The 252,296-nt window shown below is 44.3% G+C and overlaps 7 protein-coding genes across 13 annotated transcripts; 3 read left to right on the top strand and 4 right to left on the bottom strand.

The window, feature by feature from the left end:
* Positions 1-20,151: 20,151 nt before the first annotated feature.
* LOC121567477 (ARF GTPase-activating protein GIT1) lies at positions 20,152-46,551 on the bottom strand. Of its 4 annotated transcripts, XM_041877544.2 has the most exons (22): positions 46,172-46,551; positions 43,304-43,437; positions 42,213-42,325; positions 41,709-41,814; positions 40,167-40,253; positions 39,844-39,974; positions 39,425-39,519; positions 38,680-38,722; positions 37,878-37,904; positions 36,582-36,630; positions 35,802-35,874; positions 34,849-34,946; positions 33,786-33,897; positions 33,402-33,407; positions 33,154-33,281; positions 29,453-29,605; positions 26,612-26,920; positions 24,371-24,451; positions 23,982-24,058; positions 23,555-23,725; positions 23,255-23,318; positions 20,152-22,956 (listed from the first exon to the last, which is right to left on the bottom strand). In XM_041877544.2, the coding sequence occupies exons 1-22, from the start codon at positions 46,221-46,223 to the stop codon at positions 22,741-22,743; spliced, it is 2,325 nt and encodes a 774-aa protein (XP_041733478.2). In that variant the 5' UTR covers positions 46,224-46,551; the 3' UTR covers positions 20,152-22,740. The 4 variants fall into 4 exon arrangements, with proteins under 4 accessions (XP_041733478.2, XP_041733479.2, XP_041733480.2 ...); XM_041877545.2 differs by lacking the exon at positions 33,402-33,407; XM_041877546.2 differs by lacking the exon at positions 37,878-37,904.
* A 693-nt stretch (positions 46,552-47,244) lies between these two features.
* Positions 47,245-85,715, top strand: LOC121567476 (ankyrin repeat domain-containing protein 13B-like). Of its 2 annotated transcripts, none has more exons than XM_041877542.2 (15): positions 47,245-47,733; positions 66,264-66,399; positions 67,294-67,418; positions 72,702-72,747; positions 73,046-73,189; positions 74,905-75,121; positions 75,845-75,911; positions 77,667-77,748; positions 78,506-78,570; positions 78,955-79,091; positions 79,938-80,095; positions 81,015-81,197; positions 82,891-83,060; positions 83,597-83,673; positions 84,453-85,715. In XM_041877542.2, the coding sequence occupies exons 1-15, from the start codon at positions 47,626-47,628 to the stop codon at positions 84,652-84,654; spliced, it is 1,917 nt and encodes a 638-aa protein (XP_041733476.1). In that variant the 5' UTR covers positions 47,245-47,625; the 3' UTR covers positions 84,655-85,715. The 2 variants fall into 2 exon arrangements, with proteins under 2 accessions (XP_041733476.1, XP_041733477.1); XM_041877543.2 differs by having other exon boundaries at positions 47,655-47,733; positions 67,272-67,418.
* A 7,134-nt stretch (positions 85,716-92,849) lies between these two features.
* On the bottom strand, positions 92,850-134,427 carry LOC121567475 (protein phosphatase Slingshot homolog 2-like). Of its 2 annotated transcripts, XM_041877541.2 has the most exons (15): positions 134,191-134,427; positions 128,700-128,743; positions 104,724-104,836; positions 103,334-103,398; positions 103,010-103,137; positions 102,856-102,921; positions 102,690-102,755; positions 102,357-102,551; positions 99,040-99,133; positions 98,767-98,895; positions 98,557-98,603; positions 98,285-98,431; positions 96,681-96,881; positions 95,507-96,551; positions 92,850-94,929 (listed from the first exon to the last, which is right to left on the bottom strand). In XM_041877541.2, exons 1-15 carry the CDS (start codon positions 134,251-134,253, stop codon positions 93,400-93,402), a joined length of 3,933 nt encoding a protein of 1,310 aa, XP_041733475.2. In that variant the 5' UTR covers positions 134,254-134,427; the 3' UTR covers positions 92,850-93,399. The 2 variants fall into 2 exon arrangements, with proteins under 2 accessions (XP_041733475.2, XP_045076791.1); XM_045220856.1 differs by lacking the exons at positions 128,700-128,743; positions 134,191-134,427 and adding an exon at positions 114,299-114,772.
* Positions 134,428-170,993: 36,566 nt separating this feature from the next.
* LOC121567474 (sodium-dependent serotonin transporter) lies at positions 170,994-184,992 on the bottom strand. The gene is made up of 13 exons (XM_041877539.2): positions 184,467-184,992; positions 182,145-182,279; positions 180,934-181,156; positions 177,301-177,439; positions 176,635-176,769; positions 176,347-176,450; positions 175,964-176,091; positions 174,839-174,951; positions 174,257-174,388; positions 173,707-173,806; positions 173,357-173,457; positions 173,097-173,264; positions 170,994-172,112 (listed from the first exon to the last, which is right to left on the bottom strand). Exons 1-13 carry the CDS (start codon positions 184,849-184,851, stop codon positions 172,041-172,043), a joined length of 1,935 nt encoding a protein of 644 aa, XP_041733473.1. The 5' UTR covers positions 184,852-184,992; the 3' UTR covers positions 170,994-172,040.
* A 14,034-nt stretch (positions 184,993-199,026) lies between these two features.
* Positions 199,027-223,742, bottom strand: LOC121567473 (bleomycin hydrolase-like). Of its 2 annotated transcripts, none has more exons than XM_041877537.1 (12): positions 223,635-223,742; positions 218,241-218,438; positions 216,977-217,086; positions 216,388-216,529; positions 215,632-215,720; positions 215,244-215,336; positions 204,394-204,549; positions 203,886-204,044; positions 203,680-203,747; positions 203,433-203,550; positions 203,014-203,086; positions 199,027-199,338 (listed from the first exon to the last, which is right to left on the bottom strand). In XM_041877537.1, exons 1-12 carry the CDS (start codon positions 223,642-223,644, stop codon positions 199,187-199,189), a joined length of 1,368 nt encoding a protein of 455 aa, XP_041733471.1. In that variant the 5' UTR covers positions 223,645-223,742; the 3' UTR covers positions 199,027-199,186. The 2 variants fall into 2 exon arrangements, with proteins under 2 accessions (XP_041733471.1, XP_041733472.1); XM_041877538.1 differs by having other exon boundaries at positions 203,014-203,083.
* Positions 223,743-224,377: 635 nt separating this feature from the next.
* On the top strand, positions 224,378-227,146 carry LOC121568266. The gene is made up of 5 exons (XM_041878824.2): positions 224,378-224,704; positions 225,053-225,391; positions 225,602-225,793; positions 226,014-226,042; positions 226,139-227,146. The coding sequence occupies exons 1-5, from the start codon at positions 224,641-224,643 to the stop codon at positions 226,244-226,246; spliced, it is 732 nt and encodes a 243-aa protein (XP_041734758.1). The 5' UTR covers positions 224,378-224,640; the 3' UTR covers positions 226,247-227,146.
* A 6,332-nt stretch (positions 227,147-233,478) lies between these two features.
* LOC121567471 lies at positions 233,479-235,326 on the top strand. Its single transcript, XM_041877535.2, has 5 exons — positions 233,479-233,781; positions 234,130-234,468; positions 234,658-234,849; positions 235,065-235,093; positions 235,190-235,326. Exons 1-5 carry the CDS (start codon positions 233,718-233,720, stop codon positions 235,295-235,297), a joined length of 732 nt encoding a protein of 243 aa, XP_041733469.2. The 5' UTR covers positions 233,479-233,717; the 3' UTR covers positions 235,298-235,326.
* Positions 235,327-252,296: the final 16,970 nt, after the last annotated feature.

Raw genomic sequence — 252,296 nt, 5'->3', positions numbered from 1 at the left:
GTCTAAACCACGCTCAGTCTCTACTCTGATAGGCCTGCTTGGAGCAGGAACTATCTCTGTCATAGTATTTAAAGAAGAACTTATAACAATGGACCAGTTCCCTGTCTGCCCTGCGTGGTATTTCAGTGGACCCGTATATACGAACATCATATTTACCATTGAAGTGTTTTGCATTAATTAAAATACTAGTCTATTTTAGAAGACGTGTATTGACCTCTTTTGTTCCCAATACCAGATTTGAATTGACGCAACTTATCACTAGCTAGTTAGCTAATGAGCTTTTGATAGATAGATAGATAGATAGATAGATAGATAGATAGATAGATAGATAGATAGATAGATAGATAGATAGATAGATAGATAGATAGATAGATAGATAGATAGATAGATAGATAGATAGATAGATAGATAGATAGATAGATAGATAGATAGATAGATAGATAGATAACCAGAGTCTGGCTGCTCTATCCTCCGGCTCCAGTCCTAGAAATGATTCCTTTCTGCCCCTGACAATTAAACAATCATAAACACATCAAGGCGTTTGCCTGATGCCATGTTTTACTGGACAATCAAATCATGACGGCACTATAGCAAGCAAATTTAGCTCCGGGTGGAGAAAGTTGCGTTCTGTGCCTGCTTCTCTGCATGGTTATGCTCTGTATAAATCAGCAGTATGGTAAGGAGCAGGCAAAATAGACTTTCCAATAACCTGAACCATTGTCAGCAGATGGTGCTGTTCATGTTGTCCATGTGGCATGAATCCGAGTTTGCGCATAGTGTCTTTAGTTTGCATCGTAAACATGCATAATTCAGTTATGACAGCTAGCGAGGGTCCTGACTTTTCAGGTTATAGAAATGACTAAGCCTAAAAGTCTACTTAAGGAGAACGCCGTTCTTAGAGCTACACAAATCCACAGTCTGGAGTGGGCTCATGTTAACTATAAAGTCAGCCATGGTTCTGAAAAGGGAGTAAAAAGGCAGTAAATGAGTTTGTCTCAATAATATATTACAATACTATACAAGCAACGAATTCATAGGCTATTATAATTGCCAAAAGTTATAATGAAATGATAGCCCATCAACAAACGAAATGACTAATAAATGCAGTTCAAAGCATCAAAGAAAAGTGTCTCGTCAAAACAACATTCTAGCCAGATAAATCCAGTGCATCAGAGGAATAATGTTCATAAATCTAACCATAAACAGCTAAAGAGCTTCACGAAAGAAAATGGATATTAAAGCCACTAAAGGCTGTCATGTTACCGCAAGGTTGCCTATCGGTGCATGTAACAGCTGCCCTGTAAATACAAACAATGACAGATAAATCAACAAATAAATCTAGACTGATGATGCTTGGAAATAAAAGATAGTAAGCCTACTTATAAGGACGTTAAAGACGCATGCATGACAAACAAAGCAAACTCAAACAAACAAAGCCGAAATGATGAAAGGACCAAGTTTGGGAAACCCTGGATCAACTATGTGTTGCTGAAAGGACAGTGCTGCTGCTAGCCATATACACTGCTCAAAAAAATAAAGGGAACACTTAAACAACACATCCTAGATCTGAATGAATGAAATAATCTTATTAAATACTTTTTTCTTTACATAGTTGAATGTGCTGACAACAAAATCACACAAAAATTATCAATGGAAATCAAATTTATCAACCCATGGAGGTCTGGATTTGGAGTCACCCTCAAAATTAAAGTGGAAAACCACACTACAGGCTGATCCAACTTTGATGTAATGTCCTTAAAACAAGTCAAAATGAGGCTCAGTAGTGTGTGTGGCCTTCACGTGCCTGTATGACTTCCCTACAACGCCTGGGCATGCTCCTGATGAGGTGGCGGATGGTCTCCTGAGGGATCTCCTCCCACACCTGGACTAAAGCATCCACCAACTCCTGGACAGTCTGTGGTGCAACGTGGCATTGGTGGATGGAGCGAGACATGATGTCCCAGATGTGCTCAATTGGATTCAGGTCTGGGGAACGGGCAGGCCAGTCCATAGCATCAATGCCTTCCTCTTGCAGGAACTGCTGACACACTCCAGCCACATGAGGTCTAGCATTGTCTTGCATTAGGAGGAACCCAGGGCCAACCGCACCAGCATATGGTCTCACAAGGGGTCTGAGGATCTCATCTCGGTACCTAATGGCAGTCAGGCTACCTCTGGCGAGCACATGGAGGGCTGTGCGGCCCCCCAAAGAAATGCCACCCCACACCATGACTGACCCACCGCCAAACCGGTCATGCTGGAGGATGTTGCAGGCAGCAGAACGTTCTCCACGGCGTCTCCAGACTCTGTCACGTCTGTCACATGTGCTCAGTGTGAACCTGCTTTCATCTGTGAAGAGCACAGGGCGCCAGTGGCGAATTTGCCAATCTTGGTGTTCTCTGGCAAATGCCAAACGTCCTGCACGGTGTTGGGCTGTAAGCACAACCCCCACCTGTAGACGTCGGGCCCTCATACCACCCTCATGGAGTCTGTTTCTGACCGTTTGAGCAGACACATGCACATTTGTGGCCTGCTGGAGGTCATTTTGCAGGGCTCTGGCAGTGCTCCTCCTGCTCCTCCTTGCACAAAGGCGGAGGTAGCGGTCCTGCTGCTGGGTTGTTGCCCTCCTACGGCCTCCTCCACGTCTCCTGATGTACTGGCCTGTCTCCTGGTAGCGCCTCCATGCTCTGGACACTACGCTGACAGACACAGCAAACCTTCTTGCCACAGCTCGCATTGATGTGCCATCCTGGATGAGCTGCACTACCTGAGCCACTTGTGTGGGTTGTAGACTCCGTCTCATGCTACCACTAGAGTGAAAGCACCGCCAGCATTCAAAAGTGACCAAAACATCAGCCAGGAAGCAGAGGAACTGAGAAGTGGTCTGTGGTCACCACCTGCAGAACCACTTCTTTATTGGGGGTGTCTTGCTAATTGCCTATAATTTCCACCTGTTGTCTATTCCATTTGCACAACAGCATGTGACATTTATTGTCAATCAGTGTTGCTTCCTAAGTGGACAGTTTGATTTCACAGAAGTGTGATTGACTTGGAGTTACATTGTGTTGTTTAAGTGTTCCCTTTATTTTTTTGAGCAGTGTATATATATATATATATATATATATATATATATATATATATATATATATATATATATATATATATATATATATATATATATATCAATTTTTGGACTTATAAATTAATGCTATATATACCCTTTGATGCTTGAAGAATATAACTTATAAATGCCTCATGAGCTTAGTTCAACTGTCACACCCCATCAGAACCCAAAATATAATCTTATTTTAAATGTTGATATCATAGATGGTCAGTCCTTGCACCCATAGCGCTGTGAATGAATTTGAGAGTTGTTATATTTCTCCAGGCCCATTCCTCAGCTTTTTACCAAAACGACGGGCGGGGCTGGCCGCTTTGTTATTGTTTAAATTAAGGATTCTTGCTTTAATTGAGCCATCAATGTATTCAATCAAGTTACTTGCTCAAAGTTGTAACTATTTTCCTCCTTTGTTTTTAGATTGACTGCAGTGCCGTCCAGGTCATGACGGATGCCGAACTCGCAAAATACGTGCCCAGATTTGGTGATCATATTGCTGTAAGGCGGTACTGCAAAAGAGAAGTGGTCGTTCTCCAGGGATCCAGTGTGTCCAAAGCTGCAGAAAGGCTTATGGAAATGTTTTAACACAGTAAGAAAAGTCATGAGAAGTCAGCAAAACTTTGTAGAAACTCCAATGCTAAGAAAACAGAATGTACTTTCCAAATTGGATGGCTGGAACAAGTTGGAGTCGACTCATTCTGCCAAGTCAGAGAGAAAAAAGGTGGTGGGACAAGACAATTAAAGGCACCAAAGACGGTTACTATGGCAGAACTGTTGGAGTTCAGTAAGGCACTTTTCTTTCCAAATGGAAAAAGCAAACTAGGGCTTGTCAATGATTTTGAATTTCTGAGGAATAGCTAGACCCATCTACTTAATTCGTCGAACAATACGAACTCAGAAAAGTACAAATGTTAAGACTATCTTTCCAGCAAAAAATAACAATGCGGAAGATGAAACTCTCAAGCCAGCTGCCTCTATCTCCACAGAGAAGAATAACAGAACCAAGTACAGCAGAATCGTCAATGTTTCCTCATCTGACGACGAAAGCCTGGAATTGGAGGAAATCAGCACAGGGGACATTACCATCCACCGCAAAGAAAGCCTGGAATCAGAGGAAATTGACACTGAGGACAATCCCATCAGCCTTCAAGCTTACACCTCCCTCCACTCACCTGGCCAGGAAGATGACAGAACAAACACATTAGTATCTGCCTACAACAGACAGGAGCCTCTTGAAACCCCCTCACAAGGAATGGATGAAATATCAGGTTTGAGTGACGAAATACCGGGTGCATCGATATCAATGGATGAAGAAATTCAAGTGGGATATACTTTTCTAGATGATGATGATAGTGCTTTGCTTGATGACACGCTTCCAATTGACATTGAGATGTTATTTTCAACTCCAAGAGGTCCATCCCCACCCCCACCAAGAATACCCAGAATCAGAATTTGTAGAGGAAATGTGTTCCAAGACCTGAATGCTGCTTTTCAAGATGGCTGTGTTTCTGTAGAAGACTCCATTTTAGAGATATAAATGGTTCTACCCAACGGGACAACAGAGAAAGTTGAGGACCATGGTGGAATGCTGAGGGACGCCTTAAGTGAATACTGGGAAACATTCATGAGGAAGTGCACAAGTGGGACCACAATAAAAAAAATCCCACGATCAGGCATGACATGAAGGACTCATGGGAAATTGTTGCAAAAGTGATGGTCCTTGGATATAAGCTACTTCACCATAGCATTGGCCAAACCATTTCTGCAACACTGTCTTGGAGAACAGATCAAATCTGAAGACCCCTTGGCAACATTTTTGCAGTCCATACCAAGTGAGAAAAAGGTCATCGTCGAACAGTCAATCCAAGATTACTCATCAGTTGCTGGAAGTGAAGATTTGTTGGATTTTCTTGAAGCGCATGAAGTCAAGATTCTGATCAATGACATGAACTGGCAGAAGACGCTGTACATACGCAACTGCTCAACCGACCGCCTAAAGCAGTTTCTCAGATTTTGCACAGGTAACATAAATGTTGAACAATGATAATTAAGTAGCCCACCTCCTAGCGTGTTTGTTTGATATTGCTTCTATGGAGGTTAAATGCAAATGTAATTTAGTGTTTTTGTTCTGTTCTGTCTTACTTTCTTATACAGGTGCAGACGTCCTTGTGTCTTCAGCCATTCACGTCTGCTTTGTTGAGCTCAAGAGTGACTTCGTGAGAAGCCCCCAATCACTCACCCGCGGATGTGTTTTGGAGATCCCCAACACCTACACATCATACCATGAAATGTCAGAGGAATTCACCCAGGTCCTGGATTCCAAAGTGTGGGTGAGACATTTTCTCTAACACACACACAATGAACTTGCTCAAACCAATCATGTCGCATTAGGGGTCGAATTGTCAAAAGTTACCAGGAAGGATGGTAGTTCCGTTATTGGGGAGCGGTATCCATGTATCTGTCTTGTTCCACCAGGCTACCTCACCCAACCCCCCACCACAAATTATGTTGACAACACATTCAACAACTACATTCACAATGTTATGTTTTAGCCTTACTTTCTTAAACAGGTGCAAATGTCCTTGTGTTGAGGCCAAGAGTGACTTTGGAAGAAGCCCCTAAGACTGCTGAAGAACACACCCATGCTGTACACAGTGTCTTCCTTGTTGTCCTCATCCTGGACTTTTCTTTAAAACACACTGACATTGTTACAATTTCGATATCACAAAACACAAGCAGAATTGATGTTATAAGCAGTTTTTGGGAGTATATGGTTTTTTTCCTTCCTGCCCCTTCACCCAACATGTCCATCAAAACTACACCTACACAATATCAAAACTATTTTCACATATATAATAATATATTAAATTGAGAATACTCTGATGGGTGACAATATTGTCAATTGTTAAATTGTGACTGAAAAGGCTGATGAACAGCGTGTAATTTCGGTCTACATGGAGCCAGGAAACAGAGCACATGTTCTGTTTTAGTTTTCTTAACAAAAATTCAACTTTTTTCAAATCATAATTTCAAATCGCATACAGCCCAGAGGTTTTGATTTTTATAGACCATCTGAAATAAGTGACTGAGGTTTCTAATGCACCTACATTTGCCAAACAACTATCAATAATTAGGCTCTGTTTTCACTTTTTTTAAAGCCGCAGTTCCACAGTGCACACTCGCCACACTCAGGAGCAGCCTAGTTTGTAAAAACTCCATGTGTTTTAGTCCAAAGTTTGTATTCATGTGTTTACATGTTCATGAAATAAAAGGGTCATTGACAACAAAAGTCAACATTGCTTATATTCTGTCTGAAAATGTAAAAATATACTGTTACTTAAAGGCACAATTTATATCCATTGACTCTCAAATAATATGACTCGTAAATACAGTGGGGAGAACAAGTATTTGATACACTGCCGATTTTGCAGGTTTTCCTATTTACAAAGCATGTAGAGGTCTGTAACTTTTATCATAGGTACACTTCAACTGTGAGAGACGGAATCTAAAAAAATCCAGAAAATCACATTCTATGATTTTTAAGTAATTAATTTGCATTTTATTGCATGACATAAGTATTTGATACGTCACAAAAGCAGAACTTAATATTTGGTACAGAAACCTTTGTTTGCAATTACAGAGATCATACGTTTCCTGTAGGTCTTGACCAGGTTTGCACACACTGCAGCAGGGATTTTGGCCCACTCCTCCATACAGACCTTCTCCAGATCCTTCAGATTTCGGGGCTGTCGCTGGGCAATACGGACTTTCAGCTCCCTCCAAAGATTTTCTATTGGGTTCAGGTCTGGAGACTGGCTAGGCCACTCCAGGACCTTGAGATGCTTCTTACGGAGCCACTCCTTAGTTGCCCTGGCTGTGTGTTTCGGGTCGTTGTCATGCTGGAAGACCCAGCCACGACCCATCTTCAATGCTCTTACTGAGGGAAGGAGGTTGTTGGCCAAGATCTCACGATACATGGCCCCATCCATCCTCCCCTCAATACGGTGCAGTCATCCTGTCCCCTTTGCAGAAAAGCACCCCCAAAGAATGATGTTTCCACCTCCATGCTTCACGGTTGGGATGGTGTTCTTGGGGTTGTACTCGTCCTTCTTCTTCCTCCAAACACGGCGAGTGGAGTTTAGACCAAAAAGCTCTATTTTTGTCTCATCAGACCACATGACCTTCTCCCATTCCTCCTCTGGATCATCCAGATGGTCATTGGCAAACTTCAGATGGGCCTGGACATGCGCTGGCTTGAGCAGGGGGACCTTGCGTGCGCTGCAGGATTTTAATCCATGACGGCGTAGTGTGTTACTAATGGTTTTCTTTGAGACTGTGGTTCCAGCTCTCTTCAGGTCATTGACCAGGTCCTGCCGTGTAGTTCTGGGCTGATCCCTCACCTTCCTCATGATCATTGATGCCCCACAAGGTGAGATCTTGCATGGAGCCCCAGACCGAGGGTGATTGACCGTCATCTTGAACTTCTTCCATTTTCTAATAATTAATTCAATCCATTATTTAAAAATGGAAAGAAAATGGCACCACAAGAAACCTGCCAAGAGTGGGCCGCCCACCAAAACTCACGGACCAGGCAAGGAGCGTATTAATCAGAGAGGCAACAAAGAGACCAAAGATAACCCTGAAGGAGCTGCAAAGCTCCACAGTGGAGATTGGAGTATCTGTCCATAGGACCACTTTAAGCCGTACACTCCACAGAACTGTGCTTTTCAGAAGTGTGGCCAGAAAAAAGCCATTGCTTAAAGACAAAAATAAGCAAACACATTTGGTGTTCGCCAAAAGACATGTGGGAGACTCCCCAAACATATGGAAGAAGGTATTCTGGTCAGATGAGACTAAAATGTAGCTTTTTGGCCATCAAGGAAAACGCTATGTCTGGCGCAAACCCAACACCTCTCATCACCCCGAGAACACCATCCCCACAGTGAAGCATTGTGGTGGCAGCATCATGCTGTGGGGGTGTTTTTCATCGGCAGGGACTGGGAAACTGGTCAGAATTGAAGGAATGATGGATGCCGCTAAATACAGGGAAATTCTTGATGGAAACCTGTTTCAGTCTTCCAGAGATTTGAGACTGGGAAGGAGGTTCACCTTCCAGCAGGACAATGACCCTAAGCATACTGCTAAAGCAACACTTGAGTGGTTTAAGGGGAAACATTTAAATGTCTTGGAATGGCCTTGTCAAAGCCCAGAATGGGCAAAAATCCCAGTGGCTAGCCATGTGGCAAGCTTATAGAGACATACCTCAAGAGACTTGCAGCTGTAATTGATGCAAAAGGTGTCTCTACAAAGTATTGACTTTGGGGGGGGGGTGAAAAGTTTTCTGTTTTTCTGTCTTATTTCTTGTTTGTTTCACAATAAATAAATATTTTGCATCTTCAAAGTGGTAGGCATGTTGTGTAAATCAAATGATACAAATCCCCCAAAAATCCATTTTAATTCCAGGTTGTAAGGCAACAAAATAGGAAAAATGCCAAGGGGGGTGAATACATTCGCAAGCCACTGTATACCCCAATCAAAACTCAAATACCAATATTTGTATGTATTACTTTAAAGAGCAAAAACTAAAGGCAAAAATCAACTTCTCTGGTTGAAAACGGACTATGTGACATTGATATTAGTCTGAAACATTTATTCCATTGCCTAAATTGCCTAAAATGTGTAAGTAGGATAATTTTAGTACGTTTTATGAGATTTGTGTAACTGAGGTCGTCACGATTTACATGAGGGTTGAGTTTGGATTACAATCATGCCCACATGAGACCACTGACTGGCGCAGTCTAATCACCGCTGGCAGTAATCAAATTATCAGAAGCAGAGCTGCCCAGTGTGCTGCAGTGCATGCTATCCAATCGCTCACCAGAATCAACCTAAAACCCGCCCATTTATTTACAGACAGCCGAACTAACCAGCACCTCAGACTTCTTAAGACAACGATATACAGTGCATTCGGAAAGTATTCAGGCCCCTTCCCCTTTTCCACATTTTGTTACGTTACAGCCTTATTCTAAAATTGATTAAATTGTTTTTTCCCCTCATCAATCTACACACAATACCCCATAATGACAAAGCAAAAACAGGTTTTTAGACATTTTTGTTAATTTATTAAAAATAAAAACTTGAAATATCACATTTATATAAGTATTCAGACCCTTTACTCAGTACTTTCTTGAAGCACCTTTGGCAGCGATTACAGCATCGAGTCTTTTTGGGTACACCTGTGTTTGGGGAGTTTCTCCCATTCTTCTCTGCAGATCCTCTCAAGGTATGTCAGGTTGGATGGAGTGTGTTGCTGCACAGCTATTTTCAGATCTCTCCAGAGATGTTCGATCGGGTTCAAGTCCGGGTTCCTGCTGGGCCACTCATGGACATTCAGAGACTTGTCCCGAAGCCACTCCTGCGTTGTTTTGGCTGTGTGCTTAGGGTCGTTGTCCTGTTGGAAGGTGAACCTTTGCCCCAGTCTGAGGTCCTGAGTGCTCTGGAGAAGGTTTTCATCAAGGATCTCTCTGTACTTTGCTCCGTTCATCTTTGCCTCAATCCTGACTAGTCTCCCAGTCCCTGCCACTGACAAACATCCCCACAGCATGATGCTGCCCCCACCATGCCCACCAGAGAATCTTGTTTCTCATGATCTGAGAGACTTTAGGTGCGTCTTTTGCAAACTCCAAGCGGGCTGTCATGTGCCTTTTACTGAGGAGTGGCTTTCCTCTGGCCACTCTACCTTAAAGGCCTGATTGGTGGAGTGCGGCAGAGATGGTTGTCCTTCTGGAAGGTTCTCCTATCTCCACAGAGGAACTCTGGAGCTCTGTCAGAGTGACCATTGGGTTCACCACCGGGCGGCCAGCTCTAGGAAGAGTCTTGGTGGTTCCAAACTTCTTCCATTTAAGAATGATGGAGGCCACTGTGTTCTTGGGGACCTTCAATGCTGCAGACATTTTTTTGGTTCCCTTCCCCAGATCTGTGCCTCAACGCAATCCTGTCTCGGATGTCTACGTCGAGGCACAGATCTATGAGAAATAAAATGTTCCCCTCTAGAAATGAGCCCAATATCATATTGGTCCATATTATCAGGCAGGTGTGCTATTTAATAATAATCATTATCACCTGTAGCCCAACTGATGCAGCATTGTGGCTATAAATAAATAGGCTGAAGCATGAGCATAAATATGCAATGATAAGATTTAACAATGAAATGCGCGAGGACACCCTGACCAAATTATTGCATTGAATAAAGTTATGAATGACCATGGATGACCATGGTACACCAAGTATGTGGACATCCTTTCAAATTAGTGGATTTGGCTATTTCAGCCATGCAATCTCCATAGACAAACATGGGCAGTAGAATGGCCCTTACCGAAGAGCTCAGTGACTTTCAACGTGGCACCGTCATAGGATGCCACCTTTCCAACAAGTCAGTTCGTCAAAGTTCTGCCCTGCTAGAGCCTCCCAGTCAACTGTAAGTGCTGTTATTGTGAAGTGGAAACATCTAGGAGCAACAACTGCTCAGCTGCGAAGTGGTAGGTCACACAAGTTCACAGAACGGGACCGCCGAGTGTTGAAGCCGTCTGTCCTCGGTTGCAACACTCACTACTGAGTTCCAAACTGCCTCTGGAAGCAACGTCAGCACAATAACTGTTTGTCGGGAGCTTCATGAAATGGGTTTCCTTGGCCGAGCAGCTGCACACAAGCATAAGATCACCATGCGCAATTCCAAGCATTGGCTGGAGTGGTGTTAAGCTTGCCACCATTGGACTCTGGAGCAGTGGAAATGCGTTCTCTGGAGTGATGAATCATGCTTCACCATCTGGCAGTCCGATGGACGAATCTGGGTTTGGCGGATGCCAGGAGAACGCTACCTGCCCGAATGCATAGTGCCAACTGTAAAATTTGGTGGAGGAGTAATAATGGTCTGGGGCTGTTTTTCATGGTTCGGGCTAGGCCCCTTAGTTCCAGTGAAGGGAAATCTTAACGCTACAGTATACAATGACATTGTAGACGATTGTGTGCTTCCAACTTTGTGGCAACAGTTTGGGGAAGGCCCTTTTCTGTTTCAGCATGACAATGCCCCCATGCACAAAGCGAGTTCCATACAGAAATTGTTTGTCGAGATCGGTGTGGAAGAACTTGACTGGCCTGCACAGAGCCCTGACAACCCCATCAAACACCTTTGGGATGAATTGGAACGCAGACTGCGAGCCAGGCCTAATCACCCAATATCAGTGCCTGACCTCACTAATGCGCTTGTGGTCGAATGGAAGCAAGTCCCCGCAGCAATGTTCCAACATCTAGTGGAAAGCCTTCCCAGAAGAGTGGAGGCTGTTCCAGCAGCAAAGGGGGAACCAACTCCATATTAATGCCCATGATTTTGGAAAGAGATGTTCGACAAGCAGGTGTCCACATACTTTTGGTCATGTAGTGTAGCTTTGATTCTTGTCTGTGTTCTATGGGTGTGAGAAAAGTGCTTTACAAATTAAATGAATTATTATTATTATTATTATTATTATTATTATTTTTATTATTATTATAACATATTTCGTTGTGGTTATGATCACACAAAATTGAATGAGTGAGAGGACATATTGCGTGTTTCTCAGTTCACCTTTCAACCCTTGCTCAACTTTTTTTCCCAAACTGCTGCCTCAGGACCAGGCCCAACCAAAATTGTAAATGTCGGATGGGTGCCAAATAAAATAATAAAATAAAATGCGGAATTGAGTTGGACTGTGTGGTGTAAAAGCACATAATACCAGTAGCTGCCTGGCGCTTTAAGGTCGGTAAATAATTTCTAATCAATCAAATTCATAATGGAATAGTATTGAAGGGGTCAAATTTAGACACTTTTAATATTACACTGGGGTGTACTCACTAGGAACAAAACAGAACCAAATGGAAGCAAACGAAACGGGAGGAACCTACCTGAATTTGTCCAATAGAAACTCTCGTTTTCGTTGCAAGGCTGCCTACATTTAGGCATAACCTTTTTGGTCAAACATTTGGAGAATGGTGAGGAGACACCTCATTATATACGCCTACTCACTACACTTAAACCGAAATGAAAACTTTAGCTATGTAGTTCAAAGTATTTGTTTATCCTATCAATCGCATTTTCAAGATGAATTCTGAGGTGTGGATTTCCCATAGGGATTTCCAAATTTGTACAGTGGGGGAAAAAAGTATTTAGTCAGCCACCAATTGTGCAAGTTCTCCCACTTAAAAAGATGAGAGAGGCCTGTAATTTTCATCATCAGTACACGTCAACTATGACAGACAAAATGAGAAAAAAATTTCCAGAAAATCACATTGTAGGATTTTTAATGAATTTATTTGCAAATTATGGTGGAAAATAAGTATTTGGTCAATAACAAAAGTTTCTCAATACTTTGTTATATACCCTTTGTTGGCAATGACACAGGTCAAATGTTTTCTGTAAGTCTTCACAAGGTTTTCACACACTGTTGCTGGTATTTTGGCCCATTCCTCCATGCAGATCTCCTCTAGAGCAGTGATGTTTTGGGGCTGTCGCTGGGCAACACGGACTTTCAACTCCCTCCAAAGATTTTCTATGGGGTTGAGATCTGGAGACTGGCTTGGCCACTCCAGGACCTTGAAATGCTTCTTACGAAGCCACTCCTTCGTTGCCCGGGCGGTGTGTTTGGGATCATTGTCATGCTGAAAGACCCAGCCATGTTTCATCTTCAATGCCCTTGCTGATGGAAGGAGGTTTTCACTCAAAATCTCACGATACATGGCTCCATTCATTCTTTCCTTTAAACGGATCAGTCGTCCTGGTCCCTTTGCAGAAAAACAGCCCCAAAGCATGATGTTTCCACCCCCATGCTTCATAGTAGGTATGGTGTTCTTTGGATGCAACTCAGCATTCTATGTCCTCCAAACACGACGAGTTGAGTTTTTACCAAAAAGTTATATTTTGGTTTCATCTGACCATATGACATTCTCCCAATCCTCTGCTGGATCATCCAAATGCACTCTAGGAAACTTCAGACGGGCCTGGACATGTGCTGGCTTAAGCAGGGGGACATGTCTGGCACTGCAGGATTTGAGTCCCTGGCGGCGTAGTGTGTTACTGATGGTAGGCTTTGTTACTTTGGTCCCAGCTCTCTGCAGGTCATTCACTACATTTACATTTTACATTTTAGTCATTTAGCAGACACTCTTATCCAGAGCGACTTACAGGAGCAATTAGGGTTAAGTGCCTTGCTCAAGGGCACATCGACAGATTTTTCACCTAGTCGGCTCGGGGATTAAAACCAGCAACCTTTCGGTTACTGGCACAATGCTCTTAACTACTAAGCTACCTGTCCCCCCGTGTGGTTCTGGGATTTTTGCTCACCGTTCTTGTGATCATTTTGACCCCACGGGGTGAGATCTTGCGTGGAGCCCCAGATCGAGGGAGATTATCAGTGGTCTTGTATGTCTTCCATTTCCTAATAATTGCTCCCACAGTTGATTTCTTCAAACCAAGCTGCTTACCTATTGCAGATTCAGTCTTCCCAGCCTGGTGCAGGTCTACAATTTTGTTTCTGGTGTCCTTTGACAGCTCTTTGGTCTTGGCCATAGTGGAGTTTGGAGTGTGACTGTTTGAGGTTGTGGACAGGTGTCTTTTATACTGATAACAAGTTCAAACAGGTGCCATTAATACAGGTAACGAGTGGAGGACAGAGGAGCCTCTTAAAGAAGAAGTTACAGGTCTGTGAGAGCCAGAAATCTTGCTTGTTTGTAGGTGACCAAATACATATTTTCCACCATAATTTGCAAATAAATTCATAAAAAATCCTACAATGTGATTTTCTGGGGAAAAAATTCTCAATTTATCTGTCATAGTTGACGTGTACCTATGATGAAAATTACAGTCCTCTCTCATCTTTTTAAGTGGGAGAACTTGCACAATTGGTGGCTGACTAAATACTTGTTTTCCCCAATGTATATGAGACCAGTGCCGGGCTGCCCGCAAGTGTACATCGTTCAGACGGTTACGTGATAATTTGGCGCCACCATGTGGAAAAATTAGTAGAAACTATGGACAAAGAACCTAAATTTTCTGTCCCCTTTGCGTTGCCGTAGCCAGTGCTAATGGCAAGATGGTAATGTGAACCGTATGGTAAAGAAAAAAGAGAGCTTGGAATACTGTATTTTGGCGGATACCTCTCTGCTGTAATAGCATCAATGCCTCGCTTTGCACTGGATGTTTGCGCTCAGTGCCTGCAGAGAGGGCTTTTGCTGTAGCTCGCGCTGATGGTTCTAGCCGTGGGAGGTACAGGGATAGGATGATCCACATGTTGACTAATGGTTGTTAAAAAAAAAATGTATCTAGTTTAAGAGATTACCTCAAATGATACATCCCTAAAGGTCATCACAGCGCGGTGACTCGCGCACTCTCCATTGTGTGGAGCAGAATATCTACGCCGGTTGCGACTCTGCTGTCAGGACTGTGGCTGTTCTTGGTTCTGTCTCGTGCTGCCAGGTCGATGTGGCAAGCCTGTGACAATGGCAAGGTACACTATGAATCATTATGGACTATTTTATACAGCCATAAAGTCTCTTCACTTGACTTTGTATTGCCTGCTTCAAGGAATAGCTAGACAATCTGCATAGCGATAATGAAGAAAAACCATAGCTATCACATCAATGCAATGACATGGTTAATATATGTGCCATCGATTGTATGTTACCACTCTAGACAGCGAGCAAACTGACAGTTTTGTATCAGTATGATGTGTTTTCTGTGACTGACAGCTCTTCCTGGGGAGAGACCTGCCCCCCTCAGTTGTGTGGAGCTGTCCTGTGATTTCCTGGACACTACCTAGGTAACCATGGAGCTAGCCACTTGAACTATTGAACCACTGTTCCACATAACAAACATACATACTGGTAGTAAACTACTGCAAGCGTGAATTACATGTTCACTTAACACAAACTTGAGCATTGATGATTATGTAGCCTATTTATCTTGTTCACTTGGCTTAATACTGCATTTGTTGTGTGCATTTTCCCATGCAAATCCATTGCTGAAACACAGTGTAAACCAGGTCTCTCTCCTCTGTTTGCAGAAGATTCCTAGCATTGACACAAAGTATCCCCCACAGGTAAATCAATCAACTTGGCAAACAGAAAACACAATGAGCTAGCATGATCTTTCGTTATGAACGCATTCTTTCCAAACCCTTAGATCCCAGTGTAGCTATTACTGATAAGTCTTTGAAGCGACTGATTCTTTACACAAATACACTATAAAGAGCCACCAGCTCATTTACTGCTAGAGAGGGCGCATAACCTGATTGTTTAATTAAATTTAATTCAATAATAAAAAATAAAAAGATTTATCCCTGAGAGGCATTTACTTAGGGCACGTCTGCACCAACAACAACAAGACAAAATACCACAGTGTTTTTGTCTGGAAGGATAGGATGCTGACGTAGTCCTGGGCGCCATTCAGCAGGGCACAACGTTGCAGAACGTTCACATAGAACTGTATTAAACATACCTCTCTGACATGTAGAATGAGAAATCACGCCAGGTCTCTTCATTACATTTGGATCTGCTCATGGCGCTGGTACATAAGTCTGTCCTCTTTTCCTGTCTGACCTCAGCCGATTGAACACGTCTGCATGGACACCCATCACCTACAATCACACTATCCCCAAGAGGTAAGATGCTGTGGACACACACACACACACACACACACACACACACACACAGGAAGTGTTACATCACCAAGTACACACAATACACACTCACCTGGGAACGTGTCAAATCCCATTTTGCCAGTTAAATATGACAGGCTGTTAAATGTGCGCTCCATTTCTCATGAAAATATTTTCATGTATATGACTTTGTAATAACTCTTTAATGTGACAATGTAATAAATCTGTATGTAAACAGCCAAATACATTTTCTGGGCAAGTGACCATAACCATAAATAAAAACTGCTCCTGACCTGCCTGATGGGCAAGTGCCTCTGAGAGCTTAATGTCAATTCCTGTGTTGCATGCCATTTACTGTACTGCCATTATGTGTGTGGTTTGTATAGTGGCGCTCACCGGACTGTAGGGGCAGAGAGTGGAGAGTACCTGTACTGCCCCCCTCAACGCTGGCTCAACAACCTGCAGGTAACCACTAAAACCATGACACCACACACACACAGTCTTGTACAACTAACCTTGTGGGGACACACAATTCAGTCCCATTCAAAATCCGATTTTCCCTAACCCCTAAACCTAACCCGTACGCTTACCCTAACCTTAACCTTATCCCTAACCCAAAAACCTAAACTTAACCCTAACCCTAAACCCAACCCTAGCTCCTAACCCTAACCCTTACGGTAATTTTAACCCTAATTCTAACCTTAATCCTAAACCCCCTAGAAATAGCATTTGACCTTGTGGGGACCAACAAAATGTCCCCAGTTGGTCAACTTTTTGTTCGTTTATGTCAGATCCCCACAAGAATAGTTAAACACATCCACACACACGCACACACACACACACACACACACACACACACACAGATAGCTAATATGTTTCATTAGTCCAGTATTGCCATAACAGATTGTCCAACTCTAATCAGTCTCTACTTATGATGTGTGTGTGTTTGCAGCATGGAGCAACAGTGTTGTTGTACCGTCCGTGTGCTCCTGTTCGTCAGCGCAACCTGCTGCTGTCTGTCTGACTACATCATAACGAAACACCCTGACCTCAGCACACACCGGGTGACTCAATCTCAAAGGAAACATTACCTTTACCTACACTAAGATATCAGTAGAAGTAATTTACCATCTACTCTGTACTAGCTTGTGAACTGGCTGATATCCCAATAGATGTGCTGAAATCCCAAGGGAACCATCTCCTTACCAATAGGATTCTAGAAAACCCACAATGGCACTCCGTAGTGGCTTAGTTGACCCTGATTATAGATTACACTGAAAACAGACACCTCCTCACAAACCATGTCTACTATGACAGCAGGGCATTCAATTGACACCCCAACAGATGCATAGACAAAGTTCATTAGGGCACACAGTTACAAAACAAGGGGGAAAACAAGCATTTCTTATTGGATAAATACAGATAGCACTTATCAGTTTTCTTCCGTCTGGTGCCTACTGAACATGACCCTGTGGTGACTGAATCTCTCTCCTGTTGAAGCCGTTAGCGCTGGTGTCCTGGGGTCGCACGCTGGAGCTGTCCCAGGTGACTATGCCGGAGGTCTGTGATTGGCTGCAGTTGACAGCGGCACGCGGTAACCGTGGCGATGTGGGTCAAAGCAGGAAGTATAACTTGCTGTTGACCAATCCTGCAGATCACAAACACACATAACCAAAGCAAAAGGTGAGCCAGAAGACAGAGAGAGGAGAGGGCACTGCATGTTTGAAAGTTTGAAAGTATTCAAATCTAATGAAACAACCTTCAAATCTGTACATTTAGATTTTCACATCAACAAATAACCTTCAATTCATTACATTTTCATCTCTTATCCAGATTAAAATAACCAATATACATAAAATAATCTGTAGTCTGAAAATATATACATTTTAGGTGTTTGGCGAACCCACTACAATTACCCCGCAACCAGGGTCGCGACCCCGACTTTGAATACTTTGGTGTAAAGTAACATGATGTCCTGAAGCTGTCGTAGAATGATTTGACTGTTTGTATGATTTACTGAGTGTGCCTTTTTGTTGGTCATCACCAGTCTCTGAGGCAGTGCTGTGAGGAGTCCCTCTCTCTGCTCCTGGATGGACGGTTGGGGTCATCACCAGTCTCTGAGGCAGTGCTGTGAGGAGTCCCTCTCTCTGCTCCTGGATGGACGGTTGGGGTCATCACCAGTCTCTGAGGCAGTGCTGTGAGGAGTCCCTCTCTCTGCTCCTGGATGGACGGTTGGGGTCATCACCAGTCTCTGAGGCAGTGCTGTGAGGAGTCCCTCTCTCTGCTCCTGGATGGACGGTTGGGGTCATCACCAGTCTCTGAGGCAGTGCTGTGAGGAGACCCTCTCTCTGCTCCTGGATGGACGGTTGGAGGTGACAGACTGGGGCAGAGGGAGGGTCCACAAGAGCCGAGCTGCACTCAGGAATGAGGAGAAGCAGTCACCAAGATCAACAGGACTACCCTGGACAGAACCGAGCAGAACAGAGTCCAGAAACATGGAACCACACTCAAGCCTGAAGCACAGGGCCCAGCTACAGTGAGGGCTACACAGAGAGGCACGGACCGAAGACTCAAAGTGACTCAACCTCACCGCAGAGAAAATTACACGAATGAAAAAGAGCCCAGAGGCAAAGTGAGAGAAAGAGACTGGGTGAACCAGAACGAAGCAGAGGACAAGAGGCAGAGCGGTTAAACTGGAGACATCCAGGAGAGAGGGGTGAAGAGCTGGGGACACGAGGGACAGACACAGCACCGTAAGTCTCCAACCAAGAGGAAAAAGCCTCTGTCTCAGACTCAGCTCAAGCGGCTGGCTGTCACTCAGGCTAACAGCCAAGACAGGAGAGCAGACTGTGATGGTAGGGTGGGCCACTGCGAGTGCGCTGAGACTGTAGCTCTGCTAGAGGGCGCTGCAGCTGGACCCAGTGACAGGATGCCGCCCACTCCGCGGACAGACGAGGCGGTATGGGCGGCGGCAGCGTTGGGCTTCCTCCTGGTGCTGCTGGTACTGTCCGTGTTGCACACGCGCCTCTACCGCCAGTGGCGCACAACGCCCAGCATGTACTGGCATGACCCCAAGCAGGACTACGACAGGGTGGCAGGTGGGTTCGGGTGGCCCATGTTGACTCCAACGCTTCCCACAGTTGTGTCAAGTTGTCTGGATGTCCTTTGGGTGGTGGACCATTTTTGATACACACAGGAAACTGTTGAGTGTGAAAAACCCAGCAGCGTTGCAGTTCTTGACACAAACCGGTGCGCCTGGGACTTACTACCATACCCCGTTCAAATGCACTTAAATCTTTTGTCTTGCCCGTTCACCCTCTGAATGGCACACATACACAATCCATGTCTCAATTGTCTCAAGCCTAAAAAATCCTTCTTTAACCTGTCTCCTCCCCTTCATCTACACTGATTGAAGTGGGGATTTAACAAGTGACATCAATAAGGGATCATAGCTTTCACCTGGTCAGTCTGTCATGGAAAGAGCAGGTGTTCTTAATGTTTTGTACACTCAGTGTATCTCTCAATGATTGGCTGTCAATATAAACTTTAGGGCTCCCTTGGGCCCTGGTCAAAAGTAGTGCAGTACATAGGGAATAGTGTGCCATTTGGGATGCTTGCATTGAAATGGTAAATGTCTGTCCCTAACAGGCTTCAGCGTGTCCAACATCACGTCCTCGGACCATTAGTGTGTTTGCATACCAAGTAGTGCGCTACTTTTTAATATATAATCTCTCGTGGAAAATGATGCGTGTAAACGGAGAGAATCTGTCGGGACTGAATGGGATGTGTAGGACAACGAGCAGCAGTAGTTCTGGTGTTTGGTTTCTCATCACTGGTTATTTGTACAAATCCCGATTTCGCAGGTGTTCGCATCTTTCATACTTTGGAATGAGGGAACATTCGGCCCGTAACATGAGAAAAGAGAGGGATCCGCTCTTTCTAGCATCTCTTCTCTTAACACGTATGGACCCAGAATTTAATCGAGCGTCTGACTAATTACGTGACACTTTAGTTCTGGGTTAACCGAGATTATGGCCCATAGGGCTCTGGTCAAAGTAGTGCACTATAAAATGAATAGGGTACCATTTGGGACACACAGTATGCCATTACTATGTAATGAGCTGTGATTAAATGTTAAAGACTTCAGACATAAAACTAACAACCTGTGAAATCATTCACACCAAGAGGACAGTTACATGTGTGACTACATGAACCAGAGAGAGAAAGTGAGAGACTGTAGTTTGTACAGCTTACCCAGAACGGTGCTTTGATACAGCCTTTGGCTTACCTCCTGATGGAGGTTTCAAGCATCTCGAACTAAACAAAAAATACAAATTTAAGACAATTCACTCGTTTTTTAGTTTTTTATTAGAAATGTACAGCTTATGAGTTTCTATTACGATTGACCTTTTTCAATGTTCTACTTTTTACAGTTTTTACTTCTGTTAAAAGATATTCTCCCATCACTGATCTCCCAGGTGAAGAAAACGGGGCACAGTGCAGTGCCACTGTCTGAACAACATGATGACCAGTGTGTGTGTGTGTGTGTGTGTGTGTGTGTGTGTGTGTTCGGGATGCATGTGTGAACATGTGCACAACATGGAGTCAGACTGACGTGTCTAACATTCCCAACATTCCCACTAAAAAGGGACCCTATTCTAAGTGTCCACTAAGAAGAAAGGGGAAAGGCGTAGCATTGTGCAATAGCCCTTTCCCCTCAGACTTGAGATGAGTTTAGTGCTAACCAGCGGCAGACTTCAGACCCTATTCACTTCCCCCCCTCAGGCCTGGAACCCACCACAGCAAGCATAAATAGATCCGATCTCCCAAACACAATACGAACATATAGCTTAATAAAAAAATAGCATGAAAATATGTTTACATATAGGCCTGTATTCTATAAAACAGGTTGTCTGAGAGGTAAAAGAGGACATTGTAATGGGGAAGAAAGTATTTTATACTGGCCCAGTGTGTCTGTGTGTGTGTGAGATGGCAATAGATAATGAACTGCAGGAACCCAAAATGCTACAACATCACTGAGTATTAAGCCAGTCTAGCGTGAGATGTGCAAAGGCAATCATGATCGGAACGTTACATTTGACATTTTTTTGGACATGATTTGACGGGGAACAGATAAAAGATCTCACCCCCTACAGGTTCATTAAATGTCGTGAACACATGAGAGCACAGTCAGGCGGATAGTGACACGGCGGGACCCCGTTGCTAAGTGAACATGAGTCAAGCTAACATGGAAGCGCTTTCAGTTGTCCAGGATCACACAAGCCGTGCGTGTGTATGTAATTTGTGTGTGTGTGTGGGGGGTGGGTCCAAGTAGTCTCTCCCTGTTTCAGTCCGTTTTCAACCGTTTAGTTCCTAATTAACATGACCCAGATCCATCTGACACACAATCACTAAAGTCCTTGAAGCTAAGAGATAAAACTAAATACGTGGAGTGCGTGTCACTTAGCTTAGTGTGACCGTTAATTTGTTTAGCAGAGTATAGCGCAGCTTCCCCAGTGCCCCCACAACAAGTGCTGTTTGTCGTTTTGACAAAACATTTGTTCCCAATCTAGCTAGTCTGCCTCAAGTTGGCATATGTTTAAGAGCGAGCTTTGTATGGATCCCACTGTAGTGCCAGTCTAGCGACTGAAGCAGCCAATGGTTGTATAATATACCCACTTCCTTGTAATGCCGCTTCCAGGGATTATTCTACTGATAGCATATTATACCCCTTCCCTACCCCTTTGGCATTTGTTCAACCCCTTGGCTACTGACATATTAGAACATGATAGGTAGAAACCCAAAAAATCTATAGGAAATAAGAACTGAAATGTCACCCGGGAGGAATTGGACTGCTCCAGGAGTGTTTGAGGACCATTTCACAAGTTAGTGTGTGTGCGCATATGTCAAGACCCAGTCAGACAGAAGGCGAGCGAGTATTCTCACAGCTCTCCCTGGTCCTCTAAACAGGAACCATCATACATAAGACGACGTCAAAATAAACATTCATGATAAGTGTAATTCATGACCGTAAAAATAATACAAAACAATTAGTATAATAATAATCACAATAATTCCAGTGTAAGTGTTTTTTTCTTCAGTCAGTAATTATTGTCCCCAGAGGTACAGGCCAACGGATTGGCATAAAAAAGAAAAATACATGAAAAAAATAAACATCACCTAGTAGTTTGTCCATGATGCCTAGACATGCTGTAGTGTACCAGGGGGTCTGAGGGGGTAGCAAGGGCCCTCCTCTCCTTAGCAGAGCCTGGGACTATAGTGGAGGTGGTGTCTGAGAGAGAGAGGGGTAGAGCAGGGTGGATCATTTCCAAGGCCTGGCCCCCTTGTAGGCCACACCGACTGGCCCCGGCCCCAGCCCCAGCCCCAGCCTGCCTCGGTCACATGAGGGTTTGAGGCGCTGCACAGAGAGGGGTGTTGTAGTAAAGGGATCTCCCCTCCAAAGGAATGATGGACTGAGATCATAGTGAGATGATGAGAGCTGAGCTGCTATGGTGCTGTGCTGTGTCCATCCCCCGCATGCAATTACTGTCTCAATGGTCCACACTCCTCCTCCTTAAGAGTCCCCTCCCCCGCAGAACTGCACTCTCAGTCCACACGGGTATAGTAGCGAGAGCCGCAGCCATTTCTCAGCTTCGCTCTATTGTTATATAATATTACCACCCGCTCTTCATTCCCTACCTTCAATTCCTCTCATTTCATCTTTATTCATCCTCAGAGATCTTCTTTTCGGTCTGCAGCCAATATAGCTTCTCCCCTTGGCTGGCATTTCGCTCTCCCTTGAGATGCCAACCTTCCAAGTCTCGTTCATCACTTGACTAGGAAGCTTGGAAATTGAGGCTACCTCCATCCCTCTCCTGCTCCCTCTGTCAGTCTTGCAGCTCCACTCCGCCCTCCCCCGTCCGTCCCCTTTCTACTCCGTCACTGTTTCTTCTCGCGGGTGGTGATAGTGACCAGTTGCTTGGCGGCCTTGGCGATGTCATAGGCGCACTGGATGACCTGCTGGGTGAGCAGCTGGTAGTCGACGGCGGGCGCTGACGGGTCCGAGGGTGCCGCCTTGCGACACTCCACCTGGAGGCGGGAGGCGCTGGACGCCAGGAGGCGCAGGGAGCAGTGCACGGCATCTAGAGCAGGCCGCTGAGGGGAGACGGAGAGAGAGGGGTGGGGGGAGAGAGAGAGAAAGTTAGACACAGAGGACACAACACTTACTGCTTAAAGCTAGAATCTGTATTTGGTCCCCAAAAATTGTGCAGTACATATTCTGCTGTTCTATCACGCATGCAAAAAAACAAAAATAAACAGTGTTCTTTGTTTGAAGCAACTTCTTTGTTGTTGTAATAATAATAACAATAATAACTGGTGGTGGCAGTTTCACACAATACGGAATCTTTATGGAAATTCTAGAAAGAGGGAGAGATAGAGAGCAAAACCTTACCTTGGGAAAGAGGGAGGCCATTTCAGTGACAGCAGAGTGGATCTTCTCAGAGCATGGAACGAAACTGGGGAACATAAGACAACCTCTTGTTACCACCATAGATACAACGTAAGCCAAACTCTTTTTACCACCATAGATACAACGTAAGCCAAACTCTTGTTACCCCCATAGATACAACGTAAGCCAAACTCTTGTTACCCCCATAGACACAACGTAAGCCAAACTCTTGTTACCCCCATAGATACAACGTAAGCCTCAGTCTGACTGTGTCATAGAGTGAGTCTCGTAGTCAGGGGCTACCTGTTGTGTTTGAACTCCTGTGCGGCCCTCAGAAGCTCCTGGATGTTTTTGGTCACCTGCTCCGTCTTGAGGATGACGTCTTCGGTGCAGGGCAGGGTAGGGTCCGGCTCACCCCCGTCACCCCACTCCTCCGACTCCCCCCGGCCCTCCTCTTCACTGCTGCGCCCCCTACTGTAGGACACACAATCAGTACAATCTCTACATTAGCCTGCAATTCCCACATTGAGCAGAGAGGTAAGCATCTCTGAAGTAATCACCACAGTAAATATGTCCTTGACAAAGACTAAGTCAGCCAGTCTGCTAGATGTCTAGGTAGACCCTAGAGCCCGGCCTGTCTGCCCCTGCTACACGTCGGTGGAGACTCCAGAATAACCCGGTCACTGGCCAGCCATCTGCTCTAGATATCCCCCCACCACCCCAGCCTTACCTTAGTGACAGCTCATACGTCTGAGTGTTGTCATAGTCACTATCTGTACCACTGCCGTACTTCTCTCCTTTAGGGCCCTGTGGACAAACAGAACACCTTATCATCATCAAAGGTAGCAGTAGAGAGGGAGAGTACGGCAAGGCCATTATTAACCAACCAGAAGCAAGCCATTCACACAAACATTTACACTAAGCCACAAAATACAACCCTCAGCAATGTATCAGCTCATATTGGTCTATAAAACAGTGTCAGTCAGTATCAGCGTTCATAAGACGCCACTGAATGTTTGAGCCGTCACGGTCTGGGGTTGGTCGTGAAGTAGCCTAATAACACAAAGTCACAGATGAGTTGACCAACTGTAAAGGAGGGCGACAGCCAGCCAGTCTTACCATGTACCTCCCCATCTCCATGGAGCCAGAGAGGTGCTGTCCTCCATAGGTTGTCGGACCGCCAGGACCCCCCTTCCTCACCTGGAGGATAGACAGAACGGGACAGGAACTCAGTGGAGGACGAGAAGCAACAGAGGAACCACAGAAGGTACACGTTTTAGTAGGAAGATTCCAATCAGACACTGGGATGCGCTATCCATGCTTGAGCAGAGTCAGCTCAGCTTTCTGTGGGGAGATAGTAGCCTATATGTCGAGGTGAAATTACATTTTATTGTCAAATAACTTTGACTGAAACTCAACAGCCAAACTGCCCAGCAACTTTCCCCAGGACAGATTTATACTGAAAATGTAGTCAGTGAGAGTACAGCCCAAGTTGACTGGAATTCAAAAGGAAATGTGTGAGTCTTGAGCTAGGTCCTGCCAAGTAGTTAGTGAGCCACTATCCCAGAACAACTCCCACACAGGAGTACATCATTAACATTACCAGACACACAAACATACTGTCTGACATACACAGGAGAAGACAGAGGAGCCGGTTAACTTTCATTAGCTTGTCTCACATCACGTCTTCTCTCTAGCCACATTCACGATAGATGACCTTACCAGTCACCGGGGCCCGTATTGATAAAGCGTCTCAGAGTAGAAGTGCTGATCTAGGATCAGTTTTTAGAATTATAATAAATAGGAGGGGGGGTCCCTGGTCTTATATCAGCACTCCTACTCTGAGACACTCTATGCAGGCCCAGACAGTCAGCACGATTATAGACACTTCTTTAGATGCAGCTCACTGACATAAGGGGCTATGCTGTGAGTTATCCCAGACACTATGGCCAGTAGGACACTCTTGGACTCACTGTTCCCTAGCGGAGAGCTAACTAGATGAAGACTGAACATCTGTGAATATTTGTATGCTGGCATATGCTTTATGATACACAAATAATGTACTTACAATGAAGTCATTGTCATCTGTGCTTTTCAACAGAGCACTGGGTTTTACCACCGTGTGGCCCAATATCTATGAAGGGGTTAAAACTGTACAACTTTAAAAGGGGCAATCTGGGATTGGTTCATCTATTTTTTTACTTTTAAATTAATAATATACAGTATAGCCATATCATCTTAAAAAATAACTTAGAAATTCCTTATTAGCAACAATGCAAGACATACACAGAAAAACACATTGTAAACAACCTAATCTACATATATCCTGGCATATTGAAATCTCTAACTCTCTCTTTTTTTTTTACAAACTACACAATAAGAAATTGTGCATTTGCTAATTGCTACGCTGTAATGCCCTACAGAATACAAACTAAAAGAAACATGGAAAAATGCAAGGATAAACCAAACTGATATATGCACTGGGATTTTGCATCACCCACATGGATAATGAAATGTAAAGGTTGAATGCAACAATGAGCACAATTAAAGACAGACAGGATAGATAGATGGATGTACACAGAATGCGACAAACTGGCCGTATGTACACAAACTGGCCGTATGTACACAAACTGGCCCTGTGCAGCTGGTGGCCGTCCTATCGCCTCTGACCACAGAACATCGGCCGTCATTTTCTGTTCATTTCCACATGTTGAATTGCCACTGTTTGTCAACACACCCAACAGGTGATCCTAGCACGGCTGACATTCGTGTAAGTCAGCCTGCGCTCTTAGTTCCACTGTGACCGAGTGGGTCAGTGACTGACACAGTGCCTTGAAGGATCCATTGAGAAGTGTGTATGGCTATTGGCTAACAGTGCAGGACAAACTACTAACACGCCTCATGCTTGTGCTGCACACACTAGAGGTAGGGAATGGGAAAGCTATGATAGGGGAGTGTCTAAGGTTAGTACATCTTCACTCATCAATGGTGGGAAAGATACCTGCCATCTTAGCTTAAAAACACGACATTCTACACTCAAAGAAGCCTCAATCTAAGGGATAAACTCATGTAAAGTGAGTGGAGGCGAAGAGTGATTTGCTACAGTGTCGAAGGCTCTGTATTTGTATGTATTTGGGACAGGTGCGTGCGTGCAGCATCTGGCCCAGAAAGCTTTGTGCCAGCGGTAGAGGCTGGGGATCAAAGGTTAGGGGTTAAAGTAGAGGTGCGCTCCACTGGTGAGCGGTGTGTGCATGCCAGACAGCAGTAGAGGAGGTAGGCAGCAGTAGAGACAGAGAGGGCGGGTGGTGTACATCACCATCACCATGGCCATCTGGGGGCCGTAGCGTTGCTCACACTTACACTGGGGTGCAGAGGCTGCAGGCGGTCCGTCAGGGAGTCCAGGCCCGGGGAGTGGGAGTGGGGCTTAGGGGTGGCGGCCCCTGGCTCGTACATAGAGAAAGCCTGTCTGTCCCTCCGGTGGGCGGGCGTCGCTGAGGACATGGCTAGGCTGGAGTGGTCCCCTCCCCTACCTCCCCCTCCTCTGCCTCTCACCCCCCCTGGCCAATGTGCCGGGCTGCCGCCTCCCCCTCCTCCCAAACCGCCAGCTCCCCCTCCTCCTCCGACCTGGCCCCCCCGCAACGCACTGTTCTCCGTCTGCATCCGCGAGATCTACGGGGAGAGGTGGGGACGGGGGAGGGGAGGAGGGTCACCTGAATGTGTCAAAGGTCACACGGACAAGCATCCACATACACAAGTACTGTACAGGGCACTTCATTTAGCTAGCCACATACTAGGTATGGATGGAGGTAAGACTATAATGGGGTTATAGGGAGTCTATAGGCTATCTATAGTCTATAGATATAAGGGGTTAAACTGGCTAGTCTGTGGATCTAGTGGGTGTAACAACATACTGGGTTACAGTGCATTCGGAATGTATTCAGACCCCTTCTCTTTTTCCACACTTTGTTACGTTATAGCCTTATTCTAAAATTGATTAAATTATTTTTTCCATCAATCTACACACAATACCCAATAATAACTAAACGAAAACAGGTTTTTCGAATTTTTGCAAATGTATTACAAATACAAAACAGAAATACCTCATTTACATAAGTATTCACAACTTTACTATGAGACTTGAAATTGAGCTCTGGTGCATCCTGTTTCCATTGATCATCCTTGAGATGTTTCTACAACTTGATTGGAGTCCACCTGTGGTAAATTCAATTGATTGGACATGACTTGGAAAGGCACACACCTGTCTATATAAGGTCTCACTGTTGACAGTGCATGTCAGAGCAAAAATCAAGCCATGAGGTTGAAGGAATTGTCCGTAGAGCTCAGAGACAGGATTATGTCGAGGCACAGATCTGGGGAAGGTTACCAAAACATTTCTGCAGCATTGAAGGCCCTCAAGAACACAGTGGCCTCCATCATTCTTAAATGGAAGACGTTTGGAACCACCAAGACTCTTCCTAGAGCTGGCCACCCGGCCAAACTGAGCAATCGGGGGAGAGGGCCTTGGTCAGGGAGGTGACCAAGAACCTGATGGTCACTGACAGAGCTCCAGAGTTCCTCTGTGGAGATGGGAGAACGTTCCAGAAGGATAACCATCTCTGCAGCACTCCACCAATCAGGCCTTTATGGTAGAGTGGACAGACGGAAGCCACTCCTCAGTAAAAGGCACAAGACAGCCCGCTTGGAGTTTGCCAAAAGGCACCTAAAGGACTCTCAGACCATGAGAAACAAGATTATCTGGTCTGATGAAACCAAGATTAAACTCTTTGGCCTGAATGCCAAGTGTCAAGTCTGGTGGAAACCTGGCACCACCCCTACGGTGAAGCATGGTGGTGGCAGCATCATACTGTGGGGATGTTTTTCAGCGGCAGGGACTGGGAGATTAGTCAGGCTCTAGGGAAAGATGAACGGAGCAAAGTACAGAGATGATCCTTGCTGAAAACTTGCTCCAGAGCGCTCAGGACCTCAGACTGGGGCGAACGTTCACCTTCCAACAGGACAACGACCCTAAGCACACAGCCAAGACAACGCTGGCGTGGCTTCAGGACAAGTCTCTGAATGTCCTTGAGTGGCCCAGCCGGACTTGAACCCGATAAAATATATCTGGAGAGACCTGAAAATAGCTGTGCAGCCTGACAGAGATTGAGAGGATCTGCAGAGAAGAATGGGAGAAACTCTCCAAATACAGGTGTGCCAAGCTTGTAGCGTCATACCCAAGAAGAATCGAGGCTGTAATCGCTGCCAAAGGTGCTTCAACAAAGTACTGAGTAAAGGGTCTGAATACTTATGTAAATGTTATATTTCTTTTTTTTTTGTTTTTTTTTTGCTTTATTATGGGGTATTGTGTATAGATTGATGAGGGGAAAAAACTATTTAATCAATTTTAGAATAAGCCTGTAACATAAAATGTGAAAAAAGTCAAGGGTCTGAATACTTTCCGAATGCACTGTATCTTAACCAAATAAACATACATATTGGCAGTACTGGGGGTTGATCTTTAGTATCTTGGAAAAGAAGGGAACTACACATGGCTGCTCTCACCGACACTGTGTTGTTTTACCTGTATGTACCTGTCAAACTATCAACACTGGAAGAGAACTGTTGTGCATTTTCCAAGTGTGTGTGCAGGGGCTGACGTGTGTGTGTCTAGGGGTTGGTATTTCTCCTGGTGTTAGACATGAGTGATGGGATAGACATGGGACAATAGCTCAGGCATTCATGAGAACAAAACAACAATACCGCCATGGAGACGGAACCGAAACAAAGTGACAAAATATGGCATAACAACAGATGGGAACGAAACCTGATATTTGACACACTGAAGAACAGTGCTGCAGTGCTTACACCAAAACTAACAGATACTGTTCTGAGCTGCACAATTGGCTTACTACAGTATAAGGACAGCTCTGGGCAGACTAGACCAACACTGATAGTGAAAACACACTAATATACTGAGGCAGAAAGGATACATCTTCTACTAACTTGTGTAAAAATAGAATTTAAAAAACACATCTTGGTGCATAATAACACATCAACTTGTAGACATATTGAAATTCCTCCTGTCTTTCTATCATGCATGCTTCCCTCCATCCTGCCCTCCCTACTACTTGACCTAACTCTCTCCCTCCATCACCCTATCCATTCCTCCCGTCCATACCTCCCTCTATCTCCTCCTCTCCCTACCTCTTTCTGCAGCCGGTGCAGCTCTTCACTCAGGTTGTTGTTGACCTTCATCAGCTGCTGAACTTTAGCCTCGGAGGAAGCCAGGGCCTTCTTAACCTCCAGGTACTCCTGCAGCGTGATGGGCCCGTCCGACAGGTCAGATGAGTCCATGCTCTGAGGGGACACACACACACACACACACAACATAGAAATATAATTAAAATAATCTAAAATACACACACATACAGTGGGGAAAAAAAGTATTTAGTCAGCCACCAATTGTGCAAGTTCTCCCACTTAAAAAGATGAGAGAGGCCTGTAATTTTCATCATAGGTACACGTCAACTATGACAGACAAAATGAGGGAAAAAATCCAGAAAATCACATTGTAGGATTTTTAATGAATATTATTTGCAAATTTATGGTGGAAAATAAGTATTTGGTCAATAACAAAAGTTTCTCAATACTTTGTTATATACCCTTTGTTGGCAATGACACAGGTCAAACGTTTTCTGTAAGTCTTCACAAGGTGTTTCACACACTGTTGCTGGTATTTTGGCCCATTCCTCCATGCAGATCTCCTCTAGAGCAGTGATGTTTTGGGGGCTGTCGCTGGGCAACACGGACTTTCAACTCCTCCCAAAGATTTTCTATGGGGTTGAGATCTGGAGACTCCAGGACCTTGAAATGCTTCTTACGAAGCCACTCCTTCGTTGCCGGCTGTGTGTTTGGGATCATTGTCATGCTGAAAGACCCAGCCACGTTTCATCTTCAATGCCCTTGCTGATGGAAGGAGGTTTTCACTCAAAATCTCACGACACATGGCCCCATTCATTCTTTCCTTTACCGGATCAGTCGTCCTGGTCCCTTTGCAGAAAAAACAGCCCCAAGGAATGATGTTTCTACTCCACTGCTTCACAGTAGGTATGGTGTTCTTTGGATGCAACTCAGCATTCTTTGTCCTCCAAACACAACGAGTTGAGTTTTTACCAAAAAGTTATATTTTGGTTTCATCTGACCATATGACATTCTCCCAAACCCTCTTCTGGATGCATGCACTAGCAAACTTCAGACGGGCCTAGGACATGTACTGGCTTAAGCAGGGGGACACGTCTAGCACTGCAGGATTTGAGTCCCTGGCGTAGTGTGTTACTGATGGTAGGCTTTGTACTTTGGTCCCAGCTCTCTGCAGGTCATTCACTAGGTCCCCCCGCGTGGTTCTGGGATTTTTGCCTCACCGTTCTTGTGATCATTTTGACCCCACGGGGTGAGATCTTGCGTGGAGCCCCTCGACGGGAGATTATCAGTGGTCTTGTATGTCTTCCATTTCCCTAATAATTGCTCCCACAGTTGATTTCTTCAAACCAAGCTGCTTACCTATTGCAGATTCAGTCTTCCCAGCCTGGTGCAGGTCTACACTTTTGTTTCTGGTGTCCTTTGACAGCTCTTTGGTGTTAGCCATAGTGGAGTTTGGAGTGTGACTGTTTGAGGTTGTGGACAGGTGTCTTTTATACTGATAACAAGTTCAAATAGGTGCCATTAATACAGGTAACGAGTGGAGGACAGAGGAGCTTCTTAAAGAAGAAGTTACAGGTCTGTGAGAGCCAGAAATCTTGCTTGTTTGTAGGTGACCAAATACTTATTTTCCACCATAATTTGCAAATAAATTCATTAAAAATCCTACAATGTGATTTTCTGGATTTTCTTTTCTCAATTTGTCTGTCATAGTTGACGTGTACCTATGATGAAAATTACAGGCCTCTCTCATCTTTTTAAGTGGGAGAACTTGCACAATTGGTGGCTGACTAAATACTTTTTTGCCCCACTGTACAAATGCGCACACACACATGAATTCGGGAGTCGTTTACATGTGGGCTATTGTCTGAGCAATAAGCTGCACTCGATTTCACTCTTAGCAGTAAATGGAGAAGTCTGAGCACAGCTTAAAATAACAATCTTTTCACATTCAACACTGAAACCATATTTGAGAAATCTCTTCTCAACTGGAAATGACTATGAACAGCATCCACGTCCATTCACAGCTCAGCCATATCTGAGAAGCACAGAGCTCCTGTCTGTATCACACCAGAACCGAGCTTCTTCACACAGTGGACCTTACATTCTCATTTTACAGCAGCTTTTCCACCACGTCCTGTGGCTGTGGGAGCCTGCTTTAACAGGGTTTCCACCACGTCCTGTGGCTGTGGGAGCCTGCTTTAACAGGGTTTCCACCACATCCTGTGGCTGTGGGAGCCTGCTTTAACAGGGTTTCCACCACATCCTGTGGCTGTGGGAGCCTGCTTTAACAGGGTTTCCACCACGTCCTGTGGCTGTGGGAGCCTGCTTTAACAGGGTTTCCACCACGTCCTGTGGCTGTGGGAGCCTGCTTTAACAGGGTTTCCACCACCCCCTCTCCCTCCTCTCCCTCCCCTGCTCGTAGAACAATGCTCCTCTGATTGAAGACCCAGAATAGCTGTGATGTCACTGTGGAAGTATGTGGCAGCAGCAGCAGCACTGCCACTCCCGCAAGGCATGCTGGGACAGGCGGGGAGGAAGATACTGCTGGGGATAATACTGCAATCACTAGAAGAAGCTAAGAAGAACAATGTGCTGATTTAGGATCAGTTTTGCCTTTTAAATCACACTGAATATGATTATATGGACAGGGTGACCTGATCCTAGATCAGCAATCCTATTTTGAGACGCTTGATACGTATGGACCCTGTGTCATGAACCCTGCGTCCTGAGTCTGTTCCTGCCTGTGTTGCCGTTTTTCTGCTCTGAATCTCCTGTTTCCCGAAGGTGCCTGAACGCACCCTGTCCGGTTGCCGGGCGACGTTGCTAGGCGGGTGATCTCTCGATTACCCGCACCTGCTTCTCATCAGCTTCGGCACACCTGATCCTGATCATCACCCCTTCATAAGCTCTGACCTGACATCCATTCCCTGCCGGATCGTTAGCCATAAACAGTATGTTTTGCCAGCGTATCAGCCTCTGAGTACTAGCGTTATTTTTGTTGTTTTTTGCACCTTGTTGACCTGCCTTGTACTTACCTCCGTTTGTTCTGTCTACAATCATTCTCCCGGAACCTTCACCCAACCCCTGCCGTGCCATCAGTTCATCTGCCACTTCACCACCACCTACTCATCTCCACCACCCGCTCCGTCTCCTGGACTATTCTGCATCTTTTATCTGTAAATAAACACTCTCATTCGTTCAACTCACCTTGTCCTGGTCTGCTTCTGGGTTCGGTCTTAGAGAACCGTAACACCCTGATCTGAAGGGTCTCTAATAACTCAAAGCAGGGCTGGGAGCACAGGACCACTTCCTGGTCACTTTGCTCAACCCCTTCTCTCCTCCATTTCTCTCAGTACACATTTTATCCATCTATTTACTGGGTTTAAGGGGAATACTTTGGCTGTTCTCTGGTACTCTAATGTTGGCCTGTAAAGAAAAACATTGCACAATGGTTTGCAATGGGAAAAGAAAACAAGCACTTCTTATTAGGCCAGTTTGAATAGTACCTCCCCTTTTCACTATGTTTCAGGCTGCTTGGTGCCTAGTGAACACAACCCTGGGGGTATATTCATTAGTGCAAACCGGTGCAAAATGCTTCCCATTGGACAAATTCAGGTAGGTCCCTCCTCGTTTGGGCCCGTTTGCTTCCGTTTGATGTCTAATGAACACAACCCTGCCGTCCTTCTGTGCCCTTCTGTCCTCACCTTGGCCCGGTTGTTGCGCTGCGTGTTGTTGTTGTTCTGAGTGGTCAGCTCGCTGTCCGTGTCCTCATCTGACGCTACGCTGTCGTAGTCATGCTGGTCGTCATCGGCCCCCAGGTCCAGACTAGAGTCTACAGGGATGGATCAGAGCAGAGCAACAACATAGGCCTTGGCTCAATCTCAATTCATCTTTCCTCGATTCCTTCTCAAAATGCATTGGAGAACAAAGTCCAAGTGGAGGGAACTTGTACCTTTTCCTTGTATGCAGTTGAGAAGAAGGCGAGGAGACAGGATGTGAGGAATTGCAGAAAGACGTATTGAGATTAAGCCACAGAAAAATCAAGAAAACTAGTAATAAGTAACTCAACTAGTAATGACTTAACCATGACACAACCAGGCAACCCCAACCCCGCCATTTAAAATACATCTCAGTAACTTCCCCTTTTCACTCATACATTGAAATGGATGGATTGACTGAAGTGCATGCTAAAACAGATTAATGTCCAGAGCATATGTAATTCATAAAGACCGCGTTTGAACTGGCTCAGTCCCTCTCCCCTCTGCACCCCTCCCCTTCACTCCTCCTCTCTTCTCCCTTCCTCGGTCCTCTCCTCCACACCTCTCCCCTCTCTCACCAGTAGGGCTGCTCAGGCCTTTCCCCTGTTGCCTCCTCTTGGCGTCACTCAGGATGTCGATGATTAGCGTTGCGAACTCACGAGCGTTGAAACGGGCCAACTTCTGTCTACCCTGAAAGAGAAAAAGAGACAGGGGACACGCATTAATTCTTGAGTGCTGAAAAACCCTCCGACGCATAGACGTAGGTTTACAGGGGCAAAATGAGTTCAGACATTTGTTGGTTTATTATTGAAGCAAACACAGATTGGAGCCACAGTCTCTGGTATTGCAGTCCTGTGGTCACTGGTCATGTGGTGTGGAAAAGCAGAGTCATAGGCGCTACAGTTGATCATAGTAACAGAGGCACACACACACTAAACATTGCACCTAGCAATTCGCATGTTTGCGTTTGCATAAGGGGACAAAAATGCAGGCTTTGTATCCATGTGGTTTCAATTCTAAACACGGTCCAACCGTGAGCACACTGTCGTGTGTGTGTTTTCTCCCTCAGTCTCTCTTGCATGAAACATAAACACTACTACTGACCAGTCAGCTGGCTCCAACACTATTCAATCCAATCCTAGCTGGGGATCTCACTGTGGTGATGTGTTAAGGCCCATGTTTACACTAATGAGCTAGCCAACTGAGGGAGGACACACACACACCCTTTCGTTTCCCCTCTCCTCCACAGCTGGAAAATCTCTCTCCATCTCCCACTGGCCAGGGCAGAAGCTCAGACATCCCGGTGCAGCCACAAAACGATTAATAGAACGTGATCTTTCATCTCTCGCTCTCTCTCTCTCTCCATTTCAGCCCAGACTTTCCTCGTCTGCCCTTCTGTTCTCCTCTTTTGTTCCTGTTTTAAAATCTGTTGTGCTCTAGGAGGATTTCTCCATAGTCCCTTCTAATGCCTGCCTGTGTCTCTGTGACTAGCATCACCTTCAGCCTGCTGTCATCACTAAGCCTACGCAGCAGTTGGAGAAGGATACATACGCTTAGAAACTAAGATATTTTAGCATTTGCTGGCAGTCATCAAACTTTGTTTTGTGTGTGTGTGTGTGTGTGAGTGATAGTAGTAGTTACCTGGTTGCGTGTGGCTGAGTATTCGGGGTTGACAGGCAGGAAGGGCACCGCGCTGCGCTCCGTCACCAGAGTACTGTGGTTCTGAGTCGTCAGCCACACTGGGAAAGGGGGAGGAAGGAGAGAAAGAAAGCGAGAAAGCGGTATTATACATTGATGTGTGAGTGAGAGAGAAACAAGGTCAGCAACACACCCTGCCTGCCTGCCTCATATTCACACGGTGCACAGCTCCACTGGAACAGACCAGTTACAGACTTACCCATTTTCTCTCCTCCTAGAATGTCCTGCTATACCTAGATATGTGTGTGCATGTGTGTATGCATGTATGTGTGTGTAATATAATAATGTGTGTGTGTGTCCAGCTCTCTGCCTCTACCCCATCCTGCTTACCTGCGGAGTCTCTGTCAGACAACGCAGTCTGCGACTGCTCCTGCTTCTGAGAGAGAGCGAGGGAGGGAGGAGAGTGAAAGAGAGAGACTCCAGAATTCCTGAGGCACTTCCTCACCAACTCGCTCTCTCCTTCCAACTCGCTCCTTCCCTCTAAATTGCCTTCCTTTTTCTCTCTCTCTCTCTCTCCCTCTCCCTCTCTAGTTTTAGACCTCACCCAGTGCCCTTTTACAGACTTTGTATATGCGTTTTTCTATGTTTCCTTTCTAAACAGTGACTCCTTCTCCCGGGGAACAGCCTACACTGGGGCTACGTCCCAAATGGCACCCTATTCCTTTTATAGTGCACTACTTTTGACCAGGGCTTGGTGGAAAGGTGTGCACTTTATAGGGAATAGGATGCTATTTGGGACACGCCCCCAGAGTGGCCCAAACCGATTCCATGACTCAAAAAGGCAAAGACAGAAAGAGGTGCGGGATAGAGAGATCTAGAGAGAGGTGGAGGAGAGGGAGAAGCAGGGGATGGGTTCCACAGGAGAGGAGAAGAAGAGGAGGAGGGGGGTTTCTCACCTGCATCGTTCTCCCTGCGGTCCACTTCATCATACACGTCCATGGCCAGCTCTTCAAACAATCGATTGTTCAGCTGTCACACACACACACACACACACACACACACACACACACACACACAGGACATTTATGGGACGCAGACAGACCAAGACAAACACATCAAAAGAGCAAATACCAGAGAGGGAAAAAAATATATACAACACACACGGTTAGAATAATAGTGCAACCTGCAGGACAATCATGTACAGCAATACTGTCAACACAAACAGCAGCACTACACTAAAAGGCTCAGTCCTTTTGCTGCCTGGGCCAAAGGAGAATTGATTTACCATACACAGGAAATGGAGAAAGTCATAGACAATTAGAGTCACTGATACAGACATGGCCCACTGCTTCAGGTTATTATCTGGGCCGTGTGCATTAGGCACCAAATGGAAGAAAACAGACAAAAAGAGAGGGATACCTGGACTTGTCCAATATGAAATCCTCATTTTTGTTTTACATTTTAGTCATTTAGCAGACGCTCTTATCCAGAGCGACTTACAGTTAGTGAGTGCATACATTTTTCATACTGCCCCCCCGTGGGAAACGAACCCACAACCCTGGTGTTGCAAGCGCCATGCTCTACCAACTGAGCTCCAGGGGACTTTTCAATTGAAAACGTTTCAAAATGTTTTCCTTTGTGTGTTCTAATGAACACAACCCAGGAAGTCTACCAGACGGATAGAGCCTTAACTCTAACCCATGACCCCTACCCTTTGACCACCCAGCACTACTCACCGCTTGGAGCTTCTTCTTAGCTGCCTTGGCCAGTTCTGAGAGGTCCAGGCTACGCAGAGACACAGACAGACAAAATGCCACAATAAAACAACCACAGACACGAACAGAGAGAGAGAGGGGTGAGGAGAGAACGGTGAGGAGGTGGAGGAGATGGAACGGGGGTTTTCTCAGGGTGGTGGGTGGGAGGGGTGAGACAGGAGGGGTGTTAGGTCATGGAACGAGGGCCATGGTAGATAATCAGGTGAAATATATAGGTAACTGCCAAAATAATAGAAACACTTGTGTAAATTAGGGATACAAAGTATATTGAAAGCAGGTGCTTCCACACAGGTGTGATTCCTGAGTTAATGAAACAATTAACAACCCATCATGCTTAGGGTCATGTATAAAAATACTGGGCAGCTATTATATTGGCAACCATGGCTATGCCCCCATAGGATGACAATGCCCCCATCCACAGGGCACTAGTGGTCACTGAATGGTTTGATGAGCATGAAAACGATGTAAACCATATGCCATGGCCGTCTCAGTCACCAGATCTCAACCCAATTTGAACACTTATGGGAGATTCTGGAGTGGGGCATGAGACAGCGTTTTCCACCTCCCTCAACAAAACACCAATATTTGGGGAATTTCTTGGGGCAGAATGGTGTCGCATTCCTCCAATAGAGTTCCAGACACTTGTAGAATCTATGCCAGGGGTAGGCAACCCTGTTCCTGGAGTGCCGCAGGTACTGCTGGAGTTTGTTCCAACTACGCACCACACCTAACCAATTAAGCTAATTGATCAGTTCAGTGATTGCCTAAATTCAACACACCTGGTCTTCCAGGTCAGTTAAATGAAAAACAGAACCAGGGTTGCCTACTCCTGATCTATGCCAAGGTGCATTGAAGCGGTTCTGGCTCGTGGTGGCCCAACGCCCTATTAAGACACTTTATGTTGGTGTTTCCTTTATTTTGGCAGTTACCTGTAGCTCCTTCCATTTCAGTTTGACAACATTCAAAACGATAGGCCTAAGTACTTGTATTATCTAAAATGAGTCCTGGTGGTCTAGATACAGTAGCCAACCTGATAATGGGATAAAATACCAGCCTCCTATTTAAAAGCAAAGGGCTCTCATCACTGTCTACTGAATCAAGATATCATAAAGGTAATACTACTATATAAAAAGGTAGACAGAATATTACAGGAATCCCTCCCTCCTTTCCTAACACCAGAGAGAAGATGATGAGCGCATGGGATAAAAGTGGAAGAAGGGGGGATGTGGAGGGAGTGAGAGAGAAAGAGAGAGATACCTCTGTGTCGGGCACTTAGGGCGAGCTCTGCCTCCACAAGCGCAGCAAAGATGGAGAGAACAGAAAACGAGTGAGCGAGACAAGAAAGAGACAGGTAGAAAGCAAAAGAGAGAGAGAGAGGGAGGGGGATAAACCCCATATCAACACCAGGGCCCATATTCACAAAGCGTCTCAGAGTAGGAGTGCTGATCTAGGATCAGGTCCCCCTCTGTCTATATAATCATATTCATTATTATCTAAGGTCAAACTGATCCTAGATCAGCTACTCAGACGCTTTGTGAATACCGCCCACTAGTTCTCCACAGCTCACAAGAGTAGACTCCCAGAGTATGGTACAGTATAGTACAGAGTATAGTACAGTACAGTAATAACAGTGTTGTAGAAGTCTGTTGTAGCTGAGCAGGCAGACATGTAGTCAACATCTAATGTAACAGGGGCTTTCCTCTCCTCTCTAGCAGTACAGACTGACTAACGGCAGGGCACAACCTACTGGTCAAAACACTGCAATACACCTAGCTACTTCACTTGTGCCAGAATATTACATGGTGTTCATAACATTTCATTGGAGATTCCAGAAAATCAAAGGCATTGCCAGAATATCATGTCACGTCAAAGACAATAATGCTCAATAGAGAATCTAATTTGAAAACACTTTTTAGTCCAGGATTAGCCTTAATCTGTGTCTGAAAAACTGCCCCTATGTATACTAAATATCAACCACCACGCAGATGTATAAATATATTCCCCACATTCTCCCACCCATCCTATGTTGACCCTGAACACATGACCCTTTGACCCTTACCTGTCAGCCATCTGAGGAATGATATAATGCCCATTCTTGTGATCTGCAGGACAGAGTACAATGGAGTGAAATCATTGTATTGTGTAAAACATTAAATGAGTGAAAGACGCCTTATTAGTTAGGCCTAACAGTGGGTCCATTCTTGGAGCGATAATCAGCGACCTAGCAACCACCAATCAGTCATGAGCTCCTGAGTGGCGCAGTGGTCTAAGGCACTGCATCGCAGTGCTAACTGTGCCACTAGAGATCCTGGTTCGAATCCAGGCTCTGTCGCAGCCGGCCGTGACCGGGAGACTCATGGGCGGCGCACAATTGGCCCAGCGTCGTCCAGGGTAGGGGAGGGAATGGCCGGCAGGGATGTAGCTCAGTTGATAGAGCATGGCGTTTGCAATGCCAGGGTTGTGGGTTCGATTCCCACGGGGGGCCAGTATAAAAAAATATGTATTCACTAACTGTAAGTCGCTCTGGATAAGAGCGTCTGCTAAATGACTAAAATTTATTTATAAATTCACACAGCGACGAGAGAACTAGTGACCAGAATTGAAAATGTCCCAATATTATGCAGATTTAGGGAGAGGGCAGCTCTTGTTAGCAAGCTCTGACATTGGCTAACAACAAAACTGCCGTCATGCTAGCTGTTTGAAGGATACACCCACCAAGCGAGATCTCAACGACTTGATTGCTGATTATCGCTTAAACTCTGAGCCCTCTGTAAGGTCCTTGGCAGGGGTAAAAGGTCACCTACCAGGGCGTCGGCCACACAGGTAGAAGGCCAGCCTGTCTGTGAGCTCGTACTGACACTCCACCAGACGCTCTGCCAGCTCCACCTGGCCCGCTTGCCTGCCACACACACACACACACACACAGTACAACGATCAGATCCTATAACTGTATATGACATAGCTTACTGACACAATACAGCAACAACAAAAAACACACTGACTACCTTATGAAAGAGTCACACACAAAACTGTGTGTTTATGTATACTCAAAAAGAATGAGCCAGGGGTATATTCACAAGTAACTAAAGCAAACAGGCAAAAACAGGAAGGGACTACCTGAAATTGTCCAATAAGAAACCCTTGTTTTCTTTGCAAAACATTTTCCATTGCAAAATGTTTTGCAACAGTGTACACTAATGAATAGACCCCTGGTGTAGCCTACCTTGCGTAGTCCATGGGTGTGCGTCCATTGATGTCAGGGGCTCCGGGGTCAGCTCCGTACACGACCAGCAGCTCTGCCTGCAGAACCTGGCCTGCCTTGGCTGCCACGTGGAGTGGAGTGGTGCCCTTCTCCTGAGAGGACAACCAAACATATACACACACACAGACACACACATCATTACTTGAAATAGGGAATTAGGGAGCATGGACACAGCATAGACCGAATGGGCCGATGCTCTATAGGGGGTTGGGAGTGTGAGTGGTGAGAAAGTGGGTAATTTGCAGTAACAGGGGGTGGGAGGGTAGGGGTGGTATGGGTCTCACCGGGTGGAAGAAGTTGGGCTGTGCTCCCAGGGACAGCAGCCGTAGACATGTCTCCAGACTCCCCGTCCTCACACTGGAGTGCAGTTGCTGAGAGAGAGAGAGAGAGAGAGAGAGAGAGAGAGAGAGAGAGAGAGAGAGAGAGAGAGAGAGAGAGAGAGAGAGAGAGAGAGAGAGAGAGAGAGAGAGAGAGAGAGAGAGAGAGAGAGAGAGAGAGAGAGAGAGAGAGAGAGAGAGAGAGAGAGAGAGAGAGAGAGAGAGAGAGAGAGAGAGAGAGAGAGAGAGAGAGAGAGAGAGAGAGAGAGAGAGAGAGAGAGAGAGAGAGAGAGAGAGAGAGAGAGAGAGAGAGAGAGAGAGAGAGAGAGAGAGAGAGAGAGAGAGAGAGAGAGAGAGAGAGAGAGAGAGAGAGAGAGAGAGAGAGAGAGAGAGAGAGAGAGAGAGAGAGAGAGAGAGAGAGAGAGAGAGAGAGAGAGAGAGAGAGAGAGAGAGAGAGAGAGAGAGAGAGAGAGAGAGAGAGAGAGAGAGAGAGAGAGAGAGAGAGAGAGAGAGAGAGAGAGAGAGAGAGAGAGAGAGAGAGAGAGAGAGAGAGAGAGAGAGAGAGAGAGAGAGAGAGAGAGAGAGAGAGAGAGAGAGAGAGAGAGAGAGAGAGAGAGAGAGAGAGAGAGAGAGAGAGAGAGAGAGAGAGAGAGAGAGAGAGAGAGAGAGAGAGAGAGAGAGAGAGAGAGAGAGAGAGAGAGAGAGAGAGAGAGAGAGAGAGAGAGAGAGAGAGAGAGAGAGAGAGAGAGAGAGAGAGAGAGAGAGAGAGAGAGAGAGAGAGAGAGAGAGAGAGAGAGAGAGAGAGAGAGAGAGAGAGAGAGAGAGAGAGAGAGAGAGAGAGAGAGAGAGAGAGAGAGAGAGAGAGAGAGAGAGAGAGAGAGAGAGAGAGAGAGAGAGAGAGAGAGAGAGAGAGAGAGAGAGAGAGAGAGAGAGAGAGAGAGAGAGAGAGAGAGAGAGAGAGAGAGAGAGAGAGAGAGAGAGAGAGAGAGAGAGAGAGAGAGAGAGAGAGAGAGAGAGAGAGAGAGAGAGAGAGAGAGGGAGAGAGAGAGAGAGAGAGAGAGAGAGAGAGAGAGAGAGAGAGAGAGAGAGAGAGAGAGAGAGAGAGAGAGAGAGAGAGAGAGAGAGAGAGAGAGAGAGAGAGAGAGAGAGAGAGAGAGAGAGAGAGAGAGAGAGAGAGAGAGAGAGAGAGAGAGAGAGAGAGAGAGAGAGAGAGAGACCCTGTGAATCCCCTCATTAGTGGTGTTTAATAGGTCCACACAGCGGCTTCCATTAGTTATTCCTGTGGTGTCATTAAGGTGCTTCCTTCCTGTCTACAGGGGAGAGAAGAAGAAAGGCAGGCTCTGTGTGTGTGTGTGTGTGTGTGTGTGTGTGTGTGTGTGTGTGTGTGTGTGTGTGCGTAGAGCCTCAGAGGGAGGCAGCCCGGCCCACCAGCCATGGCCCAGAGTGGACGAGCACAGCCTGTGAAGGACGTCACCCTCTGACCCCTGACCTGAAGGGGCGAGGCCTCACCTTACTGAGGTCCTTGGTGGTAACACCGTCGTCATCTCGGCACGGCAGCTTGTGGACGAAGGATAGCATCTGGTACTTGGCACGGATGAACTCGGACTTGGTGGGGCTGGGCACACACGTACACACACACACACACACACACACAAACAGAGAGAGGCGAGGGTAGGGACAAACTGGGTAAGACATCAGCTGTATGTATGAATCATTGCAGCAGGAGACGCCAAGGGACAAATCCTCTCTGATCCCATAACAGTCTGATACTAGCTAATGACCCAAGGCTGAGCTGCATCTAACACATAAGCTTATTAGCCTGATCGGACTATAACAGTTGACCGAGTGAAAAGGAATCTCTTGAGATCTTAGTGGGGGAGAGTGAGTTACACAAACAGAGACTATAGGTAAGCAGGGAATGTTCCTACCCAGGTCATCATTGTAAATGAGAATTGGATCTCATCTGAAGTATTGTGAAATATGTTGTGAAACGTGAAATAAAAATAAACTTACTGGACTTTGTCCTGTGGGTTGGGTTTCCTGCGGCCACTCTGCACCTGCGCTGGGTCAAGCAGGGAGTGCTCCCAAATCGAGTTAGCCCCATTACTGGCCAGGGTCTGCACCATCTAAAACACACACACACACTGGTGAGACACACGACAACACAGCCCCAACATGAAAGTATCTAATGTTTGCTTGGAACGTCCTCTTAGAGCAAATCAAAGCCTCCTCCTGTGCCTGAGGCTGGTGTAGTGGGTAACGGCACCGCCTGCAGCACTTATACACCACCAAGTGTGGGTGTGAATCCCGACCCCAGCGCCACTCTCTGCATCTCCCTCCCCACTCATTTCCTTCCTGTCTGAATAAAGTGAAAATACTAAAAAATAAAATTATAAAAAAACAGTTCCTAACAAAAGTATTCTCAAATCTTATCTGTCCAGCAGTAAGGTAACACTTACTTTATATTAGTGATGGGGGGAATTGATAGTTACATAATGCAATATTATTTTGGACAATAAATGTATTTAATTGTTTTTCTAGGTAGCGTTAGCTAACGCAAGTTGGCTGTGCATGCGCTAAAACGCCGGTATTTTTCATCCTATAGCTTGATCGCCATCTTCTTTTTAAATAGTGAGCCAACATGTTTTCAGCACTTTTATTTCCATGCTCGCTCGTCTCTCTGCAGTAGACATATAGTGAGCAATATGTTTGGAACATCAATTCGCAATAAAATCGTATTATCGAATCGCAATACATATAGAATCGTGAGAATCGCAATACACACATATATACATATATAAATTAGGGCTGGGAATTGCCATTGACCTCATGATACAATATTTAGGCGCCAATATGATTCTATATGTATTGCGATTCGATAATATAAACTGTTAATTATTAGTTTATGGATTTACATGTTATAAATCTGTAATAAACAGGTATAGGCCTAATACATTGGTTGAATTTGGTTACTTCTTAATTTAGCCACTTGCCAAATACTGGGCTACTAGGCTACTTGTACACCCATCAGTAATGATCCCCAGTGCTCACTCCCCCTCCAGACCAGCCCCCATATCTCGTCCCTCCCCAGCCCCCCCAGGTACCTGCAGCAGTGCAGGGGGCCAGCCGCTGTGACGCAGGTGCTTGACGATGGAGATGTGGCGTCCCAGGCTGCGGTGCACCGAGCAGCACTCGTCACAGATCAAAACGCCCCTGTTGATGCTGGTCCAGCCCGGATCTGAAAACACAGAGAAAGAGATCAACTGAGAAAGAGGAGGAGGAGGCGGGGGGTCAGGTGTGTACAACTTAGGCTATTTAGCAAAGTCCCACCTCTGAAAACTGGCTACTAGGTAGGTCTAGGTTATCTCAGGTTCATCATTAGGCCTATAGCTTTGTTTCACTGGTAATAAAGTTAGGCCTAATATTTGACATTATTGTTTACTGCACACATTTAAAATAATCAAATAGCTGTGAGAGTGATAAACAGGCTGACAGTTTGCCTGACATGTGGAGTTTACAATGACACTCTAAAAAGGAGTTCTCGGGACCATAAAAAGCAACAAAACGCAACAAAACGCCATTATTATTAGCGTCATACTGTATAGCCTAAATACAAGTCTGACCTTTAAAAGTCCAGTACCACCCAATTGTGCCTTTAGGTGGTAATGAGATCATCATACTATACAAGTCCAGAGTTCAGTCGGCACAGAGAGAACCATGCGCCACAGAGTCTAGTAATTAAGTCTGGCTGGGGCAAGGTTAGCCTACACCCTCAGGATCCTGCTACAATTAGGCTAAGCTAACTGTGTAAGACGTGCAAACGGCCTATTCTATCCGAGGAACTAAATGGAGCATTCGTTTTTTTCTCAAATGGTAGGCCTAAGAGCCAAGCCTAAGAGATTGGGCTGGGGCAGAGCAAATACATGCAGAGAGAGAGATCTGTTCTTGAGGGACAATTCTGAAACAATTAGCTATTGGCAATACTCAACAAAGCACGCCTACTGTTTTCAAATATTATGATCTATGAAAAGCAGCAATTCATTGTTGGGATTGTACCCATGGCTGAGCAGGACAAAGCAGAGCGCTAAACCAAATGTTAAGAGCGGGGAGCAGGACTCTTCATTGGTATAGATTCCATTCATTGACACTAAAAGTTAAATCTCGTCATAATTCATGCTTCACAGAACAGCCCCATCGCTCTTCCTCTCCATTTCCACACTTACTTCCACTTAGTGTGTGCAGCGCTTAATGCGATTTCATATGCATGCACTCACACAGACACTGACCTAGGCTACACACACACAGGCAGACACAGCGCATATGGGGCAACTCTAGTCTCTTTTACCACTATATCTACAGTCAACACTACTTAAGGCTATAGCCCTCTCTTCAGTCTAGCGTTCTACCACATGCTGTGCTGCCCATGACAACCCCATAAAACTCTAACCATATTATGACAGAAAAACAAATATGCCTTACGAGCATACTGGCAGTAACAATATTTAATAGCCTATTGTGGCTATTTGATTCTTCCAAAATATGGAGGTTGTTTATGAGTCCAGTAGCTATTCCAGTGTGGAGGGTTGCAAGGAGTCACACACTGCCCAGAAGGGGAGGGGCAGCCGAGGCTGCAGAAAGCTGATGGTAGACTGTAAGTAAGAAACAGCACAGTACACACACAGAGTAGGTATACAAGCAGGCCAGGCTAACGCAGGTAACTGCAGATGAGTGATGGTCAGGAGTGTCATAAATCAGCTGGGATAGTGCAGAAGAGGCTCACAGAGCAGAAACACATTCCTGAAGGAAGAGCAGCTGTGAGGGAGAGAGCAGCTGCCATGCACCCCACCCAACCCCCATTCCAAACTCTCCTCTTCCCCAAAACATTGGGGCAGGTGGGGCTACATGTGCAAGGCCAAGGCTATGCCTGCAGGGAGGGCCAGGATGCCAAGGTTGGCATCACATCAGAGTTGTGGGGGCACAATAATGTTGTAGAAAAACACTGAGTTGGAGAATGTAGTCTTCATGATTTGCAATTTGCAAGTCAATTTAGGATTTTATGAGCAACTCATACTAAAAAAATGCCATGAAGAATTAAGCTAAAAGTGTTTGTTTTTTTGCCTACAGATGGAGCAGTCTAGACAGGTCAGGGGTCCAGATTACAGGCACTCACTCAATCACTATTCTCAATTTCTACTATCAACGCCCCTACTCTGCGCCGCACTGCTTGCTAACCCATTGGCATTGGCTAGTTGCAGGCAGCTAGCTAGTTAGCTAACCAACTAGCTTCAACTACTATTTTATGATAATTTAGCTAGCTAGCTAACTCAGTAACAACGTTCAGCTAATGTTATTGTCTCTGAACGTTAGCACACTAGCTAGCTATCTACACATACTACACCGCTAGTTAGCCTAGCGTCTTCAAATGCAACTAGCTACCTACCTACATAGCCAGCTAGCTAGTTAGCCCGTGTGGCCAGCTCAGTTCTAGCTACAGAGCGAACTTTACAGACAAACAGCTGTGATAGCAAGTTATTCAAGCTAGACAAGACAGACACTTTCTCATTTGTTAGCAAGCTAGGTAGTTAGCTACCAGCTAGATGTGGCGGTTAACCCAACTAACGTTAGCTAGCTAACGTTAGCTATCAAGAGAAATAAAAACAAACGTCTAACGTTACTTGGCTGGCTAGCGAGCTAGTCAAGCAGGCGAAACAAATCTGCCACACTCATCCACAGAATATGATTCTTATCAAATAAACCAAAATAACTTTATAGTCACTTCATTTATCCACATGCACTGAAAATTCAAATTTCACTCCGTTTAAAGGCCTGACTAACTAACTGCCAGGGAACCTGCGCCGTTTTCTTGTACAACTGTCTGACAGCGGGCACAGGCCTCCGCCGTCCCACCTAAATGTCGCCAGCTAGCACATCTCAAAGACTAAAACAACGCATTGTTTCAGTTTTCATCGCACCTGGTGCACTGCAGTCGGCGCATACTTCGGTTCTGTGGACCTTTCTTGACATGTTTCGGGTTCCACTACAGCAGTGGTTGTCTATCCAAATGATATCTAATGGATGCTCGCCCTTCCGAAGACCGCCGTCTGCTGTTTCTCGAAGCTGCCCTGAATCCCCGGAAGCCGGCGATGTTGTCTTCGGCACTCCCGGACCGAAGCTACCCCTTTCCCTTTTCTTCCTAACCGGTTTCAGTCCTAAACTCCGGATGCAGTGGGATGATTATCACTGGCTAGCTCATATCTAGAGGGATATAAAACACTAGCACACAGTGCATTGCCAATATCAAGACCTAAGTAGGCTAACTGCGCTCCTTCCTACCTGTCACTCGACTCGCACTCTACCCCTACTTGCTCTGATCGCCACTCTCTCTCACCAATACCCATGGGAATAGAGGTAGCTCTAAAATCATATCGTATTCGTCAAAGCGTGAAATCTAATCAATACCCTTGCATGTAGGCCTACACCTCTCTTATTCTAAATGTTCATATTTAGCTAGGTCTCTGGATATTATTTATTTGATTATGTTGTGTAAAGCTTTATAGTGGCTTAGGCTAGCATATATCACAGGAGAGGCTGTCGAAGGAAAATAGTGGTGGCTGGCAATGCTATTCTGATGTTTTAGACATTGACTAATCTGTAATAATATGGGGATAAAAGCAGGATTACAAATCCTAAATAAATGTTGAGAGTTTCATGTTGCAAAAACATAGCCGTGTTATAGCCTAGCCAATGAGCCAATAGACATCATCAAATGTGTAGGCCTTAGGCTATTTGGATGTGATTTTGGTATAGGCTAAGCTATATAGGCTGATTCTTTAGTTTATTTAATTCATATGAAGTGAAAAGTTAATTACTAACTCATTATGACTGGTTGGTGGCGTATGTAGCCACACAAGCCACTCAACACGCGTGCATTTATACATCACTCTCATCAGCATCCCTTCTATTTGATTGGCTGCTTACATTTTATTGCGGGCTGTCATCACTGTCTCGCAACAGTGCAGAGTACATTTCTCAGTCACCATTCGCTGTGATGGGAGGGAACGGAGAATAGATGGGCGTCTGCCTCGCTAGTTTATTCAAGGAGGAAGAGAAAGGTATGAGAGGGGCAGGGCATGGAGAACAGAGGTAGGCTAGATTAAATACAAGTAAGGGGTCTCTTGCAGATTCTTCTTAGATCGAGGGCTGTTTATTGTCTAGTCTTTATCATAACCAACGGACTGCAAGGGAAATCGTTGTAATTTTTTATTCATACTTTCATATTATAATGCGGAAGGCATGTCTTGTAAAGTGACATGTCACGACAGAGCGAGAATATGAGCAAATAGTCAGTCAAAAGCGAAGTATTAAGCGATAGGCTTATACGGAACAAAAAAAAAACAGAGGAGAGAAGGCGAACTATGAACCGAAGATGATTTCTGCTAAGAAAACTCCGGAAAAGAGTCGTTATCCTATTCACTATATGGTGTGGCACAACAAACATCGGCAACTGGAGAAAGCGCTATCCGCGAACGAGCAGGTGAGGAGTCTTCGGAAGACACGTTCTCGTCTATCTGATAAAAAAGCGTGGGCCGTGCCAATACCATTTGAATAGGTTTAGGTTAGGTGTTTCATCTAGTGTGACCACAGTTCACGAACCGTGGGCTCGTTGAATGAATTGAACGGTAGGAGGTGGTGGAAGTTACATGTGTTTCAATAGGTGGCTACCTGCCATGAGTTTACCTCGATATTGCAAATTAGCCCATGCCATGAAATACCGTCACGTTAAACCTCGTTTGAAATGTGTTTCCAACGTTGTCGTTCAGTGGGAATCAGAAAATGTGTCTAGGCTTTGCTACAATTTCATACAATGATGTCATTGCATTTGGCGAGCACATCATGAACTTGCAACATTGTATCATTCTTGAAATCATCTCTAGCCTACTCAATTCCATTACCATTCCTTGCTATTTTTTACTATAGAGCAAGCTGTGGCTGTGCGTGTGTAAAGCTGCTAGTAATACTATTTCGTGTTGTGTCCAATACTGTACCTCCCCACCACCTAAATGAAGAGGAGGAAACCGTGGGAGACAATGCAGATATAATGTGGGCGAATTGATGCACAAGCATAGTGATGGAAATAATACCAGTCTTGCCTCGGCTGTCAGAAGAGGATGTGTGGCTATGCCATGTTTACTATTTCTATGATATGTCCATTCCTACAGAATAAAATTGCATGATGCATGCATACAATGGAAATAGGTACTACAGGACAGACTGATGGACATAAGGCATGACAGACAGACACCTGAAAAATACTGTCTTAAATTAACAGTCAGTGCACCTCTGCAAGAATATGGAATATCTAACACGTTACATAAGAGGTTTCCTGCAGTTTCCCAGCCACACAGACAATTCAGTGGGATGAATAAGACAGAACTAAAAACCTGCACACTATGCACAGATTGAATTCCAATTTCTCATGAGGATCTGCATTATTTCAGTGCCTTATTATTTCCAGCAGGACTAGTCACATGTGTTTATAATACAAAGCATATAATGCTATGAATTTAATATTGACAAGAAATGGTAAGCAATGGTGAGAGTGCAGGTTTTAAATGACAGTAGACTAAAAGGCCAGTTCCCTGTTCTGGTGCGTATAATGCACCAGGTTGATGTGCAGTACAGGCTTCCCTGCTGTAACACTGTCACGTCAACAGAAGGGCTTTGGTTGTTTTTCACTCTGAATGTGAGCTAAATAAACTGTTTAAAGGGGAATATTTGCATGCCCTTCATATGTCCGGTCACTGTGATTGACGCCTTATTTAAATTTAGAAACATTTATAGGACATTTATAAGACTAGTTTACTCTCACACATCTCCGTACCTGACTGCTAAATGACTAAAATGTAAATGTAAATGAATGCCTTACACTCTCAGTCATATTTATATACAAATCCTATTCAATTCCATTCAACTAACTTTATTTGACGGTACACACCGTTAAAACGTATGGTAAACGCTCAGGCCTAGCATCTCTTGGCTCGGATGCAATGCTGTGCAGAGCACTGTGATGCTGGTGATGATTCAAGCCTGAGCCCCATTGATTATGACTATATAACGCACCCCCAGTTTATGTAATTTACAGGGCACTTACAGATAAATCCTGGTCTCTCTTGGCAAAGAATGCAGGCTTATAGAGGTGTGTTTATGGCTCCATCAGGGGAAGAGTTACACTGGCTGGCCAACTGTCTGTCAGGAACTCACTGACTGACTGGCTGGATGTATGGACGGTCAAGTGTGCACATGAGTGGATTGGATATGGCTGACTGTGGTTGCATATACACTACCAGTCCAAAGTTTGGACACACCTACTCATTCAAGGGTTTTTCTTTATTTTTACAATTTTTTACATTGTAGAATAATAGTGAAGACATCAGAACTATGAAATAACACAAAGGGAATCATGTAGTAACCAAAAAAGTGTTAAACAAATCAAAATATATTTTATATTTGAGATTCTTCAAGTAGCCACCCTTTGCCTTGATGACAGCTTTGCACACTCTTGGCATTCTCTCAACCAGATTCATGAGGTAGTCACCTGGAATGCATTTCAATTAACAGGTGTGCCTTGTTAAAAGTTAATTTGTGGAGTTTCTTTCCTTCTTTTAATGCGTTTGAGCCAATCAGTTGTGTTGTGACAAGGTCAGGGGGGTATACAGAAGATAGCCCTATTTGGTAAAAGACCAAGTCCATATTATGGCAAGAACAGCTCAAATAAGCAAAGAGAAACGACAGTCCATCATTACTTTAAGATATGAAGTTCAGTCAATACAGACAATTTCAAGAACTTTGAACGTTTCTTCAAGTGCAGTCGTAAAACCATCAAGCGCTATGATGAAACTGGCTCTCGTGAGGACCCCCACAGGAATGGAAGACCCAGAGTTACCTTTGCTGCAGAGGATAAGTTCATTAGAGTTACCAGCCTCAGAAATTGCAGCCCAAATAAATGCTTCACAGAGTTCAAGTCACAGACACTTCTCAATGTCAACTGTTCAGAGGGGACTGTGTGAATCAGGCCTTCATGGTCAAATTGCTGCAAAGAGAACCACTACTAAAGGACACCAGTAAGAAGAAGATACCTGCTTGGGCCAACAAACACAAGCAATGGACATTAGACCGGTGGAAATTTGTCCTTTGGTCTGGAGTCCAAATTAGAGATTTTTGGTTCCAACCACCGTGTCTTTGTGAGACGCGGTGTGGGTGAACGGATAATCTCTGCATGTGTAGTTCCCACCGTAAAGCATGAAGGAGGACGTGTTATGGTGTGGGGGTGCTTTGCTTGTGACACTGTCTGTGATTTATTTAGAATTCAAGGCACACTTAACCAGCATGAGAATGCCAAGAGTGTGCAAAGCTGTCATCAAGGCAAAGGGTGGCTATTTGAAGAATCTCACATTTAATATATATCTAGATTTGTTTAACACTTTTTTGGTTAATACATGATTCTATTTGTGTTTTTTCATAGTTTTGATGTCTTCACTATTATTCTACAATGTAGAAAATAGTTAAAATAAAGAAAAACCCTTGAATGAGTAGGTGTGTCCAAACTTTTGACTGGTAGTGTATGTCAAGGATCAATGGTCTCTAAAGGAGTGCAGGACACAAAAAGTGCACAGGGTAAGCAAGGCTGGCGCCTCACTGATGAAAGAACAGAGAAGTGCTGCACCAGCAGAGAGAGAAAATGTTATTGGTATTGGGTATCAATGTAACGACAGTGCGGCGACAAAGGAAGCCGGGAAGGAGAAGAAGAAGCACATAAAAGAGCAAAAGTAAAAAAGATACATTGAGAAGGGAGGAGAGGGAAGAGGGGAAGGTCAAATTGCAGCTTCTTTAAGCAGTGTCATAAAACAAAGCAGAGGGAGTCTGTGAATAGAGAGAGAGAGAGAGAGGGAGAGAGAGAGAGAGAGAGCTGTCAACAAGGTAGAGACAAAGAGAGATAGCCAGAGGTTGTAAAGTAACATGAGGATGCAAGTGGGATAGTGAAGAGAAGAAAGGATGGAGGGAGGGATGAATAACAGCAGTGTGCAGCAGCATATCACTATATCCTGATCCATCCACTAAAAATGCATCCCAGATATGATTGAAATGGAACAGGGTCCTTTTCTAAAAATAACTGCCCCATCCTTCCTCCAAAGAGAGGCGAGGAGGAGCCACCCCCACCGCCAGCCGCCCCCCTCCCCTCCCCTCACTCTAATGTGTACGACGCTCACAGGCTCAGCTGGGCGCTCATGTTAACTCAGCAGTCTTAAAGTCTGATGATATCATACTGGGTGGAGACAGGCCTCACAAATTACATTGTCTTCCTTCCTCGTTTGTCTCTGCTATACCATCTGTCTATCCCTGCCTGCAATCTACAGTAAATTCCCCTGACACGGTATACTGCCCATCCATCCTGTCTGTTTCTCACTCCCGCACCCAATGTACCTTAGTTTTCCCCTAACTCCCCTCTATGGTGCTCCATCCCTCCATCTCATCTCCCCTCTTCTTACCTCTACAGTGCAGTGGAACTCTACACTAATTGCAGCAGTGCAGTGTCACTAGGGATAGGGATGTGATTGGTCTAGATTTAGTTAAATTGTGGAAAGCTTTTAACTGAGAGAGAGGACAGAAACAGACAGCAGTACTCCATAAAGATTGAAAAGATGTCCCTGCTAATATTGTGTTGCATTGTGTGCCTGAAATGGAAAGGAGGAAATGAATGATACTTCAAGGATCATATCTGATTTCATTACTGCCATTGCAAACCATAATGTAGGGACACGGTTACTGTATATTTGCATGCGCATGCACACACTACGCATGCACACGCGCACACCTGTTGTAAATAGCCTTGCATAAAACTCTCTGAGGTCAGTACTGAATTCAACCTCCAATTCTCCAATATCCTAATCTATATCAACCATCAGACATGGGAAGAGATGTTCCACAATAGTCATGTTATTATTTCCTGAAACACACCGCCCATAAGCATTTCAAGTTTTCATTCCAACATTATGTATTGATATTTACTTAACCACGTTACCTTGTTGTCATTTGATTATGCAAATCCAAGGTATTTTCATATTCTATTACATGCATGAGAGCAAATGTCAAGTTCCTACCTTAGAGATAGGAGTAGGTTCCTACTCTCTTTGCATTGTGGTGGACTTCCCTCTATCCACTATTTCTCTATTCACAACTTCCTCCTCCCTTCACAAAGAATATAATCTGTTGTCTCCTATCATTGAGCAAAGTAATACATGTTATTACATTCGTCTTATGGTGGTTGACAAGTGACAACAATGGTTACAAGACATGTTGCCAATATAATGCATCTTAAAAGTTTTAGTGATTTAACAGTAAAACTTGTAGCAGAATGAAGGTTTGACATTGGTTTAAAACGCTAACACAAGTGTGAAAACATCTATAGATGATTGTGAGGTTTAATGTGATTCAGGTTAAACACTAAAGGCTGTAGCCTAATGGTTTGCCATTGGTTTGAATGTTATCCCAAGTATAAATGTATAGGTGATCATTTTCACCCCCATCCGTTAGTATGAGAGAGCTTAGCGTCTCTTCAGTTGGACATGTATCAGAGACTAGTGCTGTCACATCTGTTATCGAGGAGGAGGGAGAGACCCACATATCTCTCCCCACCCTGCCTGTGACAGGTTCACAGACCATGGCAGAGTTATTTCACCCAGCTCCATCCTCCTCCATCCTCCTCCAGTCCCTCTGCTGCTCTCACCTTGTCTCCGCCCAGCCGTCCCTCTCGCTCAAATTCACTGGGCTCAGACTCTCAGGCACAAACGACTCACTCCTTCTCTGGCCTCCTTTTCTCTCTCTGCCCTGCATTTGGTGATAGAGGGATGGTAATAATATTAGTTATTTTGAGATTTCTATAGGTCGATCACACACATGCATCTGATGGTGTGGTCTCATTTGTTTACGCCCCACTTGCACCATAGACTCGCATAGAGAATGACTGCATAAAGATACATTATCCCAAGTGCTGTCATGTAGTCATATACAACATTTGGCTATAACTAGGCTATAACTTTCCAACACAAATTGAAAATGGATCAATCACAGTTGTACATAGTAACCTCCGAAATGAAAAAGGGTAACACTGAAAATAAGGGGGAGAAGTTTATTTTCTTACCCCCTCCCAATGTGCACACATATGATTCCCATGCATGCACCCTCCACCCACTACAAACATATTTTGGTCTCGCAATGAAAGATTGATGTTGGTTTAAGTAGCTGCCAGAGAACATTATGGCAAGCAGAGAGAGTGCAGGAGTAGACAGAGATGTCTATCAATTATGCAGTTTCCACTGAGAGGGAGAGAGGGGAGAACCAAGGGAGGGACACAATAATTATGGATGGATGGAGCCAAGGATGGACCCAAGGAGGAAGAGAAAGAGAGAGAGCAGGGACTACGAGGCAGTCAGTGGGTGATGAGGATGAGCAGAGAGAATGGGGAGACCCATTCTGACATAATATCCTTACTGTAACCACCTGAGCCAGTTGATTCTGTAAGTGCCTCAGAGTAGGAGTGCTGATTACATTTACATTTACGTCATTTAGCAGACGCTCTTATCCAGAGCAGCTTACATAATTTTTTATACTGGCCCCCCATGGGAATCGAACCCACAACCCTGGCGTTGCAAACACCATGCTCCACAAACTGAGCTACATCCCTGCCGGCCATTCCCTCCCCTACCCTGGACGACTTGTGCGCCGCCCCATGGGTCTCCCGGTCGCAGCCGGCTACGACAGAGCCTGGATTTGAACCAGGATCTCTAGTGGCACAGCTAGCACTGCGATGCAGTGCCTTAGACCACTGCGCCACTCGGGAGACTGATCTGGGATAAGGTCCCCCTAGGTGTATTTCATCTTATTCATTATGAGCTAAAAGGCAAAACTGATCTTACATTAAATCAGCATCTATACTGACACTGTGAGTGTGGGTATGTGGGTCTGTATGTGTTTGTGTGCTAGATAGTGGGGCTCTATTTGTGAGCTGCTTGTTGGTCAGAAACTCATTGTTCACATGTGGATGAGTAAGGGTGCCACTGTGTTTCAGGGTTAATGTGTGCACTAGTGTAAAGACGTAAGGATGAGGAGGTGTGGACTAGGAGGTGACGTGTGTCTGTGTACCACAGCAGAAAAGTGTTACATTTGAGTGTATCGGTTTAGCGTGTCAGTTCTATACTGTAACTGACCAATAATGTTATAAGAGTGTTATTGTCAAGAGTGGTTTCCTTTTTTAATATATATATATTTTTAATTCTAATTTTACTGAACAGATAGAGAGAGAGGACTTGTGTCTGTGCGTGATTGCATGTTTGTTTGTGTGAGAAAGTGGCTGCTGTCGTGTTTCTATTTGAGTGTCTCAATGGTGTAAAAATAACATCAGACTGGGTCAATGGGGGCCAGTTGTCTTAAACAATATTGACTATGAGGCCTCTCCACCTCAGTCAAGCCTTCTTAGAAGGCTCTATGCTCTCATACTTAATTAGCTTTATACAACAGGTGGGTCTAATCCTGAATGCTGATTGGTTAAAACCGCATTCCAGTCAGTGTCTATTCCACAGGTTACCACCGACTAAATCTATGACAGTATGAAAATGTATGCACTCACTAACTGTAAGTCGCTCTGGATAAGAGCGTCTGCTAAATGACTAAAATGTAAAATGTGACTGCGCAATCCACTGTCTCATCAGCCCAGCCTGGCAATTTATCAACTTGATCTCCACTATAAAAAGCATCTAGACATTATCTCACATTTCTTTTAGACTAACATTTAGTTTTCAACAGCGGAGACTTGTATAAACCTTGCTGTCTGTCTGTCTCAGACATTTAGTCAATACTACAGTAGGAATATATTGTTCATATGTGTAAAGAGAAATAGGCAAAATAAGATTTAGATTCAGAGTAATAAAGAAATTGAATAATTTATCTGAGCAAACCGAAAACCTTTCAGTTTTTTCAGTGCATTCAGACACCTTGACCTTTTCCACATTTTGTTACTTTAGAGCCTTATTCTAAAATGGATTAAATCGTTTTCCCCCTCATCAATCTACACACAACACCCCATAAGGATTCAGACCCTTTACTCAGTACTTTGTTGAAGCACTTTTGGCAGTGATTACAGCCTTGAGTTTTCTTGGGTATGACGCTACAAGCTTGACACACCTGTATTTGGGGAGTTTCTCCCATTCTTCTCTGCAGGTCCTCTCAAGCTCTGTGTTACGGATACAGGTATCCTGTGTTTTTGTGTGTTTCTACTCTTTCTGCCCTAATCACAGGTGTCCTGTATGTTCCTGATTGGTGGTCGTTGAGGTGTCTGCTGATTGGACCAATCAGTGAACATTCCTGTGAATAGCACCACCTGTTACTCGTTTGTTGAATCACACAGCCCATTGTATAAAACCAGACTTGTGTTTGTTGCAAGAGAGAGAGACTTTTTGCCATATGTGAGTATGGACACGGTGGTGTCCTGTGTGTTGTGTACGCACTAAATTGCTGATTACCCTGTTTAGTAGCTTTGTGTGTTTTTGGGAAAAGGGGAGTTTAAGCTAGTTGCCCTTGGGCATACATTACCCGTAGGAAGAAATCTGTCTATAAACACCAGTTAGACCTGAGCGGACCACCCACTGTATTTTTGTATGGTAGCAGTAGCCTAGCGGTTCTTTAGGCAGGCTAGATCAGTTTAGGGGTTTTACACTATTGTTTCATTTCTTGGGTCCTGCTCAGCCCTTTTCCCAAACCTTTACCGTGTGTTTAGTAATAAACACTTTGTGTTTGACGGTAGTTCATGGTAGTTGTGTCTTATTTGTTCTCACTATTCCATGCCACACTTATAATTTACATGAATTTATGTTACGGGTCTCATGTCCATCCACCCTAGATGTTTAGAGCCACGGGGTTCGTAACATAAAGTGGGGGTTCGTCCGGGATATATCCCATGCTACTCGTGCAAATTAGTAAGTGTCTGGTTCAGTGTTGAGCTTAGCAGCTGTAACTACCTGTTTTTTGTGTGTGTTCAGTAGTCGACGGCTCGTGTAGTTAGTAGGATGGCTACTTTTGATTTGGAAGCATTTTTGGAAAACCCTACGTGGGAGATTTTTGAGAATTGTCGTAGAGTGGATCTACAGGCTTTGGCTGACCACTTTTCTGTACCCATACCGAGGGGTATAGTGAAAGCAGAAGTTAGGGAAGTAGTGCTAGCGATATTGTTAAACGAGCGAGTGCTTGAGTTACCGCCGCCTGAGTCTGCTGCTCCTGTAGGGGATGTGGTTGATGTTTCTGTAAGCCCATCAGTGTCTGAGGACGAGGCTAAGGCTCCAGCCACATTGCCCCGTTATGATCCACTCTCCCCACTGACTGACAGTGATGCCAGGATCGATGTCCGCTCGAAGCGGCTCCAAATGGAGGCGGAAGAGCGGGCACAAATCAGGCAAGACAAGCTGGAGATGCGTAAAATGGAGCTAGAGGCAGAACAGGAGACGCGTAAGGCAGAACAGGAGACGCGTAAGATAGAACAGGAGACGCGTAAGATAGAACAGGAGACGCGTAAGATGGAACTGGAGACGCGTAGGCTTGATCAAGAACTGGAGACACGTAGGCTTGATCAAGAACTGGAGACGCGTAGGCTTGATCAAGAACTGGCGATGCGTAAAATGGAACTAGAGGCAGAAACAGCGAGGTTAGTCTCTGCTAATACTATGCCTGCTAGTGAGCCATCCTCACCAGCTGTGTCATCTGCTACGTTTGATATTAGTAGGCAGATCACCTTGGTACCTGTGTTCAGGGAGTCAGAGGTTGATTCCTATTTCAGTGTTTTTGAACGTATAGCGGTAGCATTGAAATGGCCCGACGAGGTATGGTGCCTATTACTTCAGTGTAAGCTAACAGGTAAAGCCCAAGAGGTTCTGGCAGCGCTACCTCTTGAAGACAGTTTGAATTATGAGGTGGTCAAAGCTACTGTTCTTCGTGCCTATGAGCTTGTTCCTGAGGCATATCGACAGAGATTTAGGTCTCATAAAAAGTCTCCTACTCAGACTTATGTGGAGTTTGCTAGAGACAAAGGAAATCTGTTTGACAAATGGCACAGTGCTAGTAAGGTAACTGATTTTAACTCTCTACGGGAGTTAATCTTGTTAGAAGAGTTTAAAAATTGTTTACCGGAACGCATTGTAGTTTATCTGAACGAACAGAAAGTATCCTCACTGTCGGAAGCGTCTGTATTGGCAGACGAGTTTGTGTTGACGCATAAGAGCGTGTTTTTCGGCTCGTACGGAGAGCAGGGCTGCGGAGTTGCTAACTTCTAGTCCTAGTCGACCAGCAGTACATCCAGCACGCCCAAAAGATGTGCGTCACTGTTTCTATTGTCATAAGGTGGGACATATAGTTAATGATTGCTTTCTGCTAAAACGCAAACCGGGGATGCCTCAGCACGCCAGGCCGCCAACGGGTGTTGGGCTGATTAAATCGGTTGTAAGGCCGGAATCAAGACAGAAGCCTCATAGTGAATGTGGTTTGAAAGTCCCTGTCCCAGATCACAGTTATGAACCGTTCATTTTTGAGGGGTTTGTTTCTATATCAGATGATGAAGCGTCTCAGCGTCCAGTTAGAATCCTCAGAGATACTGGTGCGGCGCAGTCGTTCATACTAGCTGATGTGTTACCCTTGTCTAATAATACATATTGTGGTTCCAGTGTGTTAGTACAAGGAATTGAAATGGGTTTCGTCCCAGTGCCATTGCACTTTGTGAACGTACACTCTGAGTTAGTCAGTGGATTGTTCAGAGTTGGCGTACGTCCGATGTTGCCAGTAAAAGGGGTGACCTTTATAATGGGCAACGATATTGCCGGAGGAAAGGTAATACCCATATTGGAGGTATTGGATAAAAGTGACCAGTCTCTCTCCGAGGAGCTGGCACAGGGTTATCCAGATGTGTTCCCCGCTTGTGCTGTCACACGTGCTCAAGCACGACAAGTGGGTGAAGTGGTAGATTTGTCAGACACGATTCTATTCAGAGAGTGTGACCCAGAGGATAGTTCGGGTGCTACCTCTGGTAAGCTGGTGCAGTCTGACCAACAGCCCAGAGAAAGGAAGAAGGATGTGGAACTTGTTGCTGAAGCAATACAGTTACCAGTTACTCGTGAGCAGCTGATCGCTAACCAACAGGTTGACATTAGCCTGGCTAAATGTTTTTCTAGTGTTGTCTCAGAGGAGGAGCTAAAGAAGAAAAACATGGCATACTTCATTGATGGTAATCTCCTCATGCGTAAATGGACATCCCATGTTGACGCTGGCGGAGATTGGAATGCTGTTTACCAAATAGTGATTCCTACAGCCTTTCGACAAAATGTTTTATCCCTCGCTCATGATCACCAGTGGTCCGGACATCTGGGAGTCACCAAGACTTATGATCGAGTTTTGCGACATTTCTTTTGGCCTGGCTTAAAACAAGATGTGGCTCAGTTCTGTCGGACTTGCCACACCTGTCAAGTAGTTGGGAAACCGAACCAGGTTATTTCCCCGCGCCTCTTTGTCCCATACCGGCCATAGGTGAACCATTCGAACATGTGATGGTTGATTGTGTTGGACCATTACCGAAAACAAAATCTGGTAACCAGTTTATGTTGACAATTATGTGTGTGGCCACCAGGTACCCAGAGGCCATTCCTCTGCGAAGGATTACTGCTCCGGTGGTGAGTAAAGCGTTGATCAAATTCTTCTCAACTTTTGGATTACCTAAGGTGATACAAACTGATCAGGTACGAATTTCCTTTCTAAACTTTTCAAACAAGTGTTAAAATCCTTGTCAGTTACACACCGTGTGTCAAGCGCATATCACCCAGAGTCTCAGGGTGCGCTTGAACGTTGGCATCAGACCCTGAAGTCTATGCTCCGTAAATATTGCCTTGGAATCTGAGAAAGATTGGGATGAGGGAGTTCCTCTAGTATTGTTTGCTGTCCGTGAGACAGTACAGGAATCCCTAGGGTTCAGCCCAGCTGAACTGGTGTTTGGACACACCATGAGAGGACCTATGAAAGTCCTTAAGGATCAGTTTTTGTCACAAGAGTTGTGTGTGAAAGAAAATGTGTTGGACTACGTTAGTCGCTTTCGTGAGCGCCTACATGCTGCCTGTGCTCTAGCAAAGGAAGCGCTGTCTTCCTCACAGAAACGGATGAAACGACACTATGACACACAGGCTGTTTCTCGTTCACTGCAGCCAGGTGACCGAGTTCTTGTGTTGTTGCCTGTGCCAGGAGCGTCATTGTCAGCACGTTTCTCTGGGCCTTATGTCATTGAAAAGAAACTAACTGAAACTGACTATGTGATACAGACTCCTGATAGAAAACGCCAATCTCGTGTGTGCCACGTTAACATGTTGAAGACATACCACAACAGACCCATCACTCAGGTAGACAGTCCAGAGAAACTGGCCGAGTCGGCTGTCTCTGTTGCTGCTACGGCTGTAGTGGGAGGTCATGTTAATGATGTGGACGGAGATGGTTTGGAGTTGCGCAATACTCAGCAGCAGTGTGCTAGATTGCCCAATTCAGAGATGCTGCTGTCTCTCCCGTCAAGCCTGATTCATTTAACGGACAGACAGTCAGATGATATTGTGAGACTGTTACACAGCTTTCCATGTCTTTTTAATGATGTTCCTACATGTACAAATGTGTTAGAACATGACATTAATGTTGGAAACGCTGCACCTATCAAGCAACATCCTTATCGTGTCAACGTCGCTAAGAGAAAGATAATGAGGGGGTGAGGTCGGTTATTTGCTGGAGAATAACCTGGCTATGCCAAGTTCAAGTCCTTGGAGTTCTCCGTGCATTCTGGTTCCTAAACCTGATGGGACATCCAGATTATGTACGGACTATCGGAAAGTCAATGCTGTCACAGTGCCCGACTCGTTCCCGTTACCCAGACTGGATGACTGTATTGATACTGTTGGTGCTGCTACTTATGTAACCAAATTAGATCTTCTAAAGGTTACTGGCAGGTGCCGTTAACCCCACGTGCCTCCGACATCTCTGCCTTTGTGACCCCAGATCACTTCCTACAATATGCTGTCATGGCATTTGGGATGCGAACGCACCAGCCACTTTCCAACGCCTGGTTAACACAGTATTGGCTGGAGTTCCTAATTGTAGTGCTTACCTTGATGATCTGGTCATTTATTCAACTGAGTGGTCTGATCATGTTAACACTCTAAGGGTAGTGTGTGAACGTCTAGCAACCGCTTCTCTAACCCTGAACTTAGCAAAGTGCGAGTTTGGGAAGGCCACTGTTACTTATCTGGGTAAACAGGTCGGCCATGGTCAGGTGCGCCCTGTAGATGCCAAGGTCTCAGCTATAAACGTATTTCCCGCACCTACCACCAGAAGAGAGCTACGCCGTTTTTTAGGGATGGTTGGCTACTACCGTAGTTTCTGTAAAAATTTCTCTGCGGTAGTTGCTCCATTAACGGATTTGCTCAGTCCGGCGAGAAAATTTGTATGGTCTGAAGATTGTTGTACTGCTTTCAACACTGCTAAAGCACTCTTGTGTAGTACTCCTGTTCTTGCTGCGCCCAGATTTTGAGCGGCCGTTTAAACTGGAGGTAGATGCAAGTGCCAGAGGTGCTGGTGCTGTTCTACTGCAGCAAGACCAGAGTGGAGTGGACCATCCTGTCTGTTATTTTTCACGGAAATTTAACAAATGTCAGACAAACTATTCCACCATTGAACAAGAAGCTCTAGCTTTGTTGTTAGCTCTGCAGTACTTTGAAGTTTATGTTGGTTCCAGTGCATTACCAGTGGTAGTGTATACTGACCATAACCCCTTAGTTTTTTCTCCACCGGATGTACAACCAGAACCAACGCCTTATGCGTTGGGCACTTGTCGTGCAAAATTATAATTTGGAGATCCGCCACAAAAAGGGGGTTAGATAATGTGTTGGCAGATGCTTTGTCTCGTGTGTAATGATCTAGGTTTTTTTTTTTGTTATCCCGGCAGGATGATTATTGAATTTTGGGTGTTGTGATAGATCAGTGTGTCGCAAACCATTTTGGTTTGCTCTTTTAAGGGTGGGAGTGTTACGGATACAGGTATCCTGTGTTTTTGTGTGTTTCTACTCTTTCTGCCCTAATCACAGGTGTCCTGTATGTTCCTGATTGGTGGTCGTTGAGGTGTCTGCTGATTGGACCAATCAGTGAACATTCCTGTGAATAGCACCACCTGTTACTCGTTTGTTGAATCACACAGCCCATTGTATAAAACCAGACTTGTGTTTGTTGCAAGAGAGAGAGACTTTTTGCCATATGTGAGTATGGACACGGTGGTGTCCTGTGTGTTGTGTACGCACTAAATTGCTGATTACCCTGTTTAGTAGCTTTGTGTGTTTTTGGGAAAAGGGGAGTTTAAGCTAGTTGCCCTTGGGCGTACATTACCCGTAGGAAGAAATCTGTCTATAAACACCAGTTAGACCTGAGCGGACCACCCACTGTATTTTTGTATGGTAGCAGTAGCCTAGCGGTTCTTTAGGCAGGCTAGATCAGTTTAGGGGGGTTTTACACTATTGTTTCATTTCTTGGGTCCTGCTCAGCCCTTTTTCCCAAACCTTTACCGTGTGTTTAGTAATAAACACTTTGTGTTTGACGGTAGTTCATGGTAGTTGTGTCTTATTTGTTCTCACTATTCCATGCCACACTTATAATTTACATGAATTTATGTTACGGGTCTCATGTCCATCCACCCTAGATGTTTAGAGCCACGGGGTTCGTAACACTCTGTCAGGTTGGATGGAGAGTCGCTGCACAGCTATTTTTTAGGTCTCTCCAGAGATGTTCGATCATGTTCAAGTCCGGGCTCTGGCTGGGCCACTCAAGGACATTCGAAGCCACTCCTGCTTTGTCTTGGCTGTGTGCTTAGGGTCGTTGTCCTGTTGGATGTTGAACCTTCGCCCCAGTCTGAGGTCCTGAGCGCTCTGGAGCAGGTTTTCATCAAGGATCTCTCTGTACTTTACTCTGTTCATCTTTCCCTCGATCCTGACTAGTGTCCCAGTCCCTGCCACTGAAAAACATCCCCACAGCATGATGCTGCCACCACCATGCTTCACCGTAGGGATGGTGCCAGGTTTCCTCCAGACGTGACGCTTGGCATTCAGGCCAAATAGTTCAATCTTGGTTTCATCAGACCAGACAATCTTGTTTCTCATGGTCTGAGAGTCCTTTAGGTGCCTTTTGGCAAACTCCAAGCGGGCTGTCATGTGCCTTTTACTGAGGAGTGGCTTCCGTCTGGCCACTCTACCATAAAGGCCTGATTGGTGGAGTGCTGCGGAGATGGTTGTCCTTCTGGAAGGTTCTCCTATCTCCACAGAGGAACTCTGGAGCTCTGTCAGAGTGACCATCGGGTTCTTGGTCACCTCCCTGACCAAGGCCCTTCTCCCCCGATTGCTCAGTTTGGCCGGGCGGCCAGCTCTAGGAAGAGTCTTGGTGGTTCCAAACGTCTTCCATTTAAGAATGATGGAGGCCACTGTGTTCTTGGGGACCTTAAATGCTGCAGGAATGTTTTGGTACCCTTCCCCAGATCTGTCCCTCAACACAATCCTGTCTCGGACCTCTACGGACAATTCCTTCGACCTCATGGCTTGGTTTTTGCTCTGACATGCACTGTCAACTGTGGGACCTTATATAGACAGGTGTGTGCCTTTCCAAATCATGTCCAATCAATTGAATTTACCACAGGTGGACTCCAATCAAGTTGTAGAAACATCTTAAGGATGATCAATGGAAACAGGATGCACCTGAGCTCAATTTCTAGTCTCATAGCAAAGGGTCTGAATACTTATGTAAATAAAGTATTTCCGTTTTTTACATTTCTAAAAACCTGTTTTCGCTTTGTCATTACGGGGTACTGTGTGTAGATTGATGAGGGAAAAAAGTAATTTAATCAATTTTAGAATAAGGCTGTAACGCAACAAAATGTGGAAAAAGGGAAGGGGTCTGAATACTTTCCAAATGCACTGTAAATGCAAACAATACTTTAGAACCATTTAAACATAAAACATTTGAAGGTGATGCAGGACTATGGTAGATGAAGGAATCAATCTATCTTTTCAGACTGTTAGAGTATTTATCTGGTTAATATGTCAGTGTATTATGTCTGTTGTTTCGTAACAGTGTGTTATATGTGAAAATGTTTTAAAATTATATTTTAATGTTTAAGGACTCTTGGAAGATTAGTCCAAATGAGGACTAAAAGTCCTAAAATCTCAGACATTTGCAACATTGTTTAAATATTCAAATTCGATCCAGCTTTCACATAGTATGCGTTTCAATGTTAAATGTTAATGTGTGGAATTTCTTTCCTTCTTAATGCGTTTGAGCCAATCAGTTGTGTTGTGACAAGGTAGGGGTGGTATACAAAAGATAGCCCTATTTGGTAAAAGACCAAGTCCATATTATGGCAAGAAAAGCTCAAATAAGCAAAGAGAAACGGCAGTCCATCATTACTTTAAGACATGAAGGTCAGTCAATCCGGAAAATGTCCTCCCAGCCAGGTGAAATCGCGCATCATTAGCTCATTGTTATGGATGTATCCAAATAAATGTCACTAGAAAACAGCTTAAACAAATGCAAATGCGGCTACTTTGTTGTTATTCTGGCTGCACTGTTTGATGTGACTGTAAGTTAGCCGTAGTTGGCTAGCTAGCAAGTAAGGGTATGTAAGTAAGACTTAACAACTGGGTCGCGTCTCTGGCAACTGAACCGATATAACGAACGACCAGCCGGCTTGGGTAGCAACGCTAGATTTGTGTCGGGACGATATCTTGTGGAAGGATGAAATAGTATGGATAAATTAATCAAAATAACGTTTTTAATGAAAATATGTAAATCATTATTTGAATATGTTGGTAACCCGTTGTATAAAAGTGGTAATGCCCTTGAATCCGGTGTTTGGAGGATATATTGGCACGGTTTTCCGGCTCGAGAAGAAACACCGGCTTCTCGGGCATTATCACTTAAATATTGTAGCGAATGATGACAGTGCAACGCCCCTTGTGGCTTTTGAACCCGTTCCTCCCAGCCAGTAGGCAATCTTGCTAACCACTGTTCTAACACAATTGGATAAGTTGTAATTAGTCAACAATTGTAAAAATATTCCCCCTCAAATCATCAGAATACTACCACAATCTTTTGCTGCTCTGCTCTTACTGTTGATGTACTTTTCACTGTTATCTGCCAGTTTCACTCCCTTTCTTAATCCCTTTTCCCTTCCTTCCTTCCTTCCTTCCTTCCTTCCTTCCATCCATCCATCCATCCATCCATCCATCCATCCATCCATCCATCCATCCATCCATCCATCCATCCATCCATCCATCCATTCTCTCTCTCTCTCTCTCTCTCTCTCTCTCTCTCTCTCTCTTTCTCTCTCTCTCTCTCTCTTTTTTTTTCTTTCTCTCTCTCTCTCTTTCCTCAGTGTCATCCCCAGGGCCACTTGGAGGGCCCTACAAAGCCACTCTGACATCAATCAATCACTCACTACCCATTATTCACTATCCACAGCCTACTCCACCACCACCCTCTCTATCTCACAGAGCAGCTGCCGCCACTCAACCAGCCCTGTCAGCTCCAACGCATAGCACACCTTCCTCCTCCTTCTCCCTCTCTCCCGCCTCTTCTTGTCATGCCTTGGTTGCTATAGCGATACACCTCTATTCCCTCCACACCCCGTCCTTCACCTCCGACAGTGCCTGTGTGGATTCCTCCTCCCGTTTTTCCGCCGTTCCATTCCTCCTCTCCTCTCCGGCGTCCCCATACCCTCTCTTTGGAATTAGGAGCCCCAGTTGTTACTTGCGATCAAGCGGTGGCGTCACTAACTCTAACACTGGGCTTGCTAATTACAGAGCAGGGCGTGGCCCCCAGGGAGGCCCCTGGAGAGAGAGGGAGAGCAGCAGGGGAGGTGAGGAGGCTCCACGTGGGAGGAGGGAGGCTGCTCCTGGTGAAAAACAACCCAGCATCATCCCTCTGATGTACTGTACAACACACTCCACAATAACACACTCCAAAGTACACTCAACACACCAACACCAACCGTCGGGGCTGCACTGACCTGCACTGGGGCACACGTGAACCAAAACGCAAGCCCTCACACAACACAACACAACACTGTGTGTTGAAACATTTCCAATGCAAATATGAATAGACACAAAGCTCGAATGGAAGTGTACCATAAAGCAATTGCGCTTATTCACTGTTACAACCGCTCCTCCCCTCACAACAGCAAGCTCCATCCATCCATTTCCATGCGTTGTCATTTCGTCAATACATTTTCCACATCCACCAGTAAGGCAGATTCTGATTCCAAAATGTCACCCTATTCCCTTTATATTGCACTACTTTTGACCAGGGCCCCCACAGGGGGTCTAAAGTAGAGCACTATAGAGGGAATAATGTGCCATTTGGGACGCAACCCCAGCCTCCCTCATTAGGATGACAGCATGTGGTTGGTTTATTCTTGACCTTGGATCCTGCCAGGTGCTCTAATGAACTTTGTTTAATCACAAGCCAGAGACCCGATTTATAGACATAGACACTTGCGGATTTAGACCAACTAGACTGCAGAGCAGAGAGACTACATCAAACACACTGCAGTAGGCTACTAGACTGATATAGCTACTGTATCAAAACTGAGGCAGGAAGAGGCTGAGACAGAGAGAGAGAGAGAGAGAGAGAGAGAGAGAGAGAGATCAACTCTAGAGAATGACAGAGACGTTACATCTAGACACTTATAGTGTAACTCACTATATAAAGCCGACCCATCTAGAACACTGGCACTCCGGTCATGTGAGGATGTGATAGCTCAATTATCACCTGTCTCTTCTCCTTACATCACTCTCTCCTCCACACTTCCTCCACCCTCTCTCTCTCTATTTTTCTCTCTCTCCTTGCCAGATGAGCCCTGCACGCCATGCCATACAATGACCCCAATTCTCTCCTCTTCTCCCCCCTCAGGTGGATGTGGAGACCCTGGACCCCCGGGGTCGGACCCCCCTCCACCTGGCTGTCACTCTGGGTCACCTGGACTGTGCCCGCCTGCTCCTCCAACATGGTGCTGACGTCAGCAAGGAGAACCGCAACGGATGGACGGGTGAGACAGGGAGGGGTAGTAATAGTACAGTGGTGTAGTAGCAGTAGGAGTAGTAGGAGTAGTAGTAGTAATAATAGTAGTAGGAGTAGGAGTAGTAGCAGTAGGAGGAGTAGGAGTAGGAGTGGTAGTAGTAGGAGTAGTAGCAGTAGGAGTAGGAGTAGGAGTAGTAGGAGTAGGAGTAGTAGTAATAGTACAGTGGTGTAGTAGCAGTAGGAGTAGTATGAGTAGTAGTAGTAGTAATAATAGTAGTAGTAGTAGGAGTAGGAGTAGTAGCAGTAGGAGGAGTAGGAGTAGGAGTAGTAGTAGGAGTAGTAGTAGTAGGAGTAGGAGTAGTAACAGTAGGAGTAGTAGGAGTAGGAGTAGTAGTAATAATAGGAGTAGTAGTAGGAGTAGTAATAATAGTAGGAGTAGTAGGAGTAGTAGTATTAGTAGTAATAATAGTAGGAGTAGTAGGAGTAGTAGTAGTAGGAGTAGTAGTAGTAGTAGTAGTAATAGTAGTAGTAGGAGTAATAATAGTAGTAGTAGGAGTAGTAGTAGTAGGAGTAGCAGTAGTAGTAGTAGTAGGAGTAGTAATAGCAGTAATACTAGTAGTGGTCCTCTGTAGCTCAGCTGGTAGAGCACGGCGCTTGTAATGCCAAGGTAGTGGGTTCGATCCCCGGGACCACCCATACACAAAAAAAAAATGTATGCACGCATTACTGTAAGTCGCGCATTACTACCACGCTCAAAGTCTCTTAGCTCACTAGTTTTGCCCATTCTAATCTTCAATCGAACAGTAACTGGCTGTCTGCAAGCCACGGCCACGTGACTCACTGTCTGTAGTTGCGAACCATTAACTGGCCTCTGAGTGTGTGTCTATATGTAAGGTGAAGATTGTCTTTCCGTCTCACATAGTGCTCCAGGAGGCAGTCAGCACACGAGACCCAGAGCTGGTGCGCCTAGTTCTGCATTACCGTGACTACCAGCGGACCAGTAAGAGACTGGCGGGAATCCCTGTCCTCCTGGAGAGACTGCACCAGGTGAGAGGCACTGACACCGAACACAAGTACAGAGCACAACAGCAACTTCAGACTACAGACATTTAGGAAACACTTGTAGATATATTTTGTGTTAGCACTTATCTTATTGAACCACACTGTAAAAAAAAAAGTAGTTGTTTGAACTAAATATTATTAAGTAACAGCTTTTTTTTTTTGTTTACTCAACATTTCGGTTAAAGTCATACCCAGACCTTAATATTTTTAGTTGGCCCAAACTTAGCTCCAACATGAGAAAATGTAGGCCAACATTTTTTAAATGATGTGTTTGCTCAAGTTGTCTCATATGTTCATTCAACTAGAAATCATTATTTGTGCATCTTACCTAAAAAAAGGCTGTGGAACTAGTTACACGCACACAGTGCTTTCAACATACATTATTTTCAATTTACATATTTGACACACATTGACATTGTGCATGTTCATTTATACAGTAATTCATATTCAACATTTCCTCACCTGGGATTTGAACTCACAGCCTCTTGATTCACAACATTCCTGCTACGCCACCACGTCTGTGTCAATAACTGATTTCACCTGTGTTGCTACAGAGCAAAGTACATCTCAGCTCTATTAAAAGTACACTCAAGAAAAACTATTTTATTTATCATAATGATTATGGAGTAACATTAAAACAGAGTAATATGCCCCACCAACATTAGACAACTATACAGATTTATTTTTTGCTTAAAAAGTCAATCAAATCAATGATGAGAGAATAGTCAGATTAACTGATACTTGACACAGACATGGTGGCGTAGCAGGAAGATCGGAATGCCATGAACCAAGAGGTTGTGAGTTCAAATCCCAGGTGAGGACATGTTAAATAAGTTGAGCGAACACATCATTTTAAATAAAAATAATTCTCATGTTTGGGCCAACATTTTTTATTTTTCAGATAACACTTGGACAGAAAAGTTGAGTAAACAAATAAAAAAAGGCTTACTTAATAATTAGTTGAAACAATCTAGATTTGTGGGTGTATATACAGTGCATTCGGAAAGTATTCAGACCCCTTCACCTTTTCCACATTTTGTTACTTTACAGCCTTATTCTAAAATGGATTAAAACACATGTTTTCCTCATCAATCTACACACAATACCCCATAATAACAAAGCGAAAATATTTGTTTTGAAATTTTAGCAAGTGTATTAAAAATAAAAAACAGAAATACCTTATTTACATAAGTATTCAGACCCTTTGCTATGAGACTCGAAATTGAGCTCAGGTGCATCCTGTTTCCATTGATCATCCTTGAGATATTTCTACAACTTGATTGGAGTCCACCTGTGGTAAATTAAATTGATTGGACATGATTTGGAAAGGCACACACCTGTCTATATAAGGTCCCACAGTTGACAGTGCATGTCAGAGCAAAAACCAAGCAATGAGGTCGAAGGAATTGTCCGTAGAGCACCATGACAGGATTGTGTCGAGGCACAGATCTGGAGAAGGGTACCAAAAAATGTCTGCAGCATTGAAGGTCCCAAGAGAACAGTGGCCTCCATCATTCTTAAATGGAAGAAGTTTGGAACCACCAAGACTCTTCCTAGAGCTGGCCGCCCGGCCAAACTGAGCAATCGGAGGAGAAGGGCCTTGGTCAGGGAGGTGACCAAGAACCCGGTGGTCACTCTGACAGCTCCAGAGTTCCTCTGTGGAGATGGGAGAACCTTCCAGAAGGAAAACCATCTCTGCAGCACTCCACCAATCAAGCCTTTTGGTAGAGTGGCCAGACAGAAGCCACTCCTCAGTAAAAGGCACGACAGCCCGCTTGGAGTTTGCCAAAAGGCACCTAACGGACTCTCAGACCATGAAAAACAAGGTTCTCTGGTCTGATGAAACCAAGATTGAACTCTTTGGCCTGAATGCCAAGCGTCACGTCTGGAGGAAACCTGGCACCATCCCTACAGTGAAGCATGGTGGGGGCAGCATCATGCTGGGACACTAGTCAGGATCGAGGGAAAGATGAACAGAGCAAAGTACAGAGATCTTTGATGAAGATCTGCTCCAGAGCGCTCAGGACCTCAGACTGGGGTAAAGGTTCACCCGATCGAACATCTCTGCTGAACGAGCAAACCTGTTTTTACTTTGTCATGATTGGGTATTGTGTGTAGATTGATCAGAACCCCCACCCCCCCACCCCTCCCAATTTAATCAATTTTAGAATAAGGCTGTAAAGTAACAAAATGTGGAAAAAGTCAAGGGGTCTGAATATTTTCTGAATGCACTGTATGTTTTTTTGTGTGTTTTTTTTTACAGTGCACTAGTTCCCAGCTAGTCTAAGGGGCGGTTCCTGGACACAGATTAAGCCTAGTCCTGGATCTGCGTCCAGTAAACCACCCCTTACTTTTTTCTTTGATTTAATTGACCATTTAAATACACTATTCAGCCACACAACTACTGTTTTACTGTAGCTAGACAGTCATCAAAGTGCAATATCTGCTACCAGATCTCACCTCTCCCTGAGCCACACCCCTCCAATTGTTTATTTTGGGTATTTGGTATTTTATTAGGATCCCCATTAGCTGTTCCGAAAGCAGCAGCTACTCTTCCTGGGGTCCACACAAAACATGAAACATTAATTAACAAGTACAGCTCAAGGACATAACTACATACATTTAAAATGTAAAGAAAACCGCAACACATAGCCTACATATCAATACACACACACACAAAATCTCTAGGTCAAATAGGGGAGAGGCGTTGTGCCATGAGATGTTGCTTTATCAGTTTTTATTTAAACCTCTATATAATACTGTACACTTTCTTGAATTTGTTCTGGATTTGGGGACTGTGAAAAGACCCCTGGTGGCATGTCTGGTGGGGTAAGTGTGTGTGTCAGAGCTGTGTGTAAGTTGACTATGCAAACAATATGGAATTGTCAAAACATTAATGTTTCTTATAAAAATAAGAAGTGATGCAGTCAGTCTCTCCTCAACTCTTAGCCATGAGAGACTGGCATGCATAGTATTAATATTAGCCCTCTGATTACAATGAAGAGCAAGATGTGCCACTCTTTTCTGGGCCAGCTTCAGCTTAACTAGGTCTTTCTTTGCAGCACTTGACTGGACAATAATCAAGATAAAACTAGAAAAAAAACTAGAGCCTGCAGGACTTGCTTTCTGGAGTGTGGTGTCAAAAAACCCTGATCATCTCTTTATTAAGGACAGACCTCTCCCCATCTTTACAACCATTTAATCTATATGATTTGACCATGACAGTTCACAATCTAAGGTAACACCAAGTAATTTAGTTTCCTAAACTTGTTCAACAGATTCAATACTAGATTCAGCTGAGGTCTAGAGCTTACGGAATGATTTGTACCAAATACAATGCTCTTAGTTTTAGAGATGTCCAGAACCAGTTTATTACTGGCCACCCATTCAGAAACTGACTGCAACTCCTTGTTAAGGGCTTGGTGACTTCATTAGCTGTGGTTGCTGACACATATATGGTTGAATCATCAGCATACATGGACACACAGGCTTTGTTTAATGCCAGTGGCAGGTTATTGCTAAAAATAGAAAAGAGTAGAGGGCCTAGAGAGCTGCCCTGCGGTACACCACACGCTACATGTTTGACATTAGAGAGGCTTCCATTAAAGAAAGCCCTCTGAGTTCTATTAGATAGATAGCTCTGAATCCATGATATGGCAGGTAATGTTCAATAATATCAAAGGCTGCACTGAAATCTAATGGTACAGCTCCCACAATCTTCGTATTATCAATTTCTTTCAACCAATCATCGGTAATTTGTGTCATTGCAGTACATGTTGAGTGCCCTTCTCTATAAGCATGCTGAAAGTCTGTTTGTTTACAGAGAAATAGCATTGTATTTGGTCAAACACAATTTTCTCCAACAGTTTGCTACGAGCTGGCAGCAAGCTGATACCTCTGCTGTTAGAACCAGTAAAGGCCGCTTTATGAATGACTTTGGTTTCCCTCCAGGCCTGAGGACAAGCACCTTCCTCTAGACTCATATTAAAGATATGACAGATAGGAGTGGCCATTGAGTCAGCTACCATCTTCAGTAGCTTTCCATCTAAATTGTCATGCCAGGAGGTTTGTAAAAAAATGTAATCCACCTTTCCCACACTAACTTTACAAAATTCAAACTTACAATTATTTAATTTAATTATTTGTTTTTTTATGCATGAATACGATGGCTCACTCTTCGTTGTTGGCATTTCCTGCCTAAGTTTGCCCACTTTGCCAATTAAGTAATCATTAAAATAATTGGCAACATCAAATGGTTTTGTGATGAATAAGCCATTTGATAATATTTTTGTCTTTCTGCCCATAATTTCATTTAAAGTACTCCAAAGTTTTTTTTCAATCTTTCTTTATATCATTGAACTTGGCTTCATAATACAGTTTCTTCTTCTTTTTGTTGAGTTTAGTTACATAATTTCTCAATTTGCAGTAAGTCAGCCAGTCAGATGTGCAGCCAGACTAATTAGCCACTCCTTCTGCCCATCTCTTTCAACCATACAGCTTTTCAATTCCTCATCAATCCATTGAGCTGTAACAATTCTAACAGTCAGTTTCTTAACAGGTGCATGTTTATCAATAATTGGAAGAAGCAATTTCATAAATTCATCAAATGCAGCATTTGGATGCTCCTTATTAATCACATCAGACCAACAAATATTTTTTAACATCGTCCACATAAGAGTCACAGCTAAATCTTTTGTATCATCTCTTATATACTATTTTAGGCCCAGCTTTTGGAACTTTGGCTTTCCTGGATATAGCCACTATATTGTGATCACTGCAGCCAATGTGTACGATACAGCTATAAAATGGATATCCAATGGGTACGGATACAGTTGATAATTGATGTGCACCCCTTTCTTCATCACTCTCTCTTTCTCTCTCTCTCCCAAGTCCAGAACGCTGCAATCCCCCCACTAGTTCTATTATTAATCCCACCTCCTCCATATCTGTCTATGTCTCACCACCAGCCCTGGGATGGGATTGGAACAGCTACAGTACTTTGTTCATGGCCACCCCAACAAAATTACTCTCTTTCTCTCTTTTTTCGTGTGGTGTCTTCCTTTCTCTCTCTCTTGTCCCTGTTCTGTGTGTGTGTGTTGTGTTGTGTGTGTGTGTGGGTGTCTCCCCCCTTCCTCTCTGTCTCTCTGTCTCTCTGTCTCTCTGTCTCTCTGTCTCTCTCTCTCTCTCTCTCTCTCTCTCTCTCTCTCTCTCTCTCTCTCTCTCTCTCTCTCTCTCTCTCTCTCTCTCTCTCTCTCTCTCTCTCCCAAGGCTCAGGACTTTTACGTGGAGATGAAATGGGAGTTTACAAGCTGGGGTAAGACATAATAAGTCATGTTATCTGGCGCTCAGCTTTTTACCTGCATGGGATGATGGCTTCCTGCTTGACTGTATATGAGCTTGGTGACAGACTTCCTTTCTCTGTGGGTCTGCATTGTCTCCATAGAAATATAATAATTTGAATGGGTCAAGACCCCCAGATCACGGCAATAAAAAAATGACACTCAAAATGGCCGCCAGTCCCAACCATCACAGGGCCATTGACTAAAATGGGGGTGACCCGTTCTAGGAATTCTATTTATATGATTGTCTATCTCTCTCTCTCTCTTTCCTAGTGCCGCTAGTGTCTCGTATCTGCCCCAGTGACACGTACCGCGTGTGGAAGAGTGGCCAGTGTCTGCGTGTAGACACCACTCTCATGGGCTTTGATCAGATGACCTGGCAGAGAGGAAACCGAAGCTTCATCTTCCGGGGTCAAGGTCAGGGGTCAGGGTCCGGTGTGTGTGTGTGCATGTCCGTGTGTGTTTATGTGTGTGTGTGTGTGCATGTGTGTGTGTGTGTGTTTCTGTGTGTGATAGTGTGTGTGTGTGTGCGTGTGTATGTGTTTGTGTGTGCGATAGTGTGTGTGTTTGTGTGTGTGATAGTGTGTGTGTATGTGTGGTCGAGTCCTCTTTTCTATTGTCACAGGACTTCCTTCCTTCCTTCTTTCCCCCTCTCACTGTCATCATTATGTTAGTCACTGTCTGTCAGATCTCTCCAACTCAGGACTATATCCTGTTTTGATATTACTTCCTCTCACTGTCTTTTATTGACTCCTCCAGCTTTTTAAATCCTCCTCCTCCTCCTCCGTCTTTCTGTTTCACTCCACCTCTGTCTATGTGGCCTTTCTCTTCAATCTCTCTCGACTCTCCTCCTACGTATGTCAGTCTAAACCTCCTCTTCCCTACCTCTATCGCTCTCTCTTTAGTTTAACTGTTCCTCCTTTCTGTCTATCTCTCTCTAACCTGTTTTTCTCTCCATTCCTATCTTTCTGTTTGTCTCTCTCTATCCCATCCATCTTTCTGTTTGTCTCTCTCTAACCCATCCTTCTTTTTGTCCATCTAAATCCATATTTCTTCCTCTGTCTGTTGCTCTCACTAACCCATCCTCCTCCTCTCCCTCTCTCACTAACCCACCCTCCTCCTCTCCCTCTCTCATTAACCCACCCTCCTCCTCTCCCTCTCTCACTAACCCACCCTCCTCCTCTCCCTCTCTCACTAACCCACCCTCCTCCTCTCCCTCTCTCTCTAACCCACCCTCCTCCTCTCCCTCTCTCTCTAACCCACCCTCCTCCTCTCCCTCTCTCTCTAACCCACCCTCCTCCCTCCCTCTCTCTCTAACCCACCCTCCTCTTCTCTCTCTCTCTCTAACCCACCCTCCTCCTCTCCCTCCCTCTCTCACTAACCCACCCTCCTCCTCTCCCTCTCTCATTAACCCACCCTCCTCCTCTCCCTCTCTCATTAACCCACCCTCCTCCTCTCCCTCTCTCATTAACCCACCCTCCTCCTCTCCCTCTCTCACTAACCCACCCTCCTCCTCTCTCTCTCTCACTAACCCACCCTCCTCCTCTCCCTCTCTCACTAACCCACCCTCCTCCTCTCCCTCTCTCATTAACCCACCCTCCTCCTCTCCCTCTCTCATTAACCCACCCTCCTCTCCCTCTCTCACTAACCCACCCTCCTCCTCTCCCTCTCTCACTAACCCACCCTCCTCCTCTCCCTCTCTCTAACCCACCCTCCTCCTCTCCCTCTCTCACTAACCCACCCTCCTCCTCTCCCTCTCTCACTAACCCACCCTCCTCCTCTCCCTCTCTCACTAACACACCCTCCTCCTCTCCCTCTCTCACTAACCCACCCTCCTCTCCCTCTCTCACTAACCCACCCTCCTCCTCTCCCTCTCTCTAACCCACCCCCCTCCTCTCCCTCTAACCCGTCTTTCTCTCTTTCTATCCCTGTCTAAATCCATTTCTGTCCGTTTATCAGTGTCTCTAACCCATCCTACTCTTCCTCTGTCTCTCTAACCCACTCTCTCTCTACCCATCTTTCTCTATGTCTATCTTTCTCTCTAACCCCCCCCACCCTGGCTCTCTCACTCTCATTCTTACTCTCACATTCTCTCTCTCTCTAACTCCTCCTCCTCTCTGTCTATCCATCAGACTCCAGTGCGGTGGTGATGGAGGTGGACCATGACAGACAGCTGGTGTTCTGTGAGACCCTGTGTGTGTCCTCTCTGACGTCTCCCTCCCCGCGGCGGGGCACTACAGGCCTGGGCCTCCTGGGGGCACTACAGCCCAGCGAGGAGCAGGTGGCAGCCCGCCTTTCCGCCCCCGTGGTCACCACCCAGCTAGACACCAAAAACATCACCTTCGAGAGGTGAGAGACAGAGGGAACGAGAGAAGGAGTGTTAGCATTGAGCAGGAGCAGAGATAGGTATGAAAAAGAAAGGGAGTAGAAGCGGAAGAGAGGAAGAGGAGAGGCAGGGAGGGGGTCACTAAGGGCAAGACCAGACACATCTCTCATGCAGGTCAGATTGTATGAAAAAGAAAGGGATGAAAAAGGAGGGAGAGTGAGGGAGGGGGGGTGAGAAGGAGGAGAGTGAGAGAGAGAGAGGGAGGTGAGAAGGAGGGAGAGTGAGAGGGGAGTTGAGAAGGAGGGAGAGTGAGAGAGAGGGAGTTGAGAAGGAGGGAGAGTGAGAGAGAGAGGGGAGTTGAGAAGGAGGGAGCGTGAGAGAGAGAGGGGGAGGTGAGAAGGAGGGAGAGTGAGAGAGAGGGGGAGGTGAGAAGGAGGGAGAGTGAGAGAGAGGGGGAGGTGAGAAGGAGGGAGAGTGAGAGAGAGGGGAGTTGAGAAGGAGGGAGCGTGAGAGAGAGAGGGGGAGGTGAGAAGGAGGGAGAGTGAGAGAGAGGGGGAGGTGAGAAGGAGGGAGAGTGTAATCATCATTTATTGCTTGCTAAGTGTCACCTCTGTCGTTTTGGCAGCGTCAGGGGGATGCTCGACATGCCAATAATCCGTATATGAATATGAACTGAAGGGAGGGAGAACACAACCTCTAAATCAGACATGTTGTTTTGTGTCTGGGTCTGTCTGTCTGTCTGGCAGGAATAAGACTGGCATCCTAGGCTGGCGCAGTGAGAAGACAGAGATGGTGAACGGGTATGAGGCTAAGGTACAGACATGTAGTCATTATCCTTATATCCCTGGCTTTCAAGTTCAAGATGTACAGTATATACAGTGCCTTCAGAAAGTATTCAGACCCCTTGACTTTTTCCATATTTTGTTACGTTACAGCCTTATTCTAAAATTGATTAAATTGTTTTTTCCCTCATCAATCTACACACAAAACCCCATAATGACAAAGCAAAACAGGTTTTTAGAAACTTTTGCTAATTTATTAAAAGGAAAAAATGGAAATATCACAGACCCTTTACTCAGTACTTTGTTGAGGCACCTTAGGCAGCAATTACAGCATCGAGTCTTCTTGGGTATGGCGCTACAAGCATGGCACAACTGTATTTGGGGAGTATCTCCCATTCTTCTCTGCAGATCCGCTCAGGCTCTGTCAGGTTGGATGGGGAGCATCGCTGCACAGCTATTTTCAGGTCTCTCCAGAGATGTTCGATTGGTTTCAAGTCCGGGCTCTGGCTGGGCCACTCAAGGACATTCAGAGACTTGTCCCGAAGCCACTCCTGTGTTGTCTTGGCTGTGTGCTTAGGGTTGTTGTCCTGTTGGATGGTGAACCTTCGCCCCAGTCTGAGGTCCTGAGCGCTCTGGAGCAGGTTTTCATCAAGAATCTCTCTGTACTTTGATCCGTTCATCTTTGCCTCGATCCTGACTAGTCTCCCAGTCCCTGCCTCTGAAAAACATCCCCACAGCATGATGCTGCCACCACCAAAGCCCTTCACCGTAGGGATGGTGCCAGGTTTCCTCCAGACGTGACGCTTGGCATTCAGGCCAAAGAGTTCAATCTTGGTTTCATCAGACCAGAGAATCTTGTTTCTCATGGTCTGAGAGTCTTTTAGGTGCGCCTTTTGCCAAACTCCAAGCGGGCTGTCATGTGCCTTTTACTGAGGAGTGGCTTCCCTCTGGCCACTCTACCATAAAGGCCTGATTGGTGGAGAGCTGTAGAGATGGTTGTCCTTCTGGAAGGTTTTCCCATCTCCACAGAGGAACTCTAGAGCTCTGTCAGAGTGACCATCAGGTTCTTGGCCAAGGCCCTTCTACCCCGATTGCTCAGTTTGGCTGGGCGGCCAGCTCTAGAAAGAGTCTTGGTGGTTCTAAATTTCTTCCATTTAAGAATGATGGAGGCCACTGTGTTCTTGGGGACCTTCAATGCTGCAGACATTTTTTGGTACCCTTCCCCAGATCTGTGCCTCGACACAATCCTGTCTCGAAGCTCTACGGACAATTTCTTCAACCTCATGGCTTGGTTTTTGCTCTGACACGCACTGTCAACTGTGGGACCTTATATAGACAGGCGTGTGCCTTTCCAAATCATGTCCAATCAATTGAATTCACCATAGGTGGACTCCAATCAAGTTGTGGAAACATCTCAAGGATGATCAATGGAAACAGGATGCACCTGTTTCATAGCAATTTGCTTTGTCATTATGGGGTATTGTGTGTAGATAGCTGAGGATCAATTTTAGAATAAGGCTGTAACGGAACAAAGTGTGGAAAAAGTCAAGGGGTCTGAATACTTTCCGAAGGCACTGTAATGTCATCTGTTTCCTGAGTGCTGGTTCTAGAGTAAGGCACTATCAATATACAGATATACATAGACTCAGCAGTGAGCCCACATCCCTACTACACCACTAATCTAAAGCAGTCACAGAATGTGCGTCCCAATTGGTACCTTCTTTCCTATATAGTGCACTACTTAACCAGAGTCTCATAACAATGACACTCTTGTTTTCTCTGTTAGGTGTACGGCGCCTCCAATGTGGAACTGATCACTCGAACCCGAACAGACCATCTCAGTGAGCCACTCAAGGCTAAGCCCAAAGGTGTCTCTTTTTGCTGAAGTTCTACATATTTCTTTAAAAATGCCCTTGCATTACTGGTAATCTTCCACGTCACTTCCACATCTTGGCTTAGATGCAGTAAAGGGCCCAATTTAGAGCTGAGATAAGCGTGCGCAACACAGACTTTGGTGTAAGTCATTCAGTGACATCAATGGGAGAATGGTGCAAAGATTTGAGTTGAGCGCACTGATCTCAAGTCAGGATGCAACCCTAAATAAACTGGAGTATATTCACTAGGAATCAAACGGAAGAAAACGGGCTGAAACGGGGAAGGACTAACCTGAACTTGTCCAATAAGAAACGCTTGTTTTGGTTGCAAAACATTTAGCTATGGTTTGCACTAATAGAGAAGCTCTGATGTTGATAATTGCACAGAAGCCCCAACAAGTGGCCCTAAAGCATTTTCCACAGTCATTTCCTTGGCCAGAGAAGACTATTGTCCTTGCTCTGCTCTGATCACCGGCCCCGTCCCTCTCAAAGCCCTCTCTCCAAGAACCCAACTCCCCAACTCCCCCAGTCCCTGACCCCATTTCCATCCCTCCAATATTGATGAGAGACAGCATTCTTAGGTTAGTGTTGCAGACATAGAAATAATATTAGTAGAATAGACATTCCCACTCCCACTACCAGGTCAACTTTCCTTTTTTTTTTTTACTGTTCTATTAACCCTATTTCTATGGTCATAGACTTGTTCTGAGTTCCTCTCTCGAATGTTCCACTGATGTGACCTTTTCCTCAGGCGGTAAGACGCCCCTGCAGAACTTCCTAGGGATCGCCGAGCAACACATGGGGCCCAACATTGGGGTTAGTGGTCATAGTCATCATTATCCTCATCATTATCATCGTCATCATCATTTATCCAAATCATCATCCTCATCCTCCTCATTGTATAGGGATTTTACCTTATAGTGACAGTGAATCACAAGCCAACATGGCTATCAATATTGATATGAGTAAAGAGTTCCCTGGGCTTCTCTTCTCTCTCAAATATTGGCTTCTGCTGACAAACCTGCTGACAATCGTTATCCCCCTCTCTCTCTCTCTCTCTCTCTCTCTCTCTCTCTCTCTCTCTCTCTCTCTCTCTCTCTCTCTCTCTCTCTCTCTCACTCTGACTCTCTTACTCTATATCGCTCCCTCCCTCTCTCTCTCCTCTCTCCCCGTCCCTCCTCCCTCCCCTTCTCTCAACAGGCCCTAGTGACTCAGATGTCATGTCCTGCCGTGACCAACCCCACAGCCCTGACAGCTGAAGAGTACTTCAATCCCAACCTGCCCCTGGGCACCCGGGATATTGGCCACCCCTGTCAACTCACAACCAAGACTCAGAGGTGACAGCGACAGCCATCACAGCCCTTATAACAACCTCTATGCCTGGGGCCCTTGGCTATAATAGCCCTATCCAGAACCATACAATATGTGTGCATCCCAAATGGCACCCTATTCCTTTTAAAGTGCATTACTTTTGACCAGGACCCAAGTAGTGCATTATATAGGGAAAAGGATGCCATTTTGGATGCACTCTACAGTATATCTGGCCCTGTCAAGTGCTTTGGCTCTGTTCCATGCATGTACATGTTTTCCTTCTGTCCAATCTACAGTATGTATGATGTGTGATCTGGTAAATGACTATGAACCTGGATATCACATCAATAGCCATTTAGAATTCTGCTGGTTATTGGATAGATTGTAACAAGACAACAGTGAGATGGTGTCCCAGCCCGATCACTAGGCTACTAGTGCATTATCTCATCAGTTGAACATAAACATTGATTGGCCTGAACAGAAACCCTACACACCCTACACACACAGTGATTGAGAACAGTTGATTGCAGAGTCAATGGTGATGCTGCTCTTTTGCAACAAATTACAAGACTCAAAATATTCTCTCAGGATTTCATCAATGTAATAGGATGAGATAGAACTAGAGTTCCAGTCTCTCACAGTTTCTGAATATGCCTGCATGACCAAATGCTTTCTGCGGGACATATTACAGCATTGCACTGTGTGTAGTACTTGTGTATACAGGGTGGTGTTCATTAGGCATCTAATAGAATAAAAATGAAACAGGGAGGGACTATTCTTCATTTTACGTTTCCAAACATTTTGCTACGGTGAGCCCTACTGAACAAGAGTCAGGTGTATTGTATAATATACATAGATACATGTTTCCTCAGGTTCAAGGCTAAGCTGTGGCTGTGTGAGACCCATCCTCTGTCCCTGGCGGAGCAGGTTGCGCCCATCATTGACCTCATGGCCATCTCCAATGCCCTCTTCGCCAAACTTAGGGACTTCATTACCCTGCGACTGCCCCCTGGCTTCCCTGTCAAGATCGGTGAGGGAGTAGAGTACACTCTTGTAACCAGATAGTTTGCTCTGCATCCTAGAGACATAGCACATCATGGCAGTGAGAGTGGAGAGAAAGCGAGAGTGGGAGATTATCAAAAGTAGACCAGTGGTGTAAAGTACTTTAGTAAAAATACTTTAAAGTACTACTTAAGTAGTTTTTTGGGGTATCTGTACTTTACTATTTATATTTTTTACAACTTTTGCTTTTACTTCACTACATTTCTAAAGAAAATAATGTACTTTTTACTCCATTCATTTTCCCTGACACCCAAAAGTACTTGTTACATTTTGAATGTTTAGCAGGACAGGAAAGTAGTCCAATTCACACGCTTATCAAAAGGACATCCCTGGTTATCCCTACTGCCTCTGATCTGGCAGACTCGCTAAACACAAATGCTTCATTTCTAAATTATGTCTGAGTGTTGGTGTGTGCCCCTGGCTATCAGTAAATAAATAAAAAACTAGAAAATTGTGCCGTCTGGTTTGCTTAATGTAAGGAATTTGAAATTATTTATACTTTTACTTTTGACACTTAAGGATATTTTAGGAATTACATTTACTTTTGATTCTTAAGTATATTTAAAACCAAATACTTTTAGACTTTTACGCAAGCAGTATTTTACTGGGTGACTTTTACTTTTACTTAAAGCATTTTCTATTAAGGTATCTTTACTTTTATGACAATTGAGTACTTTTTTCCGCCACTTATTTCAGGGGGGACATTCTGGCTACTCCTTACATTCATTCAGATGCTGCCTCAAATATGGTTAAATGGGATTTGCCCAAAATGTGGAATTTTGAGCTCTTAACATGTTTTGAATATTTACATCTATTGCACATTAATTATGACTCCAGTGATAATTGTAAATCCTAAACATCTCTGTCACTTCTCTTTATCTTCTCAGAAATTCCCATCTATCACATCCTGAATGCCCGGATCACCTTTGGGAACCTGAACGGGTGTGAGGAGGGGTCGGTGACGGGGCCGGGCCGGGTGGATGGACAGAAGGACAGCAGCCCCAGGACTGAAACAGACACCCCCTCCCCAGGCAGCGACTCTTCTAGTGTCTCCAGCTCCAGCTCCACGAGTGAGAAACACACACATGGACACACACACACACACACACACTCCATCTTTACTCTACAAATAGGGCCAAGAGTGTTTCCCAATCTCATGACTTGACCAGGACAAAGTCAGAGTTTTACCTGGTTGGACAGGAAAAACTTTGACTCATAATAACATAACATAAGGGTCGTTCTTGAGGTGGGATTTGGGCATGACATTTAAATAAAATATGAACTTCATTTTTATTTAAATATATTTGGATACATTTTCCCATTCTAAATACATCTAATATGGCAGCTTAATGATTATAAATAATGTTTGATAAATTATGATAACATTTTGCCACCAGTAGGAGTAGTAACACCAATGACGGTAACACGACCAATGACACATTTTAGGTAATTGAGGATTTTATCAAATTGAGACCACAGCTCAACTCTAACTCTTAGATGTTAAGTTCCTCATATGGTTCTGGACTGGTTCCAACTGACATTTTGGTGTAAAAAGTACTCTGTGAACGCCGTAGGGTCCGTACCTTATAGTACCAAAAAGGCCCATCTGTCTGCTCTCCGTTTCCACTCCCTCAGCGGAGCTATATTTAGAAAGCATTTCAGTCATTTCAAGCTCTATTGCCCCACTTTTGTTGAATAGGAACAAAATCACATGCAGTGCATTCGGAAAGTATTCAGACCCCTTCACCTTTTCCACATTTTGTTACGCCTTGTTCTAAAATTGATTAAATTGTTTATTTCCCTCATCAATCTACACACAATACTCCATAATGACAAAGCAAAAACAGGGTTTTATAAATGTTTGCAAATTTATTTAAAAAGAAACAGGAAATATTACATTTTAGTCATTTAGCAGACGCTCTTATCCAGAGCGACTTACAGTTAGTGAGTGCATACATTTTCATACTGGCCCCCGTGGGAATCGAACCCACAACCCTGGCGTTGCAAGCGCCATGCTCTACCAACTGAGTTACACATAAGTACTCAGACCCTTTCCTAGGTACTTTGTTGAAGCACCTTTGGCAGCGATTCTTCTTGGTTATGACGCTACAAGCTTGGCACACCTGGATTTGGGGAGTTTCTCCCATTCTTCTCTGCAGATCCTCTCAAGCTCTGTCAGGTTGGATGGAGAGCGTCGCACAGCTATTTTCAGGTCTCTCCAGAGATGTTCGATCGGGTTCAAACAATGGCTGTTAACATGAAGAGAGGAGGAGAGGAGTCCTTGTGTATCTTTGTAATGAGTGAATTTAATGGCTGTAACACCAATGACATAAAACTTAGTGACACATAATATTTTTAAAAGAAGGTATTTTAATAGCCTATTTTAATAGCCTTCTTTGTTTTTATTGGCCTTTACAATATATTAAATACTTTTGTTTACTTTTTAGCATTCAGAATAATAGATAGATACTTCTATCCCAAAAACATGTCACTACAACTCTAATCATCGCTATTTGGACAAGCCAATTTGATTGTTCTAAGTACTTTAAACAATGCATAATCATAAAGTGTTGCAGTATAAAGGACTGGCATTATGTTGTATCATTGATATACATATAAACAAAACATGTATGATGTGTAACTATTTGGCATTTTAAAGTGTGTTTAATTGTTGCTAAGGCAAGGGACGCAAATGCCACAGCAATTCAAGAATGACCCATAACATCCCATCACTCCTGTCCTGTGTCTCTCCCCCCCATGCAGCGTCGTGTCGTGGAGGGGAGATCCCCCCATGTGTGTTCGAGCCACCTCAGGGTTACACTGTGCTGGGAGGCAACCAAAGGGACAACAACATGCGTGGTGATGAGGAGGAGGACCTGCTGCAGTTTGCCATCCAACAGAGTCTGCTGGAGGCTGGCTCCGAGTACGACCAGGTCAGACTCACTCTGGCCCCTCATAGGGCTTACTGCCATCTCAAATCCTGGCTCGTGTTCATTAAATAACACAAAGGAAAACGTTGGAAAAAAATTTGCAACGGAAAATGAAGGTCCAGGTAGTGCCTACATGTTTTAGTTTGTTTCCTGCCATTTGGTGCCTAATGAACACAAAGTATGGTATGATGGTAGTCCTCTTCATTCCTAAGTGGAACATTAGGCATGATATGGTTGTTTTCTAACCTTAACTCTAAAGTAATACCATATTTTGGGGGCTCATTCAGGATGTTAATCAACTACAGGCACATTGCATTAGTAGTGTGTACAGTTGTGCAAAGAGCAACACATGCTAGATACATGCTAGATACAAAAAAACAAAAAAATGGTATAAGTCTATCCTATCTGCTAGCTTGACAAACAGTTGACTCAGTATGGGCATAATCCAGTGTCAACACAGATTGAAACATTAAAATGACAAGAGCCTTTGGTGAGTCTTCTCTCTTACTCTGTCTGTCTACTTTCTGGTGTGTGTATAGGTGACCATCTGGGAGGCCCTGAGCAACAGCAAGCCCAGCACACATACTCTTCCCTGTGACCCCAGTCGCCTGCAAAGGTCTGCACTTTCTCTGCACTCGACTCGCTATTCTACTCAGCCTTTGTTTGCTAAAGCCTTGGCTTGCCCTTCTCCAGCACATTGGAGGCCAGAGCGCTTCCTGGCTGCATTCACAGCACACAATGTCACTGTTGACTCACTCCCATTCATGCACACACTGTTGTCTTTGCCTGCAACTCATACAGTATATACACTCTGAGTGACTGGCCCCCACTGATATACAGTATCTCTGCCTCTCTCCTGTATGCCCCTCTGGAAACAATACACAGCATGCTACATAAACTCAAACTAGAACAATTTACTGTGCCTGTGCCTGTGTGTGTTTGTTTTTGGTTTTACTATACTTGTGAGGACCAGAAGTCCTTGTGATAGTAAAACAAGGAACATTCGGACAAGTGGGGACATTTCGCCTGCCCCCACAAGGAAAAATGCTATTTTAGGCTTGGGTTAGGTTTAAGGTTACAAGTAGGGTTAGAATTAGGGGTTAGGTGTAGGGTTAGGGGTTTGGGGATTTGAATGGGAATCAATTGTTTGGTCCCCACAAGGATAGTAAAACAAACGTGTGTGCGTGTCTGTCTGTGTCTGTGTCAGTGTCGGTGTTGGTGTGTGTGTGTGTGTGTGTGTTTGCATGTACATGACAACCCCTCTTTCGTACTCAAATGATGTCCTGTCAAAATTGTTCAACCATTTCCACTGTCACTGTCAATTCCTCTATTCTCCTCGCACAATAAAAAGGTTTCCCACCCCATTGTCTCCTCCCACCCACCCTCCTCCTCCAGGACTCCCCAGCACCAGCCTTGCCCTCCAGCCAGCCTCTGTAGCACGCCCACCAAGAAGCCCCCCACAGCCTGCAGCTACGACCAGCAGCTCCGCCTGGCCATGGAGCTGTCGGCGCGGGAGCAGGCAGAGGCCGAGCTACGGCGACGACAAGAGGAGGAGGAGCTGCAGCGGATCATCCAGCTGTCACTCTTGGAGAAATGAGAGCCTGATTGGTCAGATGGGCTCTAGGAGGTATGGGAGAGGAGGAGGAGGGTGGTGGAGGTCCAGAGATGGTAGTCAATAGGTTCACTCTACTCCTGGCTGTGACAGCCTTGCCTCCTCCGACCGTCCCATATCCCCTTTCCCACTGCGCTCCTTCAATAAGAGCCTGTCTGTGTGGCACAACAGGGCTCTACAGTGCTGATACAGCTACAGTACAGAGTCACTACTCTCTGGTGCCACTCTGCACTCGCAGTCAGTGCAAGTTTACAACAAGAAACAAGAAGAAACACTTTTAATGGAATGCTACATTGACCGACCACATCAGTGGTGCTAGGTTAATACAAATTGTGTTTGTATTTGTGTGTGAAGGCCATGCTTTAAAAAACGGTCCTGTGATTGGGGGATAGTGTTTGTGTCCACTTCACAGACCTGGGTCTTATTCATTAGGCACCAAACGAAAGAAAATGTAATGACACATGGACGGACTACCTGAAATTGTCCAATAAGAAACACTTGTTTTTGTTTACCGTTGCAAATCATTCTGCTAAAGTGTGCCCTAATGAATACTGCCCTCTGTGTGAGTGTCAGGTGGGTCAAGTGGGGTGGGATGTTGACGTACCCTGTTACTTCCTCATTTTTACTAGATTGCTACACCCCCCCCTTTGAGTTGCACAAAATCGAGACATACTGTACTTAGACTGTGGATGGACTCTTGTTGACTGTTAATGGTTCTAATAAGTAGATAGAATAATAACCCTATAGAGTTAATGTTATTATGATAACACTATGACAGGAGACTGGTCCGTAGGCAGCTAGTCTGTTCACTACAACAGGTGCAGCATCCTATACCTTTCAATGTGTACTGCCACCATACAGCTGCTGTTGCTCACCCTTTGGACTCCATAGGGGCTAATATAACTCCATAGGGGCTAATATAACTCCATAGGGGCTAATATAACTATGACCAACACTATATGGCTACACATAAATGAACATACACTGAACAAAAATATAAATGCAACATGCAACAATTTCAAAGATTTTACTGAGTTACAGTTCATATGAGGAAATTAGTCAATTGAAATAAATAAATGAGGCCCTAATCTATGGATTTCACATGACTGGGAATACAGATATGCATCTGTTGGTCACAGATACCTTAAAATAAAAGTAGGGGCGTGGATCAGAAAACCAGTTAGTATCTGGTGTGACCACCATTTGCCTCATGCAGCGTGACACATCTCCTTTGCATATAGTTGATCAGGCTGTTGATTGTGGCCTGTGGAATGTTGTCCCACTCCTCTTCAATGGCTGTGCGAAGTTGCTGGATATCATACAAGTCGATCCAGAGCATCCCAAACATACTCAATGGGTTACATGTCTGGTGAGTATGCAGGCCATGGAAGGGACATTTTCAGCTTCTAGGAAGTGTACAGATCCTTGCGACATGGGGCGGTGCATTATCATGCTGAAACATGAGGTGATGGCAGCAGATGAATGGCACTACAATGGGCCTCAGGATCTCGTCATGGTATCTCTGTGCATTCAAATTGCCATCGATAAAATGCAATTGTGTCCGTTGTCTGTAGCTTATGCCTGCCCATACCATAACCCCACCGCCACCATGGGGCACTCTGTTCACAACGTTGACATCAGCAAACCGCTCGCCTACACGACGCCATACACACTGTCTGCCATCTGCCCAGTACAGTTGAAACCGGGATTCATCCGTGAAGAGCACACTTCTCCAGCATGCCAGTAGCCATCGAAGGTGAGCATTTGCCCACTGAAGTCAGTTACGACGCCGAACTGCAGTCAGGTCAAGACCCTTGTGAGGACGCCAAGTATGCAGATGAGCTTCTCTGAGATGGTTTCTGACAGTTTGTGCAGAAATTCTTCGGTTGTGCAAACCCACAGTTTCATCAGCTGTCTGGGTGGTTGGTCTCAGACGATCCCGCAGGTGAAGAAGCCGGATGTGGAGGTCCTGGACTGGCGTGGTTACACGTGGTCAGAGGTTGTGAGGCCGGTTGGACATACTGCAAATTTTCAAAAATGACGTTGGAGGAGGCATATGGTAGAGAAATTAACATTCAGTTCTCTGGCAAGTTATCTGGTGGACATTCCTGCAGGCAGCATGCTCCCTCAAAACTTGAGACATCTGTGGCATTGTGTTGTGTGACAAAACTGCACATTTTAGAGTGGCCTTTTATTGTCCCCAGCACAAGGTGCACCTGTGCAATGCTCATGCTGTTTAATCAGCTTCTTGATATGCCACACCTGTCAGGTGGATGGATTATCTTGGAGAAATGCTCACTAACAGGGATGTAAACAAATTTGTGCACAATTTGAGCGAAATATGCTTTTTGTGTGTATGGAACATTTCTGGGATCTTTTATTTCAACTCATGAAACATGGGACCAACGCTTTACATGTTGCATTTATATTTTTGTTCAGTGTAGATCCATCTTTTTCATGGAGGTTATTACAGGGAGCACAGATATTGTAGGTTTCTGTTATCAAGGGAGAGGTGAGACATAGAGAGAACAGAGATGACAGAAATGGGGACTGGTGGAGACACGTTTCATGGTGAGCTTTTTGAGTTTGATATTCTACTGAAAAAGCATCTGCACCTGATATGAATGTTGTGATGTGTTTGTCTGTGTATGACATTTCAGCATGGTCTCCACTTGTGTGGGTTTTCATTTCTGACCTGAGTCAAACTCTTGAGGGAGGGGTGGGGGATATACAGCTGTGGAAAATATTAAGAGACCACTGCAAATTTTTCTTAAATCAGCATCTCTACATGTATGACAGCCATTACATTCCAGTGTCTGTTGAATTCCAACACAGGCACACCTCATTCTACTGAATTAGGTACTGATTAGGTGATCACATTAACCAGATCTTATTTAACGAGGAAAAGTATAAAAACCACTGCTGTTGCCATCAATATCCTCTTGCAATAGGACCAGCTGGATGGCAAAAACAGTGCTAATAGTACCTCAAAAGTAATATTAATCCAAAAATAACTATTGACCATGCCAAAAGAGTTGAAAAGGAAAGTTTTGAGTGAGGAAAAGAAGGGGTCAATTCTGGCTTTACTGGCAGAGGGATACAGTGAGCGTCAGGTTGCTTCCATCCTTAAAATTTCAAAGACGGCGGTTCATAAGAACAAGGTCAAGCAGCAGACATTGGGGACAACAAAGCTACAGACCGGCAGAGGGCGAAAACGACTTGACCTAGTGACCTACAAAAAGAATGGCAAACGGCAGCTGGAGTGAAGTGCATGGCGAGGACGGTTCGAAATAGGCTCCTAGGGGCAGGGCTGAAGTCGTGCAAAGCTAAATAAAAGCCCTTCATCAATGAGAAGCAAAGAAGAGCCAGGCTGAGGTTTGCAAAAGACCATAAGGATTGGACCGTAGAGGACTGGAGTAAGGTCATCTTCTCTGATGAGTCCAATTTTCAGCTTTGCCCAACACCTGGTCGTCTAATGGTTAGACGGAGACCTGGAGAGGCCTACAAGCCACAGTGTCTCGCACCCACTGTGAAATTTGGTGGAGGATCGGTGATGATCTGGGGGTGCTTCAGCAAGGCTGGAATCGGGCAGATTTGTCTTTGTGAAGAATGCATGAATCAAGCCACGTACAAGGTTGTCCTGGAAGAAAACGTGCTTCCTTTTGCTCTGACATTGTTCCCCAACTCTGAGGATTGGTTTTTCCAGCAGGACAATGCGCCATGCCACACAGCCAGGTCAATCAAGGTGTGGATGGAGGACCACCAGATCAAGACCCTGTCATGGCCAGCCCAATCTCCAGACCTGAACCCCATTGAAAACTTCTGGAATGTGATCAAGAGGAAGATGGATGGTCACAAGCCATCAAACAAAGCAGAGCTACTATAATTTTTGCGCCAGGAGTGGCATAAAGTCACCCAACATCAATGTGAAAGACTGGTGGAGAGCATGCCAAGACGCATGAAAGCTGTGATTGAAAATCAGGGTTATTCCACCAAATATTGATTTCTGAACTCTTCCTAAGTTAAAACATTACTATTGTGTTGTTTAAAAATTAACATAAACGTATTTTCTTTGCATTATTCGAGGTCTGACAACACTGCATCTTTTTTGTTATTTTGACCAGTTGACATTTTCTGCAAATAAATGCTCTAAATGACAATATTTTTATTATAGAATAAAACAGAAATGTTATTTTTACCCAAACACATACCTATAAATAGTAAAACCAGAGAAACTGATCATGTTGCAGTGTTCTCTTAATTTTTTCCGCAGCTGTATATGGGCAGGTGTCATAAGTTGCTTGGTTTTTAGTACTTAAAAAGAAAACAATACAAAAAATAGTATTATAAAAATAGCACAAGTTAGGAGTCTGGTTCATACTCCTATAAATTGTTTATCTTGCCAGATTATTATTATTATTATTATTGTAAGTGGTTGGTTTTCACAAAGTAGGAGCTAGAGGCAATGAAACATTTTGTGGCATATGTAAGAGAGTAAAAAAAAAACATCTGTGGTATTTCTGTTTATTTCATTAAAGGAGCAATTCACAGCTTTTTAACATCAGATGACTTATCTCCAGCATCAAACCAGTGTCTAACAGTGATTTTCTACATTCTGTTAAAATTATACGATAAGAAACAGTCCTAAGAATGTCTCCGGATGTTATCACAGAACAGGAAATACAATAACCTGTATAAACCAGCATAATCTTCACTGCAGTTTATGACAACCCAGTACCATTGCTGATCTCTGAATATACTGTATTCTGTGCCAGCAGCATACCACCCTGCATCCCACTGCTGCCTTGCTTTTGAAGATAAGCAGGGTTGGTCCTGGATAGGAGACCAGACGCTGCTGGAAGTGGTGTTGGAGGGCCAGTAGGTGGAACTCTTTCCTCTGGTCTAAAAAAAATATCCCAATGCCCCAGGGTAGTGATTGGGGACATTGCCCTGTATATGGTGCCGTCTTTCGGATGGGATGTTAAACGGGTGTCCTGACTACCTGCGGTCACTAAAGATCCCATGGCACTAATCGTAGGGGTGTTAACCCTGGTGTCCTGGCTAAATTCCCAATCTGGCCATTTACAGTGCCTTGCAAAAGTATTCATCCCCCTTGCCGTTTTTCCTATTTAGTTGCATTACAACCTGTAATTTAAATTGATTTTTATTTGGATTTCATGTAATGGACATACACAAAATAGTACACATTTGTGAAGTGAAATTTAAAAAATTACTTCTTTCAAAAAATTCTAAAAAATTAATAACGGAAAAGTGGTGTGTGCATATGTATTCACCCCCTTTGCTATGAAGACCCTAAATAGGTTCTGGTGCAACCAATTACCTTCAGAAGTCACATAATTAATTTAATAAAGTCCACCTGTGTGCAATCTAAGTGTCACATGATCTGTCACATGATCTCAGTATATATACAGTGGCTTGCGAAAGTATTCACCCCCCTTGGCATTTCTCCTATTTTGTTGCCTTACAACCTGGAATTAAAATTGATGTTTTGGGGGGGTGTATCATTTGATTTACACAACATGCCTACCACTTTGAAGATGCAAAATAAAATAAGACAAAATAAGACAAAAAATATATATATTGAGCGTGCATAACTATTCACCCCCCCAAAGTCAATACTGTGTAGAGCCACCTTTTGCAGCAATTACAGCTGCAAGTCTCTATGGGTATGTCTCTACAAGCTTGGCACATCTAGCCACTGGGATTTTTGCCCATTCTTCAAGGCAAAACTGCTCCAGCTCCTTCAAGTTGGATGGGTTCCGCTGGTGTACAGCAATCTTTAAGTCATACCACAGATTCTCAATTGGATTGAGGTCTGGGCTTTGACTAGGCCATTCCAAGACATTTAAATGTTTCCCCTTAACCCACTTGAGTGTTGCTTTAGCAGTATGCTTAGGGTCATTGTCCTGCTGGAAGGTGAACCTCCGTCCCAGTCTCAAAACTCTGGAAGACTGAAACAGGTTTCCCTGAAGAATTTCCCTGTATTTAGCGCCATCAATCATTCCTTCAATTCTGACCAGTTTCCCAGTCCCTGCCGATGAAAAACATCCCCACAGGATGATGCTGCCACCACCATGCTTCACCGTGGGGATGGTGTTCTCGGGGTGATAAGAGGTGTTGAGTTTGCGCCAGACATAGCATTTTCCTTGATGGCCATAAAGCAAAATTTTAGTCTCATCTGACCAGAGTACCTTCTTCCATATGTTTGGGGAGTCTCCCACATGCATTTTTTTCATTAAGCCACTCTTCCGCTCTGTGGAGTGTGCAGCTTAAAGTGGTCCTATGGACAGATACTCCAATCTCCACTTTGGAGCTTTGCAGCTCCTTCAAGGTTATCTTTGGTCTCTTTGTTGCCTCTCTGATTAATGCCCTCCTTGCCTGGTCCGTGGGTTTTGGTGGGCGGCCCTCTCTTGGCAGTTTCAATTTTTTTAATAATGATTTAATGGTGCGCCATGGGATGTTCAAAGTGTCGGATATTTTTTTTAAACACAACCCTGATCAGTAGTTCTCCACAACTTTGTCCCTGACCTGTTTGGAGAGCTCCTTGGTCTTCATGGTGCCCCTTGCTTAGTGGTGTTGCAGACTCTGGGGCCTTGAACTGAACATTTTAAAGTACTTTTATAGAGTTCTGTTACTATCCCGACTACAACAAATAAATACATAAATTCATGTAATTTTGTCCATGAAACATTTATTGAAACACTGTAGAATTCCACTCATTCCTATGGAGGACTGCTCCTTCTGAGGAGTACCAAGATGGCGACCGATGGCTTCAAAGCCTCTCATTGGCCATTACATAGCATCAGCAATCCGGGGTTTATACACGTCATTGGGTCATAACCTTCCTATGTAGTTCAGTGTCTACTAGCCAGCTCACCAACTGCCTGAGAAGTGAAAGTACAGCCTAGGAACCAGACAGACAGAGGCTGTTTTGAGCAGCGTTCACATCCGCTTTCATCTTTAAAAACTAATCTGCTAACAAATAACAAAACCCCTTAGAGCTCAGTGCTGGAAATGTGTGGAGAATCTTTAAAAATACCGAGAGGATAAATAACATATGCGTCCCAAATGTGAAATGGCACATATATCTCTGGCCAAAAGCTGTGCACTGTGTAGTGTATAGGGTGCCATTTGGGACAAACATCTTCAGTGTGCAGGAGGGCGCTAAGCCAAACATCTGCACCAATGATGAGACACTTCATTTCAACACTCTCCTCTCCGTTATTGACATTGGGGAGGGCAAATATTGAACTTTTTAATAAACCCATTAAAATATTTCTAAATGTTAGTTAAACTACTGAGTTTTAGGGGCAGGCGTTACATTTCATTAATATGAAGCAGATTCCGGGCGCCGATGACGTGGATGTCGATCAAGGCAGCACCCCTCACCTCTCTGATTCAGAGGGGAAGACACATTAATGCGGAAGACACATTTCAGTTGAATGCATTCAGTTGTACAACTGACTAGGTATCCCCCTTTCTTTCTCTGAAGCTTTCCAATATGACAGCACCCTGTGTATATCAGACACTATGTCATCTGGGAGGCTGGCAACCTAAATCTCAGACTATTTTAATTAAACTGATGAACCGGGGAGTAAAATTGTCAGTGTTAAATATGTGTAGACTTCACTTCCTTAGGGAAACATTACGTAGAGGCTGGATATTTTCCAGTTAGTGGTGCTTTTTCAATTCCTATTTCCTCACCTCCTCAGAACATATTGGGGGGAAAAAGTTAAGAGGAGTGGGACCTTGGACCTTCTCCAATACGTTTGAGAGGAAGGTGAGGAGATGGGATGCGAGGAATCACAGAAAGCCAAAAAGAGGTAGAGCCAGCCAGTGTCTCCTCTCCAACTTAACTTGTACTTCCTGTCCTGTCCACATGGGGGATTTCAAGACATAGATCCTCAATATAAGGCGGGGCCGTTGAAACCAGGGCTGAGTTCAGCAGGGCACAATGTTGAGGAATGTTCATATAGAAATATGTCATGTAGAACAAACATGCCTCTCTGACATGTAGAATAAGGAACCATGTCATCTCTATTCAGGACATTTCTATCTGCAACGATCCACAACGTTTACAACTGAACGCAGTGCACCCCAGTGGATCCCTTCTAAAATACCCTCCTCTTGATTTCAATAAGGAATCACAGGAGTCATGATGTATGTACTTTTGTTTCTTTAATAGTCACAGCTAAGAACAGGATAAAAAAAGAATATCAACTTTGTCTTGTTTAAAATAAGAATAAAGAATGTGACTTACACTTCTCTTCACATACAACAGATACACACAGACAGGCTACCATATAAATCAGTGCAAAAATACTCCCCAGGTAAAAACAACTTTAAAAAAAGATTAAAAGAGAGTAAAGTGCATGTTTTTTTGAGAAACAGCCCCCTCATTTTAGTTGTAGAAATAACAACTGTTTTAGAAACCATAAATGGGTGGGGGGGGGACCCACAGACACATCCACAGTAACACACATACCTCCACAGACTCAGCATTCACCTGAACATACACGGACCACAAGTCCACACTAAGAGATTACATAGGGTCCAACACAGCTAGTGAGCACACACACACACTACAGACAAGGGCCCAAGGGAGACAGTCTGGACCATAGTGCACATGTAGGGCCTAGGCCACCACACAAACACTTTTGCACGCATACACCCTCAGACACCCTCGACCTAGAGCCGAGTGCAGTGAGGTCACATGGTGTTGTAGAGCACAGGAGCAGTCCGTTTCTTGTCGGCAGCCTTGCGGAGCCGCCGCAGCGGGTGACTCTTCCCGCGGGGCTGCTGCTGCGCTGTTGTCATAGTGACATCGGGAGCGCTCTTCGGGGACAGGGTGCGGCGGGTGAGCTGGGGGGAGAGGTCTGTCTCTAGCTCCTCCTCCCCTTGAAGAACAAGAAATGGAGGTGAGGAGGGAGAGGGGGGATCACTCCCTGCACTCTGGGAGCCCCTACCAGTCCTGTCTGGGTCCAGTGGGTACACCCCTCCTAGGGGGGCCCTGTGGGTGGGGGGGGGGCTCCGGCACAACACCCGCTGCTTCTTGGAGACGTCGTCTGGGCTGGGGTGATGGGGGGAGCGGGGGTGAGGGGTGGGCACCAATGGGGGTCCGTGAGGGCTGGCGGTGGTGGGCCGTATGTCCCAGTCACTCAGGTCGCTGGCTGACAGCTCCAAGCAGTCCAGCTTGGCCAGCGAGGCTGAGCGCTTCATCAGGGAAGGGGGCGTGAGGCCTGCCTGGCGGATCCGCGCCTCGATCTCCATGGCCCTCTGCCACACGGGCGTCTTCCTGTGATGCTGCCCCTGACCAGGTCTTTCTCCAGCCCCCAATCCCAACCCCCCCGCCTCGTACAGGAAGGCCTGCAGCTCCCTCAAGGTCTCCTGGATCTTCTCCAGCTCCTCACTGCTGCGTGCCAGGGCCAGCCTTCTGTGGTGGGGCGGGGGAGGGGAGGGGCCATCCGTGTCTGAATCCAGGGCTGTCACCCCCTCCAGCCACAGCAGTGCAGGGGAGGGGGAGGCCTGGGGCTCGGCCCTAGATGGCTCCAGAGAAGGGCACACAATGATTGGGATGGGCTCAGGGGTGTGGCGGGCGTCTGGGTAGTGAGAGAAGGAAGGGGCTGGGGCTGGGGCAATGTCCATGTCTGAGACGACAAACCCTTCCTGCTCTGTCTCTCTGGTTAACTCTAGGTCTCCGTTGAGCTCTGCAGACACAGTGAAAGTCTCGTTCAGAGTTCTTCCTTGCTCAGGAGCAGGGGTAGGCCTATGCTGCTCGAGGCAGTCTGTGGTAGGAGCGAGGAGGGATGGGCAGTCCGTGCTTGTCGTATGGAGAGGGGAGTGCGTGGGGTGGAACTCTGCACTGGGGGAGTGGAGAGGGGAGCGCTGGGTAGACGTGTTGCTGAGCGGTAAGTCCAGCTCCTGCCTCAGCCTCTGCTCCAGCTGTTTGGTGGCTCTGCGCACCGAGCCGGCCGGCCAATCCGAGGGAGGTGTGGAGGGGGATTGTGGGTAGGAGGGCGAGGTCAGTGGGGTGTCCTCGGCCCGGTCCTCGGGGAGCAGTTGCTGGGGGCTGCGGGAGGCCGGCTGGGTGGAGGACAGGGACGGCGCCGCCGGTGGGTGGGATATGGACTCTATCTCCGTGACGATATGACGGACTGACACACCATTGTCGTGATGGGGAGGCAGCGAAGCTTTGTCATGGCTGGATCGGTTGCTACCGTCCTCCGTATGGGGAGAATTCTGAGATAAGAGACAGAACAGAGAGAATAGTTTGAATGTCTGCTTTGTATGATATCGAAGCAGAGTTACCTTGGTATTAATGCTGGAGACAACAGCTGTCTAAAAGGTCTGGGTCCGTATGTACTGTATCAAGCGCCTCAGACTGCTGATCTAGGATCAGGTCCCCCGTCAAAATAATCGTATTCATTGTGATCTAAAAGGCAGAACTGATCCTAAAATCAGCCCTCCTAGTCTGAGACGCTTGATACATATGGCCCCTGATAAACATCCTTAACATATTAGCAATGGAAACCGATCATATGTAAAAGGTACTTCCAATAGGTGGCAGTATTGTACAAACCATCCCCAAAGACATCATTGTGTTGCTTGCTCCCTCCCTATCTAATGGATTAGTGAATTAGATCACAATCCATTCAATTGACTGTCTCCATTGAGTACTGTAATCTTGTTAAATCACTCAGTAACTCTCAGCAGGGCTGTGGCACTCTGAAGGCCATAGATAAATGGCACTGCAGGAGGCTGGCGTTCAACATTCAAAGTCATTTCAGTGTAAATAAAATAAAAATGGCCGCCTCACCTTTCCCTGTTCCTCTTCCTCGGTGCCCGGCAGTGCTGGCAGTGCTCCAGCAGGGTTCTCGGGGGACAGCGGCTGCAGCTCCTGGATGGGGCACCGCGACTGAGGCGTCCGCTGAGCCGTCTGCTCGGAAAGGATCAGAGTCCTTCCGTCTTGGGACAGGCCCAGGAATTTCTCGCGGGCGCTGAAGAAGTCGATGCTGTCCGTGCTGAGGTTGGAGGATGCGGTAACGCAGGTGGTGTCGACGGGGTTAGCACCGCCACTGGGGTTGTTGTTGTCATCGTTGGCGTAGGGTCCTAAAGACAGTGCCGTTGTTGGGGTGAGAGGGCTCACGGCCATGGGGATCCCTGGGGACGCCATACTGACACTGTCCCCCCTCTCGCTCAGCGGGTCTGACAGGGAGCGTCCCAGTGTGTCCGAGTCATCGCTGGACTCCAGGATGGCCTGAGATACGACTTCGGAGCTGCTGAGGTCAGGCAGATCCAGGGTCAGCTCTACACACTGAGCTTTCTGTTTAGGCACAAGACTGGACAGCTGTGTGCTCAAACCCAGATGGAGGGATTTGGCCAGTGGCTGGGGGAAGGGAGAAGGGAGGATGATATGCAGTGAGGGGGGAGGATGTTGGATGGCGGTGATTGGCACCGTCACAGCCACAACCACCAGAGCTGAGTTGTCCATTCTCTCCTCGGGCACCACCTTGGCCGCCCGCGGCGGGAGGAAGGGGTCCTGGCGGTTCTCCCGGGAGTCACACAGACCGTTGGAGGCTGATGGGCCAGGGGAGTGGGAGTGGGAGCGGGTGAGTCGGACGGGCTCCGAGTGCGTGTCTGAAATGTGGGAGCCCGAGGTCTTGTTGTCGGGGTCATTGGCAGCGCCAAGTGCCTGGAGCAGGAAGTGTTGCAGGGAGGGTGAGGGGCCATTGTTGTTGTTGTGGGGGTCCGAGAGGCCCAAGGTGTGGCTGTGAGGGCCCGTCTTACACAGCAGAGATTCATGGCGCTCTGAGAGGTCGCTGTCCGAGTGGGAGCGCCACAACTTGTTGTGTCTCTGTTTACTGCAGAGAAAGGAGGAGGAAAGGAACAAATACAATCGTCATTTTTCTTCATTCCATCATGTACACTGAGAAAGAGTCAATGCAGAGCCAGGTGTCTGTGTGAGAGCGTATGTGCTCTCCTGTGCCTACCTGGCCAGCAGGATACCCTGGTACTCCTCCAGCTGCTTCATGAAAGAGGGGTTGGGCTTGGTGACGGTGCGACGCTCCTTGACGTAGTCGAAGGCCTTCTCTAGGTCCCAGCCGTACTCCTTCATGGCGTAGGCTATCACCGTGGAGGCAGAGCGACTCACACCCATCTTACAGTGGACCAGGCATTTAGCCCCTGCTTTCCTTATAGGGGAACACAGGGCATGGGTTAGAGGAGATGGAGTACAGAGGAGGTCAAAGACAGGCATGCAGAGGACAAACTGATTATGACATACAGTGCATTCGGAAAGTATTCAGACCCCTTGACATTTTCCACATTTTGTTACGTTGCAGCCTTACTCTATTCTAAAATTGATTATTGTTTTTCCCCTCATCAATCTACACACAATATCCCATAATGACAAAGCAAAACAGGTTTTTAGAAACTTTTGCTAATTTATTAAAAAGAAAAAACGGAAATATGACATTTACATAAGTATTCAGACCCTTTACTCAGTACTTTGTTGAGGCACCTTTGGCAGTGATTACAGCATTGAGTCTTCTTGGGTATGGCGCTACAAGCTTGGCACACCTGTATTTGGGGAGTTTCTCCCATTCTTCTCTGCAGATCCGCTCAGGCTCTGTCAGGTTGAATGGGGAGCGTCGCTGCACAGCTATTTTCAGGTCTCTCCAGAGATGTTCGATCGGGTTCAAGTCCGGGCTCTGGCTAGGCCACTCAAGGACATTCAGAGACTTGTCCCGAAGCCACTCCTGCGTTGTCTTGGCTGTGTGCTTAGGGTCGTTGTCCTGTTGGAAGGTGAACCTTCGCCCCAGTCTGAGGTCCTGAGTGCTCTGGAGCAGGTTTTCATCAAGAATCTCTCTGTACTTTGATCCGTTCATCTTTGCCTCGATCCTGACTAGTCTCCCAATCCTGTCTCGGAGCTCTATGGACAATTCCTTCGACCTCATGGCTTGGTTTTTGCTCTGACATGCACTGTCAACTGTGGGACCTTATTTAGACAGGTGTGTGCCTTTCCAAATCATGTCCAATCAATTGAATTTACCACAGGTGGACTCCAATCAAGTTCTAGAAACATCTTAAGGATGATCAATGGCAACAGGATGCACTTCAATTTCGAGTCTCATAGCAAAGGCTCTGAATACTTATGTAAATAAGGTATCTGTTTTTTTATTTGTAATAAATGTGCAGAAAAATCTAAAAACCTGTTTTCGCTTTGTCATTATGGGGTATTGTGTGTAGATCGATGAGGATTATTATTTTTTCCATTTTAGAATAAGGGGGTAACATAACAAAATGTGGAAAAAGGGAAGGGGTCGGAATACTTTCCGAAGGCACAGTACAGTATTGTATCTTGATATAGTGTCTTATGGTTATGGTCACTATAGACCATTCAGAACTTGCTAAAAAGAACAATGCTAAAACCAAATATGCAAAGACATGCAAAAAATGACATAAAAAAATTAAGAATTATACAATTAATGAGAATCCTCTTATAATCTAATTAATAATAAAACTATTTTTTTGGCAGAGGGCTTTCAAGACACTCAAGAACACCTAATAAAGTGCAACAAATCAGAGTGCTTACTTGGCCTTGGTGATGAACTTGTAGGTGTCGTTCCAGTACTCCAGCAGGTTGGTGGCCTCCTCGTCGTACACGCGGATGTTGTGGTACTCAAACATGCCTGGGAAGAAGTTGTCGATCTCCCGCGTCACGTTGAGGATGTACCTCACACTGAAGGAGTGAAACGGAGAACGTTACTCGTTGTAACTTCTACTCAGTACTGAAACTGTGCTGTAACTATCACAGTAACCAACAGTCTTTGACATGATCATAGGCAACTCAGAATGGTCTCTTACCCGCTGTTCTGCAGCTCCTCCAAGTTAGAAGCATTCCACTCAGAGCCCTGGACACAAAACAACAGAATTAAGTCAAACTCTATAGATCATCTTATGGATATCAGCAGACAGACAAACAGGCAGAAAAAGGGACAAAAAGAGGAAGACCACTTAAAGGTAGTGCATTATATAGGGAATAGGGTGCAATGCAGTCCTTGACCATGTTCTTACCAGGTAAACATGGTCAAAGATCTCTGTGGGACTGTCCATCTGGCCCAGGATGACTATCATCTCGTTGTCAATAAACTCCTTGAACTCCCGAAGGTTGCACACCATCTGCATCTCCAGCTCTGTGCGAATCTGAAGAAGAACCAGTAGAGAACCCATTAGAACCAGTAGAGAACCCATTAGAACCAGTAGAGAACCCGTAACAACCAGTAAGAACCAGTATATAACCTGTTAGAACCAGTAGAGCGTGTGTGCGTGCCAACGTCTTTAACCCACCTCTTTGGAGGTGACATTCTCCAGGTCTTTCTGCATCATGATCTCTCTGAGGCGAGTCTTGATCAACCTCTCCGTGCGCTCCCTTTCTGTGGGCCTGTGGACACACAAAAAAACACACATCCTCAGTACACCTCTCAGGACACACCTCAGTCAACCTCGGAGGGTTATGGGGGCTCAATTTACCTCTCACCCAGAATAGCTTCACACACACTAAATATGACTTAGAGGAACTCACTAAAGCCACTTAGTGCCTCTGGTTTGATAAGAGCAAAGACTATCTCCACATCATACAAAACCACAGCACTCAGTTTAAGTCCAGATTTCATGTTCTTGTTATAATGAAGAGTCCCTGCCCTCGCTCTCTAACTGCATTTGAGGACACATTTAGCCACTTGCGCAGCGCTAAGGGCAACATGCCCTGATTAGGTCCCATGAGACCCCCTTCTGTTCTCCCCCCTCTATCACGCTCTCGATCTGTTCGCTCACCCTTTCGCTCTCCCCTCCCTCTATCCTTATCTGTTCCCCCCCTCTCTCTCTCTCGCTCTCGCTCCCTCTCCTACCAAATCACCTCTCTTCACAATTCACACCACAATGTAGGTCAGTGGCTATGCTCCCACAACAGTCAACATGATTGTGCAGCAGCAGCAGGTGTGTGTTGGGCCTTTGTGTTGTTGTCCCAGTCTGATGACCCGTCATGCTTATTATTACAACATGTCCTTATTGGAACATCAGAAAGAGCCAGGGCCAGCTTGTTTATAGAAACACATACTTGATTGACCTCTTGAGGAACGGGTTCGGGGTTCGGGGACTTAAGACACTTGAAACTTGTTGCACATTCCAAGAAGAGACCGAGCTACTGCCAGGGTTGGGTTACTGGCTATGCCAAGAGAGCCTGACCTCTCTGAATAACACACACACACGCCAATGAACACAAGGGTAGGGGTCAATTTAATTTGAACTCAGTCAATTCAGGAAGTAAACTCGGAATTGGAATCCATTGGAATTGGAATTTAAGTTGACCACCTGAATTTAAAATGAAATTGACCCCAACACACTCTGCAATTGCACACATACAACCTATACACGCACATAAACAAAACAAAAAGAAACGTCCTCTCACTGTCAACTGCTTTTATTTTCAGCAAACTTAACATGTGTAAATACTTGTATGAACATAAGATTCAACAACTGAGACATAAACACATGTTCCACAGACATGTGACTAACAGAAATTGAATAATGTGTTCCTGAACAAAGGGGGGGGGTCAAAATCTAAAGTAACAGACAGTATCTGCTGTGGCCACCAGCTGCATAAAGTACTGCAGTGCATCTCCTCCTCATGGACTGCACCAGCTTCGCCAGTTCCTGCTGTGAGATGTTACCCCACTCTCCCATCAAGGCACCTGCAAGTTCCAGGACATTTCTGGGGGGAATGGCCCTAGCCCTCACCCTCCTATCCAACAGGTCCCAGACGTGCTCAATGGGATTGAGATCCGGGCTCTTCGCTGGCCATGGCAGAACACTGACATTCCTGTCTTGAAGGAAATCACGCACAGAACGAGCAGTATGGCTGGTGACATTGTCATGCTGGAGGGTCATGTCAGGATGAGCCTGCAGGAAGGGTACCACATGAGGGAGGAGGATGTCTGCCCTGTAACGCACAGTGTTGAGATTGCCTGCAATGACAACAAGCTCAGTCCGATGATGCTGTGACACACCGCCCCAGACCATGACGGACCCTCTACCAAATCGATCCCGCTCCAGAGTACAGGCCTCGGTGTAACGCTCATTCCTTCGACAATAAACGCACATTCGACCATCACCCCTGGTGAGACAAAACTGCGACTCGTCAGTGAAGAGCACTTTTTGCCAGTCCTGTCTGGTCCAGCGATGGTGGGTTTGTGCCCATAGGCGACGTTGTTGTCGGTGATGTCTGTTGAGGACCTACCTTACAACAGGCCTACAAGCCCTCAGTCCAGCCTCTCTCAGCCTATTGCGGACAGTCTGAGCACTGATGGAGAGATTGTGCATTCCTGGTGTAACTTGGGCAGTTGTTGTTGCCATCCTGTACCTGTCCCGCAGGTGTGATGTTCGGATGTACCGATCCTGTGCAGGTGTTGTTACACGGTCTGCCACTGTGAGGACGATCAGCTGTCCGTCCTGTAGCGCTGTCTTAGGCGTCTCACAGTACGGACACTGCAATGTATTGCCCTGGCCACATCTGCTGTCCTCATGCCTCCTTGCAGCATGCCTAAGGCACGTTCACGCAGATGAACAGGGACCCTGGGCATCTTTCTTTTGGTATTTTTTTGGTCAGTAGAAAGGCCTCTTTAGTGTCCTAAGTTTTCATAACTGTGACCTTAATTGCCTACCGTCTGTAAGCTGTTAGTGTCTTAACGACCGTTCCACAGGTGCATGTTCATTCATTGTTTACGGTTCATTGAACAAGCATGGGAAACAGTGTTTAAACCCTTCACAATGAAGATCTGTGAAGTTATTTGGATTTTTACAAATTATCTTTGAAAGACAGGGTCCTGAAAAAGGGACGTTTCTTTTTTTGCTGAGTTTATTTTCAGGGACAAATGTGGGTCAAATTCTCCACGTCAGAGCAAGCCCTCAATACTGAATAAAATGAATGTGCAAAGAACAAAGGAAAATATGATGTCTGTCAGTCATCAACAGGTATCTTAGCTTTGGCAGTCACCCCAACAGGATTGACTAACACTTGCATTGTCTGCCTTTAAGTGTATGTGTGCAAAGTACTCAAGCTTAACCAGGGTGTGTGTGTGTGTGTGTGTGTGTGTGCGTGCGTGCGTGTGCACGTCTTTCCACTGTGCATGCATGGCTAGGCTTAAGGCTAGCTGGGACATTTGATGTCAATGCGGAGGCTTAGGGAGAGGCTTACTCTTCTCATCTCTCAAGTAAAATACATTTAAACCAGTTTGGTTTTGACCTCTTTCCCCTGCCTCGGTGTCACTCAGTCCATTCCTTTACTTTAAATACTCGGCCACCTGCTTCCGTCCGCTTGTCTACCTATCTGTCTAGAAACTTTTTCCATGCATAAATAAAGCGGACACGGAGAGGGGGCTATTTTAGACGCTGCTGGCACGCAAGCTGAGTTCTGCCGTTACAGATAGCCCCCCCCTAAACGAGCAGGCACACGTGATCGCTTCTGGGTGGGGAATTGGGCAATGTTGTTTTCTTTGGAAGAGAAGTTGGTGTGAGTCCAGGGGACCTGCCCCTCACAAGACCTCACCACAGTTGGTTAATATGGAAGTGTGTGTGTGTGTGCGCGTTTGACTGACTGGTACACTCACACGTCGGTGAAGAGGACGGGCGAGTCGGCCCGGTGGGACTGGACGTCCTGCATGACGTTCCACTCGTTAATGCAGACCTGGTCAGAGGAGACCTGGCTCTGGTAGTAGCTGACCCAGGTCAGGAACAGGCTGCCAGGGTAGTAGTTGTGACAGCGGGCCACCTCGCACGCCTTGTGGAGCGACTGCAGGGCAGACCTGGGGGACACAGGGGGAGAGGGGAGAAAGATTGATAACAGGATAAACAGGTAAAACAGGGGACAAGTCTGAGGAAGACAGCGGGGGGTCAAAGTCAGAGGGGGATGAGAACACAGGAGAGAAAGGAGGAGTGCTCACCACATGGCCTGGACAGAGACTGGTTTGAAGACATGGACCCTGTTGACCGTGGACACACTGAAGCCCCTACAGAGGCAAACAGACAGGTTATGTGACAGTCCCACTGGGCAGAAGAACTACAGTAAATGCAGGAAGGAAGAAACGGGTGTAGTATCGCTCTACTTACCCATCTCCATCCAAGTGGATCAGTGTGTCGCTCCACAGGGGTAGAACTAGCCCCACTGTGCATGAGCTGTAGGAGAAGAATAGACAGCTGTTAAAGATGCTACACACACACACACACACACACACACACACACACTGCATGCAGTGGTACTAACCTGTCCGAGGAGCCAAAGTCCATGCCCAGCACCACACTCTCCTCTGTGTCCTGTCTCCCATTGGTGGACACCACCACCATGTAGCGCGTGCAGTGAGGCTGAGCGAACGCGCTCTCCAGGCGCACAGCCTTAGGGAAGACGAGAGAGGGGGGGAGGGAGAGAAAAGAGGGAGGGAGAATAATAACCACTGGTCAATCTCTGCATTTGGAAGTATTCATCAGAATAGTTCTAGACTCATTTGTCTGCTACGTGAATGAAACATAATGAATTTGACATTTGAACTTGATGTATGGGAGTGCGATGCGAGTGTGTGAGATGACGTACCAGGCGGATGTTGTCTTCTGGCCGCAGCACAGTGAACATGGTCTGCAGGTGCTGCTGGAGGTCACCTGAGGAAGGAGAGAGAGATGCCATCTGCTCTTACTCATTACTCCTTTGGGTGAAGTTAGTCCACATTATGCAGGCATACAAAACACTGTGTCTGATTAAACACCTCTAGAAACTCCAAATACAGCTCGGATAAACATTTACATTCAAATGCAGGGTCTCCCGAGTGGCGTAGCGGTCTAAGGCACTGTATCGCAGTGCTTGAGGCGTCACTACAGACCCGGGTTCGATCCCAGGCTGTGCCACAGCCGGCCGTGACCGGGAGACCCATGAAGCGCCCACAATTAGCCCAGCGTCGTCCGGGTTAGGAGAGAGTTTGACCGGCCGGGATGTCCTTGTCCCATCGCGCTCTAGCGACTCCTTGTGGCGGGCTGGGCGCCTGCAAGTTGACTTCGGTCGCCAGCTGGACGGTGTTTCCTCCAACACATTGGTGCAGCTGGCTTCCCAGTTAAGCGAGCCGTGTGTCAAGTGCGGCTCGGCAGGGTCGTGTTTCGGAGGACGCGTGGCTCTCGACCATCGCCTCTCTCGAGTCCGTAGGGGAGTTGCAGCGATGGGACAAGACTGTAACTACCAATTGGATATCACGAAATTGGGGAGAAAAAAGGGGTAAAAATTAAATATATATATATATATTTTTTTTTTATCAAACGCAGCCGAAGTAACAGAAAGTGTCCTTCACTTGAGAACGTTTTCCCACAATTACTATTTGTCACTGAAAAAGTAAAATAAAGACATCTAGGCTGGTACATCCCACTAACAGAGCTGGGAAAAACTCTTAGCAAACCCAGCAGAGCAGAGAGTAGCCTTCCCACAAGTACAGGCACACACACTTACAACAATTATCTCTGCCCTTGAGCACGAGGACACTGGTATGGAAAAACACATGCCTAAATAGCAACTGTATGGCAAGGCAACATGCAGTCAGCGGACCACCTGTGTCATACTGTAACAGCTATGGGATCAATTGAACTGGACAGCTCTGCTCTGGTGACTTATACAACAGTGCAAGTGTCGGTTCCCTCAACACTTTACAATGCCTGCTGCATTCCAATGATAAGCAGCACTGTGGTTTGGCCTCATGTTGGGGCAGTGTCAGTTTCCCATGAGTCTGTGTTGAGTATTGGGGCACGTTCAGCAGGACAACATTGTGGAACATTTCTATGTTATAAAGAGCTGAACAGACAGGCCTCACTGACATGTAAAGTAAGGTATCATGTTGGCTCCATTTGTGGCATTTCTATTTGCAACATTTGCTTACTGAACTCACCCCTGTCCTATGGTTGTCAGTTTGTTGGTTGGTTCATTGTCAGTCAGTGGGAGGGCATACCTGTGTGTTTGTTCCACCGCTGGCTGATGCCGGGTGCCGAGGAAGGGGAGGAGCCATTTCCCCGAGGCAGGAAGACGGCGGCGCCCTTCACCGTCAGGAAGCTCTCGCTGATGCTGATTGGAGAGAGAAAACACAGGGTCACAGAGGGGCCAGAGAGACGCTAACAGAACGTTCCGGGCTAGGGGTTCACACACACACACCTCTATCTTCATAAGTCAGTCTGAAGGACAACAACAGCATGTGGTCCAGGCAGCAGCTACTACTCAGTCAGTGTAGCTATATGTAATAAACACAGACAGAGCCACGTGCACTCCAACACAGAACACAATGTTCCCCTCTGGAGGCTAGGGGTAGAGCAGAGGGTCGGTTAGAGCCCCCCACACTCCTCCCCTGCACAGCTGGCTCAGACTGAGAGCAGAGCTCCCGCTGTGGGAGTTCATGTACGGGATCACTCCCCTCTCTGTGGTTCCATATAATCACATTAACTATAGTACACAGCACACCATCATCACACTAGAACAAGTGGTGAGGTCACGCGATCTACAGGAGTTACTAGCTGATGGAGATGGTGTGTGTGTGTGTGTGTGTGTGTGTGTGTGTGTGTGACGAGTGTGTAGCCTATATCTCCACAGCACAGAACATATTCTCTACAGAATCTCACACGGTGGCACACTGACCTTAACTCATATAATTAAAGGGCGAGGATATACAGTGGGGAAAAAAAGTATTTAGTCAGCCACCAATTGTGCAATTTCTCCCACTTAAAAAGATGAGAGAGGCCTGTAATTTTCATCATAGGTACACGTCAACTATGACAGACAAAATGAGAAAATAAAATCCAGAAAATCACATTGTAGGATTTTTAATGAATTTATTTGCAAATGATGGTGGAAAATAAGTATTTGGTCAATAACGAAAGTTTCTCAATACTTTGTTATATACCCTTTGTTGGCAATGACACAGGTCAAACGTTTTCTGTAAGTCTTCACAAGGTTTTCACACACGGTTGCTGGTATTTTGGCCCATTCCTCCATGCAGATCTCCTCTAGAGCAGTGATGTTTTGGGGCTGTCGCTGGGCAACACAGACTTTCAACTCCCTCCAAAGATCTATGGGGTTGAGATCTGGAGACTGGCTAGGCCACTCCAGGACCTTGAAATGCTTCTTACGAAGCCACTCCTTCATTGCCCGGGCGGTGTGTTTGGGATCATTGTCATGCTGAAAGACCCAGCCACATTTCATCTTCAATACCCTTGCTGATGGATACATGGCCCCATTCATTCTTTCCTTTACACGGATCAGTCGTCCTGGTCCCTTTGCAGAAAAACAGCCCCAAAGCATGATGTTTCCACCCCCATGCTTCACAGTAGGTATGGTGTTCTTTGGATGCAACTCAGCATTCTTTGTCCTCCAAACACGACAAGTTGAGTTTTTACCAAAAAGTTCTATTTTGGTTTCATCTGACCATATGACATTCTCCCAATCCTCTTCTGGATCATCCAAATGCACTCTAGCAAACTTCAGACGGGCCTGGACATGTACTGGCTTAAGCAGGGGGATACGTCTGCACTGCAGGATTTGAGTCCCTGGCGGCGTAGTGTGTTTCTGATGGTAGGCTTTGTTACTTTGGTCCCAGCTCTCTGCAGGTCATTCACTAGGTCCCCCCGTGTGGTTCTGTGATTTTTGCTCACCGTTCTTGTGATCATTTTGACCCCACGGGGTGAGATCTTGCGTGGAGCCCCAGATCGAGGGAGATTATCAGTGGTCTTGTATGTCTTCCATTTCCTAATAATTGCTCCCACAGTTGATTTCTTCAAACCAAGCTGCTTACCTATTGCAGATTCAGTCTTCCCAGCCTGGTGCAGGTCTACAATTTTGTTTCTGGTGTCCTTTGACAGCTCTTTGGTCTTGGCCATAGTGGAGTTTGGAGTGTGACTGTTTGAGGTTGTGGACAGGTGTCTTTTATACTGATAACAATTTCAAACAGGTGCCATTAATACAGGTAACGAGTGGAGGACAGAGGAGCCTCTTAAAGAAGAAGTTACAGGTCTGTGAGAGCCAGAAATCTTGCTTGTTTGTAGGTGACCAAATACTTATTTTCCACCATAATTTGCAAATAAATTCATAAAAAATCCTACAATGTGATTTTCTGGAAAAAAAAATCTCAATTTGTCTGTCATAGTTGACGTGTACCTATGATGAAAATTACAGGCCTCTCTCATATTTTTAAGTGGGAGAACTTGCACAATTGGTGGCTGACTAAATACTTTTTTTCCCCACTGTAGGCCTAGGCTACCAAAACACACAATGTGCCTCATTGGCCCTCATGTGAAGTGTGTCTTGATGAAGAGCTGCTACTAGGCTAAACCTTCTGTAACAACCCTGCCCTAAGTACTGCTCCACATCCACACAGTCAGCCTCATTTCCACCACACAACCCCAATCACCGTGGATTTACTGGGAGGCACAGAGTCTGTACTGTCTTTGTCCTCCTGTCCTTCCTCACAAACACACACAGGATGGGGAACTGTGCAACGATGAGCCGAATAGCAGAAGCATGGGGGTGACGTGCTTGAGAGAGGCTGTGCAATCTGAGGAGTGAGGGACACGCCTGGACCAGAAGCAGAAAGAAAACAAACAGAGCGAGCGAGCGAAAACACTCGGCCGGGTTGAGCTCATTTCCCATCCTGACCCACTCACCCCTGACCCAGCTGTTTCCTCCTTCTACTTCACCAGCTCTCTCTCGCCTTCTTCATACCTCTCCCTTGCTTTTTCTTCATACCGCTCTCTCTCGCCTTCTTCATACCTCTCCCTTGCCTTTTCTTCATACCGCTCTCTCTCGCCTTCTTCATACCTCTCCCTTGCCTTTTCTTCATACCGCTCTCTCGCCTTCTTCATACCTCTCCCTTGCCTTTTCTTCATACCGCTCTCTCTCGCCTTCTTCATACCTCTCCCTTGCCTTTTCTTCATACCGCTCTCTCTCTCTCGCCTTCTTCATACCTCTCCCTTGCCTTTTCTTCATACCGCTCTCTCTCGCCTTCTTCATACCTCTCCCTTGCCTTTTCTTCATACCGCTCTCTCTCGCCTTCTTCATACCTCTCCCTTGCCTTTTCTTCATACCGCTCTCTCTCGCCTTCTTCATACCTCTCCCTTGCCTTTTCTTCATACCGCTCTCTCTCGCCTTCTTCATACCTCTCCCTTGCCTTTTCTTCATACCGCTCTCTCTCGCCTTCTTCATACCTCTCCCTTGCCTTTTCTTCATACCGCTCTCTCTCTCTCGCCTTCTTCATACCTCTCCCTTGCCTTTTCTTCATACCGCTCTCTCTCTCTCGCCTTCTTCATACCTCTCCCTTGCCTTTTCTTCATACCGCTCTCTCTCTCTCGCCTTCTTCATACCTCTCCCTTGCCTTTTCTTCATACCGCTCTCTCTCTCTCGCCTTCTTCATACCTCTCCCTTGCCTTTTCTTCATACCGCTCTCTCTCGCCTTCTTCATACCTCTCCCTTGCCTTTTCTTCATACCGCCTCTCTCTCTCGCCTTCTTCATACCTCTCCCTTGCCTTTTCTTCATACCGCTCTCTCTCTCTCGCCTTCTTCATACCTCTCCCTTGCCTTTTCTTCATACCGCTCTCTCTCTCTCGCCTTCTTCATACCTCTCCCTTGCCTTTTCTTCATACCGCTCTCTCTCGCCTTCTTCATACCTCTCCCTTGCCTTTTCTTCATACCGCTCTCTCTCGCCTTCTTCATACCTCTCCCTTGCCTTTTCTTCATACCTCTCCCTTGCCTTTTCTTCATACCTCTCCCTTGCCTTTTCTTCATACCGCTCTCTCTCTCTCGCTCTGTGTTTCAATCCTAACTTCTCTCCCCTCCTGTACAGCTGTATGTAATCATGTCTGAAGCATGGGGTGTAGCACATGGGCAGGAAGGAGGTGAGCAGCACCTCACATGGTGTGTACAGTGTGTGTGTGTGAGGGAGAGAAAGAGAGAAAGGATTCACTTAGTGTTTTCCACTACGAGACACTTGAAAACAAAGAGTAGCTATCAGAATCAGACAACACCGCAGGCAGCAGACAGTGCAGAGCTCCAGCAGGCAGCTGCAGCACACAATGTCAAGTGTAATACAACACTGACCCCTTAGCGAAGAGCTTTGCTTTGCACCTCCCGCCAGCGTAGGAATCCAAAACTAGGTAGCCAGACATACATCACTGTCAAGTGGCTCTTTACTGTTGCTACAAATATATTGTACTTTTATAAATGACTATAAATAACTATAGACTAGACGGCCTTGATCAGCCACTGTAATTCACATTCAAATGAAGCACATGAAAATGGCTCTCCTTCAGGTGTATCTTTACTGTGTAAGATAAACCCAACAGTCGGATCAGTAGACAAAAGGGGGTATTGTTGTCCACTAGCTAGCTAGAACACTCAGCGTAACTGGTTCTAATGTGAAATATTATCCACACCTCAACAACTGATAAGGCTGCTGATCATTTCCCCAATATAGTTTGAAACTCATACACGGTCCGTGGTAAATATTTCAGAACTATTCTGACTATGCTAGAGTGTTCTGAATCACCACTATGTGTCCGTCCAAATGACACCCTATTCCCTACTACTTTTGAACAGAGCCCTATAAGTGCAGCCCCTAACAGTGGAAATAACAAGTGTGGCTGTATGATGGTAGAAAGACAGCCACTCTAGACTAGAGCCACTTTGGCCATGATTCATGTCTATGGGCAGCAGGAGAGGGCATCGAGGCCGAGGCGAAACTCCAGAATTTTGCCCTGGCTGACATTTTACTGTACAGACATGTAAGGGCACCTCTTCCCACAGGCGGAGAGGTGGGCATCTTTTGGCATGCAGCACAGGGCAGTACTGGTTAGGGTGCAGACACAATCATCACTATGTAAGGGGCCCTTCTCTGACAGCCTAGCGCCCCACTCTCCTCCTCCCAGAAAGATGCGTGTGTGGGACTGAGATCCCCCCTCCCCTCCCTGTTCCTGCCCATATTAGTCCCACTAACTAGGAGAGAGGTAAATATAGGCCCAGGCTATAGAGGCCTGGCTGCCGTGGCAGGCGCTGCTGAAGGCTCTGAGTTCAGGCCAGAAAGATAGGGTGGGAAAGAGAGGGCTGCATTCTAGCACTTCCTGAGGTACAGATTAGGCAATGAGACCGGTGCACGCATTCACACAGAGATTTAAATTAGCGAGCTATGTTTAAATACAGAGCAAGAGTAGCCTAACGGACGAGGGGAGATAATTATGCGAGAGAGAGAGAGACAGAGGAGAGAGAGAGGAGAGAGAGACAGAGGAGAGAGAGAGAGAGACAGAGGAGAGAGAGAGAGAGACAGAGGAGAGGGAGAGAGAGACAGAGACAGAGACAGAGACAGAGACAGAGACAGAGACAGAGACAGAGACAGAGACAGAGACAGAGACAGAGACAGAGACAGAGACAGAGACAGAGACAGAGACAGAGACAGAGACAGAGACAGAGAGAGAGAGAGAGAGAGACAGAGAGAGAGAGAGAGAGAGAGAGAGAGAGAGAGAGAGAGAGAGAGAGAGAGAGAGAGAGAGAGAGAGAGAGAGAGAGACAGAGACAGAGGAGACAGAGAGACAGAGGAGACAGAGGAGACAGAGAGACAGAGACCCAGAAGCAGACAGAGACCCAGAAGCAGACAGAGACCCAGAAGCAGACAGAGACCCAGAAGCAGACAGAGACCCAGAAGCAGACAGAGACCCAGAAGCAGACAGAGACCCAGAAGCAGACAGAGACCCAGAAGCAGACAGAGAGGGAAAGAGACAAAGGGTAAGGCTAAAGATACACTGACTGAACCTGTTAGTGTTTCTTGAGCTGGATTGGAGTTGGAGTCGAGTCCCAGTTTCCTAGTAAGTGCAGTCAGGCTCGGGACTAATTCTGGTAAGTTAAAGGCCTCAGGACTATTCTGAGAGGAGAGGGGGAAATTCCCCATCTACCACCGCCTACATCAAACTCTAATCCGCCGGAATTAAGGTGGAGTTCCATCAACGCTGAGATGTTAGAAAGCAGCCTGCGATCAAATCAAAACTAAGTGTGCATCCCAAATGGCACCCTATTCCCTACTAGGGGTGTGGACATTTAAAACATTGGGATCGTTACCATTTACAAAAAATCCCAAACCGAAAAACTGTGCATTTATCACAAAATTACCACTAACAGGTCGCGATCATCATCATAAAAGGGAAAAATTCAACAAATACCTAATGCAACAATGATGTAACGTTCCTAGGACGAGATATGCATCTTTCAAATGATTTGCCATGGTTATAAAGCGCTCCGCACGTCATCGTCGTTAGCAGTTGGAAAAATGGCAGAGAGTGAGACAGGGAAGTGACAGCAGCGAAGTTCTGTATGGCAATACTTTGATAAAGTTAAATGAAAAGGTGATGAAATAAATGCAAACTTTGCAAGGTGGAATTGAGCTACAGTGGCAGTACAGGTGCAATGCTTAACCATCTGAAAGGGAGTCACCGTGAGACCCAACTCGTTTCTGGCAGCAGTGAGAAAAATCCCTGAAATTATTGCAGTTGATATGCAGCCATTGTCAATGGTAGAGGATGTCGTCTTCACTGCCCTGATAGCATATCTAGAACAAAGACTACAAGATGCCATGTCAAAAAACGGCCTGGATGGAGAAATTGTACAATGATTGTTATGCAAGTATAAAGCGCGAGCTTTCAAACACCATATGTGGCGTTAACAACAGATTGTAGGATTGCTGTCATACATCACTGCAACGAGCCATCACATTAATGAGAAGTAGGACATGAAGTCCTATGTACTGGCAACTGTGAACATGGAGGAGAGGCACACAGCAGAGAACCTAAAACGGCATTAACTAGCATCGTTTCTGAGTGGGTGGGGGACAGCAGTAAGGTGCGCGCCGTTTGGTAAGTAGCCAGGACTGCGGTAGATTGAACTGCATTGCCCCCTACTGGTCATACGCAGGATCATATCTGAATTGTGAATTCACGTCACTTATGATTTTTCGTATTGTTTAAAGGATTGAAAAATTGTACATTTGTCACATCCTCATTCACTATTAGTAGCACCGTCATGGTAACGTCTCACTAGACTGCTGATGAACCAGACATGTAACATCTCTTACCAACATCAATGTCTCCCGTTCTGTTTAGTGTTTTTCCGATTTTATGGATATTACTAATGACAGACAATCACATCACATACACACACACAACCTAAATCTGACTTCCTTGTACGGCTGCCAATCTTTACACACACCCTTAAAGCGAGTCAGATTCAAATGATTTCCCCCAGAATCACAGTAATGCAGCACACGTGTGTTTGGTGTACATTGAAGGGGGGTAGTGTTCTAAATTATTAGTGGGACAACGCCTCTTTAGATTTCAGGTTTCCAGCTGGTAGCCAAACACCGTAAACCTGCAATTAGCCCAGCCCATGGTTAAACATTAAAGTTTTTATGACATACAGGCATTCTTCTGTCTATTTATAGAATGGTTACACACTAACAACAAAATCGGTTTGTAAATGAAAATACTGTCAAAACCCATCGATTTTCTGGATCGGTTGGTTTGACAGAGATGTCAACAAAAGGAGGCCATGATGCCATCATATAGCCTATAGGTGGTTGTTTCCCCACCCTGAAAAGGTTAAGAGAAAACATACTAAAACCTGGCCAAATCTTTCCTCCAAAACAAGGAAGTTGGCTTTCTTACATCTGGTGCTGTTTATGGCATACAAGTGCCTGTGCGCGCCAGTGAGAGAGAGCGAGAGAGAGTGTGTAGGTGAGTTTCAAATGAAGACAAAGTCTAGGCTATTCAAATGACTAACTAGTCTAGGCCATATAATAAGGATAACAGCCCTTGTCACACACACACACAGTGAACTTGTGAGTGAGGAAATACAAGATACCCACTCCTGGAGTACCCATGTTACACATAGGGCCCGCACTATCAGCAATGATATCTAATCTCCCCATAAGCAAATAAGTAGTACTACTACGCATGTAGTCATAGAAACCAGTGCAAAGTGAGTACATGGACAGCAGACAACACATTTGCATGTCTTCATTTAGCACGCGTCAGAGCAAAATGGTAAATCAACGCAAAAATCAGTCGGGAGCAACATCAGGGTTGCGCAACATCCAACATGGTCTGGACAGCCAGTTCTTGTCACAGGGGAATGTGATTATGTGATCAAAAATAACACAAGTTTTCATTGCAGCTTTGATGGTAGAGTATTTGCAACGAGGATATGGGCTTTTTGATTCAAGCATATCGCATTGGTTCATCCAAAACACTGATCAAGTCCGATGGACTGCTACAGCCCTGAAACACGCAGTAGACCTAGACTAAAACTCTGGACCAAGGTTAGTTCCAACATATTAACACTAACAACTTGACTAAACTTACACCTGGAAATACAGGTGCCCTTACTTGAGTGCCTTCCTACCCAACAATCAAAACACAGACAAATACAACCCCCTAACTACCCTTCATCAGGTAGGTTATTTCTCAGTATTCAAAGCACTCCCTTTAAATGGGTGAGTTCTAATCATTCCTGTATTACGTTCACACCTGTACTACAAGCCAGCTATCAAATCAGTCTCTGGCCGGCCACCTGGACCTGACGACTGGTCTCACGCTGTATAAAACAGAGGGCCAAGAACACCTCAGCCAATTAGCCTAGTTAGAATGGCTGCAAGCTTCAGAACAAAGAGCTTCAACTCTAAAACATGGATGGATACGCTATAGAATATTTTCTCAGGTCACGTAATACAACAATCAGCCAAAATATAATTTATAATAAGCTATAACTCATTTTGATGTAATATTTTCTTTGTTTATATTGAAGAAGCAGAAAATCAAAGGGACTGCCATACACCTGGATAAGTCAGTTTAGAGGCTTAGAGGACACAGAGGAGAGCCATACACCTGGATAAGTCAGTTTAGAGGCTTAGAGGACACAGAGGAGAGCCATACACCTGGAGAAGCCAGTTTAGAGGCTTAGAGGACACAGGAGGAGAGCCATACACCTGGAGAAGCCAGTTTAGAGGCTTAGAGGACACAGAGGAGAGCCATACACCTGATGGGGGGGGTCAAGTGAGACTGGCAGGCTGATTCTCTGGCTTTAGTTCATAGAGCAGACACTGTTGCTTTATATGGATATCTGACTGACAGGATTCATCAGACCAGTTTGGAGACAGCCAGGTAGATGATTCAGATCTCGCGCCATGCAATTAAGGATAACCCATTGTGCCATCTGTGCTATTATTTCTCAACCAGGAGAGGAAGCCCTGTCAAGATTACTTACATCCTGTTACATCATTGTTGGGAAATACATGCAGTCAGGATGGACTGTCACATTGTGTCAGATTCCTTCACAATAATGTTGCAACGTCTGAGACAAGTGACAACTGAGCTAAAGTAAATACATCTGAAATGTAGCCATACATACTTCAACATCGCATTTCCACTTCATGGAAAATTAATCCTGTGGGGAAATTATTAAGTGGGGAAATGTTTTCTTAAATTTTAACCGCAAAAATGTACAACTCACAGTTGGTTGATCTGGTTCTGAGACACAACTCCGTTGTCGGAGAAGTAGCGCATCATCTTCGCTCCGCAGTAGGAGCAGAAGCAGCCCTCTGCCGAGCTCCCAGTGGTGGACACACTTCCGAGCGTCATGACTGGACCACGGAACAGCAGACCGATAGCTGATGAGACCGGCGGCGCCAAATATCCTCGTAATGGCTCACTCCACTGCGACCATGGTCAACACAGATTAGTCCAACGAACCCGATAGATTTGACAGTATGTATGTCGACCTATCTCCTTCGCGGCATTATAAAATAGGCAGCTAGAAAATAAAGTATCCTGTTTGTAAAATAAAAACGTGTAGCCTATCATACAATTATGAAACAAAGTACAGTATCCTCTAATTGCAACGCTGTACGGAATTATTCTTGCGGAAGGATCCTTCAAACGACCTATAATCAATATTTGTCTATGAAGAGCACTCGTGTCCGTCCTCCTACTTTAATAGCTTTTAAACTTCTAAACAGGACACAGGCAGGCACTACAAACTCAACTCGTGAGAGGGAGGAGTTGCTGACATGTGCTTAGAAGGGCCCAATGGAAAGACAAGGGGAGAGCGACAAGGAGACACAACACATTGGGCACTCCTGCAGCGACAAGGTTGTGGAAGAGCAAGACAGCCATATAATGTGATGACCAACAAGTACAGGGAGGTGTTGAAATAAAGAGTAAAAAGTACAGCAGGAACACACAGGTAACTACCAAAATAAAGGAAACGCCAACATAAAGTGTCTTAATAGACCTGGACATACCTATTGCAACCACATGTTCTGTGACAGCTGTGTGTTTACCAACAACTCACTCCTTGGGACTGTGCTCGTGGACACTGCTTCACCTTACGGAGTACACCCAGACAGCAACTTGACAAAAGTCTCAAATAATCTTTTGTAATGCTTATCTAAGGACAAACTCATGTGTTGGCCTGTTATCTGGATCAGACTGGCAAGCGATATATCGTTTTTAAAGAGGTCTATAAAGCAGTGCAACCCAACTGAGCTTAGTTCTACTCCACTGGGGGTGAGATCATTTGGATGGATTTGGGCTCCACTCGGCTACAATAGATGAATCTCATTTGTGTTTCCTTGTCTCCTCGTGTCCTCTCTCCTCACTTCCTTTTCAAAACACATTGAGGAGAAGGTCAGATTCCTCCTCTAGGACCTTCTCTTCCAATGTGTTTTGAGGAGGCGGCAAGGAGGAGAGGACATGAGTCAAGGAAATACAATTGAGACGCAACCAATGTCATAAAGGCTAGCTAGTTAAGGGATTGTTATTACCAAGAATGTACTTATTTTAATTAATTCAACTTACAGTTTGTGAAACTTGGACTTTTGCATATATCACTCATTAATGTCAATGGGAGACGTTAAAATTGGAGCACAGATCTCAAGTGCGAGTACAGACCTTCGCCATTGATCACAACAGTATCATGAGAGCCAAGTGACAAAGCGGACTCTATGGAAGCTATTTTAGTGTGTCTGTTGGTGTCCATAAATGTTCCTAAGTTGCTGTACTATTACTGTACAAACAAGGCAGGTAACCGAACAGTATTTTCAAGGTCTGCTCTACAATGAGTCCCCAGAAAGTCAACAGCTCAGTCTCCTCTTCCTGTTCCCCATTGTCCCTCGTCTCCGAACCAAGAGAAGCCAGTCCTGGAATTTCACTTAAGACGACCTGGCCTTGGATAAAGAATGAAAGCGGTAGTGTGTACACAACAAAGGTGACGGTTCTGAGAACACAGCTCTTCCTCTGTCCTTTACTTCCTTCCTGGTACGTTTGAGCCAAAACAAACATTGTATAGGCTAGGCCTACATGGCTAAATGTCCACCTTATAAACAGGCCATTGTCCATTGAAAACTAAGCTATAGCTTCATTTGGTCTCACTCATATTGGAACGCTTCAATGGCGGCGGGCAATGTACTTTCACATGCTCCCCCGTGGCTTTTTCCTTGGTTCCAGAGAAGCTAGGTATGTAGGTTGTATTATGTATTATGCAAATGTAGTGCTGCCTGAAGCTTGGAGTAGAAGAGGTCAGACGCCAGAGGTCAATTACACCTGACGACAGGGGCTCAATCAGAGGGCACTTAGTCAAAACACGCCATTGAGGTTTCCATTCCCTACGGTCCGCCATTACCCAAGACACTACATCACACAGGCAGCCGGTACACACAAACAGGCAACTACTATGCAAGTTCCCCTCTAAAGTTCTATAACCTAAGTGGCCAAAGAAGAGATGAGAAGGCTGGCAGCGACGGCATGGGACAAGGTTACACTCAGTGTTTACAAAGTGTGTGTAACACTTGACTCCTGGTGCACTCCGAATAACATGACAGGGAATGAGACCTAGAAACTCACACATACCTGGGTGTCTTCGGTTACAGGGCATCGTCACATGGTCTTCTCCATTCCATTCAGCCTCCTCTCCGGTCATGAGGTTTAGCCAGTCACACATTGTTTTATCATCGCAGCCAACGTTCAACCAACCAACACACATTAAAATCACCATCTGTGTGACCAGCATCTGTGCTAGTTATGTGGCACAGAATGTTTTGCACGTCTTTCAATAGGCTAGACCACTACTAAATCACATTGTTTTGTTTTGATTCTGGTAATAGGGTGCGACATGTGGGGTAAACACGCGGGTCCGATTGTGCAATGGCTTGTGTCGCTCTCTCGCTCTCTTTGAATGAGAGTTACCAGAAAAAGGTCACAAGTGTTGCAGGCAGCAGTCAGTCACTGGGCCTCTGTGTACTCCCCAAGTTACCCCTTAACATCCAGTGAGCAGCTGTTTCCTATAGGCCTGCTGCACTGGAGCTAGTTGGAGGAGTAAATGGGGTCTGAAATGAGACCAGCCAGAACACTTAGCTTACACTAACTGCAGCACTAGTAACAGACCTGGACATAAACGCTACAAGGCAGGATAATGCATGCCCCGTCAAGCTAGTGTTTTTTCCCTACCACTTAGCCTATTTGGTTGTGATCTGAGCACCTTGGGACCTAAGTGAAGGGCTAAAAAACAAAAGAGACAATTAAGGCAGCAGAAATTAGAAGGAAAACAGTGATATGATCAGGAAAATCATCGTCAGTTGAGGTTAGAAGGGTGGTGTTGGTAGCCAGGAGAGGTGTTCCCACCTGACAGACAGGTGTGAGAAACAGGCTGTAATGAAAGACGATGACTCCAGGCCCGGGGTTTGAGTCAGCATGTACAGCTAGCTGGCTGCTGTGTCTGCCATTTCCTTTCCTTCCCGCAACCGGTAACGGGACTGCGCGAACACTGAGCACAGGTTAACCCAAATCCAGAATAACCTGCTCTGCCAGCCACATCTGAGGCGCAGCAGCAGGCACGTGCACAGATGGGAGTCAACCTGTGCCCCTCCCACTCGCCCTTTTGGGTGGTGGTCATTTATTTATGTTTTTTTATTAAAAGTTTTTGCCGTTGTTGTTCTGAACCCGTTGCCCGCAAGTAATTGTGACGTCGTCAAGTTCGCCACCCCGTCCGTTGGTTGTGCCTGTTGGTCTGCCCTGTACGGAGCTTGAGCGAGCCCGGTTGCACCTGTTTCCAAGTCTGCCCTGTACTGGGATTGTTCACACCCATTATCCAAACATGCATGGCTTGAGATGTGGTCACCGATCGAGTGTGTGTGTAGCTAGCTACCTAGTTTAAATATCAACAGTACTGCCACAGAAGCATAACATTTGATTAACACTTAATAACAATCATGTCTTTAGGAGGCACTGTAACTACATGACCAAAAGTATGTGGACACCTGCTCGTCGAACATCTCATTCCAAAATCATGGGCATTAATATGGAGTTGGTCCCCCCTTTGCTGCTATAACAACCTCCACTCTTCTGGGAAGGATTTCCACTAGATGTTGGAACATTGCTGCGGGGACTTGTTTCCATTCGACCACAAGAGCATTAGCGAGGTCGGGCACTGATGTTGGGAGATTAGACCGGGCTCGCAGTCGGCGTTCCAATTCATCCCAAAGGTGTTCGATGTGGTTGAGGTCAGGGCTCTGTGCAGGCCAGTTAAGTTCTTCCACACTGATCTCGACAAACCATTTCTGTATGGACCTTGATTTTTGCACGGGGGCATTGTCATGCTGAAACAAGAAAGGGCCTTCCCCAAACTGTTGTACAATGTTAGAACCACAGAATCGTCTAGAATGTCATTGTATGCTGTAGCGTTAAGAATTCCCTTCACTGGAACTAAGGGGCCTAGCCCAAACCATGAAAAACAGCCCCAGACCGTTATTTCTCCAAACTTTACAGTTGGCATTATGCATTGGGGAAGGTAGCGTTCTCCTGGCATCCGCCAAACCCAGATTTGTCCGTCAGACTGCCAAATTGTGAAGCGTGATTCATCACTCCAGAGAACGCGTTTCCACTGCTCCGGAGTCCAATGGCGGCGAACTTTACACCACTCCAGCCGACGCTTGGCATTGCACATGGTGATCTTAGGAATGTGTGCGGCTGCTCGGCCATGGAAACCCATTTTATGAAGCTCCTGACGAACAGTTCTTGTGCTGACGTTGCTTCCAGAGGCAGTTTGGAACTCGGTAGTGGGTGTTGCAACTGAGGACAGACGATTTTTACTTCAGCACTCTGCGGTCCAGTTCTGTGAGCTTGTGTGACCTATCACTTCACGGTTGAGCCATTGTTGCTCCTAGACTTTTCCACTTCACAATAACAGCACTTACAGTTGACCGGGGCAGCTCTAGCAGGGCAGACATTTCACGAACTGACTTGTTGGAAAGGTGGTATCCTATGACTGTGCCACGTTGAAAGTCACTGAGCTCTTTAGTAAGGCCATTCTACTGCCAATGTTTGTCTATTGAGATTGCATGGGTGTGTGCTCGATTTTATACACCTGTCAGCAACGGGCGTGGCTGAAATAGCCGAATCCACTAATTTGAAGGGGTGTCCACATACTTTTGTATATATAGTGTAGCTTGCTTATAATTTGTGCTGCTGCAGAAATAAACAGGCCTATGCTCAATAAATAAAAAATATATATATCTATACAGGTACGTTATGAATTTCGAGATAAGAGTGTGCGTGTGTGTGTCTACCGACTCAAATCTTACCAGAGCCATGTTGAAGTTAGCAGTTGAAAGGAAATGCCTACTGAAAACAATGGATAGACAAGGTCACAGAAAGGACCCTGAACATCCTTTAGCCTATCCCTTCTCCCCCTCAATAGGCCTGCAGTCCAACAGCCCGCTCCTTACTATTAACGACAATCAAGCAGGCCTGTACTATATAGTATGCTGTTCTTGACATTCATCGCAGTGCATCCACGTCACACAGATTAATGTATTACTGTATGTTACACTTAAATCAGAGCCGTGGGACCAACAGCTGTCGTGTCTTTCTTGTGTGTGTGTGTGTGTGTGTGTGGCACAGAATAGATTACATTGGCACTCTAACCATAACTGGTAAGGACTGAGCAAAATGTTGAACATGGAGTACTGCACAACTTTCCCCCTGAAACGATGCCTCTATTTTTCTGATAGCCAATTAGATTCAATGTATTTCTAGTACTGGAATCCTTATGAGGTGTATGTAATAAACAGTTAATTTGGGCTTCTTGTTACATAACCAACGAGGGGGTCAGGCTGTTACAATAAGGGGGTTGGATGAGAAGGAGTTGGGGGGAGGAATTGGCAAAAGAGGGAGCCAAATGACAAAATAGCCCAAGATCTGAACACTCTCACAGAGGACATTGAATGGGCAGGGCGGGGGGAAATTACCTCACCATCGCCATAGTATTACCTAATAGATAATTGACCACACATGTCCTGCAGCATTGGAGTGCAGAGTTGCATGGTGAAGTCAGTGCAAAGCATAATGGGCATTAAATGTTCTGTTATGGGGTTGTGCTGGCCAAATGCACATAATGTCACGTTGGCTCCTTCTCGGCATGAAGCCAAAACAAGTTTGCAGTGGTGGACCCAGTATGTTTGCAAACTAGAACCAACTGCACTGGTATGAAGAACTCTGACTCCTACCAGTGCAGTTGACTCCCGAGTGGCGCAGTGGCCACTAGAGATCCTGGTTCGAGTCCAGGCTCTGTCACAGCCGGCCGCGACCGGGAGACCCATGGGCGGCGCACAATTGGTCCAGCGTCGTTCAAGGTAGGGGAGGGTTTGGCCGGCAGGGATGTGGGTTAGTTTCCCACTGGGGGCCAGTATGGAAAAAAAAAATGAAAAGAAATTGTGTGTGTGTGTGTGTGTGTATATGTGTATGTGTATATATATATATATACACATACATACACACACACACACACACACACACACACACACACACACACACACGTATGCATTCACTAACTGTAAGTTGCTCTGGATAAGAGCGTCTGCTAAATGACTAAATTAGCTAAATTCAATAGACTAAGTCAAATTAAATCAATGTACAGAAAATACCCTACATTGCAAGGGTTAGGTGTACATAACACTGTCATAACAGTAACATAAGAGAACAGAGCATAATTCACAGCCATGAGAGCTAAATAGCCATTTAAGAAGTTATTACAACAGACTTGATGCAAGCCAACTAGCTAACCAAAATAATGATGTTTGCCATGACTGGGTAAAGTTAGTCTTGTTACAACAAATCAGCTCTGTCAAGTAATGCTATGTAATATCATTATCATGATGACGTTACGAATTTATGAAGGTCATATGATGGAGCGTTCAGGTGAAATGCTACTGACGAGAACAATATTTGACGTTAGGCCAAGCCAAGGGGAAGTGATACTCAAACCCAGACAAACACACGCCCTTGTTTGTCAATTCAATGTGTACTATATCCAGGTCCTAATAGCCTATAGCAGGGTTCACCAACCAATTTGGCACAGAGGTGTTTTTATTTGGCCCCTCAAGTTTACTGAGCAACAAAATTATGAAAATTAAAATCATAATTTTTATAATTTTGTTGCTCGGTAAACTTGAGGGGCCAAATAAAAACACCTGTATGTATGTATGTAAACACACAGTTTAAGTCGGACGTTTACATACACCTTAGCCAACAACATTTAAACTCAGTTTTTCACAATTCCTGACATTTAATCCTAGTATAAATTCCCTGTTTTAGGTCAATTAGGATCACCACCTTATTTTAAGAATGTGAAATGTCAGAATAATAGTAGAGAGAATGATTTATTTCAGCTTTTATTTATTTCATCACATTCCCAGTGGGTCAGAAGTTTACATACACTCAATTAGTATTTGGTAGCATTGCCTTTAAATTGTTTAACTTGGGTCAAATGTTTTGGGTAGCCTACCACAAGCTTCCCACAATATGTTGGGTGAATTTTGGCCCATTCCTCCTGACAGAGCTAGTGTAACGGAGTCAGGTTTGTAGGCCTCCTTGCTCACACACGCTTTTTCAGTTCTGCCCACAAATGTTCTATAGGATTAAGGTCAGGGCTTTGTGATTGCTTGTAGTGTCATACCCAAGAAGACTCAAGGCTATAAATCGCTGCCAAAGGTGCTTCAAGAAAGGACTGAGTAAAGGGTCTGAATACTTACGTTAATGTGATATCAGTTATTTTGTTAATACATTTGCCAAAAAAATTACAAACTTGTTTTTGCTTGTCATTATGTGGTAGTGTGTGTAGATTGATGAGGGGAAAAAAACAATTTAATCAATTTTAGAATAAGGCTGTAACGTAACAAAATGTGGAAAAAGTCCAGGGGTCTGAATACTTTCCGAATGCACTTGCGAAAGTATTCACCCCCCTTGGCATTTTTCCTATTTTGTTGCCTTACAACCTGGAATTCAAATTGATGTTTTAGGGGTTTGTATCATTTGATTTACACAACATGCCTACCACTTTCAAGATGCAAAATATTTTTTTATTGTCAAACAAACAAGAAATGACAAAAAAAACAGAACTTGAGCGTGCATAACTACTCACCCCCCCAAAGTCAATACTTTGTAGAGCCACCTTTTGCAGCAATTACAGCTGCAAGTCTCTTGGGGTATGTCTCTATAAGCTTGGCACATCTAGCCACTGGGATTTTTGCCCATTATTCAAGGCAAAAGTTCTCCAGCTCCTTCAAGTTGGATGGGTTCTACTGGTGTACAGCAATCTTTAAGTCATACCACAGATTCTCAATTGGATTGAGGTCTGGGCTTTGACTATGCCATTCCCACACTTTTAAATGTTTCCCCTTAAACCATTCAAGTGTTGTTTTAGCAGTATGCTTAGGGTCATTGTCCTGCTGGAAGGTGAACCTCCGTCCCAGTCTCAAATCTCTGGAAGACTGAAACAGGTTTCCCTCAAGAATTTCCCTGTATTTAGCGCCATCCATCATTCCTTCAATTCTGACCAGTTTCCCAGTCCCTGCCAATGAAAAACATCCCCACAGCATGATGCTGCCACCACCATGCTTCACTGTGGGGATGGTGTTCTTGGGGTGATGAGAGGTGTTGGGTTTGCACCAGACATAACGTTTTCCTTGATGGGCAAAAAGCTCAATTTTAGTCTCATCTGACCAGAGTACCTTCTTCCATTTGTTTGGGGAGTCTTCCACATGCCTTTTGGCGAACACCAAACGGGTTTGCTTATTTTTTTTCTTTAAGCAATGGCTTTTTTCTGGCCACTCTTCCATAAAGCCCAGCTCTGTGGAGTGTACGGCTTAAAGTGGTCCTATGGACAGATACTCCAAACTTCGCTATTGAGCTTTGCAGCCCCTTCAGGGTTATCTTTGGTCTCTTTGTTGACACTTAAATATAGTCCACCTATGTGCAATCTAACTAAATATGTGACTTCTGAAGGTAATTGGTTGCACCAGATCTTATTTAGGGGCTTCATAGCAAAGGGGGTGAATACATATGCACACACCACTTTTCCGTTATTTATTGTTTTGAATTTTTTGAAACAAGTTATTTTTTTCATTCACTATTTTGTGTATGTCCATTACATGAAATCCAAATAAAAATCCAATTAAATTACAGATTGTAAATGCAACAAAATAGGAAAAACGCCAAGGTGGATGAATACTTTTGCAAGGCACTGTATATACAAGCTTGGCACACCTGTATTTGGGGAAATTCTCCCATTCTTCTCTGCAGATCCTCTCAAGCTCTGTCAGGTTGGATGGGGAGCGTCACTGCACAGCTAATTTCATGTCTCTCCAGAGATGTTAGATCGGGGGGGTCCTGGGTGGCAGGAAGCTTGGCCCCAGTGATGTACTGGGCCATACGCACTACCCTCTGTAGCGCCTTACAGTCTGATGCCGAGCAGTTGCCATACCAGGCGGTGATGTAACCAGTCAGGATGCTCTCGATGGTGCAGCTGTATAACTTTTTGAGGATCTGGAGACCCATGCCAAATCTTTTCAGTCTCCTGAGGGGGACAAGGTGTTGTCGTGCCCTCATCACGACTGTCTTGGTGTGTTTGGACCATGATAGTTTGTTGGTGATGTGGATACCAAGGAACTTGAAACTCTCGACCCGGTCCACTACAGCCCCGTCGATGAGAATGGGGGCATGTTCGGCCCTCCTTTTCCTGTAGTCCACGATCAGCTCCTTTGTCTTGCTCACATTGAGGGAGAGGTTGTTGTCCTGGCACCACACTGCCAGGTCTCTGACCTTCTCCCTATGGGCCGTCTCATTGTTGTCGATGATCAGTCCTAACAGTGTTGTGTCGTCAGCAAACTTAATGATGGTGTTGGAGTCGTGCTTGGCCACGCAGTCGTGGGTGAACAGGGAGTACAGGAGGGGACTAAGCACGCACCCCTGTAGGCCCCAATGTTGAGGATCAGCGTGGCAGATCTGTTGTTGCATACCCTTACCACCTGGGGGCGGCACGTCAGGAAGTCCAAGAACCAGTTGCAGAGGGAGGTGTTTAGTCCCAGGGTCCTTAGCTTAGTGATGAGCTTTGTGGGCACTATGGTGTTGAACGCTGAGCTGTAGTCAATGAAAAGCCTTCTCACACGTGTTCCTTTTGTCAAGGTGGGAAAGGGCAGTGTGGAGTGTGATTGAGATTGCGTAATCTGTGGATCTGTTGGAGTGGGTCTAGGGTTTCCAGGATGATGGTGTTGATGTGAGTCATGACCAGCCTTTCAAAGCACTTCATGGCTACCGATGTGAGCGATACGGGGTGGTAGTCATTTAGGCAGGTTACCTTCGCTTTCTTGGGCAGAAGGACTATGGTGGTCTGCTTGAAATGTGTACGTATTACAGACTTGGTCAGGGAGAGGTTGATAATGTCAGTGAAGAAACTTGCCAGTTGGTCCGCGCATTGGTAATCCGTCTGGCACCGCAGCCTTGTGAATGTTGACCTGTTTAAAACGTCTTGCTCACATCGGCTACGGAGAGCGTGATCACACATTTGTCCAGAACAGCTGGTGCTCTCATGCATGCTTCAGTGTTGCTTGCCTCGAAGCGAGCATAAAAGGGCAATTAGCTCATCTGGTAGGCTCGCGTCACTGGGCAGCTCGCGGCTGGGTTTCCCTTTGTAGTCCGTAATAGTTTGCAAGCCCTGCCACATTCGACGAGCGTAAGTAGGATTCAATCTTAGTCTTGTATTGACGCTTTGCCTGTTTGATGGTTCGCCTGAGGGCTTAGCGGGATTTCTTATAAGCTTCAGAATTAGTCTCGCGCTCCTTGAAAGCGGCAGCTCTAGCCTTTAGCTCGGTGTGGATGTTGCCTGTAATTCATGGCTTCTGGTTGGGTTATGTTCACATGGTCACTTTGGGGACGTCGATGCACTTATTGATGAAGCCGGTGACTGAGGTGGTATACTCTTCAATGCCATTGGATGAATCACAGAACATATTCCAGTCTGTACTAGCAAAACAGTCCTGTAGCGTAGCATCCGCGTCATCTGACCACTTCCGTATTGAGCGAGTCACTGGTACTTCCTGCTTTAGTTTTTGCTTGTAAGCAGGAATCAGGAGGATAGAACTAGTGTCAGATTTGCCAAATGGAGGGCAAGGGAGAGCTTTGTATGAGTCTCTGTGTGTGGAGTAAAGGTGTTCTAGAGATTTTTTTTTTTCCTCTGGTTGCACATCTTACATGCTGGTAGAAATTAGGTAAAAGAGATGTAAGTTTGCCTGCATTAAAGTCCCCAGACACTAAGAGCGCCGCTTCTGGATGAGCATTTTCTTGTTTGCTTATGGCCTTTCCAGCTCGTTGAGTGTGGTCTTAGTGCCAGCATCGGTTTGTGGTGGTAAATAGACGGCTACGAATAATATAGATTAAAATTCTGTCTCGATAGTGTGGTCTACAGCTTATCATGAGGTACTCTACCTTAGGCAAGCAATACCTCGAGACTTCTTTAATATTAGACATCGCGCACCAGCTGTTATTGACAAAGACACACACACCCCCACCCCTCGTCTTACCAGACGTAGAGGTTCTGTCCTGCCGATGCACGGAAAACCCAGCCAGCTCTATATTATCAGTCTGGTCTTTCAGCCACGACTCTGTGAAACATAAGATATTACAGTTTAATGTCCCGTTGGTAGGATAATCTCAAACGGAGATCATCCAGTTCATTTTCCAACGATTGCACGTTGGCCAATAGCACGGATGGTAGAGGAAGGTTACCCACTCGCCGACGTATTCTCACAATTCACCCTGATCTCCGCCCCCTGTATTTTCGTATTTTCTTTACGCGAATGACAGGGATTTGGGTCTGGTCTCGTCGAAAGAAAAAATCTTCGTCCAGTTCGAGGTGAGTAAATGCTGTTCTGACATCCAGAAGCTCTTTTCGGTCATAAGAGATGGTAGCAGCAACATTATGTACAAAATAACTTACAAACAATGCGAAAAAACTTACAAAAAAATAGCGCAGTTGGTTAGGAGCCAGTAAAACCGCAGCCATCCCCTCTGGCGCCATTATTCCAGGCTCTGGCTGAGCCACTCAAGGACATTCAGATACTTGTCTCAAAGCCACTCCTGCATTGTCTTGGCTGTATGCTTAGGGTCATTGTCCTGTTGGAAGGTGAACATTTGCCCCAGTCTGAGGTCCTGAGCACTTTGGAGCAGGTTTTCATCAAGGATCTCTCTGTACTTTGCTCTGTTCATCTTTCCCTTGATCCTGACTAGTCTCACAGTCCCTGCCGCTGAAAAACATCACCACAGAATGATGCTACCACCATGCTTCACCGTAGGGATGGTGCCAGGCTTCCTCCAGACGTGACGCTTGGCATTCAGGCCAATGTGCTCAATCCTGGTTTCATCAGACCAGATAATCTTGTTTCTCATCGTCAGAGTCCTTTAGGTGCCTTTTGGAAAACTGTCATGTGCCTTTTACTGAGGAGTGACTGTTTGGTGGAGGCCTGATTGGTGGAGTGCTGCAGAGATGGTTGTCCTTCTGGAAGGTTCTCCCTTCTCCACAGAGGAACTCTGGAACTCTGTCAGTGACCATCGGGTTCTTGGTCACCTCCCTGACCAAGGCCCTTCTCCCCCGATTACTCAGTTTTGCCGGACGGCCAGCTCTTGGAAGAATCTTGGTGGTTCCAAACTTCTTCCATTTAAGAATGATGGAGGCCACTGTGTTCTTGGGGACCTTCAATGCTGCAGACATTTTTTGGTACCCTTCCCCAGATCTGTGCCTCGACACAATCCTGTCTCGGAGCTCTACGGATAATTCTCTGACCTCACGGCTTGGTTTTTGCTCTGACATGCACTGTCAACTGTGGGACCTTATATAGACAGGTGTGTGCCTTTCCAAATCATGTCCAAACGATTGAATTTACCACAGGTGGACTCCAATCTAATCGTAGAAACATCAAGGATGAACAATGGAAGGATGAACAATGGAAACATGATGCACCAGAGCTCAATTTCGAGTCTCATAGCAAAGGTTCTGAATACTTGTGTAAATAAGGTATCCGTTTTTTATTTTTAATACATTTGCAAACATTTCTAAAAACCTGTTTTCACTTCGTCATTATGGGGTATTGTGTGTAGATTGATGATCATGTTTTATTTATTTAATACATTTTAGAATAAGGGGGTAACGTAACAAAATGTGGAAAAAGGGAAGGGGTCTGAATAATTTCCGAATGCACTGTATACATACTTTTTTTTCCCCTTTGGAATTTTTATTGTTGGACAAAAACACCAGGAAAACATGAAGAAATCTGTTCAAGTATTCCCACGCATAATAGGGAGTCACGGGATTGTATACAAATGTAAGCAAGGTTTGAAATGATTATGTTTTAGTCTTGCAGTCAATTTGCAGTCTACAAATTATTTGTAATTATGTTCCGGCCCCCTGACCATCCGCTCCAGAAAAAAATACATAATAATAATAAAAAATCGGCCCGCGGCTGAATCTAGTTGATGATCCCTGGCCTATGGACTATACTATAGCCTATAGGTTAATAGCCTTTAGGCTAACCTAACCTATTATAACCTATAGCCTAACGTATAACTATTAGTATGTCCTGTGTGAATGGACCTTAATCCAACAGACAGTACTGATAAACCCAACTGCTAAGACAAGTGAACCAACAAACAAGAACAACAACAAGAACAGTGACATCCTGTCCTTCTATAAACACACAGTGACGTCAAGCGACAGGTAACACATATCAGATATGCAAATATAGCAGGAGTAAACACTTGGAGTAGTCATACACGAGTACTACAAACCAACCCAAATACGTACATAGGCTAACTATTTTGCATTTCAAATATAGCCTAGTGTTTTGGAGATGCAAAACGGCAACCATTACTCCTTTCCTATCTTTCTCCTGTAATAACCTAACACTAAGTGTCAATACAAATTCTGACACAACGATGCTAGCCAAGAGCGAGTCTACATGTTGATAGAAATGTCATTTTCAAGATATTAGAAAATATATTTTGTGATATACTGTAAATTGAAAGGAGATATGTAGTCACTCTTGTTTTGTGCATGCGTGTGTGCATGTGTATGCTTTTTATACCAGCCCAGGCCTGACTGTCATTATAATGTTCCTGTTCTGTACAAGTGTTTGCTGAGACCCCTCTGACCGTCACTGTGCTGCCTGGGTCTGAGACTAAATGAGAGTCAGTTGACTCTGCAGCAGAGTATGTGAGCGGAGTTGATCCAAGAGACAGTATTGATCTCAACCCAACTGCCAAGACAGCACATTAACTCTGGTCAACAAACTCTCCCTGGTGGACAGTAGCTGGAACTACAGCTGAGCTTTGAGGTCCAATGACAGACATTAGTCTCAGCTGACTCAGGCACTGAACCCAACAATAATTGAGGAGAAATTCAGCTGGGCCTGAAAGGTTGTCAGTGCAATGCCCCAAAATACTTAATAGTTACAATACGTTGAGATTGTTTTACTGCTAACAGTAGGCTTCAGCCAATCATCTTAGTTTGACTGGTAATGGTATAGTCTTACCTCCGGGGCTGGGAGCGACGGTCATCCTCACCACTGTCTACCTCCTGGGGAGAGAGCAGAGAACCAGTCAGAAACCAACATGCGTGTACACACTCTGTAATGTATCCATAAACGGACTATAGTAATGACACATTTACAGACAGACACACCCATCAATATGTGGCCGCACAGACAGACAGACGGCTGCGGTCACATGACTAGACAAGGTTGCTTGTTCACAATAACCGGCCTGAACAAAGAGATAAGCATATGAATCAAGTCAAGTGACTCAAATGACTAACAATGAGCCAAATAGATTCCTACAGCAATATTAGAGGTGTGCTGCAGCCAGACCTTCTGAACAAGAATTACACAGCCAGTCAAAACCAGCTGTTAATATTTAGGCTTGTTAGATTTAAGTGTATAGCTATCTATTCAAGGGAGATTTTGCAACACGTTTTACATCGGGCACCGAGGAAGAGCGAATTAACCTTATTTTAAAGAGGATAATGAATTCCACGGCGGCTAAATGTGCCGCTAAATATCAATTTTCATCCATGTCATGGGGTTGGACATTGTGATATTTCACTAAACCCAGAACAAGGCAGAATAGATAAGGGTTGAAATGGCTGCCGGCCTGTTTTGAAGCGTCCCTCTCCCTCTCCACCCCCACCCACCCACCCAGGCCAGGCCCGGCAGTCTGTTGTCCCTGCTCAGACACAGACAGGCAGGCCATAATCCCAGCCTGTTTTGCTCCAGTAATCCCCAAACTCAGGGAACTTTCTCCCAGGGATCAGGCTGTCAATCCTGGACACAGCAGCCCCCCCCCCCCCTCCCCCACCAACCTCTGACCAGCCGCATGGTCAGAGAGAGAGAGACTGAAGTGGGTTAATAAAGCCCAATGCACGACAGAATGGCTACATTCACCATGTCCTATACAGACACATGATGTACAGTGAGGGAAAACATTTTTTGATCCCCTACTGATTTTGTACATTTGCCCACTGACAAAGAAATGATCAGTCTTAATTTTAATGGTAGGTTTATTTGAACAGTGAGAGACAGAATAACAACAAAAAAATCCAGACAAACGCATGTCAAAAATGTTATAAATTGATTTGCATTTTAATGAGGGAAATAAGTATTTGACCCCCTCTCAATCAGAAAGATTTCTGGCTCCCAGGTGTCTTTTATACAGGTAGCGAGCTGAGATTAGGAGCACACTCTTAAAGGGAGTGCTCCTAATCTCAGCTTGTTACCTGTATAAAATACATCTGTCCACAGAAGCAATCAATCAAGATTCCAAACTCTCCATCATGGCCAAGACCAAAGAGCTCTCCAAGGATGTCAGGGACAAGATTGTAGACCTACACAAGGCTGGAATGGGCTACAAGACCATCGCCAAGCAGCTTGGTGAGAAGGTGACAACAGTTGGTGCGATTATTCGCAAATGGTAGAAACACAAAAGAACTGTCAATCTCCCTCGGCCTGGGGCTCCATGCAAGATCTCACCTCGTGGAGTTGCAATGATCATGAGAACGGTGAGGAATCAGCCCAGAACTACACGGGAGGATCTTGTCAATGATCTCAAGGCAGCTGGGACCATAGTCACCAAGAAAACAATTGGTAACACACTACGCCGTGAAGGACTGAAATCCTGCAGCGCCGGCAAGGTCCCCCTGCTCAAGAAAGCACATATACAGGGCCGTCTGAAGTTCGCCAATGAACATCTGAATAATTCAGAGGAGAACTGAGTGAAAGTGTTGTGGTCAGATGAGACCAAAATCGAGCTCTTTGGCATCAACTCAACTCGCCGTGTTTGGAGGAGGAGGAATGCTGCCTATGACCCCAAGAACACCATCCCCACCGTCAAACATAGAGGTGGAAACATTATGCTTTGGGGGTGTTTTTCTGCTAAGGGGACAGGACAACTTCACCGCATCAAAGGGACGATGGACGGGGCCATGTACCGTCAAATCTTGGGTGAGAACCTCCTTCCCTCAGCCAGGGCATTGAAAATGGGTCGTGGATGGGTATTCCAGCATGACAATGACCCAAAACACACAGCCAAGGCAACAAAGGAGTGGCTCATGAAGAAGCACATTAAGGTCCTGGAGTGGCCTAGCCAGTCTCCAGACCTTAATCCCATAGAAAATCTGTGGAGGGAGCTGAAGGTTCGAGTTGCCAAACGTCAGGCTCGAAACCTTAATGACTTGGAGAAGATCTGCAAAGAGGAGTGGGACAAAATCCCTCCTGAGATGTGTGCAAACCTGGTGGCCAACTACAAGAAACATCTGACTGCCAACAAGGGTTTTGCCACCAAGTACTAAGTCATGTTTTGCAGAGGGGTCAAATACTTATTTCCCTCATTAAAATGCAAATCAATTTATAATATTTTTGACATGCGTTTATCTGGATTTTTTTGTTGCTATTCTGTCTCTCACTGTTCAAATAAACCTACCATTAAAATTATAGACTGATCATGTCTTTGTCAGTGGGCAAACGTACAAAATCAGCAGGGGATCAAATACTTTTTTCCCTCACTGTACATGACACACAGGGATGGGAAAAAGTGGTCCAGAGAACGCATCTTCATAGAGGAGCAGAGCACACACACAAAACCCCAGACAGAGCCCAGGCCTATACTCAAGAATACAAAAATGCTTACATTTAAGCCTAGTCTATGCAAAGAGATCTGCTTGTTGGGCTTGTGCGCATGACCATGATGGCAAACATGCACAAATAAAAAAAGCAGACAGATATCAGTTCATGCTGGACTGTCACACTGAATGTAGCCTACTACAATGGAGGCAAACATGGCTTGGCCTGGACATAAACCCTCACACACCAGATTATGTAAATCAGCTGCTACCACATCCAGGCAAATTCACATCCAGGCTGCTATAGAAAGGTGTTTTAGTGGCGAAGTGGCGGAGAGACCGCAAGCTTCCTCCTCTCCCCGTGATTAAGTCACCATACATGTAATACTATGTACAGGCCCATCTCCATGGTTACCATGCCATCACATGGAGGAAGGATGTACAGGGGATTGCATCGAGCCAATGAGAGGGGAGGATTTAGTGTGCTACTAGGCAGATGCCTCCGTCCAGCAATCCCTCTCTCTGATTCGATGTTCAGAATACAGAGTAGGCTTAATTAATAGGCGAGTCAATATTTGACACTTCAGTCTACGCTGATACTTTCCTAAACAATAGTCAGTGGTAGGGGTGACAGATATATATAGGCCTATATCAAATAGGCTAGGCCTAAAATCTTCCTTGCATGGTGTTAACATCTTTGCAAAAAATGTGTCCAATGGGATATCAGACACATGGAGCTAAAGGATATGATACCACTATGTCCACATACAGCAAAGGCAGTCAACTATAATGCTTTTTCATCACGACCATCCATCGTTCCAAGGACACCAGCCATAATAACCCTGACCTGCATGGTATCTTGCTGTGGTAATGGCCTGCCAGTAGAACAAATCTGAGGAGGCTCTTTCTCAGGAGGAGAAGGCTTCAGGTATCTCACAAGAGCACTCACATGGGTGCCTCTCATATGTCACATGACAGGCAGCTGGTACCCCCAGGACCATAGCTGTGCCAAAATAAAGGAAACACTTGAGTAAATGAGGGATACAAAGTACATTGAAAGCAGGTGCTTCCACACAGGTGTGGTTCCTGAGTTAATTAAGCAATTAAAACATCCCATCATGCTTAGGGTCATGTACAAATATATATTATTTTGGCTACCATGGCTAGAAGAAGAGATCTCAGTGACTTTGAAAGAGGGGTCTCAAAGGAGCATAGGGAAATGGAAAAGGAACGGGGTATACCTAGTCAGTCGCACAACTAAATGCATTCAACTGAAATGTGTGTTCCGCATTTAACCCAACCCCTCTGAATTAAAGAGGTGCGGGGGGCTACATTAAATCGACAGCCATGTCATCGGCGGTCGGGGAGCAGTTGTTGTTGGGGGTTTAAGGGCGTGTGTCTCAGTCACCAGATTTAAACCGAATTGAATACTTATGGGAGATTCTGTGTTTCATCCTTCCAATACAGTTCCAGACACTTGTAGAATCTATGCCAATGGGCATTGTAGCTGTTCTGGTGGCTTGTGGTGGCCCAACGCCCTATTAAGACACTTTAGGTTTCCTTTATTTTGGCAGTTACCTGTAAATAGGCTATCTGCTCCTTTCACCTACATAACCTGATTTCTCTGTCTGACTGCTCTTAACACATTGTCTCTACATTTCTGTGTTGACCTTTGCTTTAGTTGTTTTCATGGCTGATTGAGAGAAACATAGTTCATCCCTCAGGTCCTCTTTCCCATTTATACTGGCATAATGTGATTCAGGCATTGACAACTCACAGAGGGCTGTCACAGCAAAAATTTTAATTTCTCTAGCCACAGACCTGACTGCTTTCAATGGATACGTCCCAAAAGCACCCTATTCCCTATATAGTGCACTACTTTTGACCGAAAGGGAATAAAATGCCATTTGGGACGCATTTAATATCTAGGGCTAGGCTGTCTAGCTACAACCCTTATGTGGAATATTCCGCTAGCATATCAGCCAGCCAGGCAACCCTCGATGTCATATGGAATCTTCCCCAATGCGGATCATAAAATGTAGTTTGACAGCCATGTCATACTAACCCGGTTTTCATGCAAAACAGGAGAATAACTTGAGCCTAGTTGATATGGAACTGTTGTGAGAGTCCATAACATTGTTTTAGCTAGGTCTGTTGTACTACAAATGATCAGTTTTAACTCTATACATTAGTCATTTACAAACATTTATGGCAGTGACTGAGTGCAACATTATGGTCAGTTAGCTATGCGCGGGTAAACACGCCAACAAAGATTGACACTGACTAAGATTGCTAAGCTATTGATGAGCTGGCTTCTTTGAGTTCATTAAGACTATTTATATAATTGACTTTGGGATAAACAGGTCAGATATGTACTGGAATTATTTGCATTGCATAACAGTCACTATACATAGCTAGCTAACTTGCTAAATTACAAGGTTAGAGAAACTTCACTGGCTAGCTGGCAAGCCAGTGGCTGTGGTAGCTAAGAGAAAACGTGTCTGGAAACAGGAAAGTTTAACTTTGTATATGCAAATGTCAAAAGTGTATATTTATACACAACGCAGACAGCTAAAACACATTTCAGTTAAACAATTTCGTAGGAAAGCATGTTCATAAAAAAGCAGGACATAGCCAGCTACTGTAGATAGCTGGGACGCTCTTTTCACCGCACTTAGCTACGAAGTGATTTTCGTCGCAGGTTAGGAGACCATTTCCGCTAACCCTAACCTTATCCTCAGTCTCCTGCTACGAAAAGGTCATCGATATCGAAGTGCCGTGAAAAGTGTTTCCCCTAGCTAACTAGTGCATGGGACAACAACCTGCTTGTTAGCTAACTATGTCCACCCTAAACAATAGAATTGAGCCTTAAATCCCGTGCTATGGACAGACGACCAAGCTCGACAACTCACCGACACGCAGGGGCTGGAGGTAACGCTGGGTGTTGGCGAACGCTGAACGGTGACCAGCGCCATTCAAGGTCCAGGAAACGGATACCTTAGTTAGAGAAAGCAGAGGCGGCGAGATTGTCATAATTTGAGCAGATGCTGTGCCAGGCGCCCGAGGTTATTCGGTCGTTGCTGATTTCCCTCCTATTCATTCAGCAGCGTCTTTTGGCGCATGCGATCCACTGGCCAGCTGTCAAACGACATTGTTTAATGCTGCGTTCATAACAACTCGTACATTCGTAAATACCAGCATAAAACTGGGAAAAATGCACTTGAACGACCCTCCAACTCCTAATTACTAGTGGGAAATAATCTCTGTTCCACTTTATCCCACACGCTGAACTCTAGCGCAAGAAAATTACTTCGATAATAGCATTTTCGGCAGCTAAATTAAATAACAAAACATTATTTATAAAAAACTATTTATTATTGTGCTTTTTTAACACTATAATTTGTTTGGAAGCATGTTAGCTGTACTTTTAGTTTATGGTTGACACCGCTTGTTTGACATTTGTCAATCGAGTTCAAAGCATGTGAATGCACACAACAGCCCCATTCTCCCAGTTTACAAGTAGGCCTAATATGTTCCAAGAGACCCACTTGTTATTAACGCAACAAAACCGTGCTGGAAACTGTATCAGGCAATGGTGGAAGAAAAAAATGCGGTCATACACGTTTGAAAATTACATTTTGACATGAGGCTCCTCTCACCAAATATAACTAATTACATAAGTCTATGGTTTAAACAGTACGCAGCTGAGTGAACTTCAATGGATATGAAAAGGCAATACCATCTGGGCACAAACTGGTTGAATCAACGTTGTTTCAACGTAATTTCAACCAAAAAACTCAACGTGATGACGTTGAATCAACGAGGAAAACAGAGTATTTTTTTCACCCAACTTTTAACCTAAATCCAATGACATGGTGAATTTTTATTTTACATTAGTTGACAACTCAACCAAATGTTAATCAAAACTAGAAATTGAACTGACATCTGTGCCCACTGGGTAGTTCCTGTGAGACTTCTGTAAATGTACAGTGCCTTCAAAAAGTAAATTGCGTACATTCATTTTTTCAGGAGTGTCTTCCGTCTGGCCACTCTCCCATGAAGCCCAGATTGGTGAAGCGCTGTAGAGACTGTTGTCCTTCTGGCCATCTCAGCCAAGGAACTCTGTAGTTCTGTCAGAATGGTCATTGGGTTCTTGGTCACCTCCCTGACCAAGGTCCTTCTTGCCCGGTTGCTCAGTTTGGTCGGACGGAGTCTGGGTAGTTCCATATTTGTTTAATTTCCCAATGATGGAGACCACTGTGCTCTTGGAAAATTTCAACGCTTTCTGCAGTACAGTTGACAAACATTGCTATGAACGCTAAGAAGCCAACCTCACTGAAGCATAAATCACTCGTTGGCCTATCCCTCTGTGCTGGCAAAAATCTACTACTCACTGGGATCCTCTCAGGATCCCTCACCCTTGACCCATCCTCCTCTACTTTATTCACTGCCTCAGCATACAACACCTTCTGCACTAATCTGACTCTGGCCACTTCAACCTGCCTCTCCCGCACCGGACACTTCCGATCCCCAGCAACATGGGCACCCCTACAGTTGACACACACAACTTTATCCACCGAAACTACACAATCCTCTGTCCCATGCCCTCCTGCACACATCTTGGAATCTCCCTCCTACACACTGCTGTGACATGACCATAAACATTGCACCTGAAACAACGCAGTGGATAACTGATATATCCTGACATTACTTTGTCTGGTAGAGACTGACTCAAAACGCAAAAGGACTGACAGTGACTCCTCTGTTTCACCAGGCTCCCCACCTGGTCTGCGTCACACCAAACGGCGCGCATCACAAACACCAGGGATTTTCAACTTCAATTGCTCCACCTCCACACTTAACGCTAACCCATTAATAACTCCTTTCAATGGTGCCGTGTTCCTAAGAACAAAGCAAGAAACAGATCTTGAAGTTGCTTGACACGGAGTGCCTGCTCCCTCTGGGCAGAAGAAACACAAACAAATATCACAAGTCCACTACAGGTTACCTTCACTGATTCAACTGCACCCAACTCATTTCTCACCCACCCTGAAACCACAAATGGATCCGCCAAACAGTAAGGGTCCACTTTCTCCATATATTTCACTCCTACTGGACCAGATTCTTCTTTATCATGTCCAACGATGTCAAACTCGGGTTCCAAGCTCTTCACCACACCTTCCACCTCACTTAACATGCCCTCATTCACTTCCATTTCCCCTCCAGAACTCAGTCTGGCGCAAGGCTCACTCTGTTTGTTGGACTTGACACCAATCTTCTTTGACACCCTATCTTCCTCAGATTCAAATCCAACCTCCAGTGGTGGAAAAAGGACCCAATTGTCATACTTCAGTAAAAGTATAGATACCTTAATAGAAAGTTACTCAAGTAAAAGTGAAAGTCAGCCAGTAAAATACTACTTGAGTAAAAGTATTTGGTTTTAAATATACTTAAGTATCAAAAGTAAAAAATAATGTAAAATTCCTATTATAAGGCAAAGCAGACGGCACAATTGTCTTGTTTTTTTTATTTTCAGATAGCCAGGGGCACACTCCAACACTCAGACATGATTTACAAAAGATGCATGTGTTTAGTGAGTCCACCAGACCAGAGGCAGTAGGGATGACCACGTGTTCTCTTGATAAGTGTGTGAATTTGACAATTTTCCTGTCCTGCTAAGTATAAAAAATGTAATGAGTACTTTTGGTTGTCAGGGAAAATGTATGGAGTAAAAAGTACAATATTTTCTTTAGGAATGTAGTGAAGTAAATTATATAAATATAAATAGTAAAGTACAGATACCCAAAAAAACTACTTAAGCAGCACTTAAAAGTATTTTTACTCAAGTACTTTACACCACTGCTGCTTTCCTCATTCTCTTCAACCTCCTTCCTCTTTTTTCACCTCCATTCCTCCTCAGAAAACCATGTTTCTGTTTCCCTGTCCCAATATTCCTGTTCTTGTTCCATGATTCCTCCTACGACCTACCGTATACATGTCTCTCGCCGAAGCAGCACAATGAACAAAAAAAACTCTGACATGCACTTCTTCTTCTTCTTCTTCTGTGGGTTTAATGTTGGACTACAACCCAAAAAGGTGTATTGCCGACACCAACTGGACAGGGTTGAAAAAACAAGGTAAGAAGAAAATTAATACGTGATAGGGAAAACTAACTTAATACACCCAAATAAAAATAGTACATTGACAAAAACAAAACTCCCACTTCTTCCTTCCTTCAAATCTCCATATTTCCCTTCTCAGGCTCTAGGGCCTGAGAGGGTGTTACGGCTCCTCTGCCGAGAAGTGTTTCAGTCCCAGGAACCGCTTCACTTCATCCACAATGATATCTATTTTCCTCTCCACCTTGGCAGTGCCATTAATCACCATAGCTATAAAGGCCACAAAGTCCACCTTCTTAACCTTCAAAATATCTGGGTCCTGCTGGTGAAAGGCATCCCCTGCAGCCTGCAGTGAAGGCCTATCCACCACCATGGACTCTTCGGGAGCACCATTGGAGCTGTAACGTAGAATCAGGGAGTCAGGAAGCAAGTGCAGTTGGTGAGTTGAATTATGAAGAACATGGAACGATACAAAACAAGGGAAGCGTCTAACATCGAAACAAACAATATTGCCTGGTGGGTGATAACAAAGGAGTGCTAGATAAAGGGGAAGTAATGAGGGTAGTGATGGAGTCCAGGTGTGCCTCATGATGGGGTGCAGGTGTGCATAATGAGGGTTGCCAGGTGTGCATAATGAGGGTTGCCAGGACCGGTGGTTAGTAGACCGGCAACATCGAGCGCCCCATTGTTTCAAGGTGAAACGCTCCTTCAGCAGCCGGAAGGCCTCATCAGCTGCAGGATTCCACACCAACTTACGGCGACCACCTTTGAGGAGAAAGGTGAGAGGAGAGGCGATGGAGCTGAAATTCCTGATGAAGCGGCAGTAAAAGTTGGCAAACCCCAAAAACCGTTGTAGTCCGTTTTTGGTGGTTGGGACTGGCCATGACCTGACTGCATCTACCTTCCTTTCCTCCATAACCACTCCCTGCGGGCTGATCCGATATCCCAAGAAGGAGACGGTGACCTGATGGAACTGGCACTTCTCCGACCTTGACATACAGATGGTTATCTAGGAGGCATCCCAGGACTACCCGGACGTGGGCGATGTGCTTCTCCAAGGTGGCCGAGTAGATCAGAATGTCATTGGTATACACAACCACCTGGCGCCCAAGCATGTCTCGAAACACCTTGTTCATGAATGCCTGGAACACCGACAGAGCATTGGCTAAATCATAAGGCATCACCAAGTACTCGTAGTGCCCAGACACCGTGCTGAAAGCAGTCTTCCATTCATCCCCCTCCCGGATGCGGATAAAATTGTAGGCACTCCGCAGGTCCAGCTTGGTAAAAAACGGGGCCCTGCGGAGCTGTTCAATGGCGGCCGGCACGAATGGGAGGGGGTAGCGGTACTTGGTGGTGATGGCATTGAGACCTCTGTAGTCTATACACGGACGAAGACCCCCCTCCTTCTTGGCCACGAAGAAGAAACCAGCGGACGCAGGGGAGGTGGATGGGCGGATGAAACCCTGTTGGAGAGCGTCCTGGATGTACTACTCCATAGCCTTGGTTTCAGCCACCGACAGGGTGTAGCTGCGGCTGCGCGGAGGCACAGAGTCTGTTAGCAGGTTGATGGCACAGTCCCAGGGGCGATGAGGAGGGAGACAGCTGGCGTGAGTCTTGGAGAAAACGTCCCGGAGATCCTGGCAAACCTCCGGGATGTCGGCCTGGAGGGCAACCACAGGACTCTCAACCGACGTGGAACCACAGGGTAAGGGAAAGCAGGTCTTCTGTCATCCGGGTTCCCAGGCCGTAATCTCCATCCTCGGCCAGGAGATGGTGGGGTCGTGGCATTGGAGCCACGGGAGGCCGAGGATGACTGTGTGTACAGGTGCCTGGATGATGAGGAAGGGGAGGCTTTCTTGGTGCAGAGGTCCCATGGTGATGGTGAGTGGTGCTGTGATGTGTGTGACTGTGCCAGATCCCAGTGGTTGCTTATCCAGTGCTTGAACCGGAAACGGAGAGGAGAGCGGATATGATGTTATGTTCAGAGAAGAGGCAAGGGCCTGGTCAATAAAATTCCCCGCAGCACCGGAGTCCACTAGAGCAGTGGAAACAACACATGAGGGACAGCCAGCTAGTGAAATCGGTACTAAAAGGGTTTGGTGGAGAGTGAAGATGGAATATTCACACCTACCCCAGGAGACGGATGATCACTGGACCGTCCCTCTGCTCTAGTGACTCTCGGGTTACAACGTAGCGGACACTGTTGAAGCTGGTGTCCCTCCTGGCCACAATAGGGACAAAGCTCCAGCTGTCTACAACGGCGTCGGTCAGCAACGGGGAGGAGTGTGGCCCCTACCTCAATGGGTTCAGGCTCTGACTCAGATCGGTCAACGAAGGAGGGAGAGAGGCGATGGGAGTGCCAACGCTCCCGAAGGAGGTTATCCAGATGGATGGCCATTGTGATGAGTGCGTCCAATGAGAGGGTGTCGTTTCGGCATGCCAGCTCCGTCTGGACCTATTTACGCAATCCTCTTCTGAATAAGGTACGGAGCGCCGGCTCATTCCATCCACTGGATGCTGCCACTGTACGAAAGGTGAGGGTGTCCTCTGCAGCGGTCTGGTCCTCCTGCCGTAGTTGGAGTAGGCGCTCACCCCCATCTCTGCCCTCCGGTGGATGATCGAAGACTTCTCTGAACAGAGCCACGAACCTCCCAAAGGAACCCAGCTCTTCCTCTCTGCCAGACGGCCGTAGCCCATTCCAACGCCCGCCCAGTCAACAGGGAAATAACCGTGGCAACCTTGGACCTCTCGGTGGTGTGGGACCCCGTTTGATGAGCAACATAGAGGGAGCACTGGAGGAGGAAGCCACGGCATTTGGATGGGGTCCCGTCATATTTGTCTGGAAGGGACAAACGGGCATCGCTGACTTGGGCAGGCTGCTGAATGGGCTGGGGTGCTGGCTCACTGGGTCGACACATGGTAAAGGAACCTCCGTTTGTTGAAGAACGCAGAGGACCTCATCCATCGCCGTCTCCAGTTCCGCCAGCTGATCGTGGTGTTGGCGAAGTAGGTGTCCCTGTTCGTCGACCATCTGGGAGATGTCTCGGTTGGCTGCTGCTTCCATTTTGTGAGGCAATATTCTGTAACGTAGACGCAGGAGGTCAGGAAGCAAGTGCAGTTGGTGAGTTTAATTACGAAGAACATGGAACGATACAAAACAAGGGAAGCGTCTAACATGGAAACATAAACAATATTGCCTGGTGGGTGATAACAAAGGAGTGCTAGATAAAGGGGAAGTAATCAGGGTAGTGATGGAGTCCAGGTGTGCCTCATGATGGGGCACAGGTGTGCGTAATGATGGGTTGCCAGGACTGGTGGTTAGTAGACAGGAACCCTCAACCCTTTTAACAGCCACTGCATACGAAATGCTCTGGACAGCCCTGACTTTAGCTACATTCTCTTTTACCCTTATCAGGCTTTGAAAATACGTGGCTTCATGGTTCCCACCACAATTGCAACATGACACATTTTCATCACTTTTAAAACACATGACATTATCTTTTCTACAACTTGGACATCTCAGCTTCTCCCTTCTGCAAACACTTGAAACATGTCCAAAAGCTTTACAGTGATCACATTGCATTGGTCTTGGAATAAATGCTCTTACTCTGTAGTTTATATACCTCAACTGCACTTGAGTAAGGAGAGACTGACATGCATCAATCACTGCAGGAATATTTTTCATCTCTGTAACATCGACTTCCCACGAGACACACACACGACACGTCAAACTTCTCAAAAATCTAAACAAACCCACCTCTTGTAATCCTCACAGCCTTCACTTTACCCAGCACTCTCTCCACCAGTTTGGATATCTCAAATGGATTCTTCAAGATTGGTAATCCAATCAGCTGCTCCTCATTAAGAAACCGTACTCCTACAAGATAAGAAAGGACATTCTCAGCACTGTACGCTAATTTGCTCAATTTTCCATTCTTTTGGACAATAGTCCAATTCTCCTTGATTCCACCGCCATTCGGTTCAAGATCCACATCAGCTTCCGTAATCTTTTCCTCCAAAACTCCCCCCTCTGACATGCACTGTCAATTGTGAGACCTTATATAGACAGGTGTGTTTCATTCTAAATCATGTCCAAACAATTGAATTGGCCACAGGTGGACTCCAATCAAGTTGTAGAGACGGATGATCAAAGGTAATTGGATGCACCTAAGCTCAATTTGGAGTGTCATAGCAAAGGGGTGTACTTGTTTTCACTTTGTCATTATGGGGTATTATGTGCAGATGGGTGAGAAAAAAAATCTATCCATTGAATTCAGGTTGTAACACAACAAAATATGGAATAATCAAGGGGTATGAATACTTTCTGAAGCACTGTAGCTCTTTCATAAGGATTTTTAAAGAGAGCTTTTCAGGGAGCTTTTGTGCAGAGAGAGTTTCAGGTCACTGTACAAAAGGTTGGTTTGAAAAGGAAATGTGACTTCTGTCACTTCCCAAATACCATGACATAGCCTGCACTTCCTATTGAATGCAACAGAGGGAGAAAATGGGAAAAGAAAACACAATAACATTATGTGCAAAAATACAGGTGCCAATGTATTTTCCAAGTAGACTCCACATCACAGTATGTTGACAGATTATGTTGAAACAGTGGGATGGGCCCAGTTGAATTGGTTTAGCCCCTCTTGAGGTTCTTGAAAGATCAGCCAAGGAAGTGAGAGAAGGGAAGAAGTCCATTTGAGCAGCAGCAAGGGATGAACAAATGAACTGAATGACAATGTCCCTGTGTGAAAGAGAGGCTACGATAGAGTAGCAGAGGCACACAATGTCTTATCCGATGACATGGAGTCTGAGCTTGCTAAACTTCTTAAGAATCTCGCAGACCAGTTTCATGGGCTTAGTAGCCTCAACTGCAGAGAACATGCCTAAGAATTGGCATATCGAAACAACATCCCTGTCCCAGACAACTGGTCAAGAAATGGAAGGGTAAGTGATATTGAACAGAGAGATCTATATCTGAATGTAGGCATACATTTAAGATATACAATATACCACACCCCCATTCCATGAATTAAACTTTGACCTACCAGCACCATCACCCACTGTCACAGGACACCATCACCCACTTACCCCAAGGCGGCTCAACTTACCCTGTCCCTATGCTCAATATACCCCATACCCGGGGTAAGTTGTGCCAAGAGACCACTTTCTTTTTTTGACAACCTGTGTTTTCAAAACTGTTAGGTTTATATGAATTCGGATTATTTCCAGGGATACACAACATCCTGAAATATATGTAGATATCTTTGTTAGAAAAAATACTATATTTCCCTTGACGTAGTGATGCTGAATGTAAAAAATGACTCAACTTACCACACTCTCCCCTATTGTGAAAAGGGCTCCCAATTAAGTGTCAAAATAAAAGGGAGGCAATCTATCATATGAACCACACACTGCTCTGCAGTGCAGCTGAGCTGAGCGATGAGGTCATGTTTCAGTGGCTGTGACTCCTCCCTCCCTCCCTTTGCATCCTCTCATTTACAACAAGTGTTCTTTCTCCTTCCCTTAGTGACCATCAAACAGAGACCTGTGCCTAGCAACAAGCAGACACCACCCCTACACTCACTGGGGAGGGTGTTGTTGGCTACAGGGGTAGATAGAGATTTGAGGTGCAGAGATGAATTTCCATAGGGTTGTTTATTGACTGCCTGCATTTCCACCATCCTTTGGGAATTGTACTCAAGGGGAGAGAATGGTGAGGATTGGAATGTTGTCAATCCATTTCATACACAAGGAGAACGGGAAAAGGTAAACAAGGAATCTGATACAGAAGGCTAAGGGAAAAGATAGCTAACAGAAAACATGAATACATTTTAGTCTTGGTCAGGGGTTATTTGTGTATTTTCCAAAAATTAATCATATTTCTTAGGGTGGTTTATTATGAATCAATTACTCTTGGTTATTCAAGCATTGTCTGCACAATTTTGGCATCATTTTATGTTTTTTTGTTGAATATAAATATTGTATTGCACATACATATCTGCAACAACCTCTAAAAACGTAAATACCTATCATAAATACCTTCTTTCTCAGAGAAAATGAACATGAGTGCAAAATAGCAAAGATACCCACCAATCAGATCAGTTTCCCCAGTTTTCTCCTCATTTTTACATTTTACAGCAGACCCTCTATCCTCTCTCCATCTGAAGAGGGAAAGGGGGGATGAACATGGAAGGGTCTCAGGAGGACAGGGAGGGGTGGGAGAGCACTCTGGAGAGACAGATCACCAGCCGAGTGTCAGAGCTGGGGCGCAGACTGGACTCCCACAGGGAGTGTGTCCGCAAAGCTCAGCTGACCCAAGGGGCGTGGGCCTTGACTGACCCTCTTACCCAGTACTGGCTCAGTCAGGATGGAGAACAATCCATGGATTCTAGGTTAGAACATTCATCTCCCCATTCCCCAATCTGATGTAGCTCATATAGCAAGAACATTAGCTCCACCATGTATTATTCATGAACGTGTGCTCTGCTCTGTCTTCGCAGGATTTACCTGCTGGAGAAGGTCTTACCATCTCTGGTCCCATGTGTGGTGCAGCTCCTTAGAGAGGCAGAGCGGAGGGGAGAGACTGAGGGAGATTATCTGGGCCATTGCTTGATAAGGTCCTCCTCCCCCTCTCTTCATCCCCCTCCTTTCTGACCGAGAAGAGGCAGCCCAGTACCGCCTGGGGCTGGAGTTCACCCTGCAACTGCTACAGGCACCAGGCAGCCGGTGCGATATATTCATCACCCCTGAGAGAGGTAGAGAGGGTGATATAGAGGAAATCACAGCTACAGAGAAATCCCAGATGGGGTGCAATACCACAGTGAAGACGAGGAAGAGAAAGGAGGGGGGAGAGGGAGAGATGATTGCATATGGAGTGGTGACAGAATGATTGATGGCATCTCCCCCCCAACCGCATCTCCATCAGTTCAGGCTTGGTTAGGATGCTACTCTACCCTAATAAGAACCAAAGGTGACAATCTACTCATACGCCTAATTATTGATTGTTTCTTTATATTGGTATTTGTATTCAATAGAATAGCAATATCCTGGTGGAGATAGTTGATTATGGAACATGCAGTGTATCTGGGCCTCCATGTGCCTATGCTCATTCCTTGGCTCATTGATTGTCACAGCCCATAAGGCTGCTCTCACCCCACCAGAAGTACTGCAGTACCGATTTCTCTCATGTCTCAAATAATCTGGCACACCATTATTCAACTGATAAACCTATACGGTACCCCTCATTTGGTTATGCTCTCTCTCACACACAGAAACAGAGAGAATGGAGAATTGAAGACTGAGGAGTGTACAGCATTTTCATTAGTAAGCACTCTAAAGACAGTAAAGGCTGTATTCTACTGTATTCTGTCAACAAGAAACCAAACCAAAATATACATTATGTATATGCAATTGCTGTGTAACCCACCAGCACTGAGTACTTTTTAAGACAGCATTGAGATGTAAAGTGACTGGTTCTTCCACTGTGTTCTACTGGAGTTCTATCACCATGCAGCTGATCAATAGGTCACACTTTATTTGGACAGTCCGGATAGTACATCTGTAGATGCTCTACAGATGGTCATGCTATCAACAAACTATCTGTTTATAAGCAAATGCTTGCTAAGTTTAGGGTTCAGTTTAGAATAAGGGTTAAGGTTAGGGTTAGGGCTAGGGTTAGGGTTAGGTTTAGGGTTAAGTTTAGGGTTAGGATAAGGGTTAAGGTTAGTGCTAGGCATAGGGTTAGTAAATAGTTCGTTTAAATGTTACTGATAGCCTGTAGATAGTCTGTAGAGCATCTACAGATGGACTATCCAAAAAAATTGTTACCGAGCAATATTGTGGGAATTTAATAGATATCTGTTCAATGTCCAGGGAAAAGCATACCATTTTGGGGAACCCCTTCAAACGTCCTTATTTAACCCCTGGTTAACCATTCTCATTTTTCCTATGTTGTCCCAGCTTGTCTGAGCTGAAGAGGCAGGTGGGGCACTGCAGGGTGGAGCTGCAGAGGGGAGAGGAGATCCAGAGGCACACCGTGGAGAGACTGAGGGAGTATCTGGCAATACACTTCACTGACTGGAGGCTCCAAGCTGACCACACCCTCTCTCTGCACTGGTTGGAACAGACCATACTTATAAAGGGAGGAGGGGTTGACATATGAGGAATACAAAGTGCCTCAAGGTAGGGCGTCGTATGATGAAGTCCAGGAGTTTTTCCTGACCATATAGGGTCCAGTGTTTTCCCGTAGTCAGGAAAACCTCCTGGCCTTATTCCTTGTGTATATCAGACCAGTACAGTCTTGTACATTGCACCTTAGTGTTGATCTGAGCTAGTGTCTATCTACCTCCATGTGGATTAGTGGATTGGAGAGAGTACGAGAAAATGGGATTAGGATTAATGGTGGGGATAAAAGCTTTGTGGGTTTAAATCCAAGGCAGACAATACGACTACAGAGAACCCAGCTTTTAATTAAAGCTGCTCTGTGTTTGGATCAGTGACAGGGACTGGGAGCAGGGCGGAACTCAGAAATGTACTGTACAGAAGCAATCTTGCTCTGTGTTTTAATCCAATTCGTTCAACGAACATCAGACAGTACAAAAAATAGAAGTAAATTCATGCAATTTATATTTTTTGGGAAAAACAGGACTTTTCTACTATTATATATTTCTTAAAATGGGTGTATTTTACCCCCCTTTTTCATGATATCCAATTACAATCTTGTCTCATCGCTACAACTCCCCAACGGGCTTGGGAGAGGCAAAGGTCAAGTCATGCGTCCTCCGAAACATGGCCCGCCAAACCGCACTTCTTAACATCCGCCCGCTTAACCCGGAAGCCAGCTGCCCCAATGTGTCAGAGGAAACACAGTTCACCTGACGACCAAAGTCAGCCTGCAGGCGCCCAGCCCGCCACAAGAGCGCGATGAGCCAAGTAAAGCCCCCCCAGCCAAACCCTCCCCTAACCCGGACAACGCTGGGCCAATTGTGTGCCGCCCTATGGGACTCCCGGTCACAGCCAGCTGTGACACAGCCTGGGATCAAACCCGGGTCTGTAGTGATGCCTCAAGCACTGTGATGCAGTGCCTTAGACCACTGTGCCACTCGGGAGGCCAGCACTTTTCATAGTCAACATTGAGCACAGGCCAGCCTCAGGTAAATCTCTCAGAGGCTGCTCCTGTAAGCACTACAAGCAACTGGAGTAGACTATGCTCACTGTTTTTGCTGACCACCCAGTCACTGTATGGATTTTTCCAACTCGCAACTGCATTTTCAAAATGAAAATCATTTGCCATCCATAGACACTCTTAGAAAAAAGGGTTCCAAAAGGGTTCTTCAGCTGTCCCCATAGGAGAACCCTTTTTGGTTCCAGGTAAAACCCTTTTTAATTCCTTGTAGAATCCAAAAAGCGTTCTACCTGGAACCAACAAGGGTTCTTCAAAGGGTTCTCCTATGGGGACAGCCGAAGAACCCTTTTAGGTTCTAGATAGCACCTTTTTTTTCTAAGAGTGTACTTGACGTCTGTAAGCCCACTAACACATGGCTATGTTGCAGGTGCAGAATGCTCTTCAAGGAACTCCTTCATTCCAAAAGTTCAGGTATGTTGAGGCATCACTACAGACCCGGGTTCGATCCCAGGCTGTGACCGGGAGTCCCATAGGGCGGCGCACAATTGGCCCAGCGTTGTCCGGGTTAGGGGAGGGTTTGGCCGGGGGGGCTTTACTTGGCTCATCACGCTCTTGTGGCAGGCTGGGCGCCTGCAGGCTGACTTTGGAGGCAAAGGTATGTTCAAGTATCTGCTTTATCTTGGCCAGGTCGCAGTTGTAAATGAGAACTTGTTCTCAACTGGCTTACCTGGTTAAATAAAGGTGAAATAAAATTGTGTAATAAAAAAATAAAAAAATGTTCAGGTCATGATACATTTAGAAGATTATCAGGCATTAGAACCAGTGTACAGGTGTAGGATCTTAACCTTTTACTGCAGTGGGCTGAATCAGGGCCACACAGAGTGATTCTTGGTAGTCTTAAACAAATCTACATTGAAACAAAACTATACACCTCACACACATGGTTATGGGCTTAAAAAGAAGAAGACACCTGTACCATGTCAGATATAGAGTTGAAATGTATTTTCAATATTACACATTATATACATCACAGAAGACTGAAAGATAACAAAACTGTTTGACATAGAAACACCAGATTTTTATATATTTTTATTAATGATGAAATGATGTAGATTATTAATAACATTCCACCCATGAGGGCGCTTTTGGTTATTGACTACAGGAAAGGGCAACTTTGAACACTATTGCAGCAAAATAACAAGATTTGAACATTTAGTCCATAATGTTGCTTGATCGGTGGTTAGGCTATTAGCTGGCTAAAATTAGATTACATGAACAGTGCAATGTTGTTAATATAGCTATGTGTTAGTGAGAGTTTTCAGTAAATGTATATTTAAATCACGAAGCTCATCTGCGGTGCAGGAAAATTCTCAGCAACAAAATAGTAATTTGAAGATCCTACATCTGTATTTAAGAGGGATTCTTTTTCAGATGATCAGTTGACCTGGGTTCTGAACACTGATGATGCTGGCACAGCTGACTCACTACAGCAAGACCAATTTGTCTATGTGAGACAAAATCTTCCCCCTCGTTTGTGATTTGTATAGGTGAGCAGTGCTCAGTATTTATTTTCTGTTATTTTCATCTCTGTCTGTCTGTCTGTCTGTGTGTGTGTGTGTGTGTGTGTGTGTGTCTGTCTGTCTGTCTGTCTGTCTGTCTGTGTGTCTGTCTATCTGTTTGTCTGTCTTTCTGTGTCTGTCTCCCAGTATGTGTGTCAGTATGTCTCGGGGCTCTCGGAGGAGCAGTCCCAGCTGTTTCTGGAACATCTCTCCCTGTGTAGCCGGGAACATGGCTGTGCTGGGAATTTGAGGCACTGGATAGAGACACTCTCTCAGGCCTTCTCCCACTGTGACAGTGCTAAGGTGACTGACTGAACCAAGCTTAACCACCACCATTAAAACACTGCAGTAAATACCATTGATTAACTTTTTTTAATAGAACATGATTTTCCATTAGCTCGTCACATCTTTCTACTGCATAATGGATTGTAGCTTATGGTGAAATGATTGCAGAGAATCACATCAGGATTAATGGAGGATGTAATTTAACATAATAAAATCAAAGTGCTTTGAGATCTAATGAAAGTATCTATTTATTTGTTTAGACTGGGTGTCTGGACAGACAGAGAGTGTTGGCCCATCTGCTGAGTTTCTACCATAGGGCGGCGCACAATTGGCCCAGCGTCGTCCGGGTTTGGCCAGTGTAGGCCGTCATTGTAAATAAGAATTTGTTCTTAACTGACTTGCCTAGTTAAATAAAGGTTAAATAAAAATAAAATAAAATAAATGAGAGCACACAGGAGTCCATGCATGATCCTAACCACTGTGAGTGAACACGAGCACACACACACACACACGTACGCACACACGCGCACATGCACACACACTAGAAAGCATTCATACACATACACACACGCAGACACGTACACCACACACACACAATTATGTTCACATAAGACCTGAAGATAAACAATCACAAGTTAATGGTTCTGAATATTTACGAAACTCACATGATGTACTACAATGTAATGACATCATCCCAATATGTCCATGTAGCTCTAGTCCATCTAGTGGACAAGTTGTAGTATTACAGACTTAGTGCCTTCAAGTTGAAAGGCCTATGTTTACTGACAGAGTGGACATAGACATGTCATTGTTACCATTATTCAGCTTGTGTGATGAGGTGTGAAGGAAGGAGTCAGGCGCAGGAGGTAAAACACCGAAGTCCAGAGTTTATTCCGTTCACAAAAATAAAACGCACCCAGTGTCAAAACGAAACTACAAGGGAAAGTAATCAACCTTGGCAAATACACATGGATGAGTAGCTCAACCGAGCTACTCGCTCACATAATAAACAATCACTCACAAATACAAGGGGAACAGAGGGAACACTTATACACATACTAATTAGGCGAATGAGCACCAGGTGTGTGTGATTGACAAGACAAGACATGACAAGTGGAGTGATGAGATTGGGATCGGCAGTAGCTAGTAAGCCGGTGACGACGAACGCCGAAACCTGCCCGAACAAGGAGGGGAGGCAGCCTCGGCGGAAGTCGTGACAGCTTGAATGTTCAAATTTAAGCTAGGAAAACAATATCAACAACAACAACCACAATTGCTCTACAGGGCCGTTACAAGGAGACGACCACATGACCTTTGGTCTCCTTGGAAGCCCTGTAGCCATGGAGACAGAGAAGACCTCTTTGCCATTTGATGCTGGACTGGGGGACATGCAGCCTCCATGCCATGCGATAAAGGGGGGAGATGAGTGGAGGGGAGAGGGCAACAGGGTTACCCCCACAGAGAGCCTGAAGCTGGGGCACCAAACTGCCGTACACAGCCCAAAACCTCCAGAGGACCGAGGGGACATAGAAGAGGTCATGAAGGGGTCAGGGTTAGAGAAGGGGTCAGGTTCAGATATCCCAGCGGTGGACATAGAGGGGCTATGTGTTGTCATGGAGTCTGGTCCCCTACCTGAAGGTGATTGTGTTGAATTCCTTGGTTGAGGTTTACATTTGACATTTTAAAAGGAACTAACACATAATGTGATAACTTAGAGGAAAGAGAAACCCGCACATTGCTCTTGCTCGTATCACTTTAGTCAAGAGGCTGACACGTAAGCTTGAATAAAAAAAAGTCATACGAGAGCAGTGTGCGGGTTTCTCTTTTCTTTGAGGTTTACATTTGGCAAGACACAGAGCATAAGACTACAATGGAGACTTTTGATACAGTTTGAGAAACAAAAAGCTCTGAAATCATGATCCTAGCCGTCGTTTGTTCGTTCACCATCTAGTCTCCACAGAAGCAGAGGATCCTGGGTCATGCTGGACCATGTGTGCCTATGACAGTCTTTGATTGACAATTCCAGAATTTATTTGACAATTTGTAAAATACATACATAAGGGCACTCCAGCCGGTGACGCCTCCACATACAATTTAAGAAAATCATCAAGGATAACACAATAAAGCTTAACAGCTTGTTTCCATTGGTGGTCCTTCTGAAGAGGGAAGGGGAACAAGGTTAGGCGGTAATTGTAATGGCAACAGACAATGACAAACAAAAATTGTTGTTTGCTTCATAACATGAGATAATTAGTACAATTTCCTTTCCTAATAAACATCTATGGACAGGTACATCTCCCTTGTCTCACATACCCTTCATATATAAAACAATCAATACCTAAAATATACAAAACAATCACCATATAATAAACAACAGGCACCAAAAGGCAGACCATATGCTATCCTGGGTATTTCCTTCTCAGCCACGTACTATAATCTTACGACTCACTTTTGAGACATGCTACTATTTAGCCATTTTTTCATTGAGAACTTGAAACTACCTATGGCGGTTAAAAGTTTCAAATTCTTCGGAAGACTATTCCAAAGAATGGCAGCTGAGTATAAAAAAGTGTATTTCGCCATACCACTTTTAAATCAGGAACAATGTCAGTTTCACTCCTTCTAGTGGAATAGTTATGGCTAAGTAAAAGTTGTTACATACAGTTGAAGTCGGAAGTTTACATACACTTAGGTTGGAGTCATTAAAACCACCTCTCTCCAGCTGCTCTGTCCTCTCCCTGGGACAATTCCAGGCCTTACTGAGAGGGCTTTCCTGGTGGAGCTGCAAGGTCAGGGGTAGAGGGGCTACCAGGCAGGCCTGGCTGCAGGAGATTGGGAGAGCAGCCCAAAGAGGTACAGCCCAGATGGAGCCTGTTTATGGGGCTGTGTTTAGTGCCGTGCTCAGAGTGAGTCTGACTCGTGTAGAATCATGGAATAACACCTTACATTTCAGACATCACAACATTACTGTAGTTTCACTCTAACCTAATGGCTAGTCAGTAGCATACATATGCATAAAACAATAGTCAACAGTCTGAAATAGGTACTATTGAATAACATTGTATAAAATGTATACTGCTTAAAATAAGTTGCTTAGGTGATTTGTGGTTCTATATAGATTATTTTTTATCCTTTTGGTCATAAATGTGCCATTGAACCCTTTTTGGTTCTATATTGCATCATTCCTTCTTACACTCTTATGGTGAATGTGGATTTGTTAAAGTCAGTTTGTGTAGTTTGTCCAGCTGATCACAGTAAAGCACTTTGTTACTGTAAAGCATTTTGTGACAACGGCTGATATAAAAATGGCTTTATAAAATAAATGTGATTTGAAGCCATGCTTGTCTGTGTGTGGCAGGATACAGAGGTGAATGTGGAGGGGAAGCTGTTGAGTGTCTCTGTAGCCCTGCTGGAGGAAGAGGAAACAGGCTTGAGGCTGAGTTACGTGGCCTGTACTACTGAGGATGGCCGCCAGCCACACCAGGCCCCTGTCAGGTCAGTGTCTGGAGATAGCACTGCCCTTGTTAGCGACACATCAATCAACCAATCAATCACACAATCAGTCAATCTAGCCTTTAGTGTAACCTTCTGACCCATAGCAACATGTCAGCTGCAGCTTGTGTCTGTGCTATTTGTTGGTCTAAGTATTTTTAGCCTTTAAACCATCCACTCTAACCCTGTAGCCCCTTTGTCCTCTCACTCACTCATTCACTCACTCATTAATGCCATTTCAGTTTCAACCATAGGCAGATCTGAAATGCTACAGTTTCTTATGGTTTTTGGGAGCACAGGAAATTATTTCAGACCCTGTTACCCGTTATTGTAGCTATCCTCTATCTCTCTCATTATAGGATCTCTGACTATCTCTTTTACTGTTGCTCCCTGCTGTAGTTTCTCAGCCATAGAGCGCTGTATGCCCAGAATGGGCGTTCACGGAGGGGTCTACCTTTTCGACGAGTCTCGACCCTCTTCACAGTGTTATGGCTCGTTTATCGCCATTCCCATATTGGACCCCTGAGAGCAGGGACGAGCTATTGGGGTGCTGGGTCTCGACACACTCCGAGATTCAAACGACGCACACCTGTTCTCACGCCATGAGATAGACTTCTAACAGGTGAGAGGAATGGCTGCTCCCAGATCTGTTTGTGCTGTCTTACCAACTTACCAACATTTGGCTGACAATGACCATAGGAGTTAGCAAGACAGCACAAACAGATCTGGGACCTGGCTAGAATGGCTGGAGGAGTCTTCAATGAGGAAATAAATATCCTAAAAACACCATTCATTAGCTCATTGGCTTTGAATCAGAAATGATATCCTATTTTTGCCCAGGTGGTGAGCAGTGAATTCTGCAGAGCTCTCCAGCACGTGGCAACTCGCTGCAGCATACTGCACGTTGTGGAGAGCGCCTCACTCTGGCTACACAGCAGAGTCTCTGCCATTCACAGTATCACCACCTATCTGATGGAGCCTTCAGATTGACAGGTAACTGTAGAGAAGACAGTAACATCAATCCACTATAGGCTACTTTCTATACACAGCATTCATACACTAAATAAACCATTTAAACAGAAATGTCACCCCCACATTAGCTTAATCACACACCTTAACCACCAAATTCAGGTACACAGAAGATCTGTTTCTGCTGCATATACCAAACATGACAATGATCATAGGAGTTGGCAAGACAGCACAAACAGATCTGGGACCAGGCTAATTTAGATCCCCCCTCTCTTCCAGAAACTACCTGTTCCAGTGCTGTGACACCTCCCAGGTTGGGCACTATGTGGTATTTGGGGCGTACAGACTGGTGCTCCCTGTGAGGGACTAAGCTGGGTGGGCCCTGGGGATGGTGGATGTGGAGTTAGAAACCCTCTCATCAGGCCACCAGGCGGGGCTGCAGCCCCACGAGCGCAGGGACCTGTCTGCTGCAGGGAAGGCACTGCAGGCTGCCTGTGTTCAGCTGCACAGAGAGAGCACTGAGCCAAGCAGGCAACACACACTGCTGGGTGAGAGGCATGGTGGTAGGGAAAGGGGAAAGCTAAGAGGCCAAACTAGAGTATAGTAGGACCATACTGATCATTATTGGTCATACGCCAAACATACAGTGCATATTACATACACTCCTGCAGTTTTTTATGTAACAAATTGCCGTATACAAAATCCACAAAAGTTGAATTACCAAGATTTGCCAAAAATGTGCATATTAAGTCATTGCTAATCTAAGACAATATTTATCTTCTACAGAGGCGGAGGGCCTGGGAGGGGAGCGGTGGGTGTCCATCTTGTTCCTATGTTTCATGCTGGAGCACCTGCGCCATCGCTGTCTGTCCAAACTGGACCAACAAATTGTAGCGGAGCTCCAGAGCTCCCAGGATACACCTCACCCCCTCCCTATCAGTCAAGTCGTGAAGGCAGTGCTTCTACTGCTCTACCCTGAGAGGGAGGTGTATCCTGGGAGCACAACAATTGCAATTCGTAACATATCATATGAATTGTAATACGGAACATATCATATGAATTGTAACATACAATATATCATACAAAATGGATGATGGACAAATTAATACATACTATACCAAACTCAACATATCATACTAATGTGAGTGTCCCAGATTTTGATTGACTATGTTATGTCTACCCCTGAGTCCAGGTTGACACCTGAGTGAGCAGTAACGTAAACAAAACGAGCTTCAGATTTGATCATGAATAAGCAAAATGAAGCCTACAGTTACAGAGTTTAATGGCTGTGATAGGAGAAAACTGAGGATGGATCAACAACATTGTAGTTACTCCACAATACTAACCTAATTGACAGAGGGAAAAGAAGGAAGCCTGTACAGAATAAAATATTCCAAAACATGCATCCTGTTTGCAACAAGGCACTGAAGTAATACTGCAAAAAATGTGGCAAAGCAATTACATTTTTGTCCTGAATACAAAGTGTTATGTTTGGGGCAAATCCAATACAACACATTACTGAGTACCACTGTTCATATTTTCAAGCGTAGTGGTGGCTGCATCATGTTATGGGTATGCTTGTAATCGTTAAGGACTTGGGAGTTTTTCAGGATAAAAAATAAACGTAATGGAGCTACAGTAAGCACAGGCAAAATCCTAGAGGAAAACATGGTTCAGTCTGCTTTCCAACAGACACTGTGATATGAATTCACATTTACATTTTAGTCATTTAGCAGACGCTCTTATCCAGAGCGACTTACAGTTAGTGAGTGCATACATTTTCATACTGGCCCCCTGTGGGAATCGAACCCACAACCCTGGCGTTGCAAATGCCATGCTCTACCAACTGAGCTACAGCAGGACAATAACCTAAAACAAATCTACACGTTGGAGTTGCTTACCAAGAAGATGGTGAATGTTCCTGACTGACCGAGTTACAGTTTTGACTTAAATCTACTTGAAAATCTATGACAAGACCTGAAAATGGTTGTCTAGCGATGATCAACAACCGATTTGACAGAGCTTCAAGAATTCTGAAAAGAAAAATGGGCAAATGTTGCACAATCCAGGTGTGGAAAGCTCTCAGAGACTTAGCCAGAAAGACTCACAGCTGTAATCGCTGCCAAAGGTGCTTCTACACAGTATTGACTAAGGGGTGTGAATACTTATGTAAATTAGATATTTCTGTATTTCATTTTCAATAAATGTGCAACAATTTCTAAAAACATGTTTTCACTTTGTCATTATGGGCTATTGTGTGTAGATGGGTGAATTATTATCATTTTGATCCATTTTTAATTCAGGCTATAACACAACAAAATGTGGAATAAGTCAATGAGTATGAATACTTTCTGAAGGCACTGTAACTACTAATGGCAATAAATAATCAGCAGGTAGCCTAGTGGTTAAGTGTGTTTGGCCAGTAACCGAAAGGTTGCTGGTTTGAATCCACGAGCCGACTAGGTGTAAAATCTGTTCATTTGCCCTTGAGCAAGGCACTTAACCATAATTGCTCTGGATAAGAGTGTCTGCTAAATTATTAAAATGTACTCAATGGAGAGCAGTTTAATGGCGTAATAAATCTAATCAATGATCATTTTAGCAGCAATGTAGGTTGTGTCTGAGTGGTTAGAGACCTGTGGATGGGCATAGAGTCAGTGTGGATAGTCTGTGGGAGAGGAGCAGTTGTTAGCCATTTAACAGTCTTATGGCCAGGGGATAGAAGCTGTTTAGGAGTCTGTTTGTCTGAGCCTTGATGCACCGGTACCGCCTACCGGACGGGAGCATGGAGAACAGTCCATGTCTCAGGTGGCCTTTCTCAGACACTGCCTGGCATGTATGTCCTGGATGTGTTGGGCCATTCGCACCACCCTCTGTAAGGCCTTACGGTCGCGGGCGGTGCAGTTGCCATACCAGACGGTGATACAACCAGTCAGGATGCTCTGAAAGGTTCAGCTGTAAAAGTTCCTGAGGATCTGAGGGGCCATGCCAAATTGTTTCAGCCTCCTGCGGGAGAAGAGGCATTGCCGTGCCTTCTTCACAACTGTTCTGGTGGCACTAAAGAGAGTGACCATGTTAGTAAGGGTAAAAAAGCCTATAGCACTCTGGACACATACTGTACATGTAGATGATCAACTTACTCTCTCTCTCCCTCTTCTTTTCTTTGCTTGAGAAACTTCAGAACTGAGACCTTTGGCAAACGAGCAGCATTGTATTGGTACAGTTACTTTACTACAGTGGCAGTATTTGAACAAGCTCCCTTGTGATGTTCTCCCAATCAAAAGAAAGAGTTTTGATCAGAGGTTATTGCAGATTGCCAATGTTTCATGAAACTTACAATAAAGAAAATATACATACTGTAAGAATGTATGTTTTGACATTGCACTTTGAGAATATTTTGGGACTGAACATTTTGATCATGAGATGCTTGCAATGTTCTGTTTGCTTTGCTGTTATCATTTAATTGATGTGCTTACAACCCCCAGGTTATATGTGTAGGCGTAATAACCTGGTAACAGGTCCGGCTATAATTAATTAATGAAAAGGTAGATAATTGTAGATATTAATGCACTTCTCTCCAAAGTAATGAGAAATTATTGGCTTTAATCAAGCTACTGTTTTAGAGCCATAGACTGCCTCAAGTCATAAAACCCAATCCCACATACGACATCTCTCACTCCTGCTCTCACTTTCTCTCTATCCCCCTCTCTATCCCCATCTCCATCTCCATCTCTCTCTCTCTCTCTCTCTCTCTCTCTCTCTCTCTCTCTCTCTCTCTCTCTCTCTCTCTCTCTCTCTCTCTCTCTCTCTCTCTCTCTCTCTCTCTCTCTCTCTCTCTCTCTCTCTCTCTCTCTCTCTCTCTCTCTCTCTCTCCCCCTCTCCCTCCCTCTCCATCTCTCTTTCTCTCTCTCTCTCTCCCTCTCCCTCATGCCTTTAATGAAAAAGCAGATAGGGGGAAGTTCTTGGCATTCTGGAAACAATATTATGAACTGTGGATGGAGGATTGAGGAGGCAGCAGCAGAAGAGGAGAGGAGAGGGGGACGTGTGTGGAGATAAGATGTTATTCTCAGTGTGCTAAAATGAGTTCATTAGGCAAGCGGTGGGTCTGAGAACCAAGCCGTGGTCTGATAAAGGGAACGGCGGTGGGGGAAAAAATTTTCATTTCCTGTCTTCACAGCTCCGACATATCAGGGAAGATCTAGAGGAGCCAGGACCGGGTATAGCAGCACCAGAGGAGAGGAACCAGGAACCAGAAGAGAGAGAAAAAGACAGAAAGACCGAAAGAGAGAGAACTAGAGAGAGAGAAAGATACCAGGATTCACAAAGCAATCAAATAGATCAAAATGAAAAAAATATAACTAATTGGAAAGGGAGTGAGGAGAACTCATGTCAAGCTAGTCTTTTAGTGAGAACGAGGGCTATCATGTCAAGTACTGCCAAGAGGTGGCTGTCAAATTAACATATGTAAAAACAGCAAGGGAGTGTCTGGTTGCCTTTTTCATGGGTCAAAGTAAGAGGTTTTAAAAGAAGACACTGATGTGGTGGAGAAAACATCACAATGAAAAAGTCCAAATAAAGAAAAATAAAGAAATAAGAATATGAGAGGAGGGTATAGATAGATGGACAGATGCAGAGATGGCAGGTAGGCAGAGGGGTAGGGAGGTGGTGTGGTGTTTAATATAGATCCAGTTTGATAACGCCAGACATATAAACAGGACATTTCCATCACTCAGGGCATTGGAGCCCAGAGGAAATTACCACAATAAAATACACAGAGAGAGGAGCCCAGGAGTTTCTCTCTTTGTGTGTGTGTGTGTGTGTGTGTGTGTGTGTGTGTGTGTGTGTGTGTGTGTGTATGTGTCTGTAAGTGTATGTACATGTGTACGTGTGTGTAGGTTTGTTAGCACATACTACTGTGTTCTTCATCTCATTTTGCAAACATGTTGGTCTGTATCAACTGAAAAGAAGTATATAGCAATGGGGAGTAGACAGGACATGACTGTGAGTGTCCCTAAGATCATGTACCTCTGTGGTACAGGGATCAGGAGACACACTCGTAAACTAAAGCCAAACTAACCATCATCATATTCATTAGGCACCCAAATCATCCAAAACCTATTGAAACAGGAAGGGACTACCTGAACTTGCCCAATAAGAAACACTTGTTTTAGTGTTCCGTTGCAAAGTGTTTTGCTACGGAGTGCCCTGATTAATAAGACCCAGGACTGGCCTTTGAACTCACACACAAAGTAGCCTACATGCATCTCTCTTTCTGTGAGACTTGCACCTCAGATCATGGGCTTACTCACTAAGTACAGGCTCATGAGGCTTGAAACTCAACACTGTGTGTATCTGTGTGTTGTTGACTAAGTGTGTGAACATCATGTAGTGTTTATTGAAGCTAACGGCTGCAGGATTAAGCCTTGATGACAGAGACCCCGCCCGGGCCTGCAGCCTGCAGCCATCACACCTGCACACAAGGCCAGCCCTAGCTCAGGTGGCACCACAATAGATGATGTCACCTCATTGGTTCCTCTTTGAACATCATGCTTTGTGACGGATAGACATGCCGTTGTATATGTTGTATGGCCTGTACACTGCAATAGATCATTGAACTTCGCTTCCGATGCTGCATAAAGCCGCAATCCTTGATTCGTCATTATTCTTCATCAATCAATGGATATATCATTTGTTGAATAGACAGTAAGTATTGCAGATTGCGCCTTTAAATTGTATTCTGTAGCTTTTCTCTTGTTCTCTACACTGTGGTCTTGAACTGCTCTCATTCAGGACAACAGTCCAGGGTCTGAGAATAATCAAGAATTATCTTCTAAAGACAAAGCGGCGTATACAAACACTCAGTCATATACAAAGAATATAAGAATATGCCATTTAGCAGACACTTTTATCCAAAGCGACTTACAGTCATGCGTGCATACATTTTTTTGTGTATGGGTGGTCCCGGGGATCGAACCCACAACCTTGGCGTTACAAGCGACATGCTCTACCAGCTGAGCTACAAACAAACCTTAGAATCATGTAGTGTGAGCCCTGGAATAGAGGGGAGACAACCGTGAACAAAAGGTTACAAAAAGAAGGGTAGATCCCAAGGGGTGAGCAACAGGACAGTGTGTGGCCTGTGTGTTTTTACCTGAGAATTCATCTCAGAAAGCCAGAACAAAAATGTGTAATTACTTCAGATGCTTAATCTGTTCTGGGGGAGATGTGTAATGCTGCGTAAATAACTGAGTGGAAAGGTGGTGTTTACCACATACGACGGGGAATCCACTTGAACACTGCTTCAACTGGTAACTACTAGAGGGAAACTGTCATCCCTGAGCTCTGACTTCTCCCACATGCTGACCTCTGATGTCACACCTACTAAGGAAATGACTTTGATAACAGCAGTTAAATTCAACCACAAAACATTATCTATGAAAAGCAATCTATTAATATGATTTTTGAACAGTATAATTTGTTTACACGCATGATAGCTGGAGGCGTAGTCATTATGCTGATTCTGTTGCAGAACGAAAGCAAACGGAACAAAACGAGGAGGGACCTACCTGAATTTGTCCAATAGAAACTCTTGTTTTCGTTGCAAAACGCAACTGTTTGCAACTATTTGGAACAATGGTTACAGCCCTATACTTTTAGTTTATGGTTGACACAGTTTGCCACATGAATACAACCACTTGGCATTTACGACTTCACAACACACAATTACCACCTTCCCACTTACAGTGAGGGAAAAAAGTATTTGATCCCCTGCTGATTTTGTACGTTTGCCCACTGACAAAGAATTGATCAGTCTATAATTTAAATTTATGATTTGAACAGTGAGAGACAGAATAACAACAAAAAAATCCAGAAAACGCATGTCAAAAATTTTATAAATTGATTTGCATTTTAATGAGGGAAATAAGTATTTGACCATCCCTCATTCAGAAAGATTTCTGGCTCCCAGGTGTCTTTTATACAGGTAACGAGCTGAGATTAGGAGCACACTCTTAAAGGGAGTGCTCCTAATCTCAGCTTGTTACCTGTATAAAAGACACCTGTCCACAGAAGCAATCAATCAATCAGATTCCAAACTCTCCACCATGGCCAAGACCAAAGAGCTCTCCAAGGATATCAGGGACAAGATTGTAGACCTACACAAGGCTGGAATGGGCTACAAGACCATCGCCAAGCAGCTTGGTGAGAAGGTGACAACAGTTGGTGCGATTATTCGCAAATGGAAGAAACACAAAAGAACTGTCAATCTCCCTCGGCCTGGGGCTCCATGCAAGATCTCACCTCGTGGAGTTGCAATGATCATGAGAACGGTGAGGAATCAGCCCAGAACTACACGGGAGGATATTGTCAATGATCTCAAGGCAGCTGGGACCATAGTCACCAAGAAAACAATTGGTAACACACTACGCCGTGAAGGACTGAAATCCTGCAGTGCCCGCAAGGTCCCCCTGCTCAAGAAAGCACATATACAGGCCCGTCTGAAGTTTGCCAATGAACATCTGAATGATTCAGAGGAGAACTGGGTGAAAGTGTTGTGGTCAGATGAGACCAAAATTGAGCTCTTTGGCATCAACTCAACTCGCCATCTTTGGAGGAGGAGGAGGAATGCTGCCTATGACCCCAAGAACACCATCCCCACTGTCAAACATAGAGGCGGAAACATTATGCTTTGGGGGTGTTTTACTGCTAAGGGGACAGGACAACTTCACTGCATCAAAGGGACGATGGACGGGGCCATGTACCGTCAAATCTTGGGTGAGAACCTCCTTCCCTCAGCCAGGGCATTGAAAATGGGTCGTGGATGGGTATTCCAGCATGACAATGACCCAAAACACATGGCCAAGGCAACAAAGGAGTGGCTCAAGAAGAAGCACATTAAGGTCTTGGAGTGGCCTAGTCTCCAGACGTCAGCCTCGAAACCTTAATGACTTGGAGAAGATCTGCAAAGAGGAGGGGGACAAAATCCCTCCTGAGATGTATGCAAACCTGGTGGCCAACTACAAGAAATGTCTGACCTCTGTGATTGCCAACAAGGGTTTTGCCACCAAGTACTAAGTCATGTTTTGCAGAGGGGTCAAATACTTATTTCCCTCATTAAAATGCAAATCAATTTATAACATGACGTAAATGTAAATGTAATAACATTTTTGACATGCGTTTTTCTGGATTTTGGTTTTGTTATTCTGTCTCTCACTGTTCAAATAAACCTACCATTGAAATTATAGACTGATCATGTCTTTGTCAGTGGCCAAACGTACAAAATTAGCAGGGGATCAAATAGTTTTTTCCCTCACTGTAGTTATGAACGCAGCATTAGAAAATATACTGTACTGAACGCAACAATTTCAAAAATTTGACTGAGTTACAGTTCATATAAGGAAATCAGTCAATTTAAATACATTTATTAGGCCCTATTCTATGGATTTCACATGACTTGACATGGGTGCAGCCTTGGGTGGGCCTGGGAGGGCATAGGCCCACCCACTTGGCAGCCAGGCCCAGCCAATTAGAATGAATTTTTCCCCACAAAAGGGCTTTATTACAGACAGAAATACTCCTCAGCACCCCCTCCCCACCCCCCCCTCAGACGATCCCCCAGGTGAAGGAGCCGGATGTGGAGGTCCTGGGCTGGCGTAGTTACACGTGGTCTGGGGTTGTGAGGCCGGTTGGACGTACTGCCAAATTCTCTAAAACTTTGTTGGAGGCAGCTTATGGTAGAGAAATGAACATTCAATTATCTGGCAACAGCTCTGGTGGACATTCCTGCAGACAGCATGACAATTGCACGCTCCCTCTATGGCATTGTGTTGTGTGACAAAACTGCACATTTCAAATCAAATCAAATGTTACTTGTCACTTACTTACAAGCCCTTAACCAACAATGAATGCAGTTGCTGTCAAAAATGTAATGTAATACAATGGCAATCCAGGTTATAGGTCAAAATCCTACACATGAACTGCCAACATTTTTACGCATATTAATTGATAATGATGGAAAATAAGATATGCAAGATATTTGAATAGATATACATTTTTAAATAGCTATATATATATATATATATATATATATATATATATATATTTTTGAGTTGAGAGCATTGGAAATGCTTTTGGCGGTTGACCTGCTTCTGTTTTGTGGGTGGCACTGTGTGCTGTTTTCGATGGATGGGTCCTGGCCTCTCGGGACCCTAGGGATCCGGAGGGACAGGGGTGGTATGCCGATCACTGGGATGACGGCCCAACTTGGGATGGGGAGGGGCTTTAGCAGGGGAAGTAGTGGAGAACAATTGGAGGGTTACTTAGTAGCAATGCAAATATCATGGTACAGCTATATGGACACTCAATCCCTATGGTATTTTTTATTGGTACATTTACAAACATATATAATGATAAATAGATTTGAAACTTGTATCTCATTATGGTATATGGTGAAATAAGTATAGCCAGTTATAATTGTAATGGCTTAGCAGATAATAACAAAAGTAAGAACAATATTTACATGGCTCAAAGATAAGGAATATAATATCTATTGTTTACAGGAAACTCATTCAACAATTCTAGATGAAGTTGCGTGGAAAAAGGAATGGGGGGGCGAAATATACTTTACCCATGGGCAAAGAAACTCAAATGGGGTGATGATATTAATTAACAGTAATTTTGATCCAAATGTGCAAATTGTCCAAACAGATACGCAAGGTAGATGGATTATTTTAAATATGTTATTGGACCATAAACAGATATGGCTCATTAACCTTTACGGACCAAATAATTATGATCCACACTTCTTTGACAATATATATAATAAATTATCAACCCTGCAAGAAATTCAAGACTCTATTATTATGGTGGGAGATTATAATACCGTTTTAAATAGCTCAATGGACGGCAAAGGAAATCACACTACAAACAATCACCCTCATGCTCTTCAGGAAATCGTGAATGTCATGGATACATTAGAACTAGTAGATATATGGAGGCTTAAATATCCTGATCTAGTAATATATACATGGCGGAGACTCAATCAAGCTAGTCGTTTTGACTTCTTTCTTATGTCATTCTCGTTGGCACCAAAAGTTTAAAAAGTGTTGATAGGGGACAGAATGCGGTCGGACCATCATATAATTGGCATATACAGTGGGGAAAAAAAGTATTTAGTCAGCCACCAATTGTGCAAGTTCTCCCACTTAAAAAGATGAGAGAGGCCTGTAATTTACATCATAGGTACACATCAACTATGACAGACAAATTGAGAAAAAATAATCCAGAAAATCACATTGTAGGATTTTTTATGAATTGATTTGCAAATTATGGTGGCTCATAATAAATTAGAGGAAAAACAAAAAGAAATGGAGAAACTTATTCAAGAAAGATCAAGTGTAATATATTATAAAAATAAAGCAAACTGGATGGAATATGGGGGAAAATGCACCAAATTCTTTTTTAATCTTCAACATAGGAATGCTACCAAAAATAATTTACTGAAACTGGTTACAAATGACGGAGTCACCCATGATTCACTAAATTATATTTTGAAGGAGGAAACAAAGTACTTTAAGCATATGTTTTCATTTCAGTCGCCTCCATCTCCTCTAACTGAAGCTAATTGTAGAGATTTTTTTTCTATTGATAATGTCAAATTAACAGCCATACAGAAAGACTCATGTGAAGGCGAAATTACAGAGGAGGAACTTCTGGATGCAATTAAAGACTTTAAGTCCGGGAGAACTCCAGGGTTGGATGGCATACCAGTCGAGGTATACCAAACCTTTTTTGATATACTCAGAGGACCGTTATTAGCATGTTTTAACCACTCCTATGTAAATGGTAGATTAACAGACACTCAAGAAGAAGGTCTGATATCATTATTACTGAAACAGGATACAAGTGGAAAATATAAAGATCCAGTCCATTAAAAATAATGTGGAGGCCCCTTACACTTCAGTGTTGTGATGCAAAAAACGAGCAAAATCTATAGCTCATAGAATTAAAAAGGCATTGTCGGACATTATTAATTCTAATCAGACAGGTTTTTTACATGGAAGATACATTGGAGATAATAGAAGGTACTGGAAACAATAGAACACTATGAAAAATCTGGGAAACCAGGCCTGCTATTCATAGCAGACTTCGAAAAGGCATTTGATAAAGTACGACTGGGGTTTATATATAAATACCTGGAGCATTTCAATTTTGGAGAATATTTTATAAAATGGGTTAAAATCATGTATAGTAACCCTAGGTGTAAAATAGTAAATTATGGCTATTTCTCAGAAAGTTTTAAACTGTCAAGAGGAGTAAAACAAGGTTGCCACTATCGGCATATCTATTTATTATGGTCATCGAGATGTTAGCTATTAAAATCAGATCCAACAATAATATCAAGGGATTAGAAATCCAGGGCTTAAAAACAAAGGTGTCATTGTACGCTGATGATTCATGGTTTCTTTTAAATCCACAACTTGAATCCCTCCACAGCCTCATAGAGGATCTAGATACATTTTCTAACCTCTCTGGATTACAACCAAATTATGATAAATGTACTATATTATGTATTGGATCACTAAAAAATAAAAATTTTACATTACCATGTAGTTTACCAATAAAATGGTCTGATGGGGATATGGATATACTCGGAATACATATCCCAAATTTAATAAATGATCTCACTCCAATACATTTTAATAGAAAGTTAGCAAAAATAGATAAGATCTTGCTACCATGGAAAGGTAAATACCTGTCAATTTGTGGAAAAATCACCCTGATTAACTCTTTAGTATTATCCCAGTTGACCTATTTGCTTATGGTCTTGCCTACACCTAGCGAACAGTTTTTTAAATTATATGAGAAAAAAATATTCCATTTTATTTGGAACGGCAAGCCAGACAAAATTAAACGGGCCTATTTATATAATTAATATGAATTTGTAGGACAGAAATTATTAAATATTAAAGCATTAGACTTATCACTAAACGCTTCAGTCATACAAAAGTTTACTTAAATACTTAAATCCGAACTGGTTCTCTAGCAAATTAGTAAGATTGTCTCACCCAATGTTCAAGAATGGCCTTTTTCCCTTTATTCAGATTACAACCTCTCACTTTCAGTCATTTGAAAAGGAAATCATCTCCCAAATATCACTATTTCTAAAACAAGCCATAGAAAATTAATCATCCAGAAACGACAGAACAAATAATGCAACACATATTGTGGTTAAACTCAAATATACTAATCAATAAAAACCCTTTTTTTTTTTACAAAAAAAAAGAAAAAAAATAGTATAATCTTCGTAAACGATATCATCGGTAGGACTGGTGGAGTTGTTGCACATGCAGCTAACAAAAACATATGGAAATGTCTGCTCTACCCAAAATTACAACCAAATAATTGCAGCATTACCGCAAAAATGGAAGAGGAAAGTGGAAGGGGGAAAAAGTAAGGAACCTGTCTGTCGGCCCTGCATTAAAGGACATAATTGGTTAAAGAAAACTGTGATGAATAAAAAAGTATACCAGTTTCATTTAAGGACCAAAGGATTGACAGCCGTCCCATATAGATTGCAAAATAGTTGGGAAGAGATTTTTGATGTACCGATCCCATGGCATAGTGTTTATGAGCCGGATTCAAAACTTTGAATTTTTCAATTTAAATTATTATATAAAATTCTTGCTACCAATAAAATGTTATTTATATGGGGGATACAATCTTCCCAACTCTGCAGATTTTGCTGCGAAGAGACAGAATCATTAGATCATTTGTTTTGGTACTGTCCATTTGTATCTTGTTTTTGGACACAGGTCCAGGAATTTTTACATTACATTTTAGTCATTTAGCAGACGCTCTTATCCAGAGCGACTTACAGTTAGTGAGTGTATACATTTTTATTTTTCATACTGGCCCCCCGTGGAATCGAACCCACAACCCTGGCGTTGCAAACACCATGCTCTACCAACTGAGCTACATCCCTGCCGGCCATTCCCTCCCCTACCCTGGACGACGCTGGGCCAATTGTGCGCCGCCCCATGGGTCTCCCGGTCGCGGCCGGCTACGACAGAGCCTGGATTTGAACCAGGATCTCTGCGCCACTCGGGAGGAATGGCTAAAGGATTGCAATATTTACCTGGAGCTAACCCTGCAGATAGCATTACTGGGTGATCTGAAAAGTCATAGTCAATCGACCCAAGTTAAACAATTTAAAGGCAATACTACCAAATACTAATTGAGTGTATGTAAACTTCTGACCCACTGGGAATGTGATGAAAGAAATAAAAGCTGAAATAAATCATTCTCTCTACTATTATTCTGACATTTCACATTCTTAAAATAAAGTGGTGATCCTAACTTTTTACTAGGATTAAATGTCAGGAATTGTGAAAAACTTAGTTTAAATGTATTTGGCTAAGGTGTAAGTAAACTTCTAACTTCAACTGTATATGTGCTTTCTTGAGCAGGGGGACCTTGCGGGCGCTGCAGGATTTTAGTCCTTCACGGCTTAGTGTGTTACCAATTGTTTTCTTGGTGACTATGGTCCCAGCTGCCTTGAGATCATTGACAAGATCCTCCCGTGTAGTTCTGGGCTGATTCCTGTGTAGGTCTACAATCTTGTCCCTGACATCCTTGGAGAGCTCTTTGGTCTTGGCCATGGTGGAGAATTTGGAATCTGATTGATTGATTGCTTCTGTGGACAGGTGTCTTTTATACAGGTAACAAGCTGAGATTAGAAGCACTCCCTTTAAGAGTGTGCTCCTAATCTCAGCTCGTTACCTGTATAAAAGACACCTGGGAGCCAGAAATCTTTCTGATTGAGAGGGGGTCAAATACTTATTTCCCTCATTAAAATGCAAATCAATTTATAACATTTTTGACATGCGTTTTCTGGATTTTTTTGTTGTTATTCTGTCTCTCACTGTTCAAATAAACCTACCATTAAAATTATAGACTGATCATTTATTTGTCAGTGGGCAAACGTACAAAATCAGCAGGGGATGAAATACTTTTTTCCCTCATGTAGGTGGTCCTTTTGTCCAGGAGGGAAAGGGCAGTGTGGAGTGAGATTTAGATTGCGTCATCTGTGGATCTGTTGGGGCGGTATGCGAATTGGAGTGGGTCTAAGGTTTCTGGGATGATGGTGTTGATGTGAGCCATGACCAGCCTTACAAAGCTACCTTACATGGCTACCGGCGTGAGTGCTACGGGGAGGAAGTAATTTAGGCAGGTTACCTTCACTTTCTTGGGCACAGGGACTATTATGGTGGTCTGCTTGAAACATGTAGGTATGACAGACTCGATCAGGGAGAGGTTGATAATGTCAGTGAAGACACTTGCCAGTTGGTTCACGCATGCTCTGAGTACACATCCTGGTAATCCGTCTGGCCCCGCGGCCTTGTGAATGTTGACCTGTTTAAATGTCTTGCTCACATCGGCTATGGAGAACGTGATCACACGGTCGTCCGGAACAGCTGGTGCTCTCATGCATGCTTCAGTGTTGCTTGCTTCGAAGCGAGTATAAAATACATTTAGTCCATCTGGTAGGCTCACGTCACTGGGCAGCTCGCGGCTGGGTTTCCCTTTGTAGTCCGTAATAGTTTGCAAGCCCTGCCACATCCGAAGAGCGTCAGAGCCGGTGTAGTAGGATTCAATCTTAATCCTGTATTGACGCTTTGCCTGTTTGATGGTTCGTCTGAGGGCATAGTGGGATTTCACATTGTGTCCCGCTCCTTGAAAGCATCAGCTCTAGCCTTTAGCTCGGTGCGGATGTTGCCTGTGATCCATGGCTTCTGGTTGGGATATGTACACATGGTCACTGTGGGGGATGACGACGTCGATGCACTTATTGATGAAGCCGGTGACTGGGGTGGTATACTCCTCAATGCCATTGGATGAATCACAGAACATATTCCACTCTGTGCTAGCAAAACAGTCCTGTAGCGTAGCATCCGCGTCATCTGACTACTTCCGTATTGAGCGAGTCACTTGTACTTCCTGTTTTAGTTTTTGCTTGTAAGCAGGAAGGAGGATATAATTATGGTCAGATTTGCCAAATGGAGGGCGAGGGAGAGCTTTGTATGCATCTCTGTTTGTGGAGTAAAATGTGTTCTTGGTGTTTTTCCCTTTGGTTGCACGTCACATGCTGGTAGAAATTAGGTAAAATGGATTTAAGTTTGCCTGCATTAAAGTCATCGGCCGCTAGGAGCGCCGCTTCTGGATGAGCATTTTCTTGTTTGCTTATGGCCTTATCCAGCTCGTTGAGTGCGGTCTTAGTGCCAGCATCGGGTTTTGGTGGTAAGTAGACGGCTACAAAAAATATAGATGAAAACTCTCTTGGTAGATAGTGTGGTCTATAGCTTATCATGAGGTACTCTTCCTCAGGCAAGTAATACCTAGAGACTTCCTTAATATTAAACATTGCACACCAGCTTTTATTGACAAATAGACACACACCACCACTCCTCGTCTTACCGGACGTAGCTGTTCAGGCCTGCCGATGCACGGAAAACCCAGCCAACTGTATATTATCCGTGTCGTCGTTCAGCCACGACTCGTGAAACATAAGATATTACAGTTTTTAATGTCCCGTTGGTAGGATAGTCTCGAACGGAGCGCATCCAGTTTATTCTCCAGTGATTGCACGTTGGCGAATAGAACGGATGGTAGAGGTGGGTTACCCACTTGCGACGAATTCTCACAAGTCACACCGAGCTCCGCCCCCTGTACGTCCGTCTTTTCTTCACGCGAATGACGGGGATTTGGGCATGGTCTCAGAGAAACAGTATATCCTTCGCGTCGGACTCATTAAAGAAAAACCTTCGTCCAGTTCGAGGTGAATAATTGTTGTTCTGATATCCAGAAGCTCTTTTCGGTCATAAGAGACGGTAGCAGCAACATTATGTATAAAATAAGTTACAAACAATGTGAAAAAACACATAAAGTAGCACAGTTGGTTAGGAGCCCGTAAAACGGCAGCCATCCCCTCCGGCACCATTTTAGTGTGGCCTTTTATTGTCCACATTACAAGGTGCACCTGTGTAATGATCATGCTGTTTAATCAGCTTATTGATATGCCACACCTGTAAGGTGGATGGATTATCTTGGCAAAGGATAAGTGCTCACTAACAGGGATGTAAACAAATTTGTGCTCAAAATATGAGCTAAATAAGCTTTTTGTGCGTATGGAATATTTCTGGGATCTTTTGTTTCAGCTCATGAAACATGGGCCCAACACTTTACATGTTGCGTTTATATTTTTGCTCAGTATATATAGAACCAGGAGCGGAAGCAGGGCGATAGTTCCACTCCCCCTCTCTCTGCAGTCTGAAAGTTTCAGGAGAGAGGAAGAAGCGAAGCGAGAGGATTTACTCCTCTCAAAATCTGTCCATGAAAACAAGACCACGAAGTGAGGAATATGTGTATGGAGGGCAATGAGTGTCGAATTTGGTCAACAAAAAATGGTATTGCTAATTTGCTACGTGAGACATATTTGATCGAATAGAAGTTTCATAATGGTTAGGTTGTAAGGAATGCACTGATTTAAGTGGACGCACGTGGCATTTAGGCAACTTTGTAAAAAACTACTTTATATCGAAGTTGTGCCGGTTGTTCGCACACGTATCTGCCCTCTCATTGGCTAGAATGGTCCCACCTGATCTCCTTCGTCCCGCCTGCCTTCTTTGAGGACATGTATTTCCATTGTTAGAGCGATCACTCGACTATCTTGTCAATATAATAGAAAATCTTTGACCCACCTCTCAATAACTAATTACCCGCCAATCACCCACACCTGTGAGCAATCACTTATCAAGCCTTGCTGGTGCTTCAAGCACCTGGCCCGAGCTACTGCCCCTAGCTGTGGGATGTGTATAGTGGAAAATGGACTGTCTAACTGTGCCCTCAGAACTAAACTACCTCATTCCTAAAATAATCTCAGAAATGAACCCAATTCAAGTGTTACAATGTGACAAAACATAAAAAACAGTGTTACAAAAGCATTGGGGGGAAAAAATGCAAGAGGCATAGCTACTCATTTATATCTTAACTTTATTTATCTATTAATTCATATATATTTATATATTTCTTCTATACAGGTTTATTTCTCAATACAATATTTTACAGACGTACATAGATCATACATTATATAGGCTCGAGAGGTACGAGGGAGGGATTTTAACATCATCTTCATTGGATATTTTGCCGAAGAACAAGACGAGATTACTTCACAGACTCAAGTTGAAGCACAGGTTACACACATTGGCATGCACACACTGACAGAGATGACAAAGTCTGACACTGCTACTTCTGCTCATAATGTACACACGCACGCTGACACACATACACACACGTATGCACACACGCACACGCAAGGTATGCATGCTCACACGTACACCAATCCCGAGTTGAAATACTATTAGAATATTTTTCAAATACTTCAGATTTGATTGCCTGGTTCAATGGAACCAATAGAACAGTCGCAAACCTGCAAACCCCGCCCATCTGGCATTAGGCAGGCCAAAGAAAACACTAAAGTATTTGAAAGATTCCCTATAGTATTTGAACCCAGGCACACACAAACATAATGGGTTCAAGAGAGTAGACAGGTATTCACAGAATAAAGAGATATACACCGATACCAAGACTCACTTAATACACACGTACATGTCAACTTTTACTCTCATTCCAACACACAACAGATTATTAGGTAGAAAGTATAGACAGATATCTATTTCAGACACATCCTCGAGGACTGAGCGATGGAGATGAAAATAGTTGTGATCGATATTTGGTTCCCACTATAGGCAATTAACGCGGAAATTGCGTTTGACATATTAAGACTAAATCCAACTAAATCAGCATGTCAGTTTATAGCAAATGAGATAAACAAATACATGAACGCATACATAGATTTGACAGCAATAATAATTCTTTAAAATAAATACACATCTTATATTGCAATAATATAACCCACAACTCCTTCTGATCTGCACAGGGTAGGTTCTCCCCACGTTCCTTCCATTTTTGTCACACACACACACACACACACACACACACACACACACACACACACACACACACACACACACACACACACACACACACACACACACACACACAACACACACACACACCACACACACACACACACACACACACACACACACACACACACACACACACACACACACACACACACACACACACACACACACACACACACACACACACAAAATCACCCAGGCACAAACACTCTTACATCTTACACACAACATGCACATGCGCACACCCACCAGAGCCTTCCATGCTGCAGCTAAATAATCCCCCCACATACGACTGGACAAAGCCCTGCGTTCCCTTCTGAACAACCTGGATATTGTTACAGAGCATAATCAGTACTGTAGTGCATCATGCTACACCAACATTCAGCGCCTCACAGTGTGGAGATGCTCCGACACTCAACAAGGCCCTTTATAGGTTCAGCCATCCCGTTCCCATTCAGAAACACTGACAAGCTCCCACCAAGTCATCCTAAAACATGACAACAGCTCACATCTGGAAATACCTGTAGAAATATCCATGTAATATTTGGCTTAATTTAGAAATGTAAAAAGATACCTGCATTTTGCAACCAATGTCCAGCTAAATATCGGAATGCAGAACTCATGAAACAAGGACAGAATGTCAAATGAAGCCGTGAGATGAGATGTTTGTTTGTGATATAAAAATTGTTTAGTGGACCTGACAGAGTAGAGACAAGGAAGTGTGTATGTTTATGTCTCATACGGTCTGGATGGATCCCAGTTGTAATGGACAGGTATAGACTTTAAAGGATGCGTTATGTGTCAATAACAGTACACATGTCATTGTGCTGTGGCATCTAAAACCCTCTGTCTGGTGGTTGAAATGCTCAGACCAGCGTGTGCCAGTATGAAAACAGTGATGACATTAGCCGCTAACGGTTAGCTAACAGAATGAGCCAGGAGGGAGATGAGGGAGGAGGTGAGGGGTGGAATGCTGCAGACAGTATGGCCCAGCACCCCACCTCAGCCCTGGGGTCAGTGGGATGGACGGGGTGCCTTAGTGCTGAAGTCTGCTGTGGGGGTTCTGGAGGAGAAGTGAGGGAGGTGACGAACCCTCCCCGTCCTACAGTTGTGCTCTATGTCCAGCAGAGGGTAGTGTAGTCCACTTGGCCTGGCCAGACCACTGGGTCAGACAGCGTGGGTGATGATAATGTCACTGTGAGGCCCACTGGGTACAGGGGTGATGCCCTTCAGGAGACGCTGGGGGATAAGGAAGGGAGGAAGGGAAGGATAGAAAAGAGAGGGGGGGGAAGGGACACCAGTGTTATTTCATGTCATCCATTGTAATTGAGTGTTGGGTTCACCTTGTAACAGTCCGGTTATGCTAGAAGTTATCTTGTGGCAAGGAATCGCAGAGATCTCTCCTTGTGGTTCTATCTTCCGAACAACACGCAAATTGGCACGTTGGCTGTTAGCCTTTCCAGCACAGTGTCAAAGCTATCTCCCGAGACCCCTCCCTTCCACGGATTGGTTATTGCACGGCCGCGCCACTCATAAATTGGGACTTTCCTGTGTCTGCTTCCATTGAAAGTGACTGATTTCTGGTAGTTTGTGCGCAAGAAGTAGTGCCTGGTATAACTGTGGCGTAACCCAACAGATCGTTCTTATTGAGTGCTGTCACACAGACTTTATGTCCTTCTGACCTCGCTCTGTACCATCTGTCTACGCTCACTGGCCGCAGCAGCAGGTTAGGCATACAATGCTCACACACGTAACACACACTAACACAGATGTATGACCAGAACACACACGTAACACACACACCCCTCTGCTGACACTGTCTTTCAGCCCCATTGTGTGGTGTGGCACTGGGGCAAACACTGGGCTTATTGGATGACAGGTTTATCAAAGGCAGGGAGAGGAGGGAGGAAGGTGCTGTGTGTACCATGCTGTTTGATGTCTGTCTGTCTGTATGTCTTCTCAAACAAGGGGCTGTTTTCTGTCTTGGCAACGTAACAGTGTGCAGGTGCTTTGGTGTCTGTCGCTTGTCTATGTTTGCGTGTGTGTGTGCGTGTGTGTGCTTGCATGCGTGTGTGTTTGAACCGTAAGGTCTGGAAGCCGTCGTGGATTGTATTCCTACTCTCCCTTTGATTGTGTCGTCTGTTAGTAGCCTGGTGATGGCAGGGGGACGGAAGGGGGACTGGAGGGGGAGAGGCCCACCCCAAGCCCTCTGGTGGCTCTTACCTGTTTAAAGGTCCCTTTGGTGGTGAGCAGGTGGTACACCATATAGGCTGGTACACAGATGAAGGAGGACACTCCGATGCAGTAGCCCAGAACAGTGGTCCAGGGTGGGTAGACATAGTCAAACAACTTCACCTCCGGGGGGAACGCCAGGAAACTGACAATGATGAACTGAGGAGAGATGAGACATAGAGGAGGTGGTATTTCGAACAGGTATATACAGCCGGTGTGTGTGTGTGTGTGTGTGGGGGGGGGGGTCTCACCAGTAGGAAGATGGGGCAGATGGCTACCCAGCACACCTTCCAGAACAGTCCAGGGGAGAAGCCCAGCATCATATGGACATCAGCACAGAAACGACTCGTGCCTGAAAATGGACACAAAGACACACAATGAAGTGTCTCAATATGGAATAGAAATCAATCAATCAATCAATCGACTTATCAATCCATCCATCCATTGTCTTTATTGTCCCAAATGAGACATTTCTAGTGCAGTCAGATAACAAACCAATCACAACCACACATCCATAAAAAGAAAAAAAAGAAGCTGAATCCAAAGAATGTCAGACTATGTGACAATGTGGGCCTTGTCAGCAATATCATTGTCAGTTTACCGTAGAACCAGGAAACGGCGATGACTTCTAGGAAGACCACAGTGATGACAGCAGGTCCCGTGGCATACTCCTCAAACAGTTTCACCACAAACGCACCTCCCTAAAACAGAGTTCAAGAGAAATGTGTGGGTGTTGGGAAACAAGCTATAGAGACTATAGAGACATTTATACAGTATATACTGCTAGCTGATTTCCACTTCAGCTTATTTTCCATTGCTTCACGCCATTCAGGAGATTCTTGACATTGCTAAATAACCACATAAAAACCGGATTGGATGAAAGGACAATACCCTGGGTAATGAGCCAAGGGGACTGAGGCTGGGTGGAGTGGGACTGAGGCTGGGTGGAGTGGGACTGAGGCTGGATGGAGTGGAGAGGAGACTCACGTAGGTGAGGGTGGAGAGGAGACTCACATAGGTGAGGGTAGAAGAGGAGACTCACATAGGTGAGGGTGGAGAGGAGACTCACGTAGGTGAGGGTGGAGAGGAGACTCACGTAGGTGAGGGTGGAGAGGAGACTCACGTAGGTGAGGGTAGAAGAGGAGACTCACGTAGGTGAGGGTGGAGAGGGCTCCCAGGTAGCAGACACACACCAGGCCCAGGACAAACCACTCCCTCCTCCTTGACAACAACTGGGGGAACTCATCCAGCATGGCTGTGATCACCCCCTCCAGACCGGCAAACTACACAGGAAGACAAGAAGGGAGACATTAAACTGAAATTGAATTGAGAGGGAGAGAGAAGGAGTCAGTAGAGGAGTAACACAGAGGAGAGAGAGAGAGAAGGAGAGAGAAAGAAAATCATAGCTATAGAATATCACAAAAACAGGCAAACCCAGACAGAAAGACCCTCAGACACAAACTGTTCCTTCAGCATAACAATAAGTTCTGTTGACAGTACCACCCTCCTCTACGCTCAGAGCCTGATTGGCTGAATACACACTCAACACAACCTGAGAGCCTGGGTTAAATACATTTGTACACATAATAAAAATACACTGATAAAAAAATTGACATTAATTGATTTGAAAACCAGTCTAATAATTCTGTGTGATTACTGTGTGTGTATGGATGTGTATATTTGTATATATGTATTAATCTGTGTGCGCACTTGTGTGTGTATGTGCCACTGACCGTGCTGTCCAGCCCCAGCATGATGATCATGAGGAAGAAGATGATGGCAAAGAAGGTGGCAGCGGGCATGTTGGCGATGGCTTCAGCATAGATGATGAACAGCAGACTGGGACCTGGCAGAAGAGACAGACAATCAACATGTTAAGAAAGGGTACACACACACGCATGGTCGAAATGTGGCATCTTAACTGTCCTCTTTCATGTTTGAAACCACTTAAGGCATTGTAATTATTTCCATACAGGGCCCCTGAGGCTTTTAAATGTGGTATTGGGCCTTTATCAAAAAAGGAATAAAGAGCTGTTAGTCCTGTCTTGATGTATGCAAGCGTAACTAGAACCGTAGCAGATAATTTGTTATGCGCATGTATCTTATGTTAGGATTCTCCACGGTCTGGTCTGTACTCACTTGCCAGATTTCAATGACTGTCTGAACTCAGATAAGCTGTGAACTATCTGGGCCTGTATTTCTAAAGCGTATCAGAGTAGGAGTGCTGATCTAGGATCACTTTTCCATTAAAGGTCCAATGCAGCCGTTTTTATCTCAATATCAAATCATTTCTGGGTAACAATAACTAACCTTACTGTGATTGTTTTCAATTAAATGGTCAAAAATAGAGAGAAAATATTATTCCTAGCAAAGAGCAATTTCTCAAGCAAGAATTTTGCAAGGACTGTCTGGGAGTGGTCTGAGTGGGGAGGGGAAAACTGAAAACTAGCTGTTATTGGCAGAGAGGTTTGGAACTCTCTTTCTTATTGGTCATTGATGTCACCAGGCAGGCCAAAACTCCATCCCACCAAAACAGGCTGAAATTTCAGGTGTTCTTTTCAAACAGTTCTTACACTAAAAGGGCATTATCATCATTTTCACAATTTCACAGTATTATTCCAACCTCATAGTGTGGAAATATATATAAAACACAGGAAACTCACGTTTTTGACTGCACTGGGCCTTTAAGATCATATTGAATAAGATTACAAGGGAAGGGGGAGAACACCTGATCCTAGATCAGCACTCCTACTCTGAGACTCTTTATGAATACGGGCCTTGATGTAAAAAAAAATCATACAACAACTGCTGCATATGAAAAGTAGATTTTCAATTTGGGATTTGATTGATTGATTTACCAGCGTCCTTGGCTACGTTCTCCACGCCTATTTTGCGCATCTCAGCCATGTAGCCGAGCACGGTAAAGATGACAAACCCAGAAAGGAAACTGGTCAGGCAGTTCACCGAGCTGGTCATCAACGCATCCCTGAGAGAGGGGGAGAGAGAGAGAGATAGGGGGGGGGTAAAGGGTTGGTGAGAGGGGGGAGAGAAAAGGAGGGAGGTAGAGAGAGAGGGGGGAGTGAGGGATAAATACAGAAAGAGGGGTTGAAGAGGGTGATTGGAGAAAAAAGAGAGAGGATTAACAAGTCACAGGCAAAATAATGGCAACATGGAGAAATACATTCCATATGGCAGGTTCATAAACACATTCTACTGTATCAAGAGAAAAATGGAGTCTCACTTGTAGCAGTTGTTGTGAAAGGGGTTGTAGCTGGCAAAGGCCAGGAGCACCCCGAAACCTGGCCCCAGAGAGAAGAAGATCTGAGCTGCTGCATCAATCCATACCTGGAGGGAAAGGGAGAGAGAGAGAGAGAGAGAGAGAGAGAGAGAGAGAGAGAGAGAGAGAGAGAGAGAGAAGATAAAGCGGGAAGGAGACAAACTAGTGATAAGGAAGACATCAGGCAGTAAGATTCGGTGTCAGTGTGTTGTATGATGACACAAGATTGGCTGGAAACCTAAACCAGCTCACCGTGGTGCTGAGTAGTTTCCCCCAATCAGGTTTGAGGTAGAAGACCACGCCCCTCCAGGCCCCGGGCAGAGTGGCCCCACGAACGAGCAGCACCAGCAGGACAAGGTAGGGGAACGTGGCTGTCACCCACACCACCTGAGAGAGAGGGGTGGGGGAGAGAGAGAGAGATAGAGGGGGGGGGGAGAGAGAGAGATAGAGGGGTGGGGGAGAGCGAGAGAGAGAGAGGTGGGGGGGAGAGAGAAAGAGGGGTGGGGACAGAGGGATGGGGGAGAGAGAGAGGGGGAGAGCGGGTGAAAGAGAGAGAGGAGTGGGGGAGAGAGAGAGGGGTTGGGGAGAGAGAGGGGAGTGGGGCAGAGAGGGGAGAGCGGGTGGGTGAGAGAGAGAGAGAGAGAGGGGTGGAGGAGAGAGAGAGGGGGGAGGGCGGAGAGCGGGGGAGAGAGAGGAAGAGAGAGAAAGAGAGAGAGAGAGAGAGAGAGTGAAGGAAGAGATACAGGGAGCGACAGAGAGAGAGAGAGAAGGGCAACTATGAATAGAAGACATCAGTGAGAAATAGAGTTCACAGTATTTACCTACTGTTTATCTACTGTTTATCTACTGTTTCTCCATCCCTCCATCCCTCCTCCCCCCCATTCCCCATCCCTCCTCCCCGTCCTCAGCCGTGCTCACCTTGCCAGAGGTCTTGACTCCCTTCCAGATGCTGAAGTAGACAATGGTGAAGATGAACAGGAGACAGAGAGCCAGCTGCCAACTCACACTGCCAAGCTGGTGCAGACCTGGAGACATGTGCACCTGCAGTACCTGACGCCTATACGGAACAGAGGAGAGAGGGATGACCGAAATGGATGAGGAGAGGAGGGCAAAGAGAGAGGAGTGAGGAGAGAGGGGGATGAGGAGGAAGCTGTCAGAGGAGAAGGATAAGGAGAGAGAGGGATAAGGAGGAAGCTGTCAGAGGAGAAGGATAAGGAGAGAGGGATGAGAAGGAAGCTGTCAGAGGAGAAGGATAAGGAGAGAGGGATGAGGAGGAAGCTGTCAGAGGAGAAGGATGAGGAGAGAGAGTGATGAGGAGGAAGCTGTCAGAGGAGAAGGATAAGGAGAGAGGGATGAGGAGGAAGCTGTCAGAGGAGAAGGAGAACGAGAGAGGGATGAGGAGGAAGCTGTCAGAGGAGAAGGAGAGAGAGGGATAAGGAGAGAGAGGGGTGAGAGAGGGATGAGAGATGAGGAGAGGGGTGAACAATCAGGGGGAGGACATGGATTGTCGGGAAGACAGGAATCAGCGAGAAGAGAGAGATGAGCGGGAAAAGAAGGTTGAGAAGAGAGGGATGAGACAGAATAACAGAAAGGAGCCATTTATGTGGAAACGGAGTGATCAAGAGAGAATAGGAAAAGCATTCGTATATCTGCGGTTGGCAGGTTGCTTGCTGCAGATATGTAGGAATAATTTGATGGTATTTTGAAAGAAAAGTAACAGTTGCTCTTGCCAGTATCGCTTCAGTTTAATTAGCTAATTAGCGCGTTCCCCTCCTCCTCTCTCTCTCTCTCTCTCTCTCTCTCTCTCTCTCTCTCTCTCTCTCTCTCTCTCTCTCTCTCTCTCTCTCTCTCTCTCTCTCTCTCTCTCTCTCTCTCTCTCTCTCTCTCTCTCTCTCTCTCTCCTCTCTCTCTCTCTCCTCTCTCTCTCTCTCTCTCTCTCTCTCTCTCTCTCTCTCTCTCTCTCTCTCTCTCTCTCTCTCTCTCTCTCTCTCTCTCTCTCTCTCTCTCTCTCTCTCTCTCTCTCTCTCCTCTTCTCTCTCTCTCTCTCTCTCTCTCTCTCTCTCTCTCTCTCTCTCTCTCTCTCTCTCTCTCTCTCTCTCTCTCTCTCTCTCTCTCTCTCTCTCTCTCTCTCTCTCTCTCTCTCTCTCTCTCTCTCTCTCTCTCTCTCTCTCTCTCTCAGAGTGTTACCTGACCTTAAAATGTTTAGTTGACCCAAACTTAGCTCCATCTTGAGAAAACTTAGGCAGAAATTATTATTAACTAACTAAAAAAGACTGTGGAACAAGTTACACACACACACACAGTGCTTTTGGCATACCATTTTTTCGACTTGCATATTGGACACACGTTGATATACATGATTACAAGTACATGTCAGAGGAGGCTGGTGGGAGGAGCTATAGGAGGTCGGGCTCATTGTAATGGCTGGAATGGAATGAATGGAATGGTATCAAACATATGGAAACCACATTTTACTCTGTTCCATTTATTGCATTAAAGCCATTACAATGAGCCCGTCCTCCTATAGCTCCTCCTACCAGCCTCCACGGGTGCATGTTCATTTATACAGTATTTATCAGTCAACATGTCCTCACCTGGGATTTGAACTCACAACCTCTTGGTTCATGGCATTCCAATCTTCCTGCTACGCCACCATGTCTGTGTCAACGACTGATTTCAACTGTTTTGCTACACTTTGCATTTCAAAGTAAATCTCAGCTCTGTTAAAAGTACACTCAAGAAAACCGATTGTATTTATCATAGTGATTATGGAGTGACATTAAAAGAGTAATATGAAGCACCAACATTGGAGAACTATACAGAAAACCCTCAAATTGCTGAAATAAGTTAATCAAATGAATGATGAGAGAAGACAGATTTACTGATAATTGACACAGACATGGTGGCGTAGCAGGAAGATCGGAATGCCATGAACCAAAAGGTTGTGAGTTCATGTTGAATAATAATTACTGTATAAATGAACATGCACAATGTAAACATGTATGTCAAGCTGTGTCAAATATATACGTTGAAAACATTGCATTTTAAAAGCACTGTTTGTGTGTGTGTATGTGTAACCAGTTGCATAGCCTTTTTTAGTTAGAGGCACACATAATAGTTGAATTAACATATGAGACAAGTTTGGGCCAACTAAACATTTTAAGTTCAGGTAACACTTTAACCGAAAAGTTGACTAAACAAAAAAAGCTGTGGAAACAGTTACTTAATACTAATTAGTTGAAACAACTAAAATTGTGTAGCCATCTACCGGCTGTATACCATATAGGGAACATCTCTCCTCAATGTTTTACCTACTGCTCCCTCCATCAATCCTTCAATTGTTTACCTCCATTCTATCTGCCACGTCTTCTCCCTATCTCCCTCCGCCTATCCATCTTCCATATCTGCCTTTCATCCACCCATCCAGTCACTGTCCTCTCTGTCTCTACTCCCTCTTCTCCATGGAACCTATCATGCCGCCTACCCCTCCCTCCTCTACCCAACCTGGCATCCCTTTGCTCTTCCCTCCATCCTACCCCTCCCTCCTCTACCCAACCTGGCATCCCTTTGCTCTTCCCTCCATCCTACCCCTCCCTCCTCTACCAACCCTGGCATCCCTTTGCTCTTCCCTCCATCCTACCCATCCCTCCTCTACCAACCCTGGCATCCCTTTGCTCTTCCCTCCATCCTACCCCTCCCTCCTCTACCAACCCTGGCATCCCTTTGCTCTTCCCTCCATTCTACCCATCCCTCCTCTACCAACCCTGGCATCCCTTTGCTCTTCCCTCCATCCTACCCCTCCCTCCTCTACCCACCCTGGCATCCCTTTGCTCTTCCCTCCATTCTACCCATCCCTCCTCTACCCACCCTGGCATCCCTTTGCTCTTCCCTCCATCCTACCCCTCCCTCCTCTACCAACCCTGGCATCCCTTTGCTCTTCCCTCCATCCTACCCCTCCCTCCTCTACCAACCCTGGCATCCCTTTGCTCTTCCCTCCATCCTACCCCTCCCTCCTCTACCAACCCTGGCATCCCTTTGCTCTTCCCTCCATCCTACCCATCCCTCCTCTACCAACCCCTGGCATCCCTTTGCTCTTCCCTCCATCCTACCCCTCCCTCCTCTACCAACCTGGCATCCCTTTGCTCTTCCCTCCATCCTACCCCTCCCTCCTCTACCACCCCCGGCATCCCTTTGCTCTTCCCTCCATTCTACCCATCCCTCCTCTACCAACCCCTGGCATCCCTTTGCTTTTCCCTCCATCCTACCCCTCCCTCCTCTACCAACCTGGCATCCCTTTGCTCTTCCCTCCATCCTACCCATCCCTCCTCTACCCACCCTGGCATCCCTTTGCTCTTCCCTCCATCCTACCCCTCCCTCCTCTACCAACCCTGGCATCCCTTTGCTCTTCCCTCCATCCTACCCCTCCCTCCTCTACCAACCCCTGGCATCCCTTTGCTCTTCCCTCCATCCTACCCATCCCTCCTCTACCAATCCTGGCATCCCTTTGCTCTTCCCTCCATCCTACCCTTGCACTTACATGTCTTGACTTACGTATAGAACTCCTCGGCGGGCGAGGTGGAGGTGTTGGTCCAGGTGACGTTGCTGTCGGTGGACAGGTAGCGGAGGCAGTTGACCGTGTTCCAGGGGTTGGAGCACGTGGTCCAGGGCAGGGTGGGCCGGAACGACGCCAGGAGGTAATACAGGGCCCACGCCATGATGGTGTTGTAGTAGAACGCTATATACAGCGCTATGATGCAGATGGCGAAGCCGATACCTATAGGGAGGGAGGGAAAGGGAGATGTTGAGAGAGAGGGGAAAGTTTGACATGATGGTGTTGTAGTACAAGGCACTGTACAGCGAACGCTATGATACAGATGGTGAAGCCAATACCTTTAGCAGAAAGAAAAATAACACTTGACTTAGACTGTATAGGTATAATGCATTACAATGCTGTTATTATAATGCATTGTCAGACTTGTCATAAGCCTGTACAACCCCTTTACAATGTCCTATAATCATATATAGATGGTGAAGCTAATACCTGGTGGAAAGAGAGAGCGAGAGAGTTTGTGATGGAGTTTGGTTTTACATTAGGAATAACACAGGTATGAATGAATGAGAGGAGGCAGAGAGTGGGGTAGAGTGACAAATGAGGTAAGTGGTGGACCAGGGCATTGAACTGGCGCTAGACCAGACTCTGACCAGATGAGAAGAGAGTTTGATGAAGGTGTGTTCTGTGTTTTGGCGTTGGTTGGTTCGGTCGGTGCTCACTCGCTCCCTCCATCACTCAGAGATCTATACCTATCTATCTATTCTCAAGCTAATTCAAGTTCAACTCAAGTAGGATATGACATTTGGAAACAACTAAGATTTCCATAACATCACGTTTCTAAGCATGCTGGCATTTCCATGGGAAATGTGACAATTTCCATAACAGAGAGCTGGACATCATAACATCAAGGGGATGAAGAGGCTTTCATGAGGAATGTGCCGAAGGGGTCGGAGAGTTCATATTATCTGTCTCTCAGACATTCACTCATCTATCTGCTGTAACAGGCAGCTAGCTGGTCACTGTCTCTCTGGATCTGCCACTCCACTCTTCTCCTCTCATCCCCCGACTCCTTTTCTCCCCCGACTCCTCTTCTCCCCGGACATCTCTTCTCTCCCGACTCCTCTTCTCCCCCGACTCCTCTTCTCCCCTGACTCCAAATTTACAACATTTGTAAAATCCCCTCCCCTCCCCTCCCCTCCCCTCTTCTTACCCTTGAAGATGGGGCAGATGTGTTTCCAGATGGAGATGCAGCCGCTGCGGTGGAACTGCCCCAGTGCCAGCTCCATGTAGAACAGAGGCACGCCGCCGAATACTGCCATCAACATGTAGGGGAGTAGGAAGGCCCCTGGGACAACAGGAGAGGTAGGAGAGGTAGAAGAGGTAGAAGAGGTAGGAGAGGTAGAAGAGGTAGGAGAGGTAGGAGAGGTAGAAGAGGTAGAAGAGGTAGAAGAGGTAGGAGAAGTAGAAGAGGTAGGAGAGGTAGGAGAGGTAGGAGAGGTAGGAGAGGTAGAAGAGGTAGGAGAGGTAGAAGAGGTAGGAGAGGTAGGAGAGGTAGAAGAGGTAGGAGAGGTAGGAGAGGTAGGAGAGGTAGAAGAGGTAGGAGAGAAGGGGGAGAGAGAGGGATGGGGAGAGAGAGGGATGGGGAGAGAGACAGAGTGGGGTTGATAAAGGGGGCGAGAGAGGGAGAGAGACAGAGGGGGGTAGATAAAAGGGGAGAGAGAGAGGGAGAGAGACAGAGGGGGTAGATAAAGGGGGAGATAGAGAGGGAGAGAGACAGAGGGGGGTAGATAAAGGGGGAGAGAGAGAGGGAGAGAGACAGAGGGGGGAGATAAAGGGGGAGATAGAGAGGGAGAGAGACAGAGGGGATAGATAAAGGGGGAGAGAGAGAGGAGAGCGACAGAGGGGGGTAGATAAAAGGGGAGAGAGAGAGGGAGAGAGACAGAGGGGGTAGATAAAGGGGGAGATAGAGAGGGAGAGAGACAGAGGGGGGTAGATAAAAGGGGAGAGAGAGAGGGAGAGAGACAGAGGGGGGTAGATAAAGGGGGAGATAGAGAGGGAGAGAGACAGAGGGGGTAGATAAAGGGGGAGAGAGAGAGGGAGAGAGACAGAGGGGGGTAGATAAAGGGGGAGATAGAGAGGGAGAGAGACAGAGGGGATAGATAAAGGGGGAGAGAGAGAGGGAGAGCGACAGAGGGGGGGAGATAAAAGGGGAGAGAGAGAGAGAGAGAGAGAGAGAGAGAGAGAGAGAGAGAGAGAGAGAGGGGGTTGGGGTATATTGAGTAAAATAATTTCATTCATGAGTCAAAAATATAAAGTCCACATGTGTAATATCTGCACTCTTTGCCAGGTTTATACACACCTCATCTAACAACTGTCAACAACATCTGGAACATTAAACATTGACCTGTACCTGACCCTAAAGAGCAAGGGGAGTGATGTCAGAGAGAAAGAAGACATGCCGAACCCTGGAGAGTACCAGTCCAGACAAGCCCCTGTTTCTCTCTGTATTTGATTAGGAATTTATATCTGTGTGGTTGACATGAAAGCAAAGATAACTGTTGATTTAGTAGCTGGGACTAGGAGACAGGTTATTAAGCAATGAGAGAGAATGAGAGAGAATGAGAGAGAGCATGAGAGCATGAGAGAGAGAGAGAGAGAGAGAGAGAGAGAGAGAGAGAGAGAGAGAGAGAGAGAGAGAGAGAGAGAGAGAGAGAGAGAGAGAGAGAGAGAGAGAGAGAGAGAGAGAGAGAGAGAGAGAGAGAGAGAGAGAGAGAACGCACGAGAGAGAAAGAGACAGACAGAGAGAAAGAGACAGACAGAGAGAGAAAAGAGATTTATGCCCTTCTCATAAAAACAGACAATTAATAGTGTTGTTTCTATCAAGTGTCTCCCTGTCTCCATCTCTCTTTCCCTCGCTCCCACTAAACAAAGAAACAGGATATTGCAGATTTTATTATTGCAAATTCAATAAAATGGAATCGGAGGCTCGTATTTGATGTGAGGAGGAGAGTTGTAGAAAGGCACGAAGGACAATAAAGTTCCCTTGTAAACATTTGGGAACATTAGAGGAACATTCATTTATTGTTGTTTTCATTGCAGAAGACAAAAGGTTTAACGTGTATGTATTTACCCAGTGCTATTTCTGTCCGAGGTGTAAATGTTCATTTGATCAAGGTTTTGGTTGGTTTGAATGGTCTGTGTTTTCCGGACGCTGTGTCTGATTAATACATCTTGTTTTATGGTTATTTATCTAGCTATATGATTAAGTGTGAAAAGATGATGGGTGGAAAACTATATTAAATCTGCATTAATGCTTAATGTTACCAGTATACTATAGATGGTTTAGTTTTCTCTGTCATTTTCCTCAACCTCTCTTTACCCAGCTACAGATTCTCTCCTTTCCAGTGTTACTTTCTCCATCAACCTGGGTCATGTTCATTAGGCACCAAACGGAAGAAAACAGCCTGAAACAAGGAGGGAGTACCTAGACTTTTTGCAACAGCGTGCTCGAATGAACAGGCCCTGGTCTCACCTCCGCCGTTTTGGTAGCAGATGTAGGGGAAGCGCCACACGTTTCCCAGGTCCACGGCGTAGCCAATCACAGACAACAGAAAGTCCATCTTCTTACTCCAGGTCTCCCGGGGCCGGTCCAGACTGGTCTGCTGGACCACCAGCGTCCTGAGGGCCCCTGCGGGTACACCCCCCGCTCCCTCCTTGGGGCTCTGCGCTGTGGACGTGGGGAACCCATTGGACACCCCTCCTGACCCACCACCAGAGTTCACTTTGGGGTCCCCCTTCTCTGCCACCCCTCCGTCAGCCAGCATGAGTCTGCCGTTCTCCTGCGATGTCTCCTCCCCTTTCTCTTTCTGTCCTCCTTCCTTCTCTCTGTCCATCATCATTGACTGCTTCATCTCCATGGCGATGGCCGGTGGTTAGGGGCGTGGTGTGGTTGTTAGCGACGACGGTGGACTTGTGGCACAGTGTGATGAGGTGCCCATCAGGGGATGAGGGGTATCATAGAGAGAGAGAGAGAGAGAGAGAGAGAGAGAGAGAGAGAGAGAGAGAGAGAGAGAGAGAGAGAGAGAGAGAGAGAGAGAGAGAGAGAGAGAGAGAGAGAGAGAGAGAGAGAGAGAGAGAGAGAGAGCAGGTGTGGCTGGGCCAGGTGGGATGTTGCTGTAGGGATAGACACTTGGACTGGCTCCACTGCCTTCTATGACAAACGTCAGTGGGGACACAGCCTGTACCAGACCGCAAGACAAACACAAAACCACTTGTGTAATTTACCATTGTGTTAACAACAGGACATGTTGAGAAATGTAATGTTTTTTTGAATTACTTGTGTATTTTCCCTTGAATGGTTTGTGCTCTTTATTTTCAGCTTCTCTGGAATATCCTGAGGGGTTAGTTAACACAGGGAAAGGTGGAGACAAGTGGGTGAAGACACTGAGACTGACTGGTGATATGTCACTATGGGGTTAAAAGTGTGGAACACTTGGGGAATTCTGAAAGTCCCTGCCAAATAAGGCCTAAGGGGATTCTGCTAGAACATGTTTGTTTATTTTCTTTCTTGACATTGTTGTTACTGCCAAAGCTACAATCACATCTGATTTATTGGGTCTCTATACCTTTGGAGATAAAATATGAATGTTGAACTTCACCACATAAATTTGATGAAAATGGAAAAAATATACAGGCAGCAACAAGATTTGTAAAGAAGACAAAAAGGTTAGAAGAAGTACATAGTTTGATAGATGAAATCAATGTGCAGTCAGTGTGTTAAGGCAGGGTGGAACAAGTTGCTAGGGTGATATGCGTCTAAAAACCAGCTGACTTCCTCTGATTTTTCTACCGAAAATTGTTACATGATACCCTGATAACACATATTATATAAGAAAACATGTATCATATTCTTCTTGTACAGTACTTTGTCCTAATTTTTATTTGACAGTATGAGTAGAATCAAGATATCATAGTAAAAAAAAGAAGAGATAATTCCTGAACTTCAAATTAAGAAATACTTTTTTTTTTACAGAAAATAAAATGTCTAACTACTTTGTATGTTTAACTCCTTGAAAAAAAAATTAAACTACCTTTTAAATGTATTTTTATGTTTAACTACTTTTCAGCGTGGTCACAGTAGATATTTACCACAGTTATATGCAACGTATCCAACAGGAGCATTTCTCCTGTCCTTTCCATTGTGTTGCCTGTTGCCTTTTTTCTCTCACTGTAACTACCCTTAATTCTGGGGCATTTTAATGTCCATTATTGAGCATGATCATTTTCATATAATTTAATCCATTTACACATATGTGTTAGACAAAGTATAAGTCTTAGCAATAGACTGAAAAAGTAGTGTACTAGTGTAATGTAATATTGGTGTAGTGCAGACTCACAATAAAGTAATTTAATAAAGTTGTGTACTAGTGTAATGTAATATTGGTGTAATGCAGACTCACAATAAAGTAATTTAATAAAGTAGTGTACTAGTGTAATGTAATATTGGTGTAATGCACTCACAATAAAGTAATTTAATAAAGTAGTGTACTAGTGTAATGTAATATTGGTGTAATGCAGACTCACAATAAAGTAATTTAATACAGTAGTGTACTGATATAATGTCGGTGAAACCACATGCTACCCTTCTCTTTACTAGCTTTCCTCTTCCACAATGTATTTATTCACATTATCATGAAGCTATTTTCTTCAAACAGGAAAACTCAAATGAAACTGATAAAAGCCGTCTCCAGAGAGATGTAGTTTGTGACAGGGCTCTAAATCATACCACGTTTTTCTATGTTTGAATTTCACACAGAAAGAAAAATACATTGTGCGTCGTAAAACTTGTAGACTGATCACTTTTGACAATTATCATAAACACAATTGCATCAATCTTAAAATTAATTAAATATGCACTATATTACATTGACTGAAGATGCACTCACATTTGTTATTTTGCCGTTTGTTTTCTTTACAAACGTTGACCACATACCCCGCTTAAAAAGTCCCATGATTTGAGTAAGAAACTAGTTTAACTTTGAAAAAGGAAGGGAAAAAAGGTTTTGGATCTAATCGGCTTGTTTATACTCGTTTGCTTCAATTGGAATTTAATGGGAAAGGGAGAGTTAATTCAAATGGAATGACATTATCCCAATTAAAAGTAATTGTCCAGCAATTCTCCATGGAATTCCAGTCCTTACCCCTAACAGTCATGCAGAATGCTCCTATTAAAGCCGCATAGGGCACCTGGACTGACAACATATGGCATATAGGAGGTGGAAGCTGAGCCTTTGCTGGATATTCATAAATAAAGATGAGAAAACAACAGCTGGAAGAAAGAGTGCAAAGTGTGACCCACAAATAGACACTGACTAATACAATACAGCTGAAACACTGGGGGTAACAATTAGCTGAAACACTGGGGGTAACAATTAGCTGAAACGAATCAGATAAATGAAACTTGCTCTAAAGTACTGTATTTTTGACTCTCTGGGTTGCCGTATAGCACTTACATTAGCTCATCACTAGTAACGTCAAATAACCACTTCATAATCAAAGATATTCCAGCTGAGAATTAAATCATTGACAACATATTTGAAATATCATTATAATCAGATCCCACAGAATCCTACAAGTTCTGAAAATAGGAGCAATTTGGAGATATGAAGAAAAAGCACTTTTGTCAAGGTTATCATAGTGTAAGCTTGCAAGAAAGGCATTTCACTCTACTGTACACAAGACATTAAAAACCCTGTAATATAGGGGGGACTTCCAATGTCCGCCACTGACCACTTTACGTTACGTTAACAAAGATCCTGTAATTCTGTCAGTACAGAAGAACCCACACAATGAGAGAAACAATTCAGCCAACTCTGAGCATTATTGTTCTGTTAGAGACAAACAACAAATTATGTATAGTAGAAATATTGAGTAGTGGATAAGGAATCAACTCAAGCCTTCTCTGGAAGCAAAAAATTATCACAACTTGGGGTTTCTAGATGGAGTACTTCTTGTTTCGTGTAAGACAATGAGGAACCCGAGCGCATAATACTATCTCCATCACTATTACCACTGTATCTAGTGTCTATGGTGCATGAACTTTGGTCGACATTGCTTCAAAACAGACATGCTTCAAATCAGATAATTCACATTACAAGTGACAATTGTTTCAACGTGCATACAAACTACGGTTCTTTAAGGAGTGTAACAAAGTTAAAAACAGGATGTAACAGAACACACTACCAAATATGATGCGGTAGAAAGAGTATAACACACAAGCTAAAACCCAATGGAACTTTTTTCACTAGAACTTAGATGATGCTCTACTGCTACATAAACTTGCCAGGATAAGCGTGCACAAACACATCAAGACAGACTGTTTGCCCAGTAGAGCACTCAAACCTCTTCCATCATCACACTATACACACTTTGAAGTTTGGTCTGGCACAAACACATATATGCATAGAAACACACACACACACACACTCTGCCCAGAATGCAGCCCTACCGTGCAGTGGTTCCGTAGTTCTGTGGGGGTCTGTGTCAGGGTGGTACTTACCACCGTCCCTCTGAAGAACACATACAGACACTCCCCCTACACCCCTGCTGGAGTTTATTACACCCTCTTTCTCTGCTCTCTCTCTCTTTTCTTCTCTCTCTCCTATACACAATCATTTACATTTACATTTTAGTCATTTAGCAGATGCTCTCATCCAGAGCGACTTACAGTTGGTGAGTGCATAATTATTATTTTTTTTCATACTGGCCCCCCGTGGGAATCGAACCCACAACCCTGGCTTTGCAAGCGCCATGCTCTACCAACTGAGCTACACAGGACTATCATGTTGTCTAAATGCTTACATCCTTTTTACTAATTTTAAATCTATGTGGGAAAAAGTTGCAGTATATATATGGACACGTGTACAATTCATTTTTTGGGGGACAACCTAGATAAAGTTCCAGACATCTGTTAGCTGCACCACTATCCGCCTGTCATCACTGGACTACAATCTATGCTCCTCATCAGTTATTGAATATTGAAGATAATAACTGGTGGATGATTGACCAAGGCCTTTGTTGGTCTCACCTGACAGAGCCCCTCTCTGTGTTGTTTTAACACAAGCAGTCAAAGCATCCCCTAGTCCTCATGCTTAACTAGAGAATTGGTTTACACGACAGCGTAGGAAGACATCTAAGAGTGACATTATGAGCGGTTTGCAGAGCTAATGTGCTTATCAAGATGTATTTGGCAGTGGTGAAGGGTTTCTCTGAAGGAGCTGTCACTCTCAACCGGACCGTATCCTCCTTCCCCATTGACCTGTTGGCTCCCTCTTCCCCCATTTGCAATGGTTGTCTCATTCCACCTGGTAAAATGATTGCATGGTTTCACAAACATCTCCAGCCAAAAAGAGGAGTTGAGTTGTAGGCTACGCATTCCTCTCAAAATAACCAAATATTGTAAACAAAAAGTGAATAATGTCATGATGTAGTGGGGAGAGTTAGTTTTAAGTATTGACTGAACAGCATTGCACGTTACACAGCAACGCAGAAGAACAACAAATAACCAGTCCAAATGCATCTTTAATCTCACTCAGCTCTCCGAACTAAAAATAACAAGCCAATCACCAAGCGGTAGGAAGTAGTGTGCGATAGGAACCCATACGCTGAACAACAGATTGAAGGATAGTGTGCTTATCCCCTGGGAAAATCAACAACACCCAACACACACACTAGCAAACAAGACAATAAAACAAGCACTTACAGGAAGCATATCGGAACTACTACTGCCATTGTGCTGTTTGCCATTTGATTTGGCCCACCTTGCGCCCTTCCCAAACAAAGTTCACTCTAAAAGCCAGACCTATAGGAAGTCATCAGGTACCTGCAGTCTAAAAGGCCTCTGCTGCATCTGTCTAAAACCCAATCAACTAACACATCCAGATCAGGTGGAAAACATCCAGATAAAGAAATGTTTGGAAAATGTCAAGTGTGCCATGCCAAGTAGGTGCACTCCCTCTTCTTGCCCCACTTTCTCCCGGTCTGAACTAGGCAGATCAGGTATGGATACCTAACCTCGCCCTGCTGGCTAGAAGATAGCAATGCTATCTATTGTTTAATTTCTAAAAGGTCTACTTCATGTAATTTATCCATTATGATTCCATTCATTTATGGTTACTGAGGCCACTTGACCTCCTGTTGACTTGAGGATAAGCATCTTAACCTTTGACCTATTTAAAAGTGTGTTGTGTTTCCTCTGACTAAATGTGGTTCCCACATACAAATCAGTTATATTGGGTCTTGAGCAACCCCAGCTAGCTTGGTGACACTGAGTAATAGCTCTAAAAAGCTCTACACATCTCCATCAGTAGGAAAGAAAAATCAGCATTTATGCTAGGAAGCTAGGACTCCTAACAGCATGGGGCAAGTCAGCACTGTAATTAATATCTGAACTTTCTGACATTCATGTATGAGCAAGTATGTCTCTGTGTGTGCCACGTGAGAGAGACATCTAGTTTCTAAGGAAGAACGAAATGTGTAGAGATCAAGGGGAAAAAGAGTTGAGTGAGAAACAGGCAGACAGAGAGAGACAGAGAGAGAGACAGAGAGAGACAGGTAAAGAGATAGAGAGGGAGGGTGGTAGAGACAGACAGAGAGAGAGGGAGATAGATAGAGAGAGTAAGATTAGCCAGAAAGTAACCCATGATTCACCAAATGATATTTTGAAGGAGGAAACAAAGTACTTTAAGCATATGTTTTCGTTTCAGTCGCCTCCATCTCCTCTAACTGAAGCTAATTGTAGAGATTTTTTTCTATTGATAATGTAAAATTAACAGCCATACAGAAAAACTCATGTGAAGGTGAAATTACAGAGGAGGAACTTCTGGATGCAATTAAAGACTTTAAGTCCGGGAAAACTCCAGGGTTGGATGGCATACCAGTCGAGGTATACCAAACCTTTTTTGATATACTAAGAGGACCGTTATTAGCATGTTTTAACCACTCCTATGTAAATGGTAGATTATCTGACACTCAAGAAGAAGGTATGATATCATTATTACTGAAACAGGATACAAGTGGAAAATATAAAGATCCAGTCCATTTAAAAAATTGGAGGCCCCTTACACTTCAGTGTTGTGATGCAAAAATTCTAGCAAAATGTATAGCGCATAGAATTAAAAAGGTATTGTCGGATATTATTAATTCTAATCAGACAGGTTTTTTACATGGAAGATACATTGGAGATAATATAAGGCAAGTATTGGAAACAATAGAACACTATGGAAAATCTGGGAAACCAGGCCTGCTATTCATGGCAGACTTCGAAAAGGCATTTGATAAAGTACGACTGGGGTTTATATAAATGCCTGGAGCATTTCAATTTTGGAGAATATCTTATAAAATGGGTCAAAATCATGTATAGTAACCCTAGGTGTAAAATAGTAAATTATGGCTATTTCTCAGAAAGTTTTAAACTGTCAAGGGGAGTGAAACAAGGTTGTCCACTATCGGCATATCTATTTATTGTGGCCATCGAGATGTTAGCTATTAACATCAGATCCAACAATACTATCAGGTGATTAGAAATCCAGGGCTTAAAAACAAAGGTGTCATTGTATGCTGATGATTCATGTTTTCTTTTAAATCCACAACTATAATCCCTCCACAGCCTCATAGAGGATCTAGATACCTTTTCTAACCTCTCTGGATTACAACCAAATTATGACAAATGTACTATATTACGTATTAGATCACTAAAAAATAAAAAAATTTAATTACCGTGTAGTTTACCAATAAAATGGTCTGATGGTGATGTGGATATACTCGGAATACATATCCCAAAGGAAATAAATGATCTCACTTCAATAAACTTTAATAGAAAGTTAGCAAAAATAGAATAGAAAGTTACCATGGAAAGGTAAATATCTGTCAATTTGTGGAAAAATCACCCTGATTAACTCTTTAGTATTATCCCAGTTTACCTATTTGCTTATGGTCTTGCCTACACCTAGCGAACAGTTTTTTAAATTATATGAGAAAAAAATATTCCATTTTATTTTGAACGGCAAGCCAGACAAAATTAAACGGGCCTATTTATATAATGAATATGAATTCGGAGGACAGATATTATTAAATATTAAAGCATTAGACCTATCACTAAAAGCTTCAGTCATACAAAAGTTATACTTAAATCCGAACTGGTTCTCTAGCAAATTAGTAAGATTGTCTCACCCAATGTTCAAGAATGGCCTTTTTCCCTTTATTCAGATTACAACCACTCACTTTCAGTTATTTGAAAAGGAAATCATCTCCCAAAGCCATAGAAAGTTGGTTGCAATTTCAATTGAATCCTCCAGAAACGACAGAACAAATAATGCAACAAATATTGTGGTTAAACTCAAATATACAAATTGACAAAAAAACAATTTTTTTGACAAAATGTTTTAAAAAAGTATAATCTTCGTAAATGATATCATCGGTAGGACTGGTGGAGTTATGTCGCACATGCAGCTAACAAAAACATATGGAAATGTCTGCTCTACCCAAAATTACAACCAAATAATTGCAGCCTTACCACAAACATGGAAGAGGAAAGTGGAATGGGGGAGAAAGTAAGGAACTTGTCTGTCGGCCTTGCATTACAGAACATAATTGGTTAAGGAAAACTGTGATAAATAAAAAAGTATATCAGTTTTATTTAAGGACCAAAGGATTGACAGCCATCCCATATAGATTGCAAAATAGTTGGGAAGGGATTTTTGACGTACCGATCCCATGGCATAGTGTTTATGAACTTATACGCAAAACGACACCGGATTCAAAACATAGAATCTTTACATTTAAATTATTATATAAAATTCTTGCTACCAATAGAATGTTATTTATATGGGGGATACAACCTTCCCAGCTCTGCAGATTTAGCTGCGAAGAGACAGAATCATTAGATCATTTGTTTTGGTACTGTCCATTTGTAGCTTGTTTTTGGATACAGGTCCAGGAATGGATAAAGGATTGCAATATTTACCTGGAGCTAACCTTGCAGATAGCATTACTGTGTGATCTGAAAAGTCATAGTCAATCGATCAATAACATAATAATACTTTTAGCAAAAATGTTTATTTTCAATTCACAATCTGTAGAAACAATGAGAATAGAAAGGTTCAGAACTTTTGTAAGACATCACAGTACAGTTAGAAATCCTATATGGATGGTGTTAAAAGATAGATGGGAGGTGTTGAATGGAATTGAAGGATGGGACTAATAACAACTAACAACAAATAATAACAAGATAGGTAATAATGTAAGCATACTGTGTCCATAATAAGTATATAGGTTGTATGTTGGGAGCTTTTGTGAAAGAGCACAGTTAGAAAGATATGGCATATAGAAGCAAACCGGATGGACATCATGAAAATGATCGGAGAGGTTGAGAGTAGAGGAAGTTCAGGAGAAAAAACAAACAACATTTAATTGTTGTAAGATTGACTGTGTCCATAAAATGTGGGTAGTGGGTATGGGCTGGAAGTGGAGGCCTAAGCGTTGTTGTTCACTAGTTTACTCCAAGTAGGGAAAGGGTGGTGGGGTTGGAAAGTAATAAAGGGGAATATATATATATTTTTTTTAAGGATATGTTTGTGTATGTATGTGTATGTATGTATATATATATATATATATATATATATATATATATATATATATATATAACACAGTGGGGAGAACAAGTATTTGATACACTGCCTATTTTGCAGGTTTTCCTACTTACAAAGCATGTAGAGGTCTGTAATTTTTATCATAGGTACACTTCAACTGTGAGTGACGGAATCTAAAACAAAAATCCAGAAAATCACATTGTATGATTTTTAAGTAATTAATTTGCATTTTATTGCATGACATAAGTATTTGATCACCTACACACCAGTAAGAATTCCGACTCTCACAGACCTGTTAGTTTTTCTTTAAGAAGCCCTCCTGTTCTCCACTCATTACCTGTATTAACTGCACCTGTTTGAACTCGTTACCTGTATAAAAGACACCTGTCCACACACTCAATCAAACAGACTCCAACCTCTCCACAATGGCCAAGACCAGAGAGCTGTGTAAGGACATCAGGGATGAAATTGTAGACCTGCACAAGGCTGGGATGGGCTACAGGACAATAGGCAAGCAGCTTGGTGAGAAGGCAACAACTGTTGGCGCAATTATTAGAAAATGGAAGAAGTTCAAGATGACGGTCAATCACCCTCGGTCTGGGGCTCCATGCAAGATCTCACCTTGTGGGGCATCAATGATCATGAGGAAGATGAGGGATCAGCCCAGAACTACACGGCAGGACCTGGTCAATGACCTGAAGAGAGCTGGGACCACAGTCTCAAAGAAAACCATTAGTAACACACTACGCCGTCATGGATTAAAATCCTGCAGCACACGCAAGGTCCCCCTGCTCAAGCCAGCGCATGTCCAGGCCCGTCTGAAGTTTGCCAATGACCATCTGGATGATCCAGAGGAGGAATGGGAGAAGGTCATGTGGTCTGATGAGACAAAAATAGAGCTTTTTGGTCTAAACTCCACTCGCCGTGTTTGGAGGAAGAAGAAGGATGAGTACAACCCCAAGACACCATCCCAACCGTGAAGCATGGAGGTGGAAACATCATTCTTTGGGGATGCTTTTCTGCAAAGGGGACAGGACGACTGCACCGTATTGAGTGGAGGATGGATGGGGCCATGTATCGCAAGATCTTGGCCAACAACCTCCTTCCCTCAGTAAGAGCATTGAAGATGGGTCGTGGCTGGGTCTTCCAGCATGACAACGACCCGAAACACCAGCCAGGGCAACTAAGGAGTGGCCCCGTAAGAAGCATCTCAAGGTCCTGGAGTGGCCTAGCCAGTCTCCAGACCTGAACCCAATAGAACATATTTGGAGGGAGCTGAAAGTCCGTATTGCCCAGCGACAGCCCCGAAACCTGAAGTATCTGGAGAAGATCTGTATGGAGGAGTAGGCCAAAATCCCTGCTGCAGTGTGTGCAAACCTGGTCAAGGCCTACAGGAAACGTATGATCTCTGTAATTGCAAACAAAGGTTTCTGTACCAAATATTAAGTTCTGCTTTTCTGATGTATCAAATACTTATGTCATGCAATAAAATGCAAATGAATTACTTAAAAATCATACAATGTGATTTTCTGGATTTTTGTTTTCGATTCCGTCTCTCACAGTTGAAGTGTACCTATGATAAAATTTACAGACCTCTACATGCTTTATAAGTAGGAAAACCTGCAAAATCAGCAGTGTATCAAATTCTTGTTCTCCCCACTGTATATATAAAACATGGAGGATTGGAAGTGATGCAGACAATTACATTGATGGAAGTTACAATCTATCTGCAATATTAAGCTGATCTACCCCCCCTCCAAAAAAAAAAAAAGATTAGCCAGAAAACACAAGAGGACCAGGGCTGGGGATACTGTAGGGAGGGAGGGAGCCATGGGACGATTTAATCTCTCCAATTACAATAACTGGCAGCTGCCCTCTATCAGCAAGTTAGGAGCCTAATCTCTTCATCTCCCTCTCTCCCTGCCCTCCTCCCCATCTCACTCTCTCCCTCCCCTCCCCTCTCCCCTCCTCTCACTCTCTCCCTTCCCTCCCCTCCTCTCCTCTCCTCTCCCCCTCTCCCTTCCCTCCCTTTACTCCCCCCCTCTCTCCCTTCCCTCCCCCTCTCTCCCTTCCCTCCCCCTCTATCCCTTCCCCCCTCCCCCTCTCCTTTCCCTCCCCTCTCCCTTCCCCCCTTCCCTCCCCCCTCTCTCCCTTCCCTCCCCCCTCTCTCCCTTCCCTCCCCACTCTCTCCCTTCCCTCCCCCCTCTCTCCCTTCCCTCCCATCTCTCCCCTTCCCTCCCCCCTCTCTCCCTTCCCTCCCCCCCCTCCCCCCTCTCTCCATCTCCCTCCCCATTTTACATCTAGCAGAAGTTCTTATCCAGAATGACTTAGTCAGTGTGTTCAACGAAGCTAGGTAAAAACAACCACATATCGTTTCTCTCCCTCTTTACTGCCCTTCCCACTATCTTGCAGAGAACAGAAATGTGTATTTTCACTTACAACCCAACCCAACCCCCTGAGACCCACTCTCTCCCCACTATCTCTCTGTCCGGCCTCTACCTCTTCTCTCTCACCCTTCTCTTCTCCGTGGCACAGTCATTCCTACCAGTCTCTCCTCTCCCTCTAGGCCCTCGGTCTGTCTAGACAGAGTACTGCTCATCAACACAACAGGCTGGGATTGTCCCAGCTGACGCGGTTCAGGGATAGAAGAGCTCCCTCTGGTACAGCTCAGAGGAACTGCACTCACTCAATCCCCATAACAACAACACAGGGCTGGGATTATAGGTGCTGTTCAATTTGGGACAAACATATAGAATGTATTGCGGTCATTATAGCAAGACTCATTGAAAATCCAACCGCTGTCATATACAACCATGGTATATGATTCGGAAGAGGTTGAATAATAGAATAACTAACAGTAATAATCCCCAGCAGATGTGAAGGGCTCACACAAGCACTACCCGGACCCTATCAAACAGGCCTACAGTAATCTCCATTGATTCTCCCTGGTGAGTTTCCCGACACTAAACAGCAAGGCCATCCAAGTTTGAGAGCCGATGATTTATAGATACAGAACCATTACTTCATGGTTGTTTGAGAGGCTGGAAAAATCATATCATGTTGTTGTGTATTCATACACTATGTATTATATCCTAATTAACATTTTCATTCAGTATTTCATTCTATTCCCTGTACACAAACCCATATGAATGTGTGTTAATCTTGGTACGGGACTGTGGAAAGTCTGTGGAACTGGAGCAAAAGCAATCCTACTGTAGCAATAGGTCAGGTCCAAGCTGTGGATAACTTAGAATGGTGGGTGAGAGGGAGAAAGAGAGGATGGGGTGGAGTGGGGTGCTGCTGGGACCAGCGACCAGCTCTGCTGTCCATAGACGTCCAGCTCACTCCCAGTCCCGATTCAGCATCCCGGAGAGGCAGGGCACTGATACACACTAGACAGAGCTCGGCTTACCCAAGGCCACAGTCTACTTTGCCTTGATTAGACAAACACACACAGCTTTTGTCAGTGCAGGGATCCCTTGCTCCTAATCCAAGACGCATTTTTCTGAAGGGGAGCTATCCCTGATTCCTCTTACAGCCACCTGCATAAGACTATCATACACCATGTGTGTATGTGTGTGGAATGAAGCCCCCTTTGTCAGGATTAAGTCTCTAGGTTAGAGACTTCCAAGTCCCGCCACAGAGAGAGAGTCAAGACACAGAAATCAACCCAATCATTGTAATCATGACAACTTTTACACAGAGATACTCACAATGCCTCACTCTTAACCAGAGTGGGGGTGCTGCTGCGAGTACGAGTCACTCCAATCTGTTTCCAAGCTGCAGTAGATTAATCCCCATCTCTCTCTCTCTCTCTCACACACACACACACACATAATAAATAAAGCAGAACAATCCATCCTCTACAGAGGGTTTTAAGTTGGTGTGAAACAAAGGCATTAGGACTTTGAACCCAGATAAACCCTTGGTAGTGACGTAACGTCTCGGTAGTAGTGAGAATAGGAGTGCTGATAAAGGATCAGGTCCCCTGTCTCTATACATCTATTTTTCATTATGATCTAAAACGCAAAACTGATCTGAGCTCAGCACTCCTCCTCTGAGACTTGGGATTATCCATAAACATGGACCTAAGGTGAGAGGTCTGTCATTATGGACCTGTATGGTTCTCACCTCCATGTGTTCCACTTATACAGTGCTCCCTAAATACAGGAGAAATCTGCATTGGGACATTCATAGCTATGACAAAGCATCAAGATGGATGCTGCAGATAACAGCGAGCCAAACAAACAAAGCATGGAAAATGAGTCGTCCAAAGGGGCTTATCAATAACAAGTATCTTATGTGCCAACAGGGGAGACCTGGTGAAAAGTGAGACAGAGGCATGACGCAAATGAAGGAGCCAAGAGAGCAAGAGAGAAAGCCAGTGGACCACGGAGGGATACACACTCTCCCTCTCTTCTGTCTGACCCCATGGGTAATTTATGGCCCGTGTTTGGCCACTCAGGAGGGTTGGAATTCAGGGGTCGGGGTTCTTGGAACCTCAATTGCCGGCCGTTCCTGCGTTTGTCGGTTCGGACATCTTTGGGCGTTGTAATGATTTAATAGTGGGGTCGGAGGAGTGGAGGAGAGGGGCTGTGGTAGGCTTCACACGGCTGGGGTTCCAGGGGACTGAGCTGACCCCTCCAGACCCCCAGCTCCAGACACCTTGCCTCCGAGCTCCAGCCAGCCCGTCTGTCACCCCTCATTCCAGGCAGAGCTCACAGTAAAGCAGGGCATACGGCGAGGAGCAGCAGGGTGAAGTTCACAGGGGGGAGGGGGTAGTCACTGATGTCTCTATCCACATGAACTGAATGTGTCTGAGTTGAGTTCCCCCTACTGCTTATTCACAAAAACATACTAGTCTGACCACCACCACTAAACTCTGACTGAACCTGTCATAGACGTGCTGTTATGCTCCCCTGGATGCTGATGTGCTGAACTGGCACTTCCCCTTCTCAGAGGGGCTGTCAGTGGATGATAACTCACCGGATTGGACCATGGCGGGGGGTCAGAGGGTGGGCAACTGGTACACTGCTTCCTGACAGCCCTGCCTAACTCTCTCTCACACACACCTCACTCTAGCCTAGCCGCTCTGGGTTGACCTCTGACCTAGGGAAGCTAGCAGAGAGGAAGGGATGGTATTATGCTGGGGATGGTATTATCCTAGCCTCATACAGCTAGGACTGGTTGTGTGGATGTGTGTCTCCTGGTGAAGGACTGGGATGGAATACTTACGTAGGACGTGACCCTCAATCAGCCCTAACAAAGAGATGGTACATACAGACCTTTTAACAACCCCAGAGCATTCTACAACCCACAGAATGTTTATGAAGCCAGAGGACACCCCCAAAAAACCTGAATTGCAAAAAACTCCACTGGTGCCTGGTGGCAGAGAGAAGCACAAGAGGTCATGGACAAAACAAAATGGCCGAAAGAAGACGTGTGTTTTTCCAGTAAAAAAACGAACTTTTATTATTTGTCTAGAGAACAGGCTGTGGTGGGTGGAAGTCTATGGAGGGGTAAAACCAGAGAGATGGGGCAGAGTCAAACAGACCAAGGCTGAGACCGGGTGGGTGGGATGGGGTGGCACCCTCTGATTCCATAGTTACAAGGCCAAGGCTCCCATTGGGTCCCAGGCAGGAAGGACGATGGGCTCCTTCTGCATTACTTCCAGCACCTCGGGGGCCAGGTACTTCTTGTCCACGACCACCTCGTACACGTATTCAGAGAACCATTCGTCGGTCATGATTAGGTAACCTGCACACACACATGGAGATACATTGGGTTAATTCATACAGTTAAAGGTTAAAAAAGACCTGATGAAGGTGTATTGAGATTGTTGGTATAAGATCCACTCAATCTGTAGAGCGTCAAGATCACCTATGCACTGCTGGAGTTCCTTTTCATGAATCATTAGTCTTGAATAACATCCATCTCTAAGACCAGTCAGTCTGAAATTCATTAGCTAACAGCAGTACCAGTGACTCACTCTGTACTTCAGTGGACTGCCCTATACTGAAAGCAATGAGTGTGAGTGTTCTAAAGTGAGAGACCTGATAAGAGGGGCGTCCGTCAGCACCCCTGGCCTCAGACCTATTGTTCCACAGGGAGAGGAGGGAAGGACGGACCTCCACTCGGTTTGTCTCTGTCGCACACAACACCTGGGTTCAAATACTATTTCAAATCTTTCGAATGCACGGCTAGGACTGTTTTGCTTTAGCCTGCATGGAGTGCCAGGTGGGCTGGGTTTGCACTTCTGGGACTTTTCTATTGGTTCCATTGCACCAGGCAAGCCAAGCTTAAGTATTTGAAATGATGTCAAATAGTATTTGAACCCAGGTCTGTCCCACACTTCCTGTTCTGACCTCGCACACCCCAGCCCGATAAATCTCCAGATTGCAAGGGAGGGACTGACCGACACACAGAATTTGATTCATTAACACAGCATTAGACTCTTATCTCCCTCACTAACTTTAAGCATCAGTTGTCAGAGCAGCTTACCGATCACTGCACCTGTACACAGCCCATCTGTAATTAGCCCACCCAACTACCTCATCCCCATATTGTTATTTATTTTGCTCATTTGCACCCCAGTATCTCTATTTGCACATCATCTTCTGCACATCTATCACTCCAGTGTTAATACTAAATTGTAATTATTTTGCACTATGGCCTATTTATTGCCTTACCTCCATAACTTACTACATTTGCACACACTGTATATAGATTTTCTATTGTGTTATTGACTGTACGTTTTGTTTATCCCATATGTAACTCTGTGTTGTTGTTGTTTTTATCACACTGCTTTGTTTTATCTTGGCCGGGTCGCAGTTGTAAATGACAACTTGTTCTCAACTGGCTTACCTGGTTAAATAAAGGTGAAATAAAATTAATTAAAAAAATTAGGCCACTTTATCCTCCCCCCAAAAACAGATTAAAGAATGTCTCGAATGCCACTTCCTCCTGCTCTAATACATTTTCATAACAAGCCCAGAAACACAACCTTCAGTGTACATGATCCCACTCACAGACCTTGGCCCTGAGAACACGTACAGACACACAGGCCAAGGACAGAGAGGACGTCAAATCATAAAGAATAGTATATAAACACTTGATATGAAGAGATTAGGCTGACGAGAGCAGGATGCGTAATGACAATAGAGGCATTCCTCATACATTGTTCTAATTTATCTACAAGAGCAATAGGCCCGTCTGAACAAACTGACAACCCAGACTACAGACAGGAACAGAACAGCTCCAATCTGTCCACGTCGCGATAGGAGGAGACTTGGGATTTGAGCAGGCACGGGCGGGTTCATTTGGGCACGTAGAAAACATTTTCCAACGAATTTTTAAGTCCAGGTAGTCCATTCCTGTTTCAGACTGTTTTCTTCCGTTTGGTGCCTAATGAACACAACCCTGTGGTTATGCAGGGTTGTGTAACGTCAGAGCTGGGGACCAGACCAGATTATATGACCGCTGTTTGATTTTCTTCTCATCTCTGGACCCGGGCAGTGTGTTCAGAGCGGTCCCCCGCTGAAAAGTTCAGTTATCGATGACGTCACGGGGACCTCGGAAAACGTGCCTGAGCTCAAAACAATACCCCCGGTTCTGTGTGTTATTCATTCTGTGTTCATTCTGCGTGTTCTTCCTTTCCAGTTTCCAGGAAAGATGTGTGCGTGTCGGGTGGCGGTTTCGTATAGCGTCATTATTTGTCTTAACGGGACTGCAGATGTGTCTTACGCCGTCTTACAGGGAGAGCTGTGGATGGAGTTTATTCAGATGAACTGTTCTGCTTTAGATAGAATAGTACAGCTGAAATGTCCTGAGCAACACAGGTCACAGACTGCTAAAGAGAGCACTGTCTGCACCACATACTGTTTCCATCATCTCCTTAGTTCGCGAAAACGAGACAATTATTTTCAAAACCTATCTGCGATGACATCACCATCCTACATGTAATAGCAGATTGTAATAGCAGATATAAGAGTGTGTCCATAGTCTGCCCGGTAACGTGATACGTTAACAAGGGAATTGCAATAGCCAGTACAAATATTGTTTCTCACTATACCGAAGTAGTTGTAAAAGGGGTCGTGTAGAATCCGAGAGGTGCGTTGAGAAGGGCACCTCTAGCCTATAAACAGTCTGTCACAATGAAATATCACGTCAGATTGGCCCACATTTCCCATATTTGTATAATAAAATTGGGTAAAAGTACAAATAGTGCACTCTGAGGCCATAATAATCCATCTTGAGAAAAGCTCTGGCATTTGAAAGGTTTGAGCAGTTTGAACCAGGCACCACGGTGTTAACCTAATTAGGTGGGATCCCCTTGGGGGAAACAAAATATTACAGGAAATTGGAGAGATGTTAACCCTCGAAAATGTTCTCCATCCATCGTGGCGTTGACAAGTCCTCCCTCCCTGTCACCGCCTCCAGCTGTCCAACAAACAGTGCTCACCGCCACAACCGCCGCCGTCCTCCACACCGTTTGTTTTCAATAACTTTATTAATACATCCGAGGGAAAAGAGAGCGGATTTGAAGGCTTTCTCCTATCTGCATAGATGTTTATGGAATGGAATATGAGTGAAATACAGTTGATTTGAGGAAGCTTTGGTGGTAGGTTTTTTTTTTATATTCTCAATATGCAGATGATATGAAGTCATTGACCAGAAAGTGGGACTATTCCCAAATAATTTGCACTGGAATGTAGAGCACAGGGTGCGTAGGGATGGAGAGAGAAGAGAGAGGGGGGAAAGAGTGAGAGAGAGACAGAGGGGGGAGAGAGAAAGAGAGAGGTGGGAATGGTGGATAATTACGTCTCTTGATTTAAAAGCCATACAGTCCCAACAGAGATGGGTTCAGTATTTGTTTCCTTTCAAAGGTTTTAGCGGCGCTTGATGGAAGAAAAATACTATTTGAACCCAGGCCTGTAGTCTGACAGTGCCTGAGTCTGACACAGAGGAAGTCTGGAGGCGGAAACAAAATGGCGTACTGTTGTGTTGTGAGAGGGACAAAGGGCAGTTGTCAGAGATGGGGAAACAGCCCTGTTATTGTGCTTTCTCTCCCTCCAGGGTTCATAGCCTTAACAGACAAAGCTACGGTAGGGGGCCAGACATGAGAGAATGCTGCAAAACTAACCCCAAACCAAAACCAACCCTCCACACCAGAAGTCAATTCTGATTTCATAACAAATTATTTTAGCTAATCCTACTTTAAATTCAATCGACCCGACAGGAAATCCAACTGTCCCTATGATTGTACACTGAGCCCTGTGGTGTGAGAGAGGGAAGAGAGAAGAGGAGGGGTCTGCGCTTCACATAGCTTGGCTCAGGCAGACCTAGAGTGGCTCTCATGTTGCGAGAGGCAGACAGCTTGGTGAGAACGGGCCCTCTCCTCATCCTCTGACCTCTGGCTGACTCAGCTCTCACCTTTATTCCCACGGTCGTCACCCCAGGAGTTCTCCACCCTCCACTTCTCATAACCTCCATCCTTTTCATCCTGCTAGAGAGAGAGAAGAGGGAGAGAGATAAAGAGAGAGACAGAGAACATGGTGGGAGTATATACAGCAATTATACAGTATGTTCATCAATAAGAGAGGAGTGCGTGATTCCCAGTGGGGTGCAGGTCAGAACTGGTAACTCCTATGTTGTGTAACTGTCCAGCTGTTTTGAGGGGAAGGAGGAGACAGCTGGGGTCACTTACAGGGGGGAAATTGACAGCCATTTTAAAACCTGCAGCCGATTTAAAAAACTGTAAACACACACTGGATGCCTTTGGTACAGAGTCACTGGGAAACACTCAAATGCGGTGCGTATGTACAGTGTGTGTGTGTACGTATGTGTGCTACCTTGTCGGTGACAGCAGTGAGGATCATGGCGTGGGTCATGAGGGAATCTCCGAAGATCAGTCTATCTGCCTTGGACAGGTTCTTTACTGACACCCCAAACACCAACTCATGGTTGAACCTGAGAGAGGGGGGGAACACAGGTAGGGACAGGATGAGATCTCTCTGTCTCTCACACACACAGATCTGACTGATAGTGAGTTATACATGTGATGTTGACGCATTTATGCCTCTCTCTCATAATACTCACACATTCATGTCATTGATGCCCAGTTTGCCATGGAAATGCTTGCCCACGTCACAACCGAACCACACAGCCTACGAGAGAGAGAGAGAAAGGGAGAGAAACATGTTATAGGTAGTCTCCCTGCATACTCACTCAGTTCTCAAACGTAGACATTGTCTAACTTCCCAGACACACTCATGCTCACACGCACACACCCCCACACACAGTACCTCTCCCTCTTTGATGGAGTCTGCGGCTGCCTTTTTGAGTAGTTGGATGGGCTGGTTGTTATACAGGGTGTTGTGTCCGCCCACCATGTTGCCCAGGAACTCAACGCTATACAACTTCTCGTAGGGGTTCTGAGGCCGTGGGTCATTCACCAGGCAGATCTGTGGTGGTAGGTGGGAGGGAGACCAGAGGTTAGACTCAGCTCATCAACAAACACAGGGAGAGAGGGTATTAATATAGAGAGGTTTTAATTTCTGACCCCAATCCTTGGTCTAATATGGACTAACTGGGCCCCGGTGCTTTTCCTGGGTCGCAAACTTCAGAAAACTTCCAACGTTTCCAGGATCTTTAGGAATGTTTCAGGAATTTTGCAACCCCAGGAAAAACTCATGGCCCTAATAATTATGACCTCTTGTAATAATGAATTATGATCAACACTGGTCTGCATGACACAAAGCCTATATTGACATTTCATTCAAATAAATAAATAAAGCTAGGTAAAAAGTTGACCTTGTCCTGGATGTTGTAGAGGGGCTTGACCAGCTCCTTGTAGAACTGCTGAGGGGACAGGGGGCCCATGCGGTGGAAGTTCTTGTCCTTGTCTCTGTACTCCCAACTAACGGAGTCAGGAGGGCTGCCCAGACACACACTGGCCACCCGGAAGACCTGTACACACGCGCATACACACGAAAAAACACGTATGTTAGTCATGCATTAACACTATAAGACACAGAGAAAGCACATTGATATCTATCACATAGTCTCTATGTAAAAGTGCCATTGTAAAACTCAAACTCTCGACCAAAAAGAGCTTAACAGTAGTGTGAGGAGGATATCCGCCCTGCCAAAGCCCAATCCCTCTTACTCTCTCAGCCTGGCTGTAGCGCTCTCTCTTCCTGTACTTCTGGGTTCTGACTGTGTTCCCCTGGTGTTCCTCTGGCCTCTACCAGTCTGTTTTGACAGGGTTCTCAGAATAAGCCTTCCTTAAACTGATACCGCGATCTCAGGAATTTCCTTCTAAAAATACATACAGTGTATACCAGTCCTATCAAAGCATATTATTTAAGCGGGTGTTTTGGTGGTTTGAGAACACCCTGCATTGTCGGTCTTTGATAACCCTGCGTCGGGGGGGTCAATCACAAACAGGCTTAAAATGTGTGCACCAACTCCCAAACTGGCACGTACCCGTAGGTAGTCTGACCGCTAGTATGCGAGCACACATACGCAATACACACAGACACGTCTATATTTACGAGGACTTCCCATTGACTCCAACTATTTTCATTTACTTTCGGCAAAAAGTCCAGACAAATTAAACTCCTCATAGGGTGAAAATAGAGCTGGGGAATTATTTTTGGCCCCGGAGCTCTTCACCAAAGCAGAGACACTCAGGGGCCGTTGCTGCTGCACTTTCCACTGTGTCAACTACTTCAACTACTAATGGCATTCCTGTGTTCAGGTTGATAGTAGTCAACAATTCCCACATAGGCCCTTGTTGTAAATTAAGAATTTGAAATCTTACTGACTCAACTGGTTAAGTAAAAGGTTAAATAAATATAACTATTTTCAAAAAGACAGCACACCCAGCCACATTCCCAGACCCTCACAGTAACCCTCACCTTTTCCCACACCCTGACAAGACAGCGCCTTGAAGACTCTGTTTTTTGTCTTCACAGTCCCTTTGCCCCACGGCGCAGACTAAATGCCAACGGTGCCCATCCCTGCCCTGTATTTAACCAGCACGGGCCCCAGATGCCCCGAACACACAAACAGGCCCCTTTGCCCCCGTGCTCACGGCCCCTGTCCCACCTCACATCCCTCTCTCCTCCTTGGCCGTTTAAATAAACGCCTGTCCCGTCCAAACACAACAGAGCATCCATGTAGACCCGGTGAAACGAGGCTATGCTCTTCACAAAACAATGAGCCAGAGCTCCACTGACGTCAGCAGGCTGCAACAGCACAGCCCTCAGTGAGTCAATATTGAAACACCTGCCTCCAAAACAGACAGACAGAGGAAGATGAGCACGAGACACTGGGTGGGCTGGGCACGTCTCCATTAGAGTCATGTATATAGCACTACCGCCAAGATACTTGGTACTGTCTCTTCTGTCCTGTACCTGCTAAAATGTTGATTATGAGTAGCCTTGTTCCATTGTATTCCTTCACTATGTTTACCCACAGTTAATTTCTCAGCACTAGTACAGTCCTCCTCAGTACTAGGCTACCTAATCTCTTACAGATATCCAACCAATCCTGTTGGCGCTCTCCCTTCCTCCCTCCCTCCCTCTCAGGACACAGACAGCCATCCATCAGCGTGGACAAGCAGGCTGACAGGACCATGTGTGGAGAGCAGGCGGGCCACCCTCCATCCCTCCCTGCCTGCCTGCCACCCTACCCTGGCCCTTCGACTGAGGACAGACATACTGGGTTGAGAATGGAGGGGGAGAGGGGCGATTTACGACTGCTGGACCATGCTGGACACCGTGTTTGACCAGTGTCTTTAGAGACTGCTTGCTTTCTTTTTAATGTCTGTGTCACTGTCTGTATATCTTCTGACATACACTGCATAGCTCCTCTCCCTCCCTCCCCCTCCAAAACACTGCTTCAGCGGATGGGTGGAGCTGGTGAAAGAACGCAAAACGCAACAGCAAGAAACCCACGGCTGCCGTCTGTCGGAGGCTGGCTGCTGTGGGTTTGTAAGGTTTTTGTGTGGTTTCTGAGCTCAGACAGGCATCTTCAAGGCCACCCGGCTCCTGATTTTCTGCTCGGCCAGGTTTGAATTAGGGCCTTATCTGAGATGGCGGCTGAGAACCCCTGTTATTGACAGGAAGCATGACCCGTGTTTGTAGGGGGAAATTGCACCGCCTGCACCAGAGGACAGTCCTACAATAGCCTTGGATAAACATTAAACACATGTTGTAATAAGAAAGTGTCCATCTTCATAAAGACCGACCCAGACGGTAACATGGGACTGATTAACAGTAGTCTAAGACCTGGCTCTTGTCTTCAAAGGTTTTGCAACGGAAAGCGAAAAGGAGTGTTTCTTAGTTTAAGGTACACGATAATCCCTTCCTGCCCATTTTCTTCCGTTTGGTGCCTAATGAACACGGCCCTGTACTAAAAATCGACAGAAAAGCCCCGCAACCCCATTTCATTTGAACAGTCTCAGTATGGATAGATTAAGGAAGCGCCTCTCGATCCACAGCTAGCCACCCCAGCCTCCTGTGGGACAACGCAGACCATATTCCTGTGTCACGTGACACGGATGAAGCGCAGGTGTGGGTAACAAGGCCTGTAATTGGCCGTGGCACCCGGAGAGGCTGCGTGTCTCAGCGGATCATGCTAGCCTTTGAGTGTACCTACGTAGCATGTGTTTGCATGCTTGGCAGTAAACACTGGAGAACCTACAGCACGACAGCCAGTTAGCATCAATGCTACAGCAACACACACGCTCCATCCTTTCCTCCTCGGCTCACGCATGCCTGTTTGTTTGTTGATTTACCTCCCGTTGCCCAAACAGAGGGAAATCACCTCTTGTTAGGAGAGAAATAAACAAATGAACACGACAACAGCACGCCACACTATAATACCTTCTGCTGGTAACTGTGAAGGGTGGACCCTGCCACGGCCCGTATTCACACAAAGCGTCTCAGAGTTGGAGTGCTGATCTAGGATCAGTTATTCTTTTGAATCACAACAAATAAAAAGGGGTGACCTGATTCTAGAGACCAGCACTCCAACTCCAGAACGCTGCTTTCGAGTCAAAGGCCTGGGACACAGAGTTGAAAATTTAGCCTAGATGAAACTGTAAGCAAATGACCCGTACGAGAGAGCAGCTGGGGTAGAAAAAATTGACTGGGGTTGATTGAGACTTTCTGGCTTTGTAAACAGACAACACATGGGGTCATTACAGATTGTAACAATGTTGTTAGATTAAGAAATATGAGCTTATGAAGTGTGGCAGGCAGCTTTTCAGTGCTGGCAAACAAGCCCACACAATAACACAAACCCACCCACAGCGACCTGCTGCTACAGCCTGCGCTGGGCCAACACACTGTCTGCGTCCCAAACGGCACCCTGTTCCCTTTATAGTGCACTACGTTTGATCAGAGACCCCAATTGGGCCTTGTCAAAAGTAGTGGACTACATAGGGAAAATAGTCCATTGAGACGTAGCCACTATATAGGGAATAGAGTCCATTGAGACGTAGCCACTATATAGGGAATAGAGTCCATTGAGACTTAGCCACTATATATCATTGAGACGTAGCCACTATATAGGGAATAGAGTCCATTGAGACAGCCACTATATAAGGAATAGAGTCCATTGAGACGTAGCCACTATATAGGGAATAGAGTCCATTGAGACGTAGCCACTATATAGGGAATAGAGTCCATTGAGACGTAGCCACTATATAGGGAATAGAGTCCATTGAGACGTAGCCACTATATAGGGAATAGAGTCCATTGAGACTTAGCCACTATATAGGGAATAGAGTCCATTGAGACGTAGCCACTATATAGGGAATAGAGTCCATTGAGACGTAGCCACTATATAGGGAATAGAGTCCATTGAGACGTAGCCACTATATAAGGAATAGAGTCCATTGAGACGTAGCCACTATATAGGGAATAGAGTCCATTGAGACGTAGCCACTATATAGGGAATAGAGTCCATTGAGACGTAGCCACTATATAAGGAATAGAGTCCATTGAGACGTAGCCACTATATAGGGAATAGAGTCCATTGAGACGTAGCCACTATATAGGGAATAGAGTCCATTGAGACGTAGCCACTATATAGGGAATAGAGTCCATTGAGACTTAGCCACTATATAGGGAATAGAGTCCATTGAGACTTAGCCACTATATAGGGAATAGAGTCCATTGAGACGTACATTTACATTTTAGTCATTTAGCAGACGCTCTTATCCAGAGCGACTTACAGTTAGTGAGTGCATACATGTGTTATTTTTTTTTTATATATTTTTTTCTCTTCATACGGGCGAACCCACATCCCTGCCGGCCAAACCCTCCCCTACCTTGGACGACGCTGGACCAATTGTGCGCCGCCCATGGGTCTCCCGGTCGCGGCCAGCTGCGACAGAGCCTGGACTCGAACCAGGATCTCTAGTGGCACAGCTAACACTGCGATACAGTGTCTTAGACCACTGCGCCACTCCGGAGTTGTAGCCACTATATAGGGAATAGAGTCCATTGAGACGTAGCCACTATATAGGGAATAGAGTCCATTGAGACTTAGCCACTATATAGGGAATAGAGTCCATTGAGACTTAGCCACTATATAGGGAATAGAGTCCATTGAGACTTAGCCACTATATAGGGAATAGAGTCCATTGAGACAGCCACTACATAGGGAAGAGTCCATTGAGACGTAGCCACTATATAGGGAATAGAGTTCATTGAGACTTAGTCACTATATAGGGAATAGAGTCCATTGAGACGTAGCCACTATATAGGGAATAGAGTCCATTGAGACGTAGCCACTATATAGGGAATATAGTCCATTGAGACGTAGCCACTATATAGGGAATAGAGTCCATTGAGACGTAGCCACTATATAGGGAATAGAGTCCATTGAGACGTAGCCACTATATAGGGAATAGAGTCCATTGAGACGTAGCCACTATATAGGGAATATAGTCCATTGAGACGTAGCCACTATATAGGAATAGAGTCCATTGAGACGTAGCCACTATATAGGGAATAGAGTCCATTGAGACGTAGCCACTATATAGGGAATAGAGTCCATTGAGACGTAGCCACTATATAGGGAATAGAGTCCATTGAGACGTAGCCACTATATAGGGAATAGAGTCCATTGAGACTTAGCCACTATATAGGGAATAGAGTCCATTGAGACGTAGCCACTATATAAGGAATAGAGTCCATTGAGACGTAGCCACTATATAGGGAATAGAGTCCATTGAGACTTGGCCACTATATAGGGAATAGAGTCCATTGAGACGTAGCCACTATATAAGGAATAGAGTCCATTGAGACGTAGCCACTATATAGGGAATAGAGTCCATTGAGACGTAGCCACTACATAGGGAATAGAGTCCATTGAGACTTAGCCACTATATAGGGAATAGAGTCCATTGAGACGTACATTTACATTTTAGTCATTTAGCAGACACTCTTATCCAGAGCGACTTACAGTTAGTGAGTGCATACATGTGTTATTTTTTTTTATATATTTTTTTCTTCATACGGGCGAACCCACATCCCTGCCGGCCAAACCCTCCCCTACCTTGGACGACGCTGGACCAATTGTGCGCCGCCCATGGGTCTCCCGGTCGCGGCCGGCTGCGACAGAGCCTGGACTCGAACCAGGATCTCTAGTGGCACAGCTAACACTGCGATACAGTGTCTTAGACCACTGCGCCACTCCGGAGTTGTAGCCACTATATAGGGAATAGAGTCCATTGAGACGTAGCCACTACATAGGGAATATAGTCCATTGAGACAGCCACTACATAGGGAATAGAGTCCATTGAGACGTAGCCACTATATAGGGAATAGAGTCCATTGAGACAGCCACTATATAGGGAATAGAGTCCATTGAGACGTAGCCACTATATAGGGAATATAGTCCATTGAGACAGCCACTACATAGGGAATAGAGTCCATTGAGACAGCCACTACATAGGGAAGAGTCCATTGAGACGTAGCCACTATATAGGGAATAGAGTCCATTGAGACGTAGCCACTATATAGGGAATAGAGTCCATTGAGACTTAGTCACTATATAGGGAATAGAGTTTTATTTTATTTTATTTTATTTCACCTTTATTTAACCAGGTAAGCCAGTTGAGAACAGGTTCTCATTTACAACTGCAACCTGGCCAAGATAAAGCAAAGTAGTGCAATAAAAACAACACAGAGTTACATATGGGGTAAAAAAACATAAAGTCAGAAATACAACAGAAAATATATATACAGTGTGTGCAAATGTAGCAAGTTATGGAGGTAAGGCAATAAATAGGCTATAGTGCAGAATAATTACAATAGTATTAACACTGGAATGCTAGATGTGCAAGAGATTATGTGCAAATAGAGATACTGGGGTGCAAAAAGAGCAAAATAAATAACAATATAGGGATGAGGTAGTTGGGTGGGCTAATTTCAGATGGGCTGTGTACAGGTGCAGTGATCGGTAAGGTGCTCTGACAACTGATGCTTAAAGTTATTGAGGGAGATAAGAGTCTCCAGCTTCAGAGATTTTTGCAATCGTTCCAGTCATTGGCAGCAGAGAACTGGAAGGAATGGCGTCCAAAGGAGGTGTTGGCTTTGGGAATGACCAGTGAGATATACCTGCTGGAGCGCAGACTACGGGTGGGTGCTGCTATGGTGACCAATGAGCTAAGATAAGGCGGGATTTGCCTAGCAGTGATTTATAGATGGCCTGGAGCCAGTGGGTTTGACTGACGAACATGTAGTGAGGACCAGCCAACAAGAGCGTACAGGTCACAGTGGTGGGTAGTGTATGGGGCTTTGGAGACAAAACGGATGGCACTGTGATAGACTACATCCAATTTGCTGAGTAGAGTGTTGGAGGCCATTTTGTAAATGACATCGCCGAAGTCAAGGATCGGTAGGATAGTCAGTTTTACGAGGGCATGTTTGGCAGCATGAGTGAAGGAGGCTTTGTTGCGAAATAGGAAGCCGATTCTAGATTTAACTTTGGATTGGAGATTCTTTATGTGAGTCTGGAAGTAGAGTCCATTGAGACGTAGCCACTATATAGGGAATAGAGTCCATTGAGACGTAGCCACTATATAGGGAATAGAGTCCATTGAGACGTAGCCACTATATAGGGAATAGAGTCCATTGAGACGTAGCCACTATATAGGGAATAGAGTCCATTGAGACGTAGCCACTATATAGGGAATAGAGTCCATTGAGACGTAGCCACTATATAGGAATAGAGTCCATTGAGACGTAGCCACTATATAGGGAATAGAGTCCATTGAGACGTAGCCACTATATAGGGAATAGAGTCCATTGAGACGTAGCCACTATATAGGGAATAGAGTCCATTGAGACGTAGCCACTATATAGGGAATAGAGTCCATTGAGACGTAGCCACTATATAGGAATAGAGTCCATTGAGACGTAGCCACTATATAGGGAATAGAGTCCATTGAGACGTAGCCACTATATAGGGAATAGAGTCCATTGAGACGTAGCCACTATATAGGGAATAGAGTCCATTGAGACTTAGTCACTATATAGGGAATAGAGTCCATTGAGACTTAGTCACTATATAGGGAATAGAGTCCATTGAGACGTAGCCACTATATAGGGAATAGAGTCCATTGAGACGTAGCCACTATATAGGGAATAGAGTCCATTTAGACTTAGCCACTCTAAACGTACACGTAGCATGTCTGTCAACTCACTGTCCAATCAATTACTCTTTACGATCTACAAACACAGCACTTATATTGGACACAGTCATACGTGCCTGAAGGAGAATTTCTACTCAGAATGTCCGGCGCCCAAATGGGCACGTTTTATACATTAGAAGCAGCAAAGGACTGTTTATGATTCATTCTGCATGACGCAATGCAACATGTACCGGACAGAATGAGTGCCGCAGAGAGGATGTGAGGAACGTGTGTGTGTGTGTGTGTGTGTGTGTGTGTGTGTGTGTGCGCGTGTGGTCGCGTGCTAGCAGTCAGACTACCTACGTGTGAGGTGGTGTGTGTGCCTGTACATGTATCTGTGTGTGTGCTTGTAAACGTCTCCCTGTGTTTGTGCGCTCCTGCACGCCTGTTACAGTGTACATGTCTGTGTGTGCTTCTGCAGACACCAGGACATTAAAGGGAGACGCCAGGTCTTTGAAGCTGGTGTGTAGCATGGTGGTACGTGGTGCAGCCTGGTCTCTCTGGCTCTCAGACCTGTTATGTGGAGTCTGGACGGGGAGAGAGTGATGCTCTCCATCCCCCCGTCACACTCCTCACACAGGGAGTGTGCACAACGTCAGACCCTCCCCCCCTAAAGTAGGCCTGACATCCCCGTGCTTAATGAGGGCCGAGTCTGGGAGCTTTGATCAGCTATGACTCACACACACCAACTCTAAATGTAACCAAATACACACACCAACTCTAAATGTAAACACAGACACACACACACCAACTCTAAATGTAACGACACACACACCAACTCTAAATGTAACCACAGACACACACCAACTCTAAATGTAACGACACACACACACACACACACACGAACTCTAAATGTAAACACACACAAACTCTAAATGTAACCACAGACACACAAACACCACTTCTGAATATAAACACATGCCACTTCTAAGCATACATACAAACCCACACACACACACACACCACTTCTAAACATACGTAAAAACCCACACATTTGCAAGCACACACCAACACACACACAAACCCACAACCTCTCATACTTGATGTTTACATGGTTTACGTGTGCAGTCTGAACCCAGAACACTGCAAGGTGTCACTGGTCTATAGAAGAGAGGTAAGACATATGCAACACTCGGAGAAGGACTATAATACTCTATAATTGAACATGACATGTTTCAAATGACCTAGGATGCGTCCCAAATGGCACCCTATTCCCTATATAGTGCACTATAAAGGGAACAGTGTGCCATTTGGGACGCAACCCTACTGTGTCAACACATTTTGAGTGACGAGCACACAGAGAAGTTAATTACTGAAAAAGGACCCGACTAACTGATCACATCTGACAGTGTATTCTAGCCTAATTAATTATGGCTAATTTGTTGGCTCGCTAGCTAGTAGCTAATCTAAATCACGGCACAACAGTGATGTTTCAAAGATGCCAAGCATAAATAGAAGCCCGGAAGCGCAGTCAATGCACCCTTCTCCGTCCAGAGGCCCACGGGACGGGAGGAGAGGTACTGGTTACACCCCTCACCCTGCTGGTCCAACATCCCCCCATCTCTCTCTTCACACTCCCCCTGGCTGCCAGAGCTGTGTTACACAAAACAAACTACTACCAGGTGGACAAACAAACCCCTCTCTTGTTCATAGGAGAAGTGCAACGAGGGAGAACTGGAAGTGTTGCACAATCAGAACGTACTGTAGCTAGCGTAGGGCATCCAGAGCAGCAAGGCTAGTAGTCTGTTTAAACAAGCAGTCGGGCATATACAGCAAAACCGCTCCACACAAAAGCTACATCCTTTATGTAATGTTCTCTCTCTGGCTGTGTGATATTGACTGACTGGCCTCACACACCTCCATTCTCCAAGGCTCCTCTGTCTTAAGTGGTACTGGGAATGTTGCAACATTATGACGTTTTTCTCTCACAGTGAAATTGCCTTACGCCATTCAATGTCAGGAGCGTTGCGATAAAGATCTTGTTTATGGAACATTCTGTCATCAGGTCTGTGAGGCGTGTGTGAGTGCGAGTGTGTGTGTGCATGTGGACACACACGCATGTGGACAGACACACACTCTCTTTGCTGCCAGAAGTATAGAATCACAAGCTGTCACCAGTGGATTATAAACAGTATGAACCATATATCACTACAGCCATTGTTGCTAAATGTGTAAGAGTTGGGTTACGCAATGTTATGTAGCGCTGGGAGGGGCTTGTGATTATGTCCTTATTCATTACTACCGATAAAGCACTTTAACAAAAGAAACATCGCTATTTGGGCATTTATAGCAGTTTCTTTTCTAAGCCCACTTATGTCAAACATCCTGATTTAAGGTAGAAACAAATTAGGGGGATTATTTAAGGGGGAATTTAGCTACAACAAATTCCAACAGCAGTGGTATCTAGCAATTAGGCCTAGATATCTATCTGAACAGAGGAGGGTGTCTATCCACTGTCTGACTGTTACGAGATTTGATAGAGGAATCAGTGGTGTGGTGAAAGTCAATACAATATCAAGTCAACAATATTAGATGGGGAAGTGTACTATTCACGCACACAACTTTGTAATCAACCTGTAGCCTTCTGTGTACTGCTACAACAGGCGACAGATAGATTTGAATTGAATGGCCAATATCAAATCTGAAAACAAATACTGCCTAATAATACCTGGAGCCGTAATCGTTATTGTCCTTGCCTACCCAAGACCTGCCGTGTTAAATACATACAGGCGTGCTACAGCATGTGTCCTATTCCTTCCCTGGATGGAGCAAAGATCTATGTGCTGTTATGCAGCCCCCTCCTCTGGACAAACTGATGCAGCGCTACAACATTATTGAAGTGCTGAGGAAAACGGTGTGTGGTGTGTGGTGTGTGTGTGTGTGTGTGTGTATGTTGTGCGCTGTGTTTGGAGTGAGTCGTATGTGTCTTTCTCTAACATGCACTTACCTCCTCAATCATGGTGTCCATTGCGTCAGACAGCTCGGCTTTAGTGGATTCACTGGCCACCATGTTCCGCAGTCTTAGACAGTATTCTCTCAGCTGAAAGCCAGCGAACATTGACATGACATACTACACAGCTATCTTTATTACCTAATGACATTGTGGAGCATGTTGGGTTAGGGTTAGTTATCTGGGTCTTCTATAAGAAACGACACCAAAATAAAGGTGGCTTCTATGCTCTTTCCGTGGTGTTTCACTGCGCTAAGTAGAGTGTATATGCTTGTATTGCCTTGTCTTGGTATGAAAACAGGAGGACTAGGTTTTGATATTGTATTTCTACACAAGACATAATTATGAATCAGAATGTTGTAAAGATGTAAGTGAATAAACCTACCTTGTGATTGAGGATGTCATTCATTCTCCGTGAGGCCTCGGAGCTGTGAGACTCTGGGAAGCATTTCTTTGGGATAACTCCGTACTTTTCTGATGACCGGGAAAGGTAATAAAATATATATGCCATTTAGCAGACGCTTTTCTCCAAAAGCGACTTACTGTCATGCATGCATACATTTTTCGTATGGTAGGCCCTAGCTGGAATCGAACCCACGACCCTGGCGTTGCAAGCGCCATGCTCTACCAACTGAGCCACAGAGGACCATAACTTTAAGGCTTTGCCGATTGGCTCTGGTCAAATGTAATGCACTATATAGGGAATAGGATGCTATTTGGGATGCAAACTTAATCTAAACCACAAACCTGACTCATTAAAACAGTGAAAGGGTATGAGCAAGCACATTACGTAAAGTGACACATATACCATATAGTTACATAGAATGTCTAATTACAAGGAATTACACAGTAACTACAATAGTAACTCATTAGAAACAGAATCTAGACAGTTCTAGTATAACTTTGCTTATTTTCTGCAGTAAACCGCCACCGCCGAGTAGTTACAGTCCAGTTACTAAGGTAGTAACACGGTGCGTCCCTAAAGGGCACCCTATTCCCTACATATGACCCCTGGTCAAACGCAGTACATGTTAAAGGGAATAGGGTGCCCTTTGGGACGCAGCCATGACATAATGACATAGCATAATGCAAGCGTTGCAGCAACACTCCCCTGATCGGGTAATAACAGGTGTCAACTGACCAATGAGGTTGACCAGCATATCCCACTGGCCACCGTCGTTGGTGGGATTGGAGAGAAGGAACTGGACCAGTCTGCCGTCTACAGGCTCCTTCCTCTGGGCTGTCTCCACACAGGCCTGCAGGAAGTAGTAGCACCGCTCCACCTGGAGGGAGGGAGGGAGGGAGGGAGGGAGGGAGGGAGGGAGGGAGGGAGGGAGGGAGGGAGGGAGGGAGGGAGGGAGGGAAGGATGGAGAGGGAGGGAGGGAGGGAGGGAGGGAGGGAGGGAGGGAGGGAGGGAGGGAGGGAGGGAGGGAGGGCAGAAAAGGGACATGATGGAGAGAGGAGACGAGAGAGAGAGATTTAGATAGAGAGAGAGAGAGAGAGAGTCACGGTGACGTCCAATCGGTACAACATTGTCCAGTGTACAGAGAGCCACACACAAAGGGGGTTTAAGGCAGACAATGAGTCTAATAGTACCAGAGATACACACTGCCAAACACACCAACACTGTTCACACCCCACCCCTGAAATGTAAACAAACACTTTGTATATACTAGCGTTGCTAAATATATAAATGAGATTTTAATAAGACAAACAAATGTGGTCTTACCTTGTCCCAGAAGAAGAGGTAGGACTGACTGAACTCAAACTCCTCGATATTGAACTTTTTCATGAAGGGAAGGCGCATGACGTTGAGGCACGAGAAGATCCAACATCTCCCTGAAACCCACAATCAGCGCAGACGAGTATGGAACTGTGCATATGGAGCAACTGTGTAGGCCTACGTGTTTCAATGGCTGCTTCCCAAATGGCACCCTATCGCCTATTCATAGACACAAAGTTAGGCCTCTGATTTTGTGTAATGACTGTAACATGTCATTACAGAAATCAGACAAAACGTTGCATCAAAAACGCAGCAATGAGAGCAGTGTGTTTGGGAATCCCAGCCTAAAACCCCAAACAGCAAGCAATGCAGAAGCACGGTGGCTAGGAAAAACTCCCTAGAAAGGCAGGAACCTTGGAAGAAACCTAGAGAGGAACCAGGCTCTGAGGGGTGGCCAGTCCTCTTCTGGCTGTGCCGGGTGGAGATTATAAAAGTACATGGCCATTTAAGGCCAGATTGTTCTTCAAGATGTTCAAACGTTCATAGTTGACTAGCAGGGTCAAACAATAATCAGTGGTTGTAGAGGGTGCAACAGGTCAGTACCTCAGGTCAGTTGGCTTTTCATAGCTGAGCATTCAGAGGTCGAGACAGCAGGTGCGGTAGAGAGGGAGAGTCGAAAACAGCAGGTCTGGGACAGTGGGTAGTGCACTATATAGGGTAGAGCACTATATTTCCCTATATAGTGCACCATTAAGACTAATGGGGATCCTAATCAATCAAATCAAAAAAAAATGTACTGCCGCCTATAAGGCTCTGGTCAAATGTAGTGCACCATGTAGGAAATAGGCTGCCATTTGGGAAGCAGCCACCACATCTCTGCATCAGGTACGTAGACCTATTTCGTTAATTTTAGTTTGGAAGCACCCTCTAACACTACTGTGCAGTCTTTGTACATGGCCAGGCCTCTGAATTAGCTGCAGATGCTGGGTGTCAAATATATTGGCACCCTTGAATAAAACACAATTTCTTCACAGAATAATTGTTGAAATTGAAAAACTTTGTGTTTAAACATGTATTTGTTTGATTTACAGCTGCACAGGACAAATTTTTTTATTCTAAACTGAAATTGAGATTTTTCACTTCAAAGTCAAAAATGGCCTGGACTAAATTATCTGTAATTTAGGTGGCTACAGAACATTCTGCTCCATTGCACTCCATTGTAAAGTGCAAGGGTGCCAATACATTTGACCGTATCTGTAAGTAAGTGTACCTGAGTTTTTCTGGTTGGTGATAGGCTTGCCCTCTGTGGGTATGGAATGCTGAAATATGTGCACGGTGTCCTGGACTGTCTGCCTATGCAGACACACCTCCAGCGGGTCGATGCACGTGGACACGTTCTGGGCCAGCAGGTACCTGGGCTCCGCCCGCAAACGCTTCACAAAGGAGGCAATCTTCTCCTGACTCAGACCTGAGTAGGACAAGAGAGAGGTCATGATTTTTAAGGAGACAGGGACAGGGTTAGCCTGGTTACCAGTCTTTTTATGCTCTCTTGCCAACTTCGTAATGGAATTCTCATGCCAAACATTGTTCAGCGTGACAAGGAGTTGGCAAGAGCGCAGAAACAGATCTGGGACCAGGCTTAGACAGGGTGTATTAGGAATGGAAACAGTCTGGATGAAACAAAGTGGTGAAAAGCTGTAATATAAGGAGGATGTTATTTGTGTTTGACCTGGCAAAGTGGCAATGGGTTCCTAATTGCAGCGGGACAGGACTAATAAAGTTGTACTGTATTGAATTGTCAAGAAAGGGAGCATTCAAATAATGCCTTGCCCCGCCCTCGTCCACTCCACACCGGACGATGTGGTACAAAACAGCAGGACTTCAAGTTCGGTTTCAAATTCAAATATGTTCACATCCTATTTTGACAGAAATTATCAATTTTGCCTTCAGAAAGTATTGATACCCCTTGACTTATTCCACATTTTGATGCGTTACGGTCTGAATTCAAAACGGATTACATAAATGTTTTTCCTCACCCATCTACACACAATACCTCATAATGACGAAGTGAAAACATGTTTTAGACATTTTTGCAAATGTATTGAAAATTGAATAAGTACTCACACCCCTAAATCAATACTTTGTAGAAGCACCTTTGGCAGTAATTACAGCTGTGAGTATTTCTGGGTAAGTCTCTAAGAGCTTTCAAGAACTGGATTGTGCAACATTTACCCATTATTGTTTTCAAAATTCTTCAAGCTCTGTCAAATTGGTTGTTGATCATTGCTAGACAATCGTCTTCAGGTCTTGTCATAGATTTTCAAGTAGATTTAAGTCAAAACTGTAACTCGGCCACTTGGAACATTCAATGTGTTCCAGGGCTGACCCCATTTAGTCGACTGGTCGATTGTTTGGTCGATAGGCTGTTGGTGGACCAAGATTTCTTTAGCCGAGCAGAAGCAAAAAAATATAATGTATCATGGTGTACAAGACACCTGTCTAATTGGCACATGTCTGAGTGGACTAATCCATTGTTGAGGCCATGGGAATGGCACAGTCTATCACTCTAAGACGTGCTACTGAAATTGTATATGGTTATATTACGTAAGAACAATGGTGCAACACTAATACATTTTTATTTTATTTTATAACAAATGTGCTTTGTCCCACGTTGGATAGCGGTCGCTGTCCGCGGTACTGAAACATCAGTGAGCTGTTGAATTGGCTCCTTTTCCTGGACCATGTTGCTATGTGCATAATAGCAAAGTTAACCAGCATATTGGTGTTGAGAACAATGCGGCGGAGGCAGCAGCGGAGTTAGGAGACGAGAAAACAGCCCTTGCCTTAATTGTCTAAGAAAAGTGAGGAGAGAGGAAACTGACTTAATTAGGTCTATAATCAATAGACTAACTGTTAGATGTGCCTGGCTTTATAAATTAACCATACAGTGAGGGAAAAAAGTATTTGATCCCCTGCTGATTTTGTACGTTTGCCCACTGACAAAGAAATGATCAGTCTATAATTTTAATGGTAGGTTTATTTGAACAGTGAGAGACAGAATAACAACAACAAAAATCCAGAAAAACGCATGTCAAAAATGTTATAAATTGATTTGCATTTTAATATTACTTTTATTTGTCGGAGACAGCCCTACTGTGTTCTTGGTAAGCAACTCCAGTGTAGATTTGGCCTTGTGTTTTAGGTTATTGTCCTCCTGAAAGTTAAATGAATCTCCCAGTGTTTGGTGGAAAGCAGACTGAACCAGGTTTTCCTCTAGGATTTTGCCTGTGCTTAGCTCTATTCCTTTTATTTTTTATCCTGAAAATCTCCCTACTCCTTAACGATTACAAGCATACCCATAACATAATGCAGCCACTACCATGCTTGAAAATATGGAGAGTGGTACTGGATTTACCCCAAACAGAACATTCTGTATTCAGGACAAAAAGTGAATTGATTTGCCACATTTTTTGCAGTATTAAGTTAGTGCCTTGTTACAAACAGGATGCATGTTCTGGAATCTTTTTATTCTGTACAGGCTTCCTTTTTTCCACTCTGTCAATTAGGTTAGTATTGTGGAGTAACTACAATGTTGTTAATCCATCCTTAGTTTTCTCCTATCACAGCCATTAAACTCTGTAACTGTTTTAAAGTCACCATTGGCCTCATGGTGAAATCCCTGAGTGTTTCCTTCCTCTCTGGCAACTGAGTTAGTAAGGACGCCTGTATCTTTGTAGTGACTGGGTGTATTGATACACCATCCAAAGTGTAATTACTAAACTGTGTGCGGGCGCGCAGCTCCCCCGGGACTGCCTCGCAAAAAATATATCAGCCTGCACAGAGAAGCACGAGATTGAACTTCACTCAACTTTCTAGAGTTTTCCCCATTAGTTAACACTATCAAACATTTCCCTTTACCCGTTGGAATTGTGATCGAATCAATGCAATATTAGCCACTTTCAATGCAACATACCGAAACAAAACAAACTATGCAAGAGATTTTGTTGTAGGCAGAACGCATCTGAGTGGGATTCTATTGCATTGACAGGCACAACTCAGGACCGTACTCTACACAGACCGGTGCGCCATAACCAATTAGAGCTGCAGTAGGCCTATATGCAAATTAACCATTGCAATATATAGATCTGTGCCATTCACTTTGAACTGGACTGTGTTTACAGCATGAGCGGTCATGAGTAGATGCACTTGTTTTGAGATCAAAGTGAGAGCTACATGTATCCACGTGTGCACATTTGTTCATATCCTTCGCTAGTTAGTGAGTTATTAGACCAGTTATAGATAATTCGTAGTCAGCAATGGGGGAGTGATTGCTCCTACAAGAGCACAAAACGTGTGCATTTCTAGCCAACTTTATAAAGTGAGTCAAGAGCTTTTTTTTCCTCTTAAAGGGGCAGTGTTGTATTTTGAGACAGGCTTGAATAAGCTAAGTAGCCAATAGGCAGAGGGTAGTATAATTTGTCTGATTCTCTGTAATAAGTGGTTTCTTGCATCAAACAACAACATTTTCAGTCACCTACTTGTCTGAAGGACAACTGGATACACAGGTTAATGTCAATCCATGCATGTTTTTTTTCAAAAGTCTCAAGGAATGTAGGCCTACATTGAACACATCACATTAGCTGCTACTGTAGGCTGAATGATAGAACTGCTATTTCCATGTTAAAATGTTATAGGATGCATTTTCTCCATTGTTTTTGATGGTAGGTCACTCTGGTAGGCCCACATTTTGATCAAATAGCCACAGTTACCTACTTGACCACTGTTAAAACTAACTTAAAGTGGGTACAGCCTCAGTGTTCACAGTAAACACGTGCCGGAAGTTGCACAGAATTTTCACTATGTTCAAGTTTGCGCTCAACAGACCTGAAATTTGCTCAGTGCCTAAAAAATTTAGGGAACATTGGTGTAGGCCAGTGACAGAAATATATATATTTAATCCATTTTAAATTCAGGCTGTAACACAACAAAATGTGGAAAAAGTAAAGGGGTGTGAAAACTTTTTGAAGGCACTGTATTGTATATGCGAAACTAGAACTATCTGTTGTAGAAGTACACTGATAAAATAATACTGGTGTGTCATTCCATAAAATACTGCACAGCAATTAAACACTGAGAAGAACATTGCTTAATCATGCATACTGCCTGACTCAAGCCCTATTGGTTCTGGTCTGTTAGGTTATTTTCCATTGACAGAAAAGTTTAAATACATGGCCATTCCTGGGTGTATTCATTAGTCCACACCGTAGTAAAGCGTAGCAAACAGTTTGCAATGAAAATTAGCGTTCTTTATTGGACAAATTGAGGTAGGTCCCTCCCTGTTTCGGCTGTTTGCTTCATAGTGAATACATCCCAGATCTACAGGGATTGACAAACTCACATGCCTCAATACTCTTCACCACACTGTCAACTTGCTACAGTAAATGGATAATAGAGACCCTATTATGAAGATACTGATTTAATCAGTGTACATAACCAAGAGGGGTGTGTCGCCATACAAACGCAGGGATAGGCTGAGAGACCATTCTAATGCAGCCTCCACAGAATGGAAAAGCATGAATGGGAATGACTGTCAGTGTCACTTTAGTTTTGTCTGGAAAGGTGCCAAAATGGTGTCTAGAGTGACTTGCAACTTTACATATGAGTTGTTATATAGCTTTTATGACTGACTTAGCATCTTTCCTGGTCTTTGGGTGCAAGTCTTTCAGAGGTCAACAAGGTACCAAATCGCATCACACCATAAGATCAAAGTCTATCACTATAAACCTGTTGTCACATAGTGTCAAACATCCTTCCCTGTCTAGTAGCCTAATGTTTTATGGTGCCAGGGGAGGGCATATCCTGACAGCTTAGCTTAGTATTAGGTTGGTCGTGCACTGCCTGCTTGTTGACAAACACTGCTTCCCACTTTGTCTCACTTTATTCCCACATTATTAAAGGGGCGGCAGGTAGCCTAGCGATTAAGAGCTTAAGGTCGCTGGTTCGAATCCCGAGCGGGCAAGGTGGCAAAAGCTGCCGTTCTGCCCTTGAGCAAGGCAGTTAAGCCCCAACAACAACTGCTCCCCGGGCGCCGATGACCTGGACGTCGATTAAGGCAGCCTCCCGCACCTCTCTGATTCAGAGGGGTTGGGTTAAATCCACTTTCCCTTTATTGACTAGCACTGGCTAATGCTCACCTAAAAAGTTGGTTAGATAGCTAGCAAGTTGAGCTGCCTTCTATGTTAACTGACTGACTGGCTAACTAACACAGTTAGCTGCCAAGCCGATAGTTGACTAACGTTACATTGAGTTAGCAAACGTTAGCTAGCTAGTTAGTTACTAGAAACCATCAACTTTTCTGGCACTGACATCTGGGAAGCAAGCTAGCTAACATTTTCTGTCATCTCATTATCAAAGTGAAAATACACATAAGAAAGCTGGCTGGTTGGCTATGCTATGTTAGCTAAGCTATGTTACCTAACTTAGCTAACTGGCTAGCTAATGGTATATCTGAAAAGTGACATAAAGCTAGCCGGCTAACGTTAGCTCGCTTGCTAGCCATTAGCCAGGAACGCAAATTGAGTCCACATGCTTTGTCTTATTTCATTCATTGTCACTTGTATAAAGTGACAATGAATGAAATAAGACAAAGTAACACATGACATACCAGTCTCCATGTTTCCGAAGAGGGTTAGCAAGTGTTTCTAAATGTCTTTAAAAGTCACCGGCTCTTTGTTTATCTCATTCGCCGACAGTCAGTCAGTCCAATCAGAGTTCCGACCGGAAACAGGAAACATAATTGTTACAATGTAGCCCCGATCATCAGATTCATTATAGTTGAAGCTCTATACCAAGTTATTCAGTTGAAATGTGACAATCATTGTGGAATGTATATATACCGTTCTTATTATTACTTAATAACTAATTTTGTTGCTCTCATTTTACATTTTGAACTACCTTGCGGTTGGCCTGAATTGGTTCAAAATCTAGCCAAGGGTGGATAGAAACAACAAGGAGATTTACTATACAACATGGGCCATGCCATTACACAATCTTTCTTTGAAAGAGGATAAAATGAGATTCAATAAACAGACACAATCAAAAACATACACATTCAACACACTTTCTTCTTGGTTTCCATGAAAATGTATTCTTTAGTAAATGTAATGCTAAATGTTAACTATTATTTTCTATCTAAATAGTTAATAATTGTGCCCAGCCCACAGAGTTTGGGTTTCAGCCTGAGGAAGGATGTGATTTGTATTTTGGAGTTGGAGAGAGAGAGAGAGAGAGAGAGAGAGAGAGAGAGAGAGTGCGTGTGTGTGTGTGTCTGTCTGTCTGTGTGTGTGTGTGTGTGTGTGTGTGTGTGTGTGTGTGTGTGGTTGCGTGCATGCGCACACTTGTGTGTGTGTGTGTGTGTACTTCCTTTATAACTTCCAACTCGACTGAGGCAGCTAGTGGAAACCATTTCGCAATTGTGGAGAGTACATTCCCAATGAGGGGGAAAAATTAAACTAGAAAGTGAGAGAACGATTGAGAAACAAAGAACAATGTTGGGTCCAGCTTCCTGAGGCACCAGGACATTGTCTAGGGGCTGCTCTATGGAACCCGTCATGAGCTCATACAGGGGAAAGGAACTAGAAGGAAAACGCTAAAGAAAACCATACTATTCTATGGGGAAGAAAGACATGTACAACTGTCTGTTTCTCTCAATTACTTGTCTATGCATTCTCCCGGGTAAGTCCAACTACTCTTGTTTAGGATTCCTGACAGTTGTGGATATAACCTTGGTTTTAAAACCATACTTAGGATGACCAACAAATACCTGAAACCGCTATCTAGGATGTCGCTCAAGATCAGAAAAGGAAGGACAAGTAATCAATCAAACAATCTAATCTAAATTGATCTGCTTTCCTACAAAAGAGGTATCATGAGAAAGAACTACCCTCAATTAACTCTCTCTCATTACTATAAATGTAGATTGCTATTAGGATATTAATTGCTGTAGATGCTGCTCCTCTATTGTCTAGTGAATTTTTTATATCATATTTATATGTTCACTTTTTTCCATTTTTGTTCCCTCAGGTTATGATGCAGAGGAATGTGTGACTTCTGTCTTTGCAAAGAAAAGAAATGTTAACGTACCAAAGGGGGGCACTCTTTCCCTATCCTGTGTTGTTCAGCATTGTGGAGATGATGGCTGGACAGGGGGATGGGGGCTGTCAACAGAGGGACAGTTCCTTCTCTTTAGTCCCACTCCAAGGCATCATCTCTCCAATGTCACATTGACAACCAATAGAACCCGCCTGCTCATGGACATCCTCAACGTCAACCAATCAGATTATGGAATGTACCATTGCCAGATCACCTGGGTTGAGGGATACACCAGTGTTGGACATATGACATATGTGAACATCACTGCAGGTAGATATGGTCCTTCTAGTCTACATCAACTCATTGTTAATCAGTTGCAAGTAATGTACAGTATGTATTTATTTTTGTCCACGCTTTGTAAGATTTCCCCCCAAAATGAGAAACAATCACAGAAAATGATCACTCCACATTCCCAGATGACAGGTAGACTGGTATGCCTGTGCTCTGACTTCATTGATGTGCTATACCCTTTCTCTGCAGCCATACCACCCACATCCGTGAGGAAGGTCTATTTCAGGGTCGTGGTGTATGTAAGTACCTGTTTGGTAATCACCCTGGTTTTGGTTCTGGGTCTGGCTTGCCATATAAGGTCAAAGGTCCCATCTCAGCCCCCACCAATACCACCTCCCAAGCCCCCACCACGCTCCCGAAGTGTACGCAAGGACAAGCCCCGTAAGACATTTCTTTCTTTATCGATACAATTTCATAACATCTTGCTGCAGTATATGTTGACATGCACATTTCTACCACAGCACTGTACATGAACATGATATCCAATTGTACAGTTGATCGTGTCTACTGCTTATTTAAAGGCCAAATCTAATGCTAATTTATGAAGTGCCCAATTTGGTATGCATTAATTCTGCTTTTGACTCTGATCTTTTCTTTGCAGCCACACCCAAGCCTAAACCAAAGATAGAGGTGAGTGTTATTTGAATAATAGCTTCTGAATGTCCTTTTCCTTAACCTTTTCTAGAATGCTTCCTCAGACTAACCCGATTGTCTGTTTTCTTGCAGTTGGTCTATGCAGCTCTTTCAAAGGACTGCCTTGAACAGCAGAATCCTAATCCTCAACGAGAAGCTGCACAGCCCACAGTCTACTCCTCTCTCCGACTCACTGTTTAATGTGGGATGGACAGTGTATGGGCAGTCAGACTTTTATATTGTAGAGACCTCAACCCAACTCCTACCCACTGGGCACACACTGGTTGAATCAACGTTATTTCCACGTCATTTCAATTAAAGTACGTTGACCCAATTTGGAATAGACATTGAATTGACGTCTGTGCCCAGTAGGTAGTGAACTCGTCAAATGGTTCGGATCGCTTGTCGTAAAGGCTAAGGCGTTGGGTTGACAGTCACTGGACCCCGGTTCGAGTCTTGACCAAGGCTATCCTCTGAATTCACTTCAATATTCACCTCTTCATGTAACAGACTGTGTTGACCGAGTGGTCACATTACAGTGATCTGGATTGAATGATTTCAGATGCATTCTGATTCTGTACGTGCATGCAGTAACTGCCATCCACACACTCAGCTAGATCGTGATGCCATGTGAAAATCATCTGTGAATAGAATCTATGTTCAATGTTCTAAATAATGATTTATGCAACTGTCTTTTATTTGTTAACACTGTAATTATTTTGTAATTTGTGGGAACTACTTTCTCTGCCATATGTTTGAATAAACAAAATAGAACTGATGTTCAATACCAAAATATTGCCACTGCTAAGCAAAGTGGAGCAAATTGTATTAAGTGTTGCCCCCTCTAAATAATGTTCCATGTAAAGCATATCTGTGTTCAGATACTATTTGAAATCTTTCAAATACTTTGAGTGTTTGCTCTAGCCTGCCTGGAGGGCCGGAGGGGCGAGGTTTGCAGTTTTTGGACTATTCTATTGGTCCATTACGCCAGGCAAACTCAATCAAGCACATATATATTGTTTAAGATAATTTCAAATAGTATTTGAACCCAGGTCTAAAGCACGCTATCTCCCATTCAGAATAAACAGACAAGAACAATCAGATATGCCTCTGTTGCTTCCTGCGATGTCACTGAATTAAGCAACACAACACAAATTGACACAAAATACAACATTTTATTTTATAATACATTCTTAATGGCACATTACATAACGAAATATACATATACATGTGTATGCTTTTTAAATTAACATTTCCTTTCATTTGACCTCTTTCATTAATTTAATCTGCAATTACATTTTTACATAACATCAATAGCAAAATATAAAATCAATAAATTATGGCCTTATTAACAGAGAGTAGGCTGAGGGGCACTTGTGGATGCCCTCTACAAACTAAAAGACTAGTTCCTATATAACTTTCTGCCCTGCTCAACTTTCTGAGTTTTTGTGTACCACATAACAGAACTCCAGTCACAAATATTCCAGCGATAGGAATGAACCTCTATACAGCTATTGTGCATGGATATTCTCCCAAACTCAAATATAGTTGACTGATTTGGTCACATCAATGGAGACCTTGCCATTTCAATATGTTCCTGGGTGAAGACATACACACGTGAATGTTTAAAATCATATAGCTTACAACAAGGTAAAGTGATAATATATTTTGGAACTACAATGCGCTAACATTGTTTTGGGGATTGTAAGATCAACTGTTTTTGCTGTTTGCTTCTACTTAAGACTGAAAAAATAACCATCAAAATCACAAAGCATTCAATCACAGTTCCAAAATATGTAAAATCCTTTAAAAATATTATCTAGCCAAATATTTATTTTTGGAGAAATGTTAGTGAGAGAAAAAAACATTGTGAAATGACTAACTACTGAAAATGATTTCCATGTCGCAGTCTGTGTGTTTCTCAGCTATGCACCCTTTATAACCATAAATGTTTTCAATTAACATTGATTCATTGGGTGAAATACATTTACATTTTAGTCATTTAGCAGACGCTCTTATCCAGAGCGACTTACAGTTAGTGAGTGCATACATTTTCAATACAAATGGATATTAATACAAGGACATGTAAAAAGCAGACCTGGGTTCAAATGCTACATTAAACCATTTCAAATACATTATCTGTGCTTGATTAAGCTTGCCTGGCATAATGGACCAATACAATAGTCCCAAACTGCAAACCAGGCAGGCTAGAGCACACACTCAAAGAACTTGAAAGATTTCAAATAGTATGTGAACCCAGGTCTGGATTCATCAGACACCCACAGCGAAACAGAAAGCAAATAAACCAAATCCAAACTCTCTGCTCAACCTCTCACATAGTGAGAAGCACATGGAAAGTGAAAGGGTTTGAGATAGATTGTAAGGCGCAACTTTGGCTAAATTAAGCTTGTGACAGAGCGCAATGGCATTTTTCTTTTCATGTGAGCAAATCTCCACAAATACATCGCTTGGTTTATAAGGATCAAGTCCCTTACTTCTGCAGCTTAAGACAAACTTGAACACTTCAATACTGTTTGATGAGGGTTGAGCCATAGAGATAAATACCGTATCTATCAATTCCCTGTCAATTCCTCAATGTATTCCTATGAGATAAAAAATAAAATAATGAATTGAAATGGAACTGACCCCAACCCTAGCAACCCTAGTATCTATAGTGGCTTGCGAAAGTATTCACCCCCTTGGCATTTTTCCTATTTTGTTGCCTTACAACCTGGAATTAAAATTGATTTTGGGGGGGTTTGTTTAATTTGATTTACACAACATGCCTACCACTTTGAAGATGCAACATATATATTTTTTGTGAAACAAACAAGAAATAAGACAAAAAAACAGAAGACTTGGGCGTGCATAACTATTAACACCCCAAAGTCAATACTTTGTAGAGCCACCTTTTGCAGCAATTACAGCTGCAAGTCTCTTGGGGTATGTCTCTATAAACTTGGCACATCTAGCCACTGGGATTGTTGTCCATTCTTCAAGGCAAAACTGCTCCAGCTCCTTCAAGTTGGATGGGTTCCTCTGGTGTACAGCAATCTTTAAGTCATACCACAGATTCTCAATTGGATTGAGGTCTGGGCTTTGGCCATTCCAAGACATTTAAATGTTTCCCCTTAAACCACTCGAAGTGTTGCTTTAGCAGTATGCTTAGGATCATTGTCCTGCTGGAAGGTGAACCGCCATCCCAGTCTCAAATCTCTGGAAGACTGAAACAGGTTTTCCTCAAGAATTTCCCTGTATTTAGCGCCATCCATCATTCCCTCAATTCTGACCAGTTTCCCAGTCCCTGCCGATGAAAAACATCCCCACAGCATGATACTGCCACCACCATGCTTCACTGTGGGATGGTGTTCTTGGGGTGATGAGAGGTGTTGGGTTTGCGCCAGACATAGCGTTTTCCTTGATGGCCAAAAAGCTCAATTTTAGTCTCATCTGACCAGAGTACCTTCTTCCATATGTTTGTGGAGTCTCCCACGTGCCTTTTGGCGAACACCAAACGTGTTTGCTTATTTTTTTTCTTTAAGCAATGGCTTTTGTCTGGCCACTCTTCCGAAAAGCCCAGCTCTGTGGAGTGTACGGCTTAAAGTGGTCCTATGGACAAAAACTCAAATCCGCTGTCGAGCTTTGCAGCTCTTTCAGGGTTATCTTCGGTCTCTTTGTTGCCTCTCTGATTAATGCCCTCCTTGCCTGGTCCCTGAGTTTTGATGGGCGGCCCTCTCTTGGCAGGTTTGTTGTGGTGCCATATTCTTCCCATTGTTTAATAATGGATTTAAATGCTGTTCCGTGGGATGTTCAAAGTTTCTGATATTTTTTTATAACCCAACCCTGATCTTTCCTCCACAACTTTGTCCCTGACCTGTTTGGAGAGCTCCTTGGTTTTCATGGTGCCGCTTGCTTGGTGGTGCCCCTTGCTTAGTGGTGTTGCAGACTCTGGGGTCTTTCAGAATAGGTGTATATATACTGAGATCATGTGACAGATCATGTGACACTTAGATTGCACACAGGTGGACTTTATTTAACTAATTATGTGACTTCTGAAGGTAATTGGCTGCACCAGATCTTATTTAGGGATTCGTAGCAAAGGGGGTGAATATATATGCACGCATCACTTTTCTGTTATTTTTTTTAAAGATTTTTTTTTAACACTTAATTTTTTTCATTCCACTTCACCAATTTGGACTATTTTGCGTATGTCCATTACATGAAATCCAAATAAAAATCTATTTAAATTACAGGTTGTAATGCAACGAAATAGGAAAAACGCCAAGGGGGATGAATACTTTTGCAAGGCACTGTATGCAGTATCTAAATACTGTATCTATCTCTATTGTGGATTGATCCATTCTATTGACCTGTGTTGACTGTACTGTATGTGAGGCCAGAGGGAAAGACGACCAGCATTACAACAGGTGACTCAAAAAAGAAGCGAAACTACTGCAGCAAGAACTCCTTGTTAGGCAATAGAGGAACTGTCCCCAGACAGACATACTGGGGCAAAGGCAAGAGAGACAGTCCCCCTGGTTAACAACAACATCCCATTCTGAAGGACAGTAACACAACTTACACCAACCTGGACCCATATATGGAGATCGTAACAGAAGAGGACCACAATGAACAATCACTGTAATCTGAGAGATGAGTGCAGCGGAAAAGTGACCTATAACCACAGTTTCCCAAATCAATGATGATGAATGTTATGAGGTTAAAGGCCCAGTGCAGTCAAAAACTAGATTTTCCTGTGTTCTATATGTATTTCCACACTATGAGGTTGTAATAATACTGTGAAGTTGTGAAAATTATAATAATGCCCTTTTAGTGTAAGAGCTTGAAAGACCGCCTGAAATTTCTGCCTGTTCTGGTGGGATGGAGTTTTGGCCTTCCATGGTGACATCACCATGCAGTAAATTGGTTATTAGAAAGAGAGTTCCAAACCTCTCTGCCAATAACAGCTAATTTTCAGTTTTCCCCTCCCCACTCCCAGATAGTCCTAGCAAAATTATTGCTTGAGAAATTGCTATTTTTGTTTCTTTTTGACCATTTGAAAACAAATCACAGTAAGGTACTTAATTGTTACTCAGAAATCGTATGATATTGAGATAAAAATGCCTGCATTGGACCTTTAAAACTTGCCTTGTCTAGTTGTTGGGTTAATGTTACAGATGAGTATTTTAATCAGACCAGCGGCCAATAAAAATGTGATGTCAGTAACACATGGCACCTAGCCTCTCACTGTGAGTTATTTCTGTACCAGACACATCGAGAGAGAGAGAGAGAGAGAGAGAGAGAGAGAGAGAGAGAGAGAGAGAGAGAGAGAGAGAGAGAGAGAGAGAGAGAGAGAGAGAGAGAGAGAGAGAGAGGGAACCTTTTTTCAACACTTCTTAGTTCAGACTCACAGGATTCTCCCTCCTTTCCAGCTCAGTATCTGTCTACCGGTGCACCCTCTATTGCAGTCCACTTAATTCCCTTTAGTCATGAAGTTAAGTACATTTTGTGATTCCATTGTGATGCGCTGTTGATGTTGTGGATGTTTTTTGCTCCAACAGCCAGTGTTGTCCCTTTTTTGGAAAATCCAGATTTCTACTCGGACTGCAATAGAAAATAACAGAAATGTCCCATTACAACAACACCATCATCATCATCATGTATATTCTAATGAGAGATCAAGCTGATAGGTTATTGCAGGATCTCTAGCTAGATAGTGTCCTACAGATAAGAGATGAGGGATGCAGAGCAGACCCAGCAGTGAAGGGACTGTGATACAGGACCAAGCTACTGTCCCTGATGCTGTATCCACCTATCATATCCTAATGACTCTGGAGGAGAGCAGTGGGTCATTTCAAGACTGTATTCACTGAGCAGTGTGTTTATCACACATGCAGCACAGTTGAGTAGAGTACAGTACAGTACAGTGTATAGTGAAGTATAGTATAGTATATAGTATAGTACAGTACAGTATAGTATAATACAGTACAGTATAGTACAGTACAGTACAGTACAGTACAGTGCAGTATAGTACAGTTCAGTTCAGTATAGTACAGTACAGTATAGTATGGTACGGTACAGTACAGTGAGACATCACTTACAGTTGTGGAGTGGCTCATCTTGTCAAAGCGGAACTTCAAGTTTGACCTGGGAGACATCTTACTCTTTACATCTGGAGGAGAATCAGAGAAAGCCTCTGTTAACAGAGGAATACATACTATATGATTGAGTGTCAATCACACATTGACGAGGGAGAAACAACAAAGTAAGTAACATGTGTGCTTCCTGATAGTTAGAGTAAAGAATGTCAACAAACCCACCATTGTAATCTACAGTGTAAGAGATACAGAGGGCATAGAGACCTACAGTTGAAGTCGGAAGTTTACATACACCTTAGCCTAATACATTTAAACTCAGTTGTTCACAATTCCTGACATTTAATCCTAGTAGAAATTCCCTGTCTTAGTTCAGTTAGGATCACCACTTTATTTTAAGAATGTGAAATGTCAGAATAATAGTAGAGAGAATTATTTATTTCAGCTTTTATTTCTTTCATCACATTCCCAGTGGGTCAGAAGTTTACATACACTCAATTAGTATTTGCCTTTAAATTGTTTCACTTGGGTCAAACGTTTCAGGTAGCCTTCCACAAGCTTCCCCACAATAAGTTGGGTGAATTTTGGCCCATTCCTCCTGACAGAGCTGGTGTAACTGAGTCAGGTTTGTAGGCCTCCTTGCTCGCACACGCTTTTTCAGTTCTGCCCACAAATGTTCGATAGGATTAAGGTCAGGGCTTTGTGATGGCCACTCCAATACCTTGACTTTGTTGTCCTTAAGCCATTTTGCCACAACTTTGGAAGTATGCTTGAGGTCATTGTCCATTTGGAAGACCCATTTGCGACCAAGCTTTAAATTCCTGACTGATGTCTTGAGATGTTGCTTCAATATATCCACATAATTTTCCTTCCTCATGATGCCATCTATTTTGTGAAGTGCACCAGTCCCTCCTGCAGCAAAGCACCCCCACAGCATGATGCTGCCACCCTGTGCTTCACAGTTGGGATGGTGTTCTTCGGCTTGCAAGAGCCCCCTTTTTCCTCCAAACATAACGATGGTCATTATGGCCACCCACGCAGGCAGTGTGGTGAAGAAGGCGCAACAGAGCCTCTTCAACCTCAGGAGGCTGAAGAAACTTGGCCTAGCACCTAAAACCCTCACAAACCCTCACAAATAATTGTGCCCAGCCCACAGAGTTTGGGGTTCAGCCTGAGGAGGATGTGATTTGTATTTTGGAGTTGGAGAGAGAGAGAGAGAGAGAGAGAGAGAGAGTGCGTGTGTGTGTGTGTGTGTGTGTGTGTGTGTGTGTGTGTGTGTGTGTGGTTGCGTGCATGCGCACACTTGTGTGTGTGTGTGTGTACTTCCTTCCTAACTTCCAACTCGACTGAGGCAGCTAGTGGAAACCATTTCGCAATTGTGGAGAGTACATTCCCAATGAGGGGGAAAAATTTAACTAGAAAGTGAGAGAACGATTGAGAAACAAAGAAGAACAATGTTGGGTCCAGCTTCCTGAGGCACCAGGACATTGTCTAGGGGCTGCTCTATGGAACCCGTCATGAGCTCATACAGGGGAAAGGAACTAGAAGGAAAACGCTAAAGAAAACCGTACTATTCTATGGGGAAGAAAGACATGTACAACTGTCTGTTTCTCTCAATTACTTGTCTATGCATTCTCCCGGGTAAGTCCAACTACTCTTGTTTAGGATTCCTGACAGTTGTGGATATAACCTTGGTTTTAAAACCATACTTAGGATGACCAACAAATACCTGAAACCGCTATCTAGGATGTCGCTCAAGATCAGAAAAGGAAGGACAAGTAATCAATCAAACAATCTAATCTAAATTGATCTGCTTTCCTACAAAAGAGGTATCATGAGAAAGAAATACCCTCAATTAACTCTCTCTCATTACTATAAATGTAGATTGCTATTAGGATATTAATTGCTGTAGATGCTGCTCCTCTATTGTCTAGTGAATTTTTTATATCATATTTATATGTTCACTTTTTTCAATTTTTGTTCCCTCAGGTTATGATGCAGAGGAATGTGTGACTTCTGTCTTTGCAAAGAAAAGAAATGTTAACGTACCAAAGGGGGGCACTCTTTCCCTATCCTGTGTTGTTCAGCATTGTAGAGATGATGGCTGGACAGGGGGATGGGGGCTGTCAACAGAGGGACAGTTCCTTCTCTTTAGTCCCACTCCAAGGCATCATCTCTCCAACGTCACATTGACAACCAATAGAACCCGCCTGCTCATGGACATCCTCAACGTCAACCAATCAGATTATGGAATGTACCATTGCCAGATCACCTGGGTTGAGGGATACACCAGTGTTGGACATATGACATATGTGAACATCACTGCAGGTAGATATGGTCCTTCTAGTCTACATCAACTCATTGTTAATCAGTTGCAAGTAATGTACAGTATGTATTTATTTTTGTCCACGCTTTGTAAGATTTCCCCCCAAAATGAGAAACAATCACAGAAAATGATCACTGGTATGGTATGCCTGTGCTCTGACTTCATTGATGTGCTATACCCTTTCTCTGCAGCCATACCACCCACATCCGTGAGGAAGGTCTATTTCAGGGTCGTGGTGTATGTAAGTACCTGTTTGGTAATCACCCTGGTTTTGGTTCTGGGTCTGGCTTGCCATATAAGGTCAAAGGTCCCATCTCAGCCCCCACCAATACCACCTCCCAAGCCCCCACCACGCTCCCGAAGTGTACGCAAGGACAAGCCCCGTAAGACATTTCTTTCTTTATCGATACAATTTCATAACATCTTGCTGCAGTATATGTTGACATGCACATTTCTACCACAGCACTGTACATGAACATGATATCCAATTGTACAGTTGATCATGTCTACTGCTTATTTAAAGGCCAAATCTAATGCTAATTTATGAAGTGCCCAATTTGGTATGCATTAATTCTGCTTTTGAATCTTTTCTTTGCAGCCACACCCAAGCCTAATCCAAAGATAGAGGTGAGTGTTATTTGAATAATAGCTTCTGAATGTCCTTTTCCTTAACCTTTTCTAGAATGCTTCCTCAGACTAACCCGATTGTCTGTTTTCTTGCAGTTGGTCTATGCAGCTCTTTCAAAGGACTGCCTTGAACAGCAGAATCCTAATCCTCAACGAGAAGCTGCACAGCCCACAGTCTACTCCTCTCTCCGACTCACTGTTTAATGTGGGATGGACAGTGTATGGGCAGTCAGACTTTTTATATTGTAGAGACCTCAACCCAACTCCTACCCACTGGGCACACACTGGTTGAATCAACGTTATTTCCACGTCATTTCAATTAAAGTACGTTGACCCAATTTGGAATAGACATTGAATTGACGTCTGTGCCCAGTAGGTAGTGAACTCGTCAAATGGTTCGGATCGCTTGTCGTAAAGGCTAAGGCGTTGGGTTGACAGTCACTGGACCCCGGTTCGAGTCTTGACCAAGGCTATCCTCTGAATTCACTTCAATATTCACCTCTTCATGTAACAGACTGTGTTGACCGAGTGGTCACATTTCAGTGATCTGGATTGAATGATTTCAGATGCATTCTGATTATGTACGTGCATGCAGTAACTGCCATCCACACACTCAGCTAGATCGTGATGCCATGTGAAAATCATCTGTGAATAGAATCTATGTTCAATGTTCTAAATAATGATTTATGCAACTGTCTTTTATTTGTTAACACTGTAATTATTTTGTAATTTGTGGGAACTACTTTCTCTGCCATATGTTTGAAGAAACAAAATAGAACTGATGTTCAATACCAAAATATTGCCACTGCTAAGCAAAGTGGAGCAAATTGTATTAAGTGTTGCCCCTCTAAATAATGTTCCATGTAAAGCATATCTGTGTTCAGATACTATTTGAAATCTTTCAAATACTTTGAGTGTTTGCTCTAGCCTGCCTGGAGGGCCGGAGGGGCGAGGTTTGCAGTTTTGGACTATTCTATTGGTCCATTACGCCAGGCAAGCTCAATCAAGCACATATATATTGTTTAGGATAATTTCAAATAGTATTTGAACCCAGGTCTAAAGCACGCTATCTCCCATTCAGAATAAACAGACAAGAACAATCAGATATGCCTCTGTTGCTTCCTGTGAGGTCACTGAATTAAGCAACACAAGACAAATTGACACAAAATACAACATTTTATTTTATAATACATTCTTAATGGCACATTACATAACGAAATATACATATACATGTGTATGCTTTTTAAATTAACATTTCCTTTCATTTGACCTCTTTCATTAATTTAATCTGCAATTACATTTTTACATAACATCAATAGCTAAATATAAAATCAATAAATTATGGCCTTATTAACAGAGATTAGGCTGAGGGGCACTTGTGGATGCCCTCTATAAACTAAAAGACTAGTTCCTATATAACTTTCTGCCCTGCTCAACTTTCTGAGTTTTTGTGTACCACATAACAGAACTCCAGTCACAAATATTCCAGCGATAGGAATGAACCTCTATACAGCTATTGTGCATGGATATTCTCCCCAAACTCAAATATAGTTGACTGATTTGGTCACATCAATGGAGACCTTGCCATTTCAATATGTTCCTGGGTGAAGACATACACACGTGAATGTTTATAATCATATAGCTTACAACAAGGTAAAGTGATAATATATTTTGGAACTACAATGCGCTAACATTGTTTTGGGGATTGTAAGATCAACAGTTTTTGCTGTTTGCTTCTACTTAAGACTGAAAAAATAACCATCAAAATCACAAAGCATTCAATCACAGTTCCAAAATATGTAAAATCCTTTAAAAATATTATCTAGCCAAATATTTATTTTTGGAGAAATGTTAGTGAGAGAAAAAAACATTGTGAAATGACTAACTACTGAAAATGATTTCCATGTCGCAGTCTGTGTGTTTCTCAGCTATGCACCCTTTATAACCATAAATGTTTTCAATTAACATTGATTCATTGGGTGAAATACATTTACATTTTAGTCATTTAGCAGACGCTCTTATCCAGAGCGACTTACAGTTAGTGAGTGCATACATTTTCAATACAAATGGATATTAATACAAGGACATGTGAAAAGCAGACCTGGGTTCAAATGCTACATTAAACCATTTCAAATACATTATCTGTGCTTGATTAAGCTTGCCTGGCATAATGGACCAATACAATAGTCCCAAACTGCAAACCAGGCAGGCTAGAGCACACACTCAAAGAACTTGAAAGATTTCAAATAGTATGTGAACCCAGGTCTGGATTCATCAGACACCCACAGCGAAACAGAAAGCAAATAAACCAAATCCAAACTCTCTGCTCAACCTCTCACATAGTGAGAAGCACATGGAAAGTGAAAGGGTTTGAGATAGATTGTAAGGCGCAACTTTGGCTAAATTAAGCTTGTGACAGAGCGCAATGGCATTTTTCTTTTCATGTGAGCAAATCTCCACAAATACATCGCTTGGTTTATAAGGATCAAGTCCCTTACTTCTGCAGCTTAAGACAAACTTGAACACTTCAATACTGTTTGATGAGGGTTGAGCCATAGAGATAAATACCGTATCTATCAATTCCCTGTCAATTCCTCAATGTATTCCTATGAGATAAAAAATAAAATAATGAATTGAAATGGAACTGACCCCCAACCCTAGCAACCCTAGTATCTATAGTGGCTTGCGAAAAGTATTCACCCCCTTGGCATTTTTCCTATTTTGTTGCCTTACAACCTGGAATTAAAATTGATTTTGGGGGGGTTTGTTTAATTTGATTTACACAACATGCCTACCACTTTGAAGATGCAACATATATTTTTTTGTGAAACAAACAAGAAATAAGACAAAAAACAGAAGACTTGGGCGTGCATAACTATTAACACCCCAAAGTCAATACTTTGTAGAGCCACCTTTTGCAGCAATTACAGCTGCAAGTCTCTTGGGGTATGTCTCTATAAACTTGGCACATCTAGCCACTGGGATTGTTGTCCATTCTTCAAGGCAAAACTGCTCCAGCTCCTTCAAGTTGGATGGGTTCCTCTGGTGTACAGCAATCTTTAAGTCATACCACAGATTCTCAATTGGATTGAGGTCTGGGCTTTGGCCATTCCAAGACATTTAAATGTTTCCCCTTAAACCACTCGAGTGTTGCTTTAGCAGTATGCTTAGGATCATTGTCCTGCTGGAAGGTGAACCGCCATCCCAGTCTCAAATCTCTGGAAGACTGAAACAGGTTTTCCTCAAGAATTTCCCTGTATTTAGCGCCATCCATCATTCCCTCAATTCTGACCAGTTTCCCAGTCCCTGCCGATGAAAAACATCCCCACAGCATGATACTGCCACCACCATGCTTCACTGTGGGATGGTGTTCTTGGGGTGATGAGAGGTGTTGGGTTTGCGCCAGACATAGCGTTTTCCTTGATGGCCAAAAAGCTCAATTTTAGTCTCATCTGACCAGAGTACCTTCTTCCATATGTTTGTGGAGTCTCCCACGTGCCTTTTGGCGAACACCAAACGTGTTTGCTTATTTTTTTCTTTAAGCAATGGCTTTTGTCTGGCCACTCTTCCGAAAAGCCCAGCTCTGTGGAGTGTACGGCTTAAAGTGGTCCTATGGACAAAAACTCAAATCCGCTGTGGAGCTTTGCAGCTCTTTCAGGGTTATCTTCGGTCTCTTTGTTGCCTCTCTGATTAATGCCCTCCTTGCCTGGTCCCTGAGTTTTGATGGGCGGCCCTCTCTTGGCAGGTTTGTTGTGGTGCCATATTCTTCCCATTGTTTAATAATGGATTTAAATGCTGTTCCGTGGGATGTTCAAAGTTTCTGATATTTTTTTATAACCCCAACCCTGATCTTTCCTCCACAACTTTGTCCCTGACCTGTTTGGAGAGCTCCTTGGTTTTCATGGTGCCGCATGCTTGGTGGTGCCCCTTGCTTAGTGGTGTTGCAGACTCTGGGGTCTTTCAGAATAGGTGTATATATACTGAGATCATGTGACAGATCATGTGACACTTAGATTGCACACAGGTGGACTTTATTTAACTAATTATGTGACTTCTGAAGGTAATTGGCTGCACCAGATCTTATTTAGGGGATTCGTAGCAAAGGGGGTGAATATATATGCACGCATCACTTTTCTGTTATTTTTTTTAAAGATTTTTTTTAACACTTAATTTTTTTCATTCCACTTCACCAATTTGGACTATTTTGCGTATGTCCATTACATGAAATCCAAATAAAAATCTATTTAAATTACAGGTTGTAATGCAACGAAATAGGAAAAACGCCAAGGGGGATGAATACTTTTGCAAGGCACTGTATGCAGTATCTAAATACTGTATCTATCTCTATTGTGGATTGATCCATTCTATTGACCTGTGTTGACTGTACTGTATGTGAGGCCAGAGGGAAAGACGACCAGCATTACAACAGGTGACTCAAAAAGAAGCGAAACTACTGCAGCAAGAACTCCTTGTTAGGCAATAGAGGAACTGTCCCCAGACAGACATACTGGGGCAAAGGCAAGAGAGACAGTCCCCCTGGTTAACAACAACATCCCATTCTGAAGGACAGTAACACAACTTACACCAACCTGGACCCATATATGGAGATCGTAACAGAAGAGGACCACAATGAACAATCACTGTAATCTGAGAGATGAGTGCAGCGGAAAAAGTGACCTATAACCACAGTTTCCCAAATCAATGATGATGAATGTTATGAGGTTAAAGGCCCAGTGCAGTCAAAAACTAGATTTTCCTGTGTTCTATATGTATTTCCACACTATGAGGTTGTAATAATACTGTGAAGTTGTGAAAATTATAATAATGCCCTTTTTAGTGTAAGAGCTTGAAAGACCGCCTGAAATTTCTGCCTGTTCTGGTGGGATGGAGTTTTGGCCTTCCATGGTGACATCACCATGCAGTAAATTGGTTATTAGAAAGAGAGTTCCAAACCTCTCTGCCAATAACAGCTAATTTTCAGTTTTCCCCTCCCCACTCCCAGATAGTCCTAGCAAAATTATTGCTTGAGAAATTGCTATTTTTGTTTCTTTTTGACCATTTGAAAACAAATCACAGTAAGGTACTTAATTGTTACTCAGAAATCGTATGATATTGAGATAAAAATGCCTGCATTGGACCTTTAAAACTTGCCTTGTCTAGTTGTTGGGTTAATGTTACAGATGAGTATTTTAATCAGACCAGCGGCCAATAAAAATGTGATGTCAGTAACACATGGCACCTAGCCTCTCACTGTGAGTTATTTCTGTACCAGACACATCGAGAGAGAGAGAGAGAGAGAGAGAGAGAGAGAGAGAGAGAGAGAGAGAGAGAGAGAGAGAGAGAGAGAGAGAGGGAAACCTTTTTTCAACACTTCTTAGTTCAGACTCACAGGATTCTCCCTCCTTTCCAGCTCAGTATCTGTCTACCGGTGCACCCTCTATTGCAGTCCACTTAATTCCCTTTAGTCATGAAGTTAAGTACATTTTGTGATTCCATTGTGATGCGCTGTTGATGTTGTGGATGTTTTTTGCTCCAACAGCCAGTGTTGTCCCTTTTTTGGAAAATCCAGATTTCTACTCGGACTGCAATAGAAAATAACAGAAATGTCCCATTACAACAACACCATCATCATCATCATGTATATTCTAATGAGAGATCAAGCTGATAGGTTATTGCAGGATCTCTAGCTAGATAGTGTCCTACAGATAAGAGATGAGGGATGCAGAGCAGACCCAGCAGTGAAGGGACTGTGATACAGGACCAAGCTACTGTCCCTGATGCTGTATCCACCTATCATATCCTAATGACTCTGGAGGAGAGCAGTGGGTCATTTCAAGACTGTATTCACTGAGCAGTGTGTTTATCACACATGCAGCACAGTTGAGTAGAGTACAGTACAGTACAGTGTATAGTGAAGTATAGTATAGTATATAGTATAGTACAGTACAGTATAGTATAATACAGTACAGTATAGTACAGTACAGTACAGTACAGTACAGTGCAGTATAGTACAGTTCAGTTCAGTATAGTACAGTACAGTATAGTATGGTACGGTACAGTACAGTGAGACATCACTTACAGTTGTGGAGTGGCTCATCTTGTCAAAGCGGAACTTCAAGTTTGACCTGGGAGACATCTTACTCTTTACATCTGGAGGAGAATCAGAGAAAGCCTCTGTTAACAGAGGAATACATACTATATGATTGAGTGTCAATCACACATTGACGAGGAGAAACAACAAAGTAAGTAACATGTGTGCTTCCTGATAGTTAGAGTAAAGAATGTCAACAAACCCACCATTGTAATCTACAGTGTAAGAGATACAGAGGGCATAGAGACCTACAGTTGAAGTCGGAAGTTTACATACACCTTAGCCTAATACATTTAAACTCAGTTGTTCACAATTCCTGACATTTAATCCTAGTAGAAATTCCCTGTCTTAGTTCAGTTAGGATCACCACTTTATTTTAAGAATGTGAAATGTCAGAATAATAGTAGAGAGAATTATTTCTTTCAGCTTTTATTTCTTTCATCACATTCCCAGTGGGTCAGAAGTTTACATACACTCAATTAGTATTTGCCTTTAAATTGTTTCACTTGGGTCAAACGTTTCAGGTAGCCTTCCACAAGCTTCCCCACAATAAGTTGGGTGAATTTTGGCCCATTCCTCCTGACAGAGCTGGTGTAACTGAGTCAGGTTTGTAGGCCTCCTTGCTCGCACACGCTTTTTCAGTTCTGCCCACAAATGTTCGATAGGATTAAGGTCAGGGCTTTGTGATGGCCACTCCAATACCTTGACTTTGTTGTCCTTAAGCCATTTTGCCACAACTTTGGAAGTATGCTTGAGGTCATTGTCCATTTGGAAGACCCATTTGCGACCAAGCTTTAAATTCCTGACTGATGTCTTGAGATGTTGCTTCAATATATCCACATAATTTTCCTTCCTCATGATGCCATCTATTTTGTGAAGTGCACCAGTCCCTCCTGCAGCAAAGCACCCCCACAGCATGATGCTGCCACCCTGTGCTTCACAGTTGGGATGGTGTTCTTCGGCTTGCAAGAGCCCCCTTTTTTCCTCCAAACATAACGATGGTCATTATGGCCACCCACGCAGGCAGTGTGGTGAAGAAGGCGCAACAGAGCCTCTTCAACCTCAGGAGGCTGAAGAAACTTGGCCTAGCACCTAAAACCCTCACAAACCCTCACAAATAATTGTGCCCAGCCCACAGAGTTTGGGGTTCAGCCTGAGGAGGATGTGATTTGTATTTTGGAGTTGGAGAGAGAGAGAGAGAGAGAGAGAGAGAGTGCGTGTGTGTGTGTGTGTGTGTGTGTGTGTGTGTGTGTGTGTGTGTGTGGTTGCGTGCATGCGCACACTTGTGTGTGTGTGTGTGTACTTCCTTCCTAACTTCCAACTCGACTGAGGCAGCTAGTGGAAACCATTTCGCAATTGTGGAGAGTACATTCCCAATGAGGGGGAAAAATTTAACTAGAAAGTGAGAGAACGATTGAGAAACAAAGAAGAACAATGTTGGGTCCAGCTTCCTGAGGCACCAGGACATTGTCTAGGGGCTGCTCTATGGAACCCGTCATGAGCTCATACAGGGAAAGGAACTAGAAGGAAAACGCTAAAGAAAACCGTACTATTCTATGGGGAAGAAAGACATGTACAACTGTCTGTTTCTCTCAATTACTTGTCTATGCATTCTCCCGGGTAAATCCAACTACTCTTGTTTAGGATTCCTGACAGTTGTGGATATAACCTTGGTTTTAAAACCATACTTAGGATGACCAACAAATACCTGAAACCGCTATCTAGGATGTCGCTCAAGATCAGAAAAGGAAGGACAAGTAATCAATCAAACAATCTAATCTAAATTGATCTGCTTTCCTACAAAAGAGGTATCATGAGAAAGAAATACCCTCAATTAACTCTCTCTCATTACTATAAATGTAGATTGCTATTAGGATATTAATTGCTGTAGATGCTGCTCCTCTATTGTCTAGTGAATTTTTTATATCATATTTATATGTTCACTTTTTTCAATTTTTGTTCCCTCAGGTTATGATGCAGAGGAATGTGTGACTTCTGTCTTTGCAAAGAAAAGAAATGTTAACGTACCAAAGGGGGGCACTCTTTCCCTATCCTGTGTTGTTCAGCATTGTAGAGATGATGGCTGGACAGGGGGATGGGGCTGTCAACAGAGGGACAGTTCCTTCTCTTTAGTCCCACTCCAAGGCATCATCTCTCCAACGTCACATTGACAACCAATAGAACCCGCCTGCTCATGGACATCCTCAACGTCAACCAATCAGATTATGGAATGTACCATTGCCAGATCACCTGGGTTGAGGGATACACCAGTGTTGGACATATGACATATGTGAACATCACTGCAGGTAGATATGGTCCTTCTAGTCTACATCAACTCATTGTTAATCAGTTGCAAGTAATGTACAGTATGTATTTATTTTTGTCCACGCTTTGTAAGATTTCCCCCAAAATGAGAAACAATCACAGAAAATGATCACTGGTAGTGGTATGCCTGTGCTCTGACTTCATTGATGTGCTATACCCTTTCTCTGCAGCCATACCACCCACATCCGTGAGGAAGGTCTATTTCAGGGTCGTGGTGTATGTAAGTACCTGTTTGGTAATCACCCTGGTTTTGGTTCTGGGTCTGGCTTGCCATATAAGGTCAAAGGTCCCATCTCAGCCCCCACCAATACCACCTCCCAAGCCCCCACCACGCTCCCGAAGTGTACGCAAGGACAAGCCCCGTAAGACATTTCTTTCTTTATCGATACAATTTCACAACATCTTGCTGCAGTATATGTTGACATGCACATTTCTACCACAGCACTGTACATGAACATGATATCCAATTGTACAGTTGATCATGTCTACTGCTTATTTAAAGGCCAAATCTAATGCTAATTTATGAAGTGCCCAATTTGGTATGCATTAATTCTGCTTTTGAATCTTTTCTTTGCAGCCACACCCAAGCCTAATCCAAAGATAGAGGTGAGTGTTATTTGAATAATAGCTTCTGAATGTCCTTTTCCTTAACCTTTTCTAGAATGCTTCCTCAGACTAACCCGATTGTCTGTTTTCTTGCAGTTGGTCTATGCAGCTCTTTCAAAGGACTGCCTTGAACAGCAGAATCCTAATCCTCAACGAAAGCTGCACAGCCCACAGTCTACTCCTCTCTCCGACTCACTGTTTAATGTGGGATGGACAGTGTATGGGCAGTCAGACTTTTATATTGTAGAGACCTCAACCCAACTCCTACCCACTGGGCACACACTGGTTGAATCAACGTTATTTCCACGTCATTTCAATTAAAGTACGTTGACCCAATTTGGAATAGACATTGAATTGACGTCTGTGCCCAGTAGGTAGTGAACTCGTCAAATGGTTCGGATCGCTTGTCGTAAAGGCTAAGGCGTTGGGTTGACAGTCACTGGACCCCGGTTCGAGTCTTGACCAAGGCTATCCTCTGAATTCACTTCAATATTCACCTCTTCATGTAACAGACTGTGTTGACCGAGTGGTCACATTTCAGTGATCTGGATTGAATGATTTCAGATGCATTCTGATTATGTACGTGCATGCAGTAACTGCCATCCACACACTCAGCTAGATCGTGATGCCATGTGAAAATCATCTGTGAATAGAATCTATGTTCAATGTTCTAAATAATGATTTATGCAACTGTCTTTTATTTGTTAACACTGTAATTATTTTGTAATTTGTGGGAACTACTTTCTCTGCCATATGTTTGAAGAAACAAAATAGAACTGATGTTCAATACCAAAATATTGCCACTGCTAAGCAAAGTGGAGCAAATTGTATTAAGTGTTGCCCCCTCTAAATAATGTTCCATGTAAAGCATATCTGTGTTCAGATACTATTTGAAATCTTTCAAATACTTTGAGTGTTTGCTCTAGCCTGCCTGGAGGGCCGGAGGGGCGAGGTTTGCAGTTTTTGGACTATTCTATTGGTCCATTACGCCAGGCAAACTCAATCAAGCACATATATATTGTTTAAGATAATTTCAAATAGTATTTGAACCCAGGTCTAAAGCACGCTATCTCCCATTCAGAATAAACAGACAAGAACAATCAGATATGCCTCTGTTGCTTCCTGCGATGTCACTGAATTAAGCAACACAACACAAATTGACACAAAATACAACATTTTATTTTATAATACATTCTTAATGGCACATTACATAACGAAATATACATATACATGTGTATGCTTTTTAAATTAACATTTCCTTTCATTTGACCTCTTTCATTAATTTAATCTGCAATTACATTTTTACATAACATCAATAGCAAAATATAAAATCAATAAATTATGGCCTTATTAACAGAGAGTAGGCTGAGGGGCACTTGTGGATGCCCTCTACAAACTAAAAGACTAGTTCCTATATAACTTTCTGCCCTGCTCAACTTTCTGAGTTTTTGTGTACCACATAACAGAACTCCAGTCACAAATATTCCAGCGATAGGAATGAACCTCTATACAGCTATTGTGCATGGATATTCTCCCAAACTCAAATATAGTTGACTGATTTGGTCACATCAATGGAGACCTTGCCATTTCAATATGTTCCTGGGTGAAGACATACACACGTGAATGTTTAAAATCATATAGCTTACAACAAGGTAAAGTGATAATATATTTTGGAACTACAATGCGCTAACATTGTTTTGGGGATTGTAAGATCAACTGTTTTTGCTGTTTGCTTCTACTTAAGACTGAAAAAATAACCATCAAAATCACAAAGCATTCAATCACAGTTCCAAAATATGTAAAATCCTTTAAAAATATTATCTAGCCAAATATTTATTTTTGGAGAAATGTTAGTGAGAGAAAAAAACATTGTGAAATGACTAACTACTGAAAATGATTTCCATGTCGCAGTCTGTGTGTTTCTCAGCTATGCACCCTTTATAACCATAAATGTTTTCAATTAACATTGATTCATTGGGTGAAATACATTTACATTTTAGTCATTTAGCAGACGCTCTTATCCAGAGCGACTTACAGTTAGTGAGTGCATACATTTTCAATACAAATGGATATTAATACAAGGACATGTGAAAAGCAGACCTGGGTTCAAATGCTACATTAAACCATTTCAAATACATTATCTGTGCTTGATTAGCTTGCCTGGCATAATGGACCAATACAATAGTCCCAAACTGCAAACCAGGCAGGCTAGAGCACACACTCAAAGAACTTGAAAGATTTCAAATAGTATGTGAACCCAGGTCTGGATTCATCAGACACCCACAGCGAAACAGAAAGCAAATAAACCAAATCCAAACTCTCTGCTCAACCTCTCACATAGTGAGAAGCACATGGAAAGTGAAAGGGTTTGAGATAGATTGTAAGGCACAACTTTGGCTAAATTAAGCTTGTGACAGAGCGCAATGGCATTTTTCTTTTCATGTGAGCAAATCTCCACAAATACATCGCTTGGTTTATAAGGATCAAGTCCCTTACTTCTGCAGCTTAAGACAAACTTGAACACTTCAATACTGTTTGATGAGGGTTGAGCCATAGAGATAAATACCGTATCTATCAATTCCCTGTCAATTCCTCAATGTATTCCTATGAGATAAAAAATAAAATAATGAATTGAAATGGAACTGACCCCAACCCTAGCAACCCTAGTATCTATAGTGGCTTGCGAAAGTATTCACCCCCTTGGCATTTTTCCTATTTTGTTGCCTTACAACCTGGAATTAAAATTGATTTTGGGGGGGTTTGTTTAATTTGATTTACACAACATGCCTACCACTTTGAAGATGCAACATATATATTTTTTGTGAAACAAACAAGAAATAAGACAAAAAAACAGAAGACTTGGGCGTGCATAACTATTAACACCCCAAAGTCAATACTTTGTAGAGCCACCTTTTGCAGCAATTACAGCTGCAAGTCTCTTGGGGTATGTCTCTATAAACTTGGCACATCTAGCCACTGGGATTGTTGTCCATTCTTCAAGGCAAAACTGCTCCAGCTCCTTCAAGTTGGATGGGTTCCTCTGGTGTACAGCAATCTTTAAGTCATACCACAGATTCCCAATTGGATTGAGGTCTGGGCTTTGGCCATTCCAAGACATTTAAATGTTTCCCCTTAAACCACTCGAGTGTTGCTTTAGCAGTATGCTTAGGATCATTGTCCTGCTGGAAGGTGAACCGCCATCCCAGTCTCAAATCTCTGGAAGACTGAAACAGGTTTTCCTCAAGAATTTCCCTGTATTTAGCGCCATCCATCATTCCCTCAATTCTGACCAGTTTCCCAGTCCCTGCCGATGAAAAACATCCCCACAGCATGATACTGCCACCACCATGCTTCACTGTGGGATGGTGTTCTTGGGGTGATGAGAGGTGTTGGGTTTGCGCCAGACATAGCGTTTTCCTTGATGGCCAAAAAGCTCAATTTTAGTCTCATCTGACCAGAGTACCTTCTTCCATATGTTTGTGGAGTCTCCCACGTGCCTTTTGGCGAACACCAAACGTGTTTGCTTATTTTTTTCTTTAAGCAATGGCTTTTGTCTGGCCACTCTTCCGAAAAGCCCAGCTCTGTGGAGTGTACGGCTTAAAGTGGTCCTATGGACAAAAACTCAAATCCGCTGTGGAGCTTTGCAGCTCTTTCAGGGTTATCTTCGGTCTCTTTGTTGCCTCTCTGATTAATGCCCTCCTTGCCTGGTCCCTGAGTTTTGATGGGCGGCCCTCTCTTGGCAGGTTTGTTGTGGTGCCATATTCTTCCCATTGTTTAATAATGGATTTAAATGCTGTTCCGTGGGATGTTCAAAGTTTCTGATATTTTTTTATAACCCAACCCTGATCTTTCCTCCACAACTTTGTCCCTGACCTGTTTGGAGAGCTCCTTGGTTTTCATGGTGCCGCTTGCTTGGTGGTGCCCCTTGCTTAGTGGTGTTGCAGACTCTGGGGTCTTTCAGAATAGGTGTATATATACTGAGATCATGTGACAGATCATGTGACACTTAGATTGCACACAGGTGGACTTTATTTAACTAATTATGTGACTTCTGAAGGTAATTGGCTGCACCAGATCTTATTTAGGGGATTCGTAGCAAAGGGGGTGAATATATATGCACGCATCACTTTTCTGTTATTTTTTTTAAAGATTTTTTTTTAACACTTAATTTTTTTCATTCCACTTCACCAATTTGGACTATTTTGCGTATGTCCATTACATGAAATCCAAATAAAAATCTATTTAAATTACAGGTTGTAATGCAACGAAATAGGAAAACGCCAAGGGGGGATGAATACTTTTGCAAGGCACTGTATGCAGTATCTAAATACTGTATCTATCTCTATTGTGGATTGATCCATTCTATTGACCTGTGTTGACTGTACTGTATGTGAGGCCAGAGGGAAAGACGACCAGCATTACAACAGGTGACTCAAAAAGAAGCGAAACTACTGCAGCAAGAACTCCTTGTTAGGCAATAGAGGAACTGTCCCCAGACAGACATACTGGGGCAAAGGCAAGAGAGACAGTCCCCCTGGTTAACAACAACATCCCATTCTGAAGGACAGTAACACAACTTACACCAACCTGGACCCATATATGGAGATCGTAACAGAAGAGGACCACAATGAACAATCACTGTAATCTGAGAGATGAGTGCAGCGGAAAAGTGACCTATAACCACAGTTTCCCAAATCAATGATGATGAATGTTATGAGGTTAAAGGCCCAGTGCAGTCAAAAACTAGATTTTCCTGTGTTCTATATGTATTTCCACACTATGAGGTTGTAATAATACTGTGAAGTTGTGAAAATTATAATAATGCCCTTTTAGTGTAAGAGCTTGAAAGACCGCCTGAAATTTCTGCCTGTTCTGGTGGGATGGAGTTTTGGCCTTCCATGGTGACATCACCATGCAGTAAATTGGTTATTAGAAAGAGAGTTCCAAACCTCTCTGCCAATAACAGCTAATTTTCAGTTTTCCCCTCCCCACTCCCAGATAGTCCTAGCAAAATTATTGCTTGAGAAATTGCTATTTTTGTTTCTTTTTGACCATTTGAAAACAAATCACAGTAAGGTACTTAATTGTTACTCAGAAATCGTATGATATTGAGATAAAAATGCCTGCATTGGACCTTTAAAACTTGCCTTGTCTAGTTGTTGGGTTAATGTTACAGATGAGTATTTTAATCAGACCAGCGGCCAATAAAAATGTGATGTCAGTAACACATGGCACCTAGCCTCTCACTGTGAGTTATTTCTGTACCAGACACATCGAGAGAGAGAGAGAGAGAGAGAGAGAGAGAGAGAGAGAGAGAGAGAGAGAGAGAGAGAGAGAGAGAGAGAGAGAGAGAGAGAGAGAGAGAGAGAGAGAGAGAGAGAGAGAGAGAGGAACCTTTTTTTCAACACTTCTTAGTTCAGACTCACAGGATTCTCCCTCCTTTCCAGCTCAGTATCTGTCTACCGGTGCACCCTCTATTGCAGTCCACTTAATTCCCTTTAGTCATGAAGTTAAGTACATTTTGTGATTCCATTGTGATGCGCTGTTGATGTTGTGGATGTTTTTTGCTCCAACAGCCAGTGTTGTCCCTTTTTTGGAAAATCCAGATTTCTACTCGGACTGCAATAGAAAATAACAGAAATGTCCCATTACAACAACACCATCATCATCATCATGTATATTCTAATGAGAGATCAAGCTGATAGGTTATTGCAGGATCTCTAGCTAGATAGTGTCCTACAGATAAGAGATGAGGGATGCAGAGCAGACCCAGCAGTGAAGGGACTGTGATACAGGACCAAGCTACTGTCCCTGATGCTGTATCCACCTATCATATCCTAATGACTCTGGAGGAGAGCAGTGGGTCATTTCAAGACTGTATTCACTGAGCAGTGTGTTTATCACACATGCAGCACAGTTGAGTAGAGTACAGTACAGTACAGTGTATAGTGAAGTATAGTATAGTATATAGTATAGTACAGTACAGTATAGTATAATACAGTACAGTATAGTACAGTACAGTACAGTACAGTACAGTGCAGTATAGTACAGTTCAGTACAGTATAGTATGGTACGGTACAGTACAGTGAGACATCACTTACAGTTGTGGAGTGGCTCATCTTGTCAAAGCGGAACTTCAAGTTTGACCTGGGAGACATCTTACTCTTTACATCTGGAGGAGAATCAGAGAAAGCCTCTGTTAACAGAGGAATACATACTATATGATTGAGTGTCAATCACACATTGACGAGGAGAAACAACAAAGTAAGTAACATGTGTGCTTCCTGATAGTTAGAGTAAAGAATGTCAACAAACCCACCATTGTAATCTACAGTGTAAGAGATACAGAGGGCATAGAGACCTACAGTTGAAGTCGGAAGTTTACATACACCTTAGCCTAATACATTTAAACTCAGTTGTTCACAATTCCTGACATTTAATCCTAGTAGAAATTCCCTGTCTTAGTTCAGTTAGGATCACCACTTTATTTTAAGAATGTGAAATGTCAGAATAATAGTAGAGAGAATTATTTCTTTCAGCTTTTATTTCTTTCATCACATTCCCAGTGGGTCAGAAGTTTACATACACTCAATTAGTATTTGCCTTTAAATTGTTTCACTTGGGTCAAACGTTTCAGGTAGCCTTCCACAAGCTTCCCCACAATAAGTTGGGTGAATTTTGGCCCATTCCTCCTGACAGAGCTGGTGTAACTGAGTCAGGTTTGTAGGCCTCCTTGCTCGCACACGCTTTTTCAGTTCTGCCCACAAATGTTCGATAGGATTAAGGTCAGGGCTTTGTGATGGCCACTCCAATACCTTGACTTTGTTGTCCTTAAGCCATTTTGCCACAACTTTGGAAGTATGCTTGAGGTCATTGTCCATTTGGAAGACCCATTTGCGACCAAGCTTTAAATTCCTGACTGATGTCTTGAGATGTTGCTTCAATATATCCACATAATTTTCCTTCCTCATGATGCCATCTATTTTGTGAAGTGCACCAGTCCCTCCTGCAGCAAAGCACCCCCACAGCATGATGCTGCCACCCTGTGCTTCACAGTTGGGATGGTGTTCTTCGGCTTGCAAGAGCCCCCTTTTTCCTCCAAACATAACGATGGTCATTATGGCCACCCACGCAGGCAGTGTGGTGAAGAAGGCGCAACAGAGCCTCTTCAACCTCAGGAGGCTGAAGAAACTTGGCCTAGCACCTAAAACCCTCACAAACCCTCACAAATAATTGTGCCCAGCCCACAGAGTTTGGGGTTCAGCCTGAGGAGGATGTGATTTGTATTTTGGAGTTGGAGAGAGAGAGAGAGAGAGAGAGAGAGTGCGTGTGTGTGTGTGTGTGTGTGTGTGTGTGTGTGTGTGTGTGTGTGTGTGTGGTTGCGTGCATGCGCACACTTGTGTGTGTGTGTGTGTACTTCCTTCCTAACTTCCAACTCGACTGAGGCAGCTAGTGGAAACCATTTCGCAATTGTGGAGAGTACATTCCCAATGAGGGGGAAAAATTTAACTAGAAAGTGAGAGAACGATTGAGAAACAAAGAAGAACAATGTTGGGTCCAGCTTCCTGAGGCACCAGGACATTGTCTAGGGGCTGCTCTATGGAACCCGTCATGAGCTCATACAGGGGAAAGGAACTAGAAGGAAAACGCTAAAGAAAACCGTACTATTCTATGGGGAAGAAAGACATGTACAACTGTCTGTTTCTCTCAATTACTTGTCTATGCATTCTCCCGGGTAAGTCCAACTACTCTTGTTTAGGATTCCTGACAGTTGTGGATATAACCTTGGTTTTAAAACCATACTTAGGATGACCAACAAATACCTGAAACCGCTATCTAGGATGTCGCTCAAGATCAGAAAAAGGAAGGACAAGTAATCAATCAAACAATCTAATCTAAATTGATCTGCTTTCCTACAAAAGAGGTATCATGAGAAAGAAATACCCTCAATTAACTCTCTCTCATTACTATAAATGTAGATTGCTATTAGGATATTAATTGCTGTAGATGCTGCTCCTCTATTGTCTAGTGAATTTTTTATATCATATTTATATGTTCACTTTTTTCAATTTTTGTTCCCTCAGGTTATGATGCAGAGGAATGTGTGACTTCTGTCTTTGCAAAGAAAAGAAATGTTAACGTACCAAAGGGGGGCACTCTTTCCCTATCCTGTGTTGTTCA

This window comes from Coregonus clupeaformis, chromosome 6 (genome assembly GCF_020615455.1).
Source record: "Coregonus clupeaformis isolate EN_2021a chromosome 6, ASM2061545v1, whole genome shotgun sequence".
In the NCBI taxonomy this organism is placed as follows: domain Eukaryota; kingdom Metazoa; phylum Chordata; class Actinopteri; order Salmoniformes; family Salmonidae; genus Coregonus; species Coregonus clupeaformis.
Note: the sequence above shows the minus strand (reverse complement) of the source record. Positions and strands in the feature narration are given on the sequence as shown.

Coding starts and splice junctions, on each gene's coding strand:
- LOC121567476 (XM_041877542.2), top strand. CDS start 47,626: ATGATTTCTGCTAAGAAAACTCCGGAAAAGAGTCGTTATCCTATTCAC. Junction 66,400..67,293: donor GAACCGCAACGGATGGACGG/GTGAGACAGGGA, acceptor CGTCTCACATAG/TGCTCCAGGAGGCAGTCAGC. Junction 72,748..73,045: donor ATGGGAGTTTACAAGCTGGG/GTAAGACATAAT, acceptor TCTCTTTCCTAG/TGCCGCTAGTGTCTCGTATC.
- LOC121567477 (XM_041877544.2), bottom strand. CDS start 46,223: ATGTCAAGAAAGGTCCACAGAACCGAAGTATGCGCCGACTGCAGTGCA. Junction 35,875..36,581: donor CTAAGAAGAAGCTCCAAGCG/GTGAGTAGTGCT, acceptor TGTGTGTGACAG/CTGAACAATCGATTGTTTGA. Junction 33,898..34,848: donor ACTCAGCCACACGCAACCAG/GTAACTACTACT, acceptor TTTCTCTTTCAG/GGTAGACAGAAGTTGGCCCG.
- LOC121568266 (XM_041878824.2), top strand. CDS start 224,641: ATGGGGAAGAAAGACATGTACAACTGTCTGTTTCTCTCAATTACTTGT. Junction 225,794..226,013: donor TGTACGCAAGGACAAGCCCC/GTAAGACATTTC, acceptor TTTTCTTTGCAG/CCACACCCAAGCCTAAACCA. Junction 226,043..226,138: donor AGCCTAAACCAAAGATAGAG/GTGAGTGTTATT, acceptor GTTTTCTTGCAG/TTGGTCTATGCAGCTCTTTC.
- LOC121567471 (XM_041877535.2), top strand. CDS start 233,718: ATGGGGAAGAAAGACATGTACAACTGTCTGTTTCTCTCAATTACTTGT. Junction 234,469..234,657: donor ATATGTGAACATCACTGCAG/GTAGATATGGTC, acceptor CTTTCTCTGCAG/CCATACCACCCACATCCGTG. Junction 234,850..235,064: donor TGTACGCAAGGACAAGCCCC/GTAAGACATTTC, acceptor TTTTCTTTGCAG/CCACACCCAAGCCTAATCCA.
- LOC121567474 (XM_041877539.2), bottom strand. CDS start 184,851: ATGGAGATGAAGCAGTCAATGATGATGGACAGAGAGAAGGAAGGAGGA. Junction 176,092..176,346: donor TTTCACAACAACTGCTACAA/GTGAGACTCCAT, acceptor CCCCTCTCTCAG/GGATGCGTTGATGACCAGCT. Junction 173,807..174,256: donor CCCTCTCCACCCTCACCTAC/GTGAGTCTCCTC, acceptor ACTCTGTTTTAG/GGAGGTGCGTTTGTGGTGAA.
- LOC121567473 (XM_041877537.1), bottom strand. Junction 216,530..216,976: donor ACCTCTTCTTCTGGGACAAG/GTAAGACCACAT, acceptor CCCTCCCTCCAG/GTGGAGCGGTGCTACTACTT. Junction 204,045..204,393: donor TCTACAACATCCAGGACAAG/GTCAACTTTTTA, acceptor CTACCACCACAG/ATCTGCCTGGTGAATGACCC.
- LOC121567475 (XM_045220856.1), bottom strand. CDS start 114,426: ATGACGCTCGGAAGTGTGTCCACCACTGGGAGCTCGGCAGAGGGCTGC. Junction 103,138..103,333: donor CAGAAGACAACATCCGCCTG/GTACGTCATCTC, acceptor GTCTTCCCTAAG/GCTGTGCGCCTGGAGAGCGC. Junction 98,432..98,556: donor GAGGAGCTGCAGAACAGCGG/GTAAGAGACCAT, acceptor TCACTCCTTCAG/TGTGAGGTACATCCTCAACG.